This window comes from Pseudorca crassidens, chromosome 3 (assembly GCF_039906515.1).
Source record: "Pseudorca crassidens isolate mPseCra1 chromosome 3, mPseCra1.hap1, whole genome shotgun sequence".
Taxonomy (NCBI): domain Eukaryota; kingdom Metazoa; phylum Chordata; class Mammalia; order Artiodactyla; family Delphinidae; genus Pseudorca; species Pseudorca crassidens.
In genome coordinates, this window is record NC_090298.1 from 135,835,713 (window position 1) to 136,124,070 (window position 288,358).

At 48.7% G+C, this 288,358-nt stretch overlaps 2 protein-coding genes and 2 pseudogenes across 33 annotated transcripts; 2 read left to right on the forward strand and 2 right to left on the reverse strand.

The window, feature by feature from the left end:
- Positions 1-41,145: 41,145 nt before the first annotated feature.
- OBSCN (obscurin, cytoskeletal calmodulin and titin-interacting RhoGEF) lies at positions 41,146-207,381 on the reverse strand. Of its 30 annotated transcripts, none has more exons than XM_067732459.1 (115): positions 207,223-207,380; positions 202,956-203,968; positions 201,531-201,800; positions 201,022-201,282; positions 199,980-200,288; positions 199,244-199,510; positions 198,513-198,794; positions 178,903-179,178; positions 173,999-174,274; positions 169,911-170,186; positions 167,382-167,657; positions 163,291-163,566; positions 160,762-161,037; positions 156,671-156,946; positions 154,139-154,414; positions 146,277-146,552; positions 141,250-141,525; positions 139,648-139,932; positions 139,223-139,489; positions 138,792-139,064; positions 137,580-137,846; positions 137,009-137,275; positions 136,470-136,582; positions 136,202-136,355; positions 135,856-136,017; positions 135,654-135,758; positions 134,608-134,874; positions 134,099-134,368; positions 133,711-133,977; positions 133,353-133,619; positions 132,979-133,245; positions 131,672-131,944; positions 130,686-130,952; positions 130,211-130,477; positions 128,389-128,661; positions 127,692-127,958; positions 126,453-126,719; positions 126,077-126,340; positions 125,490-125,753; positions 122,801-123,064; positions 121,428-121,691; positions 117,934-118,197; positions 117,357-117,620; positions 116,774-117,037; positions 116,184-116,447; positions 115,601-115,864; positions 115,014-115,277; positions 114,195-114,458; positions 113,332-113,595; positions 112,749-113,012; positions 112,159-112,422; positions 111,184-111,450; positions 110,704-110,970; positions 110,329-110,601; positions 109,436-109,708; positions 108,918-109,114; positions 108,672-108,747; positions 106,089-106,361; positions 104,764-105,030; positions 102,062-102,334; positions 100,976-101,251; positions 100,362-100,649; positions 99,957-100,232; positions 98,309-98,682; positions 96,930-97,788; positions 95,854-96,132; positions 81,453-81,531; positions 81,105-81,229; positions 80,752-80,949; positions 80,065-80,097; positions 79,827-79,925; positions 79,446-79,664; positions 78,967-79,039; positions 78,536-78,603; positions 77,107-77,226; positions 76,813-76,952; positions 76,233-76,433; positions 76,025-76,107; positions 75,574-75,747; positions 74,650-74,806; positions 74,195-74,311; positions 73,947-74,111; positions 73,682-73,840; positions 73,351-73,528; positions 72,665-72,778; positions 66,513-66,680; positions 65,925-66,027; positions 65,443-65,572; positions 64,527-64,635; positions 54,935-55,132; positions 53,871-53,967; positions 53,422-53,543; positions 52,769-52,881; positions 52,444-52,612; positions 52,206-52,293; positions 51,562-51,762; positions 50,762-50,822; positions 50,178-50,255; positions 49,643-49,815; positions 49,527-49,553; positions 48,621-48,773; positions 48,486-48,531; positions 48,274-48,351; positions 45,917-47,924; positions 45,263-45,343; positions 44,844-44,954; positions 44,502-44,669; positions 43,612-43,734; positions 43,222-43,437; positions 42,951-43,035; positions 42,477-42,716; positions 42,011-42,234; positions 41,795-41,870; positions 41,509-41,658; positions 41,146-41,408 (listed from the first exon to the last, which is right to left on the reverse strand). In XM_067732459.1, the coding sequence occupies exons 2-115, from the start codon at positions 203,938-203,940 to the stop codon at positions 41,231-41,233; spliced, it is 26,469 nt and encodes an 8,822-aa protein (XP_067588560.1). In that variant the 5' UTR covers positions 203,941-203,968; positions 207,223-207,380; the 3' UTR covers positions 41,146-41,230. The 30 variants fall into 30 exon arrangements, with proteins under 30 accessions (XP_067588560.1, XP_067588558.1, XP_067588564.1 ...); XM_067732457.1 differs by having other exon boundaries at positions 138,792-139,061; positions 198,513-198,797; XM_067732463.1 differs by having other exon boundaries at positions 106,089-106,166; positions 198,513-198,797.
- Positions 207,382-214,069: 6,688 nt separating this feature from the next.
- On the reverse strand, positions 214,070-283,984 carry IBA57 (iron-sulfur cluster assembly factor IBA57). Of its 3 annotated transcripts, XM_067732500.1 has the most exons (6): positions 283,831-283,984; positions 283,608-283,704; positions 273,356-273,699; positions 272,676-272,918; positions 222,556-222,638; positions 214,070-215,582 (listed from the first exon to the last, which is right to left on the reverse strand). In XM_067732500.1, the coding sequence occupies exons 1-6, from the start codon at positions 283,946-283,948 to the stop codon at positions 215,502-215,504; spliced, it is 966 nt and encodes a 321-aa protein (XP_067588601.1). In that variant the 5' UTR covers positions 283,949-283,984; the 3' UTR covers positions 214,070-215,501. The 3 variants fall into 3 exon arrangements, with proteins under 3 accessions (XP_067588601.1, XP_067588598.1, XP_067588600.1); XM_067732497.1 differs by having other exon boundaries at positions 283,608-283,984; XM_067732499.1 differs by lacking the exons at positions 214,070-215,582; positions 222,556-222,638 and having other exon boundaries at positions 271,531-272,918; positions 283,608-283,983.
- Positions 220,205-221,873, forward strand: LOC137221975 (ATP synthase subunit beta, mitochondrial pseudogene; annotated as a pseudogene).
- On the forward strand, positions 223,711-268,563 carry LOC137220584 (E3 ubiquitin-protein ligase rififylin pseudogene; annotated as a pseudogene).
- Positions 283,985-288,358: the final 4,374 nt, after the last annotated feature.

Consider the following 288,358-nt stretch of genomic DNA (forward strand, 5'->3'; position numbering starts at 1 on the left):
GTGTGGTAACTGCCCCTTCACTCTCTCTTGGCTCAGCATCCCTCTGGGTGGATACTCAGGCAATGGGAGGACTTGTGGCTGGATCTGTATCCGAGTGCCATCTCCCAAAGCTCCCCATCTCATCTGGGGAGCTTTTGATCCTGCTGCGTTAATGTAATATCCTTTTGAATTTCCTGTCCTTGATTTAGCCCTCATCCAATTAATCCACATAGCCGAGAAGGGATTTTCAAAAATGCAAGTCTTATGGAATGAAGTTTGTTCCTTTGGCATAGTGTCCCCTGTCCTTTCTTTACAGCCTGTCTCTGAGGCTGTCCAACTGGTTTGATCTCTGGCCACATCTGGGATGTGCGTGCCTCCCTTTCATGCCCCCACACCTGATTCACATGCTGCCTTTTTTACATGGATGGCCCAACTTTGCTTGTCAGAATGATATATTACTAACCATCCTTGCTGTGGTCTGACTGTTTGTGTCTCCCCAAAACACATATGTTGAAACCTTAACCCACAAGGTGATGATGTTAGGAGTGGGGTCTTTGAGAGATGACTAGATCATGAGGGCAGTGTCCTTATGAATGGGATTAGTGCCATTATAAAAAAGGCTCCAGAGAGATCCCTTGTAGCTTCCACCATGTGAAGACACAGTGAAAAGTCAACTATCTGCATCTCAGATGAAAGTCCTCACCAGAACCCAACCATGCTGAACTTCCAGCCTCCAGAACTGTGAGAAATGAAAAATGAATGTCTGTTGTTTATAAGCTATATGCAGGCCGTAGTTTTTTTATTACAGCAGCCTGAATGGACTAAGACAATTCCCCCAGTTTTAGCTCAAAATCTCTGACTCAGTCAGGCCTTCCTTCACTGCCCCAATCAGACTTGGGTGTCCTTCTGTTACTGTTAGTACTTCATACACTTCCAGGAAGCTGTGGTGTTCTTTGCTCTGTATCTCTGTTGGAACAGAGCACCCTTTTGTCCTCAAACACCCAGCACCTACAATATGACAGGCTTGGTCTGGGTGTTGAATGTTCAAAGATGAAGAAGAAAGAACAGGTTGTCCCAGCCCCCAAGGCTGTCCCGAAATAAAGGACAAGGTTGACAAAGTGATTATTAGAACACATTGTTTTATGTGCAGCAGCACGGGGTATGTGACAGGATATCATGGGGACAGAGAAGTAGTGCTCTGTTCCAGGTGGGGAAGAGGGTCCAGGAACCCTCTATGCAATAGAAAGTCCCCGTTCTAGAGAGAACCAGGTGAGCAAAGGTGGGAGATTATGGCTACCAGGTGGAGTCATGCGGGCTCCCATCCATCTGCCTGATGGACCCTTTGGCATTGAGATGAAGCCCATAGACCCCTTTCCAAAAAAGTGCCTAAAGTGCTTAAAGGCATTTAAGTGCCTAAAATAAAATACATGATATTTTAAGAGAAACCAGTTGCACTGAGATACATTCTCACCAGCAATACATTCTCAAAGCTTTTGTAATATGATAATATATGGGCTTTTGGTTAACTCATTAAACAGCAAGGTGATACATTTAATATGTAGGCAATTTAAAATTCATATTTTAAAAGATTGTGAAAACAGTTGCTGCTTAGTTTGAAGAAGAACATTAAACTGTGTGTGGGAAGGTCATTTTGACAGTCCATGCTCATGTCATGTTGGTTATCCATCATGTTCATATTTTGATTTGATGGTTACAAATGTTGAACCAGTAGCAGTAAGAATTCAGTCCTGAGATCGAAGAGTTCATCTCTGACTCCATCAACATCATCAGTACCGTGTGATAAAGAAAAGCATGGCAGGTTCATGGCACAATGTTGATGCCATCAAGACAGAAATAACTTTTCAGAGTCCTGAGGTGTTTCCAAGTATTTACAAAACTCTGTTTTCAAATATGTGGACAAAGAACTTTGTAGAAAGGGGACATCAGAAAGCATAGACTTGCCATGCAATTGAGAACATGGAACTTCACATCTGGTGGGCACAGCTCTGCCCATGGCTGGCCTGCTGTGTTGCATGTGCCCCCAAAGACAGAAAAACTGTCATGTGCAGTGAATTTCAGGCCTATCACCATGATTTGCAGCAGAAATATGTGTGAATGATATTTTTAGATACCAGTAGGAACTATATTTTAAATCATGTATGAAAATGTCTATGGTTTCTGTGGGTGACAAAGTCACAGGTATTGCTAACCTTATTGCAGTTTGTTGCTGACAACCGTAACCAAAGAAATGCTAGATGTTATTACAGGTTAGTGAACTTGAAAAGTTTACTTTTTTTCTCCTCAAGTTCATTGATCCATGGAATTGAGAGCCCTGCAGCCCTGAATTGTGATGAAGGAAGTGGCTAGGGATGTGCCCAGGGCTGCAAGGAAGGTTCTTAGGGCCAGGGCCAGGGACCTTAACTCCTTTGTGGTCAATGAGATGTGATTGAATTATGTCAGTGAGGGAGTTATGTCTCAGATTTGTGTTTTAGATTCTGTGGAAGGTGGATTTGAAGGGGATAAAGCCAGGGTCAGGGAGGTGATCAGGGAGACTTTAAGAAGTTCAGTTGAGAAAAGATAGGACTTGAACTGGGGTAGTGACAGAGGAAGGAGAATTTGAATATGTAATTTATACATTTAAACAGTATGTTTACATGTGTCTGTATTGCTTTATAGTTGTGCATTTAATATTTATATATACCCATATACTTTGGAGATAAAGTGAGTGTGGTTGGTTGTTTACTTGATGTTGTAAATGAATGAAGGACAGAAATGTGGCAAGAGTGACTTCAACCTTTTTAGCTTGAGTGACTGGGTTGATGGTGATGACCCCAAATAGAAGATACAAAATGATGCAATTGATTTGAGGCATGTTGGGCTTGGTGAAGGAACCTATCATATACTCCAAAAGTAAAAACATATCAGATGATGAAGAAATGATTGAACAAAGTAAACAATGGATAGAATGAAATTGCATAGAAGAATCCATAGGTTAAGAAAAGTGTAAACCAGGTGGCAAAATAGATAATGCATGAAAAGGATGTGGAGAAGGCCAGCAGTTGAGAGTAATAAGGAGCTGAAAATGGAAAGCAGAAAAACAGAATGTCATGGGCCTCAAAGAAATAGAGTTCCCTGCCCAGGCATATATGTTGGGTTATTTCATGGGGATGGGAGCCATACTGGAATTTGGAATGAGGGGGACACCGTTGCCTTATGATGGTCATGGATAGACACACAGGGCATGAGAAAAGAGAAGCCACATCCTTATGATTTGCACAATTTTAACTCACATTTCCCCTGAGTATCAGATTTATATACCCAATAGTTGGGGATGTCCCCCCCTTGGGTGATCATAAAGTCATAATAATTTATAGTGATTGAATTCTTATTATGTTTCATGCACAGTTTTACTCAGCTTATCTTATTGGATTCTACAACTTCCCAATAAGTAATTTCTAATTTTTCTTCCCTTTTTATGGATGAGGCTGCTAAGGCTCAGAGAGGTTCCGTCACTTGTCCAGCATCACACAGTTCGTTAGTAAGGCAGTTGACCTTAGAGGCTGTTCCATTGACCTTCATAATCAAAATGTCCCCAGTAGACCTCCTCATCCTTCCTTTTTTTCTGGTCATGGACATCACCACCAAATCTGACTCTCCATTTTCAGCTGACTGCACTAGATTTTAGTAATTCTGCCAAGATGTATGTACTTCAAGCACTGTCCTTCATTTCACTGTTCAAGAAAGTAAAATGCCTCTTTGTTGGATGAGGCCATGTTTCCCATGGGAAGATTCTCAGAAAACCAGGTTCTGGAGATATTTATTAGGTATTACATGAAGAAAGGATCCTGTGGTCAAATACATTCCACCCCTTAGCTTTACTGAGGTAAAATTGATATACAAAAACTGCACATAATTAATGTATACCATTTGGTGAGTTTGGACATATGCCTACATCCCTGAAGCCATCACCACAGTCAAGGTAATAGACATATCCATCACAACCAAAAGTTTCCTTCTGTCCCTTTGTTGTGTGTGTGTGTTTAAAATTGTGGTAAGAACAAATAACATGAGATCTACACTCTTAATAGATTTTAAGGTGCACAGTTAAGTATATTGTTTGTATTGTTAATGGCAGGCACTATGTTGGACAGCAGATTTCTGGAATTACTCATCTTGTGTAACTGAAACTTTATAGCTATTGAAGAGCAACTCCCCATTTCCCTGTCCCCCATCACCTCATAGCCATCATTATATTGTTTACTGATATATGTTTGACTCTTTTATATGCCTCATATAAGAAGGATCATGGAATATTTGTCCTTCCGTGTTTGGCTTATTTCACTTAGCATAATGTCCTCCAGACCATCCATATTGTCACAAATGGCAGGATTTCCTTCTTTTTAAAGGCTGATGAAACAGCTCAATAGCGGGCTTCCCTGGTAGCGCAGTGGTTGAGAGTCCGCCTGCCGATGCAGGGGACACCAGTTCGTGCCCCGGTCCGGGAGGATCCCACATGCCATGGAGCGGCTGGGCCCGTGAGCAATGGCCACTGAACCTGCGCGTCTAGAACCTGTGCTCCGCAACGGGAGAGGCCACAACAGTGAGAGGCCCACGTACTGAAAAAAAAAAAAAAAAAAAGTGGGTGAAGGAACTGAGTAGACGTTTTTCCAAAGACATAAAAATGGCCTACAGGTATATGAAAAGATATACAGCATTGCTAATCATCAGAGAAATACAAATCAAAACCACAATGAGGAATCCTCTCACACCTGTTAGAATAACTATCGTAGAAAGACAAGAGATAACAAGTGCTAGTGAGGGTGTGAAGAAAAGGGAACCCATGTGTACTGTTGGTGGGGTTATAAATTAGTGCAGCTAGTATGGAAACCAGTATAGAGGTTCCTCAAAATATTAAAAATAGAACTGCCATGTCATCCAGAAATTCCACTTCTAAGAATATATTCTAAGGAAATGAAAACACTATGTTGGAGAGAGATTTGTATCCCCATGTTCATAACAGCCTTATTTACAATAGCCAAGACATGGAGACCACATAAGTGTCTGTCAGTGGGTGGATGGATAAAGAAGTGGTGTATATATTTACAAAGGCCTGTCCCTGTCTTCATCCACATTCTGCCTGAGTGGCGATGGATGCTGTAGATCTCAGCTGTTGCTGAATTCAAGGAAGTGTACCACAACCCCTGCCTCTCCACTGGCTGCAATTGTTTCTTTTTATCAGCAGGACCCACTTGGGGGGGTCCCATGCCAGATGCAGGTAACTGGGTTCCCAGGGGTGAAAAGGAGGAGGTGCAAACCTGGAGAAATGTCTGGGTGCTTAAGTGGGACCCTTCACCCTGGCACCTGATTTGCTGGGGAGTGCCCAGCTGGGCTTACTTCTTTTGGCCTCTGCTTACCCACCCAAACCCCCTCCCTGACTCCTTCCATTGGGGGAGGTCGGCCATTCTCCCCTTTTTGACTCAAATCCCTACACTACCAGGAGGGGGAGAATGCCAAGCTATCCACCTGGGGCCAGAAATGGCCCCTGCCATGGTCATCTCAAGCACCTGATCAGCATCTGCCCAAAAGTCAAATTCTAGCCTGTTGGTCACTTTCTGCAAAGCCTCCTGCCAGTTACCACAGGTCTGGACATGAGTTTGCTTGTCTACAACATGGCTGTTGTTATTGACTAAATTGTGACCCCTCAAATTCATATGTCGGAGTTCCAACCCCCAGCACCTCAGAGTGTGACTCTATTTGGAGACAGGGTCTTTAAGAGGTGATTAAGTTGAAATAAGGTCATTGGGGTGGGCCTTAATCTTATATGACTGATGTCCTCATAAGAAGAGGAGATTAGGACACAGACACACAAAAGTTTGATCATATGAAGACATAGAGAGGAGATGATCATCTACAGGCCAAGGAGAGAGGCCTCAGGAGATGCCAGCCCTGCCTACACCTTGACTTTAGACTTCTAGTCTCCAGGACTGTGAGAGAATAAATGTCTGTTGTTTAAACTGCCCAGTCTGTGGTATTTGTTATGCAGCCTGAACTGACTGACACAGCAGTCATAATAGTTCTTACCTGAGAGCAGAGTAGGTGGGTTGAACATGTGAGTATAATATACAAAACTGTCAAAGGCAGGTTTTGTGTTTGCCATCACCATCCCTCCACTATTAATTGTTTCAAACATTTGTCAGAGGCCTGATGACCAGCATCTTTCCTGCTCTGTCTGCCTCATGCTCACAGCTGACCCAGAAGATGTGAGTCTTCATTTTCATGCATGCTTCATGCATGGAGAAATGGAGGCATAAGGAGACTGCCTGAGTTGCCCAAGCTCAAGAGCAAGAAGCTGGAGAATCCCTGGTCTGATCTGAAGCTTTCTCTATTCCCCCCTTCCAGTGAGCTGGCTCCTCCACCGAGCCTCAGTACACATACTCACCTCCTTTCATATGTTATGTGGGCTTTCACTACTGTTGTCACCATTTTATTGAGGTGTGACTGACTACAGTAAACTGCACATTTGAAATACACTTTCTGACAACATACATATATACCTGTGAAACTGTCACCACAATTAAGATACTGAAGGTATTTACCATTCTCAAGTTTCTTCTTGCCCCTTCATTATCCCTCCCTTTAGACCCCCTACGATGTGTGTGTTTTCCAAAACCACCAAGCAATTAACTCAATTCCTACACTATCTACTTGGAGGTAGCATCAGGCCTCACAGGTTAAGGGCTCAGTCCTAAAAGACTGCCCCCTAACTTCAGGTGCCAATTGCAAGTCTAGATTGTCACCTGTGCTTCTCACCAGTGGGCTGTAGATCAGAGGTTCCCATGACTCCCTCCTTGGGTTTGATTAATTTGCTAGAGTGGCTCACAGAACTCAGAGAAACATTTTACTTAGTAGATTACTAGTTTATTGTTAAAGGATGTAACTCAGGAACAGCCAGATGGAAGAGATGCATAGGGCGTGGTTTGTGGGAAGAGGCATGGAGCTCCCATGCCCTCTCTACGCCTGCCACTCTCCTCAAATCTCCACACTTCCACTGACCTGAAAGCTCTTCAAACCCAGTACTTTTGGGTTTTTATGGAGGCTTTATTACATAAGTATGGTTGATTAAGTCACAGGCCTTTGGTGATTGATTCACCCTCCAGTCTCTCTCTGGAAATCAGGCAGTGGGACTGAGAGTTCCAACTGTCTAATCATGGGTTGGTTCCTCTGGCAACCAGCCCCCATCCTTAAGGGGTTTTCCAAAAGTCACCTCATTAACATAAACTCAAGTGTGGGGTTGGCAGGGACTTGTTGTGAGCAACAGAATACACCTTTATGGCCCTCATTACGACACTTGCAAGGATTTCAGGAGCTCTGTGTAAGGAATGAGGATGAAGACTGAATATATATTTATTAGAAACCACAACGTCACCCCCACCCCCAATCTCCAGGCCTCCCTAAGGAAAAACTGATCTGCCTTTTCCCCCCATATTGATTAGTTTGCATTTTCTAAATTTCTTTATAAATAAAATCCTTCTGTGCATACAAGTTTTAGTTGGCTTTCTTTTACTCAGATGATTGTTCCAAGATTCATCCATGTTGCAGCGTTTATCAGAAGTTTACTGACTTTTACTGCTATTGTGGATACCAAGATTTGTTTATCCATTCACCTGTGGACAGACATTTGGGTGGATTCCAAGTGTTAGGCTATTACAAATATAGCGGCTATAAATGTTTGTGAGTCTTTGTGTATACCTATGCTTTCCTTTCTCTAGGATGAATTCCAAGGAGTGGAATGCCTGGGATTTCTGTTAGACATATGTTTAACTTTTAAAGAAACTATCAGTGTTTTCAAAAGTTGTTGACCCATTTCACATTCTGAACTGCAGTGTATGAGAGTTCTGGTAGTTTCACATCTTGCCAACACCTGGTAGGGTCTGTCTTCTACATTTTAGGCATTCTAATATTTGTGGCATGGTACTGCATTGTGGTTTTAATTTCCACTTCCAGAATGACTAACCATGAGCCTCTTGTCATGTGCCTCTGTGTCTCATCCTTGGAGTGTGTCTGTTTAAATCTTTTGCTAATTTAAAAAATTGGGTGTTTGTTTTCTTATAGAGTTTTGAGAGTTCTATGCTTTATAGTTCTAGGCTTGACATTAGTTTTATGACATGTTTTGAGTTAAATTTTGCATATGATGTGGATTATAGATTCAAAGTTTGGGAGGATATATTTTATCCAGTTATTCCAGCACATTTTCCTGGAAGGACTATCCTTTCTCCCATGTCAAAGATCAGTTGACTATATATATGTGGGTCTATTTCTAGACTCTCTATTCTATTCCATTGATTTTTAAGGTTATCTATATACCAATATCATACTGTCTTGATTATTACAGCTTTATAATAAATTTTGGAGTCAGATAAATTTAGACCTCCTTTTATAAGTTGTTTTGGGTGTTATAAGTCCTTTTCATTTCTGTATGAATTAAGAATCAGCTTGTCAGCTTCCAGACAAAAAGCTTGAAAAGGTTTTGATGGAATTGCATTGAAATTATAGGTCAATTTAGGGAGAAGATTTCTGGTCCATGAATAAGATGTATCTCTTTATCTGTTTAGGTTCTCTTCAATTTTTCTCAGCAATGTTTGTGTTAGTTTTTAATGTCCAAGTCTTACACATCTTTTTATTCTTATGTATTTAACATTTTTTGATGTTGTTGTAAGTGGTATGGTTTTTTAAATGTCAATTTACGGTTGTTTCCTAGCTTACAAAAACACAATTGGGAATTCCCTGGCGGTCCAGTGATTGGGACTCTGTGCTTTCATTGCCGAGGACAAGGGTTCAGTCCCTAGTTGGGGAACTAAGAGCCCACAAGCCATGTGGCATGGCCAAAAAAAATACAATTGATTTTTAAAATTTTGATCTTGTTTCCTATAATCTTTCCAACTCATTTATTAGTTCAAGTAGGTTTTTGGATATTCTGTTGGATTTTCTGCATAGACCATCATATCATTTGCAAATAAAGACAGTTTTACTTCTTTTCCTACCTGGATGACTTCTGTTTCTTTTTCTTTTCTTGTTGCACTGGCTAGTACCTCCAATACAACACTGAATGTAAGTGGTGAGAACAGGCATCTTTGTCTTGTATCTGATATTTGAGAAAAAGTGTTCAGTCTTTCAGCACTAGATGTGATAAGAGCTGTAGGTTTTTCATAGATATCCTTTACCTGGTGAAGTAAATTTTCTTGTAGCCTGCTGAGAGTTTTATTGGGAATAATGATGGATTATGTAAAAAAAAATTGTGTTTGAGATGACTGTATGGTTTTTCTTTTTCTTTTCGTTTCTTTTCCTTCCATCTGTTAATGTGATGAATTATTGATTTTGAAGTTAAGCCAGCCTTTTATTCCCGGAAGAAATCTCATGGGGTCATGATGTATTTTAATTTTTATGCATTATTGGATGTAATTTGCTGATACATTATTAAGAATGTTTGCAACTATATGTGTTGGGGGTATTGGTCTGTAGTTTTCTTTTCTGATTATATCTTTGTTTTCTTTTTGTGTCAGAGTAATGCTGGCCTCATAGAATAAATTGGCAGGCATTGTCTCTTCATCAACTATCACAAAGAATTTGTGCAGAATTGGTATTATTTTCTCTTTAAATATTTGGTAGAATTTACAGGGAAGCCACTTGGGGCTGAGTTTTCTTTGTAGGAAAGTTTTAAATTACAAATTCAGTTTATTTAATGAATGAATACATTTATCTATTCACTTTATCTATACATTTTTGGACTGAGTTTGGGTAGTTGATTTTTTTAATATATAAATGTCTATTATAATATTCTATTATTACCTTTTTAATATCTATATCTGTAGACCCTTTCTTGATATAGTGGCTCTTACTCTTTTCCCTCTTTTTAACATTTTTATTGGAGTATAATTGCTTTACAATGGTGTGTTAGTTTCTGCTTTATAACAAAGTGAATCAGTTATACATATACATATGTTCCCATATCTCTTCCCTCTTGCGTCTCCCTCCCTCCCACCCTCCCTATCCCACCCCTCTAGGTGGTCACAAAGCACCGAGCTGATCTCCCTGTGCTATGCGGCTGCTTCCCACTGGCTATTTTACGTTTGGTAGTGTATATATGTCCATGCCACTCTCTCACTTTGTCACAGCTTACCCTTCCCCCTCCCCATATCCTCAAGTCCATTCTCTAGTAGGTCTGTGTCTTTATTCCCATCTTACCCCTAGGTTCTTCATGACATTTTTTTTCTTAGATTCCATATATATGTGTTAGCATACGGTATTTGTCTTACTCTTTCTGACTTACTTCACTCTGTATGACAGACTCTAGGTCCATCCATCTCACTACAAATAACTCAATTTCGTTTCTTTTTATGGCTGAGTAATATTCCATTGTATATATGTGCCACATCTTCTTTATCCATTCATCCGATGATGGACACCTAGGTTGCTTCCATGTCCTGGCTATTCTAAATAGAGCTGCAATGAACATTTTGGTACATGACTCTTTTTGCATTATGGTTTTCTCAGGGTATATGTCCAGTAGTGGGATTGCTGGGTCATATGGTAGTTCTATTTGTAGTTTTTTAAGGAACCTCCACACTGTTCTCCATAGTGGCTGTACCAATTCACATTCCCACCAGCAGTGCAAGAGTGTTCCCTTTTCTCCACACCCTCTCCAGCATTTATTGTTTCTAGATTTTTTGATGATGACCATTCTGACAGGTGTGAGATGATATCTCATTGTAGTTTTGATTTGCATTTCTCTAACGATTAATAACGTTGAGCATTCTTTCATGTGTTTCTTGGCAATCTGTATATCTTCTTTGGAGAAATGTCTGTTTAGGTCTTCTGCCCATTTTTGGATTGAGCTCTTTGTTTTTTTGTTATTGAGCTGCGTGAGCTGCTTGTATATTTTGGAGATTAATCCTTTGTCAGTTGCTTCATTTGCAAATATCTTCTCCCATTCTGAGGGTTGTCTTTTGGTCTTGTTTATGGTTTCCTTTGCTGTGCAAAAGCTTTGAAGTTTCATTAGGTCTCATTTGTTTATTTTTGTTTTTATTTCCATTTCTCTAGAAGGTGGGTCAAAAAAGATCTTGCTGTGATTTATGTCATAGAGTGTTCTGCCTATGTTTTCCTCTAAAAGTTTGATAGTGTCTGGCCTTACATTTAGGTCTTTAATCCATTTTGAGCTTAGTTTTGTGTATGTTGTTAGGGAGTGTTCTAATCTCATACTTCTACATGTACCTGTCCAGTTTTCCAAGCACCACTTATTGAAGAGGCTCCCCTTTCTCCACTGTACATTCCTGTCTCCTTTATCAAAGATAAGGTGACCATATATGCACGGGTTTATCTCTGGGCTTTCTATCCTGTTCCATTGATCTATCTTTCTGTTTTTGTGCCAGTACCATACTGTCTTGATTACTGTAACTTTGTAGTATAGTCTGAAGTCAGGGAGCCTGATTCCTCCAGCTCCATTTTTTGTTCTCATGATTGTTTTGGCTATTCGGGGTCTTTCATGTTTCCATACAAATTGTGAAATTTTTTGTTCTAGTTCTGTGAAAAATGTCATTGGTAGTTTGATAGGGATTGCATTGAATCTGTAGATTGCTTTGGGTAGTAGAGTCATTTTCACAATGTTGATTCTTCCAATCCAAGAACATGGTATATCTCTCCATCTATTTGTATCATCTTTAATTTCTTCCATCAGTGTCTTATAATTTTCTGCATACAGGTCTTTTGTCTCCTTAGGTAGGTTTATTCCTAGATACTTTATTCTTTTTGTTGCAATGGTAAATGGGAGTGTTTTCTTAATTTCACTTTCAGATTCTTCATCATTAGTGTATAGGAATGCCAGAGATTTAGCTAGGTCTTTGGGCTTATTTGGAGACAAACCAATACCTAAGATTTTTGGCTCCCAAGATTCTCTTTTAGCAATAAGTTTCACCTCATATACACATTAACAGAAACCAACAGTAACCAAGGAAATGGAATTGTGGACTCCAGCAATAATTAATGAACTAGAGATTGGGTACAGGATTAAATCAGCAGACCTCAAAGAATGGGAACTGCAGACTGATTCCAAACAAATAGAGAGCTACAGCTACTACCACTTGTCTCTTCTTATCTTTACTCCCAGGTAAATGTCATCTTCTGGGTGTTAACCCATTGTGACTGATGCCCCCTTGCCTTCCTGTGAAGGTCTGCAAAGGACAAATTATCATAGCTTATTTTATCTATTTATTTTTTTATTCTGACTTTACCCCTCTCTACAATAAGTTCTGGGGGTCCACAGGCCACTTTAGGTTGGTTTTTCCATTGCTGCCTCTCAAGTGCCTAGAACGACACCAAACACATCTTGGAAGCTAAACAAATATTTATTAAATAAATGGATTTGAATGAAGTCAATAAATGCACACACACTTTAGATGGAATAAGTCAAGTGTCCTGCTTATTCTCCATGGGTTCTGGGCCTTTGTCTGGTCTGGCCTGTGCTGTCCCAGGAGACTCTCTCTTCCTGGCAGCCCCACCCCAGGCCCTCTCGGTGACTGGCTGCCTATGATCAGGCAGTAAATGGGAGGAAAATAGAGAGATGGTGGGGCAGCTTTCCTGCGCTCCTGGACATCTCCTCACTGGAATCAGATGATGCTTCTTTTACCCCCACCTTCCAGGCCCATGGGTGGGGACTGCTCTCCCATTGCTAGTGTCTGGGGACCTCAGTGTCCCTCGTCCAGTCCCTTATCCATCTGAAGATTAGGAACATGCACTTCCATTACAGCCTCTTCACCTACACCACTGGCATGAAGTGCTTCTTGTTGGAATTCTGTCTGATTCATCAGGAAACTCTCTTTGAATGTGTATAATTTAGGAAACTTTTAGGTATATTAAAATAGTGTGGGTGTAATTTTTTCTTTCTCCTTTTATTTATAATTTATTTTTCAAGATGTATGGCTCACTTTAGTTTTACCTGTTAGTAAAAGAGTTTTGTAGCTGTATTGTGCTTTTGTGTGTGCATGTGTCTGTCATCAGGGGAAATTTTTTATTCTGACTGCATAAAATTTAGAAAATTTTAAAGAACACTATGTTAAACAAAACAATAAAGTATAAAAAATACTTAAGGCTGCTTTAATTTACAATTTTTTCATATAGTTACATAACTATGGTGCCTTGTATCTGCATTGTCCTTGTGTATGTGTGTGTGTCATTAAGGGAAATCTTTATTTTGACTGGAAAAAAAATTTATAAATAGTTAAACAGCAAATATTATTTAAACAAAATAACAAAATATAAAAAATACAAGAAAAAACATATGATAGCAAAATGTCAACTGCCCTAAATTAATCTATGAATGTAAGGGTTAAACTAATAAAAACATTATGAAGTTTGAATGCTGTTGTTGTTTGCATTTCTTTTTTTGCCTCGTTTTTTAAAAACCTATCAAATTTTATTTGGGAATTTCCTGGCAGTCAAGTGGTTAGGACTCTGTGCTTCCACTGCTGGGGGCCCGATTTCCATCCCTGGTTGGGGAACTAAGATCCCACAAGCTGTGTGGCGTGGGTAAAAAAAATTTTTATTCAGGTAAATTTATATATACATTTATAGTAACAGCTATTATCATACAAATTGGTTTCTATTGTTCAAACATCTCTACCATGTCAAATTTCACTGATGATTGTAGTAAATAGCAATTCTTTATTAAAATTTAATAAAGACTTATGTATTTCTAGAGGATCTCATGACCTGGAACTATGTACTCATATGAATTATATTAAACAATTTTTTATTTTAAAAACACTATCTTACAATTATAATACTATATCAAACTTCAATAAGAACTTTTGCAGCATCAATTAAATAATAGAAAGTAAACTAAGGAGAGGAATCAAAATGACTTTAGGGAAGAAAGCACAGGCAGGTGTTCTGCTGTGGTTGAGGATGTCCAGGGCCTGGCTGCTGTGAAGTTGAGCCAAACCTGCAGGTGGCTCTGGGTTCCAGAGTGCTCTCAGCATGACCCTTCTCTCTCCTGGGGACCCAGGGGACCTCCTTTTCCTTCTGGGCCTCTGTGGGCTGTAGGTGGAGCAGCGGGAGCATAAGGCCCACTTGAGAACTTGGACTTGAATTTAGCCAGTGTTTCCCTGGATGATCATTCTCTTTCCTCAGCTTGTGGAGCTTTCTCTCCATCAACAGAACTACCATCCTGCTTTCCTGAACTCTTTTCTCATACAAGAGTTTCTTCTTTTGATAGGAGGAAGTGGTTCTCTCAAATTCTGTGCTCATGTCTTTAGTCAACTTCTTGTAGAGTTGTTGATCTGACATGTGGAGTTCAGGCTCCTGCACACTTTGGGAAATTTCTTCTCAGTTTCTACAGAGTGTGTTGCCTCCTCATTTGACTTTCTCTCAATTTGTGTGACATCTTCTTCTTGTAATTCAGGCTGATTTTGAAGCTTCAGCTGGAGCTTCTGAACCTCAGTTTCAAGCTGTGAATTTTCAAGCTGCAAAGGTGCTCTCTCAGTTTGGAGACTTGTTACTTGTCTTATAAGCTCTTCAATCCCTTGGTTTTCTTCCAACAATTCTCTGGATAGTTCTTTTTCTCTTTTGGGACTACCTAAAGGGCCATGTGTGTTACCGTCATCAGTGATACCTTTCTGATTGACTTCCGATGGAGGAACAGGGCAAACACCATTTTTTGCTCTCTTTCCCTCTACTTCTGAGTTTCCATCATCTGGGTGACCTCTAACAAGGTTAAGAAAACGGATCATCTTCAGCATGTTCTGGCCAATGTCTTTAATTGGCTCACTTTATCTCTAACAGCTTGTTGCATCCATACATTTGAGAGCTCCAGTCTTCCTTTCTCCTCTGTCGTTTCCTGCATTCTCTGCTTCCATCTTGTAATTTCTTTGTTGAGCCATTCTGGACTTTCCTGAATATCAGTGTTATTGTTAGAATTGTATGTTATTTTCTTCCCAGGTTGTTCTCCATTACCATGTGATGCTTGGCACCATTACAGTAAAGAATTTGCTTACAATGGGAATGGATGTTAGTAGTGTATGAGGGTTAGAAACTACAGGGTTTCAAGAGATAATAGTGTTGCTTGTTGCTTGAAGGTCCTGGACGAACCTCCCCTTCTGCCCTTAGGTATCTGCTCACAGGTAAAATAGGACTATTACAGGTACTCGTACAACGGATAACAAGGCCTTGAGCCTTGTAATATTCTATTATGGGCTTTATACCTTGAAGGGCTTCTTTACTATAGGCTATTGATTATTTGAGAGATCTATTTGAACCTTGATGAGAGGTGTGCAGTGAATTTTGCCAATATCAGTTGAAGATTTTGGAACAAATGATCAGCGTTTCCAGAACCAACCTTAGTACACTCAGAGATGGACCAAATGAAAGATGTCAAAGGGAAATTTAATTCACCTGGTTGGCTGCTTTTATGATCTACTGTCAAATTCTAGAATTATTTCCCCTTTTTGTAAGAAAGAAGTTTTGGCATATTTCTCTAAAGTCTCAGGCTAATAAATGTGTAGAAGCAAAGGAACTAATGAAAAAAGGGTGTATTATCTCTTAAAGGGCCTAAACAAGTGGGTAGATTCATAGACAGGAACATTTTGAGGTTCATTAGAAATTTCCACTATTTGAACTGTTTAGTACTCTGAGGCAGGGGCTGCGTCATTTTTTTAAAATGTCGTTTTACTGTATTTATTGAGACGCAGTTGTGAGCAAAGTAAAATAATGAAGATTATTTTTTTAAACCAGCCATAAAATCTGTAGAGACACAAAGTAGCTTGGTGTTTGCCTGGAGCTGGAGTAGAAACAGGGATTGGCTGCACGTGGGCAGGTGTTTCTTTCTGGGGTGGTGGAAATATTCTAAAATTGCATTGTGGTGTCAATTAGGACTGGGAAGAGATTGATCCCCAATCTGGACAAATGTTTCTCTGATTAAGAGGAAAGATTGGGAAGAGCCTCTGTAGTTCCTCAGAGCCTCAGGATTGAGAATTAGGAGGACGTTGGAAAGGCTAGTTAGAGGCCTGAAGGTACCTGAAGCACTTAAATTTGTAACAGTCTCTTTTCCAGTGTCCTGGATCTTTGGAATAATAGCAGAAACTAGGAGGATTTTGGTTTCATTTAGTGGCCTTCATTTGCCAGAGTTGAAGATTAAGAATTTTAGTGTCTTTATTATAGGTAAACCATCTAGAATGTGAGAGGGCTTGTTTGCCAGATTAACTAAATCTGGAGTGGACATTGTTTCCCATTCCATTCTAATCCTTTTTACTGGAAGGGAAAGATTCCTGTTCAGCTCACTAATAAACAGTTAAAACCTACTGAGGTGGAATCAACATCTGAAGGAAAACCAGAATTTTCTTTAAAAATAATCTGAAGTTGATTATAATAGTCATGAATAGGTTTGTCAGATTTGTGTGTGAATTTTGTTTCAATAAACAGGTTTTGGAAAAGCCTTAGGAATTGCTTCATGAAATTGCCTATCAATTGCCCCAGCCTGATTATATAGTAAGTTAGGGTGCTGATCTCCCAGTTGCAATCCTGGAGACCTTTCAGGATTTTTCCCAATTAGTGGTTTTCAACCGATACTTGGCCTGGCCTTCACCAACAAGCATGGTAATTAGCTGGTAAAAGTCAGAGAAACCAGGCTGGTAAGTTTGAATGACTATATTAAATTCCACAGCCAGTCTACAAGATTATTTGCTACTTTGGGAAAATCTTTGACTATGGCTCACAGTTCAGCTTTAGTGCAGGGAATATAAGAGATTAAGAATTTAGACTCTGGATGCTCAGAAGGCTTAATTTTAACAAGATAGGTTCTGATAGCTTAAAGGAAAGGAGGTGGGGAAAGTTTCAGGCAAAAAGGGAAGTTCAGTGAAATAATTAGTATGAGGGAACTGAGAGTATAGAGGAGGTGCAAGTGGTATAGAAGGGAAGGAGGAAGGAGGGGCCAGAGGCAGGGCCTGACCATGAGAAGCCAAGGGAAGAAAAAGATAGCACAAGAGGTAGAGCCTAAGACAAAGAAGCTGGGGGAAAAGGAACATGAGGCTTTGGAAGCCATTTTATTTTTCTTTAATCATTTGTTTACCTCAGTTAATTTTAAAATCTTATTTTGCAGAGAGGCAATTTTAGGCTCCTGATAATATTTGGAAGCCTCAAAACACCAGTCGAAATAAGCATTCAATTCAGTTTGGGAAGTTTTAGAGCTATCGTTGTCCAATTCAGTTTTTAACAAAGGAAATTTGGGGATTTCAAAAGTTCCCCATATTGGCCATTGATGCTCTAAATTGCCTTTGGTTAGGTCGGTCCATTTAGTTAGAGTTGTGCATGAGGAAGGACTGCAGTTTTTAAGCATAAAATCAGCCCTCCCTTGTAGGAAGAGCATCCATAAAATATTTTGATAACTGGATGTCATTTCTCAGAGATTTTTCTCTAGAGTAAAATAATAAATTTTAAACACCCTACACAGCTCAAGAAGCTTCAGCAATTCAAATAGCTTAAACCCCCTTAGGCCTAATTCCAGCCAATTCTAAGGGAACTACCTAGTCCTGAGTATTCAGGCCCAAAAGCTGCTCAGCACAGCTCTAGTGGAACGGCCTAATTTCAAAGAAGTCAGGTCAAATGCTTAATAGCACAGTTCCACTAGGGAACAGAGCCTGTTCCAAAAAGAATCCAGCCAAAGGCTAGTGCAGTTCCAGTTAGAGCAGAGTGATTTCAAAAAAGTCAGGTTGAAGTGACAAAAGTACTCACAGACAGAACAAGACCTTAACCAGAAAGCACAAAGCCTCAAAATAGATCCTGAATAAAATCTGGAGAACTTCAAAATGAGACAGAAGGGAAGAGAGCAGGGCACAACCCTTAAAGAATGACACAGCCATTGAGAAAAAGAGGATAGAACTGATTAGGCCCAGAATGGCAGAAGATTTGACTTCCTGTAGAGCTTGAGCCCCATTATACACTCATTGTAATACATTAGCATGCAAATGACACACCCACAGGCACCATGACATTTCCAAGCCTGACCATAAAAGCCAAAAAATGGGCAGTAGCCGAATTCCTGGAAATCCCCACCCCTTCTCCAAAATAGTTGAAATAATCTTCCCACTCCTTAGTCTATGAAATTACCCAGTCCATCAAAACTAACCACCCATATTTCAGAGCTGCTCTCACCTTCTGAGACAGACTATATTCTGCCTATGGAATGTGTATCTCTCTCAATGAACCTGCCTTCACTTTACTATGGTTCACTCTTGAATTCTTTCCTGCATAAAGCCAAGGACCCTCACTTGGCAGTCTGTTCCAGGAACTTGAATGAGACCTGGGACATAACCATCCTCTTGTGCCCCATTTCCTGCAACATCTTTACAAAGGAAGAGGAGGAAAGTGGTCTTCTCTCCCTCCCCACTTTTTCTTTGATTATAAAAATGTAGCCCACTTAGTTCTCAGGGTAGAGATCTCTTGTCTGCCTGCTTGTATCCTTCACAGGCATCCTATATTAACAAATCTACAGAAATATGATATCAAACCTGGCAATTGTGAGAAGAGGAGAGCACAGTGCGGGATATTGAAAATGCATTTGAAATTAAAAGAACAGCAACTTAAAATAATCTTGTTTATATATAGACTGCTATATCAAAACCTCATGGTAAACACAAACTGAAAATCTACAATAGATACACACACACAAAAGAAAAAGGAAGCAAACACAATACTAAAATTAGTCAACAATTCACAAGAGAAGAGAACAAAAGAGGAAAGGAAGAAAAAAGACCTACAAAAACAAATCCAAAACAATTAACAAAATGGTGATAAGAACATACACATTGACAATTACCTTAAATGTAAATGGGTTAAATGCTCCAACCAAAGGACACAGACTGGCTGAATGGATACCAAAACAAGACCCATACATATGCCATCTACAAGAGACCCACTTCAGACCTAGAGACACATACAGACTGAAAGTGAGGAGATAGAAAAAGATATTCCACGCAAATGGAAATCAAAAGAAAGCTGGAGTAGCAATACTCATATCAGACAAAATAGACTTTAGAGACTGATACAAGAGACAAGGAATGGCACTACATAATTATCAAGGGATCAATCCAAGAAGAGGATATAGCAATTGTAAATATACATGCACCTAACATAGGAGCTCCTCAATATGTAAGGAAAATGCTAACAGCCATAAAAGGGGAAATTGACAGTAACACGGTAATAGAGAGGGACTTTAACACTCCACTTACACCAATGGACAGATCATCCAGACAGAAAATCAATAAGGAAACACAAGCCTTAAATGATACATTAGACCAGATGGACTTAATTGATATCTCTAGGACTTTGCACCCAAAAGGAGCAGAATACACATTCTTCTCAAGTCTACATGGAACATTGTCCATGATAGATCGCATCTTTGACAAAAAATCAAGCCTCAGTATATTTAAGAAAATTGAAATCATATCAAGCATCTTTTCCAACCACAATGCTATGAGATTACAAATCATGTATAGGGGAAAAAAACCCATAATAAACACAAACATGTGGAGGCCAAACAATATGCTACTAAACAACCCATGGATCACTGAAGAAATCAAAGAAGGAATCAAAAAATACCTACAGACAAATGACAATGAAAACACAGCAATTCAAAACCTAGGAGATGCAGCAAAAGCAGTTCTAATAGGGAAGTTTATAGCAATACAATCTTACCTCAGGAGACAAGAAAAATCACAAATAAACAACTGAACCTTACACCAAAAGCAACTAGAGAAAGAAGAACAAATAAAACCTGAAGTTAGATAAAGGAAAGAAATCATAAAATTCAGAGCAGAAATAATGAAACAGAAATGAAGAAAACAATAGCAATGATCAATGAAACTAAAAGCTGGTTCTTTGAAAAGATAAACAAAATTGACAAAACTTAGCCAGACTCATCAAGAAAAAGAAAAGGAGAGGGCTCAAATCAATAAAATTATTCATAAAAGAGAAGTTACAACAGACACCAGAGAAATACAAAGGATCTAAGAGACTACTACAAGCAACTATATGCCAATAAAATAGACAACCTGGAAGAAATAGACAAAATCTTCTCAGGAAGAAATAGAAAATATGAACAGACCAATCACAAGTACTGAAATTGAAACTGATTTAAAAACTCCCAACAAACAAAAGTTGTTTCTTCACAGGTGAATTCTCTCAAACATTTAGAGAAGAGTTAACACATATCCTTCTAAAACTCTTCCAAAAAATTGCAGTGGAAGAAACACTCCCAAGCTTATTCTACAAGGCCACCATCAGCCTGATACTAAAACCAGACAAAGATGCCACAAACAAAGAAAATTACAGGCCAATTATCACTGATGAACATAGATGCAAAAATGCTCAACAAAATACTAGTACACCAAATACAACAACACATTAAAAGGATCATACACCATGATCAAGTGGGATTTATCTCAGGGATGCAAGGATTTTTCCATACATGCAGAGCAATCAATGTGATACACCACATTAACAAACTGAAGAATAAAAACCATATGATTATCTCAATAGATGCAGAAAAAGTTTTGACAAAATTCAACACCCATTTATAATAAAAACTCTCCAGAAAGTGGGCATAGAGGGAACTTACCTCAACATAATAAAAGCCATATATGGCAAACCCACAGCTAACATCATTCTCAATGGTGAAAAACTGAAAGCATTTCCTCCAAGATCAAGAACAAGACAAGAATGTCCACTCTCACCACTTTTATTCAACATAGTTTTGGAAGTCCTAACCATGGCAATCAGAGAAGAAAAAAGAAATAAAAGGAATTCAAATTGGAAAAAATGAAGTAAAACCAGATGAAGTAAAAGTAAAAAAAAAGATGAAGTAAAAGTAAAAATTTCCTCTGTTTGCAGAAGAAATTATACTACACATAGAACATCCTAAAGACACGACCAGAAAACTACTAGAGCTCATCAATGAATTTGGTAAAGTTGCAGGATACAGAATTAATACACAGAAATCATTAGCATTCCTATACACTAAAAATGAAAGATCAGAAAGGAAATTAAGGAAACAATTCCATTTACCATCACAACAAAAGCAATAGGAGTAAACCTACTTAAGGAGGTAAAAGACCTATACTCAAAAAACTATAAGATGCTGATGAAAGAAATCAAAAAGGACACAAACAGATGGAGAGATATACCATGTTCTTGGACTGGAGGAATCAATATTGTCAATATGACTTTACTACACAAAGCAATCTAGAGAGTCAATGCAATCCCTATCAAATTACCAATGACATTTTTCACAGAAGTAGAAGAACATTTCACAATTTGTATGAAGACAAAAAAGGACCCAGATAGCCAAAGCAATCTTGAGAAAGAAAAATGGAACTGGAGGAACAGGCTCCCTGACTTCAGACTATACTACAATGCTACAGTCATCAAAACAGTATGATACTGACACAAAAACAGAAATATGGATCAATGGAAAAGGATAGAAAGCCCAGAAATAAATCTATGGTCAATTAATCTATGCCAAAGGAAGCAAGAATATACAATGGAGAAAAGACAGTCTGTACAATAATGGTGCTGGGAAAACTTGACAGCTACATGTAAAAGAATGAAATTAGAACACTCACTAGCACCATACATAAAAATAAACTCAAAATGGATTAAAGAGTTAAATGTAAGGCTGGATACTATAAAACTCTTATAGGAAAACATAGGCAGAACACTCTTTGACATAAATCGCAGTAAGATCTTTTCTGATCCATCTCCCAGAGTGATGGAAATAAAAACAAAAATAAACAAATGGGACCCAATTAAACTTAAAAGCTTTTGCACAGCAAAGGATACCATAAACAAAATGAAAAGACAACCCACAGAATGAGAGAAAATATTTGCAAATGATGCGACCAGCAAGGGATTAATCTCTAAAATATACAAATAGCTCATGCAGCTCAATATCAAAAACCAAACAACCCAATCAAAAAACGGGCGGAAGACCTAAATAGACATTTCTACAAAGAAGACATACAGATGGCCAAAAGACACATGAAAAGATGCTCAACATCACTAATTATTAGAGAAATGCAAATCAAAACTACAGTGAGGTATCACCTCACACCTGTCAGAATGGCCTTTTGATATTTTTAACAAACACCCCCAAATCAAATTCTTAATGAAGTCTTTTTGACGTTGGACTAACTTTGAGATTTTCCCAGAGGGACCCTGAAATAACTCAAAAGACTTTTTCTCTCTCCTTATAAAAAAGAGAGATTAAACTAGTTCAGTCTATTTGATATATTAAATTATATAGGAAGCATTGTCAAATAAGCGATGCTAAAACTTCTTTAGGTTATATTTGTATGGATGTATGTTATTAATATGTATTCCAGAAATTGTATGAATTCCTAGAAATCTGATGTGTCCTGGTATAGTGTTATATGTCATAATTGTGGTTATTATCCTAAAATGTATGTCAGAGAAATAACCAAATTTCCTTATCAATTGCATTGTAATGAACTTTCATCAGATTTTTAACCATGGCCTTTTTAAAGTTCCTTTGTCATTTATTGACATTTATTGTTTTATTCATATGCTTGCAAAAGTGCTTTTCTTCAAAGAGATTCTTGGAAAGAATTTTGACAAGTTCTGATAACTTTCAGATATCACTGAACTGGGTAAGAATTTACAGAACTCTAATGGAGGCACTGATGGATTTATAAAACTGGTAACAGAAGATCAAGATCAATGAGAATTAATTAAATGTGACTGAATGAACTAATGAGAATGATTATAATTTTCCTGTCTTTTTCTTGAAAACATCACTAGTTCTTTAATTTTTTTGTTTTTCCAAATTTACGGACACTTTTTCTCTTAAGCAATTTTTTAACTTACGGTAATTTTGTAAATTATACCATTGTAAATGGAATTGAAACATTCATTCTTTTCCCTACCTGACCCCCCTAGAATTCAGAAACTCTTATTGAGTATTCTTATTTTCGTGGCAATGAAGTTGTTTGCATAAGTTCAATAAGAATCTGTCCTCCTGTATCAGGACACAATGGAAAACACTGGTTATATTACCAAGGCATTGATTGGAATGTCATATTTGAGAATGCACATAAACTCAGATATGATCCAACAGCTTTAAGAAACTAAGGTTGACTTTATAGAGCCAATAAAGCCCCTTGGAAACTCCCTGGGGCCTTGCTTACAGGGTTCCTGGAAGCCTTACCAGGTGAATAAAGAAGGCCACTTCCTGGCAGCCCTAGGAACCTCAGGATATTTGGGGGGTCTCAAGAAGAGAAGAATTCACCCAAATTTGTAGGTATTGCAAGAGAAGTCTGATGGTGAGTCTTGGCTTGGCTTCTTAGCCTCAAGAGACTTTTAAGAGTCCAATCTGAGATTGTTTATGAAAAGGTCCAGCAAAGCAGACTTTAAAAGAGCCTGTATAGTCATCACTATTCTTGCTGCACTTACGTAAATAATCCGGCCATGTTGGAAACTTTGCAAACAAATTTACAAACAAATTTGTCTTACTTTTGTTATCTATGGTAGAAATGGGGTGATTGTAGAGAAGAAAATCATGTTTCAGTAGAAAACTATAACACACTGCCATTGTTATCTGATTCTAGTCTTATTCATTGCCTTTGAGGTTTTGTTATCTACCTATCTACCTATAAACTGGACCAGATCCTGATTTCTAGTTCTCTCCAATATTTGACTACAACTCTCCAAACTTACATTTCCAATTTTCTTCCACCATTTTGACTTGGAATCACTTTAAAAACTGCCCTTTTCCTGAAGCCCTGCAAACTGAAGCTGGATGACTTGATACAAACTTCAGAGAAATCTCTATGGCAGAACACAGGTAGACAACCTTGCCTGTTGCTGTGTGGCATACTCAGGATGTTCACTGGAACATCCAATGACATCATTGGATACATTCAAACTGCAAAACACGCTTTGAGTCCAACATCTAGAAATCTTCTCAATTGGCTGTCCTCAGGACTCAGCAACTGGATTTATAATTTGCTCCAACCATTAATTTTGTGAGGGGGGGGGTTGTTTTGTTTCAATAGAAATACCTCTTATTAAATACTTGATTGCTTGCACTAGAGGCATAGCTTTGGGAGCTCACCAGCAATACCCGCTCCTGAAATGAGACACACTGTTTAACTGAACTGATCTATTCCCAGGACTAAGAAACCAGTTCATTGAGGTGAAACAACCTAACAACTCAGCTCTGGACAGCGAAACTTCATTGGGGAAGTTTCAAATGTGGTGTCAACTACAAGTTGGCACTTGCAATTGGCACTTGCCATTTACCTCTACAAGGATTAAATCATGAGCTGCTGTAGCTGCTGACCTTCAACACCCCCTGAAAGGAATTCTGGGTGGAGGCCAGGAATGAGGCACTCTGTGCCCTAGGAAAAACTGGCAGAACAGGTCTTCAGATAGATATTTTCAGGAGAAGATTTTATGAGCCCAATTCTTGCATCTCCTCATATCTAGAAAACACTAAAATCCTTCATGGTGACGTCTGCTCCTTATGACTAATAGCAACCTTCTGCAAAAATTGTGTGCTTGATTGCATGTATTCTCCCTTCACCAAAATCACATATATACTGACCTTCCCCCACTACCTCTTCAGAGCAGTTTCTCAGAGCTATCAGAAATGCTGTCTCCAAGGCTATAATCTTCATTATGCCCCAAATAAAACTTGACTCACGACTCTCACGTTGTGCATTGTTTTCAGTCGACAGTGGAAATAAAGGGGAGCAGAATGGGCCACCCAAAATATGCCTCTTTGGCATAAGGATTATGCTGAACTGATAACTTTGTGAAACAGCTTACATAGATGTTCTGAAAACAAAATAGAAGTTACCCTTTTGTGAGGGACATTTACTTTAGAAAGGGTGCCTGTACCAGAAAGAGAGCTACTACCAGAGACAACTTTACACCTGAGAGTCTTATCTGCATGGCAAGGCAACTTTGTTTGCTCTTCTCACCTTCTCATCAATTGCCTTCCCACCTAGAAGCCCCAGACCCTGTCCCTTTCTTTAGGTCAGGATGGTATATAGCCTCAAATCCTGGCTGCCTTTTGAATCTCATATTTTTGTGGGGCTCCCATACATACATACATATGTAATTAGTTTTTTTTTCTTCTGTTAATCTGTCTTTTATTACAGGGCGGTCTCAGCCAAGAACTAAGAAGGGTATAGGAAAAATTATTTCCCTCTTCTATAATAAAATATATTTAAATTTATAATGTAGTAATGAAAGTTAACAGATAATCATGATTGCCTTTTTATTTAATATGATTACAGCTCTTGCTACATCAGAACTCTTTTTTTCTGGATATCTTTGATAACTGAGGTATCACAGTTTCTTCCAGCAGTCACATCTTTGTAGAGTTAATTACTAACTCATATTCATGGGAGATGGGAATAAATTTGAGATTCTATTTTAAAATTCAGTTCTATATTTTAAATGTTCTAAGTAAATAAGAACTTATACCAATATTCCTTCTATTATTTTGGGTAAATTTTTCTTGAATGATTAGAAAACAACCATTTGCAATACTTTGGAGCAAAACATCCTCCTTCGTTATCAATAATCCTCTAAAGACTGTTTAACTGCTCTTTCCACAAAATCTCAAAATTTAATTTGTTTGTTCAAACCATCACAAATCTTATGGCTAATAAGGAGGTAAACAAGGGCAGAAAGTGTTCACCATGAGGGTCTGATCCTGGCTCTAAGAACACTGTTATCTGAGGAGCTTGAGCAGTCTGACACCTTCTAATGGCTTCCTAAAGAGGAGAGTTCATGTTTTTCTTTAAAACTTATCCCGGGCCAGCCCCGGGCCCCAAGGCTGTTAGCAAGGAGAATGCAGGAGACAAAGCATAATCATAAGTTACACATACTCTATTTGCCTGTAAATTGAGTACTTAAACAGCTGGTATGCAAAGAAAGTCATCTATGCTCTATCTCCTTTATTAGTGGTCAGGGAGAAATTACCCTAAAGCAAGCATTTTTAGGGTTCCCAATGATTGTGGCCATGGATGGTCACCAAGAGCTGTGTTGTCTGCATAACAGTTTTGTCTGTTTCCCTTCAAGAGACCTAGATAAATCAATATCTTGAGATTATAAATATCCTGGTGAGAAAGCATCTTGCTTCCTGCTGTACCTTCTGCTCAACTCAGTCTCTGCATTTGTCCCAAATATCTCTCCTATTTCTCATTTTTACTCCCCACGGAACTTGAATATTTCACAGAGGCTCTTTTGCAGGACCTGAATTCTAGTTGGCCAAGAATGTCACTTGGCCAGGGGAGACCTTCAAGATGGCGGAGGAGTAAGACATGAAGATGACCTTCCTCCCCACAAATACATCAGAAATACATCTATATGTGGAACAACTCCTACAGAACACCTACAAAACGCTGGCAGAAGACCTGAGACTTCCCAAAAGGCAAGAAACTCCCCACGTACCTGGGTAGGGCAAAAGAAAAAAGAATAAACAGAAACAAAAGAATAGGGACGGGACCTGCACCAGTGGGAGGGAACTGTGAAGGAGGAAAGGTTTCTACACACTAGGAAGCCCCTCCACTGGCAGAGATGGGGGGGATAGAGGGGAGCGGTGGTGGAGGGGAAGTTTTGGAGCCATGGAGGAGAGCGCAGCAACATGGGTGCAGAGGACAAAGCAGAGAGATTCCTGCACAGAGGATCAGTGCCAACCAGCACTCACCAGTCTGAGAGGCTTGTCTGCTCACTCGCCGGGATGGGTGGGGGCTGGGAGATGAGGCTCGGGCTTCAGAGGTCAGATCCCAAGGGAGAGGACTAGGGTTGGCTGCGTGAACACAGCCTGAAGGGAGCTAGTGCACCACAGCTAGCCAGGAGGGAGTCCAGGAAAATGCTTGGAACTGCCTAAGAGGCAAGACACCATTGTTTCAGGGTGTGCGAGAAGAGGGGATTCAGAGCACCGCCTAAACGAGCTCCAGAGACAGACACGAGTCGCGGCTATCAGCGCGGACACGGAGATGGTCATGAAACACTAAGGCTGCTGCTGCAGCCACCAAGAAGCCTGTGTACAAGCACAGGTCACCATCCACACCTCCCCTCCCGGGAGCCTGTGCAGCCCGCCACTGCCAGGGTCCTGTGATCCAGGGACAACTTCCCCAGGAGAACACACGGTGCACCTCAGGCTGTTGAAACGTCACGCTGGCCTCTGCCGCCCCAGGCTCGCCCGGAATTCCGTACCCCACCCCCACCCCCCACCCCCCCCCCACCCCCCCCCCCCCGCGCCTGAGTGAGCCAGAGCCTCCTAATCAGCTGCTACTTTAACCCCATACTGTCTGGGCGGGAACAGACGCCCTCAGGTGACCTACACGCAGAGGTGGGGCCAATCCAAAGCTGAACCCCAGGAGTTGTGTGAATAAAGAAGAGAAAGGGAAATTTCTCCCAGCAGCCTCAGGAGCAGCAGATTAAATCTCCACAATCAACTTGATGAACGCTGCATCTGCAGAATACCTGAATAGACAATGAATCATCCCAAAATTGAGGCAGTGGACTTTGGGAACAACTGTAGACTTGGGGTTTGCTGTATGCAACTGACTGGTTTCTAGTTTTAGGTTTTTCTTAGTTTAGTATTTAGAGTTTATTATCATTGGTAGATTTGTTTATTGATTTGGTTTCTCTCTTCCTTTTTATATATATATATAAATATATATATTTGTTCCTTTTTCTCTTTTTGTAAGAATGTATGTGTATGCTTCTTTGTGTGATTTTGTCTGTATATCTTTGCTTTTACCATTTGTCCAAGGGTTCTGTCTGTCTGTTTTTGGTTTTGTTTTTTAATATAATTTTTAGCACTTCTGATCATTGGTGGATTTGATTTTTGGTTTGGTTGCTCTCTTCTTTCTTTCTTTCTTTTTTTAAATTACTTTTTAATTTTCTTATTTTCAATAATTTTTTTAACTTTCTATTTTAATAACTTTATTTCTTTTTATTTTCTTTCTTTTTTTCTCCCTTTTCTTCTGAGCTGTGTGGCTGACAGGGTCTTGGTGCTCTGGCCGGGTGTCAGGCCTATGCCTCTGAGGTGGGAGAGATGAGTTCAGGACATTGGCTCACCAGAGACCTCTCAGCTCCATGTAATATCAAATGGCGAAAGCTCTCGCAGAGATATCCATCTCTATGCTAAGACCCAACTCCACTCAACAACCAGCAAGCTACAGTGCTGGACACCCTATGCCAAACAACTAGCAAGACAGGAACACAACCCCACCCATTAGCAGAGAGGCTGTCTAAAATAATAATACAGTTGCAGACACCCCAAAACATACCACCAGACGCAGTCCTGCCCAACAGAAAGACAAGATACAGCCCACCAACCAGAACACAGGCACCAGTTCCCTCCACCAGGAAGCCAACACAAGCCACTGAACCAATCTCACCCACTGGGGACAGACACCGAAAACAATGAGAACTACGATCCTGCAGTCTGTGAAAAGGAGACGCCAAACACAGTAAGTTAAACAAAATGAGAAGACAGAGAAATATGCAGCAGTTGAAGGAGCAAAGTAAAAACCCACCAGACCAAACAAATGAAGAGGAACTAGGCAGTCTACCTGAAAAAGAATTCAGAGTAATGATAGTAAAGATGATCCAAAATCATGGAAATAGAATGAAGAAAATAAAAGAAATGTTTAACAAGGACCTGGAAGAGCTAAAGAGTAAACAAAAAATGATGAACAAAACAATAAAAGAAATTTAAAATTCTCTAGAAGGAATCAATAGCAGAATAACTGAGGTAGAAGAACAAATAAATGACCTGGAGGATAAAATAGTGGAAATAATGACCACAGGGCAGAATAAAGAAAAAAGAATGAAAAGAATTGAGTACAGTCTGAGAGACCTCTGGGACAATGTTAAATGCAACAACATTTGGTTTATAGGGGCCCCAGAAGAAGAAGAGAAAAAGAAAGGGTCTGAGAAAATATTTGAAGAGATTATAGTTGAAAACTTCCCTAACATGGGAAAGGAAATAGTTATTCAAGTCCAGGAAGCACAGAGTCCCATACAGGATAAATCCAAGGAGAAACACGCCAACACACATATTCATCAAACTATCAAAGATTAAATACAAAGAAAAAATATTAAAAGCAGCAAGGGAAAAGCAACACATAACATACAATAGAATCTCAATAAGGTTAACAGCTGACCTTTTTTTTCTTTTTTTTTCTCTTTTTTTTTTTTTGCGGTACACGGGCCTCTCACTGTTGTGGCCTCTCCCGTTGCAGAGCACAGGCGCCGGACGTGCAGGCTCAGCGGCCATGGCTTACGGGCCTAGCCGCTCCGTGGCATGTGGGATCTTCCCTGACCGGGGCATGAACCCATGTCCCCTGCATCAGCAGGCAGACTCTCAACCACTGCGCCACCAGGGAAGCCCAACAACTGATCTTTCAGCAGAAACTCTGCAAGCCAGAAGGGAGTGGCAGGACATATTTAAAGTGATGAAAGGGAAAAAACTACAACCAAGATTACTCTACCCAGCAAGGATCTCATTCAGATTCGATGGAGAAATTAAAACCTTTACAGACAAGCAAAAGCTGAGAGAATTCAGCACCACCAAACCAGCTTTACAACAAATGCTAATGGAAATTCTCTAGGCAGAGAACACAAGAGAAGGAAAAGACCTACAATAACAAACCTAAAACAATTAAGAAAATGGTAATGGGAACATACACATCAATAATTACCTTAAATGTAAATGGATTCAATGCTCCAACCAAAAGAAATAGACTGGCTGAATGGATACAAAAACAAGACCTGTACATGTGCTGTCTACAAAAGACCCAATTCAGACCTAGGGAGACATACAGACTGAAAGTGGGGGGATGGAAAAAGATATTCCATGCAAATGGAAATCAAAAGAAAGCTGGAGTAGCAATTCTCATATCACACAAAATAGATTTTAAAATAAAGACTACTGCAAGATACAAAGAAGGACACTACATAATGATCAAGGGATCAATCCAAGAAGAAGATATAATTGTAAATATTTATGCACCCAACAGAGGAGCACCTCAATACATAAGGCAAATGCTAAGAGCCATAAAAGAGGAAATCAACAGTAACACAATAATAGTAGGGACTTTTAACACCCCACTTTCACCAATAGACAGATCATCCCAAATGAAAATAAATAAGGAAACACAAGCTTTAAATGACACATTAAACAAGATGGACTTCATTGATATTTATAGGACATTCCATCCAAAAAAACAGAATACACTTTCTTCTCAAGTGCTCATGGAACATTCTCCAGGATAGATCATATCTAGGGTCATAAATCAAGCCTTAGTAAATGTAAGAAAATTGAAATTGTATCAAGTATCTATTCTGACTACAATGCTATAAGACTAGATATCAATTACAGAAAAAAAAAACGTAAAAAATACAAACACATGGAGCTTAAACAATACGCTACTAAATAACCAAGAGCTCACTGAAGAAATCAAAGAGGAAATCAAAAAATACCTAGAAACAAATGACAATCAAAACATGATGACCCAAAACCTATGGGATGCAGCAAAAGCAGTTCTGAGAGAGGGAAGTTTATAGCAATACAATCCTACCTCAAGAAACAAGAAGCATCTCAAATAAACAACCTCACCTTACACCTAAAGCAATTAGAGAAAGAAGGACAAAAATAACCCAGAGTTAGCAGAAAGAAGGAAATCATAAAGATCAGGTCAGAAATAAATGAAAAAGAAATGAAGGCAACAGTTGCAAAGATCAATAAAACTAAAAGCTGGTTCTTTAAGAAGATAAACAAAATTGATAAACCATTAGCCAGACTCATCAAGAAAAAAAGGGAGAAGACTCAAATCAACAGAATTAGAAATGGAAAAGGAGAAGTAACAACTGACACTGCAGAAATACAAAGTATCATGAGAGATTACTACAAGCAACTATAAGCCAATAAAATGGACAACCCAGAAGAAATGGACAAATTCTTAGAAAAGCACAACCTTCCGAGACTGAACCAGGAAGAAATAGAAAATATAAACAGACCAATCACAAGCACTGAAAATGAAACTGTGATTAAAAATTCTTCCAACAAACAAAGGCCCAGGGCCAGATGGCTTCACAGGCAAATACTATCAAACATTTAGAGAAGAACTAACACCTATCCTTCTCAAACCCTTCCAAAATATAACAGATGGAGGAACACTCTCAAACTCATTCTACAAGGCCACCATCACCCTAATACCAAAACCAGACAAGGATGTCACAAAGAAAGAAAACTACAGGCCAATATCACTGATGAACATAAATGCCAAAATCCTCAACAAAATACTAGCAAACAGAATCCAACAGCACATTAAAAGGATCATACACCATGATCAAGCGGGGTTTATCCCAGGAATTCAAGGATTCTTCAATATATGCAAATCAATCAATGTGATAAACCATATTAACAACTTGAAGGGGAAAAACCATATGATCATCTCAATGATGAAAAAAGCTTTTGACAATATTCAACACCCATTTATGATAAAAACCCTGCAGAAAGTAGGCATAGAGGGAACTTACCTCAACATAATAAAGACTATATATGAAAAACCCACAGCCAACTTTGTTCTCAATGGTGAAAAACTGAAAGCATTTCCTCTAAGATCAGGGACAAGACAAGGTTGCCCATTCTCACCACTATTATTCAACAAAGTTTTGGAAGTTTTAGCCACAGCAATCAGAGAAGAAAAAGAAATAAAATGCATCCAAATCGGAAAAGAAGTAAAACTGTCACTGTTTGCAGATGACATGATACTATACATAGAGAATCTTAAAGATGCTACCATAAAACTACTAAAGCTAATCAATGAATTTCGTAAAGTAGCAGGATAGAAAATTAATGCACAGAAATCTCTTGCATTCCTATACACTAATGATGAAAAATCTGAAAGAGAAATTAACGAAACCCTCCCATTTACCATTGCAAAAAAAAGAATAAAATACCTAGGAATAAACCTACCTAAGGAGACAAAAGACCTGTATGCAGAAAACTATAAGACACTGATGAAAGAAATTAAAGACTATACAAACAGATGGGGAGAGATATACCATATTCTTGGATTGGAAGAATCAACATTGTGAAAATGACTATACTACCCAAAGCAATCTACAGATTCAATGCAATCCCTATCAAACTACCAATGGCATTTTTCACAGAACTAGAACAAAATTTTCACAAAAAGTTTTGTATGGAAACACAAAAGACCCTGAATAGCCAAAGCAACCTTGAGAAAGAAAAACGGAGCTGGAGGAATCAGGCTCCTGGACTTCAGACTGTACAACAAAGCTACAGTAATCAAGACAGTATGGTACTGGCACAAAAATAGAAATATAGATCAATGGAACAGGATAGAAAGCCCAGAGATAAAACCATACACATATCGTCACCTTATCTTTGATAAAGGAGGCAAGAATATACAATGGAGAAAAGACAGCCTCTTCAATAATGGTGCTCAGAAAACTGGACAGCCTCATGTAAAAGAATGAAAATAAAACACTCTCTCACACCATACACAAAAATAAACTCAAAATGTATTAAAGACCTAAATGTCAAGGCAGAGACTATAAAACTCTTAGAGGAAAACATAGGCAGAACACTCTAGGACATAAATCACAGCAAGATCCTTTTTGACCCACCTCAAAGAAAAATGGAAATAAAAACAAAAATATACAAATGGGACCTAATGAAACTTAAAAGCTTTTGCACAGCAAAGGAAACCATAAACAAGAGGAAAACACAACCCTCAGAATGGGAGAAAATATTTGCAAATGAAGCAACTGACAAAGGATTAATCTCTGAAATATACAAGCAGCTCATGCAGCTCAATGTCCAAAAAACAAACAACCCAATCCAAAAATGGGCATAAGACCTAAATAGACATTTCTCCAAAGAAGATATACAGATTGCTAACAAACACATGAGAGGATGCTCAACATAGCTAATTGTTACAGAAATGCAAATCAAAACTACAATGAATTATCACCTCACACCGTTCAGAATGGCCATCATCAAAAAATCTACAAACAATAAGTGCTGGAGAGCGTGTGGAGAAAAGGGAACCCTCTTGCACTGTTGGTGGGAATGTAAATTGGTACAGCCACTATGGAGAACAGTATGAGGTTCTTAATAAACTAAAAATAGAGCTAACATATGACCCAACAATCCCACTACTGGGCATGTACCCTGAGAAAACCATAATTCAAAAAGAGAAATGTACCAAAATGATCATTGCAGTACTATTTACAATAGCCAGGACATGGAAGCAACCTAAGTGTCCATCGACAGATGAATGGATAAAGAAGCTGTGGCACATATATACAAGGGAATATTACTCAGCCATAAAAAGAAACAAAATTGAGTTATTTGTAGTGAGGTGGATGGACCTAAAATATGTCATACAGAGAGAAGTAAGTCAGAAAGAGAAAAACAAATACCATATGCTAACACATATATATGGAATCTAAAAATAAAAAAGAAATGGTCTGACAAACCCAGGGGAAGGACAGGAATAAAGATGCAGACCTACTAGAGAATGGACTTGAGGACACGGGGAGGGGGAAGGGTAAGCTGGGACGAAGTGAGAGAGTGGCATTGACATATATACACTACCAAGTGTAAAATAGATAGCTAGTGGGAAGCAGCAGCATCGCACAGGGAGATCAGCTCAGTGCTTTGTGACCACCTAGAGGGGTGGGATAGGGAGGGTGGGAGGGAGATGCAAGAGGGAGGATATATAGGGATATATGTGTACATATAGCTGATTTATTTTGTTATACAGCAGAAACTAACACAATATAAAGCAATTATACTCCAATAAATATGTTTTTAAAAAGTGTACAGATAAGAAAAACTAAAACTGGCTCTCATCGCAAATGACTTGATTGTCTATGTAGACATTGTGAAGAAATCTGTAAAAAGGACATTTTGTGGCATTTTCTTACCCTTGCCTCTTCCCCTTTCTGGCACAGGACAGCTCAATCAAATGGAACCTGCTCTATTCCCAGCTCCTCCCTTTGGATTAAAAAGAAAACACTGGAAATGGCTTGCAACATTCTCACTTGTCTGGGGGCTGCCTGAGCGAGTGGTTTCTGTCTATATTGACTTGACGTACTGAAGGAAACGGTGACATAGTTGGATACCTGATTGGAGGCTACTGAAAGAAGTAGTTGGCACTGTGGTGCCTTAGAGCTGCAAGAAGTCTATAGTTACATTTGTGCCTTAGGGCAAGAGAGTGTAGGCAGAGGAACACAAGAGAAATGCTAGGATTCTGAGAAGACACAGGGGAGAAAATATTAGGTAATCAAAGGCATTTAAAAGCAACTGTATTTACCAGGAACTGGAACAAAAGAAAACAGCAACCCCAGAAAAGGTTTAAAAGCACCTGGCCTCTATGACAAGCTGATAAGTAAAGGTCTACCCTTTTATGAAGTCTGTCCATAAAGACTTGGAGAGGTGACAATTTTTACATGCCCAAATCTCAACAAAAGATCACAAAGCACACAAAGAAAAGGGAAACATAGCCCATTCAAGGAAACAAAATTAATCTCCAGAAACTGACTCTAAAGAAACATAGGTCTCTGAGTTACTAGATAAAGAATTTAAATCAACTGTCTTAAAGATGTTCAATGAGTTAAAAGAGAACACAGATAGTTGACTAAACAAAGTCAGGAAAATGATGCATGAACAAAATGAGAATACCAACAAAGAGACAGAAATTATAAAAAAGAATGTAACAGAAATTCTGGAGGTAAAGAACACAATAAATGATTTGAAAAAATTTACTAGAGGGGTTCAACTGCATACTTGAACAGGCAGAAGAGAGAATCAGTAAAGTTAAAGACAGATCATTTAAAATTATCTAATCAGGAGCAAAAAGGGAGGAAACAAGAACAAAGAACATGAACAGAGCCTAAGGAACTTGTAGGACACCATCAGGTGGACTAACATTCACACTACTGGAGTTCCAATAAAGAAGAGAGAGAGAAACGAACAGACATTATTTGAAGAAATAGAAACTGAAAACAGCCAATATTTGAGGAAAGAAATAGACATACAAATTCAAAAAGTTCAACAAATTCAATCTAAGATAAATCCACAGAAACTCACACCAAGACATGTGTGAGTCAAATGTCAAAGACAAAAAGAGAGTCTTGATAGCAGTAAAAGAAAAGCTACCCATCATGTAAAGGGAGTCTTTATAAGATTATAGGCAGATTTCTCAGCAGAAATTTTGCAGTTCAGAAAACAGTAGTATGATATATTCAAAGTGTTAAAACACAAAATACAGTATCCAGAAAAACTGTCAGTCAAAAATGGAGAACTTTTGACATTTCCAGATAAACAAAGGCTGATGGCATTTATTACCACTAGACCTGCCCTACAAGAATGCTAAAGGAAGTCCTTCAAGTTAAAATGAAAGGACACTAGACAGTAACTTGAAGCCATACAAAAGTAATGAGTTATGTGGTAAAGATAATATGGACAAATATTAAAATCTGTATTATCATAATTCTAGTTCATAACTCCACTTCAAATTCTTTTATAGAATCTAAAAGATAAATATAAAAATAATTGTACATTTATCTTAATGGGTACAATATAGAGAGATATAATTTGTGAAATCAATATCATAAAATGGGGGTGGGACTGTAAAGGTGTAGATTTCTTGTATGTTATTTAAATTAAGTTGTTATCAGCTTAAAGTAGATGTTATAACTTTAAACTGTTTTATGTAATCCCAATCACACGTATAAATAAAATATTCTTAGAATATACAAAAAATAAATGAGAAGGGAATCACTTCTCATTTTTTCACAGTTGTTATAGTGAATTTTTTTCACTATAAAAATTAACGAAACACAAAGAAAGGAAGAAAGAGAGGAAATGAGGGACAAAAAACTACAATACAAATAACAGAAATATTACAATACAATACCAGAAAACAAATAGCAAAATGTCAATAATAAGTCCTCTCTATCATTAATTACTTTAAATGAACATGGATTACACTTCTCTATAAAAAGACATAGATCAACTGAATGGATACAACAACTGGATTTGACTCTTGCTGTCAACAGGAGACTCACTTTAGATCTACAAATGTACAGAAGTGAAACGTGAAAGGATGGAAAAGGATGGTCCATCAAGTACTAACCAAAAAGGAGCAGGGGTGGCTATACTAATAACAGACAAAATAGAATTTAATTCGAAAACCTTCACAAGAGACAAAAAAGAACATCATATAATGAAGAAAAACTTAATTCACCAAGATGTAAGAATTGTAAATGTATACATACATCAAACAGCAGAAATTCTAAGTCTATGAAGCAAACACTGACATAATTGAAGGGAGAAATAGGCAAATCTACAAGAGTAGTAGAAAACTTTAATACCGCAGTTTCAATAATGGATAGCCGGACAAAAGCTCAATAAGGAAATAGTAAGCATGAATGATACTGTAGACCAACTGCACATAACAGATATATATAGAGAGAGAATACTCCACACAACAGGAGTAGAATACACTTATTTCTCATGTGCACATGGAAAATTCTCCAGGATAGATCACATGTTAGGCTATAAAACCAGTCTTAAATTTTTTTAAAGACTGAAATCATGCAAAGTGTCTTTTCCAATCACAAAGGAATAAAATTAGAAATCAATAGTAGAAGAAAGAGAAAAACTGGAAAATCCACAAATATATGGAAATTGAACAAAACATTCTTAAACAACCAATGGGTCAAAAAAGGAATCAAAAGTGAAATGAGAAAATATCTTGAGACAAATGAAAATGTAAATGCAACATACCAAAACATATGGAATGCAGCAAAAGCAGTGCCAAGGGGGAGGTTTATAGGTGTGAACACTTACACTAAAAAAGAATGACGCTCTCAAATCAACAACCTATATTTTCTCCTTAAAGTGCTAGAAAATGAAGATCAAACTAAACCTCAAGCTAGAAGAAGGGAGGAAATAAGAGCAAAAATCAATGAGATAGAGAATATAAAAACAATAGAAAAAAATGAAATAAAGACTTAAAAAAAAGATAAAATTGAGAAACCCTAAGATAGACTAAGAAAATAAAGAGTGAAGACAAAAAATCAGAAATGAAGAGGAGACATTACAAATGATACCAAAGAAATGAAAAGGATTATAAGATACTATGAATAATTGTACAAAACAAGCTGGATGATCTAGAAAAATAGATAAATTCCTAGAAACACACAACCTACTGAATCATGAAGAACTAGAAAATCTGATCAGACCTGTAACTAGTAAGGAGGTTGAATCAGTAATCAAAAACCTCTGAAGGAAGAAAAAAAACAAAAACAGAACCACAAGGCTTCACTGGTGAATGCTAGCATACATTTAAAGAAGGATTAAGACAAATTCTCCATGAACTTCCAAAAAATCAAGAGGAGAGAACACTCTCAAACTTATTCTATGAGGCCAGCATTAACTTGATATAAAAGGCAGACAAAAGCACCACAAGAGCGCTACAGACCAATATCCCTGAGGAATACCGATGCAATAATCCTCAGCAAGATACTAGCAAACTGAATTCAACAGTACATTAAAAGGATGATACACTAGACCAAGTGGGACTCATTCCTGGAATGAAAGGATGGTTTAACATTCATAAATTGATTCCTCTCTAAATTAAAATAATGTAGGGAGGAAAAACATGTGATCATCTTAATGCAGAAAAACCATTTGACAAAATTCAACACCTTTTCATGATAAAAAAAAAGGCCAACAACAACAAAGTAGGAATAGAAGGAAACTACCTCAACATAATAACAGTGATGTATGAAAAACCCACAGTGAACATCATACTCAATGATGAAAGACTGAAAGTTTTTCCCTCTAAGATCAGGAACAAGACAAGGATTCCCACTTTCACCACTTCTATTCAACATGGTACTAGAAGCTCTAGCCAGAGCAATTAGGTAAGCAAAATAAATAAAATTAATCCAAATTGGAAAGAAAGAAATAAAATTATCTCTGTTTGAAAATGATAAGATCTTATATGTAAGGAACCCTAAAGATTCCACAAAAAGATCTGTTAGAGCTAATACATGAATTCAGCAAAGTAGCAGGATACAAAGTCAACACACAACAATCTGTTGCATTTCTATACAGTAACAATGAAAAATCTGAAAAGAAAATTATGGAAACATTCAGTTTTCAGTGGCATCAAAAAGAATAAAATACTTAGGAATAAACTTTATCAAGCAGGTGAAAGACTGTACAATGAAAACTAAAAAAACCTTGTTGAAATAGAGAAGACATAAATAACTGGAAACATATCCAATGTTCATCGATTGAATGATCTAATATTTTTTAAATGTCAATAATGCCCAAAGCAATTGACAGATTCAATTCAATCCCTATCAGTATCCCAATGACATTTTTTTTTTGCAGAAAATAAGAAAACCTATCCTAAAATCCAATGGCAGTTAAGGGACCCCAATAGGTAATGCAATCTTGAAAAAGAACAGAGCTAGAGGATTCACACTTCCTGGTTTCAAAACTTACTGAAAATCTACAGTAATCAGAACAGTGTAGTACTGGCATAAAGACAGACACATACACCAATGGATTAAAATAGAGAGCCCAGAAATAGACTCTTGCATATATAGTCAAATGATTTTTGACAAGGGTACCAAGACCATTTAATGGGGAAAGGACAGTCTTTCCAACAAATGATGCTGGGAAAACTGGATATCCTCATGCAAAAGAATGAAGTTGGACCCTTACTGAACACCATATACAAAAGTTAACTCAAAATGGACCTAAGACCTAAGTGAAAGACCTAAAACTATAAAACTCTTAGGAGAAAACATTTAGGGTGAAATCTTCTTGTCATTGAACTTGGTAATTATTTATTCACTAGGGTACAAAAGTTGTAAGCAACAAAAGACAAACTGGACTTTAGGTAAATCTTTTAAAATTTGTGTATCAAATGATAATATCAACAAGGTAAATTGGCAATCCACAGAATGGAAGAGAATATTTGCAAATCATACATCTAAAGAATTAATATCCAAAAGATATAAAAAATTCCTAAAACTCAACAACAACACAAACCACGTGATTCAAATATGGGCAAAGGAGTTGAATAGATTATTTCTCCAAAGAAGATATACAAATGGCCAATAAATTCATGAAAAGGTGCTCAGTATCACTGATCACTAGGGAAATGCAAATCACAACTATGATGAGATACTACCTCACACCTATTAGAATGGCCTACTATCAAAAAAAAAAAAAAACAACAGAAAACAGCAGATGTTGATGAGGATGTAGAGAAGCTGAAAACCTTCTGTACTGTTGGAGGGAAAGTAAAATGATACAACCAATGTGGAAAACCCTAGGGAGTTCCCTCAAAAAATTAAAAATGTAATTACCATATTCCACTTCTGGGTATATAATCAAAAAGATTGAAAGCAGGGTCTAGAAGAGATAAATGTACACCATGTTCATAGCAGCAACATTCACACTAGCTAAAACATGGAAGCAACCCAAGTGTACATCAATGGATAAGTGAAATGTGGTATATACGTACAATGGAGTATTATTATTCAGCCTTCAAAAGGAAGGAAATTCCGCCGTATGCTATAACATGGATGGATCTTGAGGACATTATGCTAAGTGAATAAGCCAGTCACAAAAGGACAAACACTGTATGATTCCACTTATATGAGATACCTAGAGTAGTCAAATTCATAGAGACAGAAAGTAGAATGGTGGGTGCCAGGGGCTGAGGAGAGGGGAGAATGGTGAGTTAGTGTTCAATGGATATAAAATTTCAGTTTTATGAGATGAAAAGAGTTCTGGGGATGAATGGTGGTGATGGTTGCAATCATCATGAATATATAACTACTGAACTGTACTCTTAAAACACTTAAGATGATAAATTTATTACTACAAAAATAAAATTGAAGAAAAAAATTATCAAGCCATGAAACAACTGGAGGAGCCTTAAATTATTACTAAGTGAAAAAAGCCAATCTGAAAAGTCTATATACCGTATGATTCCAACCATATGACATTCTGGAATAGGCAAAACTATGGAGATAGTTAAAAAGAAAAAGAAAAACAAAAATCCTTTCAGTGGTTGCCAGGGGTTAAGAGAGAGGGAGGGATGAATAGGTAGAGCACAGAGGATAGGAGAGTGGGGTGGGGCTGTTAATGGAGCCACGTTGGTGGGGTGGGGGTGTTGGGAGGAATGCAGATGGGAAGAGCTAAGGGAGAAGCCTCTCTGCTAACAGCAGAACCCTACCAGCCCAAGAGAGCACAGAGCCTGCGCCCACCTTGGCTCCCTTCCTACCTCCATTCCTGCCTTGCCAGGTGAGCCAATGAGGGGATGGAGTGGGGTCAGCTGCTGACGTGGCAATGTAAGGTCACAGTGCCCAGGACCTAGGCAGCTGGGCTTAAGGATTGGTTGAGTGGCCATGTGTACTGAGTCTGCAGAAGGTTAATGTGTGTGTGTGGTGGGGGCGGGGAGCTGGGCGGGGAGGCAGTTCACTTTTGGAGATGTTTGGTTTTTAGATGAAGTGTTTTGTGTTCAAGTAAGATCTAAGGGGTGGATGTCCAGTGTGCGGACACCGTTGTCTGGAGATGAGGAAAGCAAGGAGGGCTGGATTCACCAGCATGTCTCTGTCACCACGTCCGTGAGACTCGCTGAGAACTAAGAGGGTAGTGTCTGCTGTCCATACGCTCCAGCTTCAGCTCCTCCCCCACCCCAGGAATGGTGCTGTGGTGGAGCAAGTCGGAATCCTTGATACGTGCCCACAATCAGGTTTTCCCGGCAAACTACCTGGGCTTGTGTCCATGTCTGATGCAGCACTGACACGGTTAGTAGAAACGCACACACCCGCAAGAGCATGGAGCTGCCTCCACATTGAACTGGTTCAGAGGGCTCTAGTCTTGATGAAGTCTTTGCGGGCACACAGCCGGGACAGAGAAGGGCAGTTCTGCCCTCCGCCAAACACCAGGAACGTGGCAGGGCCCTCACCCCCTCCCCCAAACAAAATAATGAAACAGAGAGCGCCTCATCCAGTTCTGCTTTTTATTGATGTGTGTATGCATATGAAGGGAGTCCTGAAAGACTGAGAGGTGCGGTCCCGCAGGGCCAGGCGTTCAGCGCACCTGGGCCAGGTTGTGTTTTTTGTACAGCACCGCCCGCCTCTTCTCGCGTTCTCTCACGAACGCGCGCAGACTTGCGGTGGGGAAGGTCACGGCCGCAGGCTGGGAGCTGGCGGGGCCCTCCTCGGTCAGCCACGGGCACTGCAGGCAGCTGGACGCACATGGGCGGCCCCTGGAGCGCGCGGGAGGGTGGCGTTAGCCGTGCCCCCGCCCACGACGGGCAGGTCAGGTCATAGGGGGATGGGCCAGGCAGGGTAGGTGGGGGTGCCTACCAGGGGTGCGCGCACAGCGTGCTTCGGAGGAAGGCCACAGCGCCCCCGGACAGCCCCGCGTAGCAGCGGCTCAGCTGGATGAGCCCCTTGCGCAGCCCTTTCTGCAGGTCTCGCATTCCCTCGCTGCTCACCGGGTACTCAGCGCTCAACCTGAATGGGTGGGGGTCAAGTGACTGAGGTCATGCTCAATGGATGGGAGTCACAGGGGCCTGGGGTCACCCTCAGTGTACCCCAGGCCTGCCCTTCCAGCCAGCCCTCCCAGTCCACAGGGCATGTGGAGACTTACATAATGAAGGCCGTGACACCTATGGCCCAGATGTCGGTCTGTGCAAGGGCACCCTGGCCCTCTAGGAGCTCCGGAGCTGGGGACAGCATGGGTGGGGGTCACAGGTGAGGGGCTGGGTGTTTGCAGTGGGGCAGGCAGGGAGACAGGGCTGGGGGAAGGGCTTGCTCCTGGCACCCCCCTCCCCCAGATCAGGCTTGGTGTCTGCGCCCTGCGCACCCATGGTCTCCATGTAATCCTTGAACCTCTCCGAGGGCAGGACCCTCTCCTGGGCGGAGATCTGGGCATTTCCAAAGTCGATAACCTTGAGCAGGTTGTACTCTGTGACAATCATGTTCTCGGACCTGAGGTCTAGATGCAGGATACCCTGGGCGTGCAGGTACTGGGCAGCACTTAGCATCTGCCACAGATAGTCCTTCACCTCTGATTCCGAGTAGGAGGACCTGGGGGCAGAGGGCCAGTTAGGGGGCATGTGGGGAGGGGCACCCAGGCTTTGTCCACAGCCGAGGGGCCACGGGGAAGCACCAGACTTCCCTGCTGGGCTTAGGAGGGAAGGCCCAGCTCTGCTGAGCCACGCTGGTCAGCTGGCCGGTGCAGGCGGGCCCCGGAGGTGGGCCAGAGGTGGACCACAGTGCTGGCGGCCAGGTCCTGAGCCCCGAATCCAGGCCAGGCCCCGCCCTCTCACCTCTCGGCCAGACAAGGGAGCAGCTCAGGCCCAGAGCACAGCTCCAAGATGAGGACCAGGTGTCGGGGGCTGAGGTAGGCAGCCTGCAGCTGTGCCAGGTGGGGGTGGCGCAAGCCCTTGAGGGCCTCGTATTCCCGCAGCACGGCAGTCCTGTCCTCGGGGTGGCAGGGCACGATCTTGGCAGCCAGCATGCGTCCACTGGCCTTCTCCCGGCACTGCCGCACCACGCTGAAGCGGCCCCTAAGGAGGAAGCACGGGCCAGGCTGGTGAGGGGCCAGCCCGCCGGGTGGCCCAGGCCGGACCCCAATCTCAGAGAAGCAAGCCCAGGGGGAAGGTCCAGGAGGGGGTGGCAGATGCACTGAGGCAAATGCAGGTGGAAGTGATCAGAGGGGAGAGAAGATGGGGCTGGGGTGGGAGCATGAAGAGCTAGTGGGGCCGTGACGCTGCCACGCGCTCTCCCTGGAGGGCTCGTACCTTCGGATCTGTGTCTGGAAGGCGAAGGTCTGCTTGCTGGGGAGCGGCTGGGCTGGCCCTGAGGCACCGCTCTCCTCTTCAGAGGCTGTGGGAAGGGGAAGCCGATGACTGGTGGAGGGCACCCCTGCAGCCCCATCTCCCCCAGCCTTTTCTCCCATCACCCCTTCCCTCTTTGAACCCCCGAACACTCTGACCTCTCATTCCTCAGGCCATTTGTGGGTGGGGGGCCTAGCAGGCAGAACCAACGATCCCAAGTGAGCGTGTGACTCACTGAAGTGGCAGGGCGCATTCCGTAGAGTCCTGCAGAGTGGCTCACCCAGGTGGCTGGGCCCTCCCAGGAGGACCTGCTCCGAGGGGCTGCTGTAGGGGCCCATGCCCGCCTTGCTGACACAGGCCGTCCGGAAGGTGTACACCCCGCCCCGAGAAAGCTTGCCAGTGAGGTAGCAGCAGTCAAAGATGTCTGAGGCCAGCGTGCTCCAGCTGCCGCCTGGGCCACACAGGAGTGGGTGAGAGGCAGCCCAAGGCCTCCCCACTCCATGTCAGGGTGGAGAGGCCCACGCAGGCCACCCAGGGGTGCAGAGCAGCCAGGTGCTTCCCCACGGTGCCCCCACAGCGACCCCGGGGCCCCCCAGGATGTGAGGATTCAGGAGTGGCCCCATACCTTCCAGGCTGCACTGCACAATATAGGTCACAGGGCCATATGACTCCACAGGCTTCCAGACCAGCAGCACCCCGTCCGCATACACCTCCCCGATGTCCGGGCGTGGGGAGGAAGAGGGGCGCTCTGCAGGGCCCACAGACAGCAATCTGAGGCGGGCTCCCAGGGGTTCTCTAATGAAGCTCTGAGCCCCAGCCAGCCCTGCCTCATCCTCCTGCACCCTGCTGCCAGGCCCCTGAGCCCACCCTCACTTGGTCCAGTTCATTCAGAGGTCCCTTCCAATGCTGACTAGTAGGAGGGGCTCAGCGCCTCTCCTCCGAGGGGCCTCAGGAAGTGTCTGCCCTACCCAACCCCGCCAGGCTCCCCTTCCACAGGTGCCTGCCCAGGAACCCCATGGAATGGCCCTTGCTCACAGCCCACCACCAATCCCAGCCTCTAGTCAGAGGGGCCTCTATTTTGCTGGGCTGTGGTGCAGGGCTTGTGGGGGTTAGCCCCCTCTGGGGACCAGGTCAGAGGTCTGAGAGCTAGGCCTGCAGCCTCTGTCTTGGCTCCCCCAGAAACACACCCCAGCGCTGTGTTTTGAGAACCTGGTTTGACTATAATAGAGATACAAAATGGGAAGCCGCCTCTTCCTGCATTTGCTGGAGACACAGGGAGGGAGGTACCGTGGGAAATGCAAGGAGAGGAGCACCCAAAGAGGTGTCAGGGAGAGGGCCCGGCCAGCTGTGTCACCCTGCATCCCCTCCCGGCTGCCTCCTGCGTCCCCTCCCGGGAGTCCCGGTCTGCAGAGCCGGCTACTGCCTTCTGTGACCCCTCCAGGCCCTGGTAGTGCCAGGATGTGGATGCCTGGGTGGGGAGCGTCACATTCCTTGGGCCCTGCTCGGCCCACGCACCTGCCTTCCGGAGAATGGCTGTGGTGGCCGCCGTCCCCAGAGCATTGCGCACGCTGCACGTGTACACGCCCAGGTCCTCGGCAGTCACCACCAGGATGGTCAGCAGCTGGAAGTTCTTGAGCGTGGAGGAGATGAGGAGGCGGCTGCTGCTCTCGAGAAGAGCCCCGTCTGCAGCAGGATAGAGTGGACCTCGAGAGAAGCTCCCCACAGGTGCCCTGCCTCATGGTCACACCCGGGGCCCACACCCTCTCTGAGCCTCAGTTTCCCTCTGTACAATGAGAGTAATGCCCTAAAGGAGCACCCCCTGCCTCCCCGCCCCTCAGCCTCAGGAGAGCTCTTTACCTTTACTCCAGGTGGCCTGTACAACTGGCTGGGCCGACACCTGGCAGGCCAGAGTCACAGATTGGCCCAGGACCACCATCTCATCCGAGAGCTCCCTTAGGAACGATGGTGCTGGGGAAGGGAGGGGAGGTGAGCTTTCAGAGGTGACCCTAAGCCTGAGAGCAAGGCCTGGACTCCGCCGTGGGGATATACAGATGAGCCCCACCCCCAAGCGGCTCATCTCCAACACTAGCGCCTACTCCAGGAAGGCTTCCAGGACTGCAGGGCCGTGATTGCTGGGGCGCCAGAGTCCCTCTGTGTACTCAAGATCCCATGCGTGTGAGCTTCCCCCCGCCATGCAGTCTTGGCAGGATTCCCTTTCCCCACAGTAAGGTCACTTGGGCTGCAGTGGGGGCCCAGCCCCTGGGCAGTGTACCCACCTCGGTCCCTGCTCTTCAGGCCTGATAGGCGGAAGGAAGCTAGGCCTGCCTTCTTCCTGGGGGGGCCCTCCTTCTCCAGACCTGCAGTACGGAAGTGGCCATGAGAGGTCACACGTTAGGGGCCTGGCTCCTCTGGGAGCATGGGAGGAAGGCTCTGGGGCCCCTTGTGGCCAACTGTGGGATTCCCATGTGGCAGAAAAGCCCAGATCCCAGGGGGTCTTATTGAAAACGAGCTACATCTGCTGCAGAGGGCACCACCCTCCCTACCCCATCAGCATCAGCCCATCCTAGGCAGGGCCACCACGGGCAGGTAAGGGCAGCAGCTCAAGGGGCCACAGGTGCCTGGGGAGGCGTGGCTGAGGGCCCAGGGGTCAAGGATCAGGGAGGGCTGGTCTGGTTCCTACTTCCGCAGGGGTGTAACTGCAGTTGAATTACAGCTGGGCCTCACATGCACATGGGGAGGGATCGAAGCTGCAAAGGTGACCTCGAAAACAAGCCACTGTGTCCCGGGAGGTATGGGCAGCACCGGGACAGGGGAGGGCTTCCTGCATCACTCAGGTGAGCTCCTGAGCTGTCCTATTGGACAAGGAGACCCAAGGTGCAGAGCGGGGAACATGGATGTGCCCAGTCCTGGGGCAGGGTGGGGGTAGTAACCTTCAGGCCTGCCCCTCAGGAGGCGGGAGATGTGGGCCACCGAGGCCCTCACTCTCTGGCGTAGCCCCAGCTCTGTGGACTCCTCCAGCAGTGATTGCCTCCCGGGGAAGTGGAAGAGCCTGCTGGAAGGGGGTGACCACTTGCGCTTCCTGCCACCAGCAGCCTCCCCGAGCAGGGCCTCCATGTCCTCTGGCTCCTCTGTGATCTCCAGGCTTGCTGGCGGGCCCAGAATGCCCGGCCATGCGGCCTCTGGGAGCTCAGCCAGCTCCTCCCCAGCCTCAGACTCAGGGGAGGGTGGCAGCTCTGGCTCCACAGGCTTGGGGACCTTCTTGAAGATCATGAACTCAAATGGGAGGTATTTGATGTCGTACAGGTCAGACAAATTGAGGTAGGCAGGATCCACCTCCGAGATGTCCAGAGACACAGTGTCAGTCGCTTCCAGGTCCCTGGACAGGTCCCGGATCTGTACGAGCGACACCTGAGAGCCCCCACTTAAGTCTTCCCGTGAGCTCACCTCCTGGGAGGCCCTCGGGAGGGCCCTGCCACCCTCAGGTAGAGGCACTGTGCTGGCCTGGGGTGGTGGGCTCTCGGCCCCTGCCTCCTCCTCTTCCGAGGACTGACAGGCAGCCCAGGACATTCTGGCCCACAGGGGCCCCTGACCCAGCATGCCACCGGCATCCCCACCAAAGGCAAAGGTGCCGTAGCCCACCACCCCCGCGTAGCCCCCTTGGAATCCCAGGGAGAACTTCCGTGTGGTCGCCAGCTTCCGAGGCCGCTGTGGACTGGGCGAAGACTGGGACAGGCCCTCTGTCTCCTGGGACAGGCTTTCAATGTCCAGGGAGGGGCCGGGCTCCATGCCCATATGGGAGGCTGGCTCTGGGGGTTTGGGTGGATCAGGCCTCCCGGCAAGAGGGGTGTCCTTCAGCCCTCTCTCAGAGTCTGACTGGGGGCTTGCTTGGGCTGGGGAGGGGGAGGCCTGTGGCTTTCCTGAGAAGAAAGGGCTCGGGGATGTCAAGAGCGGCTCTGTGCAGTGCCCTGGAGGAAAGGAGCCAGGAGGTTGTGGTGCCAAAGCAGCAGGGCTGCCACAGTCCTGGGGGGCAGGACTCCTCTGGGGTTGAAAGAAAGGGGCAGCCTGCCCTCCACAGCTGTCCTGCAATGACCCCTCTTGCTGAGCGGAGCACCCATCACCACCGGTGGACGGAAGTAGCCTCAGCCCCTGCAGGGGCCCCTCTGGATGCTCCTTCTCCCTGGCACGTGCATCCCCTCCCGGCATGCTCTCTCCGTGGGCCCCCTGAAGGCTCGAGGGGCCCAGAGCGGAACACTGCCCCTTGCTGCAGGCCTTGGCAGAGGGGCTGGCTGTGTTCCGCCCGTCAAGGTCCAGGGAGCGGCTGAAGCCAGAGGCCTCCTGGGTGCTTGCACTGGGCATCCGCAGGGAGGTCTCAAAGGAGGGTGCTTCGGCCATCAGGGTGGCCTGCTCCTCCCTGGCAGCCTCCTCCTCCAGCGCACGGTGCTCCAACAGTGGCTCTCGAAGGCCGGGCAGGACGCCCGAGAAGTAGCCACCCTTGAGAAGGTGCCGCCGCCGGGCGGGGTGCCGTCTGCTGCCTGCGGACAGGCCCCCTAGCTCTGGGCCCTCCCCCACCTGCTGGTAGAACAGGCTTCGGATGACACTCTGCCGGGGCACACAGCCCAGGGCAGCTGGTGGATGTGCACCCTGGGGCGACGCTGTGGCGGGTGGGCAGGCCTCGGCCTCCTCAGGCAGGCTGGCGGAAGGCCGCAGGAAGCCCCGGGGGTGCAGCAGTGGGGAGTGGGTCACCGGGGAGGGGGGCAGCGACTTGGCCCGGGCGAACGGTGCCAGCTCGTTGTCGGAGGAGGAAGAGCTGCTGGAGGAGGCACTGACATCACCACGCAGGTGCCGGGCCACCCCGAGGGATGGGCTGTCGGGCGGGCCCTGGAGCAGCTCCGGGATGGAACGCATCACCAGGACGGACTTGTAGCTCATCAGGGAGCGCTGGGGTTGTGGAGGACAGGGGGTCGTCAGCTGGCTGCCCGCTGCCTTCCCAGCTCTCGGTGGGCCCAGAGGGGTGCTCAGGAAATGGTGGGCATTAAAAGACGTGGGCCCAGGGCTCTGCCAGTGTGTCCCCATCTTGGCAGGGGTGTTGCATGTTGCCTCACCTCACCCTGGTGTCTCAGGTAGCAAAGACCTGAAATGAAGGATGCCCAGCCCCACTTCCCTGCTCTCCCAGACCCAGAAGGGGCACACACAGCCAGCCAGCTCTCTGGGCCTCATTCCCCTCTCTGGCCTCCCACCCCCTCCACACCCCACCCCCTCACCCCCTCCACAGGGCAGCACAGCTCACCTGCCAGCGGCTGCGGGCCAGGAGGAACTTCAGCTGCTTGGTGTTGATGAAGTGGGCCTCCTCCGCAGGCACAGACTTCTGGGGGAGCCCAGGCGAGAGAGGCATGTTGCGGGGAGACCCTGGTGCACCCTGTGGCCCAGGCAGGCCCCCATTCCTCTTGGCCTCAGTTTCCCTCCCCGTGAGCCAGGCCAGCCCGCGTTTAGCCTACTCACCAGGAACCAAGGGTGGGCAAGGCACTTGGCGGCGCTGGGCCGGGCCCTGTGGAGAGAGGAAGGGTGGGATCGGTCCAAGTGGTCACTGGGGCAAGCATGAGGACCTCAGGCAGAGGGAAGGGCGTGTGTACTCACTCCACGGCCTTCTGCAGAGCAGCCTTGATGAAGTCCTGGGCATCCTCACTGAGGTGGGAGGCCATGGGGCTACTCCAGGACACCCGCCCTTCCAGGACATTCAGAAGGGTTGCTCGGTCACTCTCGCCAGCAAATGGGGACGAGCAGGTCAGACTGAAAGCAGAGACATGACTAGCCTTCAGTCGTGACCTCAATTTCTGGGTTCATGGGAGGCAGGGTGCCAGGACAGGGAGTGCTGGGTCTCATGGGGATGGTGGTGGCCGGGGGCTCCCAGCCCTGACTAGAGATGCCTCTGAACACCACTGTCATCCAGCCCTGAGAATTCCAGCATATGTCTCAGCTTTGCCCAGAGATCCAGGCTCAGCTTGGAGCTGGGATCCAGGCTAAGCCTGGAGTGGGTATCTGGTCCCAGGCTGGGGTGAGGATCCAGGCTTGGTCTGGGATAGGGATCAAGGGTCAGCCTGGGGTAGGGATCCAGGCTCAGCCTGGGGCAGAGATCAAGGGTCAGTCTGGAGGGGGCACCTGGCCTTAGCCGGGGGTGGAGGGATCAGGGCTCCACCTGTAGAGGAAATCCAGGCTCAGTCTACACCACCAGCGTCCTCGGGGCAGCAATAACTGTTATAAGGGGGCTCTGGACAAATTACCTATACCCTTTAGGGAAATAGCTCAGTGCTCTGCCCCGTGACCCAGCAGAGCTCCTCTGTGACAGGGTGTGTGTGAAAAGCACTTGGCAGAAACCCCTTATCGGAGTTGGCTGACTGCATGTTCCCAAGATAGTTGCCCCTTAGGTCTCGGGTCTCTGATCTGAGGAGCAGCCAGCAGTTCAACAGCTTCCCGTGGGCCTGCTGAGCAGGGGTCTGGGCCGGCTTTGGAGGAGACAGCCGACAGGAGCCGGGGTCTGCTCACCTGAGGTAGGAGATGACCCCCATGGCCCTGCAGGAAAAAAACCACCGCCGTGAGTCACCCCAGACCTGGCCTGGTGAGGGGGAGGAGGAGGCAGAGAGTGGGTGCCCCCCACTCACCAGATGTCGGAGGCCTCGCTCACAGGGGTCTGCTCGATGATCTCGGGGGCCACGAACTCAGGGGAGCCGTATTTGCTGTACTGCGGCTCTGCCGGGGTGATTTTTTGGGCAAAGCCAAAATCGCAGATTTTAATGTCTTCCCGAGCAGGGTGCACCATCAGGATGTTGGGGGGCTGTCGGGCAGAGCCGGGAGTGGGTGAGGCCGTACCCTAAGGAAGCGACTCCCAGGGCTGCCGGGCCTGGGGAGGACACTCAAGGGTCTTTGAGGGGCTGCCCCACAAGGATGGTGAGGCCAGCATGGGGTAGTGAGCAGCCCCGGGGACAGGTTTCAGTGCCATTTGGGGACAGCTTCTGCTGCATCGGACCTGCACCCCACCTGAAGGGGCCGTCATAGCATACTGAGCTCCCTGTCCCCAGAGGCGAGGAAATCCTGACAGGAAATTTGGATGTGTTGGGCCTGCACCCTCTCAGCTTATAGGCTCTAGGCTCCCACCTGCCCCTCACGGGGCTCTGGGGGCACCAGGGAGCCACATACCTTTATGTCCAGGTGGAGGATGCCTTGGCTGTGCAGGTAGTGCAGCCCCTCCACCAGCTGCTGGATGTAGACCTTGACCTGCAGCAAAGGCTGGTGCTCAGGTGAGCCAGCCTCGAGAACCCCCTCTACTTACCTCCCTGCCTGCTCCCACCCACACTGCCTCCAATTCCCTCCAGACCTGAGCCTGGGACGGTGGTCCCGCAGGGCAGGTCACATGCAAAGCCTCACGGACCCCTGGAGCTGGGGGATTCCTCTGAGCCCCAAGGCGGGGCAGGTTTGGGTGTGTGAAGCAGCCTGTGCAAAGCAAGAGGCGACTGGGAGAGCAGGCGAGGCCCGGCCAGCTAGTTCAGTGCAGTCTGGGGTGGGGAAGAAGCGAGCCCCGGGCACGGGAGGGCTCTGAAAGCCCGACAGGAGCTGCAACACCCTGTGAGGCCCTGGAATACCCTAGAAGGTCTCTGAGGTGGGCAGTACTATGCTGGGGAGCTAGTCTGAGGGACAGGTGGTCTGGGCAGGGGAAGCAGGAGGCCTGGCCAGGCATGCAGGCTGCCCTGAAGCTGGGTGGGCAGCCCAGGCAGCACAGTCACCTCGGCCTCTGTCACCACGCTCTTCTTGAACAGGCGGTCCAGCAGTTCCTCCGACGAGCACCTGGGACTGTCAAGGAAAGCTCTAGGGTCTGGAACGCTCATGGCCTCACACCACCTGGGGGGAGTCTTATCTCGGGGTGGGGGGCGGGGGGAGCTATTCTAGGGAGGCTAGTGCTTGCAGATGAGGAGGATGTGAGGGACAAGATGCCCCAAGTAGAGGGGCTGAGGCCAGTGGGCAGCAGCAGAGTGGGAGTGGAGGTATCCTCTCCCCTCTGCACAGAGCCCACGTGTGCCCCCTCCCCCCGCAGGGGATGCTGACTGGGGAGGTGGGGGTGTGGTGAGCACACACGGCATTCAGAGACCCTCAGCTGGGCCGCGAGTGTGGCAGGTGGATCCGGTGGGGTGTGTGCCCCTCCTCGGAGCATGGGTAGGCATCCGAAGCAGCGTCAGCGCTTGGGGCCTGCAGGAGCCAGGTAAGAAGTCCAAACTTCCTGCTGGAAAGGCAACGTGGACAGCGGGAGGAGCCCACAGGCGCACGTCTCGGACCTTCTGGACGCAGCCCTGCCCAAATTCCTGGCCCAAAGGCCTAGGAGCTATGAGGTCTGTACAATGTGTTCGGGGTCGGGGAGGGGGTTAGTCACAAAGCATCGAGACGCCAGCGTTACCGGCTGCCCCCATGAGGCAGGCAGGGCTGGGATCACCAAAACCACAGGCCCCACGCAGCCCTCCGGACCCCTGTGTGTCTGGGGGCACATCCCCCTCCCCCCACCACCTTGCACCCTTGGGGTGAGACAGGATACAGCTCCAGGATGAGGATCAGGGTCTTTCGGGTCTCAAACTGGTCCAGCAGTGCAGTGACCAGCGGGTGGCTCAGCCCTGCTAGGATGTCCCGCTCCCGATAAGCCTGGACACGTGTCCTGCTCCGCAGGGGAATGAACTTGGCGGCGCAGGACATCTGGTTGCCCTTGTGCTGCACCCTCTTCACGAAGCCGAACACACCCCTGGGAGGAGGGTACAGCGCGTTGGGGGTGGGGTTCCTGGGGGACGGGGTTTGGAAGGGGGCAAAGCTCCTGAGAAGGGAGGTTCCGGGAGAGCAGGGGCTGGGGCAGTGGGTACTGGAGGGGGCGGAATTCCCGGCAGGTGTGGGGCAGCAGGTACTCTGCGGGCAGGGGCTCCGGAAAGAGGTAGGGTTCGCAGGAGGCAGGGGCTCCAGAAGGTGAGGGCTGGAGGAGGCTGGTACTCGGTGGAGGCGGGGTTCCGGGGGGCAGGGTGGGCTTCTGCTAGTGCTGAAGTGGGGATTGTAGGGGTGCAGTGGGGGGGAGGGCTGGGAGCTCCTGGATGGAAACTCTGGGGTAGGAACTCCGGGAGGCTGCGGATGAGGGTCTTAGGGGGTGGGGGTCCAGCGGGTGAGGCTCTTGGGGCTGGGATGGGGGGCGGGCAATACCTTCCAATTTCCTCCTTGACCTCGTAGAAGGAGTGTAGTTTCCTCCTAGAGCTTTGCTCACTGTCGCCTGTAGCCAGGGAGGGGGAAGCTGTAGGTGTGAGCAAAGATGACCACCCCGTCTCTCTGTCCCCCGAATTTATAGTGCCCGAGCCTGTGGGAGCTCACAGGACCCCCGTACCCACAGCCCCACACGCCTGCGTGGAGCCAAGACAGGCCTGGGAAGGGGTCCCCCACTCACCCCCATGGACCAGCAGCTCTGCCTTGCATAGCACCTGGCCGCCAGCATTGTGGGCCAGGCATGTGTAGACACCAGCGTCATGCTGGGCCACATCCCTTAGTACCAGGGAGTACGTGGTCCCTTCCTGCTGCTGGCTGAGCCGGGGGCCATCCACCAGCTGGGCACCGTCCTGGAGACACAGGAGGGCAGGGAGGCCATCAGCCCACCATGGGTGACCCCAGCACCACGGCCCAGCATGACCTTCAGTGAGTGCTGTGTCCAGTCCAGTGGGGTTTCACACACTCCCCCTCCCACCGGCAGGCCCCCAACCCTGGCCTGTCCCTACCTTATACCAGGTCACCGTGGGCTGCGGGTTGCCCTCAATGACAGCCTGGAATTGCGCCACGCTGCCCCTCTGGGCATGCACATCCTCAATGGTGACCTGCATGGATGGGGGCCCTGGGGGTAGGGGAGGGAGCCGTTGGGAAGGAGCCTGGCTCTGTCCCACCACAGCCTGTCCTGTGTTGAAATCTTTGATCCCCGGCCTACTTTCACAGAGACCCAGACCCAGGTGGGCTGGCGGTAACCCCAGGTGTGTCCTGGTACCCTAGGTGGGCAGAGAGGCCCTGAGATATACCCCAGGGTGAAAGAGCCTACCTGCCTCCCAAGTGAAGGTGACCCCATCCTGACTCCCCCCAGGCCCCTGATGGTCCGGAAGTGCTTCCTTCAGTCTAACCCCTGTCTCTCCTGCTTCAACCTCGGCTCTCTGAGGGCAGGCTGCACAGAATATGCTAACTCTGAGTGGGGAAAAGGTCACTGCTGCCTGCATCTCCCCTCCCAGTGATGCCTTCTGAGGGGACACAGGGAGAGGGGGAGCAGGGCCCCTGGCCACAGTAAGGCTGGGCCATGCCAGGTGGCTTTGCAGGCCCCTCCATGCAAATGTCCCCCCTTGCCCAGGGCATGGTGGGCACACGTGTAAAGTGCCGGGCCCCCACCTACTTGTGGCATACATGTCGCTGGCCTGGTACACATATGTCCTGTGCTTGGTCTCTGTGAACACGTGGCTGTGGATGTCCCAGAGCTCCGTTGCACCTGCCCTGGGGCAGGCAGCGCCCTCCATCCTGGGGCCATGGAGTGGAGTTAGCTGTCTGCCCCACCCTTCCACTTTTGGGGTATGGGAGGCAGAGCTTCAAGATAAGATGGGGGCTGCAGCAGACTCTTTGGGAGGGGATGTACAGAAAGGGGCCCCAGCCCTGGGTGAGAAGGGAGCTCCCCCAACTTCCCTTGCTCCAGGGGTGGCCTCTCCTCCCTGCCCTAACCTTGGGCTTAGGGTGGGGCTGGAATGGAGAGTGCAGGGGTGCTGGGATTCCACCCCTTCCTCTCCTGTCCCCGTGCCCGACCCTGCCCCCAGGATGTCCCCTCATGCCCCAGCCAGCTGGGGAAGTTACCGGATGGGCACCACACGTTCCTGGACCTCAACGTGTGCCCGAGAGTTCTGCTCCAGGCCCTCGTGGGAGAGACGTTGCGGCACCTTCTGGGGCTCACCTGGTGGGAGGCAAGGGGCCCAGTGAGATGGAGCCTGGGATAGGGCTGGAGACAATCCCTCATGACTTGCCTCTGCATCGACTTCCAGGGCCCAGAGGAGGGGAGGACAGCCAGAGTAGGGGCTCCAAGAGCACAGGATCCGTGACCGCAAACCTAGAGCTCCAGCCATGCAAGTGCACTTCAGCCCCCTGGGCTGGGGGGAGGGGCCCCACAGCACATTCCAGGGGTCTGGTCTGCCTGGGGCACTGCTCACTTACTGTTCCTTCCTATTCCCCTTGTCCTCCTGGTCTCCCTCCTTCTCCTCTCCCCCCTCCCCTCCCCTCCCCCCTCCCCTTCTCTCCCCCTCCCCTCCTCTCCCCCTCCCGTCCTCTCCCCCCTCCTGTCCTCTCCCTCCTTCCCTCCTCTCCCCCCTCCCCTCCTCTCCCCCCTCCCCTCCTCTCCCCCTCCCCTCCTCTCCCCCTCCCCTCCTCTCCCCCCTCCCCTCCTTTCCCCCTCCCCTTCTCTCCCCCTTTCCCTCCTCTCCCCCTCCTCTCCTCTCCCCCCTCCTCTCCTCTCCCCCCTCCCCTTCTCTACCTCTTTCCCTAATCTCTCCCCTCCTCCTCCTCTCACTCTCTGTTCCCTCTTCCTCCTCACCTTCCCAGGAGCACAGGGTACCCAAGCTGTCCCCTGAGGGCTGACCACAGGAGGCCTTTGGCTCCTGGGACAGACATGCTCAGGGTGGGAAGGACCTCCCAGAACCCATCCACCCCTCTAGTTTCACAGGCTGAGTGAGGGGTGGGCCTTGTCCAGGGTCCTCAACATATGGAACCATCAGAATGTCGGGGGTCCCCAGGCTCTGCTAGTTCACCCCCATGGGATGGGCACCCAAATTAACCAAGGCTGGTGTCAGAATGGAGGGGAGGTTAGGGGTGGAGGGTGGTCCTGGAAGCAGGTGGTACTTTGCCTTCAGCCTGCTGCCAGGCCTCACCGGATGCATCCCCAGCCTCCACTCCTGGGGGATTCTGGCCGGCCTCCTGGAGTTCAGGTGGCCCCCCAGGTCTGGGGCCGGGGCTGGTGTGTTCCCCTGTGGTGGGTCCCGGAGCCTCAGGGCACATCAGTGTCCTCTGGAAGGATGTGCTCTCCTGGTCCACTTGCCCCAGAGCACCTGGGGGTGCGATGGCAGCATCTGTAGGAGAGGCAGGTCCACGCATAGGAGTAAGGGTTGGCCTGAGCCCGGGGAGTGGGACACTGCCCAGATGAGCCAACCCCAGCCAACCCTTCCCACCTTCCTGCTCCAGCCACACATTGGGTGCAGGAAGGGCCGAAGGTGGAGGCCCCTGAGAGAAGAAGAGATCCCGAGACTGTGCCAGGGGAGATGGCACTCCAGGCAGCAAGCTCAGGGCTGGTCCACCCGCAGGGTGTTACACACATGCCCTCACAGAATGTCAGTTCCTATAGGGGCAGCTGGGCCTGGACTCCCACCCATCACTCTGGGTGGCCCCTCAGTCTCAGCTAGTCTCATCCCTTCATCCTGGGGCTGGCCTTGCTCTGTAGCCCACTCTGGATCCTAGGGTACTGGGTCACCCAGGCTCAAGTGGACCCAGCCCCACAGTCTAGGGAAGCTAGGGACAGCCAGATGCCAGATTAGGAGCCATGAACTCCTCAGAGGGTAGGCTGCATTCCTGCCCTCCCAGGGCAGCCCCTGTCCTCCACCCAGCAGCTTTCTCCCTTCCACCTGCAGCCTGGCCTGACCCAGACCATTACAGTCTCACCTGGTGCCAGCCCCGGGGACCTTCAGACCCTCCTGTGTCTCTGCTTCCTGCCCTCAGCCTTCAGTGCAGCTCCCTCCTCCACCTGGCTGCCATCCCCGTGTGGCCATTCAGAGATGCCCACCACTCCATTTCTAGAAGGTCCCCCTTTATGGAGCTCTCCCCTGCCCCAGAGCCTCTCTCCTGTTGATCTTCTGTATCCTAGGGCCCACCAGGCTGAAGAGGCAACTGGGCAGGCTGCCATCCGTTTGCCCTCTATGGCGTTGGGGCAACCATCCTGTCCTTCCCCACTCCAAGGAGGTCATCAGGACCCCTGACACATCACACCCCCATGTCTGTCCTGACAAAGGACCCAGCTGCACAGGAGGCCCCCAGCAGGAGCAACCACTCTGCACTGCCCCAGCCACACTGTGCACCTGTCACCAGCCCCTTAGCCCACATGTGAGCAAGCCGGACAGGCCAACTATCACGTCTCCACCCAGGATCCCCAGGACTAGCCAGGACCCACAGGTCGATGCTGAGGGTCCACCCAGGGCTGTCAACGGAAAGGGCCTGGGCTGTCCACTGGTTGGTCTCCAGGGCCAGGCCAGGAGGGTCCCTCCCTCCCGAGTCATCGGAGTCACCAGGTGGAGAAGCAAAAAAGAGCAGAGCAAAGACAGTGCAAGGAACCAGTTTATTAGCATCATCAGGGCCGACTGACGGGGGCTGCTCCCACACAGAGACCCTGGTCCACCCTGTAGAAAAGGCCTAGGAGGGTCTGTAGAGCTGGGCCCCACACAGGCCTCCTGGAGGCCAAGAAAAAACGTTCACGGGTAAGATGTGGCTTGGGGGAAGCCCCCTATCGAGAGGGAGGCTGGAACCCCCAGCCTGGGTGAGAGGCAGGGCTGTGCCAGGCCTGGCCACTGGGCAGACAGGGCCCATGTGGCAGCCACTGCCTCATGAACGGAGCAGGAAAGATGCCCAAGTGCCTTCCCTGTGTCTGGAGCCCCCGAACCCAGAGCTGCAGTCTGCGAGTCACTCCGGCCAGTGCTCTCAGAGCAGCTTCGGTACACTCTGAGATCACAGATGTGTGCAATGTCCTCAGCTGAAGACCGAGTCCTGTGAGGTAGGAAGCACCCAGGGAGGAAGGGGCGGGAGGTGTCCTGAGTTGTTGGAGAGCCAGGGCAGGGTCAGAGCACACGTGTCCGAGGGGTGCCAGCTCTGGGACTCTCTCCTGAGTTGAAAACCCAGGGCAGCTGTGAGGTGAGTTGATGCTGGTGCCAGGCAGGGTCCTCAGCCCCAAAGCCATTTGCCTCTTTCTGCTGCCCCATGCAACCACGGCAGCTTAGTCAGGGGTGTCCCAGCCCCAAGAGTTTCTCGTCTCAGTCCTAGCCACCCAGCTCCTGATGGTCCTGGCCTCAGCCCTGGGAGGGGCTAGGGTCCACGTCCTCATCCGGGCAAATGTGCAGGGTGACAGTCTCCCCCACTGTCCCAAAGCTGACCGTCTGGGTGGAAACCTCCGTTTTGAAGCTGCTCTGGCCACTGTCCACAGAGCGCTGAACCTGAGTGCAGAAGGACGGCTTCCGGGACATGGTACCTCCAGCCCGGGCCTCCTGAAAGCAGAAGGAGATGCCCCTGGGGCCAAGGTCCTGCGGCCCTGATGGAAACGCCTCCCGGGAGCTGGGCGTACGTGTGAAGAAGCCAGGGGAGGTTCGGGAACCTGGCGGGAGCCCCACGTTGAGCAGGACGGGCTGCCCCACGGTGGGCTCGCTGATCTCTCTCTGAAGCACTGAGATTTCGCAGGGCGGGTCATCGGAAGCACTGGGCATGGGGCCGCTGCAGCCAAAGGTCTCCCCTTCCTGGGGCACGTAATCCTCCAGGTCAGCCAGCGTGAGTGCACGGCCGTTGTGTGTGAGGATCTTGGGGTCCCGGCCCTGAAGACCATCGGCACTCAGGGGCTCTTCTATCTGGTAGGTACCTCTTTCCTCCGTCTCCTCCAGGGGTGCCTCCTCTTCAGCAGCCCAGGGAGGGGAAAGCTCAGGGGTCCCTGGCCCCGTTTCCACATGGAAGACTAGGGGCTCGCCAACACTGGCCATGGCTGGGGGCTCCTGGGTCAACAGCTTGTTGTTGGAGTTGTTTGTATTGGGGTCTCCTCCAGGCATCCTGCCAGGCAGTGTGGAGAGAAGCCCCTCCAAGCTGCCAGGCGTCTCTCTGGCCAGAGACGTGCCCGTCGAGCCAGTCTTCTTCACCCGAACTTCAATGGTCTCCTCGACCTCCACCCATTTGGGCTGGGGCCCAGCGTCCCCAGGCAGGGCTGACACGTGGGCCTCGGGCTCCGTCACGTACAGAGTGGGCACAGTGGGCCTCCAGCCTGGCTCTGCCTCGGGCCTGCAGGATTGGCTGGCTCCTGGCGAGGGCAGCAGCTCAGGGGCCAACAGGCCTGGCTTGGGCAGGCTGGCAGGGTGATAGGAGTGGGAGGGAGACTTGCTGGGGGACTGGCGTCGGCCACGGGGGCTCTTCACCACAGTGGTAATCGTCTCCTCTCTGTGGGGAGAGGGCCGAGAGGAGATAGGCACAGAGACCCACAGCCTCACCCAGCGCCCTTGCCATCAGCACATTTGGGGGCCGGCGAGAGAGATCAGGTTAATGTACGAGCAAGCAAGTGGCGAAACTGCATAAACTAACTCCTACACATGGGCTTAAGCCGGACCTCCAGATCCCCATCCAGAGAACCAAAGAAACAAAGCACAGAGTCTCATCTGGCCAACCTCAGGCCCTAGTATACAGATCTCAAAATGAGGGTTGAGGCATCAGGGGAGGCCCATGCTGTATCACGCAGGTACCTCCAAACCCCAGACTGGTTTGTAATGTCATGTGTCAATCTCCCCTCCTTGTTTACGGCTGTCTTATTTTGGAGACACCAGCCCTCCTTACAGAGCTAATGAAGGGGTGCAAGCCACACAGCCCTCCTTGTTGAGCCCATCAGTGCTTTGTGCTTTGTAACACGGCAGGAGGGTGGTGGGGGTTAGAGGGGCTCTCAGACGGCAGGTGCCTCAGTGATCCTCGGTTAGGGACAGGCTGGGCAGCTGAGGCCGCAGGCGCAGGAGGAATGTCAGAGTCTTGACCCGTGGCCCGTGCTCATGGCCTCCAGGTCTGGGGATGGGAGGCCCGGCAAGGACACCTGGCTCTAGGCATGGCTTGGCCAGTCGTGGGCTGTGTGACCTCAGACAAGTCCGCCTCCCTCTTGGGCTCCATTTCCCAAAACAGGAGGGGGATGGAAGGGGAAGAGAAGATAGAACTCAAGTCCATTTGCACGTGAGTGTGCATGGGGCGCTGGCCAGGGACCTTGCAGCAATTCTGGTGGATGGGTCTGACCCCCTTTTACAGGTGCAGACAAGGCTGAAAAGGGCTCGAAACTTGCCCAGAGCCAAAAGTCAGAAGCCCACCAGTCAGCCCAGGCCTTCCTATGCCAACCAGTACGCCTGACCTTGCCAGGTGCTGAGGGTGCAGTGAGTAATAGGCAGGGAGCAGGGACACGTTTAGTAACACACAGCTCTCCTGGGCCCCAGGACCTGCATGTCCTCGCGGGCTCAGGCAGAGGGACCCGGCATGCATATGGCGACAACTCAGTGCTGTCACCAGCTGCCTGCAATGACTAGGACTTTGTCTGTCTCTTGTTCAGCTTTGCTTTTGTCTAACTCCCAGCTCCATACAGGAGCAGTTACTCCCAGGCATGGGCCCAGAGATGTGTGGCCACACCTTGGGGTACATAGCAAGTACGGATCCTGCCTCCTCCGGCCCTCACCCGGTAAAGGGGAAATGCCATGCCCCCTTAACTCACGGGGAAGCTGAGGCACGGAGATGTGGCCTACTCAGGGCCACAGGCCTGCCTTCCTGCTTCACGCAAGACTCAGTGGCACTAGGCTTGTCCCTGGCTCAGAGACTGCCCAAACCTGGGCAAGGCCCCATCTGCTGGCCTCACACTGCCTGATTTGCTGAGCCAAGACAGTGAGTCCAGCGGAACTGGACAGGTGGCTCACTCCTCCTAAATGCACCCCCATGCTCCGCTCACTGCTGCCCCCACGAGGGCAGGTAGGCACCCTGCTCTGAGGCCACCGGCACAGCACTTGAGGCTGCCTGGCGGCAGGGGTCTCCCTCCCATTTCCTTCTGGTACCCCTTGGCTCCCTAGAGCCCCTCATCGTGCCGCAGGCGCAGTGTGTGGCGTTCCCTTGCTGGGATGCTGCGCCAGGCAGTTGCCTCTCTCCATCCCTCAAGATGAAGGGGTACACGCTTCCTTGCAGCGTGAGGGTTGCTACCTCCCTAAGCCTGGAATAGACTGGACTTCAGGATGCCTCGGGAGTTACCTAGTCCAGCCTCCCATAAGCACGAGGACACCCTAATGCCTCCTCAGCGGGGCTGCCCGGCCCCATCTCTGCTCCTTCATTTTGTCTTCCGTAGAATGTGAATCACAATGCTCCCCTCATAGATGCAATGCAGAGGTGATCTGTGTAAAGCCCTGGCATGGTTGCATGCCTCCAGGGATGGGACTTACTTCTGCCCCAGGCAGACCCATCTATTGTGAGGTGGCAATCTGCTTTGGGGGAGAAGGGAGAAAGTCACGGAAGGGCTAACCCAGGAGCTTATCAAGACGGGATTCTCCAGCGATATCACCACCTGCAGGCACCTATAGGAGGTCTTATGCCTATGGGGAATTAAGAGGTTCCCCATCCTGGAGCCTCCCCGTCCCCTGGCTTTAGGAAATCATAGTCTTTCTTCCTCCTGGATTTTACAAGCTCTTCCACCCATCTGCGTCACACATCTCCTGCTGGAAGTCCTTCCAGATTATCCAGGTCAAAACCAATCCTGCCTTCTGTGGGTTCACCTAGCTCTGGACCTCTTGTATTATTTAATGATCAACAACGTGCGTGGCTCTTCCTCAGCCTTGAAGGCACTGAAGGATGGAGGATGGGACAGTGGGTGTGGCACTGAGGAAATGAGTTCTCGGCTGGCTTCCAATTGTGAGCCACCCTCAGCAAGCCTCCTCTCTTCCCTGAACCTCAGTGTCCCCATCTTCCTAGTGTGAGGGCTGAGTTTGGGGACCTCTGAGGGCCCTAGAGCTGTGCTGTTCACTATGGTTATGCTATTTTAATTAAATTCAAAGTGTTGAAAGTCGAATAAATTTTAAAATCTAGTTCTTCAGTCACACTAGACAAGTAGCCACACGCGGCTGGTAGCTGCTGTAGGGGGCTGTGTAAATACAGATTATTTCCATCATCACAGAAAGTTCCATTGGACAATGCCCTAGGGCATCCTAGGGTACCATTCTGCCTCTAGTACACTGGGGGAAGCAGCTTTCAGTCCCTGCTCCCTGCTAACTGGCATGATTCTGGGTCCAAGCCCTGGGTGAGCCACTGTGACGTACACAGAGTAAGTCTACCCTGCTGAGGCAACGAGGCCATGAAAAGGGTACTTAGACCCTGGAAGAGACAGCTTTGAAGTGTGAAGGTAGCCAAGGGCCCGGGGGGAGGTGAATGCCCTGGGAGTATCTGCGAGGTGCTGGCAGTCTGCGTGGTGAACAAAGGCCATGTGGGCAAAGCAGTCAGACAAGCAAGGGGCCAAGCTCCACAGGCACGATCCAGGGAGGTTAGTGGGCATGCAGGGAGCACTGCAGTCAGAAGGAAGGTTAGGAACACGCCTGCACTTACATGATGACGGTTTTCTTGGGGACTTTAGTCTCCTGCTCAGTGACTACAAAGAAAACAGTCGGAATAGCGAGGGTTACAGATCAGCCGGTGTTTGGGGGCTGAGCTATCTGAGTGGCATGGCAGGGTAGTAACCTGCTCAGCTTAGGAAACTGGATCCAAACCCTGCCTGACTGTGTGGCCCTGGTAGCGATGTCTCAGCTTAGAGTCCCAGGTCCCTCATCTTTGAAATGGAGGTGATAATGCCTGCCTTGAGTGGCTGGGGAATGAGGAGTTGTGATAACAGTGTGTCCCACGTGAGGGAAGAATCCCTCTTGAGGGGTTCTTGCAGGAGCTTCAAGGAGAGTAAGGGCTCTGTCTAGGCTGCCCACACAGAAATCCAAGCTTTTCCTTCAGCCCATGTGCCCAGGGAGCCCTGTGAACTTGTCAGGCCTGAAGTTCCACTTTTCATAGAAACCGAGGCCTAGAGAGGGAAAAGGAATGGCCTGTGGCTGATAGCCAAACTGGGACCGGGGTGGCTGGTGCCTATTTCACAAAAAAATCTAAAGACCAAAGGGCGTCTCTCCAGGGCAGAACGACTCCGGAGTCCTAGAGGTAGCACATCTGAGTCCTGTGGCTTGAGACCACAGAAGTCCCTCTGGGAGTGACCTGAGGATGCCTGAGCAGGGTCCTGAGCTCTGAGTGAGCAGGGAAACCTAGGTCTTCCCATAGGAGCACCCCACAAATTCAACTGTCTCTTGACTTTCCTAGCTTTCCTCCTCGCTGGAGCCAGCAGGATACGGCCTGTGGTTCCCATTTTGCTGATAGGGGACCCACGTCCCAGGGACAGGGCAGGACCCATTGGGGACCTGGCAGCAACTACTCCCCACCATCTCGAGGCCTCTTCCTCTGTAGCTTTTGGACAGGGTGGGGCTTGGCACAGAGATGCCTCTCCCAGCCTTGCCCAGCTGGATAGCAGGCAGCCCACCAGCTACCAGCACCCATACATCTCAACAGTCCCTCTCGCCATCCTGTGGGGAAAATTGAGGGGGAGCCTCAAAAAAGTCCAGTGGCATGGCCTAGGGCGCACAGCCTCCTAGTCCCTGGTCGATGGGATTTTCTGCTCTGTTGCAGTGCCACGTAGAAAAAGAACTTCCCTTAGATGACTGTGGGTATCTTAACCTCGTCTCCAGTTAGATGAACGTGAAGGAAATGTACCAGCTGTGTCTGTATGGCACTTGGGAGCCACATTTACTGTGCGTGTTTGTGTGTGTCCATGCTAATGTGTGTGTCTGCATGCACACGTGTGTGTGCCCGTATGTGCTTGTGCAAGCTGCCTCCTGGAGAGAGGCGAGTCCACTGGAAGAGAGAATGGGATCCAGACAAAATATCCTGTGTGTTTAGACTTAGTCGGGCCCAGAGAGCACCAACTTGTTGTGGTCTGTAGGCCAAGCAGTGAGAGATCCGGGGCTCCTTGCCTCACCCTCCCTGACAGGGGCCTCATTCTGTTGCTTTTGGGGGGGGTGGCTAGGGCACCTGTGGGCTGCTACATTCCTGGCACCTTTGTTCCTGACCTAACCTGCCACCAGGTGGGCTCTGGGCTCCAGTGAGTACTGGCTGTGGAAGGGGTGCAGCTGTGCAAAGTGCGGCTCCTGGCCCTGCGCAGTTTCACAAGCGAAAGGGCAGCGCCCCACCCCACAGGGCCAGCCAGGGCCCGTTCTGGCTGCAGAACCACCGGGTTAATGATGAAGCGGCAGGATAGGGTTAGGAAGCAGGAGGCAGCGGGCTCCAATTCCAGGGTCTGTGAAGACTGGCCTCTCCTCATGAGGCACGAAGGCCATTTCCGGCACAGGTAGGCCGCCCGTCCTCCACACCCTGTGTCCACGGGACCTTGACAGAGACCAATCATGACAATGAAGTAAATAGCTCTGTAGGACGTGCTTGTCACCAGTCGAGAGGGTGTGCTGAGGTGCATGCTGAGCCCTGCTCTGTCCGACGTAAGATGCCACAGGGCAGGATAGAGGTGCCGGCAGATGCCATGGGGCCCTCCGATGGGAACCGGCTGGACCAGTGCCCTTTGGGGCTTGAGGAACAGGATCCCTGCCCACGAGGGAAGGAAGAGTCCCTAGAGGGCGTCAAAGGCCCCAAGGCTGAGCTCCTGGCGCCAGGTGGCCGACTCTGTGAGGGTCCAGACAGACAGCAGCCCCTGCACGTTGGGCCCTGGGAGGGATTGATCCGGTGGCTCCAGGCGTCAGAGAAGCCAACTTTCAGGACTTGGGAGGACACATAGCTCCCAGCCCATCCTACTGTGAGAGCTGCAGCTCCACCAGCTTTTCTAGTGCAGCTTCTGCTTGCATGCCCCCGAGGATGGGAGGCTCAACATCTGTCCTGGCAGCCCCTTCCGGGTGAGGCGGTTCAGACTGGGAGAAACTCTCCCTGGGGCTGCTGCCTGCCCTGGGCCATCCCCGGGCTGGGCCCAGCTGGGACCCTGGAGCCAAGCGTGAGTGGAGGAGTGAGGCATCTTGCCACCCTTCACCTCCTGCCCGGGAGCACACGGCTCCCTGATGAGGCCCATTCTGCAGCCCAGACCCCTCGCAGCCTGGCCCAGGCCAGGCCAGGGAGGCCAAGCCACGGCATTCTCTCTTTTCCTCAGCCAGCCCCACCCGGTGTGGAAGGATCAGGCCCCTGACACCTGTTCCCTCTCCCAGGAGCCAAGTTGGGATCCAGCAGCCTGCTTCTGTGGAGCCGTCCCTCTTACCATCCCTGCCACCCATCCTATAATACCCCTCCGACCACTGCCTGGCCGGCTGCTCAGGACCCAGGTCTGGGCTTTGTATGCACTTGTTATTCCCCCAGGGATGGTGAGCAGGGCTTAGGGCCGCCCCCCCCAGCCCCTCGGACTGCCCCTCCAGCCTTCCCCAGGCTCTGGGTTCACAGCCCACCCTCCTCCGGCCCACATACATGCTGCTCCAGTCAGGAACTGGCAACCAGTGCTTGCCCCTCAACCTCTGAATCCCCTCCTCCGTGCTTGCTTCCCCTCATCCAGGAAGTGTGCTCTGATTAGAGGCGCTGACGGTTTCACCCCACCTGGCGCTGCCCAGGCATATGGCGGGTCCAGCCCAGGCCGAGACTGGCAGAGGAAGCACTCACCTTCCACGGCAGCGAGCTGCTCCACGTGGTGCTGTTCTCGGGCCTGCAGCGCCGGGCTCTGCATGAACAGCTCCGCGCCGCCCCGTTTGGAGCCCAGCCGGTTCACCAACTGCAGGACAGACAGCAGAGGCTCACTTAGAGCCCGTTGGCTCCCCACGGGGCCTGGGCAGTCTCTTGGAGGCCGTACAGGCCAGCTGTAGCATGGGGGGCCCACCACGGCTGTTCCTAGAGCTGCAGAGCCTGACCACAGGGAAAAGGGTACCGGGCGAGCCACTGTGTCCCCAGCACTGACCAGGAGCTTCCTGTGATGGTGGGGACACTATCTGCTCTGTCCAGTGTAGTGGCCACGTGGGCTCTGAGTACTTGAAATAGAAGTGAATCTTCACCTAGAGTTAACTTTAACTGATTTAAATTTAAATCACTGTGTGTGGACAACAGTGACCGAAATGGACAGCACAGGTCCAGAGCTGACATGGGTCCATTTTTTTCCCTGAGAGTTGCCATGCGGAGCAGGCCCCACACTTCCCCCATGAAGGCTGCCGGCAGCAGCAGTAGCTAGGAGCCAGGAAGAACCACAGCCAGCACACACCTTCCCCAGACCATTGCCAGTTCCCCCCGGGCCACGAGGACTGAGGGGGCTCCACCCAGGGCCCGCTTCCTCAGTCCCTGTCTTCTCAACATGGACAGTGGGTGACAGTAGCCTGCTGTCCCCTCATCATGGACAATGGGTGACAGTGGCCTGCTGTCCCCTCATCATGGGCAGTGGGTGACGGTGGCCTGGTGTCCCCTCGTCATGGATGGTGGGTGACAGTGGTCTGCTGTCCCCTCTCTCATTGTGGTCAGGAATGGTGGTAACCAGGCAGGATCCCCAAGACAGGTGCCCTCAGCCCCCTCACCCTGGGCCCACCCTCCTCACCTCACACTCATAGAGGCCCAGGTCCTCCTTGCCAGCTGCCCGGATCTCCAACACCAGCAGGCCGCTGCGGGGCTCACTCAGGGTCTGGTATTTGCCCCCAGGGGTCAGCAGGGCCCCATCCTTGTACCACCTAAAGCCAACCCCGGGGGTGGTCAGGTGGGGTCTCCCCAGGTGCCCCATGCTGAGGACCCTCCCCTCACCCACCCTGCAGATCCAGATGTCCTTACAGAGGACATCCCTTACATCCCTCTTGGATGCCACCCACCCAACATCCTCTGTCCTCCTCGCTGCAGCTAGAGCTGTGTTCAGAACGTGCTGCAGCCCCATCACGCCCACTTCTCATCGGAAAGGCTGAGGTTCTGTGTCCAGCCTACCCCAACCCAGCGAACGGGCTGCCCATCCTCATTTTTCAGGCAGGCAGGATGGCCCCAGGGCAGGCCCACCTGCCCACCTCCACCCTGGCCCCAAGCTGCCTGGCCCACCTGATCTGAGGGTGTGGGACACCTTCGATGGTGCAGGTGATCTGGGCATCTTCTCCTTCCACAAAGGGCACTGCCCGGACCTTGTTCACAAACCGAGGCGGGACTGCAGGGTCCAGGGAATGTGGGGAGAGGGGAGAGAGACAGAGATTGAGAGATGGAGAAAGAGACAGAGACACAGAGAGAAAGAGATAGACAGATAGAGAGAGACACAGAAACAAAGAGATGCAGACAGAGGAACAGAGATACAGGGAGACAAAAAGACAGAGAGAGACAGAGACAGATAGAATGAGAGAGACACAGAAATGGATACAGAAATACAGAGAAAGAAACAAAAAAGAGATGGAGGCAGAGAGATGGACAGATAGAGACATAGAGATACAGAGAGAGACAGAGACAGAGAGAGACACCATGACAGAGCAGGACCCCACGCCCACCAGCGAGTCCCCCGACCTCAGTAAGATGTTCACACCCACCCCCTGCCAGCTCCATCCACAGGCCCGTGCCCCCCCCCATGAGGGCTGATACCCTTCCAATGCCCAGAGGGTGGGGCCTGGGCACTCACACTCTGGTCTTCCCCCCAGGGCTCACCTTGCACCAAGATCTTGCCCAGGGAGCTGGCATTGCCAGCAGCACTGGCTGCAAAGCACATGTACTGGCCAGAGTCGACACCAGTCAGGTTGTCCAGGATGAGGGCACACGAGCCATCAGGGTCTTCAATGAGGATGTGATGAGGGTCCACGTCCACTGGCTTCCCATCTGGAAAGGAGAGGAGGGCTGTCACAGAGGGAACCCCATCAGGGACAAGAGACTGGGCCTGCCTGGGGGTCACAGTCGCAGGGTTTGATGGAGGAGGCTGCCCCTGAAACACAAGAGCCAGTGTGGGTTCCCTGCCAGGGGTCTAGCCAGCGAAGCTGACCTGGAGCCCTGGATGGAGACGTGGCGCACCGCCCCCCATCTACTTCCCCAGACCTCACTGGGCACAGTGTAGCCTCTTAAAGGCAGGCTCTTAGCTGGAGGCAGGGGCCGGGCTGGAGGACCCAAACCCAAGGAGAGGACATCTCCTTCTGATAACCAGACCCTCAATCACCTCACCAATGATTCTGCAACTATCCAGGGGCCTCCAAGGTACTGACCCCACCTAGTAGACATACTTGGACACTACCCATTTCTTTCTTTTTTTTTTTTGTGGTACGCGGGCCTCTCACTGTTGTGGCCTCTCCCGCTGTGGAGCACAGGCTCTGGACGCGCAGGCTCAGCGGCCATGGCTCACGGGCCCAGCCGCTCCGCGGCATGTGGGACCTTCCCGGACCAGGGCACGAACCCGTGTCCCCTGCATCGGCAGGCGGACTCTCAACCACTGCGCCACCAGGGAAGCCCCCACCCAGTTCTTTAATCACCCTCATCCAAATGCCCATCTAACATGTCCAGCTGTAACGTTTCTTATCTGGGAGAGGGATGGTGAGATGTGCATCTTTCACTACAAAGAATTCCTTCCTCCATAAATATGTAAAATTTCATAGATGAACACTTTCCAATAACGCTGTACTTTCTGAACAAGGTTGTTTAAGTTATAACAGTTCATAAGCAGCACCTTGACTTCTGATTCACAGGGAACCTTAAGAAACAATTTAAAAATATATCCCCCCAAAAGCCTCCAGCTACCACCTCATTTCTCTGTGCCCCTGTATGATAATTCCAGGAAAGAGTTGTTCTCACTCTCTGTCTCCAGGTGCTTCCCTTTCCATCCTTTCCCAAACCCACACCTCTTGGCTTTCACCTCGCACACAAAACAGCCCTTGACAAGGCTACCGGTGACACTGTCAATCTGTGGTCAAATCTCAGTCTTCATCTTGCTGTCAGAAGACAATTCTCCATGGACTTCTGGGATTCCTGCACAGTCAGATCCTCTGGGCAAAGACACCTACCACCAGCACTGACACCCCAGGAGCCATCCAGGGCAGCAGGAACAAGCCCTCACCTTTCTTCCCTATGAGACATTTGCTTGTCTTCCAGGGCCATTAGTCACTTCTTGCTCTGGAGGGAAGTATGGGAAGATGTGCCAGGAGCCCCAGAAAAGCTCAGCATCTCCTAAAACTTGGGGGTTCTCTCTTGTGATACAACCCACTACATGAAGCTGACAGCTGGTCCCTGGATGTGGAGATCAAGGCATGGGCAACCCATGCTGCTTTTGCTGTGAGAAACAGCCTTTGTCTCTGACCTGGGGTCTTGTGTCTTTTGTTTGTGTCTGGCTGGTAGGCTGGCTTGCTGGCTTGCAAGCCAAGAAACATCTCACAGTTTCTGATCTGCAATTTTGGCAGCAAGGAAGGGATACCTGTCAGAGACACAGCATCCCAAAAGAGAAAGAAAGTGGCCCGTGGGCCAGTTAACAGAACATGAGGGAGGTCCACAGGAATCAGTGGTGAACATACTGACCACACTTCATGGTCAGCTGGGCAGGAAACAGCTATTTGCTGTGAATGGAGAGAAACTGAGCAAGTGGCTGCAATCTGAGCACTGAGAAGTGGGCTCAGAGACAGACACTTGAATAGTGCCTTGGTGGATGTACTCTTGCCTTGCAGCGGGGACACTGCTGGTTCAGCCTCAGGCCAGCCCCACTTCCCAACAAATATTAGAACCCATGCTGAGTCCCAGGAAGGTTCCATTCCCTTCTTACCCCAGTCACAGAAACACACACCTACACCGGGTGCGAAGAGAGAGCCATCACCAATCCTGATGGGCAGTATGCAGGTAGGAGCAGGGCTAGAACTCAGGGATGAGAGGCGTGGGCACCAAACACGTGCAGCATTCTTTTAGAGTTAACAGTAAAGGACCTCAGTGTCTGCTGTGAACCCTGGCTCGGGACAACTCCCTGATATAGACAAACCTCTACAGGGAACCATCAATAGCTGGCACATGGGCTCGTGGCACCTGGATGGTGTCTAGAATGCTGGTGACACACTGGAGAAGGTGATCCAAAGAGATGTAAGTGCTTCCTGACAGGTGGCCCTGCCTCCTTGGAAAACCCACTCAGCCCTTATGGGAAGACCCAGAAAGAGGATGGGAGGTGTTACCATGGCTCTGGGCCAGTGGAAACCCCTGCTAAGTGGACCCCATCCAAAAGGTCACCACCATGCAAGTTAAACCCCAGTCAGGCAAGGGGCACAGAGCCCCTGAGAACAATGTGATGTGGTTTCTAAGTCAAGTGGTCCCTGAAGCTAAAACAGATGGGATCAGTAGTGACAATCTTGCTGCCCGTTTAGGGCTTTGAATGAGCCCAAAACACTGGATATTACTGAGCTATGGAAGTGTGTCTTGTTCCATCCCTGGCCCCTTCCTCGTCCTCCACCTTCACCCCTGTTTAAGAGAAAAATAATCAGAAGATGGGGCTTCCCTGGTGGCGCAGTGGTTGAGAGTCCGCCTGCCGATGCAGGGGACACGGGTTCGTGCCCTGGTCCGGGAAGATCCCACATGCCGCGGAGCGGCTGGGCCCGTGAGCCATGGCCGCTGAGCCTGCGCATCCGGAGCCTGTGCTCCGCAACGGGAGAGGCCGCAACAGTGAGAGGCCCGCGTACCGTAAAAAAAAAAAAAAAAAAAAAAATCAGAAGTGGGCCTTCGTCTCCCTGTGCCCAGAGGGACCAGAGGCCCTACATGCGCATCTGATATGCCAGGCACCTGAGGCAGGGGGAGAACTTAGATTTTGATGGCTCTGCTGGACACAGGCATCTGATTCCACTGATGGGATGTGAGCAAGGTTCCCAGAGAGCAGGAAAAGTAATGTCACCTTGGGGTCAAGTCAGGGTGCTGTGACTGTGGCTTCTACCTCTGTTTGGAATTCCCTGCTCCACACAAGGGTGGGGACACCCTACACTTGGATAGGTGGCTATAGAGCATGTAACCAGGTCCAGCCCAGCAACCCGTCACTTCCCAAGATTGCCAACAGAACCCCAGGAGGAGAAAGGAAGTTCCAGGCCTCCTGGGTGATGTGAAAGGAGCCAAGCTAACGAGAGAGGCCGAGTCCAAAATCAACAGCCAGATAGAGTGGTGGCTGGCAGGAGATCGTCACCAGCCCAATCCAGTCACCGGTCCTGTGACTCCAGCTGGTTTGGACAGGGTGGCTGTAATAGGGTCTGCTGTGCAGGCTGACAGCTCCTGGTGGGAGTCCTGGGCATTGCAGCCACCCGCTTTTCCTTCCTGCTGGCATGCAAGGACCAAGACCAGAGGTCCCTGCATTCGCATGGGCATGATCTCTAATACACATCGCTGGTGCTCTCTGCTCCCTGCTGGCTGCCCTCCCGGGGGGGGGGGGCGCGGATCAGGACTTGGCCCTCACCCCCGACACTCAAGCTTCTGCCAAATGAATGACATTTTGCTGGCTGGTGAGTCTGATTTCTCCTGCCAGATGCTACTTTTCCTGGCAAAGGTTATGTGCTCACTGACCTTGAGATGTTGTGAATGCCCTGGCTATGTGGTTTGACACTTAACAGGCTATAGACAGGTGGGTTGAAGACACCCTTCCTTGGGTCCATGAACCATGGAGGCAAAGTGAGGCCACTGATAGGGCTCCCACCAGGGTTCCTGTGTGGAGCCGTTGCATTGCACGTGGCACTGAGTTCCAGTGCATGCCAGACAGGGGACTGCCGAGAGAGGCTCTGAGATGAGGGAGGTGCACATCACTTGGGGTGGACCCCCCCATCTGGCAGATGGGTGCCTCTCAGGGCCATCTGTGGTGTTTCCAACTGAGATGCTGCTTTAGGTCGGTGAACGGCCAGCTCTGGCCACACCACACGGCTGTGTACGCTGCCTGGACCACCTGCGGTTTGAGAACCTGTGTTGTCTCTCACAGAAGCTGCCCAGCATGAATTGACCATCTGACTGTCCCTCGCCTCCTCTACTCACTGGACACAGCTGTCCTCAGAGGGGTCAAAGCCTGCAAGCTGCTCACTGGGTAATGGTCAGTGGATTGTCTGGATACAGCTGGGAACCTGGGATCGCACTCTGACTGTTCCTGGGCATGGTGCATCCCTCATTCCCCTCAGATGCAGCCCGGCGGGCACACTTTCCCGGGGGCAGCCCAGCTGAAAGGTGGCGGCTGAGGGGCTCATTCTTACTTCTAAATAACTTTTATGGAATGGCTTTGTCTCTCTGGACACATCGTCACAGGTGCAAGTTTGGGGTGTGAGAAGGGATGGCAGGGAAATGGAGCTGCACTACATATGGGTTCTGTGAGGCAGCTGGGAAGGGAGCTCCACAGACCCCAGGACCCCACAGACTCCAGAAGCATGATCCCCTGGCTGCTGCGGGGGACGAGCTGCTGCTCCACTGACTCTGGCCTGAAGCTCTGACAGTGGGACTGGGACGGTCTCTCTTTCATGTCCCAGCAAAGTGCTCCTGCATGTCTTCTCCAGCCCCATTCTTAGCCATTCGTGGGTGAACAAATGCCCCAGCTGGCTGTGAACAAGCAGGACAGGAGGACTGACTTCCCTGGGACAGCTCCTCCAAAACCAGGACTGGACTTGGCTACTGGGACTGAACTAAGGATTCAGGATTTACCTGCCAGCCCGGAGGAGACCTACCTGCCAGCCAGGTGAGGCCTAATAAGAGTATCTTGGTTTACCTGGGAACCTGGACCACACCAGGTGGTCTATGCCACACTGTGATTTAGGGTGGGGGCTTTAGGCCATACTGCATCAGCTTGACCTCAGAGGGGCCAGAGATTGAGGTCAGCCATGCAGGTGGTCAGCCTACGTGAATGCCCCAACAGAAACCCTGGACAACAAGGCTCAACAAGTGAGCGTCCCTGGTTGGCCACACTCCGTGTGATGGCACACATCTGTACTGACAGGAACAGGCATGTCCACACAACTCCACGGGGGGGACATCTGGACCATACCTGGATCCCCAACTGGACCCCACCCCATGTGCCTCTTCCCTTTTACTGCAGTAAACCAGAACCCTGAGCGGAACGGCTCTGCTGAGTTCTGTGAGTCCTAGTGAATCACTGAACCTGAAGGCGGTTATGGGACCCCCAACCTTGCAGTTCGTGTCCAGTGAGAATGGTCTTGGGCTCCTGACCTCACTGTTCCTGGGGACCCCCAAACTTTGCAGCTCCCATCACACACAGAGTCAAATCTGAGACCCACACAGCAGCCCTCAAGGCCCAGCATTCCCCAGCCTCATTCCCCACTACACCTGCCTCAGTGCCTCCCCCTCCCCTGTCCTCCTGGAGCCTCACTGCCTATTTGGAGTTCCTCCAACATGTCTGCATGATGACTACTCTCTGCCCTTCACTCTGCCTTATTTCTCTGGCTGGTCACAAATATTACACATTTGTCTATGTGCTTGTCATCTGTCTACTCCCCTAGAAGGTCAGCCTCCTTGGACAAGGTTGATCTGCCTGTTCACTGCACCTTCCCTGCACCTGGAATGGTACCTGGGCACTCAGCACAAACATGGCAAATGAGAGAGCTAATGAGTGAGATTCGGTGGTGGGCAGAGTCACTGCGTCAGAAACACGATGCATACCTAAGCAGCCTCCGCCTCTGTCCCACCTCACCCACCCGTGCACACTGGCCAGCCTGTCTTTGATTCAGGAGCAGGAGACTGGAACAGGAGGCCTGTCTCTTGTGTCCAGCCCCTCAGCCAACCCCACCCTGGATCCCTGGTCCCCTGCCCAGCCTGATTCCCTCTGGGCTGCTCTTGCTTGTTGCAAGATCAGTATCCACCAGCCCCCAAAGGCCTACCTTTGTACCAGCTCACGATGGGCTTGGGTGTGCCCGTCACACGGCAGGCTAGTTTGACTGTCTCGCCCAGCTCAGCCGTGCAGTCGGCCAGCTCCTCTTCAAATTCCGGGGGGCCTGGGGATACATACACAGGGCCTGGAGCACCCACCCGTCCCCTCAGGTGCACACCTGGCAGGGCCAGAGCCCCATGACCAAGGATGTGGTTGCAACAGATACCACCCCTTGTGAGCCTTTATCCATAGTCCCACACTAGGGCCTGGATGGGCATTAGGGTGAGCGACACAGGTTGGCTGTATACTGGGGAGTGGTAGGGACTGTGGAAAAAGAGGGCATGTTGAAATGGGATCCTCTCTCCTGTTCTAAGTGAGGAACTTCCGGGCCCTTCACATTCCTAACACAGTCTGGGCACCTGCCTTGTGCTGGAAAGCCCCCAGTGAACCTCGAGGCTCCCCTCAATTCTGGTCAGGGCCAGCCCTACACTCTGATTAAGGGCTCCCGAGAGGCTGGGCTAACCAAGGTAGAGAGAGCCACTTGCCCCAGAATCGAGCCCCTTCCCTTGTGCCTGCCCAGGTAGGGGCAGGGCGTCAGGGCTCAGGACCTGCCAACCTGGGTGCCCACAAGCCAGACCGCCAGGCTGAAAGGTTCAGCCTCCCATCCAGCCTCGCCTCATGAGCCCAGGCACTCACGCCACACGGGCAGGGCCAGGCGCTGCTGGATGCCACAGATCTCCTTCACCCAGGAGTTCTTGGTGATGACCGTCCGCGCCTGCAGCAGGTACTTGCGTACTGAGTCCTCCCGCTCATGCCAAACCTCGAAGGCACGGTCATCGCCCTCCACCTTGTCGTTCAGGTCGATGCTGCTCAGCTGTGGGGGGAGGATGCAGGCTGACTGCCCGGATGCAGGCTGAGCCATGGTCACCCAGGACTGGGCTGCAGGACCGGCCAGCAGCCTCCACCTGCCCACACATCCTGCATGGCCTCCCTCTGCCCACCCAGGCTCCGCTGGCACCCTGCAAACCTTCATCATGTTCCGGAAGACGTAGCTGAAGGTGTCAGTGCGCGAGTCCCGCTTGGGCTTGCAGACCACCAGGTGGTGGCGGAACAGGAAGACATGCCGGTGGTGGCCCTTCCACGGCATCCGCGCACCCGGTGTCCCCTCCCACACAATGAAGTGGCCCTGGGAGAGCGGTGAGCCTGTGGTCAGCCATGCCCAGCCTGGAGTCCAGCCCTCCACAAGCCCTGGCCACCTGCCCAGGCCCTCCACTGCACCCCTAGCCCCAGACCTGGCGGATGGGCTCGCCTAGAGCCTCCAGGGTGCCCGGGTAGTTCTCCATGAGCGACACGTGCAGCTGGTTCTCGGCACGCTGCGGCAGGGCCGACACCACTGCGTAGGCCTGCTCCAGCAGTGCACAGTTCTGTCCATTCCGCGCCTTGTTGCGGATCAGCTCCTGGGGGAGACTGCGGGTCAGGGCGAGACCTGGGGTGGCTGGGCATGGGGGTGGCCCCGCAGCCCCTGGCCGGCCGTGCCTACCTTGAGGAGGGCCTGGTACTGCTGGACTCGTTCCACCGGCTGCTCCAGGAAGTGCTGCAGGGACGGCGGGGGTGGCTGCGAAGGATCTGCGGCTGACAGCACCTCCTCAGTGTATTTCTGTGGAAATCGCAGGGCTGGGTTCAGGGCGGGGGGGCACAGCCTCCAGATGGCTTATGTCCCCAGAGCCCCAGAGCTGGTGGATCAGGGTCCCACACACAGACCCTCCTCCGCAGGTGGGCCCCACCACTGCCCCAGGTGATGGCCGGTGTCACTGTCTAACAGGTGAGCAGAGCTTGGGGTTGGGGGGGTGACCCTGCCCGCTTTTCTAAGCTAGGGCCCAGGGGGCCTGGGCAGGCTGAAGTGGGGCCTGAGCAGGGTCAGGGAAGATGATCTAAGATCTGGAAGCCAGCATCAAGCCTGGCGAGTGGAGGCAGGGCTGACGGGCAGAGGAGCACCTTGTAGAACTCCTGCACGGCCGTGCTGACCATCGCCGACTCAGCCTGCACTCGGCCCACCAGGAACTCCAGATACTTCTCAAAGGCTGCCTGGTTCTTGATGAAGCACATGGCCACGTCGTCATCCGTGTCACAGCTATGCAACTCCTGTGAGAAACTGCCATGGAGGGGAACAGTGGTCAGGTGAGGGCTGACATCAGGACCCTCACCCACGACCCACAACCCAGCCCCAAACCCTCAGGTTTGGGAAGAAACAGGCTCCTTCCCAGGGCTGGGCTCCTGTGGATGACAGTGAGTGTTCTGGGCTGTGAGGGCCACGCATATGTGGTATTGCAGGGCGTGCACTTATGTGCAGGTGTGCAAGCACGTAAGGGAGTACGTGTCTGTGGGTGTACATGTATTCGTGTGTGTGCCATGTACATGTATGCCCACATGTGAAAGGCTGTGTGTGAGTGTGCAGGTATGCACGTGTACTTGTGTGTGCCCATGTACATGTGTGCACACATTTCTGGGGTATGTCTGTGTACTTGGGTTGCAGTGGGTAGGTGTGTCACAGGCACTTCCGGGGATAAGCCAGGTGCACGTGCCTGTGTTCCTGGGGACATGTGTGTACAGGAGTGTGGTGCACCAGTGGGTGAATCGAGTCATCAAAGGTTCTGTCTCTTCTCGACTCCTGCCCACTCTCCTGAGGTACAGCCCTGTCGGTACACACATGTGCAAGTGTGAGCATCCACGTGTGTATGCACATGTGTGGTGTGTGTCCGTGTGTGTAGGCGTGTGTCTTGTGCATGTATGACTTGTGTGTGCACACATGTATCTACACATGTGAACAGTGTGTCCAAGTGTGTGTCTAAGCATGTGTGTGTATACATGCATGTACACACAGACTGGGGAATAGCCTTGAGGCCCACCCTGCATGCCCACCTGCTATGGAAGTGACTGATGTCCTGCACATTTCGGAAGATGACTGCCTTCTGGCTGGCCACGGCCGTGGGCACGTGGGGGCAGTGGTCCAGGTACTGCATGTGGTGGTTCTGCAGGAACTGCAGCTTGCCCACAAAGGCCTGCTCCGAGCTCAGCAGCTCCTGGATGATGGAGCTGGGTGGGGAGACAGCCATGAGGGGAAGACCCAGGAGCTTAGCTGCTGAACCGGGCACTTCCAAGTCACGTGCATCCTGCTGCCCACTTTCAGAATGGGCCTGGCAAGCTGGTGGAGGGAGGGCACCCTCACACACCAGGCAGCCCCACCACACGGAGTTTCCAGGCAAGGTCCCGCCAGGTAGAGGCAAGCCCCAGGGGACTTGGGTGTAATTAGCATCCTGGAGGCCCCCCACAGGAACCCAACTTCCCACAGTTCCTGCCGGTGGCCCCTCACCTCAGCCTCGTCTTGTACTCATCCTCCGACACAGCCTCCCCGGGGAACTCAGGGGCCTCAGTTGGCCCCCACTCAGGTGACAGCTGGTGAGAGACAGGAGAGGGTCATAGACAGCTTGAGCACTAGCCTGTCCTTCCAGGGCGAGGCTCCCGCCTTCATGGGGAACGGGGGTACAACCCCAGGACCACCCTTCCAGCCATCCAGGTACCTTGAGCCGCTTGTCCAGGTAGGCAGGAGACACCCAGCCTTGCCGAGAGAGGCTGGACTTGGTGGGTTTGGTACGCACAAGCCAGCGCAGCGGGTGCGCCGAGTCCAGTACCTCCACGTACTGGCCCTCCCGCAGCGAGATGGCGTCCTGCTCAGCCCCCAGGGGCAGGTAGTCAGCCGTGACCACATAAATGTCAAAGATCTGGGGGGGAAGTCACTGAGTCAGACCTGGAGAGGGGCCAGTGGGCCTCCTAAGGCCCCAGGCTACAAGGCCTCTGGAATTCAGTGGAGAAGAAGCAGCCATCCTGAGATTCCATGAAGTTCTAGAACAGGCTCAACCCATCTCTACTGATGGAAATCCTACCGGGGGTGCCAGGTGGCCCACCCCAAAGAGACAAGGAGGAACCTCTGGGGTGCTGGGGGTGTCCTGGGTCGCAGTGGTGATATTGGCCACTCAGGTGTGTGCCCACCTCCTCTGCCCCAGCTCCCCCGGCCCCCTACACCAACTCCACCTTCACCCTGTCCCTGACACTCTCATACCCCCTTGCCCACCCTGCCCCACCCCTCGCCTGCCCATGCACCTCTCCCCGGTAGTCTCCATCCTCGGACTCTGAGGATGACTCCTGGACGCTGGAAGAGGGGCGTGACCGGCCATGCCGGGGGGATGCGGACGGCGTCTTAGACTCCTCATCGCTGTCACCTCCAGGCACCTGCAGCGTGGCTGGGGGACACAGGGCACATGATGCCTTCGAAGGGCCTGCCCCCCATGCCGCCCTCCCATGGGTCTACAGGGCGTTCAGGTGAGGAGGGGCCCCAGTCCTGGGGGCTCAGTCACGGCCACCCCTGGACTTCACTCCATCGCCAGCTACCCTTACCCTGTGTGATCTTGGCCGACACCATCTCTGTGATCTGCGACGTGAGCTTCTTCAGGAACTCCTCCGTGCCCACCTCAGCCAAGGACAGGTGGCCGCAGGCCTCTGATGACGGAAGCTCTCCTGGGGGCCAGACACTAGCTCAGCCAGCCGTGTGCTCCACAGATGTGCCCGAACACCGCCTCCAGGCCCATCCTGGGCTTGGGGGTCAGAGTAGCCCAGGGACGCACAGACTTGGGCCAGAGCTGCCAGAAGCAGGGAAGGCTGACCACAACTAGGGGTCTCTTTGGCTCAAGGGCAACTGAGCCAAGGTGTGACTTAGGGGACCACAAACTCACGCATGACAGTGGGGGCAGCAGGTGGCTGTGGGGAGAGCAGGCAGTCAGGGGACAGCAGGTAGCCAGCATGGTTGCAAGGCGGTGGGCAGGTGCAGCTGAGGGCAAAGCTGGGTAAATGGTCAGGCTGGGGTTGGAGCTTGGAGCTGTGGGGTCCCCAGTGGGGTTTGTGCCAAACTTCCATTTCTGTTGGCCACTTGGCCGCTGGTCTGGGAAGGGGCTCAGAAGGGACGGAGATCACAAGGACCTCAGCCAGGCAGTATAATATGAGGGCAGGTCCTGGACACTGAAGGCAGGGGGCAGGACCCCAAATTGTGGCCCGAGGGCTGGGGGGCCAGACCCCTGGCAGCTGTGGTTTGATGGCTTCAGGTCGACCTTGATGGAAGTGGGATCCTTTGCAGGTGTAAGGGGCTGGGAGCAGTTGCTGGGGTTACGGGGGAATGAGGGCGGCTTGGGATGGGGGCAGCACAGGGAAGGGAGGGCTGGGTAAATTAACAAAGCAGGTCAGTGGAGAAGTGATCCCAAAGGTGGGCAATGGGTACGTGGGGTGCACGGCTCCCTCCTCTCGACTTCTGTGCAGACTCAGTATTCTCCATAAAACAATTTTTTAAATATGCCAAGGTGCTGGGGCCCTGTGCAGGTGGCCAGGAAGCAGCTGGACATGTCAGGGGGCAGGCACACTTAGAGGCTGGGAATAGGGGGACCCAGCTTGGGGGCAGGGGGAGAAGCCCTGACAAAGTGGGGGCCCTGTCGGCAGCATATCCAGCACCCGCCTCCCCGAACTGCCCCCATGCCAGCCCTGACTCGGCAGCTGCCTGCTCCTAGGCACCCATACAGCCCCCTGGACGTGAGCTCTAAGCCAAGGGCTGGCCCAGCCCAGGGGCCCCCGCGAGCTTCCACATCCTCGAGGGTCAGAAATGGCCCGGAGACCAACCAAAGCTCAGAATTAGGCCCATAAGAGGGCAGGGAGGCCCAGCCCAGAGTCAGGCAAGCAGGTGTTCCTAGGGCCACACGGTCCTGGGGCCTGCCAGCGGGGCAGCCTCCTCCACACCCCCTGTCCCCCACCCTGCACAGACGTGTGCCCACTCAGCCCGTACCTTTCCTCTGCCCAGCGAGGTCAGTGAAACCTGAAGGTTGCGACATCTGTTCAGAAACAAGTTGGGTCCTAAAGGGGGAGGAGGTACCCTGAAGGGCCTGACAGAAAAGAGGGTCTGGGGGCAGTGGGCCTTGATGCCACAGTCGGGGCCCTGGGGAAGTCCTCTCTTTACAATGGGGACCCAAGCCACATGGCCCAAGAGGGCCAGAGCTGGGCTGGGATCTGCGATGGGGCTCCCTCCTAGCAGCAGCACTGCCCCCCACCAGGACCAGGACCCCACTCACCCAGGACCTGCACTCCCAGGACCCACACTCCCAGGACCTGCACTCCCAGGACCCACTCTCCCAGGACCTGTACTCCTGCACTCCCAGGACCCACACTCCCGGGACCTCACTCCTGGCCCCTCTGCCTCTTGAGCAGCCCCTCACTCACCCCTGCAGGAAGGTGGAGATGAGGGCCTCCTTCACCCCGGCCTGCTCCTCTGCTGCCCCAGCCTCCTTAGGTACTGTCAGGAGAACAGGGTGAGCGACCAGGATGACACCTCATACCCTCGAGCTCTGATTCTGATCGGGACCCCTGCCAGGGATGCCTGGACCACCCCCCAGGGGGCCTTGGCCCTGTCATCTGGAGCCCCGAGGAAGACTGTGCCCAGTGTTCCAGCTTGGCCCACAGTCATCCCACCACTGGTAGGGATGGGAATGGGGTCTGCACTTGACTCACCCGCCCTGGGAAGAGCTGAGAGTGACCCAGGAAGAAACCACTCAGGGCGGCGGGGGGCTTCTAGGAGAGTCTCAGCTAGCTGAATGGAGCCCACAGTGTAGGGTGTGGGAGCTGGCCCATGAGCTCTGAGGCTGCACACTACCCACACTGCCCCTCTCCCACTCCTGGCTGGGTCACTCATGCCCACTCACAGCCAGAGACGTGCAAGCTTGCGGAACAGAGGGCTTGGCCAGCAGTGTTTGTGGCGATGCAGGTGTAGGTGCCCTGGTGCTGTCGGTCCACATCCAGAAGGACCAGGCTGTGCTGCTGGGCAGAGCTGGCCACTGTGTAGCCCGGCGTGTGGCAGCCGATCCACAGTACACCCTGCTCAGCCTCCTCCCGCAGCCAATGCACAGCTGGGAGCGGGTCTCCTGCAGGCGGGAGTAGATGGTGGACAGTCTCCCCACACCAAGAGGGTGGCTCTGAGAGGCAGGGGTCACCTCTGAGCCTCCCTAGGAGGGTCCTGAGTGGGTGCAGGGGGGGGACCTCCCTGGGGGCTCTCCTGAGTGGGACAGGGAGGCAGGACATCTCACCTTCAACCTTCACTGAGAAGGTGATGCTGGAGCCCTTCTTCACCTTCTTGGAGGTGAACTTCTCCAGGAATCGGGGTGGCACCAGCTGTTGGTGTACATCTGGAGAGACATGGGGCGGTTGGTGGTAAACAGTGCAGAGCCCCAATTCCACGGGGTCGTCCCCCTCACGCACCCTCATGGAACCTGTCCCCAGGGTCCACCCCACCCTCCCTCCCTCTGCCCTCTGGAGTCGGCTCACCGAATGCTGGCTTCTCTTCCGGTTCATTGGGGCCTGAAGAAAGCACAGAAGTCAGGTCTACAGCACCAAGGTGCCCCCTCCCCTGAGTGGGCCTGCCTAGCAGGGTGTGAGTCCCGAGGGTGGCCCCGCCCATTCCTACACACAGCACCTTTCCTAAACCTGGCCGTGCAGACATGGAATTCACTCAGTCCCCACGGACCAGATGGAATGTTACCCATGCCGGCCCAGGAGTCTGGGGCGTTGCTCTGAAACTAACTTGGGGATGCTTGTGCTCAGAACGCCACAACTGAAGCAATGCCACGGGCAGTGTTGGGTCCCTAGACCAGGGCAGATTTGGGCAAGACCTGGAATCACCTTGCAGTGCTCAGAACTTTGGAAAATAAGGAAGTTAAGACCTCTACTCCCCCAATTACTACCTGCCTCTTCCTCCACAGTCTACGGAGGGCTCCATGCTTGCCTGGGCCTACTCCACCAGCTAGCTACCCTGCTTGCTGGTCAGTTTTTCATGGGCCCCACGCCCTCTAAGGGCCCATGTTCTCTGGGAGCCAGCTTCTGGCCACCTGTGACTTTTGCACACAGGGCCAGTGACCACTGGGCCCCAGCTCCCAGGCTTGCCACAGCATGGTTTATAGGTGGACATCAACCTGGGTGTGGACACCAAGCTCTGCTGCATCCCTGAGCACCCACCTCGGACCAGCAGCCGAGCAGACGAATAAGCAGCACCCACGGTGTTGCTGATGTAGGCCGAGTACTGGCCAGCATCCTCGCTGGTGACCGAGACAATCTCCAGGGTGTGCAGTGTCTTCCTGTCCGTCATGCAGATGTGTGCAGATGCAGTCAGGGGCTGCCCATCTTTGAACCAGTACAGTCGAGGAGTGGGGTAGCCTGGGGCCGCAGGGGGAGTGGTTAGCACAGGGCCACAGCCCAGTGGACACCATGCCCTCCAAAGGCCCTCACAGACCCCTGGGTGATCTAACCCTAACCCTAACCCTCCCTCTGGTGGGAGGCAGCTCCTTTCCCTTCATCTCTCTCCCCCTTACCTTTCACCTTGAGCTGGAACTTGGCCAGACGCGTGCCGGGGGCCACCTGGAGGTCTTTCAGGTCCTCCACGACCTGCGGCAGCTGCCCCTCCTCTGGGGTAGACTCCGTGCCCTCCTGCTCCCAGCTGGCAGGGAGAACCAAGAAGGGGCAGATGTGAGATGGACCAGTGAGGGGTCCAGGACAGGAGGGGACCAGGGTCAAGCATGGATGGCTTTTGAGGTCTCCTCTTTCCTGGACAGAGACTGCCGTGGCCTGGTTGAAGGCTCCAGGATTTGGATTCTGTCAGTCCAAGCCAGCATTGCCACCCCCCGCAAAGGGCCCAGGACCACCCCTGCACGACCCTCTACCTGGACAGGTAGCCTTGGGCGCTGAAATAGGACGAGGTTTCCGTGGCATCCACAGCAGTTTCGTAGTCGGTGCTGGTCACTGAGGATGAAGGGTGGAGCTGAAGCGAGGCCTGCACCCCATCTGCCTGGGGAACGGGCCCCACCCCAGAGGCTACCTGATTCTCACTGCGCAGCCATTCCTGGGAGCCACTCACACTTCTGAGTCAGAAGGCATGGGGGACACAGCTACCCTATGGCCCCTCCTTGTCCCCAGGCTGTTACCAGCCCATGTTTCCAGGCCTATAACTAACTACAAGACCCAACAAATTATAAATACTGGGCTTCATAAATAGCAGACAGTGGCAACAACAGCATCTTCCAGTTCCAGCCAACTAAGGAACAAGGATAACACAGGCCTCAAAACCAACAGCTGGGACTTCAACTTCTAGCCACAATGGAGAAGAGGGGCTGGATTTACCCTCTGCTAAGGTCTGAATGTTGTGTCCCCCCAAAATTCATATGCTGAAGTCCTAACCCTCAACATGACAGTGTTTGAAGATGGGATCTTTTTGAGGTGATCAGGCTTAGATGAGGTCATGAGGGTGGAGCCTAATGAATGGGATTAGTGCCCTTATAAGAAGAGACCCCTTCCCCCTTCCCCCGTGTGAGAACACAGTGAGAGGATGGCCATCTGCAATTCGGAAGAGGGCTCTCACCAGCACCCAATCATGCTAGCACCCTGATTTCAGACTTCCAGTCTCCACAACTTTAAGCAATAAATTTCTGTTATTTAAGCTGCACAGTCTATGGTACTTTGTTATAACAGCCTGAACTAAGACACTGGCCCCCTGAAACAACCAAAGGAAAACAAACACAACACACAAAACAATGGTTGTGATGTTGTGATTTATAATAAGAAATATGTGTTTGGTCTTCCTCCTGTTCCTGACTCAGAGCTCCTAAACCCTTGGAATTTCCTAAGTGAGGAGAGGCACAGAGGTGGGGTTTTTTATGTTAATGAAGTGATTTTCCAAAAGCCCCTAGGGATGGGGGCTGATTGCCGGGGTAACCAACCATGTGACTAGAAGGTTGAGACCCCCTGACATCCAGGGAGGGGAGAGGGGCTGGAGATTGAGTTCAATCCTAGGAATAAACCTACCTAAGGAGGCAAAAGACCTGTACACCAAAAACTATAAGATGCTGATAAAGAAATCAAAGACGACACAAACAGATGGAGAGATGTACCATGTTCTCAGACCGGAAGAATCAATATTGTCAAAATAACTATACTACACAAAGCAATCTACAGGTTCAATGCAATCCTTATCAAATTATCAATGGCATTTTTCACAGTAGAACAAAAAATTTTACAACTTGTATGGAAACACAAAAGACCTTGAAGAGCAAAAGCAATCTTGAGAAAAGAAAAAAAACGGAGCTGGAGGAATCGGGCTCCCTGACTTCAGACTATACTACAGGGCTACGGTAGTCAAGACAGTATGGTACTAGTGCAAACACAGAAATATAGATCAATGGTACAGGAGAGAAAGCCCAGAGATAAACTCATGCACCTATGGTCAACTAATCTATGACAAAGGAGGCCAGAATATACAATGGAGCAAAGACAGCCTCTTCAATAAATGGTGCTGGGAAAACTGGGCAGCTACATGTAAAAGAGTGAAATTAGAACACTCCCTAACACCATACACAAAAATAAATTAAAAATGAATTAAAGATCTAAATGTAAGGCCAGACACTATAAGACTCTTAGAGGAAAACACAGGCAGAACACTCTTTGACATAAATCACAGCAAGATCTTTTTTGACCCACCTCCTAGAGTAATGAAAATAAAAACAAAAATAAACAAATGGGACCTAATGAAACTTCAAAGCTTTTGCACAGCAAAGGAAACCATAAACAAGACGAAAAGACAACACTCAGAAAGGGAGAAAATATTTGCAAACGAAGCAACTGACAAAGGATTAATCCCCCAAATATACAAACAGCTCATGCAGCTCAATATCAAAAAAACAAACAACCCAATCAAAAAATGGGCAGAAGACCTAAATAGACATTTCACCAAAGAAGACATACAGATGGCCAAGAGGCACATGAATAGATGCTCAACATCACTAATCATTGAGAAATGCAAATCAAAACTACAATGAGGTAGTTTTCACCTCATACCTGTCAGAATGGCCTGCATCACAAAATCCACAAACAATAAATGCTGGAGAGGGTGTGGAGAAAAGGGAACCCTCCTACACTTTTGGTGGGAATGTAAATTGATACAGCCACTATGGAGAACAGTATGGAGGTTCCTTAAAAAACTAAAAATAGAACTATCATGTGACCCAGCAATCCCACTACTGGGCATATACCCTGAGAAAACCATAATTCAAAAAGACACATGCACCCCAATGTTCATTGCAGTACTATTTACAATAGCCAGGACATGGAGACAACCTAAATGTCCATGAACAGAGGAGTGGATAAAGAAGATGTGGTACATATATACAATGGAATATTACTCGGCCATAAACAGGAACGAAATTGAGTCATTTGTAGAGACGTGGATGGACCTAGAGACTGTCATACAGAGTGAAGTAAGCCAGAAAGAGAAAAACAAATATCGTATATAACGCATATATGTGGAATCTGAAAAAACTGTATAGATGATCTTATTTACAAAGCCAAAATAGAGACACAGACGTAGAGAGCAAACCTATGGATACCAAGGGGGAAAGGGAGGGTGGGATGAATTGGGAGATTGGGATTGACATATACACACTACTGATACTATATGTAAAATAGATAACTAAGGAGAACCTACTGCACAGCACAGGGAACTCTACTCAATGCTCTGCGGTGACCTAAATGGGAAGGAAACCCAAAAAAGAGTGGATATGTGTATATGTATAGCTGATTCACTTTGCTGTACAGCAGAAACTAACACAACACTGTAAAGCAACTATACTCCAATAAAATATTTTTTTCTAATCACCAGTGGTCAATGATTTAATCAGTTGTGCCTGTGTAATGACGTCTCCATAAAAACCCAAAAGGATAGGGTTCGGAGAGCTTCCCGGCTGGTAAACACATGGACACTGGGGGAAAGTGGCATGCTTGGCCCTGCCCCTTCCCACGCGCCTTGCCTATACGTCTCTTCCACCTGGCTGCTCCTGAGTTTTACCCTTTTATAATAAAGCACTGATCTAGTAAGTGAAATGTTTCTCTGAGTTCTGTGAGCCACTTTAGCAAATTATTAAAACCCAAGGAAGGGGGTCATTGGAACCTCTAATTTATAGCATGTAGGCCAGAAGCACAGGTGACAACCTGGACTTGCAGTTGATATCTGAAGTGGTGGGGGAGGCAGCCTTGTGGGACTGAGCCCTTAACCTATGGGATCTGATGCTATTTCCAGGTGGATGGTGTCAGAATTGAGTTGAACTGTAGGACACTTGGCTGGTGTCTCAGAGAATTTCTTTTTGTGGGAAAGAAAAAAGCCCACACATTGGAATTGGGTACAGAATCATCAGAATGGTTAAGATGAATGAAGGACAGTGATGTATTAGAGACAGGAAACAATGGTGAGCCCTATAATTGCCCCAGCTTCCTGACTTAAGTTTACGGGAAAAGGAAACTGAGGCAGAGCCAGGCAGACCCTGAGTTGAGGAGACAGAGCTGATGTTCTGAGAGACAAAGGCAGCCTGTGCCCATGGAACAGAAAACCAGAGAAGAGAAAGCTGCACAGAGAGAGGGCCCCCTCCCTCGAGGATGCCACAGAGCACTGACTGGCACATGCACACAGGAAAGAGCCATCTGAAAGGACTAGAGGAAGTAGCACCAGAGGAGCACAAGGGCTGGAATAATGTCTGTTTGCAGTCAGATTAGAAACTTTCTTAATGCACAGGGCATCAGGTTGAGTACTCAGGAACACTCTCACTTCAGCAGACGAAGATGATCAGCTTTGGACTGAGCACTGCCTTGGCCCCACATAACAAATCACACAAGCCAGACCCAAAAGGATCGAGCTGCTTCCAAGTAACACGCTGTGTTGCTCAAGAAGACCTGCAGAAACCAAAATATCCAGCTCCCAACAGGGTTAAATTCACACTATCAGGCATTCAGCCCAGACTGTCCGACATGCAAGGAGGCAGGAAACACACAACCTATGATGTGTAGAATAATCAATTGTCAAAACCAAGTCAGATTTGACACAGATATTAGAACTGGGAGATAAGGACATGAGCACAGGTATTAGAACTGTATTCCATGTGTTTGAAAAGTTAAGATGAGATATAGAACACATAAAAAAGACTCAAGTAGAACTTCTAGAGATAAACAATACAATGGATGGGATTGATAGCAGATTAGATACTACAAAAGAACAGTGACCATAAAAACATAGCAATAGAAACTATGAAAAATGAAATGCATAGAGAAAGAAGAATTTTATTAATAAAAATGGAAAAGGATTATTAGTAAGCTATAGTACAACTTCAAGTGGCTCGATGATTTGTAACTTAAGCTCCCAAATGAAGGGGGAAAGAAAAAATATTTGAAGAAATAATGCCTCCCCCAAATTTCAAACTTAATGAAAACTATTAACCCAAAATCCAAGAAGCTCAATTAACTGCACAAGGAACATAAATAAAGACAATTGCACCAAAGACTATAATCAAATTACTCAAAACCAATGACAAAAAAAAATCTTAAAAAGTATCCAGAGATCATGGTTGCAGAAATTGACAAGCTGATCCTAAAATTCATAAGAAAATGCAAGAGACTCAGGATGGTCAAAAAATCTTGAAGAAGAACCAAGTTGGCAGACTCACAGTTAAAAATTTCAAAACAGTATTATACACGGCTACAATATTCAAAACAGTGTGGTAATGGCATAATGACAGACATCTGGATGAATGGAATAGAATTGCGAGTCAGAAATAAACCTACACATTTAATAGAAATTCGTTTCTGACAAGAGTTCCAAGACAATTTTATGAGGGAAAATAGTCTTTTCAACAAATAGTGGCGGGACAACTGGATTTCCACAGGAAAAAAATGAATTGGGGCCCTTACCTCATACCATATACAAATATGAACTCAAAATGTACCAAAGATCTAACTAAATATGAGAGAAGAAAGCATAAGTGTAAATCTTTATAACTTTGGATTAGACAGTGGTTTCTTAGACGTGACAAGTAAAGCACAAGAAACCAAAGAAAAAGTAGATAAACTATACTCCATCAAAATTTAAAACTTTTGTGCATCAAAGAACAATCAAGAAAGTGACAAGACAACCCACAGAATGGGAGAAAAGATTTGAAAATCATATATCTGAGAAAACTAGGGCACGTGCTGGATGCTGGTGGGGGACCCCGATGCCCAAGGAGACAGGAAGAACCCCCAAGCAAACTGGCAGGACATGAGGGGACTGAGGGGGAGGAGAAGTGGAGGCTGGACAGGGCCAGTGCCCGTGAGGGGTGGCTGAGAGGGGAGGGAGGGGTTCCCATGCCTGAAGGGACCCGTGGGGGCTTGGATCAGAGGGGAGCGGGCCCAGCGTTTCCCCTGCCCAATCGGCTGGGGAAGTCTGCCCAGCTCTCGGGCCAGGTCCTACGCCCTCAGAGGTCCCCTCCAGGCCAGGTTGGTCCTGGGGATGTAGGAGGGAGGCCTGGGAGATCAGGAGAGGAAGGTGGGAGGGGCCCTCTGGGACTAGAGGAGCAGGAAAGGAGCAGAGGGCATTTGCCCCACCCACTCAAACCAAGGAAGCCTGCTGGGCTCCAAGGTGGGATCCCCCACCCTCTGAGACCAGAGGTGGGAGATATGCCTGGGCCCCTTCTGTTCTGTTGAGCCTAAGCCCCACACCCCACAACCCTCAGGGCCTTTTCCAGCCTTCTGGGTCCTAGGCATAGGCCCCACCCACTGCCTAAACCTCGACCCTGCTTAGGCCCTGCCCTCCATAGCCAAGGCCTTTTCCACCTTTTATTTTTTCTCCTCCTCTTTTTTACTACTGTGATTCTGTTTTACCTTCCAGTTATTGTTTTATCTATATTTTTATTTTTATATTTTTTCTAACATATCTGTTAGTTTCCTAATCTAATTTTATTTTTTACTTTATTATTGTTCTTTTTTTTTTTTTTTTTTTTTTTGCTGTCCTGTGTGGCTTGCGGGATCTTGGATTCACAAGATGGGGGTTGGGCTGAAGCTCCTGTGGTGGGAGGTCTGAGTCCGAACCACTGGACTAACAGAGGAACTCAGACCCCAGGAAATATGCATCAGAGTGAGGTCTCCCGGAGGTCCTCCTCTCAGCAACAAGACCCAGCTCTACCCAACAGCCTACAGACTTCAGTGTTGGAAGCCTGAGGCCAAAAAACCAGTAAGACAGGAACACAATCCCACTCATAAAAAAAAAAAAAAAAAAGAGATAGCAAGAAAAATATGTCATGGATGAAGGGGCAAGGTAAAAACCTCCAAGACCAAATAAATGAAGAGGAAATAGGGAATCTACCTGAAAAAGAATTCAGAGTAATGATAGTAAAGATGATCCAGGATCTTGGAAATAGAATGGAGCCACGGATTGAGAAAATACAAGAAATGTTTAACAAAGATCTACAAGAACTAAAGAACAAACAAACAGATGAACAACAAAATAACTGAAATGAGAAATACACTAGAAGCAATCAATAACAGAATAACTGAGGCAGAAGAACGAATAAGTGAGCTGGATGACAGAATGGTGGAAATAACTGTCGAGGAGCAGAATAAAGAAAAAAGAATGAAAAGAATTGAAGACAATCTCAGAGATCTCTGGGACAACACTAAACACACCAACATTCGCATTATAGGGGTCCCAGAAGAAGAAGAGAAAAAGAAGGAGTCTGAGAAAATATTTGAAGAGATTATAGTGGAAAACTACCCTAACATGGGAAAGGAAATAGTCACCCAAGTCCAGGAAGCACAGAGAGTCCCATACAGGATAAACTCTAGGAGAAACACACCAAGACATATATTAATCAAACTAAAAATTAAATTCAAAGAAAAAATATTAAAAGGGAAAAACAAAAAATAACATACAAAGGAATCCCCATAAGGTTAACAGCAGATTTTTCAGCAGAAACCCTACAGGCCAGAAGGCAGTGGCAGGATATACTTAAAGTGATGAAAGAGAAAAACCTACAACCAAGATTACTCTACCCATCAAGGATCTCATTCAGATTCAACAGAGAAATCAAAAGCTTTTCAGACAAGCAAAAGCTAAAAGAATTCAGCACCACCAAATCAGCTTTACAACAAAAGCTAAAGAAACTTCTCTAGGCAGGAAACACAAGAGAAGAAAAAGACCCACAAAAACAAACCCAAAACAACTAAGAAAATGGTAATAGGAACATACATATGGATAATAACCTTGAATGTAAATGGATTATATGCCCCAACCAAAAGACACAGACTGGCTGAACAGATACAAAAACAAGACCCATATATATGCTGTCTATAAGAGACCCACTTCAGACCTAGGGACACATACAGACTGAAAGTGAAGGGATCAAAATAGATATTCCATGCAAATGTAAATCAAAAGAAAACTGGAGTAGCAATACTCATATCAGATAAAATAGACTTTAAAATAAAGACCGTTATAAGAGATAAGGAAGGACACTACATAATGATCAAGGGATCAATCCAAGAAGATGATATAACAATTGTAAATGTTTATGCACCCAACATAGGAGCACCTCCATATGTAAGGCAAATACTAACAACCATGAAAGGGGAAATCGACAGTAACACAGTTTTAGTAGGGGACTTTAACACCTCACTTACACCAATAGACAGATCATCCAAACAGAAAATAAATAAGGAAACACAAGCTTTAACTGACACAGCAGACCAGATAGATTTAATTGATATTTATAGAACATTCTACCCAAAAGTTGCAGAATACACTTTCTTCTCAAGGGCACATGGAACATTCTCCAGGATAGATCACATCTTGGGTCACAAATCAAGCCTTGGAAAATTTAAGAAAATTGAAATCATATCAAGCATCTTTTCTGACCACAACGCTATGAGATTGAAAATCAATTACAGGAAAAAATTGTAAAAACCACAAATACATGGAGGCTAAACAGTGCACTACTAAATAACCAAGAGATCACTGAAGAAATCAAAGAAGAAATTAAAAAATACATAGAAACAAATGGCAACACAAATACAACCACCCAAAACCTATGGGACACAGCAAAAGCAGTTCTAAGAGGGAAGTTTATGGCAATTCAATCTCACCTCAAGAAACAAGAAAAATCTCGAATAAACAATCTAACCCTAACCTAAAGCAACTAGAGAAGGAAGAACAAAGAAAACCCAAAGTCAGTAGAAGGAAAGAAATCACAAAGATCAGAGCAGAAATAAATGAAATAGAAATGAAGAAAACAATAGCAAAGATCAATAAAACTAAAAGCTGGTTCTTTGAGAAGATAAACAAAATTGATAAACCCTTAGCCAGACTCATCAAGAAAAAAAGGGAGAGGACACAAATCAATAAAATTAGAAATGAAAAAAGAGAAATCACAACTGACACCGCAGAAATACAAAGGATTATAGGAGACTATTACAAACAACTATATGCCAATAAAATGGACAACCAAGAAGAAATGGACAAATTCTTGGAAAGGTACAATTTTCCACGACTGAACCAGGAAGAATTAGAAAATATAAACAGACCTATCACAAGTAATGAAATTGAAACTGTGATTAAAAATCTTCCGACAAACAAAAGCCCAGGACCAGATGGCTTCACAGGCGAATTCTATCATACATTTAGAGAGGAGCTAACACTGATCCTTCTCAAACTCTTCCAAAAAATTGCAGAAGGAGGAACACTCCCAAATTCATTGTACAAAGCCACCATCACCCTGATACCAAAACCAGAAAAAGATATCACAAAAAAAGAAAATTATAGACCAGTATCACTGATGAACATAGATGCAAAAATCCTGAAAAAATACTAGCAAACAGCATCCAACAACATATTAAAAGGATCATACACCATTATCAAGTGGGATATATCCCAGGAATTCAAGGATTCTTCAATATACGCAAATCAATGTGATACACCATATTAACAAATTAAGGAATAAATACCATATGATCATCTCAATAGATGCAGAAAAAGCTTTTGACAAAATCCCACACCTATTTATAATAAAAACTCTCCAGAAAATGGGCATAGAGGGAACCTACTTCAACATAATAAAGGCCATATAAGACAAACCCACAGCAAACATTATACTCAATGGTGAAAAACTGAAAGCATTTCCACTAAGATCAGGAACAAGACAAGGATGTCCACTCTCGCCACTCATATTCAACATAGTTTTGGAAGTCCTAGCCACAGCAATCAGAGAAGAAAAAGAAATAAAAGGAATACAGATTGGAAAAGAAAAAGTAAAATTGTCACTGCAGATGGCATGATATTATACATAGAGAATCCTAAAGCTGCCACCAGAAAACTACTAGAACTAATCAATAAATTTGGTAAAGTAGCAGGATACAAAATTAATGCACAGAAATCTCTGGCACTCCTATACAATAACAACAAAAAATCAGAAAGAGAAATTAAGGAAACAATCCCACTTACCATCACAACAAAAAGAATAAAATACCTAGGAATAAACCTACCTAAGGAGGAAAAAGACTTGTTCTCAGAAAACTATAAAACACTGATGAAAGAAATCAAAGATGACATAAACAGGTGGAGAAATATACCATGTTCTTGGATTGGAAGAATCAATATTGTCAAAATTTGTCACTATTGTCAAAATACTACCCAAAGCAATCTACAGATTCAATGCAATCCCTATCAAACTACCTACCAATAGCATTCTTCATAGAATAAGAATAAAAAATTTTACAATTCGTATGGAAACACAAAAGATCCCGAATAGCCAAAGCAATATTGAGAAAGAAAAACAGAGCTGGAGGAATCAGGGTCCCTGACTTCAAACTATACCACAAAGCTACAGTAATCAAGGCAGTATCATACTGGCACAAAAACCGAAATATAGATCAATGGTACAGGAGAGAAAGCCCAGAGATAAACCCACACACATATGATCACCTAATTTACGATAAAGGAGGCAAGAACATACAATGAGAAAAGACAGCCTCTTCAATAAGTGGTGCTGGGAAAACTGGACAGCTACATGTAAAAGAATGAAATTAGAACACTCCCTAACACCATACACAAAAATAAACTCAAAATGGATTAAAGACCTAAATGTAAGACCAGACACTATAAAACTCTTAGAGGAAAACATAGGGAAAACACTCTCTGACATAAACCACAGCAAGATCTTTTTTGACCCACCTAGAGTAATGGAAATAAAAACAAAAATAAACAAATGGGACCTAATTAAACTTAAAAGCTTTTGCACAGCAAAGGAAACCATAAACAAGATGAGAAGACAACCCTCAGAATGGGAGAAAGTATTTGCAAATGAAACAATGGACAAAGGATTAATCTCCAAAATATACAAACAGCTCATGGAGCTCAATATCAAAAAACCAAATAATTCAATTAAAAAATGGGTGGAAGACTTAAATAGACATTTCACCAAAGAAGACATACAGATGGCCAAGAGGCACATGAAAAGATGCTCAACATCACTAATTATTAGAGAAATGCAAATCAAAAATACAATGAGGTATCACCTCACACCAGTCAGAATGGCCATTACCAAAAAGTCTAGAAACAATAAATGCTGGAAAGGGTGTGGTGAAAAAGGAACCCTCCTGCACTGTTGGTGGGAATGTAGATTGGTACAGCCACTATGGAGAACAGTAGGGAGGTTCCTTAAAAAACTAAAAATAGAGCTACTGTATGACCCAGCAATCCCACTACTGGGCATATACCCTGACAAAACCATAATTCAAAAAGACACATGCACCCCAATGTTCATTGCAGCACTATTTACAATAGCCAGGACATGGAAACAACCTAAATGCCCATCGACAGATGAATGGATAAAGAAGATGTGGCACATATATACAATGGAATATTACTCAGCCATAAAAAGAAACGAAATTGAATTATTTGCAGTGAGGTGGATGGACCTAGAGTCTGTCTTACAGAGTGAAGTAAGTCAGAGAGAGAAAAACAAATACCGTATGCTAACACATATATGGAATCTAAAAAAGAAAATAATGGTACTGATGAACCTAGTGGCAGGACAGGAATAAAGATGTAGACATAGAGAATGGACTTGAGGACACGGAGTGGGGCACGGGAAGCTGGGGCAAAGTGAGAGTAGCATCGACATATGTACACTACCGAATGTAAAATAGATAGCTAGTGGGAAGCAGCAGCATAGCTGCTGGGAGATCAGCTCGGTGCTTTGCAATGACCTAGAGAGGTGGGATAGGGAGGGTGGGAGGGAGACTCAAGAGGGAGGGGTTATGGGGATATATGTATGCATGTGGCTGATTCACTTTGTAGTAAATCATAAACTAACACAGTATTGTGAAGCAACTGTACTCCAATAAAGATCTATTACAAAAAAAAAAAAGAAAAAGAAAATCATATACCTGCTAAGGATCTATCGATAGTACCCAGAATATACAAAAAACTCTTACAACTCAAAATTTAAAAAACAAAGAATCTAATTTTAAAATGGACAAAGGATTTCTCCAATAAAAGATACACAAATGGCCAATAAGCACATGAAAAGATGCTCAATATCATTAGTCAGTAGGGAAACGCAAATCAAAACCACAATGAGATACCACTTCACATCCATTAGGACGGCTATAATTGAAAAGATGAACAAAAACAAGTGCTGGCAAAGATGTAGGGAAATTGGAACCTTTGTACACTGCTGGCAGAAATGTAAAATGGTGCAGCCTCTGTGTAAAAGAGTTTGTCAGTTCTTCTAAAAGTTAAACATAGAGTTTACCACCTGACCCAGCAATTCCACTCCTAGGTATAGATCCAAGAGAAATGAAAACGTATGTCCACACAAAAACTTGCACATGAATGTTCATAGCAGCATTATTCACAGTAGCCATAAACCAATGGATAAACATCATCCAATGAATGGATAAATCATCCATATACAGTGAAATATTTTTCAGCCATAAAAAGGAATGGAGCACTGATATTTATTACATGGATAGACGTTGGAAACAAGCTCAGTAGGGCTTCCCTGGTGGCGCAGTGGTTGAGAGTCCGCCTGCTGATGCAGGGGACACAGGTTCGTGCCCAGGTCCGGGAAGATCCCACATGCCGCGGAGCAGCTAGGCCCATGAGCCATGGCCGCTGAGCCTGCGTGTCCGGAGCCTGTGCTCCGCAACGGGAGAGGCCGCAACAGTGAGAGGCCCGCGTACCGCAAAAAAACAAACAAACAAACAAAAAAACCAGACATAAAAAAGTCACATATTGTATAATTCCATTTACATGGAAAATTCAGAATAGGCAAACCCACACAGACAGAAAACAGATTAGTGGTTGCCAGGGGCTGGGGGAGGGGGAATGGGGAGTGACCGTCAATAGGTGTGGGGTTTCTTTCTGGGATGATGAAAATGTTCCGGAGTTAGATGGTAGCATAACCTTGTGAATATATTAAAAACCACGGAACTATACATTTTTAAATGGTGAATGTTATGGTGTGCAAATATCTAAAAACTTTTAAATCCCAATAGAAAAGATAAGTTATGTACAGAGAAACAAAGATAAGAACGACATCATATTTCTCATTGGAAAGAATGCAAGCTAATAGATGGTGGAGAAACATCTTTAAAGTATGGAAAGAAAAAATTGTCCTAGCAAAAATATCCTCAAGAAAAGCAAAATAAAGACATTTTTCAGATATACCCACACTACAGAAATTGCTAAAAGATGTCCTTCAGGCAGAAAGAAAGTGTTACGAGATAGAAATCTAGACCTACATAGCAAAATAAAGAGCTTGGAAATGGAACTACTTAGGTAATTATAGAAAATCTCGTCTTATTTAAGATACTAGACTTGTTATATTTAATAGTTTTATTTTCCTTTTTGTTGACAGAATTATAGATTCTCATGCTGTTCTAAGAGATAATACAGAGATCCCATTTACTCTTCACCCAGTTTCCAGCGATGTTAACTTGTCTCATAGCTATAAAAGGTGACATTGCTATGACCCCTCGATCTTGTTCAGATTTCACAAGTTTCACATGAAGTCCACTGAGTATATGTGTGTTTGTTTAACTTTATGCAATAAAATGAAATTTTATCATAATTGTTGCACATGTTAATAATTTGTTCCTTTTCCTTGCCAAGTAGTATTCCATAGAATAGCCATACCACAGTTTGACAGTTGGGTCATTACCAGTTTTTGGCTATTGGGAATAAAGTTGCTATGAGTATTTGGGCACAGGTTTTATTATGAATTTGAGTTTTTATTTCTCTGGGACAAATACCAAAAAAGGCAATTGTTAGATCATACAGTAGCTACATAGTTTTGTGAGCAACTGCAAACTGTTTTTCAGAGTGGCTGCACCACTTTACACTCTCACCAGCAATGCACGGGAGATCCCATCAGGGAAGTGGAAATAAAAACAGGCACATCTTCCGTGTGCTTATTTGCCTTCTGTATGTCCTCTCCCTTGAAATGTATGGAAAGGTCTTTTGCTCCTATTCTAAGTGGATTTTTAAAAAAATTTTATTGTTTAATTTTGAGCTTTCCTTTACATATTTTTTAGTCCTTTATAAGATATGTGATTTGCAGGTATTTTCTCCCAACCCATAGCTTTTCATCCTCAACACCTGGTCTTTCTCAAAGCAAAAGGTTTGAACTCTGAGGAGGTCCAGTTTACCAATTTTTCCTTTTATGGGTCAAGTCTAAGCAGTCTTTTCCTAGCCCTAGGTCCTGAGGATCTCCTCCTACTTTTTTCTAAAAGTTTTATAGCTTCATATTTTACATTTAAGTATTTAATCCATTTTGAGCTAATTTTCACATAAGGTCAAAGTTCATATTTTTGACTACAAGTGTTCAAATTACTCCAGCATCATTTGAAATTCCATCCTTGAATCTGAAATTCTATCCTTACTCCATTTAATTGCTTTTGCATTTTTGTCAAAAATCAGATGGATATATTTGTGCTGAAGCTGTCTAGGGCCCGCCAGGAATCAGGGACAAAGACCAAATATATATTTCTTATTGTGCCACAGTGCCATTAACCACCCACTGCGCCCATGGGGTACCTCCAAACCTTTCCAGGTTCCTCCCCAGCCCAGCCACCTCTCAAGGGGGCTCCAAGAGAACACTCCATCGTCCACAGACATTCCAGCCCCAAATCCTGCCTGGCCTGAGGCCAATGGTCTCCAGCACTGCCTCTCCCAGCCAGGATCCCACCCTGACCCATCAGACCCGAGCATGCACTCACGGTCCACGCGGAGCTCCGCTTTGGTAGAGGACACACCCACGCTGTTCTCAGCCAGGCAGCGGTAGACACCCATGTCTGCTGGCACCACAGCTGTGATGATGAGCTGGTGGCCGCCCTGCTGGTCCTCACTGATCATGTAGTGGTCATTCTCCTCCAGCACCCTCCCGTCCTTGAACCAGCGCACACTGGGCACGGGCTGGCCTGTCACCACACAGTAAAAGCTCACGGGGTACCCATCCAGCACCTCCTGATTCTGTAGCTCGGTCAGGAACACCGGGGCTGGGAGGGACGGGCAGGGCATACGACACGTTAGCCTCAGGCTCCCCCAAGTTGCCCCAGCTGCCAGCAGTTCAATGTACGTCATCTGCACAGCACCCATTCACATGAGCGCTCACAGAATGGGCGGCTAAACAGAATTCTGTCTCTGCCAACTGAGCTCTTCCCTCCTCCCCATGCTCTAGAAGAACCCTCTCTTCATTAGCCTGGTTCCCAAGCTACCATGAGGCCAGAGAGATAGCAGACAGGAAATGGGGAAGAAGGGGAAGTAAAGGGAAGACCAAGGTTGGTTGTCTGGGATTGGAAGCACGCTAGTAGCTCAGGATTAAAGAGGAGGAATGATGCTGTGGGTTTTTAACGATACTCCCTTTGCTGTTCCTAGGGAGATGCGAGTAAACAGTGAAATGACTTTTTAATTAACTTTAGTTGCTGGAGTGGGAAATGGGGTTCACACTGGACTATGTGGAACCCCGCCTTTTGTACAGATTATATCTGAAACCCTCACGGGGGAAAAATAACCCTAAACTCTAGGGTGTCAGTATTCCCGAATCCATTTCACAGAACAGAACTCTGAGGCTCCGAGAGGCTAATCAGTAGCAGGCAGAGCGGGGACTTCAGTTGAGCTCTGTCTAACCCCAAAGTCAGGGCTCCTCCCAGCTCAGTGGGCTGCATGTGCGAACAGCCAGAAGCTAAAGCCCCTTCAGCTAAACCTCCTTGAGTTTTCAGCTGACCCTGGTCACCGCTGCCGCTTTCGCTCTTCCTCTCCCCCCACCCCTGACCCAGGCAGCTTGCAGACTCACCTGCCTCTGCGGCCAGTACTGGCTCCGGAGGCGCTGCAGGGGTGGGGGCCACCTTGCCAATGCGCATCTCCACCCCATGCAGCCCCTGCTCTGACAGGCTGATGTCCACTCTGTTGTCCAGCGTGCCAAACATGTCCCGGAAGCAGGTGGCTGCCCGGCGGGCGTCGGCAAGCGTCTCGAAGCGGATGCAGATGGACTGTTCATCTTCGCGGTATGTCTGCCAGTCCCCAGGCTCCTCGGGCTCTGCCTTGCCCTTGTCAGCGCTGAAGATCTCCTCGTCTGAAACCTCTGCTGGGCCCTTGGTGCGGAACAGGCGGTGCAGCCGCCGGGCGGCCCGGCGGAAGTTGTCATCCAGCTCACTCCCGGAGGAACTCTCAGTCTCACTCTCCATCCCACTGACCACCACACAGGCACTGTGGGCCACACGGCCAAACTTGTTGCTCACCTGACAGGTGTAGTGGCCAGCGTCGGCCCGGCCCAGGCTAGTGACCAGCAGAGAGCAGGTGCCATCCCCAAGCTGGTCAATGTGGTGGTGCCGGCCATCAGTCAGCTGCACACCGTCCTTCAGCCAGTGGGCATGCACATCTGTCTTGCTGGACACTACACACTCCAGACGCAGGACATCTCCCACCTGTGCCACGGTGTCCCCAAACGTGTGGCAGAACACAGGCCCCTCCTGCTGCTGTATCTCCTTCCGGACCTTATAACCCTTGAAAGCAGCCTGGATCTTCACTGCTGCCTTGTCCACGGATAGGTCACCCAAGTCCCCAACGCTCAGGTCTCCTGGTGGTGGGGGTACTGAAGCTGGCTTCTCCTGCTGCTTTTGTGGCTTCCCAGAAGGGGCGGCTGGGGCCTCAACCTGTGTGCACAGATGAGGTGGGGCACCTGAGGCCCGGGACAGGGAAAGGATCGTGTAGGGACACACACAGGGCAGGGGGAAGCAGAGCCCAGGTCTCCTGCCCCAGCTCCACGCCTTGCTCCTGCATGCCTGCTGCCTGCTCCCTGCTGTCAACTGCACTACCTTCACTGAGGCCAAAGGCCTGATGGCTTCTGTTGCTTCCAAAAAGCAAGCCCACCCTCCCTAAAACTGCTTTCCCCAGAGCAGGACAGAGTTGTGAGAAATACCAAGGAGAGATAGGTTCCAGCTCTTCAGAAAAGAAGTTTTAACAGCCAGGTGGATGGATGGGTAGGTGGATGGTCGCTGGATGGGTAGATGAATGACCAACAGATGGGCAGATGGTGGGTGGATGGAAGAAAGGATAAACGGATGGTGGATGGACCGACGGACAAGAGCGGAGAGATGATGTGTGGATGAATGACAGAGTGGCAAAGATCTAAGAGACCCAGGCCTCTCCTTGTAGGTCAAGCTGGAGACTCACCTTGCTGGCCAGTGGTGAGGCACTGGCCCTCCCAGCCTTCTTGAGGTAGGTCACCAGGGAAGGAGTGCCCGCACGGGACTCGTCGTCAGAGCTGGTGTGTGAGAGGTCAGCCTCGCCGGTGCGTGCCAGCTCGTCAGCCGTGGAAGAGTCCTCAGAGAGGTCGGGAGCCTCCTGCTCTACCTCCTGCCGCAGGCGCTGAGGGCGTCCGTCCTCCTCGGGCAGCTCGCTGATGGAGTCCAGCGTAGGCTCTCGGCTCATGCGGCGCTTCCGGGCCAGGGCCTCCCACAGGAGATGCAGGTCGCCTTCCTGGGCCGCCTCAGGGGGCAGGCTGGGCTGTGTGGGGACCTCATCTCCAGATTCTGGGGTCAGCACCACTGAGGAGGGCAGGAAACGGGTCAGTCAGGCAGGGACAGAGCCATAACCCCAGGCCGGCCTTAGCTACTGACCACGGTTCCCCTTATAGGCCTCTGCTGCCTGCCTGGGCCCCCAAGAGTTCTGATGCACCCTGCGTACAAGGTTTTCGAGGCTCTGAATGGCCCTCTCTAGGCCTCAGCATCCCCTGATCAACCCAGACCTCAGTCTTCCTCCTGCACAGGAGGGGATGACCACAGGGAACACCAGGCCAGGGTCAGTGCAGGTGTAGGGGGCTCAGAGTGGAGGGGAGCTGACAGTGGAGGGGAGCTGAGAGTGTAGGGGGCTCAGAGTGCAGGGGGCTCAGAGTGGAGGGGGCTCAGAGTGCAGGGGGCTCAGAGTGCAGGGGGCTCAGAGTGCAGGGGAGCTCAGAGTGGAGGGGGCTCAGAGTGCAGGGAGCTCAGAGTGCAGGGGAGCTGACAGTGGAGGGGAGCTGAGAGTGCAGGGGGAGCTCAGAGTGGAGGGGGCTCAGAGTGGAGGGGGCTCAGAGTGCAGGGGGCTCAGAGTGCAGGGGGCTCAGAGTGGAGGGGGCTCAGAGTGCAGGGGGCTCAGAGTGGAGGGGGCTCAGAGTGCAGGGAGCTCAGAGTGCAGGGGGCTCAGAGTGCAGGGGGCTCAGAGTGTAGGGGGCTCAGAATGCAGGGGGCTCAGAGTGGAGGGGGCTCAGAGTGTAGGGGGCTCAGAGTACAGGGGGCTCAGAGTACAGGGGGCTCAGAGTGCAGGGAGCTCAGAGTGCAGGGGGCTCAGAGTGCAGGGGGCTCAGAGTGGAGGGGGCTCAGAGTGCAGGGGGCTCAGAGTGCAGGGGGCTCAGAGTGCAGGGGGCTCAGTGCAGGGGGCTCAGAGTGCAGGGGAGCTGACAGTGGAGGGGAGCTGAGAGTGCAGGGGGAGCTCAGAGTGCAGGGGGCTCAGAGTGCAGGGACCTCAGAGTGCAGGGGGCTCAGAGTGTAGGGATCCAACGCTTTAAGGAACCAGCAGTGGGCACCAAGGGCTGCATTGGCCAGGATCCCACTCAGAGAGCGATGTGACCTCAGATGCCAATGATGTGGGTTCTGACAGGAGGCTGAGCCACAGGGATCTGTGCATCTCCCCACCCCGGGCCTCAGTCTCTCTTGGTGTGAGGCAGTGTCCTCAGGAGGACCTCCTGCAGTTCCCCGAGAGAACCAGTGAGCAAAAGGGCTGGCCCACTCCACATCCCAGGGCTCCTCCCTCCACTGGGCACGCTGGGCCCTGGAAGACATACCCTGGAAGGCAGCAGCCGCCACAGAGACAGGGTCCCGTGCAGGGGCACAGCGATACTCGCCCTGGTCCTCCGCTGAGAAGTCCCGAATCAACAGCGTCTGCTGCCGACCCCGGCTGAGAAGCTGGAAGCGCCCACTGGGCTGGATGCGCTCTGTTCCCTTCAGCCAGATGACCTCACCAGCCTCGGCCACCTCACACTCCAGACACAAGTCCTCCCCAGCTGCCACCTGCCGGCTCTCAGGGGCAGGGGGTGCAGGCGTGGGCTCCTGGGGCTCTGCTGGGAGAAGTAGGAACAGGAGGGGTGCATCAGTAAGGACGTGGGCAGGGACCCCCCAGCTTAGAGAGGCCTTGAGGTCTCCAGGCTGGACCCCCACCCTTATAAACCAGGACCAAGGCAGCAACTCACCAAGCCTCACTGTCTGGGGCAGGTACACAGGCTCCCCAGCGCCTGCCGCGCCCACTGCGGCCACACGGAAGCGGTAGGTCTCCCCGGGGACCAGGCCATCCACCAGGCACTCGGGCCCGGGCACCAGCTCGTGGCACAGCTGCCACTCTCCTGTGGCCGCTGCCTTCACCTCTACCCGATAGCCACAGAGACCGCCTCCGCCGTCATTCGTGGGAGCCACCCAAGACAGTGTCACGGAGCTGCCACTGCGCCCCACCACCTCGGCGTCCTCTGGGGGATCGGGGAGGCCTGCGGGGGCGGGCAGGAGGCACAAGGTCAGTGCAGCGGCTGGCAGTCAGCACCCGCAGCCCCGCCCACCCTGGGGTCTGCTGGTGGGGCACAGTATGGTCCACCCCTCACAGTCCTGTGAGCAGCTGTGCCCTACAGCCCGGCCTTTCTGAAGGGGCGAGGATGGAGCGTTTAAGTCACAGGAAGACTGTGTGCCCAAAGGCCACCGAGCGTGGGGGGCCACGGAGAGCCCCCAGCAGCCTCTGAAGCTGAAACCTCCTGCCCCCCGACCTGTCTCCCCGAGAGCCCTGGACCCGAGCTGCAGCAGGCAGACCCAAGCCACCCACCCAGCACAGTGAGCCTCGCAGAGGCCACGGCATCACGGGCGGCGAAGGTGACCTCGCCGGCGTGGTGCAGCCGGGCCCGGTGCAGCAGCAGGGTGTGGTGGCTGCCTTCGGCGGTGACTGTCCAGTCTGCGTCGTCAGGCTGCACCGAGGCTCCGTTTATGTACCAGGTCGCCTCACCCACCGGCACTGTCTCGCTGAGCGTGCAGCTGAAGCTGGCCCGCCCCCCGGCCAGCACGGCTGCGTCCCGGGGTGCCTCCAAGACCTCCAAGCGCCAGCCTGCGGGGCGGGGTGGCAGTGTGAGCTCAGGGGCCAAGGGGTGGCCTGTGGCGGGGCGGGGCTCGGAGACACCCATGCCACCCCCTCCCGTCGCCCCCGAGAAGAGAAGGGCACCAGCCTCAGGTGGGAGTGGCCTCAGAGATCAACGTCCCCAAGGTTACCACCCCGTGCTCCTGTAGGCAAGTCTCAGAAATCGATGCCCTTCCCAGAGGCCCCAGCTTCCCCCTCCAACCCCGCACTCCACCCCTGACCAAGCAGCTGGGTACCCAGTGGGAGGAGTCTCTGAGACCCACGCCCCCCTGCTGCCCCAGCCCTGGCCTACTACCCACAGCCAAATATCCAGTGAGAGGGGTCTCAGTAACCTATGCCCCCTCCTAGGATCCCACTCCCCTCGCACCCCACAGTGTGATATCTCGTGCTCGTGGGAGGGTTCCAAGAGGCTCATGCCTCCTGCATCCCTGGCCTCAGCCCCTCCCCCTGCACCCAAGCAGTGAGGTATCCGGTATCTGGTGGGAGAGGTGGAAGAGTCCCAAGTTCCCACACAGTGGCCCTAGCCCACCCACCCCCGCCCCCTGCAGCGTGTGGTATTTGGTAGGATGGGTCTGAGAGACTCACACACAGCCTGTGGTCCCAGCTCCACCCCCAGCATCCCTGCAGTGGGTGATCCCATGGGAGGGGTCTCAGCGACTGACCGCCCCCCTACATCCCCACCCTCCCACACTCTTGCAGTGGGGTATCAGTGGGAGGGATCGCAGAGAACCACCCTCCGCCCTTGGACCCAGCCCACCCTCCCGACCCCACAACTCTAACCCCGGACTGTGAGGAACGCAGATGTCACCACGTCCCCCGCCAGGAAGGTCACCCGGCAGCTGTCTCGAGGCCGCAGGTTTTTGAGCAGCAGCAGGTGCCGCAGGCCGTTCTCAAAGTAAACCACCTCGGCGTTCTCAGAGGTGCGCACCGGCTCATCATCCAGCAGCCAGGTGTGGGCGGCCACCTCCGGCTGGGACAGGAGGCACTCGAACAGCGCCTCACCGCCCTCAGGTGCCTCCACGTTTTCCAGGCCTCTCACCACAGTGTTCTTGGCTGCAGAAAGAAGGTGGATCAGGGTGTTCTCAGGGCTTCTCCAGCCCAGCACCCCCAAGAGTCACGTGGAAGAGCCCCCGTCAGGACAAAGGGCCTAAGAGAATGCAGTCAGGTGGGGGGCGTCTTCCCGAGGCCCTGCCCATCCCCATGCCCTCACCAGACCTGCGGCTGGGAAGGAGGGTCCTCCCCACCTCACATGTGAGAAGCCTCACGAATGTTCACAGCCTGAAAGTTCACTGGCAGCCACAGCCGGGCTCAAACCCAGACGGAGGTTTAGGCCTCTCAGCTTTGCTGCAGCATGGGGCTCTGGAAAAGTGCTCCATTCCTTTCCTCCCCCAGCCAGGCTGGCAGACCTGTCGGGCTCTCCGCTCACTCACTCAGATCAGACAGACCTCTGCCCTAATTTTCAGCCTGACCTAATTCTCTTGTACATACAGCCCAGGGGTCCGTCATAAGCAGCTATGCATTTTTCCTGGAAGCCATGATGTCAGGCCTGGGCACGCCAAGCCCCAGATCCAGCTCAATGCCTGGTCCCCAAGGGCTTGCCACCTCCAAGAGTCAATTCCCATGACAGGCCACCTGGACCCAAGGTGATCCAGTGGGCTTCAAAGTCCACGGGGGCTTCCTGAATGAGGTGGATCTCTGAGGATGGGTAGGGGAGGTGTCCAGGCAAGGGAAGAAATAGGAGGGGACACCAAGATGGGACTGAAAAGGGATTCGTGGCAGGGGGGTAGCAGGGAGCCAAGCCAGTGGGGTGAAGGATGTAAAACAAGGTGGGGGGCGATAGGCAGGGGTAAGGGCAGGCAGGAAAGGAGCACCACATCACCCAAGGCTGTACAGGATGCTGGGGAGGTCTGGCCTTGACCCACACGACAGCAAGGAGCCACTGCGGTCACCGAGGGGGTGGCAGCCTGGCCGAAGCTCCAGGTCCACAGCCCCAGCTGCTGTCTGGGGTATGCACCCCGAATGGAACCAGCACAAAGCCCTGATGCTCCCTCCTAGCTCGTCCACAGAGTCCACACACCCCTCAGGCAGGGGTGCCCACTCTGGACAGGGGTCCCCGAGGAGTTAAGAGGGGAGGGCATCTCAGAGCAGAGGACCCACGGGGCCCATCCACATCCCTCTCCTTGCCACCCTCCTGGCCCTGGTCTGCTCACATCACAGACCAGACTCCCCCCCATAACCCTGGCTCCTTTCCTCCCTAGGTCAGAACTGACAGAACCAACGGGGACCTAGGAGTGCATCCCACATCTCCACTGTGCTTGGACGGCTGCGACCAGTCCCATCAGGGCTGCAGCTGCTCTTGGCCGCGATGAGATGGGTCGGGGACAGGGAGAAGGCTGGGCCTGCAATCAGCGCTGGAGTTCACCCACCTTAGCTGCTATCCAAGGATCAAGGCTGCTTTATTTCTATAAAAGCCCAGATATTAAAGCAGCAGTGGTGAGCCCCTGAGGCCTCCCTCCTGCCACATCTCCTGCTTCTCTGCATTTTGTCCTCTACTCCCTGCCTGAGGCCTGAAGGCTCTGCCCCAGATGTCCACAAGCCCCCACCCCCGCTGCCTCCTTCAGGCCCAGGTCCACACTGCAGCCCCTCCCCACAGCTCTTCTCACATTTTCCTTCAGCTCCCACAGGAATGTCACCCCCTGAAGGGAGAGAGTTTTGTCTGTTCACTGCTGTGCCCCCAGGGGCCAAAAAAATAGTGTTTAAAAACTTAAGTTATTGAACTAGTGTGTGAATGGGGTGTGAGCGACCTCAGGCGGCCAGTGGCCCAGACCAGGTCCCACCTGCTCTTCCCAGCTTGGATGGCCCCTTGACCACTGCCTGCCAGCCGCCAGCTCACTCACCACCGGGAACGTTTCAGGTTTTCCCCACTAGACAGTGGCTTCAGCCAAATGGCACCTCCGCCCCTGCAGAGCTGCAGGCCATTGTCTCCCCTCCCTGGCCCCCCATAGGGTATCCTGGCTGTGTTGCAGGTAGGGAAGTGGGGCTCAGGGCGTCCTCTGAGTGACCAGCCCGGGAAGGGGCAGAGCTGGGGTCTGAGCTCAGTATTCGTGGAGCTCAGCCAGTGGCCCTCCTCTGCTCTAGGACACAGCCCCGTCTATGGCCACACAGGTCCCAGGCCTGCCCACCCGCCTGCGTGCCTGGAAGCTGCCTCCCTGCCTGCCTCTACCTCCACCCCTCCCCGACAGGCTGTGCTGGATACAGATTCTTCAAGCAGCCTCTGCCCTTGTGTTTTCTAGCTGTGCTGTCCTGTCAGGCTGCCTGGGGAGGAGGAGGGGTCTGGGTGGGTAGGCTCAGAGCCTAGGATATGCTTACTGGGGTCCCACCTTTCTAGCACGCTGTCCCTGCCTGCCATTTCACCACTATGGCTCCATGCGAGCAGCACCATGGCTGTGCTGGGCCTGGGGCTGCCCACCAGACGGCCTCACCTTGCACTTGCAGCAGGGCCACCACGCGGGTGCCCGCGGCCTCACAAGTATAGATGCCGCTGTCGCAGGGCAAGGCCGGCCTGAAGGACAGCCTGGCCACGGTCCAGTCCTGCTCTATGATGACACGGCGCCCATCAGCGCACACCTCCTGCTCGTCCTTCGTCCACGTGGCCTGCACGGGCCGTGAGTACTGGCAGAGGAGTTCAGCCGGGCCACCCTCCTCCACTGCCAGGTCCTGCATGGCACTGACCACTTCCACTGTGGGATCTGTCGGCCGACAGGCCAGGCACGCGTCAGCTGGAGCAGTGTGACTGCGGCCCACCCACCCTCTGCAGTCAGCATCAGCGACTCGGAGGCAAGCAAAAGCAGGGCTGTGGTAGAAGGGGGACTCACCCCGGTGACCCAGGGCCCTCCATGTAGGGCAAACCTTGCCCCCATACACCCCCGCCCACAGAAGACTGTTGGCTCAGTCTCCATCCACTGGGCCTCTCCTAGCCACTGTTTCCCCTGAGCCCTCGCTTCCTCTAGCCCAGGGCGCATGTTGCCCCAGTAGGACACAACAACCACTCCTGAAAGCCCTTGGGCCTGTTCGGGCTCCACAGCTCCGAGGGGCACTTGGCACCCCCAGCCTGACTTATCCCTTCTCCAGGGGCCTTGTCGCTCACCCCCTCAGGGCTCCCATCCCATCCCCATCTGCTGAAATCCTATCAACAAACGGTTTGTCCCTCTGACCTGGGCAAGTGTCCACATTTATTCTGCAAGAGCACGGAGGAAGCCAGTTGACAAATATGCCAGTCGAAGCCACACTGGGCTGCTGTGCCAGAAGTGCCCAGTGCCCTCACTGGGAGGGGGGCTGAGGGGGTTCCCTGGAAGCCCACTACCCTCCCCAAGGACTAGCTCTTTCCCAGTAAAGGTGCAAGACCCTGACCAAGCCAACAGCACAGGAAGCAGCTACAAGCAAGGACAGTGCAGGCCATGCCCGGGGCTGGGAAAGCTGCCTGCACCTCTAGGCTGCTCTCTGGGCATGTGACTGAGGGAGGGGCAACCGCAGAGTGGTGGCCAGGTGGGCAGCCGTGCCCAGGGCCCTATAAGCAGGTGGGAATGGGGTCGGCCTCCAGTTTCACTGCTGAGTCCAGCCTTCTTTCTCATCCCCCAGGTGGGACTGCAGCCTGCCCACAGTGCGCACTCATGGTACACACGGAGAGATGCCCAGTCTGCGTGCTAGAGGCCAGTCCCTGAATTCCCACCCTGGGAGCCCGCAGGAAGCGTGCAGGGGCAGCAGGGGCAGAAGCTCCAGCATAGGGCAGGGTTCCATCGGCTGGTACCTTTGACCAACAACTTGGCCCTGGAGACCAAGGGCCCTGCCCGGAAGGTGATGGTGCCTGAGTCAGCGACCCCCAGGCCTGAGAGCGTGAGAGAATGGAAGGTCCCATCACGCACGGAGATGGCACTCTGGGGGCCGTCCTGCAGCAGGGTCCCATCCAGCCACCAGTGGGCCTCCGGCCCACCCGCACGGGACACCTCACAGGAGAACGTGGCCACCTCCCCCGCAAAGACGTCCACGTTCTGTAAGCCACGTACCAGGCACGGTGCTGCCTCTGTGCAAGAGGGTGAAAGGAGGGGAGCTGGGGCCACCCTGAGGTCCACCATGCTGGAGGCAGCCTGGGGCTGGGGTCTAGAAATCTACCCAGGCCAGCTGGCACACCTTGTTCACAGAATGAGACACGAAGACCACCCATAGCCTGTGGAAAGCCAGCTCAGCCCCCCTGCACCTCACAGCCCCCTTCAGAACATGTTCGGTTTCATCAAAGGAGACCAATGACCTGCATCTCACCCTTTTCAGAAGGTAGAATTGACAAGCCCCAAGTCTCATGGCTGCCATCTTTATGGGGTTCGGTGTGGGATAGAGAAGAGAGGTCATGGGGTTCACCTCTCTGAGATGGAGGGGGTCTGCTCAGGAAGTGAGCCTTCCTTCCTGGGAGTGTGGAAGCAGATGCTTCTCCCATCCCCAGAGGGCCATTTGTCCAGATGTCCCCTAAGGTCCCTTTGGCCCTAAGATTCTGGGGCCCTAATGCAAAATGGCAATTTCCCCCTGACCTGTCACACAGCAGGGCGTGAGCCCAGGGGGTTTCCCAGATGCCTGCACACCCGCCCCAGCCAGGCTCTCCCTCAGAAGCCCTCCACGTCCCTCCTAGGCATGCACAATCAACTCTCTAGTCCAAGGCCCACACCAGCCCCTCCATGTTCTCCCAAGAGCACACATCTAACTGTATCCCCAACCTGCTCCACCAGCTCCCCATTCCCATCTTCAGCACAGTTCCCAAGCTTCCCTGTATCCCACCAACCACCCATCTGCACAAGCTCATGCTCATGGCTCTCTGTCTGAAGCCATAGCTGCTGTCTGTACATGAGCCAGTTTGCCCCAGCTGGGGACACCGGGTTGAGAGGGGCCAAGGCACTTCCCTCAGTGGGATCTGCAAGACCCAACCCAGCTCCATGCTGCCTCTCACAGACACCCACTCTGATGAATACATGAGGCCCCTCTTGGCCTGACTCTGCTCAGGACACACAGGATACTGCCCCTTCCCATCACTCAACTTGAGGGCACTGCACTCTGGAGACTTTCCCAGCCCCACAGGCCACATGAAGACTCGAGGTGGGGACACCTGGGACTCAGGACACACTGTCTCCATGTACAACTCCCCCAGCAGACTGGGGACTCACTGAGGCGAGAGCTGCAAATGGCCCCTCTCGAGGTAGATAGTAAATATATGATGGACAGACAGTGGATGGATGAGTGGATGGATGGGTGAGTGGATGGATGGGTGAATGGATGGTGGATGGATGGACAGATAATGGATAAATGATGGCTGGCTGGGATGGCTGAATGGTAGATGGATAAACGGATGGATAGGTGGATGAATGGGTAGATGGTGGACAGATGGATGAATGGATGGACATAGGGATGGATGGTAGTAGAATGATGGTTAGATGGATGGATGGTGGATGGATGGATGATTGATGGTGGACAGATGGTGGACAGATGGGTAGATGCTAGATGCATGGGGAGATGGTGGCTCGATGGACAGATAGACGGATGAATTAATGATGGATAGATGGTGGATGGATAAATGTATTGATGGTAGATAATGGTGGGTGGATGGATGGATGGACGATGGATGGTGGATGAATGGATGGATGCTGAATAAATGGATGGACGGATGGATCGAAGGATGGATGGAATAGAGGGGTGGATGGATGCATGCATGCATAGATGGATGGGTAAATGGTGGATGGGTTGAATGGCCAGTGGATGGTAGATGGACAGGACCAGTATGAGAACCAGGAGTAGGACAGCAAGGGAGAGTCTCTCATGGCCAGGTATCCAGAGGTGACTAACTCTGGGGACAAGGTATAACAAGTTGAAGGTCCTTAAATCCTACTTGCATGTCTGGGCTCAGGTACACTATGCCCCAAACCACTCACGTGTCACAGGTGTGCTATTGTATCAACATCTGGGAGCCTGTCAGGTATGCAGGTGTGTGTAAATGTGGACAAGAGCACACAAACCTGCATCACAAGGAGTAGCTATATGGAGGGTACAAGTCCAGAAGGCCCTGCCTCCATCTCAGGGCCCAGGTCCCCAGCAGCCAGACTCCCCATCTCCCCTCCTACACACAGCACTGATCCCACACAAGGACCCAACATACACCAGAATTTCTCAGGCTGATCTTCACTAGCCCACCTCCAGTGGCTTTAGTGGTCAAGAGTGGAAAACTGTCACCCCACAGCAAGATCACTGCTGGAAGGCTCAGGTTTCTGGCCTTACCACCTGCCAACAGTTCCTTGAGTAGGGAAACATGGACACCTACAAGCAGGAAGGCTGGGTGTAGGAGGGGGCTGCCCACCTGTGACCTTCAGCTGGGCCTCTGAGCGACATGAGCCCACTTGGAAACTGATGGTTCCGGCATCTTCAGGGGTCACCTGTGGAAGCAGAGATGGGGGCATCAGCCCAGCAGTGCCATTTAACCACCCCTACTTTGCAAGTCCCCAGCCCATTTCCACTGGAGTTGAAACCTTCCCTCTCCCACCCCTGGGGGGTGGGAAGGCCCCTGGATGCATTGCGGGGCACAGGCAGGTCTGGGGAACACCACCTTGTGCAGGGTGAGCAAGTGGAGTGTGCCATGCTCCACCGTGATGTCGTTCATCTCGTTGGCCTGCAGGGGCACCCCTCCCAGGGCCCAGTGGGCCTCCTGGCCCAAGGCCCTTGACAGTCGGCACTGGAAGTGGGCGTCCTGGCCCTCGCTGAGCTGCACATCCTGCAGGGACTCCAGGATGGTCACCTCAGGGGCTGCATGGGTTGGGGGTGGGGTAGAGGCATGGCATCAGCCTCTGTGTCTGGGATGCCCCTCCCCCACCATCAGGAGCACCTCCCAGTCCCCAGGGTCTGCCCCCAGCACCCCTGCCCCAATCCCCGAAGACAAGCACACTGGGCACCACTCTACCCCAACACCTTGGGTCACCCCAGAATCACTCATTCACCACCAGTTCCCCACCCTCAAAGGCAGGAAACCTTGTCATCTATCACTGTCCCTTGACAGGGCCTGGCCCAAGGAGGACCTGGATGTTCTGGCCCCAAGCGCAGTGAGCAGTGAGGCCCAGCTCCTGCTACCTGTGACGGTGAGCTGGGCAGAGGACGTGTGGAGGCCCACACGGAAGGAGACAGTGCCCGCATCCTCGGGAGTCACGCTCTTCAGCCGCAGTGTGTGGGTGCGGCCCCCCCGCACGGCCACTTCTGTCACCTCACTGCTCTGCAGTGGCAGGCCCTGGAGGCGCCACTCCACATCCACGAACCCAGCCCGCGACACTTCACAGCTGAACTCTGCTTCCCCGTCGGCCTGCACCTCGGTGTCAACCAGGCCCCGCACAATGGTCACCTCGGGCTCTGGAGTGTGGGCAAAGGGGGCCTTTACCAGCCAGGTCAGAGCACCTGGGCCAAGCTCCCGTGCCCCCCGCCCCAACTCACCTCCAGGAAGCCCTCCCAGGCACTCTCATGCTCTTCTCCTGCCACACAGCCTCTATCTGCCCCACGTGAGATTCATCACCCAGCTGGCTCACAACACAGCTCCCTACCACGACACTGAGCTACTGGGGACAGAGCTTGGGCTGGGGGCACCTCTGTCTGGAGGAAGCGGGCAAGGGACTGTGGGGTGGTGGGCTGCTTTTGTTCCTTCCCCCACCTGTGGCCAGCCCTGCCCTGGCTGGGACACCAGGGAGGCAAGACCTTCAGGACAGACAGGCAGGAGCTCACAGAGGGTGGCCCAGGCCAGGCTGCCCCACCTGCTGGCAGGGGCGGGAGGCAGGGCAGTGTTTAGGGCTACGGTTTCCTCACCGTCGACGCTCTTTTCTAGGGGCGCCAGCTCCAGAGTGGTGCAGAGAAAGCTTGTAACCCCAGGGGTCTTACAGCCACCCCAGAACAGCACCCGGCAAGAGGGGGTACCGTGGTGGGCCAGGTGTGCCCCCAAGGCAGCTATGTGGGGAGTGGGTGTGGCAGGGAGGGCTCACCTTTGACTGTGAGGGAGGCCAAGGTTTTCTGGCTGCCCACCATGCAGGTGTACTCGCCCGTGTCCTTGGCCTCAAGTCCGTGGATCAGCAGCTCACACGTGGCCCCCTTGCATCGCATCTCATACTTGGGACTCCCTTGCAGTTCCACACCCTCCTTGAGCCACAGCACGGGGGCCCCAGGCTCTGAGTCATTCAGCTGGCAGCACAGCCGGGCCACACCACCCGCCTCCTGCTCTGCACTCTGCAGCTCCGTCTTAAACGTGGGCCTAGGGGCTGGGGGGTCAGGGAGGGGCTCTTAGGGCTGCTACTCAAGGCGCCTGCCAGCTCCATGGGGGCTGAGGGGCCCGGGGAGGCCAGGGGCCCTGGGAAGCTCACCGCGGACAGAGAGGCTGGCAGTGCTCTGTGCGTGGCCTGTGTCGCAGGTGTAGGGGCCGGCATCCTCCTGCTCAGCACCGTGCACCAGCAGCTCAGCGGCTGTGCCCTCCAGCACCATCTGGTACTTGGCACAGGGGAAGAGCTGCAGGTAGCCCTTGCGCCACTCCACGCTGGCACCTGCCCGGCTCAGTTCACAGCGCAGGTGTGCCGTTGCACCCTCGTCTACCTCCTGGGCCTGCAGCTCCCGAAGGAACCTCACGGGTGCAACTACAGGGGTGAGGGAGAATATGAGGGCAGGTGCAGGAGCAGCTATGAGGGCAGCGGGGCCCAAAGGCGTGCAGCTAAGGCGGAGGGGTAGCGGGGGGAAGAGCTTCAGGCCAGGTCTGCCCCGCGTTGCACGCGTGAGCCCATGTCACCTCCAGGGCGGAGGTGCGGCCCTGACAATCTCCCACAGTACGTGGGGCCAGCCTCGGGGCCCACCTGTGACGGTGAGGGTGGCACTGGTGGCCTGGGAGCCACAGGTGCAGGTGTATTCTCCAGTGTCCTCCCGGCGCAAGTCCCGAAACACCAGCTCCGCCACGTGGCCCCGCTGCTGTGGCTCCCAGCGCTCGTCAGCCTGCAGCTCCAGGCCACCCTTACTCCAGACCACAGCGGCGCTAGGCTCAGACAGCTCACACCGCAGGCTGGCTGAGGTGCCCTCCTCAGCCTGCAGGCTCTGCAGTGGCTTCCTGAACACCACCTGTGGGGCTGTGGGGTGGGGGTCAGGGGGTGGAGGGGAGAGAGAAGGTCAGCCCCGAGGCTGGTGCCCAGACAACCAGCCAGGAGACTGGCACCCCAAAACCCAGTCAGACCCACCCAGGGCCTAGGCCAGTTGTGGCCTGTGGCTTCACCCCAGCTGCCCGACCTGCCCAAAGCACCCAATGCCACGGGCTCCTGAAGGCTGTGGGTAGAAGTGGAGTCATGGGCCTGGGTCCACTCTAAGGGGAAGGAGGGACTGAACTGGGGGCTATGAGAGCAGCTCTGGATCTGACCCAGGCTATTCTCATGCTGATCTCCACCCAGGAAGCCCACAGACAGGCCTGTATCTCTCCAGGTCATCAAGGTGGGGGCAGGGGGATCTCCTTGGACCCCTAGGGCGGGGCCATGACTGTGAGATCCTGACTAGAGGCTTTGGGGTATAAGGAGAAAGTTGACTGCATTATGACGGGTGGAGGGAGGGGAATAAGGTGGGAGTTCTTTCCCTACGGCAAGTGTAAGCCACGTGAGGTCATTTGGCTGGAGATCAGTACGCAGACCCAAGGACACTGAACAGAGCTCTAACGGGGGAGCACAAGGGTGACATAAAGAAACTGCACATGGCACAGAGGAGGCAAGCACTCATGGGGGGCCAGTGTGGGCACAAGAGACAAGGGCACAAGTACAGGCTCCCAAGTAAGTCCACAAGGCCATCTTTACCCCTAATGGTCAGCGTGGCAGAGGTCCTCTCCTGCCCGCACACACAAGAGTACTCCCCGGCATCCGCCATAACCAGGCCATGAATCTCCAGCTCACACACGGGCCCGTCCTGCCTCAGGCTCACTCTGTCCCCAGGTTTGAGGGTCTCGGGCCCCTTCCTCCACTCCACAGGGGCTGCCTTGCTCAGCTCACAGCACAGCATGGCCATGGCCCCTTCCATGGCCTCTTCCTTCCTCAGACCCTTTGTGAACTTGGCAGGCAGGCCTGGAGATGGTCAGAAACACACAAACACTATCACGCTCTCTGAACACGCAGAAGAAACAGGACATGGATAGTTCATAGAAGATACAAAACCTAACTGGACACGGACCACCTGCTGGGTGTGCCCGGTAAATACTGGACTGTGACATTTAAAGGTCCAACCTGTACATGTGCCACATAACAGACAGGGAACATGATGAGGACAACAAAAGAATTATGGAAGGACAGGAACAGGCTAGTGAGAGAGCAGGGTAGAAAAGGAAACTGAGAGCAGAGAGGTGATGGGCAGCCACCAAATGCCAGTCCATGCGGTCACATGTGGTCTTTACCCCTGACGGTGAGCGTGGCTGATGTCTTCTCCTGCCCGCACACACACGAGTACTCCCCAGCATCCTCCACAGTCAGGCCATGGATCTCCAGCTCACACACGGCTCCATCCTGCCTCAGGCTCACTCTGTCTCCAGCTCTGAGGGTCTCAGGCCCCTTCCTCCATTCCACAGGGGCTGCCTTACTCAGTTCACAGTGCAGCATGACCTTGGCCCCTTCCGTGGCCTCTTCCTTCCTCAGACCCTTTGTGAACTTGGCAGGAAGGCCTGGAGATGGTCAGAAACAAACACTATCACGCTCTCTGAACACAAAGAAGAATCAGGATGTGCACAGTACAGAGAGGACACAAAACCCAACTGGACACCGACCACCTGATGGGTGTGCCCAGTACACACTGTGGACTGTGACTTTTACAGGTCCAACCTGTACATGTGCCACACAACAGACAGGGACCATGACAGGGACAATAAAAGAATTATGGAAGGAAAAGGATAGTGAGACACAATAGTACAAAAGGAAACTGAGAGCACAGAGGTGATGGGCAGCCACCAAACGCCAGTCCACGTGGTCACATGTGGTCTTTACCCCTGACGGTGAGTGTGGCTGATGTCTTCTCCTGCCCACACACACACGAGTACTCCCCAGCATCCTCCACGGTGAGGCCACGGATCTCCAGCTCACACACGGCTCCATCCTGCCTCAGGCTCACTCTGTCTCCAGCTCTGAGGGTCTCGGGCCCCTTCATCCACTTCACAGGGGCTGCCTTGCTCAGCTCACAGCGCATAATGGCCGTGGCCCCTTCCATGGCCTCTTCCTTCCTCAGACCCTTTGTGAACTTGGCAGGCAGGCCTGGAGATGGTCAGAAACACACAAACACTATCACCCTCTCTGAACACACAGAAGAAACAGGACATGCACAGTACATACAGGACACAAAACCCAACTGGACACAGATCCCCTGATGGGTGTGCCCAGTACACACTGTGGACTGTGACATTTAAAGGTCCAACCTGTACTTGTGTCACACAACAGACAGGGAACATGACAGGCACAATAAAAGAATTATGGAAAAATAGATAGCTAGTGGGAAGCAGCCGCATAGCACAGGGAGATCAGCTCGGTGCTTTGTGACCACCTAGAGGGGTGGGATAGGGAGGGTGGGAAGGAGGGAGACGCAAGAGGGAAGAGATATTGGAACATATGTATATGTATAACTAATTCACTTTGTTATAAAGCAGAAACTAACACACATTGTAAAGCAGTTATACTCCAATAAAGGTGTTAAAAAAAAAAACAAACCAAGGGGGACTTTGAAAAAAAAAAAAAGAAGAATTATGGAAGGAAAAGGAACAGGATAGTGAGAGAGCAGGGTAGAAAAGGAAACTGAGAGCAGAGAGGTGATGGGCAGCCACCAAATGCCAGTCCACGGGGTCACATGTGGTCTATACCCCTGACGGTGAGCGTGGCTGATGTCCTCTCCTGCCCGCACACACACGAGTACTCCCCAGCATCCTCCACGGTCAGGCCACGGATCTCCAGCTCACACACGGCTCCATCCTGCCTCAGGCTCACTCTGTCTCCAGCTCTGAGGGTCTCAGGCCCCTTCCTCCACTCCACAGGGGCTGCCTTGCTCAGCTCGCAGTGCAGTGTGGCCATGGCCCCTTCTGTGGCCTCCTCCTTCCTCAGACCCTTTGTGAACTTGGTGGGAAGGGCTGGGAAAGTCAGAAAGACACAAACACTATAGCACTCTCTAAAGGCACAGATTAGACGGGATGTGGACATCACAGAGAAGACACAAAACACAACTGGACACGGGCAATGTGCTGGGTGTGCCAAGCACACGCTGTGGACTGGGGCTTCCCTCGGCCCAGTCCGTTCAACGTGTGACTGTGACACCTTCCGCAGACTCCTCAGCCCACATGTTTGTACGAATCTGCTGGGCAGGGCTAGAGAGGGTTGGACGGTGTGGGGAACATCAGATTCTCCGGAGATTACTGGGGAACAGCACATGCCTGGATGGAGTAAAAGACACAGACACTAACAGGAAACAGGACAGAACGTGCAGTGACATGAGGGGTGGAAAGTAGCTCAGATGCTGGTTGCTCGTGGTTCACACAACAGCCCAGAAAGAGGAAGGAATTCTGTGGAGTTATGGGAAGAGGGTGGCACTGAAACGAGGACGGTAGGGAGGATAAGTGCAGGGTGATGCCATGAAGTCAATAATTGGACAACAAAACACAGCTCTGCTTGGCCACATGGGTCTTTACCCCTGACAGTGAGTGTGGATGAGGTTTTCTCCTGACCACACACACACGAGTACTCCCCGGCATCTGCCACAACCAGGTCACGGATCTCCAGCTCACACACGGCCCCGTCCTGCCTCAGGCTCACTCTGTCTGCAGCTCTGAGGGTCTCAGGCCCCTTCCTCCACTCCACAGGGGCTGCCTTGCTCAGCTCACAGCGCAGCATGGCTGTGGCCCCTTCCATGGCCTCTTCCTTCTTCATACCCTTTGTGAACTTGGCAGGCAGGCCTGGTGATGGTCAGAAACACACAAACACTATCACGCTCTCTGAACACACAGAAGAAACAGGACATGCACAGTACATACAGGACACAAAACCCAACTGGACATTGACCACCTGATGGGTGTACCCAGTACACACAGTGGACTATGACTCTTAAAGGTCCAACCTGTACATGTGCCACACAACAGACAAGGACCATGACAGGGACAACAAAAGAATTATGGAAGGAAAAGGATAGTGAGACACAACAGTAGAAAAGGAAACTGAGAGCAGAGAGGTGATGGGCAGCCACCAAATGCCAGTCCACGTGGTCACATGTGGTCTTTACCCCTGACGGTGAGCGTGGCTGATGTCTTCTCCTGCCCGCACACACACGAGTACTCCCCAGCATCCTCCACGGTCAGGCCACGGATCTCCAGCTCACACACGGCTCCATCCTGCCTCAGGCTCACTCTGTCTCCAGCTCTGAGGGTCTCAGGTCCCTTCTTCCACTCCACAGTGGCTTCCTTGCTCAGCTCACAGTGCAGCGTGGCCGTGGTGCCTTCCGTGGCCTCCTTGCTACTCAATCTTCTTATGAACTCAGTAGGTAGAGCTGAGGATGATCAGACAGACACAGACATCAGAGTCATGGGAGAACTTCAAAGGCAGCACATGACAGACCAGAGGAAAAGACACATACTCCTACAGGATAATAGGACAGAACCTGCAGCGACACAAGGGGTGGAAAGTAGTTTAGATGCTGGTTTCTCGTGGTTCACACAACAGCCCGGGAGGGGGAAGGAATTCCGTGGAGTTATGGGAAGAGTGTGGCACTGAGGTGAGGAGGGTAGGTGGGATGAGTACAGGGGGATGCCATGAAGTCAATAATTGGACAACAAAACACAGCTCTGTTGGGCCACATGGGTCTTTACCCCTGATAGTGAGCGTGGCTGAGGTTTTTTCCTGACCACACACGCATGAGTACTCCCCGGCATCTGCCACAACCAGGTCACGGATCTCCAGCTCACACACGGCCCCGTCCTGCCTCAGGCTCACTCTGTCTCCAGCTCTGAGGGTCTCGGGCCCCTTCCTCCACTCCACAGGGGCTGCCTTGCTCAGCTCACAGCGCAGCATGGCCGTGGCCCCTTCCATTGCCTCTTCCTTCCTCAGACCCTTTGTGAACTTGGCAGGCAGGCCTGGAGATGGTCAGAAACACACAAACACTATCACGCTCTCTGAACACGCAGAAGAAACAGGACATGGATAGTTCATAGAAGATACAAAACCTAACTGGACACGGACCACCTGCTGGGTGTGCCCGGTAAATACTGGACTGTGACATTTAAAGGTCCAACCTGTACATGTGCCACATAACAGACAGGGAACATGATGGGGACAACAAAAGAATTATGGAAGGACAGGAACAGGCTAGTGAGAGAGCAGGGTAGAAAAGGAAACTGAGAGCAGAGAGGTGATGGGCAGCCACCAAATGCCAGTCCACGTGGTCACATGTGGTCTTTACCCCTGACGGTGAGCGTGGCTGATGTCTTCTCCTGCCCGCACACACACGAGTACTCCCCAGCATCCTCCACAGTCAGGCCATGGATCTCCAGCTCATACACGGCCCCGTCCTGCCTCAGGCTCACTCTGTCCCCGGCTCTGAGGGTCTCGAGCCCCTTCCTCCATTCCACAGGGGCTGCCTTACTCAGTTCACAGTGCAGCATGACCATGGCCCCTTCCATGGCCTCTTCCTTCCTCAGACCCTTTGTGAACTTGGCAGGAAGGCCTGGAGATGGTCAGAAACAAACACTATCACGCTCTCTGAACACACAGAAGAATCAGGATGTGCACAGTACAGAGAGGACACAAAACCCAACTGGACACCGACCACCTGATGGGTGTGCCCAGTACACACTGTGGACTGTGACTTTTACAGGTCCAATCTGTACATGTGCCACACAACAGACAAGGACCATGACAGGGACAATAAAAGAATTATGGAAGGAAAAGGATAGTGAGATAGCTGGGTAGAAAAGGAAACTGAGAGCAGAGAGGTGATGGGCAGCCACCAAATGCCAGTCCACGTAGTCACATGTGGTCTTTACCCCTGACGGTGAGTGTGGCTGATGTCCTCTCCTGCCCGCACATGCACGAGTACTCCCCAGCATCCTCCACGGTCAGACCACGGATCTCCAGCTCACACACAGCTCCGTCCTGCCTCAGGCTCACTCTGTCTCCAGTTCTGAGGGTCTCAGGTCCCTTCTTCCACTCCACAGCAGCTTCCTTGCTCAGCTCACAGTGCAGCGTGGCCGTGGTCCCTTCTGTGGCCTCCTTGCTTCTCAGTCTTCCTATGAACTCAGCAGGTAGGGCTGGGCAGGGTCAGATGAACACAGAACATCAGAGTCTCAGGAGAACTTTGGAGACATGACAGGACAGAGGATAAAACAGACTCCAACAGGACAGCAGGACAGAACCTGCAGTGACACGAGGGGTAGGAAGTAGCTCAGAGCTGGTTTCTCATGGTTCACACAACAGCCCAGGAAGGAGGAAGGAATTCCATGGAGTTATAGGAACAGGGTGACACTGAGACAAGAAGGGTGGATGGGATGAGTGCAGGGGGAAACCAGGAAGTCAATAATTGGACACCAAAAGACAGCTCTGCTTGGCCACACGGGTCTTTACCCCTGACGGTGAGCATGGCTGAGGTTTTCTCCTGCCCACACACGCATGAGTACTCCCCAGCATCTGCCACAACCAGGCCACAGATCTCCATCTCACACATGGCTCCGTCCTGCCTCAGCCTCACTCTGTCCCCAGCTCTGAGGGCCTTGGGCCCCTTCCTCCACTCCACCGGGGCTTCCTTGCTCAGCTCACAGTGAAGTATGGCAGTGGCCCCTTCTGTGGCCTCCTTGGTCTTCAGATCTTGGATGAACCGAGCAGGTAGGGCTGCAGAGGGTTAGATGGACAGAAACCATCAACCCCTCAAAAGGACTGGGCGTATGACCGGAACATTCAGGATGAGAACAGAAGCAGCAATGTGGAGGACATGTGAAGAGACAGACCAATGCATATATGACAGTGTGATCATCTTGCATCTTTCCCAGTGAGGTGCAGGGTGGCAGGGGACTGGTTCCATCCAGGCCTCTTGTCTTCTCAGAGTGCATCTGTCCTACCTATACCCATTCACACTGTCTAAGCGCTGACCTCGTCTGCACCCAGAGTACGAACCAGGCTCCGCCAGCTCATACATGCAACAATGCAATGTACATCTCTCCTGGGAGAACCCCCAGAAGGCACCTTCCAGTCATGACATCAAGTGCCCCACTGACATCCCTCAGTTGTGCTCCCCACCCCAGGTAGAGTGTCAATCCAAGCACTGCCCACATCTGGGCTCACTGCATGCCTTCCCTGCCCACACCAGGCCCCACCTCATCCACCTCGCACATTCCTTTCCTTACCCCACTGGACTTGCACTCTCCTAGCTCAGGTCTCCTAGACCCTAATGGATTCTAGCTAGCTATTCTAACCATGCCCCAAGCCCTCCAACCTGCAGTCTTCTCCTCCATCCCAACTCCAGGAAGAGTGTGAGCTTCACAAGTTATAGCTGACCAGAGCCCACCCTGGTTACAACCTGTTGTGGGGTGAATCGTGTCCCTCAGAAATCATATGTTGGAGCCCTAACCCCCAGGACCACAGAATGTAGATGTATTGGGGGATGTGGTCTTTAAAGAGGTGACTGAGGAAAAAGGAAGTCACTGAGGTGGAACCTAACCCAACATGACTGGTGTTCTTGTAAGGAGAGGATATTAGGACACAGACACACACACAGAGGGATGACCATGTGAGGACATGGAGAGAAGATGGCCGTCTACAAGCCAAGGAGAGAGGTCTCGAGGGAAACCAGCCTTGCCCACACCTTGATCTCAGACTTCCAACTCCTAGGACTGGGAGGAAAAATTTTTCTGATGTTTAAAGCCACTGTTATGTTGTTAAGCCATTCAGATTTTGGTATCAGGAGTGGGTCGCTACTGTAACAAATACCTAAAATTATGGAAGTAGCCTTGGAACTGGGTGATGGGTCGCAACTGGAAGAGTTCTGAGGTGCATGTTAGATAAATCTAGATTGCCTTGAAGAGATTATGGGTAGAAATATTAATGCTAAAGGTGCTTCTGGTGAGGCCTCAGATGGAAATGAGAAATGTGTTATTGGAAACTGGAAGAAAGGCAATCCTTTAATAAGCAGCAAAGAATTTGGCTGAAACGTGTCCCAGAGTTTTGTGGAAGGTAGAACTTACAAGTGAACTTGGATATTTAGCTGAGGCGACTCGTAAGCCAAGCATTGAAGATGCAGACTGATTGCTCCTTGTTGCTTATGGTAAAATGTGAGAGAAAACTGAGTTATGTCAAAGAAGGAAGTATTTAAGCAAACGGAAACCAAAAGTTGAGGATTTAGAAATTTTCCAGCCCCCTGAAATTGCAAAAAAATGAGAATGCCTGTTCTAGAGAGAATACCAAGGGTGTGGCTGGAAAACCATTCAGTAAAGAGATTATGAGTGTGAGTCCTGGATCCAATCAGCCACCTCAGCAAAGTCAGGACTAGAGATGGAATTATCCAGGAAGGCTGTGTGGAAGGCTCTTGTCTGAAAGCTTGGACTCCTGTGAATTGTAAAGAAGACCAACAAGGCTTTTGAGAATTTTATATCAGCAGAAACCCTGCCAGCCATGACTTAATCAGACACGGAAGGGACAAAATGATGGAAGCTGGGATTTCTATAGGATGGGTCAATACAGCTATCCGGCTGGGAACATGTGCTATCCTTCAAAGTTGGGAAGAATAACCCCAATGGCAATTCAGAGGTCAGCAGGGATGCCACTGCATCCATGGTCCCAGAGGGCCAGGCCACCTCTGTCCAGGGCCAAGGGGGTGAGGTCACCACTCTGGTGGGCCCAGAGACAGAGCATTGAGCCAGAGGATCATTCTCCAGCCTTAAAATCTAACAGAATCTGTCCTACTAGATGCTGGGTTTCTGTGAAACCAGTGGCCTCTTTCTTCTTTCCTATTTCTCTCTTTTGCAATGGGAATATCTATCCCATGCCTGTTCCACTGAAGTGTTTTGGAAACGTATAACTTGTCTGATTTCACAGGTTCATAGCTGGAGAGGAATTTTGCCTCAGGATGAATCATAACTCTAGTCTCACACATACTTGATTTAGATGAGATTTAGATTAGATTTTTGACTTAGCTTGACACTGGAATGGGTTAAAACTTTTGGGTTTGGGGGATGAGGTAAATGTACTCTGCATGTGAAAAGAACATGCATTTTGGGGGACAAGATGACAGAGTATTATGGACTGAATCATGTCTCCCCTCAAATTCATATGTTGAAGCCTTAACCCCCAAGAACTCAGAATGTGAATTTATTTGGAAATAAGGTCTTTATAGAGGTAATTAAGAATAGAATGGGGTCACGGGCGGGGGGGGGGGGGGTACTAATTCAATCTGACTTATAAGTGTCCTTATAAGAAGAGGAGATTAGAACACAGGAACACACAGAGGATGCCCAGGTGAGGACAAAGGGAGAACACAGCTGTCTACAAGCCAAGCAGAGAAGCCTCAAAAGAAACCAACCCTGCAGACACCTTGGTCTTGGACTTCCAGCCTCCAGGACTGTGAAACAATAAATGTGTGCTGTTAAGTCACCTATATGTGGTATTTGTTATACATCCCAAGCTTTCTGAGACAGAGCTCTTCAGAGCCTCCATACAATCTCCAAGGTCAATCAAATGCTGTTACCACACACAGGAGGGCCTGGCCTGTCTGGCCACCTGCTCCCTGAGCCCCTCAATGCTGCACCTCAGTCTTTCTGTGCACATCCGTCACTAACATGAATGACTCCACTCCACATCTGAGGTCGAGACCCCATGCATACCCACAGCCCCAGCCACGTGCCAGTGGCCCAGAGCAGCTCTCCTGGACCATGATGCCTCCCTGGGGGTGTCCTCACACCACCTGCCCCTTGGGTCTGTACCCGCAAGGTCTAGACAGGGCTGGCCAGTGCGTTTTGTGAGATGGATCAGACAGACGGTGACTGTAACCCTAAGACGACAGTGACGTTGGGAGAGCACAGAACAGATGGCAGAGAGAAGTCATTCAGGTGGCCACATGCAGTCTTTACCCCTGATGGCCAGTGTGGCAGAAGTCCTCTCCTGCCCGCACACACACGAGTACTCCCCGGAGTCCGCCACAACCAGGCCATGTATCTGCAGCTCACACTTGGCCCCATCCTGCTTCAGGCTCACTCTGTCCCCAGGTTTGAGGGTCTCGGGCCCCTTCCTCCACTCCACAGGGGCCGCCTTGCTCAGCTCACAGCGCAGGGTGGCTGTAGCCCCTTCCATGGCTTCTTCATTCTTCAGACCCTTTGTGAACTTGGCAGGCAGGGCTGGTCAGAAAGACACACACACAATCACACTCTGTGAGCACACACAAAAGGCAGGATGCGAACAACACAGAGGAAGCACAAAACCCAAGCACACATGGGCCATGTGCTGGGTGTGCCGAGGACACACTGTGGTTGGTGGCTTCCCTCAGCCCAGCCCCTTCTGTGGACTCCTCAGGCCTAATACTTTGTATTAACCTAGCAGGCAGGGCTGAGAAGGGTCAGAATGACATGGAGACCATCGGATTCTCTGGAGAAGTTTGGGGGCAGAATGTGACAGGATGGAGGAAAAGACACAGACTCCAACAGGACAACAGGACAGTACCAGTGGTGACACGAGGGGTGGGAAGTGGCTTAATTGCTGGTTTCTTCTGGTTCACACAACAGCCCAGGAAGGTGGAAGGGATTCCACTGCCTTATGGAAAAAAGGTGGCACCGAGACAGGGAGAGAACGTGGAATGAATGCAGATGGAGGCAATGAAGTCAATAACTGAACACCAAAATATGGCTCTGCTTGATCACACGTGGTCTTTACCCCTGACAGTGGGCATGGCCAAGGTCCTCTCCTGCCCGCATACACACAAGTACTCCCCAGCATCCATCATAGCCAGGCCATGATCTCCAGCTCCCACATGGCCCCACCCTGCCTCAGGCTCCCTCTATTTCCATCTCAGAGGGTCTCGGGGCCCTTCCTCCAATCCACAGGGGCCATCCTGCTCAGCTCACGGCACAGTATGTCCATGGTCCCTTCTGTGGCCTCTTCATTCCTCAGACCCTTTGTGAACTTGGCAGGCGGGGCTGAGGAAAGCTAAGAAGTCACTGAGAACATCAGACTCTTTCAGGGGACTCTGTGTCCAGGACACCACAAAAACCACACAAACTGCAAAAGAGCACAGTATGAACAAGTGGACAAATGCACAGATGGTGATGGAGGCAAATGCCCCAGAGGGAACAGAGAACACAAAGCACTGGACATGACATCTACTGGACAGGGAAACAGGAGCCATGAGACAGCTGGGGGAATCCAGTTGAAAAGATACAGAAAGCCACAGGATCCAACAGGGGAGGTGGTGACATGGAAACAAGTCCATTTGGCCTCACGTGGTCTTTACCCCTGACAGTGAGCGTGGCTGAGGTCCTCTCCTGCCCGCACACACACGAGTACTCCCCAGTGTCCGCCACAGCCAGGCCACGGATCTCCAGCTCACACACGGCCCCGTCCTGCTTCAGGCTCACTCTGTCCCCGGCTCTGAGGATCTCGGGTCCCTTCCTCCACTCCACGGGGGCCGTCTTGCTCAGCTCGCAGCGCAGTGTGGCCGTGGTCCCTTCTGTGGCCTCCTCCTTCCTCAGACCCTTTGTGAATTTGGTGGGCAGGGCTGGGCAGGGTCAGAGTGACACAGAAAACATCAGACTCTCTGGAGAATTTCGGGAGATCAGGATGTGGACACTTGACAATAAAACACTCACACTTTGGAGCAAATAAGGAATAAAAGCTTGGACCCACAGACACATGGGTAGGTGGCAGTGCATGGGGGCAGAGGACAGACTAGGCTGAGCCCATCTAGATACAAACCAGCAAGGAAATGGAATCCTCAGTGAGGACCTCATGACATGGACAGACACATAGAAATGGCCACAGTGCCCACAGGATGGATGGAAAGGGACAGTAATCAGAAGGGATGTCCTCTCAGCATCTTCCATGGCCCATCCTGCCTCAGAGTGTATCTGATGCCAGATTCAAGGGCCCAGACCCCTTCCCCCACTCTACATGCCAGGCTGCCCAGCTTACACCACACCATGGCTGTGGCCCCCTCCAGGCCTCATTTCTTAGCAATTTTATGATCTTGAGGGATATATCTGGGGACGGAGACACAAAGAGAGCTACCTAAACTTTCCCACAAGTTTGCACCAGCGCTCCCGCCTTGTCAACTCCTGCTGCTGCTGGGGCCAGAGCCCCGGCGTGACTGGGCCTGAACAGGACTGACAGAGCTAGGAACACCACAGCTATAAGGGAAGCCGAAGCCACCCTCCTCCTGGCCTGTCGTCCTGGAGTAGGTGTCCTTGGGACCTGCATACTCTTAAAAGCAGCTCTGTTGGGCTGCTTGCAGCTGGTCAACTTGGGTCCTCCGCTCCTTGGCCACTGGTGGTGCCTCGTGCAGTGCAAGCTGCTCTTGACTGTGAGATAGGCCTCCAGGCCCACATCCCCTGTGGTCTCCTGGTGGGTCTGAACAGCATGAGTGCCCAGTGTCTCTGCGCTGGAGACGTTGCACTCCATTCATGAAGTTCAAGGTGGCATGGTGGCCTGGCCTCTCCCCAAAGATCTGCGTATCTGTGCACATGACGGCCCTGCCCAGCCTCCAGAACCCTCTTCAGGGTCCACCTTGTCTTGTGAGCATGGCCCAACAGGGCCCAGGATGTGAGGCCCCTGTGCACCTACAGAGCTGTCCTTCCTTCTGCGCTGAGATGCCCCCAGGCCCCTTCATCAATGTTGCTCACAGGACCCTCTTAGGACATGGTGGGTGGCCTCATCCTCTGTCCCATCTGCTACCCCCACAGGAAGTGCCTAGGCCCTCACTAGGGCAGGCCCCTGAGGACCTGGACCCCCAACACAGGGAGCTGACCTATTGCCAGGCCACGAGCCACACCACAGCAAAGCCCCGTCCTGAGTCCTCATCTCTGAGGGTCTCAGGCCCCTTCCACCACTGCATGGGGCTGCCTTGCTCAGCTCACAGCACAGCACGAATGTGGACATGGCTCCTCCCATGGCCTGCTCACGCTTCATAACTTTTTTGAATTGGCTGGTCAGGCCTGGGGAAGGTCAGACGGACACATAGACTGATGGACTCTGGAGCTTGCAGACAAGGAATGGGCCACAGACACCATGCTGGCCACACAAGCACCCGTTGGAAGGGGGGCCCCGAGGAGACACCAGGCAAAATGCCCACAGTGGGCTGCTCTGATGCAAGGGGACTCCCACTACCCCACTTCAAGGACATCCACCCAGCTGGCCGTCTTCCACCCCACAAAGGAAGTGGCCCTACTGGCCCCTAAACACATGGGCCAGCCCTCCTGCTCTAGCTGACTGTGCCCCACCCTCAAACTGTGACCTCTCATCCCGTGTCCCAGCCACAGGTCACCACGCCACGCCTGATGGAGCCCCTTCTGTGGCAGTTGCCTAGAGCCAGCTTACCTGCCACAGATGCCAGACAGGGACCCCAACGCCAGCATGGGTGTCCACCTGCCCTTCCTGACTCTGGCTCTGCGCCTCTGTGCAGCTCTTCCTGCCCCTCCTTCCTCTCCTTCCACAGTCAAGCACTGTCCATACCCTCTTCACCTCCACCCTATCCCTACACCCAGCCTCACCTCTCCTAACGACCAGGAGCTGGACAACAGAACCTAGGACCTCCCATCATGGCTCTCCCATGGCCCAGCATGCATGTCCCAGCTTCCACCTCTTGACACCCCGTTTGACATCCCACCCTCGAGGGCCACGCTTTGATCGACTTCCTAGCTTCTCTCTTGGCATGCCCCCTCAAGAGGACCATACTTCCACTCTTGTACTGTGTGGGTGCCCTCCTTCTCTCCCTCAGGCATGAGCCCCTGAGAGCAGGGAGGACCACATTCTCTGCTCTTTATCTGAGACGAGCCTCACAGAAGCAGGTGCTGGGAGACTCGTGCTGCAGGAATGCAGGAGATGCACACAGAAGAGAAAGACTGTACACAGACAGGGCAGAGCTCAAGGACATGATCAAGCCCTCAGACACGAAGCCACTGCTCCACGTGGCCACACACAGTCTTTACCCCTGACAGTCAGCCTGGCCGCTGTTCTCTCTTGCCCGCACACGCACAAGTACTCCCCAGCATCTGCCACAACCAGGTCACGGATCTCCAGCTCACACATGGCTCCGTCCTGTCTCAGGCTCACTCTGTCTCCAGCTCTGAGGGTCTCGGGCCCCTTCCTCCACTCCACAGGGGCTGCCTTGCTCAGCTCACAGCGCAGCATGGCCGTGGCCCCTTCCATGGCCTCTTCCTTCCTCAGACCCTTTGTGAACTTGGCAGGCAGGCCTGGAGATGGTCAGAAACACACAAACACTATCACGCTCTCTGAACACGCAGAAGAAACAGGACGTGGATAGTTCACAGAAGATACAAAACCTAACTGGACATGGACCACCTGCTGGGTGTGCCCAGTACACACTGTGGACTGTGACATTTAAAGGTCCAACCTGTACATGTGCCACACAGCAGACAGGGAACATGACAGGGACAATGAAAGAATTATGGAAGGAGAAGGATAGTGAGACAGCAGAGTAGAAAAGGAAACTGAGAGCAGAGAGGTGATGGGCAGCCACCAAATGCCAGTCCACGTAGTCACATGTGGTCTTTACCCCTGACGGTGAGCGTGGCTGATGTCTTCTCCTGCCCGCACACACACGAGTACTCCCCAGCATCCTCCACGGTCAGGCCACGGATCTCCAGCTCACACACGGCTCCATCCTGCCTCAGGCTCACTCTGTCTCCAGCTCTGAGGGTCTCAGGCCCCTTCCTCCACTCCACAGGGGCTGCCTTGCTCAGCTCACAGCGCAGCGTGGCCGTGGTCCCTTCCGTGGCCTCCTTGCTTCTCAGTCTTCCTATGAACTCAGCAGGTAGGGCTGCAACAAGGTCCGATGGACACAGACATCATCTTCATCCCCCCACAAAGGATGAAAGGGGCTGTATGGAACCACATAGGGTCACATGGGCAGAGTGAGTAAGTATACTTACCCTGTACGGTTAGCCTGGCCGATGTTATCTGGTCCCTGAAGCAGCAGGAGTACTGCCCGCTGTCCTGAGGCCGCAGGTCCCGGATGAGCAGTTCCAGCATGGTACCCTCCTGCCGCAGGCTGTACTTGCCTCCAGGCTGCACAACCTCATCTCCATGACGCCACTCCACGGGCATGGCCACCGATGACAGCATGCAGTGTAGTGTGGCAGCACCACCCTCCAGTACCTCCACGTCTTTCAGCCCCTCTTCAAACCGCACTGGCTGAGCTGTGGACAGGCATGAGCTCAGCTCAGCCCTCACCCCGCTGCCTCCTACAGGGGTCTCCCCTGTGGTCAAGCATGGCTGAGAGCAGCAGCTGCAGGGTGCAGGCAGGCCCACCTCACTGTCTACATTGGGGGCTAGTGACGGTGACCTCAAGATCTCTGCCTCTCCAGGAGGGTGAGCCAAACAGCAGGAAACAGAGAAGGGTGGAGTGTTATGGGCTACATTGTGTCCCCCAAATTCATCTGTTGGAGCCCTAACCCTCAGGACCCAGAATGGGGCCGTATTTGGAGATGGGGGTCTTTAAAGAGAAGACTGAGGTAAAATTACGTCACTAGGGTGGGTCTTAATCCCACAGTATTGGTGTCCTTACAAGAAAAGGAGATTAGGACACAGACACACACAGAGGGATGACTGTGAAGACACAGGGAGAAGACAGCTATCTACACGCCAAGGAGAAAGGCCTCAGGAGAAGCCAGGCCTGCCAACACCTTGATCTCAGACTTCTAGTCTCCAGAACTGGGAGACAATAAACCGGGAGACATGTTTTTTTTATGCTACTCAGTCTGTGGTATTTGTTACCCGGAACCCGAGCTGACTGAGACAGATGGAGATGAGCCAAGCCGGGAGAAGGGAGACACGGTGACGTCAGAACACAAAACAAAGTTGGGAATGAAGTAAAAAAGAGATTGCTGGTCAGAAGACCAAGAGAGGGTGAGGGATGCTATCAGGACCAGCAGAGACCCAGAGATGGGCAGTAGGGAGCAGAGCAAGATGGATGAACTGCTGGAAAGATACAGGTGGACAGAAGGAGTCTCAGAACAGCACCACCACCCCCCCACACACACACACATAGAGGGCAGAGATAGACAGGGTCAGATAGAGTCCCGGAGTCCCCCTTGCCCTTAGCAAGACAAGAAACAGGGGTGCCCAGAGTGCGGCTGGAGGCTGCCCAGCACCCCCCTCCAGGGGCTCACCATGGACCCTGACAACGGAGCTGCTCCAGGCACCGCCAGCCTCACACTTGTAGCGCCCACCGTCCTGAAGGGTGGTGTCAGTGATGACCAGTTGGGCTCGGCGGCCCTCATAGCTCAGACGGCACCGGGCCGACGGCCGCAGGGCCTTCCCGTCCTTGGTCCAGCACACAGGGTTGTCTAAAGCAGCAGTCTCACAGACCAGGGTCAGATCTTCCCCCTCCATGACTGTGGCATCTGTGAGCTCCCGGGAGAAAACACCTGGCTTCTCTGAAGACAGAGAGGGATGCATATGACACTTGTGGGCTCCTGCAGGAAAAGCCCCAGGTCTCACTGCAGACCAGGTAACACTCCTGGTCAGTGCCCACCTGTCCCCCTCAGTCTGGGCTGCAGACAGGGCTGCTGGGGGAACAGGACAGGCTCTGTGTGGCTCCACATACCAGAGGGGTGGGCCCAGCCTCTACACTGACCTTGAGCTCACCTCTGCATACCATGTGCAACAACGCATCTTGAAATAGCGCCACTCAGCCTCCCAAGCCCCGCTCCCTGGGATCAAAGGCCCCAGCCCATGGGAAGTCCATGGTGCCTTCTCTGTAAGCCCCAGGGCCTCATCCAGCGTGTGGCCAAGCCACTGTCTTGAGGTTGCATGCTTAGTCACACAGACTGGCCCCCACGACAGCACTGGGCACATGCAGCCTACCTATGACCTGCAAGGCAGCTGAGGTCCGCTGGTCGCCTGCCTCAAAATGGATGGTGCCTGAGTCCTTGAGGGCCAGCTGCTGCAGGGTAAGTACATGGTAGCCACCTGGCTGGACCTTGATCTCACTGAGTTTGCTGGCAGACAGTGGGGTTTTGTCCAAGAACCAGTGGACGGGCTTGTAGTCGGCAGGGGAGATACGGCAGCAGAAGGTGGCCGAGGAGCCCTCCTGCACCTCCAAGTCCTTCAGGTCCTCCGTGATGAGCACTTTCTGGCCTGCAGGGACACAAACGGGCATGTCAGTGACCCTCTGGCTAGCTGCCAAGGGAAACAGGGTGCTCCCAAGACCTGGGGTGGGCTCCCGACAGAGATCGAGCAAATGACTCTAACGGGCTCCGAATGACAAAACATAAAACGGTAAGTGGGTCCGAGTTGAACTGTCCAAAAGTATTTGTTTTAGATCCATCAGTGAGCCCCAATCCACCTCTGGGGTCCTTCTGCAGAGCACACAAGGTGACCCACTGTAAGGCCCCTCCATGAAGCTGTGCTCCCTAACCTGTCTAGGCCAGTTATGCCTGTCACAGAAATCACTTAACGCAATTAAATTTTGTATTAACAGAAGAAACGAGTGTGAAAAAAGATGCATGGCTATGATAACATTTAAATCGAATGCATTGGAGGACTGACAACGTGAATCGCTAGAAAAAAATGTTTTGCTGTTGTCTTAGGTATGGTAAAACCTTAGGAAGAAGTTATAAATATAGAGGTAGATTGGCCGCCAGATTCCTTCTGCATTCACAGGTGTCTTGAAGCTATTGCACACCAGAAAGCATAGATAGCACATCAGGAGGGCGATGTACGCAAAAAGAGATACGGAATTCTGATTCGTGAACTGATACACAAAGAAAAGGCTCTGGCTGACACTATTAGACTGGTACAAGTCTGTGTGTTTTAAATGTTTTTAAAGACCATATGTTGTTATCATGGGACACTCTGACTTTTTTAAAGTATGAACATCTACTGGGTTGGCCAAAAAGTTCGTTCGGGTTTTTGGTAGCATCTTACGGAAAAACCTGAACGAACTTTTTGGCCAACTCAATACTTCATTAGATAGCGGTGCTTCTACTGCGCTACCAAAATGTTTTCACTGAGCTCAGTGGATTCACTGTATTTCACTGAAAAAGAGAAAGAAATCAAGAGTGAGGCTTCTTTGTTATTCTTTTGGGTTTTTTTTCTGTGGAGAGACCCCCCAGGAAGGACCTCCCCCTGACTTCACCCTGGACACCGGCCCTGGGATCTGGAGGGCTGGGCTCAACCCTGCCCTGGTGTCTACTTGTCCTACAACCCTGAACCAGCCAACAACCCCGAGTAAAGGCCCAGTCTCCCTATCTGTGAAGTGGGAGAGTGATAACCCTCACCCTGCCTGCCAGGTGAAAACTGCTGCTCCAACCTGAAAATCTCCCCGAGCAAGTCTCCTTCCACAGGAGCAGAGGCGGTACATCTGCATGTACGTACATGCAGAGCTCGTGCAGGGGCACACGCTGGAAGGGTTCCAGAAACATTCATCCAGCAAATGGAGGCACAAATAAATGAGGGCTGCTGACTCATTTACACAAGGCCCAGCTGGGAGGGCCAGAGACAGGACCACCCAGGACAACTCCCCTTGGAGATGGGGAAACCAAGGCTGGGTTTGTCTAGGGCCAGGCAGAGTTCTGATCTCTTCCCATCTCCAAGTCTACTTGAAACAAAGCTTACACCTGAGCACACCATGGGCCTTGAAATACAGTGTGCAAATGAGAGCAGCAGCACGGTGACCGGGCCTAACCTTTCACCAGGAGCCGAGCCTGGGACTGGGCCTGGCCAATGTCACAGGTGTAAGTGTCACTGTCCGCCTTCTCCAGGGCGCTGATGGTGAGCCTCAAGGTCACGCCCTCCTGGCTGGGAGCATGCTTCTCCGAGGTTTGCAGCTCTGTGAGGCCCTTGCGCCAGGTCACTGAGGCCGCGGGGCGCTCCGTCTTGCAGGCAAACACAGCTGTGCCCTTCTCCTCTACCTGCAGGTCAGCCAGCTCCTCCGTGAACCGGTTTGGCTTTTCTGTGGGAGAATGGATGGGAGGGAGAGGCCTGTGCAGACCCCATGTAGGCCCTCAGGACAGGAAATCACTCCCATCACAGGTGGTTCTCCTGGCCCACCCACAGAACCTCAGGGACCTGAGCAAGCCCCTTCCCTGCTGGGCGCCCCTCCATTCCTGCCTGGAAAGAGAAGCCACAGGGGCTGTCCCAGGGTCTCTCATGGGGGTTACCTTCCACTCGGAGGCTGGCTGTGCTTTTGGAAGACTCCGTCTCACACGTGTACTCGCCAGAATCTTTGAGTGAGGCTGCATGGATGACCAGCATGGCTCGAGTGCCTTCGATGAGAAGCTCATACTTCCGACTCTTACGAATGGCTTTCCCATCCTTCAGCCAGCGCACTGGGGTCCCCTCCCGTGACAGCTCACACCTCAGCACCACATCCTCACCCAGCATGGCCCGCTGGTCTTCCAGTGGCTTCGTAATGTCAACTGGCCTCTCTGAAAAGAACAGAGATGGTGGCCCAAGAAGCATGGCCGCAGCTCTACCCACGGCCACAGCCCTAGCCATGCCTGGGGTGAGGGCAAGGCAGGCATTCAGGAACCTTCAGGCTCTGAAGGTTGGGACCACAGAATCTACAGCTCTAAAACTTCCAACTCTGGAACCTCAGACCCAGGGGCCTCAGAGCCCTGGAATACCAGGGAAGGACCCCGGGAGGGAGAAAGATTAGACCACAGAATCTTATGTTCTCAGCACTGTTCAGAGTCCTGTGACTCAAAGCACGGCCATGGGCCAGCGCTGCCTGTGGGCTGAGCTTTACCCACTGGCGCCAAGTACTCATGCTGGAAGTAGGAGCTCAGAAATGCCAATGGCAACTTCCCTGGCTTCACGAGTCATGCACCCTGGGAGCTCCCACAGCAGTCGAATCACGGACTGAAGATCAGAAACCCTGCTTCTGCCCCAAGCCTCCAGAACCTCATCCTAGAAAGGAAGCCCCCTGGATGACCAGAAGCCCCCGGTACTCTGACAGATGCCTTCAGGTGCCAACCAGGGGCTGGGGAGACAGTCCCCAGAGGCACCCCCTTCCGGCTTCCAAGCCCAAGGCCCCTGCTCCAGGCTGCCTGGGGAGGGCCCAGGCTCAGCAGCTCCCAAACCAGCCCCTAGAGACAGACCCCCAACCTGCCCCGGCCAGTCGGTTCCCACTGCCGCCATCACCCACCTCTGATGATGAGCGAGGCCTTGGAGGTGAGGCCCCGCACAGAGAAGACCACCTCCCCGGCGTCACTCAGCAGAGCATCGTGGACGGCCAGCGTATACTTGCGGCCCTGGCGTGTGGCCCGGAAGCGGCCAGAGCTGCCCACCGTTTTCCCACCAACCATCCACACAGCAACATCGCTAGTGTTCTCATGGGACAGGACGCACTCAAAGCTGCAGCTCTCGCCCTCCGTCACCTCCACTGTCTTCAGCCTCTTGGTGATGCCCACGTGCAGGTCTGTGGGCCAGAGGAGACAGCCGTCACGCCAGCCAGGCCCACGGAAGTCTGCCCCTCGAGACAGGCACCGTCAAGCCTGTAGCAGCCCCAGTCCACACCCCAGGAGGGACAAGACCAGCCCACCGTCCCCAACCCCACTCCCAGAGGGCCTGCTGCCCCTCTCAGTGAATGTCCTCTTGGCCTCCAGCTGTCCACACCTTGGTGTTTGGATGGCTGATAGCTATGCGTTATGACCAGGGTGGCCGCCTTCACATTTGCTATGGAACAATGTGGAGAGAATAAGCGCCGCACACAGGTGTCACCAGCTTCTATGCTCCAGAAGAAGAACAGGCACCCCAAATGAACAGGCAATCCAGCTCTAGGACAAACTCACCACACCGCCCTCCCTTTCCTGTCCCTTTCCTGTCTCATCAAACACTGGCCAGACCATCAGGGACCAGCCACGGGATCACAGGGCAGCAGGCCTGCCATGCACACAAGAGAGAGCAGGACTACGGGAGTGGAGCCAGGACAGTGATGTACCCAGGACGTCAGGCATCCACCCTATAGTTGGGGAACCAGGCCCCGATTGGCAGGAGCATGTGAAAAGCCTGTGGCCTGCCCACAGCCACCTTCACCAGGCTGTGCCACGGCCTGGGAGCCCTACTGGGGCACCCCCTGCCTGACATCTCGGGCTCTCCCACTCGCCCACTCCAGGAGGCTCTCCTGACCGCCCCTCTGTGGCCCCTGTGCCTGCCTGTACACATCCCCTGGTGCAGAGCGAATGTTTCCAGCCTCTGTGGAATGCTTTACACCTTGGGACTCTATCAAGCAGAGCCAGTCTGGTCTCCCAAGCTTTGCTCTGTTGCCCATCATCCCTGGCCCACCTGCCTGCACCTGGGCCTCCTAGGAGCCTGCCCTGACCTCTCCAGGCTCAGCAGAGCAGCCCCTGGTCTCGGAGGGTTGGGTGGGCCCCCCAGGCGGAGGCACCCCCAGGCCCAGAGCCCCGCCCCCAGTGCCCTGGCCCCGCCATCTGGAGCCGCCGCAGCACGCACCGTGCACGCTGACATGGGCACGGGTCTCATCAGTGCCCACATCGCAGGTGTACAGGCCAGCATCGTCCCTGCTCAGGTTGTGCACCGTGAGTCCCCGAGTGCCCGCTGTGTACAGGAATTCATACTTGTCACTGGGGCCCAACTCCATGCCATCCTTTCGCCACACCACACGAGCCTGGTGGTCAGAGACCTCGCACCGCAAGGCCAGCGTGCCCCACTCTTCCACGGACACGTCGTCCAACGCCTTCAGGAACACCACCGGCTTCCCTGCAGGGAAGGTGTGGGCGACTGAGGGGACGAGCTGCCACCTCTGGCCCTCGGGGTGCCAGGTGCACATCCCAGGGGTCCCCAGAGACCCCACAAGGACACCTCACCTTTGACCTCCAGGTGGGCCGAGGCCATAACCTTGGGCGAGCAGGCGCATACGGTGCCCGTGTCAGCCCGTTGGACCTGCTTCAGCACCAGCGTGTGGCGGCGGCCCTCATGGGTAATCTCGTGTAAGCTGTCGTTATACAGTGGCGTCCCATTGAGCGACCACTCCACCTCCTCGTCCTCGTGGGACAGCTCGCAGGAGAAGCAGGCACAGCCCTCCTCCGTGACCTCCAAGTCCTGCAGTGGCTGCGTCACCGTCACCTCCCGCACTGCCAGGAGCACACCAGGCAGCTCAGCACGACCGCCATCACCGCCTCCCCTAGAGACCCTCTGGTGGCCCTGTGCCCCCTCGCTCTGTACCTTCCACAGTAACCTCAGCGCTGCTCTGGGCACTGCCGGCCTGGCAGCGGTAGACACCAGCATCTGCGGGGCTGAGCCGCAGGACGCACAGCTCTGCCATGTGGCCCTCCAGCCTCATCTTGAACTTGTCAGATGGCACCAGGGGTGTCTCCTCCTTGTACCACTGCACGGTCTTGGGGGATGGCTTGAAGTCACAGGACAGGACTACCGACTGCAGCTCGCGCCCCACCTTGGGCTCTAGTGGCCGCGTGAGCACCATGGGAATGTCTGTGGCGGAAGGAAAGAGGGAAGCACTGCGTAAAGTGGGCCAGACCACAAGGCCATAACACCTGCCCCTGCCCTGCCCACTCTCCATCTGCAGCCAACCTGCCAGGCAGCACACTTTTACCTGAGACGACCAGGCAGGCGGTGGAGCGTGATTTGCCAATGGTGAAGTGCACCGGCCCGGTCATGGTGGAGCAGGTACGCCGCAGCGTCAGCCGGTGCACCGTGCCCTCCTGTTCCATTCCCACGTCAGCCCCTGCCTGCAGCACTGTCTTCCCCAGGAGCCACTTAGGCGGCCGCACCGAGGGGATGGAGGTCTCACATTCGAACCAGGCAGGGGCGGGCTCCATCACCGTCACATCCTGCAGGCCCCGCACGATAGTGATGGATTTCTCTGTGGGCGAGCGGCCAGTCACTGGGGCAGTCCCGGGGGAGCACCACCAGCCACCCCTCCTGCAGGGCTGGTGTTACTTCCTGGGAACAAACCCTCTCAGGCATGCTCACTTCCTCCCTGGGGTGACCCAACGCGCCCAGTCAGGTCCTTCTCAGACCTGGCCACCTCTGAGTGCCACAGGCTGTAACACCTCCCCTGGTGGAAAAAAGGAACAGCTGCCCACCCAGCCCTGCCCGAACCTTCCACAAAGAACTGGGCACTGGTCTTAACGTCGCCAGCATCACAGGTGTAAGTGTCCTCATCCTCAGGCTGGACGGCGTTGATGACTAGCTGGCGGTAGAGGCCGTCACTGACCATCTCATACTTGGCCCCAGGCTGCAGTTCCACGCTGCCCTTGAACCACCGCACCCGGGCACTGGCCCTCGACATCTGGCACTCGAGCACACCGCGGTGCTTCTCTATTGCGATCTTGTCCCGCAGTGGGCGTAGGATGGATACTGGCAGCTCTGTGGGTACACCCAGCAGGGTCAGGGCAGGTGCACAGTGACCCCGAACACCCAGGGCTGGGTGCTGTGGCTGTGCATCTTCCAACCGGCCGGACTGGGACATCATGCTCAGGCTAAACAGCCTATGCCGGCCCGCCCACCAGAGCCAGCAGATAGCTAGGCCGAGCGTTGCCCTCGGGCTAGTCTGGGACTCGCTACTCACATCTGACCACAAGGACACTGGGCACACACCCACACCCGCTATCGTCCAGTGGGCCTCATCACGCGCATGCCTGCCCCACTCCCCCACCCCGCCCGTCCCCTCGCCACACAGCCCCACCCTCATCCTGCACGCCCCCGAATCCCTTGCACCCTGCCCTCACCTTATGCATCCAAATGTCCCACACCCCTGCCCCCTACCTGTTTCTAGACCCTTTCTCCCTCATGCCCCGCAGCCACTTTGACTGTCATCAAGGCCACCAGGTAAAGCCTTGTGTGCTTACTTCCTGCCAGGGCCTCACACCTTTTCTCTCCAGCACTTGCTGCAGTCCCAGGAAGGAGAATTCATTGGTACCTCCGTTTTACACAAAGAAGGAGACCCCAAGGCTGCCTCCCCTAGACCACTTTCTTTCTGCCAAGGAGGGAATACCCTCTTTCCCTCCTCCTGGATCACTGCTGTCCTCATTCCAGGAGGGACCCCAGGACAGGGACAGCTGGCCTTTCAGCCCTGTGAGACTCAGTACACACGCTTGTTCACACACACGCTGTCCAGCCCATGCCCTGCCCTGAGCCGCCATTACCTTTTACTCGGAGCTGGGCTCGTGATTCTGCCCGTTGTGCTACAAATTTGATTTCCCCTGCATCTTCCACCAGGACCCTCCGATAGATGAGAGTATATGTCCTTCCTGGGAACAAAGGCCACTCAGCACTAAAGGGAGGGGTGGCCTGGGGGCGGGAAGGAGGAGAAGCCCTGCTGAAGCCCACCCACTGTCCTCATCTCACCTTCCTGGCGGATCCGCACATTGTCACTGGGCCGAAGCTTGCTGCCCTCCCGGAACCACTGGGCAGGCACCTCATCGTGGGAGACCTCGCAGGAGAAGGTGGCACCCTCCCTCTCCATCACTTCCACATCCTCCAGAGGCCTCACGATCTGGACATTTCGGCCTGGGGCAAGAAGCAGGCCCTGCTACATCCTGACACGCAGAGCTATCTGACTGCTACCCCACACCCCAGCTTGCTGAGGGAGTACAGGATGGGTGGGGCAAGAGCAGAGCCAGAGGGCCAAGCACTTGCTGGGTGACGCAGTGGGGGGCCAGGAGGTGCTTGCACCCACCCACCCAGCCCTCACCTTGCACCTTCAGGGAGGCCGAGCTCTGAGCATCGTGGGCATCACACACGTACACGCCCTGGTCCCCAAGCTCACATCGGTAAATGACGAGACTCCTGCAGGCCCCCTGGGCCCCCATGCCCACCGTCTTGCTCCCCCGCAGCTCCACACCGTCCTGTGGAGGAACGAGGCCAGGTTAAGTGCTGGAACTGCCCAGCAGAGTGGTCGCATTCCCGCCCACCCATGGTGAGAGGTAAGAGGGGGCAGAGGAGTCCAAGTTCCCAGGCACCTTCAACCAGCGCACATCCACATTGGGGCGTGAGAGCTCACAGTCCAGGACCACCTTGTCCTTTTCCGTGGCCACCACGTCCTGCAGAGGGCGGCTGAACTTCACAGGCAGCTCTGGAAAGACAGGACGGGAGTGGTGAGAAGCAGGGCCTCTGGGCGGGGACAGGGCCTGAGCTGGTTGGAATCATTCAGCTGGTTAACGGAATGAGCCCCAGGCTTCCCTGGTGGCGCAGTGATTGACAGTCCGCCTGCCGATGGACGGGACACGGGTTCGTGTCCCGGTCCGGGAAGACCCCACACGCCGCGGAGTGGCTGGGCCCGTGAGCCACGGCCGCTGAGCCTGCGCGTCCGGAGCCTATGCTCCGCAACGGGAGAGGCCACAACAGTGAGAGGCCCGCGTACCGCAAAAAAAAAAAAGAAGGAATGAGCCCCCCGCTCCTCCAGGATTCCATATCCCTGCCCATAGCTGCCTCCCTGGGCCACCTTGGGGACAGGGGCAGGTGCTCTGGAGTGAGTTCCGCCCCACCTATGTCCACCTACCAGTGACCACCAGCCGTGCAGATGTGTGCACGCCCTCCGCCCTGAAGGAAACCAGGCCACTGTCCTGCCTCTGCAGCCCAGACAGCGTAAGGATATGGGTGGGGCCGTGCACCACCAGCTGGCACGTGGGTCCCGGCTGCAGCCGAAGGCCATCTCGAGTCCAGCTGCCCTCCACATCAGCATGAGACAGCTCTACTTCCATTGTGGCTGTGCCCTGCTCCTGCACCTCCACTGTCTGCAGGCCCCGCACAAGCCGGACCTGGCGCACTATGGGACGAACAAGGGGAAGGATGAGCCACTGTAGCAAGACCCTGGCCCTCGGTCCAGCCCCCATCACTTCCCCAGGGAGCCTCAAGGTGCTCTGGAAGGGGAGGCCTGCCCCTCCAGGTGGATGCCTGCCCCCTCCTTCACTCCCTTCCCCACCTCCCTGGCCCCTGCAAGTGAAGGTCCACCCCTTCCTCCATCTTTCCCTTTTCCCCCTTTTCCAGGGCCCTGCCCCCAGGGGGAGATTCCCTACCCTCCCCAACTCCTCGATGCCCAACCCCTAGGCCAAGCCCCCTTAGCTGCTCACTTTCCACAGTCAGCTTGGCCTGCGTCTTATCGTCCGCTGTCTCGCAGCCGTAGAAACCACGGTCAGCGAAACCCACACTGCGGAGAACCAAGCGGTGACTTGAGCCCTCGGCGTGTATCTCCACATTCTCGCCTGCCACCAGGGCCGCGGCGTTGCGTGTCCACTTGACCTCCGGCCATGGCCGCGTCAGCTCCACCTCCATGGTCACCGAGCTCCACTCTTCCACAGTCTGTGGCTCCAGCTTTTTTTTGAACAACACTGGGGCCTCTGGAGTCACAGGAGAGGGAGGTCATTACAGCCACTGCCACTCTCAGGAAAGCAGGGCAGAGGGACCCTGCCCCAACCCCCAGCCAGCAGAGCTGCCCTCCACCACATTCTGACTCCAAGCTAGGCAAGGCCTTGGCCATACTCAGGGCCCAGCTGCACACATGCACAGGCACAAATTTGTGGAAGGAAACCACACTTCAGGGGGGCTTCTCCTTTCCCAGTCCCCCTCCCACCTCCTGCTCCCCTGCTCTGAACAACTCCTGCCATCCCCCACCAGGGCCTGGAACTCCTAAGTGTGGCCGGTGGCCAGGAGCATTGGGACACAGGGAGCCACTGAGACAGGCCGACTCTGAGCTCCCAGGCCGGCTGCACCACAGTCTCTGCTTTAACTAGGCCCTGGATGCGTCACATTAAGGAAGAGAAACGCTAGAGTGACTCTCCCAGTCTCGGGCTGTGCCACGATCTCCGCAGAAGCGCATCTGGCCACGTTACTCCCTTAATCAAGAACCTGAGATGGCTCGGCTCCCACTTACTCTCAGGTAACGTGCTGGCCCTCCCCCATGCAATCTGGCTTCAGCGAGCAAAGCGCCCCCCCATCGTCTGCATCTGCTTGCACTGGCTGCCCACTCCAGTCTCTCCCACCTTGCCATCCTTTGGGCTCAGCAAGGATCGTCTCCTCTAGGATGACTCCCTGGAGTGTCTGAGCCTCCACCCACTCCCCAACCAGGTGTGCCCTACAGGAGTTTACCATCTCCCCTTTAGAGCAGGTGCCTGGCCCCTCGGTCTGACCCTACTCTTCTCTCTGCAGCTGACAAACCCTGTGTCCTCTGAAGTCAGCCAGATGAGCTGGATACAGGCCAGCAGCAGGATGCCACCTTGGGACCAGCCCATTAGGAGACGCCTGCTGCGAGGAGCCGGTGCGTCCTTCCTGCCCCACACACGCACCTCGGACCCGGAGGGCAGCCACGGTCTTGATGCCCTCAGCCTCCGCGGTGATCTGGCCGGCATCCTCCAGGGCCAGGCCCAGGATAGTCAGGCTGTGGCTGGCACCCTTCTGCGATATGAGAAACTTCTCGCTGGACTGTAGCTTGACGTCATCCCGGAACCACGTCACCGCCACGTCGCTGGGAGTCACCACGCACTGGAAGGTGGCCTCGCAGCCCTCCTCCGCAACCACTGCGCTCAGCCCAGACGTGAACTTGACCACGCGGGGGACTGCTGACAAGAGCTCCACTTGAGAGGCGGTTAGGAGGGGCAGGGGCCCCCACCTAGCAGACGCCGCGGAAGGACACCTCTTCGGGAAGCAGCCCTGGAATGCTCCGCCAAGCCACCCACCCACCTGGGCGGCCCAGCCCCTGTGCCCGGCATCCGCGTACCGCTCACGGTGAGCATGGCGCTGGTGTGGTCGTCGCGGCTCTCGCACACGTACTCCCCCGCATCTTCCGCCCGCAGGTCCGACACAGTGAGCGAGCGCTGAAGTCCCGCAGCCGCCATCTGGAAGCGTTTGCCGGCCCGGAGTTGCGTGTTCCCACGGCGCCACACCACCTGGGCCTGTGCCGGGCTCAGCTCGCAGACCAGCTTCACTGTGCCGCCCAGCTCCCCGCTCACGGGCTCCAGGGGACGGCAGAACTTGGCAGCCACCTCTGGGGGAGGGGAAGGGAGGGGACGTCAGCCTGGTGGGGCTCGGGCCATAGGACCAGCTCTGAGCTGCCCGGTTGTGTGCCCTGAGCCTCACCCAGTCTCCACTCCAGGACGCTGCAAACAAGGGGTTCCCAGACGGCCTCCCCGTGGCCCCACTCACCTTCCACTTGCACCGGGAAGTCCTGCTCCTCTGCGCCCAGGCGGCAGCAGTAGACGGCACTGTCCAGGATCTGCGCGCGACGCACGGTCAGGGTGTGGGTGTCCCCCAGGCTGGCCGTCTCGTGCCGCTTGCTGCTGCGAATCTCCACACCATCCTTGAGCCAAGTCACCGCGGCCACAGAGGGTGCGGCCAGCGTGGCTGTCAGGACGATGTCCTCGTGTTCCCTGACCACCAGAGGTTCCCTGCGTCTGGGTCTCTCCAGGGTCGGGGGCTCAAGTTCCGGCTCTGGGGGGCGGGGGCGGGGGGTGACCAACAAGCATTAGAGGGGAGACCCTCGCATCCCTGGCCTGGGTCCCGTCCCCCCTCCAGGCCACGTGGTGGGAGAAGACTTGAAATGAAAGTGCCCGGGCGGTCCAGCTCTCCACTGCTGCCTCTCTGCTGAGCAAGCCAGACAGTGAATGCAACAGGACCACACTCTGTGCCAGGCACCATCCCGGCTCACAGGGGCAGTGCAGGGCAGCCAGGAGGGACCACCTGGGGCCACAAGCTCTGTCCCACCAAAAGCTGAGAGTCGAGGATCCCTGCCCCCACCCCCAAGGGAAGATGGGCCCCATGAGCAGCTAATGCAGGGAAAGTAAGGCACACAGTGACCCTGACACAGCCTGGGGGCTGGGCCAAAATTCCAGAAGAGCAGTGGGGAGCAGGGCCAGGAAGGGAGGCAGAGGAGGACGGTCTCGGTAGAAGAACCCCCATGCGGAGTGGAGAGACCAGGCAAAGACGGAGAGGGATGAAACAGCCTGAGAGCCTCCAGCAGCCCAGCATGGGGGCAAAGCCAAGGCAGAGAAGGGGGAAGGGGAAGGCCCTGGGTGGGGACCCAAGAGCATCCCTGTGAGGGCTGACCCAGGGGAGCACTTGGAAGGACCACACTGGCTGCTGGATTGGGGGCAAGGGCCACAGCTGGGGACGGGGACAGTGTCAGCCACCTCAGGACACTGAAACCCAGTGATGTCATCGGCAGCCAGGAGGGACGGGAGCAGGCAACAAACCAGCTTGGCTCAGACCCAGGATAGGATGGGCATCTGAGCAGAGGCCGACACAATGGGCTGACCTCAATGCATCTGGACGGTCAGGGCCCCAAGGCCAGAGACGGGGACTCCAGACCCAATGGGGGCAGGGGCATCCAAGGCCAGAAGCTCCTCAGAGCAGGACTGGGCTCCACAGCTGCCCACGAAGACTTAATATGGGAACAGTGCCCCTTGCCAACGACAGACAAAGAATGGCCATTTCAGCAGACTACAGGCCTTAGCAGCCTGCAGATGACTGAGAAAGCCTGTGGCAGGTTTCATGCTGGGAGAGGTGGGGATGTGATGGAGAGATGCAGGAACCTGGGGAAGCAGATGCCAAGAGTGTCCCGGACCAGGGGCTGTGGCAAGCATCCCACAACTCAAGGACCTTCCCAGTGGACAGCGCCCCGGGGCTGACTGCATCAGAGGAGAACCCAGCACAGGCCCAACACACACATGTCCCCCACCCTGCTGGAGATGTGCTAATTTCCCCCAATTTGTCAGGTGCTCAGCCTCTACACCCAACCCTGGCACCCACCTGTGACATCCAGGTGGAAGGAGACCCTCTGGCCCCCGGCCTCGCAGCTGTACTCCCCGGCGTCTGCCTTGCCCGCCTGCTGCACCACCAGCCACCGCCCTCGGCCCGTGGCCTCCACACGCACTTTCGAGCTCGAACTCAGCTTCTTTCCATCCTTGTACCACGTCACCTCCGTCTGGGCCTGGGCCACCTCGCAACTCAGCGTGGCACTGGCCCCCGCCACGGCCTGCACTTCACTGCGTGCCGGCTGCTCCTTGGCAAACACCACCATAGGCTCTGGGGACAGGGAGGGATGCAGAGAGGCAAAAACACCATCTCAGTCAAGAAGGCAGCACTAGGGAAAAAAGGCCTGGACAGATGGGAAGGGGGGCTGGAAACTTCTCCAGGCTCTGGGCTAGTTGTGCAACAAGTACCCACAATTTATCTATACATTCTACCACTGATCTGTGCATGTTGTTCCAAGTGGGGACTTTGTGAAAGATTTCTTCCATGCACATATTCCTCTAGGAAAGGAACTGTGGGATCAGGAGGCATGCACACCTCAACCTTCCTAGAGGATGCAGAGTCTTTCCCACACAACTGAGCAGAGCACGTTCCCACCCACAGCGCAGGAGAGTTCCTGAGGCTCCATGCTGTTGTCAGCTGTTGGCAGTCTGGTAGTTGTACTTCCTGAGCTCTCTTTTGCATGGTCCTGATGATTTAGAGTGGAGCACCATTTCTGATCTTTTTGGCTTTTGGTGTTTGCCCTTCTGTAGTGTCATTGCAAGGCTTTTGCCCAGTTAGCAGTAGCATTGTCTGTCTTTTCCTTATTCATTTTCAGGAACTCTTTATATATTTATGTTAGAACTTTGAGAATTATGGGTGTGTAAATAACTTCTCCATCTTTGTCACTTGTTTTGTCATCTTTTATGTGTCTTCTGTTGATATAGTTCTTAGTTTTAATACAGGCAAGTATGTCAATTTGTCCCTTGTGATTAATGCATTTCTATCCTATTTAAGAAATCTTTTATTACCCTCAGGTCATTAAATAATCTATATTAGCTGCTAAGAGCTTGCTTTATCTTTCACATTGGAGTCTCTAACCCACCTGGAGTTGGTGTTTGTGTGTGCTGCGAGGGAGATGTCCATTTTTATTATAGAGGAATAGATATAAAAATAGAGATATATGTATACAGTTACATGGTATTAGCACAGTTTATGAAAAGACCATCCTTTCTCTATACCACACACTAGCACTACAGAGTTAAAAAACAGAAAAGGGATGGGGGAGTCTGGTTATGTGTGGGGCTGTTTCAGAGCTCACTATTCTGTTCCTTTGTTCTGTGTATTTATCCCTGCATTGAAACCCAGTTGTCTTCACTGCTGTAGCTTTATAATAAGTTTGGTATCTTGCAGATGAAATGCTCTCACTTTATGAGTGCTTCGGTTCCACTCGACTCTTGGAATCAACTAGTCAATTTTGACACACCCACAAAAGGACTTTTCTTTGGGTTTTGATTAGGAGTGGACATCTTTGTGTCTTCCATGCATATCCCACCATTTATTTAGCTCTGTCTCCCTAAAGTATTTAATAATATCCTTCTCAGGAGCCTTAAACATATTTTATTAGACATGGAATTAGAAGCATGATACTTTTGATGCTATTATAATTGTCTTAAAATATCCTTTTCTGACTCTTTGTTGCTAGTACATCAACATAGAAGCGTTTTCTGTGTATTTCGTATGTGGCAGTCTTCCTTAACTTCCTTACTAACTCTAAAAATTCTTCCTTTTCTACCTTCTGCGTTAATAATCTTATCATCGGTGAAGTCCACTTTTACTTTATCTAAATTTTATTGCTTTATATTCCTCCTTATAGGCTGTACAATGTTGGACACGAGTTCTGATAGTGGAGCCACTTGAAATGCTCCAGTTAAAAAGAAAAGCTTTCAAGGTTTCCCTATAAGTGTGATGTTTGCTGTGGTTTTCTTTAGCACCCTGTATCAAATTAAGAAACTATCCTTTTATTACTAGTTTATTAAGAAGTTTATTAACATGAATACATGCTACTACATTTCATAAAACTCTTATTCTGAATAGGATGTAAAAAATTTATCAAGCATTTTTATTCTGCATTCTTCTAGGTAAAAACATGCTTTTTCTCTTTTAGTTTCTTAACATTATAGATTGTATTGATTTTTCTTATGTTCTGATGTTGAACCACCTTGCATTCCTGGATTAAGATCTGAGTGTATTGTGCTTTTCATGCATGGCTCCACTCACTTTGCCAATACTTTGTATAGGATTTTGATATTGACATCCATAAAAGATTGGCCTGTAATTTCAATTCTTTATACTTTCTTTGTCAGATTTTGGTATCAATGCTATATGCTAGCTACATAAAATGAGTTAAAGAGCATATATATATATATATATATATATATACACACACACACACACATATCCATATATATCCATATATATGTATATCTCCATATATACATATATATATGTATATCCCCTTCAAAGCTTTTGCACAGCAAAGGAAACCATAAACAAGACCAAAAGACAACCCTCAGAATGGGAGAAAATATTTGCAAATGAAGCAACCGACAAAGGATTAATCTCCAAAATTTACAAGCAGCTCATGCAGCTCAATAACAAAAAAACAAAAACCCAATCCAAAAATGGGCAGAAAACCTAAATAGACATTTCTCCAAAGAAGATATACAGACTGCCAACAAACACATGAAAGAATGCTCAACATCATTAATCATTAGAGAAATGCAAATCAAAACTACAATGAGACATCATCTCACACCAGTCAGAATGGCCATCATCAAAAAATCTAGAAACAATAAATGCTGGAGAGGGTGTGGAGAAAAGGGAACACTCTTGCACTGCTGGTGGGAATGTGAATTGGTACAGCCACTATGGAGAACAGTATGGAGGTTCCTTAAAAAACTACAAATAGAACTACCATATGACCCAGCAATTCCACTACTGGGCATATACCCTGAGAAAACCATAATTCAAAAAGAGTCATGTACCTAAATGTTCATTGCAGCTCTATTTACAATAGCCAGGACATGGAAACAACCTAAGTGTCCATCATCAGATGAATGGATAAGGAAGATGTGGCACATATATACAATGGAATATTACTCAGCCATAAAAAGAAATGAAATTGAGCTATTTGTAATGAGGTGGATGGACCTAGAGTCTGTCATACAGAGTGAAGTAAGTCAGAAAGAGAAAGACAAATACCATATGCTAACACATATATATGGAATTTAAGAAAAAAAAAATGTCACGAAGAACCTAGGGGTAAGACAGGAATAAAGACACAGACCTACTAGAGAATGGACTTGAGAACACTGGAAGCAGGAAGGGTAAGCTGGGACGAAGTGAGAGAGTGGCATGGACATATATACACTACCAAATGTGAAATAGATAGCTAGTGGGAAGCAGCCGCATAGCACAGGGAGATCAGCTCGGTGCTTTGTGACCACCTAGAGGGGTGGGATAGGGAGGGTGGGAGGGAGGGAGATGCAAGAGGGAAGAGATATGGGAACATATGTGTATGTATAACTGATTCACTTTGTTATAAAGCAGAAACTAACACACCATTGTAAAGCAATTATACTCCAATAAAGATGTAAAAAAATACAAAAATATATGTATATCCCTTTTCCATTCTCTTAAAGAATCTCGATGAATATGGAATAATTTCTTTCCAGAATATTCTATATAAATTGCCAGTAGAGCCACTGAGCTTAATCTTGTTCTATGAGAAGATTCTTTTATTATGTTTCCATTTAGTTAAAAGGTTATTAGACTGTTCAAGTTGTTAATTTCTTCTTGCGTAAGTTTTGGTATAATTTTCTAAGAATTGGCCACTATTTCAAAACTTTTCAAATTTACTTGTGTGAAATAATATCGTGTTTTATTATAATAATGTCAAATGATTCATAGTGGGTTTCTTGGTATCTATATACACCTATGAATCATTATATACTAATACGATATCAAACTGTTACGTGGTGGCACTTAGGAGTCAATGCAGGACCACAGCCCATCTCTATTTGAGGTTAACCTCTCTTAACAAAAGGGAACTAAAGTTAGTTCGCAGACATCTCTGTGAACCAGCCCAGAAGGTACAGACACACACAAGAGTCATTAGGAAATGATATGAAATAAATACCACTTTACCAGTCAGTGGCTGCTACTACCATACCTCATCTTTAACAAAGCATGCTAGTGTAAGAAAAGCTCCTTACTACTCTCCATTTCTAAATTTATACATCAAACTCCAAGGGAAATACTGACACAGAATATACTAATTGAAAGACAAAAGGAAACCAAAATTTGCTTTCAGATGAATGTGCCATATCTCAGAGGTGCATATCAAAGACATATATCTACCAACCCTCTTCTCTTGGTTTACTTTGCACAGACATTGTAACAGAACAGGAACCTATATTTTGCAACATTTGGGTACATACATAACTTCTACAACCATGTGCAAGGAAGGAAGAGTGTCCCAAGACAACTAAAACTTTGCTGATCCAAAATTCAGACTTGAGGTAATGCCAAGTATGATTATGTGCCTGAAACTTCCCCTCATCAGGTTCAAAGAAATACAAACGTCTCTGATTAGGGCGAATCCTCGTATGGTGCTGGGTGAGGGAATCTGGATGCTGCTAGAACATCCAAAAGTACATTCACATATCCTGAGGTGAGAGATATCTGGTCTACTCGAGACCCCAAGGGCAAGATGGAGCCAGGGTCCTGGACACCAAAGATCACCTGGAACGTTACAACATGGAAACACCACTCATGGTGCACAAGAGGGGACACTCTTCCTTCCATACACACCTTTCCCATCCAGTGTCCCTGGGATCAAGCACAAGCATGAAAGTGGGAGGTGGGGAGATGGGAGATGTAAAGAGATTAAATGTGATGGAAAGACCACTGGGTCTGTCACGGCTGTAAGCCAGTCACATCTCCATAAAGGGCTAATTTAGCATCCCTCCCAAATAACTGACCTGTGACATCCAGGTGAAAGGAGACCCTCTGGCCCCTAGCTTCACAGCTGTACTCTCCAGCATCCACCTTCCCTGCCTGCTGCACCACCAGCTGCCGGGTGCAGCCCTTGGCTTCCACACGCACTTTCGAGCTCGAACTCAGCTTCTTTCCATCTTTGTACCACGTCACCTCCGTCTGGGCCTGGGCCACCTCGCAGCTCAGCGTGGCACTGGACCCCGCCACGGCCTGCACTTCACCGCGTGCTGGCTGCTCCTTGGCAAACACCACCTTGGGCTCTGGGGACAGGGAGGGATGCATAGGGTCAAAGATACCATCTAAGTCAAGATGCAGCACTGTGGAAAGAACGACTAAACAGGAAGGCAGGAAGACAGGAAACTTCTCCAGGCTTTGCACCAGCTGTGTGACCTAGAGAAGCTCCACCACCTTCTCAGCAACAAGTGACACACTTTATTTCTACGTTCTCCTGATCTATGTAGGCTGTTCCGGTGAGAAGCTGGGAAAGACTTCTCCCCTGCACAAATCCTCTAGGAGAGGAGCCGTAGAGTCATGCATTCCTCAGCCTTCCTAGACGAGGCCAGAGTCTTTCCCATACAGTTGTGCAGGTCATGTTCTCATCTGCAGTGAATGAGAGTTCCTGAGACTCCACCCTCTTGCCTATTCTCAGTATTGTCGACTGTTGGCAACCTGGTGGGAGTGAATTTACACCATCTGGCTGTCTATTGCATGGTCCTGATGATTCACAAAGTGAAGAATCTTTATGAATTTTTTGGTCATTCTGTGGTTTACTCTTCTGTGGTGTCACTGTTCAAGTTTTCCACAAGTTTCAAAATTAGCATTGTCTGTTTTTTCCATATTCATTTAGGAGCTCTTTATATAAATAAATGCTATAGAGTGTTGATGCTTATGTGTGTTTACCTGTCCTCCCCATTTTCATGCTCTACCTTTTCATTCCTTTATGATGTTTCTGGTGAAATTAAGTTATTTAATTAAGTCTGTTACAGGCAGATATATCAATTTGATATCAATTTGTCCTTTGTGGTTTCTGCATTTATGTTCTGTTTAAAAATCCTTCATTATCCTGAGGTCATTAAATAACCTCTATTATCTGATAAAAGCTTGTTCTACCTTTCATACAGAGGTCTCTAACCTGCCTGGAGTTGGTTCTTTGTGTTCTAGGAGGTAGATTCCAGTGTTATTTTATTTTTCCATATAGTTAATGGTCTTAGTACCATTTATGAAAAGACCCTCCTTTCTCTCCACCTCAGCGTGAACTCACCATTCCAGTCCCTTGGGCTATTTATCTATCTCTGCACTGAGACCCACTTGTCCAAACTGCTGTAACTTAAAATAAAAGTCTTGATTTAGGTTAGAGCAAATGTCCTCATTCTGTTCTTTGACTGGCTTTTGCAATCAACTTGTCAATATTCTCACACCCAAAAGACCTATTATTTGGGGTTTAATGGGAATTGAACACTTCTAGGTCTTCCATAGATTCGTATCCATTTATTTGTATCTTTTTGCCTGCCTCTCTACAATGTCTAATCATTTCTCCCACAAAGTGTCTCAAGATCCTTTCTTAGACTTGGAACCGGTAAAATGACCCATCTAATGTTATTGTAACTCTGAAAATTTCATTTTCCAGTTTCTTGTTTCTGGTATATAGCTATAGAACTGTTTTCTGTATTTTTTTTTTGGTACATGGGCCTCTCACTGTTGTGGCCTCTCCCATTGCAGAGCACAGGCTCCGCACACGCAGGCTCAGTGGCCATGGCTCACGGGCCCAGCCGCTCCGCGGCATGTGGGATCTTCCCGGACCAGAGCATGAACCCATGTCCCCTGCATCGGCAGGTGGACTCTCAACCACTGCGCCACCAGGGAAGCCCTCTATATTATTTTTGTAGCGGTAATGTTTCGCAACTCTCTTACTAAGTGTAGTAATTAATGTTTCTAGATTTTCTAAACTGATAATCATATCATCTGTGAGTTCCAATTTCCCTCCTTACTGTGCTATAAATGTAGCATTACAGTGGTGAAAATTGGTTTCCTTGTCTTGTTCCCTACTTCAAAGGCAATGCTTTCAAGTTTCACTTTATGTGCGATGTTAGCTAGTTTTCTCTACACTACCAATTATTAAATGAAAGAAGAACATTTTATTTATACTTTGGTAAGAATTTTATGGCAGGAATTGATGCTAAATTTTATCAAGTATTTCTCCTGGATATATGATGTTATATTTCATTGAGTATTTTTAATCTCCATTTATTGGGGAAATAGTATCATTTTTCTTTTATTTTCTTGACGTCAATCTTTCTATACATTTTCTACTGTTCCTTGTGTTAGATAAACCTTGCACTCCTGCAATAGGACTGTTCTCAGAGTGTATTTTCCTATTGATAACCTGTTGAATTCAGTTTGCTACTATTTTGTTGAAGATATTAGCCTTGATATCATCAATAAATTAAACTGTGTTATTTCTTCATATTTACCTTATCAGATTTTGGTATCAATGATATGTTCTACACATAAAATGAATTAGAGAGTGTATTCCATTTATCAATACTACAGAAGAATCTGTATGAACATGGAATAATTGCATTCCAGAATACTCAGCACAATTTAACAGTGGAGTGAGTGGGTTTAGATTTCTGCTGTGAGATTATTTATTATGGTTCCATTTATTTAAAAGACTATCAGCTGGCAGAAAAAGCTTTCGACAAAATTCAACACCCATTTATAATAAAAACCCTCCAGAAAGTAGGCATAGAGGGAACTTTCCTCAACATAATAAAGGCCATATATGACAAACACACAGCCAACATCATTCTCAATGGTGAAAAACTGAAAGCATTTCCTCTAAGATCAGGGACAAGACAAGGTTGTCCACTCTCACCACTCTTATTCAACATAGTATTGGAAGTTTTAGCCACAGCAATCAGAGAAGAAAAAGAAATAAAAGGAACCCAAATCGGAAAAGAAGAAGTAAAGCTGTCACTGTCTGCAGGTGATATTATACTATACATAGAGAATCCTAAAGATGCTACCAGAAAACTACTAGATCTAATCAATGACTTTGGTAAAGTAGCAGGATACAAAATTAATGCACAGAAATCTCTTGCATTCCTATACACTAATGATGAAAAATCTGAAAGAGAAATTAAGGAAACACTCCCATTTACCATTGCAACAAAAAGAATAAAATACCTAGCAATAAACCTACCTAAGGAGACAAAAGACCTGTATGCAGAAAACTATAAGACACTGATGAAAGAAATTAAAGATAATACAAACAGATGGAGAGATAGACCATGTTCCTGGACTGGAAGAATCAACATTGAGAAAATGACTATACTACCCAAAGCAATCTACAGATTCAATGCAATCCCTATCAAACTACCAATGGCATTTTTTACAGAAGTAGAACAAAAAATTTCACAATTTGTATAGAAACATAAAAGACCCCGAATACCCAAAGCAATCTTGAGAAAAACAGAGTTGGAGGAATCAGGCTCCTGGACTTCAGACTATACTACAAAGCTACAGTAATCAAGACAGTATGGTACTGACATGAAAACAGAAATATAGATCAATGGAACAGGATAGAAAGCACAGAGATAAACCCGTGCACATATGGTCACCTTATCTTTGATAAAAGAGGCAAGAATATGCAGTGGAGGAAAGACAGCCTCTTCAATAAGCGGTGCTGGGAAAGCTGGACAGGTACATGTAAAAGTATGAAATTAGAACACTCCCTAACACCATACACAAAAATAAACTCCAAATGGATTAAAGACCTAAATGTAAGGCCAGACACTATAAAACTCTTAGAGGAAAACAAAGGCAGAACACTCTATAACATAAATCACAACAAGATCCTTTTCGACCCACCTCCTAGAGAAATGGAAATAAAAACAAAAGTAAACAAATGGGACCTAACGAAACTTAGAAGCTTTTGCAGAGCAAAGGAAACCATAAACAAGATGAAAACACAACCCTCAGCATGGGAGAACATATTTGCAAATGAAGCAACTGACAAAGGATTAATCTCCAAAATTTACAAGCAGCTCATGCAGCTCAATATCAAAAAAACAAACAACCCAATCCAAACATGGGCAGAAGACCTAAATAGACATTTCTCCAAACAAGATATACAGATTGCCAACAAACAAACGAAAGGATGTTCAACATCACTAATCATTAGAGAAATGCAAATCACAACTACAATGAGGTATCACCTCACACCAGTCAGAATGACCATCATCAAAAAATCTACAAACAATGAATGCTGGAGAGGGTGTGGAGAAAAGAGAACCCTCTTGCACTGTTGGTGGGAATGTAAATTGATACAGCCACTATGGAGAACAGTATGGAGGTCCCTTAAAAACTAAAAATAGAACTACCATATGACCCAGCAATCCCACTACCTGGTATATACCCTGAGCAAACCATAATTCAAAAACAGTCATGCAGGGCTTCCCTGGTGGCGCAGTGGTTGGGAGTCCGCCTGCCGATGCAGGGGACACGGGCTCGTGCCCCAGTCCAGGAAGATCCCACATGCCGCAGAGCGGCTGGGCCTGTGAGCCATGGCCACGGAGCCTGCACGTCCGAAGCCTGTGCTCTGCAACGGAAGAGGCCACAACAGTGAGAGGCCTGTGTACCCACCCCCCCCAAAAAAGAGTCATGTACTACAATGTTCATTGCAGCTCTATTTACAATAGCCAGGACATGGAAACAACCTAAGTGTCCATCAACATGAATAGATAAAGAAGATGTGGCACATATATACAATGGAATATTACTCAGCCACAAAAAGAAACGAAATTGAGTTTTTTGTAGTGAGGTGGATGGACCTGGAGTCTGTCATACAGAGTGAAGTAGTCAGAAAGAGAAAAACAAATACCATATGCTAACACATATATATGGAATCTAAAAAAAAAAAAAGGTTCTGAAGAACCTTGGGGCAGGACAGGAATAAAGACGCAGACATAGAGAATGGTCTTGAGGACATGGGGAGGGGGAAGGGTAAGCTGGGACGAAGTGAGAGAGTGGCATGGTCATATATACATTACCAGATGTAAAATAGATAGCTAGTGGGAAGCAGCCACATAGCACAGGGAGATCAGCTCGGTGCTTTGTGACCACCTAGAGGGGTGGGATAGGGAGGATGGCAGGGAGACGCAAGAGGGAGGAGATATGGGGATATATGTATATGTATAGCTGATTCACTTTGTTATAAAGCAGAAACTAACACACCATTGTAAAGCAATTATACTCCAATAGAGATGTTTAAAAAAATGATTATCGGCTGTACAACTTGTCTATTTTCCATTGTGTGAGTTTTGCCATAGTTTCTAGGAATTGATCAATTTGTAATCCTCTGTTCTTTGTGAATTTTGTATTCACATTGCAGCAAAATATGGATCTATATTTTGCTCCATCTGTGTTCAGAGAGCTGACTTATCAATGTGAAAATTGCTGTCCCAGGACACCTGAAACTTTATAATACAAAATTCAGCCATGAAATAATTCCAAGTATTATTGTGTGACCAACATTTTCCCTTATTCTGCTTCAATGAATTGAAACATCTCTTACTAACAGGAACCTCAAGTGTTCTTGGTAAGGATCTAGATGATCTGCCACAAAAACCCCAGTGGACAGATATCTCGTCTACCTCAGTCCTATGCAACAGGTAGACCCAGAGTGATAGACACCAAAGACCACCAATGGAGTCTGAACAAGCTAGGAAAATGTGACTAAGGATTATTACATGGAAAACAACCCATGATATAAAAGAACTGCCTCTCTCCCTCCAGGATACACCCAACAATCCATGTTTCCATGAACTTAGATTTAGAAATGTTTTCTGCATATTGACTTCTTTAAACACGAATCCTACTCAAGAATCGTACACAGTCAAAAAATAATTTTGGGGGTTCTCTGAATTGATAATCACATCATCAGCATATTCCAACTTTAGATTCATGAAAACTTTTGCCAGTGATTTTATGATCCTTCATACTTGACTCAGTGGTTAGTCAGTGTACTGTCACTCACAGCAGGGTCTCCAGATACCCATTAACTGGGATGTTGCTGTTGCTACTATTGTATATGTATTTTATAATATAAAAAAAAGAACACTTTTATACAATTTGCTAAGAATATTATGGAAGGAACTGATGCTCCATTTTATCAAATTTTTGCCTCGATATAGGACATTTAAATTTAATCAAATATTTGATTCTGTGCTCATTGAGATGATCACATTTTTTGCATTCAATCTCTTGATGTCAAGCCTTACATCTATTAACGTTGCCAACATTCAACCCAAGGTGCAATCCTAGACTATGACTTTCATAACTGATCTCTACCCCCTGCATACATGACTGAATTCCTTTTACTAACACTTAATTTATGATTTGGGCTTTGATAACCACAATAGATACATCTGGAATTTCACTCATTCTTCCTGCCTTTCTTGTGTGGTTCTGGTATCTATGTCATATTCTTTGCATAAAGAAAGTTATGGAGTGCATCTCCTTCTTCTGTCTCTAAGACCATCTCCGCAAGCATGAAATAAGAGTTTTCCAGGATATTTTGGAGAGTGTACCAGAGAACTACGAGGTAGTTCTTGAGAATATTTTTCACTATTCTTCCTATTGATTGAAAAGTCATACAGCTCTTTGAGATTTCTATATCTTCTTGTGTCAGTTTTCATACAGCTGGCCAGGATTTAGTCAAATTTCACAACGTTTCAAAGATTTTATTTAAAAACACTCTCTAATATTCTCCAAATGCCACATTTTACAGAAATGCCTGGTCGGATCTGGGATATCTATAGACATCCATAAATCATCCTATGGTGTCACGGTCTCAAACAGTTATGGGTTGGCACCTAGGAGTCAATGTGGATTGGCAGCCCACCCCAACTCAGCATGAAGACTCTCTTCACACAAGATGAGTAACCTAATTTCTTAGACTGCCCATTCTTCCAGCCACGAGGCAGAGACACTCACTAACCTTTAGGAAAATGCAACGAAATAAAGACTACTTTGCCCGTCAGAGACAGCAGCTGGTACACTAACTCCTCATTAGCAAAGCAGACTGATGGGGCAGAAGCGAATTTTTCCTTTCTGTTCCTAAATTCATCAAAATAAGGCCACGGGGAATACTGACCCACATCATTCAAACAGTTTGAAGACAAAGACAAAATCCTATTGCATTTGAGAAGATCACCCTAAATAGCACAGGGGACTCTACACCATTCCTCCTTTCTTCCTCCCTTTCCAAGATCGTGACAACAAAACTTGGGCCTATCTTCTGCTACCCACAGGCAACCGGAGCTTCCCTATCCAGGAAAAGGAAGGAAGGACGTCCCAGAAACATGAATCTGATCATCAAAAGTTCACTCCTAAGATAATTCCAAGCTGGATTGTGGAACAGTACCTCCACTAATCCGGGATCAAGGAAGTTGAAACCCCATCTGACAAACTAAGACACGGCATCTGCCGGATGAGGACATGTTGCAGGTGTTATGAAAGATATATGATGAGAGGAAAGCCACATATCCCCAGGCCGACCTCAGACGCCATGCATCAGGGAGAGCCAGGAACAAGAGGAAGGCTATAGGCAGGTGCTAAGACACTGTGACTGGGCCTTAATGCATGGAAACAGGTGGACACAAAGGGCCCCTCTTCCTTCCACGCCCAGCCTCTCCATCCATCCTCCCCCTGGCAAAAATGGCTATAAACGTGGGAAGTGGAACTGGGAGGCTACAGGCGAGTGAACACCCGTCTGGGGAGGCCGCAAGACCGTCCCCTCATCACCTCCAAATAGGCTAGCTCAGTATCCTCCTCCAGGACTGACCTGTGACATCCAGGTGGAAGGAGACCCTCTGGCCCCCGGCCTCACAGCTGTACTCCCCAGCGTCTGCCTTGCCCGCCTGCTGCACCACCAGCCGCCGCCCTCGGCCCGTGGCCTCCACATGCACTTTCGAGCTCGAACTCAGCTTCTTTCCATCCTTGTACCACGTCACCTCCGTCTGGGCCTGGGCCACCTCGCAGCTCAGCGTGGCACTGGACCCCGCCACGGCCTGCACTTCACTGTGTGCTGGCTGCTCCTTGGCAAACACCTCCTTGGGCTCTGGGGACAGAGAGGGATACATGGGTCAAGGACACCATCTCACTCAGGAAAGCAGCCCTGGGCAAAAGAGACCTGAGTGGGGAGCCGTGGGCCAGGCGGGTGCGAGGGGTGCGGAGGTGGGGCGGGGGCCAAGCTGGAGACTTCTCCAGGCTCTGCACCAGCCGTGTGCCCTGCAGAAGTGCCCCTGCCTTTCTCAGCGACAAGTAACACAAGTGATGCATTCTCCCCCGGGTCCGCATGAGCTGGTCCGGGGAGTGGGGTGGTGGGAGGAGGGTGCGCTTTTTGAAGAGACTTCTCCCGTTCTCATAGCACCTGCGGGTCACACGCAAGTGTTCCCAAACCTTCCCATATGGGGTCACAGTCTTCTCCAAACGCCTAAGCAAGGAACGTTGCACCTGCAGTCCATGGAAATCACTGAGGCTCGGTGCCCTGGCCTACACTTAGTACGGTCAACTTGTGGCAATCTGGGGGGAGTGCTGGCACCTCTCCATGGCTTTCTTTTCCAATGTCTGAGGAATAAAGAAGCTGTGAACCTTTCCCCGTATGACTGGGGTCCCCGTTACTCTTTATTTCTTCGTGGTGCCACTATTCAAATTTTTGCCCACTCACCAACAGTAGGCTCTGTCTTCTCTCCATTTCTAAGCACTCTTTATGCATTGAAATACTAGAGAAGGACAGATTGCTAGCTTTCAAGGTTACTCCCAACCGTGGGACTCCCATTTTCACTGTGTGATCGAGTCCTCCGATGAATCAAAGTTATTCCCTTCAGTAGTGTCACCAATGTCCATTTCAGCCCTTTGAGTTTGGAGCATTTGTGTTCCATTTAGGAAATCTTCCCTTACCTTCCGTCTTTAAAGAAACCACGGTATCACCGGACTGTCTTTTGGTTTGTACCTTTTAACACTGAGGTTTCTAACCCACCACGAGTGTACTTTTCTGTGTGCTGTGAATTGTCAGTACAGTTTAATTTTTCCCTGTGGGTAAGTGGTCCAAGTACTATTTATGAAGACAACATCCCTCCTCGACTTCTCAACACAGACAGCACAGCAACAGACGAAATTGTGGTGGCGGAGAGGGGGCTGGGATGGGGGCGGAGGGGGGATTTGTCCCTGGTGGTGCAGGAAACCACTGCTGCAAGGAGCTCTTGCTGACCTCACTACTAAATTCCTCTGATGCGGTAAATATCGCTGCACTGGGATCCCCTTATCTTGAAAACTATATAGCCTCACGATCATTCTTGACAACGGCTCCCAGGAAGGGCTCCCACAGTGCTTCTGCAAGCAAATAGCACATTGGCTGTACCTTGCCTTTGGAATCTGCCTGCTATTCTACCATCCGACCACCCAAAACACAAATTTGCTTCAATTTTCATTGTTAATCAACATCTCTGATTATTCTCCTCAGATTACTGCCCGTCCAAGGAAACCTCTGACTCTCTCTCAAGAATGTGTACTAATTTCCCCACATAGTCTCGTAGCAACTTTTATCAGACCTGGAATTAGAAAAATGATACAATTGTGCCCATTTAACTCTTTCACAAATGCCATGGGGAATACTGACCCGCAGCATCCAAACTGTTTGAAGACAAAGGCAAAATCCTATTGCATTTAAGAAGATCACCCTAAACAGCACAGGGGACTCTATTCCAATCCTCCTTTCTTTCTCCCTTTGCAAGATCATGACAACAAACTTGGCCTATCTTCTGCTACCTACAGGCAACTGGAGCTTCCCTATCCAGGAAACTGAAGGAAGGGCGTCACATTAGCCTCAAATCTGACCATCCAAAGTTCACTCCTAAGATAATTCCAAGCGGGACTCGGTGGCCAACATCTCCACTAATCTGCAACCAATGAAATTGAAACCCCATCTAGCAACCCAAGACCTGGCATGAGCCATGCGGTAGGTGTCAGGAAAGACGTACCATGGGAGGAAAGTCACATATCCCCAGGCCTACCTCAGACCCCAAGCATTAGGGAGAGCCAGGGTCCCAATACCAGGAGCAACAGGAAGGTTCTGGGCAGGTGCTAAGACACCATGACTGGGCCTTACCACATGGAGACAGGTGGACACAAATGGCCCCTCTTCCTTCCACGCCCACACTCTCCATCCATCCTCCCTCAGGCAAAAATAGATAAAAATGTGGGACGTGGAAGACTGGGAGGCTACAGGCGAGTGAACACCCATCTCTGGAGGCTGTAAGACCGTCCCCTCATCACCTCCATATAGGCTAGCTCAGTATCCTCCTCCAAGACTGACCTGTGACATCCAGGTGGAAGGAGACCCTCTGGCCCCCGACCTCGCAGCTATACTCCCCGGCGTCTGCCTTGTCTGCCTGCTGCACCACGAGCCGTCGCCCTCGGCCCGTGGCCTCCACACGCACTTTCGAGCTCGAACTCAGCTTCTTTCCATCCTTGTACCACGTCACCTCCGTCTGGGCCTGGGCCACCTCGCAGCTCAGCGTGGCACTGGACCCCGCCACGGCCTGCACTTCACTGCGTGCCGGCTGCTCCTTGGCAAACACCTCCTTGGGCTCTGGGAACAGGGAGGGATACACGGGTCAAGGACACCATCTCAGTCAGGAAGGCAGCCCTGGGCAAAAGAGAGCTGAGTGGGGAGCTGTGGGCCAGGCGGGTGCGAGGGTTGCGGAGGCGGGTGGGGGCCAAGCTGGAGACTTCTCCAGGCTCTGCACCAGCCGTGTGCCCCGCAGAAGTCCCCCTGCCTTTCTCAGTGACAACTAACACAAGAGATGAATTTCCCCCGCGTCCGCATGAGTTGGTCCGTGGGTTGGAGGGGTCAGGGGAGGGTCGCTTTAGAAGAGACTTCTCCCCTGCTCATGGCTTCTGCGGGGTCACACGCAAGTGTTCCCAAACCTTCCCAGATGGGGCCACAGTCTTCTCCATAGGTCTAAGCAAGGAACGTTGCACCTGCAGTCCATGGAAATCACTGAGGCTCGGTGCCCTGGCCTACACTTAGTACAGTCAACTTGTGGCAATCTCTGGGGAGTGCTGGCACCTCCCCGTGGCTTTCTTTTCCACTGTCTGAGGAATAAAGAAGCTGAGCACCTTTCCCTGTATGACTGGGGTCCCCATTACTCTTTTGTTCTTCCTGGTGCAGCTATTCAAATTTTTGCCCACTCACCAACAGTAGGCTCTCTCTTCTTTCCATCTCTATGCATTGAAATACTAGAGAAGGACAGATTGCTGGCCTTCAAGGTTATTCCCAGCTGTGGGACTCGCATTTTTACTGTGTGATCGAGTCCTCCGATGAATCAAAGTTTTTCCCTTCAATAGTGTCACCTATGTCCATTTCAACCCTTTGAGTTTGGAGCATTTGTGTTCCATTTAAGAAATCTTCCCTTACCTTCCGTCTTTAAAGAAACCACGGTATCACCGGACTGTCTTTTGGTTTGTACCTTTTCACACTGAGGTTTCTAACCCACCACGAGTGTACTTTTGTGTGTGCTGTGAATTGACAGTACAGTTTAATTTTTCCCTATGGGTAAGTGGTCCAACCACTATTTATGAAGACAACATCCCTCCTCGACTTCTCGAACGCACAGTACAGCAACAGATAAAATTGTCACGGCGGGGAGGGGGCTGGGAGACAGACGGAGGGGGGATTTGTCCGTGGTAGTGCAGGAAACCACTGCTGCAAAGAGCTACTTCTGACCTCACTACTACGTTCCTCTGATGCGGTAAATATCGCCGCACTGGGATCCCCTTATCTTGAAAACTATATAGCCTCATGATCATTCTTGACAACGGCTCCCAGGAAGGGCTCCTACCGCGCTTCTGCAAGCAAATAGCACATTGGCTGTACCTTGTCTTTGGAATCTGCCTGCTATTCTACCATCCGACCACCCAAAACACAAATTTGCTTCGATTTTCATTGTTAATCAACATCTCTGAGTTTTCTCCTCAGATTACGTTGCATCGATGGAAACCTCTGACTCTCTCTCAAGAATGTGTACTAATTTCTCCACATAGTCTCCTAGCACCTTTTATCAGACCTGGAATTAGGAACATGATACAATTGTGCCATTTTAACTCTTTCACAAAAGTTTCACTTGCCCAGCGTTTCTCACCAGGACTTACCTGTGGAAATGTCTTCTGCATGTTCATTCTCTTACACCCTAATCTTACTCAACAATCGTACACAGCCTAATAATTGATCCATCGGATTGTCTGAGTTGATAATCACATCATCAGCAAATTCTACCTTGGGTTTTTCTAAACCCGTTGCCAGTGATTTTATGCTCCTCCTGAATCCGCTCAGTGACTACAGAGGCCCACGTGTGTTCTCCCTCACATCAAAGATTGGCAGGGACACGTTAAGTGGGATGCTGGTCTTGTTGTTGCTGTTGTTGTTGTTGGAGGAATTTTATTATAATGTTAAAAAAAGAGCCCTTTTTTTTTGCGGTACACGGGCCTCTCACTGTTGTGGCCTATCCCGTTGCGGATCACAGGATCCGGATGCGCAGGCTCAGCAGCCATGGCTCACGGGCCCAGCCGCTCCACGGCATGTGGGATCTTCCCGGACCGGGGCACGAACCCGTGTCCTCTGCATCGACAGGCGGACTCTCAAACACTGGGCTACCAGGGTGGCCCAAAAACACTTTTGTACAGTATTTTAAGAATTATATGACAGGAACTGGTGCTCAGTTTTCTCACATTTTTTGCCTGGATTTGGGATGATCAAATTTCATCAACCATTTGATTCTCTACTCGTTCAGAGGACCACATCCTTTTGCATTCAATCTCTTAATTCCATGCTTTATATATATTAACTTTGTCAACCTTCAACACAACGTGCAATCCTGGACTAGGACTCTCATCACTGACTCCACCCTGTGGATGCATGGCTGAATTCCTTTTGCTAACAATTCATTTATGATTTTGGCTGTGATATTCGCAATACATACGTCTGGAATTTCATTCATCCTTCCTGCCTTTCTTCAGCGATTCTGGTATGCGTCGATGTTATGTTCTGAATTTAAAGAGACTTATGGAGTGCATCTCCTTTTTCTATCTCTAAGACCATCTCCACAAGCATGGAATAACAGTTTTCCAGGATAGTTTGTAGACTGTACCAGAGAAGTACCAGGTAGTTCTTGGGTAGATTTTTCATTATTGGTCCTACTGATTGACAAGTCATACAACTCTTTGAGTTTTCTACATCTTCTTGTGTCAGTTTTCAAACAGTTGTCCAGGATTTAGTCAAACTTCACAACTTTTCAAAGCTTTTATCTTAGAACACTCTCTAATACTCTCCGAATGCCACATTTTACAGAAATGCCTTCTCGGATCTGGGATATCTATACACACCCATAAATAATCGTATGGTCGCACGGTCTCAAACAGTTACGGGTTGGCACCTAGGAGTCAATGTGGAATGGCAGCCCACCCCTACTCAGCATGAAGGCTCTCTTCACAGGAGACGAGTAACCTGATTTCATAGACTGCCCTATGTTCCATCCACGAGGCAGCGACACTCACTGACCTTTAGGAAAATGCAACGAAATAAAGACTGCTTTGCCAGTCAGAGTCTGCTGCTAGTACACTAACTCCTCATTAGCAAAGCAGACCGATGGGGCAGTAGCGACGTTTTCCTTTCCATTCCTAAATTCATCAATATAACACCATTGGGAATACTGACCCGCAGCATCCAAACTGTTTGAAGACAAAGGCAAAATCCTACTGCATTTAAGACGATCACCCTAAATAGCACAGGGGACTCTATTCCAATCCTCCTTTCTTCCTCCCTTTGCAAGATCGTGACAATAAAATTTGCCTATCTTCTGCTACCTACAGGAAACCAGAGCTTCCCTATTCAGGAAATTGAAGGAAGGGCGTTGCAGAAACCTCAAATCTGACCATCCAAAGTTCACTTCTAAAATAATTCCAAGCGGGACTGGGTGGCCAACATCTCTGCTAATCTGTGATCAATGAAATTGAAACCCCATCTGGCAACCCAAGATCCGGCATGAGCCATGTTGTTGGTGTCAGGAAAGAAGTACCATGGGAGGAAAGTCACATATCCCCAGGCCTACCTCAGACCCCACGCATCAGGAAGAGCCAAGGTCCTGATACCAGAAACAACAGGAAGGCTCTGGGCAGGTGCTAAGACACTGTGGGCCTTACCGCATGGAGACAGGTGGACACAAATGGCCCCTCTTCCTTCCACGCCCACACTCTCCATCCATCCTCCCCTGGGCAAAAATAGCTATAAATGTGGGACGTGGAAGACTGGGAGGCTACAGGCGAGTGAACACCCGTCTGGGGAGGCCGCAAGACTGTCCCCTCATCACCTCCAAATAGGCTAGCTTAGTATCCTCCTCCAGGACTGACCTGTGACATCCAGGTGGAAGGAGACCTTCTGGCCCCTGGCCTCGCAGCTGTACTCCCCGGCGTCTGCCTTGCCCGCCTGCTGCACCACCAGCCGCCGCCCTCGGCCCGTGGCCTCCACACGCACTTTCGAGCTCGAACTCAGCTTCTTTCCATCCTTGTACCACGTCACCTCCGTCTGGGCCTGGGCCACCTCGCAGCTCAGCGTGGCACTGGCCCCCGCCACGGCCTGCACTTCACCGCGTGCTGGCTGCTCCTTGGCAAACACATCCTTGGGCTCTGGGGACAGGGAGGGATACATGGGTCAAGGACACCATCTCAGTCAGGAAAGCAGCCCTGGGCAAAAGAGATCTGAGTGGGGAGCCGTGGGCCAGGCGGGTGCGAGGGGTGCGGAGGTGGGGCGGGGGCCAAGCTGGAGACTTCTCCAGGCTCTGCACCAGCCGTGTGCCCTGCAGAAGTGCCCCTGCCTTTCTCAGTGACAAGTAACACAAGTGATGCATCCTCCCCCGGGTCCACGTGTGCTGGTCCGAGCGGTGGGAAGGTGGGGGGAGGGTGCGCTTTGGAAGAGACTTCTCCCCTGCTCATGGCTTCTGCGGGGTCACACGCAAGTGTTCCCAAACCTTCCCAGATGGGGCCACAGTCTTCTCCATACGCCTAAGCAAGGAACTTTGCACCTGCAGTCCATGGAAATCAGTGAGGCTCGGTGCCCTGGCCTACACTTAGTACGGTCAACTTGTGGCAATCTGGTGGGTGTGCTACCACCTCCCCATGGCTTTCTTTTCCATTGTCTGAGGTATAAAGAAGCTGAGCACCTTTCCGCGTACACTGGGGTCCCCATTACTCTTTGTTCTTCCTGGTGCAACTATTCAAATTTTTGCCCACTCACCAATAGTAGGCCCTCTCTTCTCTCCATTCATCTCTAGGCACCCTTTATGCATTGAAATACTAGAGAAGGACAGATTGCTAGCTTTCAAGGGTATTCCCAACTGTGGGACTCGCATTTTCACTGTGTGATCGAGTCCCCCGATGAATCAAAGTTTTTCCCCTCAATAGTGTTACCAATGTCCATATCAGCCCTTTGAGTTTGGAGCATTTGTGTTCCATTTAAGAAATCTTCCCTTACCTTCCGGCTTTAAAGAAACCATGGTATCACCGGACTGTTTTTTCGTTTGTTAATTTTAACACTGAGGTTTCTAACCCACCACGAGTGTACTTTTGTGTGTGCTGTGAATTGTCCGTACAGTTTAATTTTTCCCTATGGGTAAGTGGTCCAAGCACTATTTATGAAGACAACATCCCTCTTCAACTTCTCGAACACAGAGCACAGTAACAGATGAAATTGTGGCGGCGGGGAAGGGGGCTGGGATGGGGGCGGAGGGGGGATTTGTCCCTGGTGGTGCCGGAAAACACTGTTGCAAGGAGCTCTTGCTGACCTCACTACTAAATTCCTCTGATGTGGTAAATATCGCCACACTGGGATCCCCTTATCTTGAAAACTATATAGCCTCACGATCATTCTTGACTACGGCTCCCAGGAAGCGCTCTCACCGCGCTTCTGCAAGCAAATAGCACATTGGCTGTCCCTTGCCTTTGGAATCTGCCTGCTATTCTACCATCCGACCACCCAAAACACAAATTTGCTTCAATTTTCATTGTTAATCAACATCTCTGATTTTTCTCCTCAGATTACTGCCTGTCCAAGGAAACCTCTGACTCTCTCTCAAGAATGTGTACTAATTTCCCCACATAGTCTCGTAGCAACTTTTATCAGACCTGGAATTAGAAAAATGATACAATTGTGCCCCTTTAACTCTTTCACAAATGCCACGGGGAATACTGACCCGCAGCATCCAAACTGTTTGAAGACAAAGGCAAAATCCTATTGCATTTAAGATCACCCTAGACAGCACAGGGGACTCTATTCCAATCCTCCTTTCTTTCTCCCTTTGCAAGATCATGACAACAAACTTGGCCTATCTTCTGCTACCTACGGGCAACTGGAGCTTCCCTATCCAGGAAATTGAAGGACGGGCGTCGCATTAGCCTCAAATCTGACCATCAAAGTTCACTCCTAAGATAATTCCAAGGGGGACTTGGTGGCCAACATCTCCACTAATCTGCGATCAATGAAATTGCAACCCCATCTGGCAACCCAAGACCTGGTATGAGCCATGCGGTAGGTGTCAGGAAAGACGTACCATGGGAGGAAAGTCACATATCCCCAGGCCTACCTCAGACCCCAAGCATTAGGGAGAGCCAGGGTCCCGATCCAGGAACAACAGGAAGGCTCTGGGCAGGTGCTAAGACACCATGACTGGGCCTTACCGCATGGAGACAGGTGGACACAAATGGCCCCTCTTCCTTCCACGCCCACACTCTCCATCCATCCTCCCCTGGGCAAAAATAGCTATAAATGTGGGACGTGGAAGACTGGGAGGCTGCAGGCGGGTGAACACCCGTCTGGGGAGGCCGCAAGACCGTCCCCTCATCACCTCCAAATAGGCTAGCTTAGTATCCTCCTCCAGGACTGACCTGTGACATCCAGGTGGAAGGAGACCCTCTGGCCCCCGACCTCGCAGCTGTACTCCCCGGCGTCTGCCTTGCCCGCCTGCTGCACCACCAGCCGCCGCCCTCGGCCCGTGGCCTCCACACGCACTTTCGAGCTCGAACTCAGCTTCTTTCCATTCTTGTACCACGCCACCTCCGTCTGGGCCTGGGCCACCTCGCAGCTCAGCGTGGCACTGGACCCCGCCACGGCCTGCACTTCACTGCGTGCCGGCTGCTCCTTGGCAAACACCTCCTTGGGCTCTGGGAACAGGGAGGGATACACGGGTCAAGGACACCATCTCAGTCAGGAAGGCAGCCCTGGGCAAAAGAGACCTGAGTGGGGAGCTGTGGGCCAGGCGGGTGCGAGGGTTGCGGAGGCGGGTGGGGGCCAAGCTGGAGACTTCTCCAGGCTCTGCACCAGCCGTGTGCCCCGCAGAAGTCCCCCTGCCTTTCTCAGTGACAACTAACACAAGAGATGAATTTCCCCCGCGTCCGCATGAGTTGGTCCGTGGGTTGGAGGGGTCGGGGGAGGGTCGCTTTAGAAGAGACTTCTCCCCTGCTCATGGCTTCTGCGGGGTCACACGCAAGTGTTCCCAAACCTTCCCAGATGGGGCCACAGTCTTCTCCATAGGTCTAAGCAAGGAACGTTGCACCTGCAGTCCATGGAAATCACTGAGGCTCGGTGCCCTGGCCTACACTTAGTACAGTCAACTTGTGGCAATCTCTGGGGAGTGCTGGCACCTCCCCGTGGCTTTCTTTTCCACTGTCTGAGGAATAAAGAAGCTGAGCACCTTTCCCTGTATGACTGGGGTCCCCATTACTCTTTTGTTCTTCCTGGTGCAGCTATTCAAATTTTTGCCCACTCACCAACAGTAGGCTCTCTCTTCTTTCCATCTCTATGCATTGAAATACTAGAGAAGGACAGATTGCTGGCCTTCAAGGTTATTCCCAGCTGTGGGACTCGCATTTTTACTGTGTGATCGAGTCCTCCGATGAATCAAAGTTTTTCCCTTCAATAGTGTCACCTATGTCCATTTCAACCCTTTGAGTTTGGAGCATTTGTGTTCCATTTAAGAAATCTTCCCTTACCTTCCGTCTTTAAAGAAACCACGGTATCACCGGACTGTCTTTTGGTTTGTACCTTTTCACACTGAGGTTTCTAACCCACCACGAGTGTACTTTTGTGTGTGCTGTGAATTGACAGTACAGTTTAATTTTTCCCTATGGGTAAGTGGTCCAACCACTATTTATGAAGACAACATCCCTCCTCGACTTCTCGAACGCACAGTACAGCAACAGATAAAATTGTCACGGCGGGGAGGGGGCTGGGAGACAGACGGAGGGGGGATTTGTCCGTGGTAGTGCAGGAAACCACTGCTGCAAAGAGCTACTTCTGACCTCACTACTACGTTCCTCTGATGCGGTAAATATCGCCGCACTGGGATCCCCTTATCTTGAAAACTATATAGCCTCATGATCATTCTTGACAACGGCTCCCAGGAAGGGCTCCTACCGCGCTTCTGCAAGCAAATAGCACATTGGCTGTACCTTGTCTTTGGAATCTGCCTGCTATTCTACCATCCGACCACCCAAAACACAAATTTGCTTCGATTTTCATTGTTAATCAACATCTCTGAGTTTTCTCCTCAGATTACGTTGCATCGATGGAAACCTCTGACTCTCTCTCAAGAATGTGTACTAATTTCTCCACATAGTCTCCTAGCACCTTTTATCAGACCTGGAATTAGGAACATGATACAATTGTGCCATTTTAACTCTTTCACAAAAGTTTCACTTGCCCAGCGTTTCTCACCAGGACTTACCTGTGGAAATGTCTTCTGCATGTTCATTCTCTTACACCCTAATCTTACTCAACAATCGTACACAGCCTAATAATTGATCCATCGGATTGTCTGAGTTGATAATCACATCATCAGCAAATTCTACCTTGGGTTTTTCTAAACCCGTTGCCAGTGATTTTATGCTCCTCCTGAATCCGCTCAGTGACTACAGAGGCCCACGTGTGTTCTCCCTCACATCAAAGATTGGCAGGGACACGTTAAGTGGGATGCTGGTCTTGTTGTTGCTGTTGTTGTTGTTGGAGGAATTTTATTATAACGTTAAAAAAAGAGCCCTTTTTTTTTGCGGTACACGGGCCTCTCACTGTTGTGGCCTATCCCGTTGCGGATCACAGGATCCGGATGCGCAGGCTCAGCAGCCATGGCTCACGGGCCCAGCCGCTCCACGGCATGTGGGATCTTCCCGGACCGGGGCACGAACCCGTGTCCTCTGCATCGACAGGCGGACTCTCAAACACTGGGCTACCAGGGTGGCCCAAAAACACTTTTGTACAGTATTTTAAGAATTATATGACAGGAACTGGTGCTCAGTTTTCTCACATTTTTTGCCTGGATTTGGGATGATCAAATTTCATCAACCATTTGATTCTCTACTCGTTCAGAGGACCACATCCTTTTGCATTCAATCTCTTAATTCCATGCTTTATATATATTAACTTTGTCAACCTTCAACACAACGTGCAATCCTGGACTAGGACTCTCATCACTGACTCCACCCTGTGGATGCATGGCTGAATTCCTTTTGCTAACAATTCATTTATGATTTTGGCTGTGATATTCGCAATACATACGTCTGGAATTTCATTCATCCTTCCTGCCTTTCTTCAGCGATTCTGGTATGCGTCGATGTTATGTTCTGAATTTAAAGAGACTTATGGAGTGCATCTCCTTTTTCTATCTCTAAGACCATCTCCACAAGCATGGAATAACAGTTTTCCAGGATAGTTTGTAGACTGTACCAGAGAAGTACCAGGTAGTTCTTGGGTAGATTTTTCATTATTGGTCCTACTGATTGACAAGTCATACAACTCTTTGAGTTTTCTACATCTTCTTGTGTCAGTTTTCAAACAGTTGTCCAGGATTTAGTCAAACTTCACAACTTTTCAAAGCTTTTATCTTAGAACACTCTCTAATACTCTCCGAATGCCACATTTTACAGAAATGCCTTCTCGGATCTGGGATATCTATACACACCCATAAATAATCGTATGGTCGCACGGTCTCAAACAGTTACGGGTTGGCACCTAGGAGTCAATGTGGAATGGCAGCCCACCCCTACTCAGCATGAAGGCTCTCTTCACAGGAGACGAGTAACCTGATTTCATAGACTGCCCTATGTTCCATCCACGAGGCAGCGACACTCACTGACCTTTAGGAAAATGCAACGAAATAAAGACTGCTTTGCCAGTCAGAGTCTGCTGCTAGTACACTAACTCCTCATTAGCAAAGCAGACCGATGGGGCAGTAGCGACGTTTTCCTTTCCATTCCTAAATTCATCAATATAACACCATTGGGAATACTGACCCGCAGCATCCAAACTGTTTGAAGACAAAGGCAAAATCCTACTGCATTTAAGACGATCACCCTAAATAGCACAGGGGACTCTATTCCAATCCTCCTTTCTTCCTCCCTTTGCAAGATCGTGACAATAAAATTTGCCTATCTTCTGCTACCTACAGGAAACCAGAGCTTCCCTATTCAGGAAATTGAAGGAAGGGCGTTGCAGAAACCTCAAATCTGACCATCCAAAGTTCACTTCTAAAATAATTCCAAGCGGGACTGGGTGGCCAACATCTCTGCTAATCTGTGATCAATGAAATTGAAACCCCATCTGGCAACCCAAGATCCGGCATGAGCCATGTTGTTGGTGTCAGGAAAGAAGTACCATGGGAGGAAAGTCACATATCCCCAGGCCTACCTCAGACCCCACGCATCAGGAAGAGCCAAGGTCCTGATACCAGAAACAACAGGAAGGCTCTGGGCAGGTGCTAAGACACTGTGGGCCTTACCGCATGGAGACAGGTGGACACAAATGGCCCCTCTTCCTTCCACGCCCACACTCTCCATCCATCCTCCCCTGGGCAAAAATAGCTATAAATGTGGGACGTGGAAGACTGGGAGGCTACAGGCGAGTGAACACCCGTCTGGGGAGGCCGCAAGACTGTCCCCTCATCACCTCCAAATAGGCTAGCTTAGTATCCTCCTCCAGGACTGACCTGTGACATCCAGGTGGAAGGAGACCTTCTGGCCCCTGGCCTCGCAGCTGTACTCCCCGGCGTCTGCCTTGCCCGCCTGCTGCACCACCAGCCGCCGCCCTCGGCCCGTGGCCTCCACACGCACTTTCGAGCTCGAACTCAGCTTCTTTCCATCCTTGTACCACGTCACCTCCGTCTGGGCCTGGGCCACCTCGCAGCTCAGCGTGGCACTGGCCCCCGCCACGGCCTGCACTTCACCGCGTGCTGGCTGCTCCTTGGCAAACACATCCTTGGGCTCTGGGGACAGGGAGGGATACATGGGTCAAGGACACCATCTCAGTCAGGAAAGCAGCCCTGGGCAAAAGAGATCTGAGTGGGGAGCCGTGGGCCAGGCGGGTGCGAGGGGTGCGGAGGTGGGGCGGGGGCCAAGCTGGAGACTTCTCCAGGCTCTGCACCAGCCGTGTGCCCTGCAGAAGTGCCCCTGCCTTTCTCAGTGACAAGTAACACAAGTGATGCATCCTCCCCCGGGTCCACGTGTGCTGGTCCGAGCGGTGGGAAGGTGGGGGGAGGGTGCGCTTTGGAAGAGACTTCTCCCCTGCTCATGGCTTCTGCGGGGTCACACGCAAGTGTTCCCAAACCTTCCCAGATGGGGCCACAGTCTTCTCCATACGCCTAAGCAAGGAACTTTGCACCTGCAGTCCATGGAAATCAGTGAGGCTCGGTGCCCTGGCCTACACTTAGTACGGTCAACTTGTGGCAATCTGGTGGGTGTGCTACCACCTCCCCATGGCTTTCTTTTCCATTGTCTGAGGTATAAAGAAGCTGAGCACCTTTCCGCGTACACTGGGGTCCCCATTACTCTTTGTTCTTCCTGGTGCAACTATTCAAATTTTTGCCCACTCACCAATAGTAGGCCCTCTCTTCTCTCCATTCATCTCTAGGCACCCTTTATGCATTGAAATACTAGAGAAGGACAGATTGCTAGCTTTCAAGGGTATTCCCAACTGTGGGACTCGCATTTTCACTGTGTGATCGAGTCCCCCGATGAATCAAAGTTTTTCCCCTCAATAGTGTTACCAATGTCCATATCAGCCCTTTGAGTTTGGAGCATTTGTGTTCCATTTAAGAAATCTTCCCTTACCTTCCGGCTTTAAAGAAACCATGGTATCACCGGACTGTTTTTTCGTTTGTTAATTTTAACACTGAGGTTTCTAACCCACCACGAGTGTACTTTTGTGTGTGCTGTGAATTGTCCGTACAGTTTAATTTTTCCCTATGGGTAAGTGGTCCAAGCACTATTTATGAAGACAACATCCCTCTTCAACTTCTCGAACACAGAGCACAGTAACAGATGAAATTGTGGCGGCGGGGAAGGGGGCTGGGATGGGGGCGGAGGGGGGATTTGTCCCTGGTGGTGCCGGAAAACACTGTTGCAAGGAGCTCTTGCTGACCTCACTACTAAATTCCTCTGATGTGGTAAATATCGCCACACTGGGATCCCCTTATCTTGAAAACTATATAGCCTCACGATCATTCTTGACTACGGCTCCCAGGAAGCGCTCTCACCGCGCTTCTGCAAGCAAATAGCACATTGGCTGTCCCTTGCCTTTGGAATCTGCCTGCTATTCTACCATCCGACCACCCAAAACACAAATTTGCTTCAATTTTCATTGTTAATCAACATCTCTGATTTTTCTCCTCAGATTACTGCCTGTCCAAGGAAACCTCTGACTCTCTCTCAAGAATGTGTACTAATTTCCCCACATAGTCTCGTAGCAACTTTTATCAGACCTGGAATTAGAAAAATGATACAATTGTGCCCCTTTAACTCTTTCACAAATGCCACGGGGAATACTGACCCGCAGCATCCAAACTGTTTGAAGACAAAGGCAAAATCCTATTGCATTTAAGATCACCCTAGACAGCACAGGGGACTCTATTCCAATCCTCCTTTCTTTCTCCCTTTGCAAGATCATGACAACAAACTTGGCCTATCTTCTGCTACCTACGGGCAACTGGAGCTTCCCTATCCAGGAAATTGAAGGACGGGCGTCGCATTAGCCTCAAATCTGACCATCAAAGTTCACTCCTAAGATAATTCCAAGGGGGACTTGGTGGCCAACATCTCCACTAATCTGCGATCAATGAAATTGCAACCCCATCTGGCAACCCAAGACCTGGTATGAGCCATGCGGTAGGTGTCAGGAAAGACGTACCATGGGAGGAAAGTCACATATCCCCAGGCCTACCTCAGACCCCAAGCATTAGGGAGAGCCAGGGTCCCGATCCAGGAACAACAGGAAGGCTCTGGGCAGGTGCTAAGACACCATGACTGGGCCTTACCGCATGGAGACAGGTGGACACAAATGGCCCCTCTTCCTTCCACGCCCACACTCTCCATCCATCCTCCCCTGGGCAAAAATAGCTATAAATGTGGGACGTGGAAGACTGGGAGGCTGCAGGCGGGTGAACACCCGTCTGGGGAGGCCGCAAGACCGTCCCCTCATCACCTCCAAATAGGCTAGCTTAGTATCCTCCTCCAGGACTGACCTGTGACATCCAGGTGGAAGGAGACCCTCTGGCCCCCGACCTCGCAGCTGTACTCCCCGGCGTCTGCCTTGCCCGCCTGCTGCACCACCAGCCGCCGCCCTCGGCCCGTGGCCTCCACACGCACTTTCGAGCTCGAACTCAGCTTCTTTCCATTCTTGTACCACGCCACCTCCGTCTGGGCCTGGGCCACCTCGCAGCTCAGCGTGGCACTGGACCCCGCCACGGCCTGCACTTCACTGCGTGCCGGCTGCTCCTTGGCAAACACCTCCTTGGGCTCTGGGAACAGGGAGGGATACACGGGTCAAGGACACCATCTCAGTCAGGAAGGCAGCCCTGGGCAAAAGAGACCTGAGTGGGGAGCTGTGGGCCAGGCGGGTGCGAGGGTTGCGGAGGCGGGTGGGGGCCAAGCTGGAGACTTCTCCAGGCTCTGCACCAGCCGTGTGCCCCGCAGAAGTCCCCCTGCCTTTCTCAGTGACAACTAACACAAGAGATGAATTTCCCCCGCGTCCGCATGAGTTGGTCCGTGGGTTGGAGGGGTCGGGGGAGGGTCGCTTTAGAAGAGACTTCTCCCCTGCTCATGGCTTCTGCGGGGTCACACGCAAGTGTTCCCAAACCTTCCCAGATGGGGCCACAGTCTTCTCCATAGGTCTAAGCAAGGAACGTTGCACCTGCAGTCCATGGAAATCACTGAGGCTCGGTGCCCTGGCCTACACTTAGTACAGTCAACTTGTGGCAATCTCTGGGGAGTGCTGGCACCTCCCCGTGGCTTTCTTTTCCACTGTCTGAGGAATAAAGAAGCTGAGCACCTTTCCCTGTATGACTGGGGTCCCCATTACTCTTTGTTCTTCCTGGTGCAGCTATTCAAATTTTTGCCCACTCACCAACAGTAGGCTCTCTCTTCTTTCCATCTCTATGCATTGAAATACTAGAGAAGGACAGATTGCTGGCCTTCAAGGTTATTCCCAGCTGTGGGACTCGCATTTTTACTGTGTGATCGAGTCCTCCGATGAATCAAAGTTTTTCCCTTCAATAGTGTCACCTATGTCCATTTCAACCCTTTGAGTTTGGAGCATTTGTGTTCCATTTAAGAAATCTTCCCTTACCTTCCGTCTTTAAAGAAACCACGGTATCACCGGACTGTCTTTTGGTTTGTACCTTTTCACACTGAGGTTTCTAACCCACCACGAGTGTACTTTTGTGTGTGCTGTGAATTGACAGTACAGTTTAATTTTTCCCTATGGGTAAGTGGTCCAACCACTATTTATGAAGACAACATCCCTCCTCGACTTCTCGAACGCACAGTACAGCAACAGATAAAATTGTCACGGCGGGGAGGGGGCTGGGAGACAGACGGAGGGGGGATTTGTCCGTGGTAGTGCAGGAAACCACTGCTGCAAAGAGCTACTTCTGACCTCACTACTACGTTCCTCTGATGCGGTAAATATCGCCGCACTGGGATCCCCTTATCTTGAAAACTATATAGCCTCATGATCATTCTTGACAACGGCTCCCAGGAAGGGCTCCTACCGCGCTTCTGCAAGCAAATAGCACATTGGCTGTACCTTGTCTTTGGAATCTGCCTGCTATTCTACCATCCGACCACCCAAAACACAAATTTGCTTCGATTTTCATTGTTAATCAACATCTCTGAGTTTTCTCCTCAGATTACGTTGCATCGATGGAAACCTCTGACTCTCTCTCAAGAATGTGTACTAATTTCTCCACATAGTCTCCTAGCACCTTTTATCAGACCTGGAATTAGGAACATGATACAATTGTGCCATTTTAACTCTTTCACAAAAGTTTCACTTGCCCAGCGTTTCTCACCAGGACTTACCTGTGGAAATGTCTTCTGCATGTTCATTCTCTTACACCCTAATCTTACTCAACAATCGTACACAGCCTAATAATTGATCCATCGGATTGTCTGAATTGATAATCACATCATCAGCAAATTCTACCTTGGGTTTTTCTAAACCCGTTGCCAGTGATTTTATGCTCCTCCTGAATCCGCTCAGTGACTACAGAGGCCCACGTGTGTTCTCCCTCACATCAAAGATTGGCAGGGACACGTTAAGTGGGATGCTGGTCTTGTTGTTGCTGTTGTTGTTGGAGGAATTTTATTATAACGTTAAAAAAAGAGCCCTTTTTTTTTGCGGTACACGGGCCTCTCACTGTTGTGGCCTCTCCCGTTGTGGATCACAGGATCCGGATGCGCAGGCTCAGCAGCCATGGCTCACGGGCCCAGCCGCTCCACGGCATGTGGGATCTTCCCGGACCGGGGCACGAACCCGTGTCCTCTGCATCGACAGGCGGACTCTCAAACACTGGGCTACCAGGGCGGCCCAAAAACACTTTTGTACAGTATTTTAAGAATTATATGACAGGAACTGGTGCTCAGTTTTCTCACATTTTTTGCCTGGATTTGGGATGATCAAATTTCATCAACCATTTGATTCTCTACTCGTTCAGAGGACCACATCCTTTTGCATTCAATCTCTTAATTCCATGCTTTATATATATTAACTTTGTCAACCTTCAACACAACGTGCAATCCTGGACTAGGACTCTCATCACTGACTCCACCCTGTGGATGCATGGCTGAATTCCTTTTGCTAACAATTCATTTATGATTTTGGCTGTGATATTCGCAATACATACGTCTGGAATTTCATTCATCCTTCCTGCCTTTCTTCAGCGATTCTGGTATGCGTCGATGTTATGTTCTGAATTTAAAGAGACTCATGGAGTGCATCTCCTTTTTCTATCTCTAAGACCATCTCCACAAGCATGGAATAACAGTTTTCCAGGATAGTTTGTAGACTGTACCAGAGAAGTACCAGGTAGTTCTTGGGAAGATTTTTCATTATTGGTCCTACTGATTGACAAGTCATACAACTCTTTGAGTTTTCTACATCTTCTTGTGTCAGTTTTCAAACAGTTGTCCAGGATTTAGTCAAACTTCACAACTTTTCAAAGCTTTTATCTTAGAACACTCTCTAATACTCTCCGAATGCCACATTTTACAGAAATGCCTTCTCGGATCTGGGATATCTATACACACCCATAAATAATCGTATGGTCGCATGGTCTCAAACAGTTACGGGTTGGCACCTAGGAGTCAATGTGGAATGGCAGCCCACCCCTACTCAGCATGAAGGCTCTCTTCACAGAAGACGAGTAACCTGATTTCATAGACTGCCCTATGTTCCAGCCACGAGGCAGCGACACTCACTAACCTTTAGGAAAATGCAACGAAATAAAGACTGCTTTGCCAGTCAGAGTCTGCTAGTACACTAACTCCTCATTAGCAAAGCAGACCGATGGGGCAGTAGCAACGTTTTCCTTTCCGTTCCTAAATTCATCAATATAACACCATTGGGAATACTGACCCGCAGCATCCAAACTGTTTGAAGACAAAGGCAAAATCCTACTGCATTTAAGAAGATCACCCTAAATAGCACAGGGGACTCTATTCCAATCCTCCTTTCTTCCTCCCTTTGCAAGATCATGACAACAAACTTGGCCTATCTTCTGCTACCTACAGGCAACCGGAGCTTCCCTATCCAGGAAATTGAAGGAAGGGCATCGCAGTATCCTCAAATCTGACCATCCACAGTTCACTCCTAAGATAATTCCAAGCGGGACTGGGTGGCCAACATCTCCACTAATCTGCGATCAATGAAATTGAAACCCCATCTGGCAACCCAAGACCTGGCATGAGCCATGCGGTAGGTGTCAGGAAAGACGTACCATGGGAGGAAAGTCACATATCCCCAGGCCTACCTCAGACCCCAAGCATTAGGGAGAGCCAGGGTCCTGATACCAGGAACAACAGGAAGGCTCTGGGCACGTGCTGCGACACCATGACTGGGCCTTACTGCATGGAGACAGGTGGACACAAATGGCTCCTGTTCCTTCCACGCCCACACTCTCCATCCATCCTCCCCTGGGCAAAAATAGCTATAAATGTGGGACGTGGAAGACTGGGAGGCTACAGGCGAGTGAACACCCGTCTGGGGAGGCCGCAAGACCGTCCCCTCATCACCTCCAAATAGGCTAGCTTAGTATCCTCCTCCAGGACTGACCTGTGACATCCAGGTGGAAGGAGACCCTCTGGCCCCCGGCCTCGCAGCTGTACTCCCCAGCGTCTGCCTTGCCCGCCTGCTGCACCACCAGCCGCCGCCCTCGGCCCGTGGCCTCCACACGCACTTTCGAGCTCGAACTCAGCTTCTTTCCATCCTTGTACCACGTCACCTCCGTCTGGGCCTGGGCCACCTCGCAGCTCAGCGTGGCACTGGACCCCGCCACGGCCTGCACTTCACCGCGTGCTGGCTGCTCCTTGGCAAACACATCCTTGGGCTCTGGGGACAGGGAGGGATACATGGGTCAAGGACACCATCTCAGTCAGGAAAGCAGCCCTGGGCAAAAGAGACCTGAGTGGGGAGCCGTGGGACAGGCGGGCGCGAGGGGTGAGGAGGTGGGGCGGGGGCCAAGCTGGAGACTTCTCCAGGCTCTTCACCAGCTGCGTGCCCCTCAGAAGTGCCCCTGCCTTTCTTAGCGACAAGTAACACAAGTGACGCATTCTCCCCCGGGTCCACGTGAGCTGGTCCGGGGGGTGGGGGGGTTGGGGGAGGGTGCGCTTTTTGAGGAGACTTCTCCCCTGCTCATGGCTTCTGCGGGGTCACACGCAAGTGTTCCCAAACCTTCCCAGATGGGGCCACAGTCTTCTCCATACGCCTAAGCAGGGAACTTTGCACCTGCAGTCCATGGAAATCAGTGAGGCTCGGTGCCCTGGCCTACACTTAGTACGGTCAACTTGTGGCAATCTCTGGGGAGTGCTGTCACCTCCCCGTGGCTTTCTTTTCCATTGTCGGAGGAATAAAGAAGCTGAGCGCCTTTCCCCGAACGACCGGGGTCCCCATTACTCTTTTGTTCTTCCTGGGGACCTAATTCATATTTTTGCCTACTCACCAATAGTAGACTCTCTCTTCTCTCCATCTCTAGGCACTCTTTATGCATTGAAATACTAGAGAAGGGCAGATTGCTAGCTTTCAAGGTTATTCCCAACTGTGGGACTCCCATTTTCACTATGTGATCGGGTCCTCCAATGAATCAAAGTTATTCCCTTCAAGAGTGTCACCGATGTCCATTTCAGCGCTTTGAGTTTGGAGCATTTGTGTTCTATTTAGAAATGTTTCCTTACCTAAGTCTTTAAAGAAACCACGGTATCATCGGTGGGGTTTTTTGTTTTTACCTTTACACTGGATTTCTACCCCACCACAAATCACTTTTCTGTGTTGTGGGAATTGCTAGTACAATTTAAGTGTTTCATATTGTTACTTGGTACAAGCATCTGATGGGGATACTCTGATAAACTTCCTCTTTGCACATTTCTTCTAGGACAGAAACTGTGGGGTCATTATGGGTGCATTCCTCATCCCTCCCAGATGAGGCCAGAGTCTTTTCCCACAGGAAAGTGCAGGGCATGTTCTCATCTGCAGTGAATGAGGTTTGCTGAAGTGCTACCCTCACCTACTCTCATTGTCAGCAGTCTGGTGGGAGTGAAATGTACCTCCTGTGGCACTCTTTTGCATTTTTTGTGATGATTCAAAATAAAGACCCATTTCTGATGTTTTTGGTCATCAGTGTTTGCTCTTCTGTGGTGTCACTGCTCAACGTTTTTGCCCTATTTTCAATAGCACTGTCTGCCATTTGTATGTTCACTTTAAGGACATTTTTATACATACGAATGCTAGGCACTGACAAGTGTGTGTGTTCTAAATGTCTTCCACATCTGTGTGGTTTGCCTTTTCAGTACTTCATGCTATCTTCTGATGAATCTATCAACACATATTTAGTTTTAAGGTAGTCAAATATGTCAAATTTTTTTCATTATGGTTAGTGCACTTGTATTTTACGAAGTCATTCTTTGGGACTTCCTTGGTGGTATAGTGGTTAAGAATCCACCGGCTAATGCAGGGGACACAGGTTCGAGCCCTGGTCCGGGAAGACCCCACATGCCGCAGAGCAACTAAGCCCGTGCACCACAACTGCTGAGCCTGCTCTCTAGAGCCCGTGAGCCACAACTACAGAGCCTGCGAGTCACAACTACTGAAGCCTTCACACCTAGAGCCCATGCTAAACAACAAGAGAAGCCACCGCAGTGAGAAGCCCGCACACCACGGTGAAGAGTAGCCCCATCTCGCCGCAACTAGAGAAAGCCTGCATGGAGCAACGAAGACAAAAATAATAAATAAAATTTTTCTTAATTATTTATTTTAAAAAAGAAAGAAATCATTCTTTAGTCTGAGGTAATTAAAACCATCTGTTATCATCTAAGAGTTTTATGATTTTCCCTTCTATTCTGTGGTGTTTAACCCAACATGAGTTGACCATGGGGGATATGAATTACTGGCCTAATCGTTTTTCTATATGGTTAAATGGTTTAAGTGTCATTTATTAAAACCATGTTGTCTCTACTCCTTGCATGATTCCACATTTTTTTAAAAAGAAAGGAGCAGGGGAATGTGGGCATCCATTCACGTGCAGATTTGTGTCGGAGATCACTACTCTGGTCCCTTGGTCTGTGTATCTATCCTTGCAATGAGACACTATTGTATTCATTACTATAGCTTTATAACAATCTTGATATTGGTATAGTAAATAACTCACTTTTTGCTCTTCTTCAATAGTGTATTGACTGTACATGGTCTTAGCAATTTACTTCTGAATTTACAAAATCCCCACTAAACAAACATTTGTTTGGATTTTAATTGGTATTGAACATTTTTTATTCTTCCCTGGATTTCTACCCAACTATTTAGAACTTCTTAACTGTCTCTCAAAACATTTTTAATAATTCCCCCACACACACAGAGCCTCTCACCACCCTTTGTTAGATTTGGAATTAGAAAATGATTCTTTTGATGCTATTGTAACTCTTTTAAAAATTTCATTTTCCAGATGTTTGTTGCTACTATGTAGCCGTAGAAGTGTTTTCTTCATATTGATTTTTTTACATGGTAATCATTCTCAACTATCTTATTAAGTCTCATAATTTATCCTTTGGATTAATCATATTATCCATGAATTCAACTTTTGTTTCTTCACACGTTTAGGTCTTTTACTTTCTTTTCCTCCTATCTCTGTTGTACAATGTTGGTTAAAAGTAGTAACAGTTGGCTTCCTTGTCTGGTTCGCTATCTCACAGACAAACTTTCAAACTTTCACTTTTTTGTGTGCAATTAGCTGGTTTGTCTGCAGCGTCATTTATCAGATTACAAACTGTTTTATTTATAATTCGTTAAGAATTTTATATCATGAATTGATGCCAACTTTATTAAACTTTTTTTCTGTATTTATAATGCCAAATCTTTCCAAATACTTTATTCTGCATGTCATGAACAGATTGCTTTGCTAATGTTTCTAGTGTTTAAACAGCCTTGCATTTCTGGACTATGACTTTTATCACAGTGTATTACCAATTTTCCTCTTAATATATTGTTAAATTTATTTTGATAATATTTTGTTTCAGATATTGGCCTTGATATCCATAATAGGTTGGTCTGTAATTTTAATTCTTAAAATTTTTTTGTCAGATATTTGTATCAATGTTATGCTATCTACATGAAACAAATCAGAGACTGTTTATCTCCATTTTCTATTCTCTAGAAGAATATCCATGAACATGGATTTTCTTTCCAAAGTATTTCATATAACTTACCAGTGGAACTACTGGGCTTAGATCTTTCTCTATGAGAAGATTTATCGTTATGGTTCCAATTATTTAAAAGATTATAGGACTGGGCTTCCCTGGTAGCGCAGTGGTTAAGAGTCCACCTGACAATGCAGGGGACATGGGTTCGTGCCCCGGTCTGGGAAGATCCCACATGCCGCGGAGCAGCTAGGCCCGTGAGCCATGGTCGCTGAGCCTGCGCATCCGGAGCCTGTGCTCCACAACGGGAGAGGCCACAACAGTGAGAGGCCCAGGTACCGCAAAAAAAAAAAAAGATTATAGGACTACTTGAGTTGTTGAATGTTTCTTGTGTCACTTTTTACATAGTTTTCTAAGAATCTGATCAATTTGTCAAAACTTTCACACTTATCGCCATGAAAAAATATTGTCATATTCTTCTAAAATACCATTCTTAAAAGATATATACATGTTGGTATAGGAGAAGCTACTATTCCTCTCCAAGTCTAAATCTATAAATCAGACTCCATAGGGAATTCTGACATAGAATGTTCTAACAGAAAACAAAAGGAAATCACTATTTGCTTTGAAAAGAGAATTCCAGACCTCACATGTGCATATCTCAGGCACATATCGACAAACCCTCTGGTCTCTGTTTACTTTGCACACATATTGCAAGAAAAATGGATCTAGATTTTGTTACATGTAGATGCACAGATAACTTCTATATCCACGTGCAAGGAAGAAAGAGTGTTCAGAACACCTAAAACTTTGATAATCCATAGTTCAGTCTTGAGATAAATCCAAGTATGACTGTGTGGCAGAAATTTCCCCTTGTCCTGGTTTCATGAAATTCAAACATCTCTCCCTAGTGTGAACCCACATGCGTTGCTAGGTGACGGCATCTAGGAGCTGTCAGGACATCCAGGAGGAGCAAATTCACATACCCACAGTTAAAAGACATCTGGTCTACCTCAGACCCCAAGTGCAAGACAGAACCAGAGTTCCAGACACCAAGGAATACCCAGAAGGTTCTGGGCAGATGCTGGGAACTGAAGACTGTGCATTACTGTGTGGAAACACCACTCAGGGTTTATAGGAACACCATTATCCCTTCTGTTCACAGCCTACCCATCCAGCCTCCCTTGGTCCAGCCATGGGTATGAAAATGGGAGGTGGGAGGACGGAAGGCTAAAAGAGATGAAGTCTAGTGGGAAGATCATCAGGTCTGTTAGGGGATGCAAGCCAGTCCCATCACCTCCACACAAGGCTAAGTTACTACCTCCAAGGACTGACCTGTGACATCCAGGTGGAAGGAGACCTTCTGGCCCCCGGCCTCACAGCTGTACTCCCCAGCATCTGCCTTGACCACCTGCTGCACCACCAGCCTCCGGGTGCAGCCCTTGGCCTCCACATGCACTTTTGAGCTTGAATTCAGCTTCTTCCTGTTCTTGTACCACATCACCTCCGTCTGGGCCTGGGCCACCTCGCAGCTCAGTGTGGTGCTGGCCCCCACCACGGCCTGCACCTCTTTATGTGCTGGCTGTCCCTTGATAAACACCGCAGAGGACTCTGGGCACAGAAAGGGAGACACAGTGTCAGAGACACAAAGCTGGTACCAGCCTGGGAGACCAAAACTTAAAAGAGTTCAGTAAATTTTCTCCTTGGAGCCAGTGATGCCATGTGCCCAGGAAGGTGTAGAGTTGTGTTTACAAACATATATCTCAAGTGTACATTCTGGTGATGTTCTGACACAAGGTCAATTCCTAAGGCTGGAGGAAAGTGGCCAAAGTTATTCTAGCATCTGTCACAGCTAGTTCATTGTCTTTCCCATGTGACAGTCACCTCTGGCAGGCAGGTTGGGTTGTGTGCACTTGTATCCCCTATATGTATAAATACATATAGGATCTCAGAGAGTCCATGCTGTATATGTAGTCATTCATTCACTCATTCATTCAATCACTGATGCAACTAATGTCAGTGGAGGGCCCATTATCTGCAGGCACTATGGTGGTGCTGGGAATGCTATACCATAGCTGGAAACATGAGTAACACAGTCTCTGTTCTTACAGATCTTACCTTCTACTGAGGAAAAACAAACAAACATACAAACATGACAATGATTTAATGCTACGGTCAATGCTGTGATGAAATAAGACAGAGTGATGCGCTAGAGAGAAGGGACTGACAGTGACTTAGATTTGGTGGTCAGAGAAAATCTTGGTAAGGAGTAATGTTTAGGTGAAGTGCTAAATGATAAAAGGGAGGCAGCTTTGATGAAAGCTGAGGGGAGTCATTCTAACGGAGATGAGAGCTAGGGCCAGGGCTCTCCTAGAAGGATAGATGTGAAGTGAGTGAGGAAGGTAAAAGGGAACCACACTGGGCATCTGATTTTCTCCTCTGGACACTGCTGCTCCTTAGTACAGCATGACACTAAAAGGCATAGGGCTGCTACTACGAAACAGGAAACCTGGTCAGGCTATGTACACCTTGTATAAGCAGAAAGATAAAGTTAGAGATTGAGGAGCCAAGCCTCCAGGAAGAAGAGATCTGGTAGAATTGAGCCCCACACTCAGCCACATTCCCCTCAAGATGTTTGATGAGCTCCACAACTGCATGGCCCAGGAGACTACGAAGCCAAGCAGAAAACCTCTGAAAACTAGAGCAGACTTTTTAGCACCTTGCATTACCAGAGACAGAGATTAGAGTTGAGTGTCTGCCTGAAAAGAGACCCCCCTCCATACCCCAAGTCTCTGTAGAAATCCTTGGAGGACTATGCCCAGGAATGGGGGCAAACCAGAGACAGATGACCCTGATCAAAACGGTAATGCAGCCTTGAGTCAGTGCAGTCCTTGAAGAGACTAAAGTTCTTAGTTGTTCTCTCCCTCCCTAGCAAAGGAAATACTGATCCTCTGTCTGAAGTAAGATAACATCATCCATATTCAAAAAGTTTTCTCAAACGATGTCTGACAGTCAACTGAAAATTCACTGGCATGCCAAGGACAAGAGTGAATAGAAATCCAAAGAAAAGCAATATCAGATGATCAGACCAGGATATAACCATGATAATATTTCTTTAATGTGAAAGAAAAGAAAATATATCAAATACAAAAATTTTACTACAGAGTCTAGAATCTATAAGAAATTAAACAAATGGAAATTATGAAACTGGAAAATACAATAACTGAAAGTAAACACACTATAAATGGGTTTGACAACAGATTAGATATAGAAGAATAGAAAATTAGTGGATTGGAAGACAGATCTAAAGAAAATATCCAGACTAAAGCAGAGAGAGAAAAAAAATTAAGAGGTGGAGAGAAAGAGAGATACATATGAGACATGTGAGAAACCACACTCTATGGTTGAGGAAAGACAAAACTCCACAGACTCAAAATGCTCTGCAACCCTAACCAGGATGAATACAAAGAAAATCACACCCAGGTTCATCAATGTAAACTGCTGAAAATCAAAATCAAAAACAATACCTTAAAAACAACAGGAAAAGAAAAAAATGACCCTTGAGGGAACATAATATATATGACAGTAGATAGTCCAAAAAAAATACATGGAATCTGGAAGACAGTGGAATAGTCTCTTAAAAAATTTTTTTTAAATATGGGCAGGGGATTGTTAAACTGTAATTTGATAACCAGAGAAAATAGCCCTCAGAATATTGGGCCTAAATCCTGGCTCTGTAATTCTCTGGCTATGTGAACTTCGGCAAGTTATGGAATTTCCTTGTGCCTTATCTTAAAATGGGAATAATCAGAATTCCTCTTCATGAGGTGGTTGTGAAGTTTAGACAAGTAAAAAGACAAGAAGCACTTCATAAAATCTGGCCCTTGGCATGTAATTAATACCCGCTAGCTGCTATGTGGTAAGTTTTGTGAGAAAACACACTTTTAGGTGGCATGACCACACACCCCTACTCCCTAATAATTAAGCTGAGGAACATAAGAAGGACCTCAAGGAACCCACCTGTGATGTTGAGGTGGAAGGAGATCTTTCAGCCCCTGGCCTCTCAGCTGTATTCACCCAGCATCTACCTTGCCCACCTGATGCGCCACCAGCCTCGGGGTGCAGCGCTTCCTTGGCCTCCACACACACTTTTGAGCTTGAACTCAGTTTCTTTCCCTCCTTGAACCATATCACCTCTGTCTGGGCCAGGGCTACCTCACAGCTTAGCATGGTGTTCACCCCCACCTCAGCCTGCACTTCCCTGCATGCTGGATGCTCCTTGGCAAATATCAGTGTGGCCTCTGGGGACAGGGAGGAAGACGAGACAATCAAATTTCTAGAATTGGATGAGGGCCCACCTTTCGGATCTCAAAACCATGATGCCTTGGCCACAAGCCAGTCCTATTCCTAGCTTTCTCAACACAGAGAACTTCACACTCAGAAGATGTACAAAGCAGGGAACAGGTTAGTTCTCAGAATCTGAAGGCTCCCAGTTCAATAATTTTCACACTGGTATATGTTACAGTTCAGGCTCTGGCATCTACTTAGCACCTGTGATCTCATAATTACCCTAACAAAGAGAGGCATAATTTGTGGCTGGCATATCATAGCATTGGTATTTTCAGGGAGAATTTCTTATACCATGTCACCAAGAACAGGCAATACCCCTGAGTCACAGGAACATTAATATGTTAATGCAGTCTACAACTTCTAGCAGGCCAGTCACCATTAGTGTAATCAAATCCTTGGCCTTGGGAATCAGATGCTGCTTTTTATTAACTTACTCTATTTGCTTGACATCACATTACTCTAGAACAGAGGTCCCCAACCCCCAGGTCACAAACCAGTACCAGTCCACAGCCTGTTAGGAGCTGGGCCTCACAGCAGGAGGTGAGCAGTGGGTGAGCAAGCAAAGCATCATCTGCTGCTCCCCATTGCTTCCCATTGCTCCCCATCACTCACATTACCACCTGAACCATCCCCCCATTGCTTGCATTACCGCCTGAACCATCACTTGCATTACCACCTGAACCATCCCCCCCCCCATAGCTCACATTACCGCTTGAACCATCCCCCCTCCCTGGTCTGTGGAAAAATTATCTTCCACAGAACTGGTCCCTGGTGCAAAAAAAGGTAGGGAACCACGCTCTAGAACCCATTCTACTACTCTAGACTTGATTTTCTTCTTTATAAAGTATATTCATTGGTAATTCTTTCAGTGAGATTTTATGAATGATAATTTACTCTCTGAAAATGTCTGTATTTCACTTAACTTTTGAATGATAGTTTAGCTGGATACAGAATTCTAGATCAACAGTTATTTTCCCTCAGTGCTTTGGAGACTATAACATCTTTTCTGTGCTCTTCATTGCTGTTGAAAAATCTACAGGAAGAATAACTATCATCCCATTAATCTTTTTTCCCTTTGGAGGTTAAGATCTCCTCTTGGTTTTTGGACTTCTGGAATTCACTAGCTGTGACTTTTTTTTTTTTTTTTTTACAATTCTCATTATTTCTTATGAATCTTGAAGTTTAGGATTCATATCTTTTACCATTTCTTAAATTTCTCCACATTATTTCTTTCATTATTTCATCTTCCTCATTATCTCTAGTCTCTCCTAGAAGTCCTTTTAGACATACATGTGGCCTTCTACTTCTCTTCTCTATGTCTGTCATTATCTCTTATTTTTTACCTCTTTGTGATTCATCCTGAGTAATTTTCTCAGATCTATCTTCCAATTCAATAATTCTATCTTCAGCTATGTCTAATTTGCTGTTTATCCCTCCACTGAATTGTTATTACAAAAGTTGTGTTTCTTATTCAAGAAATTTCATTTGGTTCTTTAAATCTGCCTGTTCTTTTTCCTAGTATTTCACTTTTTCTTACATTTTCTAGTCTTCCATACATATCTTTAATCATTTTAAGTAGACTTATTTGACATACTCTTTCAGATGGTTTTTCTATCATCTGAAGTTCCTGAGTGGAACTTCTGATCTTCTAATACTGCTCTTGTTTGTAAGTTCCAACTCTCATTTATATTGGATCATTCTTCTGGTGCTTAGATAATTCCTTTTATTTCTTATATGACTTAAAATACAAATGCATAAACAATAATTATAAAACTATAAAGTTAACGGACACACTATGTATGAAGACATAACTTGTGACATTAACAACATTCAGCTTGGGGCAAAACCTGTAAAGAAGCAGAGGTTTTCTATTGAAACTAAGATGATATAATTTCAAACTTGATTATTACAAAGTTAGATGTTAATGACAATCCCCAGGGTAATCACTAAGAAAAAATGAATGTGCATATACATAAAGAAATGAGAAAGTAACAAAAATGGCACACTAGAAAAAATAAATTAATCATAAATGACAATAATGGAGAAAATAATGGCAAAAAGATATGACATATAAGAAACAAAGAGTAAAATAGCAGAAGGAAACACTTCCTTATAAGAATTAACTTAATACAAAATGAATTTTTAAAACGCTGTCTACAGGAGATTCACTTTAGATCCAAAGATACAAATAGGTTGAAAGTGAAAAGATACTCCATACAAATAGCAATCAATAGAGACCTGAGGTGGCTATACTGTCAAACAAAAGGAAAAAAACATTACAAGACATTATATTTAATATATACAGATATAGATTAAGGATGTTATATATTGATTAAAAGGGTCAATTCATCAAGAAGATATCACAACTATAAACATAAGCACAACTAACAGGAGAGCTCCAAAATATATGAAACAAAAACTAAAAAATTAAAGGGAGAAATAGACAGTTCTCCAAGAATAGTCAGAGACTTCAGTACCCTACTTTCAATAATGGATAGAACAACCAGACAGATCAATAAGGAAATAGGACATGAATAACACTATACAAGAAACTAGACCTAACTGACTTACAGAGGACACTTCACCCAACAGCAACAGAAGACACATTTTTACTCAAGCACATATGGAACATCCTCTAACACAGACCACATGTTAGACCATAAAACAAGTCTCAATAAATCTAAAAAGACTGAAAGCATACAAAGAATCTTTTTGATTATGATGGAATGAAACTAGACAGCAATACTAGAAAGAAAACTGTAAAATTCAAAAGTATGTCAAAGCGGACCTTGAAGATGGCGGAAGACTAAGACGCGGAGATCACCTTCCTCCCCACAGATACACCAGAAATACATCTACACGTGGAACAACTCCTACAGAACACCTACTGAAGGCTGGCAGAAGACCTCAGACCTCCCAAAAGGCAAGAAACTCCCCACGTACCTGGGTAGGGCAAAAGAAAAAACAGAGACAAAAGAATAGGGACGGCACCTGCACCTGCTGTGAAGGAGGAAAAGTTTCCACACAGTAGGAAGCCCCTTCGCGGGCAGAGACTGCGGGAGGCGGAGGGGGGAGCTTAAGCGCCGCGGAGGAGTGCATAGCAACGGGTGCGGAGGGCAAAGCGGGGAGATTCCCGCACAGAGGATCGGTGCCCACTGGCACTCACCAGCCCGAGAGGTTTGTCTGCTCACCCGCCGGGGCGGGCGGGGCTGCGAGCTGAGGCTCCGGTTTCGGTTTCGTTCGGAGCACAGGGAGAGGACTGGGGTTGGCGGCTTGAACATAGCCTGAAGTGGTTAGTGCACCACGGCTAGCCGGGAGGGAGTCCGGGGAAAAGTCTGCACCCACCGAAGAGGCAAGAGACTTTTTCTTCCCTCTTTGTTTCCTGGTGCGCGAGGAGAGGGGTTTAAGAACGCTGCTTAAAGGAGCTCCAGAGACAGGCGCGAGCCGCAGCTAAAAGCGCGGACCCCAGAGACGGGCGGGAGACGCTAAGGCTGCTGCTGCCGCCACCAAGGGGCCTGTGTGCGAGCACAGGTCACTCTCCACACCCCTCTTCCGCGGAGCCTGTGCAGCCCGCCGCTGCCACGTTCCCGGGATCCAGGGACAACTTCCCGGGAGAACGCACGGCGGGCCTCAGGCTGGTGCAACGTCATGCCGGCCTCTGCCGCCGCAGGCCCGCCCCGCACGCAGTGCCCCTCCCTCCCCCACCCCCCCACCCCCCCACCCCCCCCAGCCCGGCCTGAGTGCGCCAGAGCCCCCGAATCAGCGGCTCCTTTAACCCCGTCCTGTCTGAGCAAAAAACAGACACCCTCCAGCGACCTACACGCAGAAGCAGGGCCAAATCCAAAGCTGAGCCCCTGTGAGCTGTGAGAACAAAGAAGAGAAAGGGAAATCTCTCCCAGCAGCCTCAGAAGCAGCGGATTAAAGCTCCACAATCACCTTGATGTACCCTGCATCTGTGGAATACCTGAATAGACAACCAATCATCCCAAATTGAGGAGGTGGACTTTAGGAGCAAGATCTATGATTTTTTTCCCTTTTCCTCTTTTTGTGAATGTGTATGTGTATGCTTCTGTGTGAGATCTTGTCTGTATAGTCTTGCTTCCATTTGTCCTAGGGTTCTATCCGTCCATGGTTTTTTTTAAATTTTTCTTTTCTTAATAATTAATTTTACTAACTTTATTATACTTTACCTTCGTTCTTTCTTTCTTTCTTTCCTTCCTTCCTTCCCTCCTTTAGACAACGAATCATCCCAAATTGAGGAGGTGGTCTCCAAGACCAAGATTTATGATTTTTCCCCCTTTACCTCTTTTTGTGAGGGTGTATGTGTATGCTTCTGTGTAAGATTTTGTCTGTATAGCTTTGCTTCCAACATTTGTCCTAAGGTTCTATCCGTCCCTTTTTTCTTTTCTAAATAAGTATTTTTTAATTCAATAACTTTATTATACTTTATTTTATTTTTACTGTATCTTCTTTCTTTCTGTCTTTTTTCCTTCTTTCCCTCCTTCCTTCCTTCCTCCCTCCCTCCCTCCTTTCTTTCCTTCTTTCCTTCTTTGCTTCTTTCTTTCTTTCTTTCTTTCTTCCTTCCTTCCTTCCTTCCTTTCCTTCTTTCTTTCCTCATACTTCTACTAATTCTCTCTACTATTTCTCCCTTTTATCCTGAGCCGTGTGGATGAAAGGCTCTTGGTGCTCCAGCCAGGAGTCAGGGCTCTGGCTCTGAGGTAGGAGAGCCAACTTCAGGACACTGGTCCACAAGAGACCTCCCAGCTCCACATAATATCAAACGGCGAAAATCTTCCAGAGACCTCCATCTTAACACCAGCACCCAGCTTCACTCAACGACCAGCAAGCCACAGTGCTGGACAACCTATGCCAAACAACTAGCGAAACAGGAACACAACCCCACCCATTAGCAGAGAGGCTGCCTAAAATCATAATAAGGCCACAGACACCCCAAAACACACCACCAGACGTGAACCTGCCCACTAGAGAGACAAGATCCAGCCTCATCCACCACAACACAAGCACTAGTCCCCTCCACCAGGAAGCCTACACAACCCACTGAACCAACTTTAGCCACTGGAGACAGACATCAAAAACAGCGGGAAATACGAACTTGCAGCCTGCAAAAAGGAGACCCCAAACACAGTAAGATAAGCAAAATGAGAAGACAGAAAAACACACAGCAGATAAAGGAGCAAGATAAAAATGCACCAAACCTAACAAATGAAGAGGAAATAGGCAGTCTACCTGAAAAGGAATTCAGAATAATGATAGTAAGGATGATCCGAAATCTTGGAAATAGAATGGACAAAATGCAAGAAACAGTTAACAAGGACCTAGAAGAAATAAAGATGAAACAAGCAACGATGAACAACACAATAAATGAAATTAAAAGTACTCTAGATGGGATCAATAGCAGAATAACTGAGGCAGAAGAATGGATAAGTGACCTGGAAGATAAAATAGTGGAAATAACTACTGCAGAGCAGAATAAAGAAAAAAGAATGAAAAGGACTGAGGACAGTCTCAGAGACCTCTGGGACATTAAATGCACCAACATTCGAATTATAGGGGTTCCAGAAGAAGAAGAGAAAAAGAAAGGGACTGAGAAAATATTTGAAGAGATTATAGTTGAAAACTTCCCTAATATGGGAAAGGAAATAGTTAATCAAGTCCAGGAAGCACAGAGAGTCCCATACAGGATAAATACAAGGAGAAATATGCCAAGACACATATTAATCAAACTGTCAAAAATTAAATACAAAGAAAGCATATTAAAGGCAGCAAGGGAAAAACAACAAATAACACATAAGGGAATCCCCATAAGGTTAACAGCTGATCTCTCAGCAGAAACCCTCCAAGCCAGAAGGGAGTGGCAGGACACACTGAAAGTGATGAAGGAGAAAAACCTGCAGCCAAGACTACTCTACCCAGCAAGGATCTCATTCAGATTTGATGGAGAAATTAAAACCTTCACAGACAAGCAAAAGCTGAGAGAGTTCAGCACCACAAAACCAGCTTTACAACAAATGCTAAAGGAACTTCTCTAGACAAGAAACACAAGAGAAGGAAAAGACCTATAATAACGAGCCCAAAACAATTTAGAAAATGGGAATAGGAACATACATATCGATAATTACCTTAAATGTAAATGGACTAAATGCTCCCACCAAAAGACACAGATTGGCTGAATGGATACAAAAACAAGACCCTTATATATGCTGTCTACAAGAGACCCACTTCAGACCTAGAGACACATACAGACAGAAAGTAAGAGGATGGAGAAAGATATTTCATGCAAATGGAAACCAAAAGAAAACTGCAGTAGCAATTCTCATATCAGACAAAATAGACTTTAAAATAAGGACTATTAAAAGAGACAAAGAAGGACACTACATAATGATCAAGGGATCGATCAAAGAAGAAGATATAACAATTGTAAATATTTATGCACCCAACATAGGAGCACCTCAATACATAAGGCAAATACTAACAGCCATAAAAGGGGAAATCAACAGTAACATATTCATAGTAGGGAACTTAAACACCCCACTTTCACCCATGGACAGATCATCCAAAATGAAAATAAATAAGGAAACACAAGCTTTAAATGATACATTAAACAAGATGGACTTAATTGATATTTATAGGACACTCCATCCAAAAACAACAGAATACACATTTTTCTCAAGTGCTCATGGAACATTCTCCAGGATAGATCATATCTTGGGTCACAAATCAAGCCTTGGTAAATTGAAGAAAATTGAAATTGTATCAAGTATCTTTTCTGACCACAACACCATGAGACTAGATATCAATTACAGGAAAAGATCTGTAAAAAATACAAACACATGGAGGTTAAACAATACACTACTTAATAATGAAGTGATCACTGAAGAAATCAAAGAGGAAATAAAAAAATACCTAGAAACAAATGACAATGGAGACACAACGACCCAAAACCTATGGGATGCAGCAAGAGCAGTTCTAAGGGGGAAGCTTATAGCAATACAAGCCCACCTTAAGAAGCAGGAAACATCTCGAATAAACAACCTAACCTTGCACCTCAAGCAATTAGAGAAAGAAAAACAAAAAAAAAACCCCCAAAGCTAGCAGAAGGAAAGAAATCATAAAAATCAGATCAGAAATAAATGAAAAAGAAATGAAGGAAACAATAGCAAAGATCAATAAAACTAAAAGCTGGTTCTTTGAGAAGATAAACAAAATAGATAAACCACTAGCCAGACTCATCAAGAAAAAAAGGGAGAAGACTCAAATCAATAGAATTAGAAATGAAAAAGGAGAGGTAACAACTGACACTGCAGAAATAAAAAAGATCATGAGAGATTACTACAAGCAACTCTATACCAATAAAATGGACAATCTGGAAGAAATGGACAAATTCTTAGAAATGCACAACCTGCCAAGACTGAATCAGGAAGAAATAGAAAATATGAACAGACCAATCACAAGCACTGAAATTGAAACTGTGATTAAAAATCTTCCAACAAACAAAAGCCCAGGACCAGATGGCTTCACAGGCGAATTCTATCAAACATTTAGAGAAGAGCTAACACCTATCCTTCTCAAACTCTTCCAAAATGTAACAGAGGGAGGAACACTCCCAAATTCCTTCTACGAGGCCACGATCACCTTGATACCAAAACCAGACAAGGATGTCACAAAGAAAGAAAACTACAGGCCAATATCACTGATGAACATAGATGCAAAAATCCTCAACAAAATACTAGCAAACAGAATCCAACAGCACATTAAAAGGATCATACACCATGATCAAGTGGGGTTTATTCCAGGAATGCAAGGATTCTTCAATATACGCAAATCTATCAATGTGATAGACCATATTAACAAATTGAAGGAGAAAAACCATATGATCATCTCAATAGATGCAGAGAAAGCTTTTGACAAAATTCAACACCCATTTATGATAAAAACCCTGCAGAAAGTAGGCATAGAGGGAACTTTCCTCAACATAATAAAGGCCATATATGACAAGCCCACAGCAAACATCATCCTCAATGGTGAAAAACTGAAAGCATTTCCACTAAGATCAGGAACAAGACAAGGTTGCCCACTCTCACCACTCTTAAACATAGTTTTGGAAGTTTTAGCCACAGCAATCAGAGAAGAAAAGGAAATAAAAGGAATCCAAATCGGAAAAGAAGAAGTAAAGCTGTCACTGTTTGCAGATGACATGATACTATACATAGAGAATCCTAAAGATGCTACCAGAAAACTACTAGAGCTAATCAATGAATTTGGTAAAGTGGCAGGATACAAAATTAATGCACAGAAATCTCTGGCATTCCTATATACTAATGATGAAAAATCTGAAAGTGAAATCAAGAAAACACTCCCATTTACCATTGCAACAAAAAGAATAAAATATCTAGGAATAAACCTACCTAAGGAGGAAAAAGACTTGTTCTCAGAAAACTATAAGACACTGATGAAATAAATTAAAGATGATACAAATAGATGGAGAGATATACCATGCTCTTGGATTGGAAGAATCAACATTGTGAAAATGACTCTACTACCCAAAGCAATCTATAGATTCAATGCAATCCCTATCAAACTACCACTGGCATTTTTCACAGAACTAGAACAAAAAATTCACAATTTGTATGGAAACACAAAAGACCCCGAATAGCCAAAGCAATCTTGAGAATGAAAAAAGGAGCTGGAGGAATCAGGCTCCCTGACTTCAGACTATACTACAAAGCTACAGTAATCAAGACAGTATGGTACTGGCACAAAAACAGAAAGATAGATCAATGGAACAGAATAGAAAGCCCAGAGATAAACCCACGCACATATGGACACTTATCTTTGATAAAGGTGGCAGGAATGTACAGTGGAGAAAGGACAGCCTCTTCAATAAGTGGTGCTTGGAAAACTGGACAGGTACACATAGAAGTATGAGATTAGATCACTCCCTAACACCATACAGAAAAATAAGCTCAAAATGGATTAAAGACCTAAATGTAAGGCCAGAAACTATCAAACTCTTAGAGGAAAACATAGGCAGAACACTCTATGACATAAATCACAGCAAGATCCTTTCTGACCCACCTCCTAGAGTAATGGAAATAAAAACAAAAATAAACAAATGGGACCTAATGAAACTTCAAAGCTTTTGCACAGCAAAGGAAACCATAAACAAGACCAAAAGACAACCCTCAGAATGGGAGAAAATATTTGCAAATGAAGCAACCAACGAAGGATTAATCTCCAAAATTTACAAGCAGCTCATGCAGCTCAATAACAAAAAAACAAACAACCCAATCCAAAAATGGGTAGAAGACCTAAATAGATATTTCTCCAAAGAAGATATACAGACTGCCAACAAACACATGAAAGAATGCTCAACATCATTAATCATTAGAGAAATGCAAATTAAAACTACAATGAGATATCATCTCACACCAGTCAAAATGGCCATCATCAAAAAATCTAGAAACAATAACTGCTGGAGAGGGTGTGGAGAAAAGGGAACACTCTTGCACTGCTGGTGGGAATGTGAATTGGTTCAGCCACTATGGAGAACAGTATGGAGGTTCCTTAAAAAACTACAAATAGAACTACCATATGACCCAGCAATCCCACTACTGGGCATATGCCCTGAGAAAACCAAAATTCAAAAAGAGTCATGTACCAAAATGTTCATTGCAGCTCTATTTACAATAGCCCAGAGATGGAAACAACCTAAGCGCCCATCATCGGATGAATGGATAAAGAAGATGTGGCACATATACACAATGGAATATTACTCATCCATAAAAAGAAACGAAATTGAGCTATTTGTAATGAGGTGGATAGACCTAGAGTCTGTCATACAGAGTGAAGTAAGTCAGAAAGAAAAAGACAAATACCGTATGCTAACACATATATATGGAATTTAAGAAAAAAAAATGTCATGAAGAACCTAGGGGTAAGGCAGGAATAAAGACGCCGACCTACTGGAGAACGGACTTGATGTTATGGGGAGGGGGAAGGGTGAGCTGTGACAGGGCGAGAGAGAGTCATGGACATATACACACTAACAAACGTAGTAAGGTAGATAGCTAGTGGGAAGCAGCCGCATGGCACAGGGATATTGGCTTGGTGCTTTGTGACAGCCTGGAGGGGTGGGATAGGGAGGGTGGGAGGGAGGGAGACGCAAGAGGGAAGACATATGGGAACATATGTTTATGTATAACTGATTCACTTTGTTATAAAGCAGAAACTAACACCATTGTAAAGCAATTATACCCCAATAAAGATGTTTAAAAAAAAAGTATGTCAAAATTAAACAACACACTCAAAGGATAATTACAAGGAAAATTAGAAAATATTTTGAGACAAATGAAAATGAAAATACAGCATACCAAAACTTATGAGGTGCAGTGAAAGCAGTGCTCAGTTTCCTGCCATCCATAGCTATAAGTTATAGGCCTATCTTAAAAAAAAAGATCACGAATCAATAACCTAACTTCATACCTTAAGAAACGAGAAAAAGATTAAGTTAAACCCAAACTTAGAACAATGAAAAAAATAAAGATTAGAGCATAGATAAATGAAATGGAGAACACAAAAGCAATAGAAAGAACCAAGGAAACCAAAAGGTGGTTCTTTGAAAAGATCAACAAACTTGACAAAATATTAGCTAGACTGACCAAGAAAAAAGATAGAAGACTCAAATTATTAAAATCAGGAAAAAAAAAACTGGGGACATCAATAAAGACCTTACCAAAAAAAAAAAAGGATTAAAAGAGAATACTATGAACAACTGCACACCAACTAGATAACCTAGATGAAATGGAGAAATTCCTAGAAACACATAAACTATCAAAACTAACACAAGAATAAATGGAAAAACATCTGAATAGACCTATAACAAGTAAAGAGATTTAATCAGTAATCAAAAACAAAATGAGAGGCATCCAGACTGGAAATGAAGTAAAACTACCTGCAGGTGACATGATTTGTATATAGCAAATCCTAAGGCATCCACAAAAGAACTAATAGAGTGATTAAATGAATTCGGAGAAGCTGCAGGATACTAGACCAATATACAAAAATCAATTCTATTTCCATACATTAGTAATGAACAATTTTAAAATGAAATTAACAAAATTCCATTTACAGTAGCATCAAAAAGAATAAAATACTTAGCAACAAACTTAACAAAATAAGCACAATTCCTGCACACTAAAAACTATAAAACATAATTGAAAGAAATTTAAAAGACCAAAATAAATAGAAAGTCATCTCATATTGTGGATTAGGAGACTAACACTGTTAAGATGGCAAAGAGGACTTCCCTGGTGGTCCAGTGGTTAAGACTCTGCGCTTCCACCACAGGGGGCACGGGTGTGATCCCTGGTCAGGGAACTAAGATCCCACATGCCACATGGTGCAGCCAAAAAAATAAAATTAAAAAAGAAATCTGGGGCTTCCCTGGTGGTGCAGTGGTTGAGAGTCCGCCTGCTGATGCAGGGGACGTGGGTTCGTGCCCCGGTCTGGGAGGATCCCACATGCTTCGGAGTGGCTGGGCCCGTGAGCCATGGCCGCTGAGCCTGCGTGTCTGGAGCCTGTGCTCCGCAACGGGAGGGAGGGGCCACAACAGTGAGAGGCCCGCGTACTGAAAAAAAAAAAAGAAATCTGATACCAGTCATTTGGGTACATCCCTGGTGGCGCAGTGGTTAAGAATCTGCCTGCCAGTGCAGGGGACATGGGTTCAATCCCTGGTCCAAGAAGATCCCACTTCAGCACCACAACTACTGAAGCCTGCATGCCTACAGCCTGTGCTCCGCAACAAGAGAAGCCACTGCAATGAGAAGCCTGTGCACCCCAACGAAGGGTAGCCCCTGTTCGCCACAACTAGAGAAAGCCCACGTGCAGCAACAAAAACCCAATGCAGCCAAAAATAAATAAATAAAATTTTAAAATAAAATAAAAAGATGGCAATATACCCCAAATTGACCTACACATTTTGATGCAATCCCAATCAAAATACCAGCTGCCTTTTTTGCAAAACTTAAAAAGATGATCCTAAAATTCGTGTGGAAATGCAAGGGACCTCAAATAGCCAAATCAATGTTGCAAAAAAAGTTAAAGAATTCACATTCCCAATTTCAAAACATACCACAAAGCTACAATAATCAAGACTGTGGTAGACATATATATCAATGGAATAAAATTGAGAGTCCAGAAGTAAATATTTAATTAATGGTTAATTGACTTTCAACAAGGATGCCAAAAAAATTCAATGGGGAAAAATTCTTTTCAACAAATGGTGCTGGGACAACTGGATATCCAATGGAAAGGATGAAGTTGGACCCCTAACTCACACCATACACAAAAATTGTCACAAAATGGATCAAAGACCTAAATACAAGGGCTAAAATTGGAAAACTCTTAGAAGAAAACATAGGTGTCAATCTATTTGACCTTGGATTGGGCAACGATTTCTTAGATGTGACATCTAACACACAAGCAACCAAAGAAGATAAACTAGATTTCATCACAATTTTAAAACTTTTGTGCACCAAAGGGCACAATTAAGAAAGTGAATGGAAGAAACTATTTGCAAATCATATATCTGATAAGGCTATACTATCCAGAATATACGAAGAACTCTTTCAACTGAGTAATAAAAAGATAAATAATTAAAAAACAAGCAAAGGATCTGAATAGACATTTCTCCAAAGAAGATACACAAATGGCCAAATACATATGAGAATATGCTCAACATCATTAGTCATCAGGGAAATACAAATCAAAACCACAATAAGATACTACCTCACATCCACCAGGATGGCTATAATCTGGTGGTTCCAGGCATCCTGGGGTTTGTGACTGCATCACCCCAATCTCTGCCTCCATTGTCATTGGCCATGTCCCTGTGTATCTGTATCACGAATATCCCTCTTCTTTCTCTCAAAGGACACCTGTCATTGGAGTCAGGGCCCACCCTAATCCAGGGTCATCTCATCTTGTGATCCTTTCCTTGATGTTGTCTGCAGAGACCCCATTTCCAGTTAAGGCCACATTCTGAGTTTCCAGACAGACTTCAGGGGGACACAACACTGACGACTTGCCTAAGGTCACCTGTCTCTTAAGAGGCAGGAGTGAGGTCTGACCATGTTCACTCTGATCCCTCCACAGCCTGCCTCGAAGTCAGTGTCCCAAACAAGGGCACAGCCACCCTGATGTGGGCATGGGCCAGTGCCGCAGGACAGATCCCTCAGCAGAACCAGGCCAGCCACACCACCGGATGCCCACCTCTACCACCCTCAATGTTCCACTGCTGAAGCTGGAAGATTAGGACTCACTTTCCCAGGTGTCTGAGCAAGGCATGGCCATCGGACCCACACAGTACTAGGAGGCATAGGGAAAATCTGCTGTGGGCTCCTCAGAGAGCATCTGTTCTCTGAATAGAAGAAAGAGCAGGTGACACCCTGTGCTAGGTAGGACTGCCTCAAGATCCGTGCACCACCGTATGCATGCACCTTCTCCAAGCTATTCCACCAAACACTAATCCAGGCACTGCTGTGAAGGGATTCTGCAGAAGGAATGTAGGTCCCAGATCAGTTGACTATGAGTTCATTAACAAGGAGATTATCCTGGTTGGGCCTGACCTAATCAGGTGAGACCTTAGAAGGGAGGGGGTTCTTCCTGGCCAAAGAGATTTGGAGCATAAGAGCGAATGGACATGAGGGGCCATGTGGCAAAGGACCTAAGAGCAGCCCCTGGCTGCCAGCCAGCCAGGAAATAGCCTTAGACCCAGAACCACAAGGAAATGAATTCTGCCAGCAACTTGGATGAGCTTGGAAAAGGACCCTGAGAGAACTCAGCCAGATGGCATATGGATTTCAGCCCTTGAGACCCTGAAAAGAGAATCCAGAATCCACATCTTGAATTCTGATCTATAGAACTGTGAACTAACAGATGGGCATTATTTTAAGCCACTGAGTTTGTGATAATTTACTGCACAGCAGTGAAAAGGAAAAAAACAAACACACACACAATCCTTACATGTTCTTCCCACCTTGAACATGATGGCTGGAGCTAGGGAAGCCATCTTGTGACCATGAGGCAATAAGCTTTAGAAAGATCTTTATCTTATGCTCAAGAAAGCAAAGATCTAGACAGATAGAGCCTGTGTCCTTGTGGTAGATTGTTAGAAATTGTCCCCAATTAACCAGGGGACTTCTCATCAACAGTGAGGTCTACTTCTCCAACTCCTTGGAACTAGGCTGGCCTTATGTCTGGCTTTGTGCAATAAAACACACAGAATGTAATATTCTGGGACTGGTGAAAACAAATCTTAACAAACCCTGTAGCATCTCCTAATCCCTAAAGGGAACCCAGCCAGAAGATGAAGGAGCTCAGGCTACCCACATGGAGAAAGAGGCCTTGAGAACGAGATGTCACAAGGAGAGCATAGCCCCAGAGGAGAGAACAGCATGGTCCCAGACAGGAATGAGCCCAGACAACATCACTAGAAGAGAGAGGCCTGTCATCACAGCCAGCCCCCTGACTGGGACATCAGACACACAAATGAGGCCAGACTGGATCCTCCTGTCCCAGTCAACACCAGGTGGAGCAGAGATGAGCCACCCACGCTGAGCACTGCTTGAATTCCTGCCCACAGACTGTTCCATTGGGCCACTAAGTTCTGGGGTTATTTGTATAACTGATATGGGCCTGATGAGTCAGCTGAGCACCTTCCGCCCCTGGCCTCACAGCTGTACTCCTCAGCGTCCCTATTCCCCACCTGCTGCACCACCAGCTGCCGGGTGCAGCCCTTGGCCTCCATGCACACTTTTGAGCTCACACTCAGCTTCTTCCCATCCTTGTACCATGTCACCTCCGTCTGGGCCTGGGCCACCTCACAGCTCAGTGTGGCACTGGCCCCCACCTCGGCCTGTACCTCCCTGAGTGCTGGCTGCTCCTTGGCAAACATCGCCGAGGGCTCTGGCAACAGGGAGGGATACATAGCAGGGGCTCTGCCAAGGTGAGGTTTCCCGAGTCCTGGAGCCATGACAGAGCTTTGCTCTAGACCCCAGGCAGCCTCGGATCCCACCCCCATGAGGATCCTTTGTGATGAGGTGCTGCACATGGAACCCTCCATGGGCACAGTTGGTCCAGGTACCCCAACCCCTCCTGGGTGTGATGGGAAGCAGCCTCAGAGCTCCATGATGGGCAGCCCAGCCCCAGTGCCTGTGCTCAGATGGAAGGAGGCATGGGCGGCATGGCAGAGACCCTTCTGAGGGCCAAGATGGGGCAGAACTGGACTTGGAGAATCTGCCAAGAGACCTCAATGGCTTCTAGAAAGAGCCAGGGCCTCAGATTCACCAAGATCCAAATCTAACCTTCCAAGGACACTTCCAGCACTTTCTAGGTCTGCTCTGCCTCATTTCCTCATCTTTAAAAAGAGGACAAGGGCTTTAAATTTCCTTCTTATCTTTTATTTTCCAGGCCTGCATTCTTCACCTATATATATTAGTTTCATGGGTCGTTTCTTCACCCAGATTCAGAAGTAACTGCCCCTACCCCCAAGTATTCTCAGAAGAAATGAAGGGAGAGACAGCTTGGCCTTGCAAGTGCCGCACAGCTGGATGCAGCCAGACCTGCTCCCCACACACCAAGCCTGGGAGGCAGTGCACTAACCACAGACACGCGACCGGAAGTCCACAGAGTCCTCGCCCACTTGGCACAAGTAGATGCCCTCATCCTGCACGGTGACTGAGGTAGCCACCAGCCAGTGCCCATGTCCTCCTGTGAGAAGTACCGGCAGGAGTGACCAAGCTCCACCCCATCCTTGTACCAGTGTACACACATGTGGGCCTCTGAAGTTTGGTATTCAAAGTGGGCTGAGCCCCCGGCCATGGCGTCTACACAGCCACCAGCCGTGTCCTTGTGCAGAACAGGATGTGAGGCCTACAAGGGCCCATGGGCAGGTCAGGGGGCCGACAGAGCCCTAACCACACACGTGCCCAGGCACTAGCAGGGGAAGGGGCTCAGGCCTTCAGGATCATGGGAGACACTGGCCCTCGCCCCAACCTAGGCCCCTTCAGAGACAGGGCCAGCCTCAGCTGCTGACTTTCAACCACCCAAGTGCCACCCACTCATAGGAAGCTCCTCCCCTACTGAGCAGAGTCCCTGACCCCTACCCTCCCAACCGGGTTGGCAGGGTCCCTGGTTCCCCACCCTACCCTCAGGGGTCACCTGAGCCTGCCCAACCCCCTACCCTCCTCACAAGGTCAGCAGAGCTGCCCAGACTCCTGCCCTCCCCACATGGTCACCTGACTCCATCCCACCCCCCTACTGTCTCCATAGCATGGGCTGAGCACCCCACACACACCCCTGCCCTCCCCACAGGGTCACCTGAGCCTATCTGACTCCCCACCCTCCTCAGGGGGTTGGCAGAGCCCCTGATCCCCCACCGTCCCCACGGGGACAGAGAACAGCGGCTCCTGCTACCCAGGTCCCCCAGAGCCCATCCAGAGCTGGGGGACAGAATGTGCGGCCCTGGCCACGGCGGCGGCCCAGGGAGGACATGAACACACACACACTGGTGTCACCTTGCACCAATAGTTGGTAGGTGATGCGGTCCCCGTGGCTGACACACTCATACAGGCCTGCGTCTTCTCGCTTCACGTCCCGCACTAGCAGTGCCCGCTGCCCGGCTGACGCCTGCACCTCATACTTGGGGCCTGGAGACAGTGCGTGTCCGTCCTTGAGCCACGTCACAGCTGCAGCCTGGTCCGATAACTCGGCCAGGAGCTGGGCCTCCTCGTGCAGCCGGGCCAGCACCTCCCGTGCTGCCACTGCTGCTGCCGGACCCTTGGTCGTCAGCCCCAGGGCTGCTGGAAGTCACAGACAGGTGGAAAAAGGGGGTGTGGGTGAAGGGGGAAGTGGACAGGGGGGAGTGGAACGAGGCAGAGTGAACAGAGGGGGAAGAGCCAGATATGGTGGAGGGGAGTCAGAGAGGCAAGAAAGGCGGAGACAGGACAAGAAGTGGCGTAGAAGGAATCAACAAAGAGGGAGGAGGGGAGAAGGGGAAGGGAAGGGGGGCATACAGACAGAGAATTGAAGCTTGGCGCCATCGGGGACACTTTAGCCCCTCTTCCACTCACACCCGGGGACCTTGCACACCCCACTACCTGGCCCCACTTCATCCGGCAGCCCGCCTGCCCCAGGAGCAACGACAGATCTTCCGAGCCCTGAGACCCCAGGGACCCCATCCCGCCCCCACTCCTGGAGGAAACGGGGCTCAGAGGGGCCCCAGGGTCAGGGGATGGGGTCTCCCTACCTCGGACCTCCATGCGGATGCTGCTCTCGATACCATTGGCCACGAACTTGAGCTCGGCCCCGTGCAGGCTGACGGGCACCAAGCGAATGGTGAGGCTGTGCCGGGTGCCGTCACGGTGTATCACGTACGCGCTGCTGGCCTTCAGGGCCTGCCCGTCCAGGAACCACTCCCCCGCTGAGGCCGTCGTGAGGTCCACAGAGAAGGTCACCTCGCTGCCTTCCACTGCCTCTACCGCCTTCAGAGGTGTTTTCACAGCCAGCTGCGGGGCTGTGGGATGGGGGCTTCAGGAAGGAGCTGGGCCCCTGCCCTCCTCTCCTCCAATGCCTGGGCCCAAATAACCCCTGCGCTAGGAAGTCCACTGGACAAGCGCATGGAGACCGTGAGCAAAAGTCAGATGCAGGGTGGAGTGAGGACAAGTTACAGCCACCCGAGATCCCCTTCAGATCCCACAAACCCAGTGTGGCAGGGCAGCTGTGTAGCCCAGTGCCCGGGGGCTGGTGGATACAGGTAGGTTCCTGGGGGGCTTGAGTCCTGTCTTTGGGTCCCCTGGCCTTCCCACAAAAAAGTCTTCAAGAGCATCAGGACCCTGGGCCCACCCCACTACCGTAAGGAGGACCCATGAGTCACTCTGGCCTCTCCAAGCCTGGGCCACACTCCGGGTCTGGGTGATTCAGGGGCAGATGGCCCCACAGGTTGCTACCAGGGTGCCGGGGAGAACAGAGCCTTCCACACTTACCCAGGTGTACAGTTCCCGGGAACTCGAGGTAGGGGCTGTGGCCAAAGCTGTTCACAGCTGACACCCTGAACTGGAATTCCCCCTCCTCGGCCACGCCAGCCACAGTCAGCTCAGGCACTGCCACCCACTCGTCTTCATGGCACCGGCTCCAGGGGTAGGTGCCCACTCGCTTCTTCTCCACCAGGTAGCCATCGATAGCAACAGGGCGGTCCCCATGGGGTGGTGGCGACCAGCCAAGGGTCACGGAGCTCTCTGTCCTGGCCTTCACCACAGGGGCCTCAGGAGCACGCAGGAGCGGCCTTCTGGGGGCTGAGCAGAGCACGGGCCCATGTCAACAGCTGGGAGCCCCCTCCCCAGGCCCTGGCTCCAGGGTCACAGGAGGATAAAGGGGTTGTCACAGAATTCCCAACCCTCCCCAGGGGCACTGCCCTGGTGGTCTGAAATGGCCTCAGCCCAAGGGGACTGCCAGCCCAAGAGGACGCTGTGAGCCCATAACCCCAGTCTCAGGTGTGGCCATTTGCAGTGGAAAGAGTGCCCGGGCTTCAGGGGCCTCCCTGAGCTGTCCACGTGGCCTGGAAAGGAACTCTTTCCAGTCCTCAGCCTTGACTCCATGGGGATCTTGGGCTGGATGATGGTTGAGGCAAGGCACAATGACCCTTCCAAGGGTGCTGAGACCCACGTGCAGGGTCCCTATCCCCAGCAAAGGGCTGATCCTGGGGGAGCCAATCTCAACACCAAAGGCCACAGAAAGAGGACACACCCACGATGTCACCCCCTACACGCCGTGCTTCTAGAACAACCTGCACTTTCTAATCTGGTTCACAGGGTGGGGGGCCACCAGGACTCCTACTTTGCAGATGCCTAGTGTGACCACAGTGGAGGAGGGTGTCAAACAAACCATGAGCCCCAGAGAACCAGAGCTACAACCTAGGCATTCCCTGCCCCGCACGGCGCTCCCTGCAACAGGCGACAACTCAGAGCAGGGCCCAGTGGACTGTGGGCAGTGTACCCTCTGTGTGACAGGTACTCCCTAGGCCCTTACCTGACACGCAGAACTGGGTGGATGTCCGGCAGCCCCCAGCCACAAAGGCCACCTCACCGGCATCGTCCAGGCTACACTGGGAGACGGTCAGCGTGTGGCACGTGCCTTCGGCAGTAATGGCCACTCGGCCCCCGGCCACCACCTCCTTCTGGTTCCACAGCCAGTGGATGGGGCCCTCTGGCTTGGCCAGCTCCACACAGAACACGGCCGTGTCTCCCACTCGCCCAGCTGTCTTCCTCGGGAGCTTTCGAAGGAGGTTGCCTGGGGTGGGCAGAGGAACAGTGGGGAAGGGGAGGGGGAAGGGCTGCAACTGGTCAGAGAGACCCCTGTAGGCCTGTCCCACCCCTACCTCCTTCCCGCCCCTGTCCCCCGAGTGCCCACCCCGCCCCTCCCTGACGCACCCCTCGTGCCAGGGTCCTGCCCACCCCACCCGCCCACTACCTACGCCGCTTGCCCAGCTCCTGTGAGACCCGGACCCTGCCCAGTCCCTGGGCCCCCTGCCTGCCCACCTTGCACCGCCAGCTCGGCCACCGTGCGACTGCCCTCTGCCGTCTCGCAGATGTACACAGCATCGTCATCGGAGGTGACGTTGAGCACGGTCAGCCGGCGCTCAGCGCCTGCCTCCTCGATGAGGTACTTGGCACCGGCCCACAGCCGCGTCTCCTCCTTATACCACGCAGTCTCCATGGGCGGCTGCGGCACCTCACACTGGAACGTGGCCGACGCTTTCTCTGGCACCTCCAGGTCCTGCAGCCGCTTTCTGAAGGGCACCTTGGGCTCTGCGGAAAAAGAGCTCAGGTGAGTGGGGCGCGGAGAGGGAAGAGGGGCAGGCAGGAGGGGTGACGGAGGGGGCGGTCAGGGGGTGAGGAGGAGGGTGAGCGGAAGGAGGGGGGCAGGGTAAAGGGACGTGTAAGGCTGGGGTGGAGGCAGGGAGCCAGGACAGGGGTTGGAGGGGCTTTGGGGGCAGAGGGTGGTGGGTGGGAGGGCAGAGGAGCTGTAAGGAGGGGACAGAGGGAGGTAGGGGTATAGAAAAGGAGGGAGGACAGAGGAGAGGGAAGAGAACTTAAAGGAAAGAGCCCCCCGCCCAAAATATAAGGAGAAGTCTGGAAGAGAAAAGGAGAAATGAGGCAGGTGAAGCCACAGCAAGCAGCCCCACTGAGCAGGCCCCTAGGCTGGTCCTGGACAGGCAGGATGGGTTGGGTTCACACAGCAGTGAGGCCACTGGACAAGTACTGGCCTGCGGAATCGCTCAACTCCAGGAGCGCACTTCCGTGTGAAAAACGAGGAAACTGAGGCACACACACAAAGGTTGAAGCGCCCTGCTGGAGATCCTACAGCTGGTAAAAAGTGGAGGTGGGACTCCAACCACTTCAAGAGGCTGGTCTTAGGAAACAAGAGTAAACAGCCCTCCAGCGAATTCTGATGGTGTTGATAACAGCTGCCCCGGTGCCCTGGGGGAGCCCCCAGACCTGGACATGAGCCTGCACACTGACCCAGAACCACCTTCAAGCTGCACCCTGGTGCAGCCCCAGCCTGAGGCCTCTGACAGCGCAAGGTTTGTCCTTGCTCCTGCCCTCCTTCCAGCTCTGCCAGGGAGACCCCCTTAGCATCCTGTAGGAGGGGTGGAGAGCCAGGTCACCCTCAGCCTGGAGAGAGCAGGCTCAGCCACTGGGCACCCTGACCATCTCCCAGAGGGAGGGGGTGTTAGTGACAAAGCACTTTGTTGTATACTCGTGTTACTCTCACACAGACAATGGAACAGAACAGCGAGAGCTGCCAAGACCTCCAACCACGGATTCCTCTACCAGACAGGCACGGGGTGGGGAGATGGCAGCAGCAGCCAATGCTGGAAGGAAAAGACAGGAGGCCTGGGGAGGAGCCTCTGCCTGTGCTCACTGCGCACAGTGACCTCGTGCCCGGCGCCAGGAGCTCACCTCGCACGACGACTAGCACGGAGCTGTAGGTCTGGCCCACGAGGTTGGACGCCGTGCAAGTATAGAGGCCACAGTCTGACTGCTTGCAGAAGAGGATCTTGAGCACGAAGTTCTCCTGCGCGTCCTCATACACCACATGTCGCCGGCCCTCGGCCACCAGCTGCCCATCCTTCTTCCACACTATCTCAGGCTTGGGCTCACCCGTCACGAAGCAGCTGAGGCGCGCGTGCTTGCCCTCAGTCACCGTGCAGGTGCGCGTGCAGGCGCTGCGTGGCGAGGCCGGGGCGCCCTCGGTGCGCATGGCCTCGCGCCGCAGCTGCAGGTGCGCCAGGAGCATGGCTGTGGAGGCCCCAGGTGGGCAGTCTGCGTCTGTTTCCTTGTCCACTGAAAGTCCGGCGGCGGCACTAGCGGCGCCCAGCGGGTTCTCCGCGTGCACGGTGTAAGTGCCGCTGTCGCGCGGCCGCGCAGCCAGGATGCGCAGCGCGCTCGCCTCGCCGCTCGCCTCCACGCGCACTCGGGGAGCGTCCAGCGCGCCCAGGCGCCGCCCATCCTTGGCCCAGCTCACAGACATCGGCGGCGAACCGCGCACGTGGCAGCGGAAGGTGGCCTCGGCTCCCTCGCGCACGCGGATGGATGTGGGCCGCAGCAGAAAGTGGGGTGCCTGCTCGGCGCACGCTGCCTCGGCGTCCACCTGCAGGCCGACCGCCGCGAAGGCTTCGCCGATGGCGTTGCGCGCACGGCATACATACTGCCCGCTATCACCCAGCGCCAGGTCCAAGATGGTGAGGCGGTACAGGTCGCCGTCCTGGGCCAGGCGGAAGCGAGTGCCCGCCTCCACCTGCTGCAGGTCCTTCTCCCAGCTGACCTGCGGCGTGGGGTTGCCCACGATCTGGCAGCTCAGCGTGGCGTCTTTGCCCACCGACACCACGAAGGCCTTGGGCCGGGTTAGGAAGCGAGGTGCACCACTGAACGAGGAGTGATCCATGGTGGTGGCGGGGGGGAGGTGAGGGAACCTGCGAGTGGTGTGAGGGGGAAGGACAGAGTGGGGATGAGACTCTGCTGTGCTTAGAGCCCCTCGCCTTTTCCCCACGTGGCCACTTCACCTGTCCTGGAAAATCCAGCTTAATCCAGGGTAAAGCCCTCCACATGGCCCCTCTTCCCCATCCGGGTGCCGTCTCCCCTGACACACCCCACCCCTGCAGGTAGCATCACCAGATGGTATGGTGGTCCAGAAGTGTCGATTTGCCTCTTTCTGGACCCACCCCCCCCCACCACCAAATGGGCTCTTTTTCATTGGCAGGAGCGTCTCCTCCCTCTCGTCCCAGCGCCAGGCCTGCTGCCCCAACTCAAGGTCCAGCTGAGCACCTGTCCCAAAACACCACACCAGCACCAAGCTTGCCCTCCTCCCTGTGCGGCATGTGCCACGCTGTACCTCATCACAAAGACCTTCCTTCCCTGTCCCACCTGGGCCACTCCACCTGCCAGTAGGTGTCCTGTCCCCTCCCCACACACTGTTGCTTCCTAGAGTCTGAAACTCCAACCTACCTAGTCTCCCCCAGTCACAGAGAGGCCACTCTCTGCACTCTGACAGGGCCTGGCTGTGGAAGCTCACAGTAAGTGCCCACTACTGGCTTGTCCCCTCTCTCTAAGGCACACCAGAGGTCACAGGTTCTTCACCCCAGCAGACTCTCGTACGAGCCATCTGTTTGGCATGTCTGCTTTGTTCCCCATCCTCCCACCTCGGTGACTTCCCCCACCCAAGCGTTTGGGCTCCACTGCAGGCTGTGTGCACAGCTGCCTAGCCCTCCTCACTGGGCATTCCACAACAGAGAGCCCTCTACACAGGGCCTGTCCCTCCTGAAGCTGTCCTGGGCCGGGTCACATCTCACCTCTCCTGGGATCCCCCTCCTCCTCTGGACCCCTGAGGGGGTGTGCTCATCAATGAGCAAAAAATGGAAATCCTGCAGCTTGTGGGGTGGGGGCTCCTCCAGCACACAGGGCTGCCCACCCCTCCTCACCCTGAGTGCCTGCTTCCTTCCCCCAGGAATTGGAATGGGGAGGGGCAGGGGCAGTCAGTCAATGGTGTGTCTGTGGAGGACAATCAGAGAATCCCCCAGAAAGAGGCAAGGAGTTCCAGGCTGAGAATGGGCAGGCCGGCTAGCCAGGCCCAACTGGGGTTCCTGCAGGTAACGTAGTCACTCTGCAGATCTTAGCTGAGGCTCCATTGGCTGTGGCTCTGCCGACTGGACACCGTGCAGGGATGGGGCTGGCGCCATCAATGCCAAAGGCCCCAGGCTGACTCTGGCCTCTGCCCACTCCAGGTTGGGCACCGCTGGCCTCCAGCACAGGTGGGTGAGGTGAAACTGGGCCTTGCCTACACAGGGGCTTCTGTAAAGAGAGCCAACACAAATGGACCCCACGGGGCCCTGGGCTGTCCCCAAGTGCCTTAACTCTCTTCACGCCAAGAGCCGGGCCATCAGCATGGGATGCCCACCATGGGACAAATGGGGAAACGTCCCCAGGCCCTCCAGCTCCCCATCCTGTGATTTAGGACCTAATCCCCTTAATCCCCTTCAAGGAGGTGAGCTGGGACCATGCTGCTGACTCACTGTGCAGTCAGCACCTCTGCCCCGCCCCCAGCTCCCCCATGGCCTGGCTGGGCTCTTGGCCTGGGAAGGACCTGGGCAGGTGGCCACCCGCCTCCATGGACACCCTCCTGGGCCTCAGCGTCCCTCTGTGGAAAGACTACTTTGACACCAGTTCCCCAGGGCCCTGAGTTCTGGGCTCTTCCCAGCACACCACCGCCTCCTGAATTACACAGTTGCTCTGTGGGTTCCCCAAGGCAGGACGTGTCATCCTCCCCCTGCCACACCCAGAGCAGCTGTGGGAGACAACTGTTCTGAGCTCATAAGTGAGTATATGCAGGGGACAGGGGGCCAGTTCCACAGCTGGCAGCCTCTGGGGGCCAGGAGGACAGGGATGGGGAGGGAGGTCTCATCTCTGCACAGGCTCAGGGGGAGCCAGCTCTCAGCAGGTGCAGAAGGGTGGGCAGAGACCCCAAGAACCTCTAAAGCCACCGGGGATGCGCTCCCTGTCTAGGGCCTATATGCCCCACCCTCACTGCGGCAGACCCGTGGAGGTCTAAGGGGGCTCACCCAGACAAGACACCCCTTGACACCCCATACCAGGCAGGCATCCCCACTGGGCAGCAGGGACAAGGCACCCCAAGGTATGCCCCAGGACTCTGGAGCTGCCTTCATCCAAGCTGAGTGTGGGGCAGTGACCACCCAAGGCCCCTCTGGGCATAGGGTCACCTGCAGTGTCCCCCTCCTCCCCCTGCCATGTTGGGGGCTGGGGCTACTGGAGCTGCAGCCACAAGGGAAGGACAGGAGTTTCAGGAGGAGACACTGGGCCAGGACCTCAACCCCAGCTTCTCAAGGAAGCCTCTTCCTCTCACAGATGCCCACCTGGGAAGGCAGTTCCCTGTGGACCCCACTCGGGCTCCTTAGCCCCTTGGAGGCCCCAGCTTGGCACTGGCAGGATCTTCACTCTGAGGCCAAGACCCTCCCCACTTGCAAGCCTGCCAGGGAGCCTTGTGGCTGACCCATGCCACACCCACAGCCCCTCCACCCTTGCTTTTCCAGAACTCGGGGTCCTTGTGGGTCTTGGGCCATTTTCCAGATGAGTCCAGAGTGGGAAGTGGCTCACAGCCTCAGAGCAGAACCTTGGGCGGCCCCCTCCCAGAAGCCCTGTCCCCCCAGTTTGCCCCCAACCCTGTGGCCCCCACACCCTTCCAGAAAAGACTTCAAAGGGAAGCTCCCGCAGTCTGTGCCTTTCCCTGAGACCCCTGGGCCTTCCAGCTTCCTGAACTCCAGGGGAAATTCTTTCCTGGAGTCAGATGTCACTGGCCCTCTGGCTGTCCCCTCCGCTGAGCCAACAGGCCCAAAATAGCCCCAGCTGTCAGCGGGCATCCATCTCAACAGAGCTGGGGGCAGGGCCAGCCAGACCCTCAGGGCACTGGGCAAAGGAGGAGGTAGGTGCTTCTGACGCCCCCCTCCTCCCCCAGCTGCTCCCTCCCCACATGAGGGTCTGGCTCAGCTCACCAATGGGGCAGGGGCTAGAATCCATGGCCCCAACCCCAGGAGCAGCACCGCCTGGCTGAAACCTTACCCCAGGTCCCTCCATCCCCCAGAGCCATGACCTTCAGCAGAGCCGTCCTCAGGGACACTGGATGGCCCCCCACCCCGCTTGCTCTCTGCCTCCTCACCTGTCTCTACCAGGGGCACTGGGCAGCACCCAGGCGAGGCGCTCAGATGCTGGGGCAGGGGCTGCTGGGTCTCACCTCCCTCCGAGGGCCCAGGACCGACAACGTTCCCACCCAGCAGCCCGCACTCCTGCCGGTTCTCAAACTGGACAGGGACAAAAGGACAGGCGGGTGCTATCAGCTGAAGGAGACTGGGCCCGCCCCCACCCCGCCCCCACCGCCACCAGCCCGCCCAGCCGAGCTCCAAAATAGCCTGGGTGTCACTGCCCCAGATTTGGTTTCACCCCTGGCCCCAGGGAGGCAAAGGGCAGAGGCTCGGGGCGGCTGGGGGAGGAGGAGGCCTGTGTGTTCCAGTAATGTTGCAGGTGGGGCAGGGGCCCCAACTCGTGAGGACCCCTGCTCAGACCAGCGTCCTGGAGTGCAGGGAGGGAAGGAGAATGGGGGATCCATTACCACCCCCAGGAGCACCCAGGACCATCCCCCAGAGGGGAACAGAACCACCCCCAGATGACCAGTCACCTGAGAGTCCTGCAGCCTCTTGGTAGAGGCAAGCAGCTAGGAGCCCAGCACAGATGCCCAAGGGTCGGCGCCCCTCCACCCTAACCACACATGCGACTGGGGTGGGTTCTTTATCCCTGGTCACTCCAGGCAGCACCTGGCCTGGCTGGGTGTCCATGGCATCTTTACATGGGAGTGAGGGTCCCTGACACCCCATCCTGAGACCTTCACTTCCCAGGGACTAGGGACCCAGCCCCAAGGGGTGGGCAGGCAGGACGGGGGCAGGTGGTGTGGGTGGTACATGATGCTTCACGCCCCAGGATGGCTGCCCCCCATCCCCATGACTCCAGTGCGGCGACAGGGTGAATGGGGTGCTGGGCCCACCAAGGAGAGAAGGTGGGCTTCGCTTAGCAGGGGCCTAATGGGGAGCCAGAGAAGGCCATCTGGTAAGAGTCCTGGGGCCTCTCTTGGGAAGAAGCTGACCCACCAGTGTTAGGCGGTGGGGGAGCTGCTCTCTGCCTACCATCACCCCCTGCTCCTGAGCCAGCACCAGGGCATTATGTTCCTGCCCGGTACCCGCAGCCTGGGGGCTGAACCACGTCCTCAACCCATCTATGCCCTCTACACCCAGGCCTGTATCCAGTGGGAAAACCCAGGCTCTGAGCACAGACCAGTACCTGAGCTACCCAAAGTCTCAGTCAGCTCAGGCCACCAAAACAAAGACCACAGACTGGGGGACTTAAACATAGACATTTATTTTAGAGTTCTAGGGGCTGCAAGTTCGACATGAAGGTATTGGCAGGTTCCATGTTGGCTAACAGACTTTCTTTCTGGTAAACAGATGGCACATTCTCTCTGTGTCCCAACTTGGTGGAGAGAGTGAGCTCTGATGTCTCTTCCTCTTCTCATAAGGGCAATAATCCCACCATGGGGGCCAACCCCATAACTTCATGTAACCCCATTCATCACCCCCCTCCATCCCCCTCCCTGCCTGTGGTCCTCCACAGCTCACCCTCCTCCTCTTCTGTCCTCCCTCCCTGTCCTGTGATCTACCTCCATGCCTCAGCTGCTCTTAGGACCAGCCCGACCCCACTCTGCTTGCAGACAGATCCCTGGTCACCAGCTACAGCCAATGGACCTACACATCACTGTGCACTTGAAAGATGTCAGCTCTCCTGGGTGTTCTCCATCTCTGCAGAGAAGGTGCCTAGTGCCCAACCGATGTATTTTTCAACAATCCACATACTTGCTGCACCCCATGGAAACTGCATCGTCCACCCTCATCATCCTTGGCAGGGAGAGTGGATAACATCACCCACCAGGTCACCTTGGACTATGAGTCACCCACCTGTCAATCTGGGGGGACCACAGGCTTCAAGGGTCCTGGGCCCTATCTATCTTCTCTACCTGGCCTGAGACTCTTGTGCTAACATTCCCATGAGTAGAGTAAATGCAAAACCAAGTGGGTCTCCCAGGGTGTCTCAAATGTTATCATGTACAAGTCCTGTGTGATCATGTCAAAAGTCTGTGGTTCCAGTGCAATTGTGAAGATGAAGTTGTATATTCTGGGGAGAAAGAGGGTTTCATTTCCCTTCTGAATGTTTTAAATGCTCGACCAGCTTGTGAATAACACAGATGAAGGAGATGCAAACTCCCATATGGAAAACAAACACACAATAACACTTTGCAGTGTTTCATATCAAGAGTTTATTGGATCTTCCCCAAAATGGTGTTTTTGAAAATTTTACTGCAGAGAGACCTGAGGTTCAGAGAAGTTAGAATGATTTGCTTATCTTTATACAAATGACAGTGCTTAACCAAGTTTCTCCTGAGAATAAATGACAAACAGCCTGCAAGACCAGGGAGATGTAACAACTCAATGTATCACCACAGCCTGCATAACATCCTGGAACAAAAAGGGGACATTAGGGCTTCCCTGGTGGCGCAGTGGTTGAGAACCCGCCTGCTGATGCAGGGGACATGGGTTCGTGCCCCAGTCTGGGAAGATCTCACATGCCGCGGAGTGGCTGGGCCCGTGAGCCATGGCCGCTGAGCCTGCGCGTCCAGAGCCTGTGCTCCGCAACGGGAGAGGCTGCATCAGTGAGAGGCCCGCGTACCACAAAAAAAAGAAAAAAAAGGGGACATTAATGGGAAAGCTGGTGAAATCCAAATAAAATCTGGAGTTTGGTTTTGAAAAATTGTGTAAATGGTTAAAAATTCCTTGGTGGGGTAATGGGGGCAGGGTGAAAAAGCAAAAAGTTTGAAGAGAGATGACCAGGTGAAAATTCTGCACGTATGTAGGTAGATAAGGGTTTTTAAATCATACTATGGCTTTTAGTGGAGAAACGTTGGAAAGAATTTAATGCCCACCTATATTATAATGGATAAAGAAATGATTGTGTCATCGGGCAATGTGTGCTACACATCAGTTTAAAAAATGAACTGGAATTGTATCCACAGGGCTAACTCTAAAACACATAATGTCAGTAAATAAATTAAGTAATCAAATGAAAAAAAAAAACAATCCAAAGTCAGGAGCTCGCATTTCCCCGAGCCTCTGTTGGTTTCTGGTGTGCCCACCACCTCCCCTTGGCCACAAGAGGCTAAACCTGCAGCTGGAAGCTGAGGGAGGGGGAGGAGGGGCAGGTGGAGGGTCAGAGAGGAGCTGAGGCCAGAGCTAAGCAGGGGAGAAGAATGTGCCAGAAACACGAGGGAGGGAGGCCCTGCCAGGCAGGACAGCCTAGGTGAGGATCGCAGGACCTGCAGAGACCTCCCGGGGCCTTCGTCTGTCCACAGGACCTTTGGGACCCTGAGCTCAGAAGTGCAGACCCCGGAAACAGCCCCAGGATGTCCTCCCCATGGCAGGACTAGAAAGGGGCCTGGGGTTGAGGGGCCAGGAGGAAGAGAGGAACCCAAGGGATATCCTGGGCTGACTGCTGACCACCAGCTATGCAGACCGGCAGCGGGAGAGGCTAGCGACCAGGCCTGGCTCTGCACAGGTGATGGCCTCGCTCATCAGGTGGAAGTGGGGGGGCCACCAAGAAGAGGGAGCTGGCTCTGGGCATACTGGGTTGGACGGGCCTCTGGGAGAAGGCATCCGTGGGCCCCCGGGGACAAGGAGAGCTGGCACTGTGAGAGGCAAGGCCAGAGCTCCAGGGACACTCACATCCAGAGGAGAGAGACCAAAGGGGTGAGGGGCTTATCAGCACCCCATTTGTCTTCCCATCCACATGGTGGACTGTCTCCTTTTGGATCTGAGTGCACACCCCATGCCAAGGCTGGAATTGTCCTGGTCCCCACCTGGGGACCTCGTTCCAGGATGTGTGCCAGTCACCTCCAGGCCTGAGCTTAGCATCCCCGCCAGGACCACAGTGAGCCCCAAGATAGGGGACTGCTTTCTCCAGTCCAAGGACCCCAACTGCCCAGGGGCCAGGCCCACGGCAAGGCGGCTACAAAACCCAAGAGACAAGACAAGTGCTACTGAGAGGAGGTTATCGCAAAATTGCACCGTGTGCAGTGCAAGAAATGGTGAGGCCCAAACTTGGTTTCAAGAAAATGCTACACAAGACACCACAGTTATCTGGAAGATGAAGCACCTGATTTCCTCAGCAACGGCCACAAAAGGTTGTCTCAGTGATTGACAGCTTTCCAATATGTTAGGAGAACTGACAGCAGAGAAAACAATAAAATGGATCGTGCTTGACATCAGGGTCGGTGTAGGTAAGACTGGCTTTTAGTGGAGAAGCCTCGAGACATCACCAGGGAGTAAATACGTGCCCAGGGCAGGAACGGAGCCCACCATCACCCACGTTCCAACGTCAGAAACCACAAAAGGACTGAGAAAAACATCCAGAAAACTCTTGGTAAATTGATAACTGTGGTTATCATTAGAAGTGGGGGAGTTTTAACTTGACGTACTTGTATATTATTTAAAATTTGAACACCAAGCATGTATTCCTTTGCAAGAAAAAGAAGTGAAAGACAGGACTTCCCTGGCAGTCTAGTGGTTAAGACTCTGCACTTCCACAGCAGGGGGCAGGGCTTGATCCCTGGTCGGGGAACTAAGACCCCCACATGCTGCACAGTGTAGCCAAAAAAAAAAGAAGTGAAAGACAAAAATGAGTTCCAAGAAACTAAGTGGCTGTGGGAGTTCCCTGGGGTGCAGGTCTCCTCACCCGCCCCTTACTGACAGCCCCCCCACAAAGGTGACCCAAGAGTGGAGCAGAGTAGACACTCCACCAAGACCACGCAAGAGATAAAGTCCAGCTGTCCCAGGGGGTGGGAAATGCAGATTCTAAATAAAGCGTTCTGTAAAGTGATGCTGCAATGTTTTCATGGAAACACCAGTTTTCTTTTCAACTAGCTTTAATACAGATATCCCACTTCAAAGTAAACTTTCTCCAGTAATATTTCAGGATCAAAATAAAATCTATTTGGAGCAAATAAAGTTGATTCTGCCCCGAGTAAAGTACTGACAATAGACACCAGACACAATAGATTGATAGTAAAGTCTTGATAGACATATAGTAAAGTATTGACAATAGATACCTCAAAAACTAAAATCATTTCCCTTATGTAAACAACCTAATTCAGTTTTTGAAAATAGAACCTTATTCACAATGTTATTAATGTGTGTTAAATTGCACCATAAAGATAAGAAGATCTCTGTCTTTTTCCGTATGTTGTCCTGGTCTGCTCCTCTCTGTAGTAATACACATCAGACTACTTCGTAACGTTCATACAACGACAATAAAATGTTATTACGGTGGAAAAGATCTCTGATTCCAATCCTCTCATTCTCCTAAACATAGTTCAAAACTGGGTTATCCTTTTTGTTTCCATTTCAAGACCAAAGTTTGGAGCCTCCTCATTTTTATTTTTGGATGCCACTTTTTTAAAAAAAAATCATCCATTACAAACTTAGGCTGATTAATGCCATAATTGAGAAATCTAAAGGAAATGTTACTTTCTCAAACAAAGTAAATTGTTTGGAAAATTACCAAATGAAATACAAGCTCACTTCTGTCACTGTAAGATTGAATTGTAGGTGTTTGTAACAATGAAGGCTCCATGCCCATCAGGCAAAACAGAGGCCACATCATTCAAATGCTTACATCCGGTCTACATCTGGGTACTTCTGGCCGAGGTTTAGAAGAAAAATGACATAATGCAGGGGTTATTCTGTGTTCAGAATTCTGCAAAGCTTTTATACGAAAGGAAAGACAGGGACAGATGGGGAACAGACACTCGAAGGCAGAGGCGCTGGGGACCCTAATGCCCCAGGACAGACCCTCCTTAAGGAAGTGCACCTTGATTTTGTATCTGTTTCTCAGGTGCAGGCTATAAGCTCTTCTGCCCCACCAAGGCAATGCACACACATCTCTCAACACCGGTTATATACTGTCTTAGCTGAAGGCATTGGCAAAGGCCTTTTAAAATCACGCATATTTTCTGAATGCAGTCTTATATGTTTATCTCTAGCATATCACAAGTGTGCAGGAAACGTGTTGGCTTAATTTTAAAATCCTACCTGAGCCAAACCCAAAGAAAGCAAAGTCACAGCCTCAGCCTCCCTCCTAAGATAGTCTGGTGGCCTCATGAGTGGAGAAAGGGGCCTTCACCTGCAGGGGGGCCTGACCTTCAGTCTCACCCCGAAGGCTGTCCCTCCCATGGGGAGTCAGCTGTGCCTACTCCCATTCAAACAGGTGTGTGTTTGGGACGAGCAATTTGGTGCCTTTCTTCATTGGCAACCCAGGCAGGAACAAATTTAGAGATCCTTTTATTCCAGAAGGAATCTGAGAGAGCTCTGAGTCCACAGTGCAGACCTAATGGACTCTCAGAGGGGGCTGTTTTTAGACTACATGTTGTTCCATCAATTAGGGGCAGCACAGCATGACACTGGGAGCTAAACCAGCTGCCACAGACTAAACGTTTGTGTCCCCCCAAAATTCATATGCTGAAATCTAACCCCCAGTGTGTTGATATTAGGAGGTGAGGCTTTTGGGAGGTGATTAGGTTATGAGGGTGGAGCCCTCAGGAATGCGATTAGTGTCCTTATGAAAGAGACCCCAGAGAGCTCCCTTGCCCCTTCCACCACAGGAGGACATAGTAAGAGGTTGGCCGCCTATAAACCAGGAAGCAAGCTCTCACGAGACACCAAAACTGCCAGGACTTAGATCTCAGACTTCCAGCCTCCAGAACTGTGAGAAATATGTCTGCTGTTTATAAGCCACCCAGTCTATGGTATTTGGCCACAGCAACCCGAAATAAGACACCAACTACAGAAGCAGTTATTGGAAAGGCGACACCTGCATGCTCAAAATTGTAGTTTTCACATCCTCATGACAAAGAATTTCATAAAAAGATTTTTAATGGATTAAACAACTTTAATTTGGTAGACTCAGAAGCAACTGCTGAATCTTACTGAGAACCAAGTCTGCACACCACCAAGCCTCATCAGAGAGTTCATGGTCAGGTACTGGGCAGCTGGGTAGCTAAAACAGTTCAGGGTCTGTGGCATAATGAGAAATATATATCTGGTCTTTGTCCCTGGGTCCTGACACTGAGCTCCTATATCCCTCGGAATTTCCCAGGTGATAGGACTGTCTTTTGTTCTCATGAGGTGACTCTTGGCGGGCTCCTGGATGCTTCCTGGATGGAGGCTGTTCACCAGAAAAATCAAGCTGTGATTAGAAGCTTGAAATCTTCAACCCCACTCCACCCCCATTCTCCAGAGAAGAAAGAGAGTCTGGAAATGGAGTTAATAATTGATCACACCTCCTTTGATCTCCTTTATTATATAATAAACCAGTAAAAATACATAAGTGTTTCCTGAGTTCTGTGAACCATTCTAGCAAATGACTGAACCTGAGAAGGGGGTCATGGGAACCCTGATGTATAGCCAGTAGGTCAGAAGTGTGGGTGGCTCTGGACTTGCGATTGGCATCTGAAATGGGGGTGGCCTTGTGGGACTAAGCCCTTAACCTGTGGGGTCTGACGCTATCTCCAGATAGTTAGTGTCAGAATTGAGTCAAATTGTTGGACACCCAGCTCATACCCACTGAGAATGGGGGAATGGGTTGTAGTTGCTGGAAAACACCCCTGGATCCATCTACTTCTAAAATCTTAAGGGGCATTGTAATAGTAACAAGAAAACTTTACTGAGGATACACTTATTTAACACATGTGAAAAAATAATACCATAAAGTTACAAGGATTGATCATGTTACGTGCATACCCACAGCCATCCTTTATATCCATTTAAAAATTCAAGTTAGTATTTCAAGCTTTGATTCTGTTAACATCTGATAACATGCTATCATACAATGGAATACTGTAAATGTTGAGCACTTGAAATAAATAGCTATTTTGCTTGCAAAATATTAGTCACCTGCAGAAATTACCTAGTGCGAAAAGGCTCTACCTCTCCCTGGGACCTCATGCCTCTGGAAGAATTCTTCTTGTGCCCTTTAAAAGATTTCGTAACCAAGACTAAAGAACCATCACATAATTTTGCAAATAATGCTGGGAGGTGCATCGGCATCCACAGCTATGTTGAACGTCCATCCAACGTTGGAATGAGGCTGGTATTTCTCCAAAACAAGTCTACAAAGCCTTGTGGGGCTTCATAGAGAGAAGGCTCCTTTGTCATCTCCCATTTCTTACCCCATGATATTCACATCACTGCAAAACAGTCCAATCGTCAGGTGGCAGGGGTTTTAAGCCTCTTCCAACACCTTGAGGTTTGAGAACCACAGGCATCAGCCTTAGTTCAGAAACAAGGTTCAGAGGGTCCACTTCTGGGATAGCAGCATGACGAGCTCTGCAGACCCACTCCACAGCAAAACACGTATAACTGGTGAACACTAATAATAATAATAAAAAGAAATTATAATCTCAGAAAATTGTCCTCAGCGCACACAGCAAAAGGAGAGATGTTGATTCAAGAAAATCTACTAAAACTTGGTAAGAATGATGAGTCTGAGGGGATTGACCCAAACGACCCCCAGCTCTGTTTGACAGAACTCCACCTGGGGTGGGTATGGCCAAGAAGATGGGGGTCCCTCTCCCTTCAGCTCCTCATCAGGGGGTATGGCATCTTACCAAGGGGGCAGGCCACCAGCATTTCTCATTCCCTCCAGCTCCAAGGCTGAAGCAGCGAAATTCCTGGTGAGTGTGGCTGAGATTTTGGGGGCACCCTTCCCCTATGCAGTGCCTACTCACTGAATGGAGGCATGGTAGACTGAACATATGGGGGTCCTGATTATCCCGACCCCAAATCACTCATAGAGCAGAGGTTCCACACCAGGAGAAGCAAATCAAGAAGACCAGAGGCTGCCGCTGACAAGAGCATTAGCTCACAGATTCTTCCCAGGGGAAAGGCAGTTCACAGAGGGCTCCAAAGCTCTCCACAAAGGAACTGACCTCATTTGAAACAGAGTGCAGGAATGTTCAAGCCTCTGGGTGCTCTTGAAAACAGTAGCTCCTCTTAATTAAGAGAAAAAAGCTAAACCAAGCCAGTTCACCAGAGAGAACCATGGAAAGAGACAGCTAAGGGGCTTCCCTGGTGGCGCAGTGGTTGGGAGTCCGCCTGCCGATGCAGGGAGCACAGGTTCGTGCCCCGGTCTGGGAAGATCCCACGTGCCGCGGAGCGGCTGGGCCCGTGAGCCACCGCCGCTGAGCCTGCACGTCCGGAGCCTGTGCTCCGCAGCAGGAGAGGCCACAGCAGTGAGAGGCCCGTGTACCGCAAAAAAAAAAAAAAAAAAAAGAGACAGCTAAGAAGAACCTCCTGTGGTAAGAACAAACCTCAGAGACTGGCCTTAAAACTGAACACTAGCCAGAAGACTGTGCAGCAGTTTATGGGCATTGCTGAAAACAGCAGACCAGTCAGCCAACAGTTAGTGGAGCCCAACAGCTGGGTGTGATATCAACTGAAACAGCTTAATGGAGGGATCAGGAAAGAGATAGTCAGAGAGCCCTCTGAAAATCCCTGCATCCCAGGGTGACTTTGCTTATGCTTTAATTGCACCCTCTGAGGAGTGACACCAAAGGCTTTGCACTGGCGGGGAAACAGACTCACTAAAAGAGTCTAGCTGTATCACTAAGCAAATAACTGGTCCAACAACTGCAAAAACAAGCCCAGAGAAAAAGTAGGGGAATCAGTATCCAGAGTTACCAAAATATATTACCTAAAATATCTGGCTTTCAACGAAAAAATTATGAGACATGCAAAGAACAGCAAAGTGACCAATATGCAGGAAAAAAAAAAACAAACAGACAACAGAAACTGTGAGAGGGACCAGATGTTGTACTTAACAAAGTTTCACAGCAGCTATCATAACTGTTCAAAGAACTTAAGGAAGCCATGCTGGAAGAAGTAAAGGAAGGTTTCATGATGATGTCTCATTAAATAGAGAACAGCAGTAAAAAAAAATTATAAAATGAAACACACACTGGAGGGGTCCAATGGTAGATGTCAATGGCAAAAGAAAGAATCCATGAACTTGAACATAGAGACTGATTGAGATTATGCAATCCAAAGAACAGGGAGAATGAAGAATGAAGAAAATAGACAATCTTAGGGAAATGTGGGACACCATTAAGTGCACTAATATATGCACAAGAAAAACAACTCACCACACACAAGAGAAGCCCAATATGATTTACAGCTTATTTCTTATCAGAAACCATGACTGCTACAAGGCAGTGGAGATAGGTAGCAAAGAGCGGACTTCCTGGGTACATCATTCTCTGCCACCAAAACAGCGTATCAAACAAAACAGGATCTTAAAAAATGCCAAATCAGAACACTAAAGTAAACACAACATGCTTGAAATTATGTTACTATTATTCAAATTAGTAACTATCCTTAAAATTGATTTCAAATCCTGGGCAACGCTTTAGGCCACCTACTGGGGGAATTGTAATGCTATTGGTTAAATTCTAGAAATTCTCTCATCAGTCCTGGAAGTTTTTTCACAGTGTTCAAGAGGAATTCAGTTGTGATGACTAACTTGGGTGAAAGTCCAAAAATGATCCTGTAATTTGAGAGTTTCAGGAAGCAACACTGATATAAGAATTTAAACAATTTAGGGACTTCCCTGGTGGCGCAGTGGTTAAATCCGCCTGCCAATGCAGGGGACAGGGGTTCAAGACCTGGTCCAGGAAGATCCCACATGCTGAGGAGCAACTAAGCCCACGCACCACAACTACTAAGCCTGTGCTCTAGAGCCCGCGAGGCACAACTACGGAAGCCCACATGCCTAAAGCCCATGCTCCGCAACAAGAGAAGCCAGCGCAATGAGAAGCCCGCGCACTGCAACGAAGAATAGCCCCCGCTCGCTGCAACTACAGAAAGCCCACGCGCAGCAACAGAGACCCAACGCAGACAATAAATAAATATAAATAAATAAATAAATTTATGTTTTAAAAAAAGAATTTAAACAATTTAAAGTAACACAAGGATTTTAATAATATATCCTGTATCCACTAAAATAAATGCCAGGGAATGTATATGAAAAACATTTTTTTGGCCCAAAAGTATTTGCCAAATCTTTGAAAAGGCTTGTGGAAGATCTTTTTGACGTGTCCAAGGAAAATGAACTTCTGGGTGCCCTTGTACTGGTGTCAGCAGTACAGTTGTGAGCCCTCCCTCCCCCTCTCATGGTTTAAAATTAGAGACCATGGGGCCTGGGAGCCACTATGGAACTGCCTCCTGCCCCCAACAGCTGCCTTCCCTCCCTGCAAATGCTAATATTAGGGCTGCACAAATTCCTAGAGTAGAAATTAAGGGCCACAATTAACTGGGTGACTTAACTTGGCAATCTTGCCCTTTTATCATGGTTAGAAACTGGACCTTTTCACAGCCATGGCTTTGCTACAAAGTCACTCAGTTTCTTCAGCTCAACCCCCGTATCTTTGGCCTTTCCAAAGAGCTTCAAGACTCCAACTTATTTTCTCCTGGGCATCAGTTCATACAACATCCTTGTCACCTCGGCCCAGGGCTGTGCTGGACATGCTCTGGACAAAGTTATTTCTAGGGCATACCACAAAGCTGTTCCAGGGCCTCCATGTGGTCACTGTTGGACCTTCAATGGCCAGAGCCAAGGTTAGCACATATAAAAGGGTCACAAGAACAGAGAAAGCTGTCCAAGCAAGAAACAGACCCTATTTTTCTAACCACTGACTCTTGGATGTGAGAGCTCAATTAGGAAGCTGTAGTAATCAAGACAAGACAGTGGCTCAAGAATAGAATAGGAGAGAAGAGAAGAATAGAGAGCCTGGAAACTGGCCTGCACACATTCAGACACTGAGATGTCCCTCCAGAGGACTGGGAAGAATTTTCTAGACAACCAGCTCTCTGAAAAAAATGAAAGCGAGATCACTACTTTGCACCTATCATGGGATGAATGGTATCCCCAGAAAAAGATATGTCGAAGTCCTTACCCCCAGAATCTGTGCTTGGGAGCTATTTAGAGGTAGAGTCTTTGCAGATGCAATCAAATCAAGAGGTCATTAGGATGGGCCCCAACCCAATAACTAGTATCCTTATAAGGGGAAATGTAGACACAGAGGCAAACATGCACTGAGGGAAGATGATGTATGTAAGAACGCAAAGGAAGAAGCCCTTGTGAAGACAAAGGCAGAGATTGTAGTGATACAGTCACAAGTCTAGACCTCCTGGGGCACCAGGAGCTGAAAGAGGCAGAAAGGATCCTTCCTAGAGCCTCTGGAGGGAGCTTGACCCACTGACACTTTGATTTTGTACTTCCATAGGAGAATAAATTTCTGGTGTTTTAAAGCCACCCAATTTGTGGTAATTTATTACAGCAGCCCTAGGAAACGAATATAGTGTCATACACAAAATTCAAGCGGATTAAACATGGAATTACCATGTGACCCTTTAATTCCATTCCTAGGTATGCACTCAAGAAAACTGAAGCATGTCCACACAAAAACTTTCACAGCAACTATTCACAATAGCCAAAAAGTGGAAAAAACTCAAATGTCCATCAACTGATTAACTGATGAATGGATAAACAAAATGTGCTCTATCCTTACAATTGAATATTATTCAGTCATAAAAAGGAATAAAATACTGAAACATGTACAATGTGGATTAATTTTGAAAACATGCTCAGTTAGAGAAGGCAGACACAAAAGGCCATAAACTATATGATTCCTTCATATGAAATGTTCAGAACAGGCGAATCCAGAGACAGAAAGTGGATTAGTGGTTACCAGGGTCTAGGGGAGGAGAATGGGGAGTGACTGCTTAATGGGTATAGAGTTTCCTTTCGAGGTGATGAAAATGTTTTGAATCTACATAAATGTGATGGTTGTACAACATTGTGAACGTATTAAATGCCTCTAAATTGTACACTTTAAAATGGCTAACTTTATGTTATACGAAACTTACTTCAATTTAAAAAAATCAAGCTGCAATGAATTTAAAAACCTGACTAAAAGTCTCCACCCCAGCTCCACCATGTTGGGACTTGTGGGTCGTGTGCCGCTGCCTCAGCCTCTGAGGGCTTGCGGGGACTCAGCCCTTCAGCACCGCTACCCCAAGCCCAGCTCTTACTGCGGGCCGCTTCGGCAGCGCTCCAGCCTGCCAGAGACTATGCTGCTCAAACATATCTATCGCCAAAGGCGGGCACCGCCACTGGGCGTGTCGTGGCGGTCATTGGTGCAGTGGTGGACGCCCAATTTGACAAGGGGCTGCCACCCATCCTAAATGTCCTGGAAGTGCAAGGCAGGGAAACCAGGCTGGTTTGGGAGGTGGCCCAGCATTTGGGTGAGAGCACGGTAAGGACCATTGCCATGGATGGTACAGAAGGTTTGGTTAGAGGCCAGAAAGTCCTGGATTCTGGTGCACCAGTCAAACTTCTTGTTGGCCCTAAGACCTTGCATAGAATCATGAACATCATTGGAGAACCTATTGATGAGAGAGGTCCCATCGAAACTAAACAATTTGCTGCTGTTCATGCTGAGGCTCCTGAATTCATGGAGATGAGTGCTGAGCAGGAAATTCTTGCTACTGGTATCAACGTTGGGGATCTGCTGCCTCCCTATGCCGTGGCAAAATTGGGCTCTTTGGTGGCTCTGGAGTTGGCAAGACAGTACTGATCATGCAGTTAATCAACAATGTTGCAAAAGCCCATGGTGGTTACTCTGTGTTTGCTGGTGTTGGTAAGAGGACCCATGAGGGCAATGACTTATACCATGAAATGACTGAGTCTGGTGTTATCAACTTAAAAGATGCTACCTGCAAGGTCGCGCTGGCGTACGGTCAAATGAATGAACCGCCTGGTGCTCGGGCCCGGGTAGCTCTGACTGGACTGACTGTAGCTGAATACTTCAGAGACCAAGAAGGTCAAGATGTATTGCTGTTTATTGATAACACCTTTTGCTTCACCCAGGCTGGCTCAGAGATGTCTGCTTTATTTGGCAGAATCCCTTCTGCAGTGGGTTACCAGCCTACCCTGGCCACTGATATGGGTACCATGCAGGAAAGAATCACCACCACCAAAAAGGGATCTATCCCCTCTGTACAGGCTATCTACGTGCCTGCTGATGACTTGACTGACCCTGCCCCTGACACTACCTTTGCCCATTTGGATGCTACCACAGTGCTGTCCCATGCTATTGCTGAACTGGGCAGATATCTAGCTGTGGATCCTCTGGACTCCACCTCTCACATCATGCATCCCAACATTGTTGGCAATGAGCATTATGATGTTGCCTGTGGGGTGCAAAAGATCCTACAGGACTACAAATCCCTCCAGGACATCATTGCCATCCTGGGTATGGATGAACTTTCTGAGGAAGACAAGTTAACTGTGTTCCGTGCATGGAAAATACAGCGTTTCTTGTCTCAGCCATTCCAGGTGGCTGAGGTCTTTACCAGTCATATGGGGAAGGTGGTACCCCTGAAGAAGGCCATCAAAGGATTCCAGCAGATTTTGGGAGGTGAATATGACCATCTCCCAGAACAGGCCTTCTATATGGTGGGACCCATTGAAGGAGCTGTGGCAAAAGCTGATAAGCTGGCTGAGGAGCACTCGTGAGGAGGTCCTTTTGGCAAACTAAGCACTCATCCTCTGTGCTGTCCCTCTCCTTGCCCCTAATCCAAAAATCACAGTTTCCTCTGTAAGCCCCATGAGAGCCTAGACTGAAGACATTGTGTTCTGTCTGAAGAGTATTTCAGATTTACAATAAAATGTACATCCCTCAAAAAAAAAAAAAAAAAAGAACCAACACATGAGAATTCCTTGGCAGTCCAGTGGTTAAGACCTGGCGCTTTCACTGCTGGGGCCTGGGTTTTATCCCTGGTCAGGGTGTTAAGATCCCGCAAGCCATGTGGCACAGCCAAAAAAAAAAAAAAAAAAACACACAGTTTTTAGAAGAAAATTGAGAACATATATATGCAAAAATTTCTTGAACAAAACATAAGACAACAGACATCCTAAAAGGAAAATAATTATTTTGACTACATTCAAATTAATGATGGGGAATTCCCTGGCAGTCTAGTGGTTAGGACTCCACACTTGCAGTGCAGTGGCCTGGGCTCAATCCCTGATCAGGGAACTAAGATCCTGCAAGCCGTGCAGCGTGGCCAAAATAATAACAATAAAATAAAATTCATGACGGCTGCCCAAAAGAAGATACCAAAAACAAACTTCAGAAAGGATGCCTATCACATGTGTGAGTTGCAGGAATTCTTACACATGTGCGCTACAGTACAGATACAAGGATGTTCAAGGTGGTACATGGCAGCAAAATATTGTCAGCAAACCCACTTGCCGGGGGGAGAATCAAATAAATTGCAGGACATACCTGGTGAACGCAGGATGCAGTCATAGAAAGAATGCAAGAGGTCCTCGCCCACTGACATGGGAAGACACCAGTATCAGGGTTTTCTAGAGAGACAAAACCAACATGCACATATATATGCATCTGAGTTGGCAAACTGGAGACCCAGGGGAGCCAATATTCCAGTCCAAGTCCAAGGACAGAAGACTGATGTCCAGCTCAAATAGCCAAACAAGAAGAGTTGCCTCTTCCTCCACCTGTATGTTCTATTCAGGCCTTCAAATGATTGGATGAGGCCCACCCACACTGGGGAGGGCCACTTGCTTTATACAGTCCACCAATTCAAGGTTAACCTCATCCAGAAACACCCTCACAGACACTCCCAGAATCATGTTGGGCCAAATGTTTGGGCTCCCTGTGGCCTACTCAAGTTGACACATGAAATTAGCCTTCACAACACATGTACCCAGTACAGAAATGTGAGTTGCAGAACATAGAGGACACAATTCCATTTAAGCTTGGAAAAGTACAACACAAAACACTGTGTGTGGGCACAAACATACAAATAAATCTATGTCTGTAAGTGCACAGAATTGTCTGAAAGTGAGCACAGATGGCTAATTATAGTGACTTTCGGGAGGGTGGAAGGGAGGACACAGGCTTTTCACTCTATGTGCTTCTGTGCCATTAGGTTGTATTCAACAGGCACACATCCCATTTGCAGTTAAAAAATAACAACAAGGTAAGTTTTAAAAGAGGAAAACAAAGCCAATGGGCTTTGCTCATGGAACTCCACAAGGGAGATCTTCCAGGAGATGCAGCCCTGGGCAGAGGGAGCCAAGCGTGACAAGGAGAGGGGGCCTGAACAGCAGAATCCTGGAGAACTCAGTCAGGAAGAGATGCTAGGAGGACCAAAGCCGGGAGAAGACCCAGAGCTGCCTAAATTGGTGTTTTGTGTCCCAACTCTGAGCAGTGTGGACAGCATGCAGCCTGGCTCATTAGAACAAAGAAAACCTGTAACAACAGGAGAAGCAGCAGCCCCCCAAGTGTGCTGTGCAGGAGGCCGAGCCTGAGCAGGGCTGGGGTGAGGGTTAGGGTTAGAGCCATGGCCAGGCCAAGGTGAGGGCCACAGTGAGGGTCATGGTAAGGGTCAAAGTAAGGGCCATAGTGAGGGCCACAATGAGGGCCAAGGTGAGGGCCACAGTGATGGCCAAGGCGAGGGCTATGATGAAGATCAAGGTGAAAGCCACCTGATGGTTATGGTGAGGGTCACCAGGAAGGCCAAGGTGAAGGCCACAAGGTTGGTCCATCTGGGCTGATGGCAGAAGTAGCCTCATTGCAGTAGTGAGTGCCAGGCCTGGGGTTCAGGCATTCCCCTTCACCCTGCACTTTTCAACCTGCCTTCAGAGTTGTTTCTTTCAATGAAGTCTTAATCAGAGCTCAAATATAAAAAGCTGATCAGAGTAGAAATATTATAGTGCAGTGGTTCTTAAAGTGTGGTCCCACCAACTTGTGGGTCCCTGAAGCCCTTTCAAGACACCTAGCAGTACGGACAGTTTCCATGTTGCCTCTTTCACTCTTACTCTCTCACCAGTGTGGCATTGTCCCAAGGTTGCAGGACTCCAGAGCAGAGAATTCAGCTGTCCTGTATGAAGCTGGGTATTAAAGAGATTTGCACACTAATAAATGCCACTCTTGCCTCTACATTTTGTTCTTTGTTGGTTTTAGAAAATACAGGGGTTTTTCCATTAAAAATACGTTATTTATATTAACATATAATGGACTTATTATTATTTTAAATGAATTAATAAACATTTAAAATTTTCTCAGTTTTGATATCAATAGATTTATCACACAGGAACTAAAGCTCTTTGAGGTCTGCAGGAAAGTTTTTAGGAGTTAAAATAATTCTGAGGCTGAAAAGCTCCCATGGAATCCCTGATTGGTACAGGACATAAGTCTAAAGCAACAGCACTAAACAAGAAAGAACACAATGGTTTTGAGCAACAGAGTTCAAGACTCACAGTTCATAAACTAATGGCTGTGGGTGTGAGTGGTAGAAACAGACCCAGAATTAACGTACGTATGTGTGTGTATACATGCACACGTGCATATATGTATTCTGGCCAAACAGAAAAGATTTGGGGATGAATAACAACAAGAAAAATCTAAATAATGCTTTTCATTAGAAACACACCTAAAACATAAGGATATTAAAAAGTTCAAAGAAAAAGAACAGAAAAATACAGAAAAGGCAAATATAACCGAAAAGAAAACTGATGCAGCTATATTACCAGCAAACAAAATTGGCTTTGTGGGAAAATAGTAACCAAAGTTCAGAGGTCATTTGAAAAGGTTCAATTCAGCAGGCAGCCATAAACTTCAAAGGAAAGGCATAACATAGTTGATGGCCTCTGACCAGAATGTTAAAATTCAGCAAAAACAAAACAAAGACAAGCTCCATTCATTTAGATATAACCTCTAAATAACTTAAGGGCTAAAAAAATTGCAATGGAAATTTTTAAATATTTAGAACTAAAACGTATCAAAAACATGGCCTGTCAAACCAATGGGATACTGTTGAGAAAGAAACAGCCTTAACAGCTTAGAGTAGAAGAAAAGAAAGGCCAAAATCTAAAAGTTAATCATCTAATTTCAGAAGCTAGGAAAAGAATCATCAAACCAAACACAGAGAACATATAAGGAATGAAAGAATAATGATAAGAACAGAAATTAATGAATAAAGAGTAAAGAGAAACCAGAGAGGATAAATAAAACTACATGTTGCTTCCTTGACAAACCTTTGTCAAGACTGACCAAGAAAAGGAGATGGCAAAAATAGCCCACATTAGGAATGAAGTGATGGCAGAATTACAAACACTGCACGGATTGAAAAGATAAGAAGATTCAAACTATGTTACAAAGCTATAGTAATTGAAACAGCAATGGTACTGGCATTTAAAAAAAAGACATATAGACCAGTGGAACAGAATCAAGAGCCCAGAAGTAAACTCTCACATCTGCAGTCAACTAATCTTTGACAAGAGCACCAAAAACACAAAATAGAGAAAGGACAGTTTCTTCAACAAGTGTGGTTGGGAAAACTGGACATCCACATGCAAAAGAATGAAAATGAACCACTACCTTATATCATACACAATAATTACCTCAAAATGGATTAAAGGCATAAATGTTAAGACCTGAAACCATAAAACTCCTAGAAGAAAGCATAGGAAAATTTCTCCTTGGTCTTAGAAATGATTTTTTGAGTGACACCTAAAGCACAAACAACAAAAGCAAAAACAAACAAGTGGGACTATATCAAACTAGAAACTGCTGTATAGCAAATGAAACAATCAATAAATTGAAAAGATAACCTACAGAATGGGAGAAAATATTTATAAACCATATATCTGATAAGGGGTTAATATCCAAAATATATAATGAATTCACAACTCAAGAGCAAAAAACCACAAACAATCTGATTAAAAACTGGCAAAGGACTTGAAGACATGTTTCCAAAGAAGACATACAGATGGCCAACAGACACATGAAAAGATGCTCAGCATCACTAATCATCACAAAAATACGAATCAAAACCACGAGATATCACCTCACATCTGTTAGGATGGCTACCATCCAACTACAAGAGACAACAAATGTTGGTGAGGATGTGCACTGTTGATCAGAATGTAAATTGGTGCAGCACTGTAGAAAACAGTAGGGTGGACCCTCAAAAATTAAAAATAGAACTACCATATGATCCAGCACTTGACTATTGGGTATTTATCCAAAGGAAACAAAATCGATATCTCAAAGAGATATCTGCACCTCCATGTTCATTGCACCATTATTCACAATAGCCAGGACATGGAAATGACCCAAGAGTCTACCAACTGATGAATGGATAAATAAATTTGGTATGCATATACAATGAAATACTATTTAGCCAAAAAGAAAGAAGGAAATCCCGCCATTTGTGACAAAATGAAAGGAGCTGGAGGGCATCATGATACGTGAAATAAGTCAGAAAGAGAAAGACAAATACTGTATGGTATCACTTATATGTGGAATCTTAAAAAAATTTTTTTTTAAGTTGAGCTCATAGTAACAGAGAATAGAATGACGGTTTGTAGGCATTGTGGAGATGGAGGAAAAGGCGAGATATTGGTTAAAGTGTACAAATGTTCAGTTATAAGATTTTTTTTAATGTACAGCATGATTTTTTTTAAATAGGATATTTTCCAAAACTCATTGGATTGTATACTTTAAATGGATGCAGTTTATTACATATCAACTATACCTTATTATAGATTATTTTTAAAGCAGTATAATATTATGAACAATGTTATTACAACAATTTGAAAACTTAGATGTTATAGACAAATTCCTAGAAAACACAATCATCATTTCAATTCATATCCCCCCCAAAATCAATAAACTTTAACAACCAGTCATGATTTTTTTAAAAAACTTAGCAAACTAGAACTTCCAGTTATAAGAACTATCTTAGGGCTTCCCTGGTGGCGCAGTGGTTGAGAGTCTGCCTGCCGATGCAGGGGACACGGGCTCGTGCCCCGGTCCGGGAAGATCCCACATGCCGTGGAGCAGCTGGGCCCATGAGCCACGGCCGCTGGACCTGCGTGTCCGGAGCCTGTGCTCTGCAGCGGGAGAGGCCACAACAGTGAGAGGCCCACGGACCGCAAAAAACAAAAGGAACTATCTTAACCTGAAAAGGGATATCTACCAAAAAACCTCAGCAACAATCAGACCAAGTGGTAAAATTACAATGGCATCTCTCTTAAGATCAAAAATGGGGTGTGGTACCACATCTCTACCCAACTCAATCCATCACAGAAAGACATGGAAAAAGGTAGAGGTGTAGGGATTGCAAGAAAGAAACAAAATTCTCGTTCACCTCAGGTTATATGATTGTCTACAGAAAAAGCCCCAAATCACTTACAGAAAAGACTCATTTGCAAATTTATTTCTATACATCTGTGAACAAAAATTTACATAAATGCAGTTTCACAAGGATACCATTTGCAACAGTATCAAAATTATTTTTAACAACACATGAATAAATTTAACAAAAGATATATAAGAACTTTAGGAAAATTATACAACTGTTGTGAAAGACATCAAAGTAGGCCTAAACAAATGGAGAGACACATGATGTTCATAGATTTGAAGATTCAATAACACTAAGATGGCAGTTTCCCCAACTTGACCTACAAATTTAATGCAGTGTTGAGCAAAATGCTATTGTGTGTGTGTGTGCACAAGTGTGTGCGAACAGATTGTAAACAATCTGACTCTAAAATTCACATAAATAATCAAAGCACCAAGAATAGCCAAGATGCTAGTAAAGTTGCAGGATGCAAAATCAACATACAGAAATTTGTTGCATTTCTATATACTAATAACAAACTATCTGAAAGAGAAATTAAGAACACAATTCCATGTACAATTGAACCAAAAAGAAAAAAATACCTGGAAATAAATTTAACCAACAAAGTGAAAGATCTGTACACTGAAAACAATAACACACTGATGAAAAAAAATTTGAAGAAGACACAAATAAATGGAAAGATAGTCCATGCTCATGGGTTGAAAAAATAATATTATTAAAATATCCATACCCAAAGCAAACTATAGATTCAATGTAATCCCTATTTTTTAAAAAATCCAATGGAGTTTTTCACAGAAACAGAACAAACAGTCCTAAAATTCGTATGGAACCCAAAAGACACCAAATAGCCAAAGCAATCTTTGAGAAAGAAGATCAAAGCTGGAGGCATCACACTCCCTGATTTCAAGCTATAGTAAAAGCTATAGTAATCAAAACAGTAGGATAAAGGCATAAAAACAGGCACATAGATCAATGGAACTGTGTAGAGAGCCCAGGAATAATTAATTTATGACAAAGGAGCTGAGAATATACATGGGGAAAGGACAGTCTCTTTAGTAAATGGTGTTGGGAAAACTGGACTGCCACATGCAAAAGAATAAAACTGGACCACTGTCTTACACCATACACAGAAATTAACTCAAAATGGATTAAAGACATAAATATAAGACCTGAAACTCTTAGAATAAGACATAGACAGTGAGCTCCTTGACACTGGATTTAGCAATGATTTTTTGGATTTGACACCAAAAGCAAAGGCAACAAAAGCAAGAATAGACAAGTGGGACGACATTGAACTAAAAAGCTTCTGCACAGCAAAGGAAACCATCAACAAAATGAAAAGGCAATCTACTGATTGGGAGAAAATATTTGCAAATCATATGTCTGATAAGGGGTTAATGTCCAAAATATATAAAGAACTCACACAACTCAATAGCAAAAACAAACAATCCAATTTAAAAGTGGGCAGAGGATCTAAACAGACATTTTTCCAAAGAAGACAGACAGATGACCAAAAAAAAACACATGAAAAGATGCTCAACATCACTAATCATTAGGGAAATACAAATCAAAACTACAGTGAGATATCACCTCTCACCTGTTAGAATGGCAATTATCAAAAAGACGAGAAATAACAAGTATTGGCAAAGATGTGGTGAAAAGAGAATCATTTTGCGCTGTTGGTGAGAATGTAAATTTGTGCAATTGCTGTGGAAAACAGCATAGAGATTCCTCAAAAAAATTAAAAATAGAACTACCATATGATCCAGCAATTCCGCTTCTGGGTATTTATCTAAAGAAAATGAAAACTCTAACTCAAATATATATATGCACCCTCATGTTCACTGCAGCATTATTCACAATAGCCAAGGTATGGAAACAACCTAAGTGTCCATCAACTGATGAATGGATAAAGAAAATGTGGTATTTATATACAATGGAATATTATTCAGCCGTAAAAAAGAAAGAAATTTTACTGTTTGCAACAACATGGATAGACCCTGAGAGCATTATGCTAAGTGAGATAAGTCAGGCAGAGAAAGACAAATACTGCATGATCTCACTTGGGAGTTGCCAGAGGTGGGGGGGGGGGCGGTGAAATAGGTGAAGGGAGTCAAAGGGTACAAACATACAGTTATAAAATAAATAAGTCATGGGGCTATAATGTACACCATGTGATTATAGTTAATAATACTGTATTGCATATTTAAAAGTTGCTAAGGAGGGACTTCCCTGGTGGCACAGTGGTTAAGAATCTGCCTGCCAATGCAGGGGACATGGGTTTGAGCCCTGGTCCGGGAAGATTCCACATGCCACAGAACAACTAAGCCCGTGAGCCACAACTACTGAGCCCACATGCCTGGAGCCCATGCTCCACAACAAGAGAAGCCACAGCAATGAGAAGCCCAAGCACTGCAACAAAGAGTAGCCCCCGCTCACTGCAACTAGAGAAAGCCCGCATGCAGCAAAGAAGACCCAATGCAGCCAAACATTAATTCATTAATTAATTAATTTAAAATTTTTTAATAAATAAATAGAATTATCTGCTTAAAAAAAGTTGTTAAGGAGGTAGATCTTGAAAGTTCTCATGAAAAGAAAAAATCTGTTAACTATATATGGTGATGGATGTTAACTAGATTGTTGTAGTAATAATCTCACAATATATAAAAATATTGAATCAGTATATTGTACACCCAAAACTAATATAATGTTGTATGTCAATTATACATTAATTTTAAAAAATAGCCAAGATTCTATCTCAAGGTCTTGGCTTGCTATAGAGACATATAAGTTCTAAGAATTAACCTCAAGATGCAGTAATTAAGACAACATGGTACTAGCACAGGGATGGACAGATAGAACACTAGAACATGTGGAGCAGAATGAAAAACCCAGAGACAGACCCACATAGGTAGACCTGTGGGGGTGACCAAGAACACTGTGGGTCAGTGGGAAAAGATGGATTGTTTGGTGAGCAGGGTTGGAACCACTGGTTACATAAACAGGAAAATATTAAAGTTAACCTCCACCTCACACCACACATCAACATCAGTGCCAGGTAGATTAAAACCTAAGTGTGAAAAGTACAATAGCAGAAGTTTTAGAATCTGGTATAGGACAGCAACTTCCTGACCTCAGAGTGGTGGGAATTTTTAAAGCAATGTACCTAAAGCATGCACCCTAAAAAAATATTGAGAAACGTTAACTGTGTTAAAATTTAAAGCTTCTATCCTAAAAAGACATTTAAAAAGTGAGAATGTTCTGTATATGTCTATTAGGTACATCTGCCTGGATGACCTATCCATTGTTGAAAGTGTTGTTATTATTATTATTATACAATTATTGTAATGTTGTCCATTTCTCCCTTCAGATCTGTCAGAATTTGCTTAATATATTTAGGTGCTCTGATGTTGGGTGTGTATATATTTATGATTGTATATATTCTTGATGAATTGACCACATTATCATTATAAAATGACCATCTTTGTCTCATTACCATTTTAGTTTAAAGTCTATTTTATCTGATATAAGTATAGCTACCTGCTCTCATTTGGTTTCCACGGAGTATCTTTTCTGACCCCTTCACTTTCAGTCTGTGTGTGTGTGTGTGTCCTTACATCTAAAGTGAGTGTCTTATAGGCAGCATATATTTAGGTCTCTTTTATATTCATTCAGCCACTCTATGCCTTTTGATTAGAGAATTTAATCTATTTACATTTAAAGTTTGTATTGATAGGTAAGGACTTACGGATGTCATCTTAATTGTTTTCTGGCTGTTTGTAGTTTCCTTGTTCCTTTCTTCCTATCTTACAATCTTCTTTTGTGAATTGATTTTCTATAGTAGTATGCTTAGATTCCTTTTTATTTATCTTTTGTGAATCAACTGTAGGTTTTGCTTTGTGTTTACAACGAAGCTTATATAAAACATCTTTTAGATATAAAGGTCTATTTTAAGCTGATAACAACATAACTTCATCCACATACAAAAGCTCTACCCTTTACTCCCCACACCACATTTTTTTTCTTGGTGTCACAATTTACTTTTTTTAATATTGTGTATCCATTAACAAATTGTTATAGCTATATCTATTTTTTAACATTTCTGTCCTTTAACCTTTATTCTAGAGTTAAGTTGTTAACACAACACATTACAGAATTACTGTATCCTAAATATGACTATATACTTACTTTCACCAATGTGTTTTACATTTTCATGTGTTCATTTTACAAATTAGAGGGAAAAAAGAAAAGGTTAGAGACGAGTCCCAAACTGAGAGAAAATATCTGCAAGGCATACAACAACTGATGATGAACTAGTATTTGAAATTCACACATAACTCTTATAAAATCTAGGAGAAGATAAAGGCCACCAGAGACAATGAACAAAGGATTGAGACACTGTACAGAAAGGAAACGATGGTGGTTGACTAGCAGAGGATGATGCACAATACCATTTCCAATTGGAGTATTAAATCAAACTGAAGAAACACTGATTCTGATCCATCAGCCCCCAACCCAGAACTCCCTGTGGTAGGATGAACCTACCCTATGGACCCAAAATTTCCTGCATGCACTCCAGCACAGCACTTGTGATGGGCTGCAGGAACAAAAACATATATTGTCGGGACCTTCCTGGTGGTCCAGTGGTAAACAATCTGCCTTCCAATGCAGGGGACGTGGGTTCGATCCCTGGTCAGGGAACTAAGAGCCCACATGCCGTGGGGCAACTAAGCCCATGCGCCACAACTACTGAGCTTGCACACCTCAACTAGAGAGCCCACATGCCACAACTACAGAGCCCACGCACTCTGGAGCCCACACACCACAACTAGAGAGAGAAAAGAAACCTGCACGTCACAACTAGAGAGAAGCCTGCGCAATGCAACAAAGAGCCCATGCGCCCCAACAAAAGATACCGAGATCCTGCATACTGCAACTACAGCCCAATGCAGCCAAAATAAAAAATAAAAAAATAAAAAACAAACATATATTGTCTTTCTCTAAGTACAGTTTCTAAACACTCCCCCTAAACTCCCCACAGTGGTTAAGATCATAGACACAGTGCCTGGCTATGTGTCCCCCATTCTAGGCTGATCATTTCCACCTCTCCTATGGAGGTGATGAAGGTCACATGGAATGCTGTCTAGGATTGTGTTGAAACCTGAATTCCCATATTTACACACCTGTGTTCATAGTAGCATTATTCACAATAGCCAAAAGTTGGAAGCAACCTACATGTCCATCCATGGATGAATGGATAAACAAATTGTGGTCCATCCATACAATGGAATGTTATTGAGCCTTAAAAAGGAAGGAAATTCTGACACGTGCTACAACATGGATGAACCATGAAGACATTATGCTAGGTCAAATAAGCCAGTTACAAAAGGACAAACACTGAATGATTCCACTTACATGAGTGACTTAGAGAAGTCAAATTCATAGAGACAGAAAGTAGAAGGGTAGGTACTACAGGTTGCGGGGAATAGAGAGTTATTGTTTAACATGGACAGGTTTCAGTTTGGGAAGATGAAAAAGTTCTGCAGATGGATGGTGGTGAAGTTTACACAACAATGTAAATGTGCTTGACACTGGAATCTACACTTAAAAATGGTTTAAATGTTAATTGTTACGTTATATATATTTTACCACAATTTTTAAGTAAAAGTTATTTAAAAAAAAACTGAATTGCCATTTTTCATTGATTCCTAGAACAACTTCTTCCTGCTTTTCCAGCCTCCCTCTCCCACTGTCGTCCCCCTACCACCACTTCCCCATCCCCACCCTTGCCCACTCAGCCAGGTCAGCGGAGGATGTCTCCTGAAGGGATCCTACCTACTTGAGAGCTGACTCACAACTGGGTTCACTCTCCGACTGTTCCAGGGACTGGAAAACACCACTGAACCCTGCCCCTGCCCCTCCTCTCCTGTCCGCATCCCCCCCAACACCACCCCCCCAATCCCCTCCTATCCTAAGTGCCCTCTCCTGCCTCCAAAATCCCACCTCTGCCACCCCATGGCCCACCCCTTGCTCCCCAGGCAAGCTCCCATTCCCAAGTACCCGCCTGCACTGCCCCCACTCTCACCCCCATGGAGTAATGCAGTTCACTCTCTCCTGGTCCCTTACCCCACACCCAGGTTGCATCAGGGCAAAATAAACACCAGAAGCAGCTGATGAAGAAACATGACTTCCGATTTGGAGGGGGATAGGGAACAGTGGAGTCCAAGCTGCTTGGACCCCTTGGTGATGTCCACCAGTTACTTTTTGGTAACCTCCAGTCTGTTGGTGCCTATGGGGCCTCCCCCTCCCAGGCAGTGCATTCCTAGCAGAGCCCCTACCCTCCTCCCAGGTAGTCTGTTCTATGACAACTGGTGCACACCTGCTTGGGTTGCTCCCCAAGGGCCCCAAGGGCAGGGGGGACCCTCAGAGGGGCAGCTGACAGCCTAAGCACCAAGAACAGACCAAAGCTCCACCCACTGCCTGAGCAAGCACCCTCAGGGCCCATGAGGGTGGGCACAGTGGAGCTGTGTGTTCCACACCAACTTGGCAAGCAGGGCCATGGGGGCAAGACCTGGCCAAGGGCATGTGATCAGGATGCAGGGACATCCCAGGAACTGTGGACCACACCTGACCACAGCTCCTGCCAGGCTGGCCCATGTGGTGTCATCTTCTTATTGAAAGTCAGTAAAACTGTGACCAGAGGGCATTGCTGGCAGAGATTCCCTGATGAGACCTTTAAAGCACTTTCTTAGCACTTTAAGGACAGGAGCTTCTGAGAACAGAAGATCCACTGTGCAGTGGGTGGACAGGCCCACCATGGCCACACAGGACTTTTGGGGTCAAGACTATCACCCTGCTTCACAGAACAGGTTAGTTCTCCCCAAAATGCTCTGTAAGTCTAATGCAATTCCTATCGGAACCCCAGCAAAATAGAGATCAGCCAAAATCTTAAATTAACTGAAGCTAACTTTAGAAACTATAAAGGTTTGCAGAACAGCTGCAGATCTGCAGATTTGTTCCCTGAAGCCAAATGCAGCCTGATGCTGATCTGTTGGCTGTCTGAATTCTCTGGTATCTTAGCCCTGCTTTGCTTTTGTGCCCCTTCCTACAACACACACACACACACACACACACACTCACTTTCCGGAATGCTGTGACCTGCAGTCTGCTTAGCTCAACTATGCTTGCGCGTTTTTTCTCTCCCTCCCTCCCTCCCTCCCTCCCTCCCTCCCTCCCTCTCTCTCTCTCTCTCTCTCTCTCTCTTTCTCAGAACTCGGCATTTGCATCTGACTTGATTCTCCCCATAATGATTATATTTCAATGATGGCACTAGATCTGAATTTGCATCACTTGATCTCTGCCATTGGACAGAGCCTGGATGAATTACAAGGTTTGATGCTTGCTGTATTTGTACCCTTACCTACATTTTAAAAATGTACAAGTATTGGGAATTCCCTGGTGGTCCAGTGGTTAGGGCTCCATGCTTCCACTGCAGGGGGCACGGTTTCGATCCTTCGTCAGGGAACTAAGATCCCACAAGCCACGTGGTGTGGCCAAAAATATAAAAAATAAATTTAAAAAAATAGGGACTTTCCTGGTGGTGCAGTGGTTAAGAATCTGCCTGCCAGTGCAGGGGACATGGGTTCAATCCCTGGTCCAGGAAGCTCTCACATGCCCCAGAGCAACTAAGCCTGGGCACCACACTACTGAGCCTGCACTCTAGAGCCTGTGTGCTGGAACTGCTGAGCCCATGCGCTATAACTACTGTAGCCTGCGTGCTCTAGAGCCCACAAGTCACAACTACTGAGCCCGTGTGCTGCAACTACTGAGGCCCACATGCCTAGAGCCCATGCTCTGCAACAAGAGAAGCCACCGCAATGAGAAGCCTGTGCACTGCAACAAAGAGTAGACTCCACTCACCACAACTAGAGGAAGCCCAAGCGCAGCAAGGAAGACCCAATGGAGCCAAAAAAAAAAAGCAAAACCAGCTGGGCTTACTTTCAGGAGACCCAGAGGGCTGTGGGAAATAGAGACTCCACTCTTAAAGGACGAACATAAAATCTCATATGTGGACTTACCTGGTGGCACAGTGGTTTAGAATCCGCCTGTCAACGCAGGGGACGTGGGTTCGAGCCCTGGTCTGGGAAGATCCCACATGCCGCGGAGCAACTAAGCCTGTGTGCCACAACTACTGAGCCTGCGCTCTAGAGCCCACAAGCCACAACTACTGAGCCTGCATGCTACAACTACTGAGGCCCACACACCTCCACAACAAGAGAAGCCACTGCAATGAGAAGCCCACGCACGGCAATGAAGAGTAGCCCCCACTCTCTGCAACTAGAGAAAGCCTGCATGCAGCAATGAAGACCCAACACAGCCAAAAAAAAAAAAAAACACAAACAAAATAAACAAAATAAACAGGGAATTCCCTGGAGGCCCAGGGGTTAGGACTCCACACTTCCACTGCCAAGGGCACAGGTTCGATCCCTGGTCTGGGAACTAAGATCCTGCAAGCCGTGTGGTGCAGCAAAAAAAACAAAAACAAACAACAAAAAAAATCTCAAATGCTCCAGGACCCAAGGCAGAAGCAGTAATTTGAAAGGAGCCTGGGTCACCTCACCTGCTGATCTTGGAAAGTCTCCTGGAGAGGCAGAAGGCAACTGGAGCTCACCTGGGGACACAGATAATGGAGGCACCCATTCTGGTGTTTGTCCTTCTACCACAAGGACACTGGTGCTGGCAAGTGCCATCTTGGAGTCCTCACTCTAACTCATTAGCACCAGGAACCAGCCCCATCCACCAGGGGGTCAGCAACAATACTGGGATGCCTCAGGCTAAGCAACTAGCTGGGCTGGAATATAGCACCATCCACTAGCAGGCAGGTGGTCTTACGACCCCCTGAACCCACAGCTACCCTGGGACACAACCCTGCCCACCATAGGGTCCACTACCCAATCCCACACACCACTGTAAAGGCAATAGCCCCGGGACTCCCAGGGCCCCCCAGTCAGAGACCACAGGACCCAGCTCCACTGATGAGTGGGCAGATGCCAGCCCCAGGACCCCTTGGGCCCAAGTCCTGCCCACTAACTCCAGGACCCCTAAGGCCCTGCAGCCAGAAACCCTGGGACCTAGCTCCACCCACCAGTGAGCTGGCACTAGTTCCAGAACACCTGGGCTCCAGCTTCACCCACCAGAGGGATGGCACTAGCCCAAGGACCAGCCTCACACACCAGTGCGCAGACACCAGCCCCACAGCCTGCCATGGCAGGGCCCAGCCTACCCACCAACAGGCTGTAACTAGCCCCAGGAGCCCGTGGGCTCTGCTCTCACCCACCGGCAGGCCAATACCAGCTCTAGTACACACTGGATCCATCAGCAAGCTGCCCAAGGATTCGGTTCCACCCACAAGCAGGCCAACTTAAGCTTCAGGACACCCTGGACCCCATAGCCAGCTGTGTCAGGAACCAGCCCAGCCCACTAGCAGGACAACACAAGCTCCAGAACCACCAGGTCCCCACAGCCAGAGACCCCAGGACCCAGCTCTGCCCTCCAGTGGGTTGGCACTAGCATCAGGATCCAGCTTTCCCCACCAGTGGGCAGGCGCCAACCCCAGGAACCCCCAAGCCCCAGCTGCACCCACCAGCAGGCAAAGACCAGCTCTAAGATACCCTGGACTCCTAGGCCAGCCACCCAGGATCCAATCGCATGCACCAACAGGTCAGCACCAGCTTTAGGACATTCCAGAGCCTGCAGCCAGCCAAGTCAAGAAACAGCCCCACACACGGGCAGGCCAACACTAGATCCAAGAAACCTGACCCCAAAACCACCCACCCCAGAACCCGGCTGTACCCACCAGTGAGCCAGCACTAGTCTCAGAACCCTTGGGGTTCCTCATCCAGCTGCCTGGAGACCAGGCTCTGCCAACCAGCAGCCAGCAGCCTCCTCACAGGCAGAGCCTGGCAACCAACCAGACTGGGGGCCAGCCACGCCTACCAGACCACCCACACACAAGGGCCTGCCACAACAGAAGGACCCATGAAGGGGCACCCCTAGAGAATATAGCTCTGGTGACCAGAGGGGAGTGCACTGCTGGGTTGCATAGGATGTCTCCTACAAAGGGCCATTTATCCAAGGACAGGAAACATAACCAACCTACCAGATACATCAAAATAAAAACAGCAAATTAGGCAAAATGAGGCAACAAAGGAACACGTTCCAGATGAAGGACCAAGACAAAATCCCAGAATAAGAACTAAGTGAAGTGGAGATAGGCAATCTACCCAAAAAAGAGTTCAAGGTAATGATCACAAAAATGATCAAAGAACTCGGGAGAAGAATGGATAAAAAGAGTGAGAAGTTAGAAGTTTTTAACAAAGAGTTACAAAATATAAAGGAGCAAAGAGAGATGAAGAAAACAGTAACTGAAATGAAAAATATACTAGAAGGAATCAACAGTAGATTAAATGATACAGAGGAACAGATAAGAGAGCTGGAAGATGAGTGGTGGAAATCACTAAAGCTGAAGAGAAGAAAGAATAAAAAGAAATGAGGACAGTTTGAGAGACCTCTGAGACAACATCAAGCATACTAAACATTTGCCTTATTGGGGTCACAGAAGAAGAGAGAGAAAAGAGCAGAGAACATATTTGAAGACAATAGCTGAAAACTTCCCTAACCTGGAAAAGGAAACAGACATCCAGGTCCAGGAAGCACAAACAGTCCCAAACAGTATCAACTCAAAGAGAAGTACACCAAGACATACTATAATTAAAATGGCAAAAGTTAAAGATAAAGAGAGACTATTAAAAGCAGCATGGGGAAAGCAACAAGTTATGTATAAGGAAACTCCCTTAAGGCTATTAGTTGACTTTTCAGCAGAAACTCTGCAGGCCAGAAGGGAGTAGCCCAATATATTTAAAGTGATGAAAGGGGAAAACCTACAACCAAGAATACTCTACCAGGCAAGGTTTTCACTCACATTTGATACAGAGATCAGAAGTTTTACAGATGAGCAAAAGCTAAAAGAGTTCAGCACCAACAAACCAGCTTTACAAAAAATGTTAAAGGGACTTCTCTAAACAAAAAAGAAAAGGCCACAACTAGAAACATGAGAAGTGTGAAAGGAAAAACTCATTGGTAAAAGCAACTATAAAGTAACAAAATCAATCACGTATATTGGAATTCCCTGGTGGTCCAGTGGTTAGGACTCTGTGCTCTCACTGCCAAGGGCCCAGGTTCAATCCCTGGTCAGGGAACTAAGATCCTACAAGCCGTGCAGCATGGAAAAAAATGTATAAAACTAGTATGAAGGTTAAAAGACAAAAGTAGTAAAATCATCTATACCCACAATACCCACAGTTATGGGACACACAAAACAGAGAGGTGTAAAATATGATGTCAAAAACAGTAATTGTGGGAGAGGGCAGTAAAAATGCAGCGTCTTTAGATTGCTGTATATAAACCTCATGGTAACCACAAACCAAAAATCGATAATAGATACACACACAAAAGAGAAAGGAATCCAAATATAACACTAAAGATAGTTATCAAATCACAAGGGAAGAGAACAAAAGAAGGAAGGAACAAAAAGAACTACAAAAACAACCTTCCCAAAAAATTAACAAAATGGTAATAAGTACATACCTAATTACTTTAAATGTAAATGGACTAAATCTTCAATCAAAAGTCACAGGGTGGCTGATTGGATAGAAAAATAAGACTCGTATATATGCTGCTTATAAGAGACTCACTTCACAGCTAAAGACACACACAGAATGAAAGTGAGGGAATGGAAAAAGGTATTCCATGCAAATCAAAATCAAAAGAAAGCCAGGATAGTAATACTTATATCAGACAAAATAGGCTTTAAAACAAAGACTGTAACAGGAGACAAAGAAGGACATTACAGAATGATCAAGGGATCAATCAAAGAAAATATAATAATTATAAATATATATGCACCCAACATAGGAGCAACTAGACATAAAGCAAATATTAACAAACATGAAGGGAGCAACTGACAGTAACACAAAAATATTAAGGGACTATAACACCCAACTTACATAAATGGACAGATTATCCAGACAGAAAATCAATAAGAAAACACTAGCTTTAAGTGACACTTTAGACCAGATGAACTCAATAGATATATCTAGAACATTCCATGCAAAGGCAGCAGAATATACCTTCTCTTCAAGTGCAAAAGGAACATTCTCCAGGATAGATCACAAGCTAGGCCACAAAAAAAGTCTCAGTAAACTTAAGATCACTGAAATCATATAAAGCATCTTTTCTGACCACAGTGCTATGAGACTAAAAATCAGCTATTAGAAAAACTGCAAAACAAACAAACAAAAGAATGTGGAGGCTAAACAATATGCTACTGAACAACCAATGGATCACTGAATAAATCAAAGATGAAATTTAAAAAATACCTGGAGACAAATGAAAACGAAAACACAGGGAGGGACCTTCAAGATGGCAGAAGAGTAAGATGTGGAGATCACCTCCCTGTCCACAAATATATCAAAAATACATCTACATGTGGGACAACTCCTACAGAACACCTACTGAACACTGTCAGAAAACCTCAGACTTCCCAAAAGGCATGAAAATCCCCAGGTACCTGGGGAGGGCAAAAGAAAAATGAAAAAACAGAGACAAAAGAATAGGGATGGGACCTGCACCTCTGGGAGGGAGCTATGAAGGAGGAAATGTTTCCACACACTAGGACACCCCTTCACTGGCGGAGATGGGGGATGGGCGCAGGGGAAGCTTCAGAGCCACGGAGGAGAGTGAAGCAACAGGGGTGCAGAAGGCAAGGCAGAGAGAGAGTCCCACACAGAGGATCGGTGCCAACCAGCACTCACCAGCCTGAGAGGCTTGTCTGCTCACCTGCTGGGGTGGGTGGGGGCTGGGAGCTGAGGCTCGGGCTTCAGAGGTCAGATCCCAGGGAGAGGACTGGGGTTGGCTGCGTGAACACAGCCTGAAGGAGGCTAGTGCACCACAGCTAGCCAGAAAGGAGTCCAGGATAAAGGCTGGACCTGCCTAAGAGGCAAGAGACCATTGTTTCAGAGTGTGCAAGGAGAAGGGATTCCTTCCCCGTCTGCCCACAGAAGGCAGAGCACCGCCTAAACGAGCTCCAGAGATGGGTGTGAGCTGTGGAACGCAGAGACATGTGTGAGTCGTAGACCCCAGAGACAGGCATGAAACACTAATGCTGCTTGGACCCCAGAGACAGGCATGAAACGTTAATGCTGCTACTGCAGCCACCAATAATCCTGTGTGCAAGCACAGGTCACTATCCACACACACACACACACACACACACACACACACACACACCAGGAGCCTGTGAAGCCCGCCAATGCCAAGGTCAACTTCCCCGGGAGAACACACAGCACGCCTCAGGCTGCTGCAATGCCACACCGGCCTCTGCCACCACAGGCTCACCCCACATTCCAATTATAACTACTATACCCCTCCCTCCTCCAGGCCTGAATGTGCAAGAGCACCCTAATCAGCCGCTGCTTTAACCGCCTCCTGTCTGGGTGGGGAACAGATGCCTGAGGGAGAACTACACGCAGAGGTGGGGCCAAAACCAAAGTTGAACCCCACGAGCTGGGCGAACAAAGAAGAGAAAGGGAAATTTCTCCATGCAGCCTGGGGAGCAGCAGATTAAATCCCCAGAATCAACTTGCTGTACCATGCCTCTGTGGAATACCTGAATAAACAATGAATCATCCCAAAATTGAGGCAGTGGATTTTGGGAGCAACTGTAGACTTGGGGTTTGCTGTCTGCGACTGATTTGTTTCTGATTTTTATGTTTATCTTAGTTCAGTTTTTAGCACTTGTTATCATTAGTGGATTTGTTTATTGGTTTGGTTGCTCTCTTTTTTAAATTATTTTTTTATTTTAATAATTTTATTTATTTATTTTTTCTTTCTTTTTTTTCCCTTTTCTTCTGAGCCGTGTGGCTGATAGGGTCTTGGTAGCTCCAGCTTGGGAGTCAGGCCAGAGCCTCTGAGGTGGGAGAGCTGAGTTCAGGACATTGGACCATCAGAGACCTCCTGGCCCCATGTAATATCAATCAGCGAGAGCTCTCCCAGAGATCTCCATCTCAACAATAAGTCCCAGCTCCCCACAACGGCCAGCAAACTCCAGGGCTGAACGTCCCATGTCAAACAACTGGCAAGAGAGGGACACAACTCCACCCATTAGCAGAGAAGCTGCCTAAAATCATACTAAGTTCACAGACACCCCAAAACACACCACTGGATGCGGCCCTGCCCTGCAGAAAGACAAGATCCAGCCCCACCTACCAGAACACAGGCACCAGTCCCCTCCACCAGGAAGCCTACACAAGCCACTGAAACAATCTTACCCACTGGGAGCAGACACCAAAAACAACGGGAACTATGAACCTGCAGCCTGCGAAACAGAGACCCCTAACACAGCAAGTTAAGCAAAATGAGAAGACAGAGAAACACACAGCAGATGAAGGAGCAAGATAAAACCCCACCACACCAAACAAATGAAGAGAAAATAGGCAGTCTACCTGAAAAAGAATTCAGAATAATGATAGTAACGATGATTCAAAATCTTGGAAATACAATGGAGAAAATACAAGAAATGCCTAACAAGGACCTACAAGAACTAAAAAGCAAACAAACAATGATGAACAACAAAAAAATGAAATTAAAAATTCTCTAGAAGGAATCAATAGCAGAATAACTGAAGCAGAATAACGGATAAGTGACCTGAAGATAAAATACTGGAAATAACTACTGCAGAGCAGCATAAAGAAAAAAGAATTAAAAGAATTGAGGACAGTCTCAGAGACCTCTGAGACAATATTAAACGTACCAACATTCGAATTGTAGGGGTCCCAGAAAAAGAAGAGAAAAAGAAAAGGTTAGAGAAAATATTTGAAGAGATTATAGTTGAAAACTTCCCTAATAAGGGAAAGGAAATAGTCAATCAGGTCCAGGAAGTGCAGAGAGTCCCATACAGGATAAACTGAAGGAGAAACACGCAAAGACACATATTAATCAAAAATTAAATACAAAGAAAAAATATTAAAAGCAGCAAGGGAAAAGCAACAAATAACATACAAGGGAATCCCCATAAGCTTAACAGCTGATCTTTCAGCAGAAACTCTGCAAGCCAGAAGGGAGTGGCAGGACATATTTAAAGTGATAAAAGGGAAAAACCTACAACCAAGATTACTCTACCCAGCGAGGATCTCATTCAGATTTGATAGAGAAGTTAAAACCTTTACAGACAAGCAAAAGTTAAAAGAATTCAGCACCACCAATCCAGCTTTACAACAATTGCTAAAGGAACTTCTCTAGGCAGGAAACACAAGAGAAGAAAAAGACCTACAAAAACAAACCCAAAACAATTAAGAAAATGGTAACAGGAACATACATAAAATCAATAATTACCTTAAATGTAAATGGATTCAATGCTCTAATCAAAAGACACAGACTGGCTGAATGGATACAAAAACAAGACCTGTATATATGCTGTCTACAAGAGACCCACTTCAGACCTAAAGACACATACAGACTGAAAGTGAGGGGATGGGAAAAGATATTCTATGCAAATGGAAATCAAAAGAAAGCTGCAGTAGCAATTCTCATATCAGACAAAATAGACTCTAAAATAAAGAGTACTGCAAGAGACAAAGAAGGACACTACATAATGATCAAGGGATCAATCCGAGAAGAAGATATAACAATTGTAAATATTTATGCACTCAACATAGGAGCACCTCAATACATAAAGCAAAGGCTAACAGCCATAAAAGGGGAAATCGACGGTAACACAATCATAGCATGGGACTTTAACACCCCACTTTCACCAATGGAAAGATCATCCAAACTGAAAATAAATAAGGAACCACAAGCTTTACATGACACATTAAACAAGATGGACTTAATTGATATTTATAGGACATTCCATCCCAAAACAACAGAATACACTTTCTTCTCAAGTGCTCATGGAACATTCTCCAGGATAGATCATATCTTGGGTCACAAATCAAGCCTTGGTAAGTTTAAGAAAATGGACCTCGTATCAAGTATCTTTTCCAACCACAACACTATGAGACTAGATATCAATTACAGGGGAAAAAAACTGTAAAAAATGCAAACACATGGAGGCTAAACAATAAGCTACTAAATAACCAAGAGATCACTGAAGAAATCAAAGAGGAAATCAAAAAATACATAGAAACAAATGACAAAAACACAACGGGGCTTCCCTGGGGGCACAGCGGTTAAGAATCCGCCTGCCAAAGCAGGGGACATGGGTTCGAGCCCTGGTTTGGGAAGATCCCGCATGCTGCAGAGCAGCTAGGCCTGGGCGCTACAACTACTGAGCCTGCGCTCTAGGGCCCACAAGCCACAGCTACTGAGCTCATGCACCACAACTACTGAAGCCTGCATGCCTGGAGCACCTGCTCCACAACAAGAGAAGCCACCGCAATGAGAAGCCCATCGACACAACTAAAGAAAGTCCACATGCAGCAATGAAGACCAAACGCAGCCAAAAAATAAATAAATAAAATTAACAAAATAAAACATGACGACCCAAAACCTATGGGATGCAGCAAAAGCAGTTCTAAGAGGGAAGTTTATAGCAATACAATCCTACCTCAAGAAACAAGAAACATCTCAAATAAACAACCTAACCTTACACCTAAAGCAATTACAGAAAGGAGAGCAAAAAAACCCCAATATTAGCAGGAGGAAAGAAATCACAAAGATCAGATCAGAAATAAATGAAAAAGAAATGAAGGAAACGATAGCAAAGATCAATAAAACTAAAAGCTCGTTCCTTGAGAAGATAAACAAAATTGATAAACCGTTAGCCAGACTCATCAAGAAAAAAAGGGAGAAGACTCAAACCAATAGAATTAGAAATGAAAAAGGAGAAGTAACAACTGACACTGCAAAAATACAAAGGATCATGAGAGATTACTACAAGCAACTATATGCCAATAAAATGGACAACCTGGAAGAAATGGACAAATTCTTAGAAAAGCACAGCCTTCTGAGACTGAACCAGGAAGGAATAGAAAATATGAACAGACCAATCACAAGCATTGAAATTGAGACTGTGATTAAAAATCTTCCAACAAATAAAAGCTCAGGACCAGATGGCTTCACAGGCGAATTCTATCAAACATTTAGAGAAGAGCTAACACCAATCCTTCTCAAACTCTTCCAAAATATAGCAGAGAGAGGAACACTTCCAAACTCATTCTATGAGGCCACCATCACCCTGATACCAAAACCAGACAAAGATGTCACAAAGGGAAAAAACTACAAGCCAATATCACTGATGAACATAGATGCAAAAATCCTCAACAAAATACTAGCGAACAGAATCCAACAGCACATTAAAAGGATCATACACCATGATCAACTGGGGTTTATCCCAGGAATGCAAGGATTCTTCAATAAATGCAAATCAATTAGTGTGATACACCATATTAACAACCTGAAGAATAAAAACCATATGATCATGTTAATAGATGCAGAAAAAGCTTTTGACAAAATTCAACACCGATTTATGATAAAAACCTTCCATAAAGTAGGCATAGAGGGAACTTTCCTCAACATAATAAAGGCCATATATGACAAACCCTCAGTCAACATCGTTCTCAATGGTGAAAAACTGAAACCACTTCCACTAATATCAGGAACAAGACAAGGTTGCCCACTCTCACCACTATTATTCAACATAGTTTTGGAAGTTTTAGCCATAGCAATCAGAGAAGAAAAATAAATAAAAGGAATCCAAATCGGAAAAGAAGAAGTAAAGCTGTTACTGTTTGCAGATGGCATGATACTATACATAGAGAATCCTAAAGATGCTACCAGAAAAATACTAAAGCTAATCAATGACTTTGGTAAAGTAACAGGATACAAAATTAATGCACAGAAATCCCTTGCATTCATATACACTAATGATGAAAGAGAGGGCTTCCCTGGTGGTGCAGTGGTTGAGAGTCCACCTGCCAATGCAGGGGACATGGGTTCATGCCCCAGTCCGGGAAGATCCAACATGCCGTGGAGCGGCTGGGCCCGTGAGCCACGGCTGCTGAGCCTGCACGTCCAGAGCCTGTGCTCCGCAGCTGGAGAGGCCACAACAGTGAGAGCCCCGCGTACCGCAAAAAAAAAAAAAAAAAAAAAAAGATCTGAAAGAGAAATTAAGGAAACAGTCCCATTTACCATTGCAACAAAAAGAATAAAATACCTAGGAATAAACCTACCTAAGGAGACAAAAGACCTGTATGCAGAAAACTATAAGACACTGATGAAAGAAATTAAAGTTGATATAAACAGATAAGAGAGATATACCATGTTCTTGGATTGGAAGAATCAACATTGTGAAAATGACTCTACTACCCAAAGCAATCTACAGATTCAATGCAATCCCTATCAAACTACCAATGGCATTTTTCACAGAACTAGAACAAAAAATTTCACGACTTGTATGGAAACACAAAAGACACCGAATAGCCAAAGCAATCTTGAGAAAGAAAAACGGAGCTGGAGGAATCCGGCTCCCTGATTTCAGACTATACTATAAAACTACAAAGTAATCAAGACAGTATGGTACTGGCACAAAAAGAGAAATATAGATCAATGGAACAGGATAGAAAGCCCAGAGATAAACCCAAGCATATATGGTCACCTTATTGTTGATAAAGGAGGCAAGAATAAACAATGGAGAAAAGGCAGCCTCTTCAATAAGTGGTGCTGGGAAAACTGGACAGGTACATGTAAAAGGATGAAATTAGAACACTCCCTAACACCATACACAAAAATAAACTCAAAATGGATTAAAGACCTAAATGTAAGGCCAGACACCATAAAACTCTTAGAGGAAAACATAGGCAGAACACTTCATGAGATAAATCACAGCAAGATCCTTTTTGATTCACCTCCTAGAGAAAGGGAAATAAAAACATAAATAAACAAATGGGAGCTAATGAAACTTAAACGCTTTTGCACAGCAAAGGAAACCATAAACAAGACAAAAAGGCAACCTCAGAATGGAAGAAAGTATTTGCAAATGAAGCAACTGACAAAGGATTAATCTCCAAAATATACAAGCAGCTCATGCAGCTCAATATCAGAAAAACAAACAACCCAATCCAAAAATGGGGCAGAAGACCTAAATAGACATTTCTCCAAAGAAGATATACAGATGGCCAACAAACACATGAAAGGATGTTCAACATCACTAACCATTAGAGAAATGCAAATCAAAACTACAATGAGGTATCACCTCACACTGGTCAGAATGGCCATCATCGAATATCTACAAACAATAAGTGCTGGAGAGGGTGTGGAGAAAAGGGAACCCTCTTGCCCTGTTAGTGGGAATGTAAATTGATATAGCCACTATGGAGAACAGTATGGAGGTTCCTTAAAAAACTACAAATAGAACTACCATATGACCCAGCAAGCCCACTACTGGGCATGTACCCTGAGAAAACCATAATTCAAAAAGAGTCATGTACCACAATGTTCATTGCAGCACTATTTACTATAGCCAGGACATGGAAGCAACCTAAGTGTCCATCGACAGATAAATGAATAAAGAAGATGTGGCACATATATACAATGGAATATTACTCAGCCATAAAAGGAAACAAAATTGAGTTATTTGTAGTGAGGTGGATAGACTTAGAGTCTGTCATACAGAGTGAACTAAGTCAGAAAGAGGAAAACAAATATCATATCTTAACACATATATATGGAATCTAAAAAAAATGCTTTTGATGATCCTAGGGGCAGGACAGGAATAAAGATGCAGACATAGAGAATGCACTTGAGGACACGGGGAGGGGGAAGGGTAAGCTGGGACGAAGTGAGAGAGTGGCATGGTCATATATACATTACCAGATGTAAAATAGATAGCTAGTGGGAAGCAGCCGCTTAGCACAGGGAGATCAGCTCAGTGCTTAGTGACCACCTAGAGGGGTCGGATAGGGAGGGTGGGAGGGAGACACAAGAGGGAGGGGATATGGGGATAAATGTATACATATAGCTGATTCACTTTGCTATACAACAGAAACTAACACAACATTGTAAAGCAATTATACTCCAATAAAGACGTTAAAAATATAAAAGTAAAAAATAACCCCCCCCAAAAAACACAATGATCCAAAATCTATGGGATGTAGCAAAAACAGTTATAAGTTGGAAGTTTATAGCAATATAAGCCTACCTCAGGATACAAGAAAAATCTCAAATAAACAACCTAACTTTACATGTAAAGGAACTAGAAAGACAGAAAAAACCCAGAGTTAGTAGAATGAAAGAAATCATAAATATCAGAGCAGAAATAAATGAAATAGAGACTAAAAAGCAATAGAAAAGTTCAACGAAACTAAGAACTAGTTCTTTGAAAAGATAAACAAAATTGATAAACCTTTAGCAAGACTTAGCAAAGAAAAAGAGAGAGGACCCAAATTGATAAAATCAGGTATGAAAAAGGAGAAGTTACCAACTGATACAACAGAAATACAAAAGGCTCATAAGAGATTACTATAAACAACAATACACCAATAAAATGGACAACCTAGAAGAAAGGGAAAAATCTTTGAAATGTATACTCTCCCAAGATTGCACTAGGAAAAAATACAAAATATGAACAGACCAATCTCCAGTAATGAAATTGAATCAATAATTTAAAAAAAAACTCCCAAAAAACAAAAGTCTAGGACCAGATGGCATCACAGGTGAATTCTATCAAACATTTAGAGATGAGTTAACACCTATCCTTCTGAAACTATTACAAAAAATTGAAGAGGAAGGAATGTTTCCGAACTCCTTCTATGAGACCAGTATCACTCTGATTCCAGAATCAGACAAAGATATCACACACACAAAAAAAATTACAGGTCAATATCACTGATGAATACAGATTCAAAAATCCTCAACAAAATAATAGCAAACCAAATTCAACAATACATTAAAAGGATCATACACCATGATCAAGTGGGATTTACCCCAGGGATGCAAGGAAGTTTCAATATCTGCAAATCAATCAATGTCATACACCACATTAAAAAATTGAAGAATAAAAATCATACAATCATCTCAGTATATGCTGAAAAAGCTTCTGACAAAATTCAACATCCATTTATGATAAACACCCCACAAAATAGGTATAGAGGGAACATACTTCATCATAATAAAGGCCATACATGATAAGCCAACAGGTAACATCATACTCAATGGTGAAAAGCTAAAAGCATCTCCTGTCAGATCAGGAACAATACAAGGATGCCCTCTCTCACTGCTTTTATTCAACATAGTATTGGAAGTCCTAGCCAAGGCTAGAAAAAAGAAAGACAAGAAAAAAGAAATAAAAGGAATCCAAATTGGAAAGGAAGAAGTAAAACTGTCCCTGTTTGCAAATGACATGATATTATACATAGAATATCCTAAAGATGCCACCAAAATAATACTAGAACTCATCAATGAATTTGGTAAAGTTGCAGGATACAAAATTAATATATAGAAATCATTTGGGGACTTCCCTGGTGGTCCAGTGGTTAGGATTCTGTGCTTCCACTGCAGGGGACATAGGTTTGATCCCTGGTCGGGGTACTAAGATCCCACATGCCACATGGCATGTCCAAAAAATAGAAAAATAAGAAAGAAATTGGGTTGCATTTCTATACATAACAATGAACTATCTGAAAGAGAAATTAAGGAAACAATCCCATTTTCCATTGAATCAAAAAGAATGAAATATCTAGGAATCAACTTAAGGAGGTAAAAGACCCATACTGAGACAACTTTAAGACACTGACGAAAGAAACTGAAGATGACACAAACCCATGTTCTTCGATTGGAAGAATTAATATTGTTAAAATGACCATACTACCCAAGATAGATTCAATGAAATCCCTATCAAAACACCAATGGCATTTTTCACAGAACTAGAACAACTAATTTTAAAATTTGTATGGAAACACAAAAGACCTTGAATAGCCAAAACAAGAAAGAAGAACAGAGCTAGAGGTGCCACACTCCCTGACTTCAGACTAATCATAAAGTTATAATAATCAAAGCAGCATGGTACTTGCACAAAAACAGTCACTCAGACGAATGGGACACAACAGAGAGCCTGGAAATAAACCCATGCACTTACGGTCAATTAATCTATGACAGAGAAGGCAAGAATATACACTGGGGAAAAGACAGTCTCTTCAATAAGTGGTGCTGGGAAAAATGAACAGCTACATGTAAAAGAATAAAATTACAACATTTTCTCACATCTTATGCAAAAATAAACCCAAAAAAGAACAGACACATGTTGGACTTCCCTGGTCGCACAGTGGATAAGAATCCTCCTGCCAATGCAGGGCACATGGGTCCGGGAAGATCCCACATGCCATGGAGCAACGAAGTCCATAAGCCACAACTACTGAGCCTGGGTGCCACAACTACTGAAGCCCGTGAGCCTAGAGCTCCGCAACAAGAGAAGCCACTGCAATGAGAAGCCCACACACCACAACAAAGAGTAGTCCCACTCGCAACAACTAGAGAAAGCCCACGCACAGCAACGAAGACCCAAGACTGTCAAAAATTAATTAATTAATTAATTCAAAAAGAATAGACACATGAATATGTATAACTGAATCACTTTGCTGTACACCTGAAACTAACTCAACATTGTTAATCAACTATACTCCAATATATAATATTGGGTTGGCCCAAAAGTTCGTTCGGGTTTTTTCCATAATATCTTTCAAAAAAACCCAATGAACTTTTTGGCCAACCCAATAAAATGTTAGGTAATAAAGTAATAAAGAAGGTTTGATGAAAATAAAATAAAGACTCAATATTAAGATTTAAAAAAAACCAAAATGGACTAAAAACCTAAATGTAAGACCAGAAACCATAAATTCCTAGAAGAAAGCATAGGCAGAACACTCTTTGTCACAAATCATAGAAACATTTTTGTGTGATTTGTCTCCTAAGGCAAAGGAAATGAAAGCAAAAATAAACAAATGGGACCTAATTAAACTTGAAAGCTTTTGCACAGCAAAGGAAACCACTGACAAAACAAAAAGACAACCTACTGAATGGGAGAAAATATTTGCAAATGATATGATCCGTATGGGCTTAATACCCAAAATATATAAAGAGCTCATACAACTCAATATCAAAAGAAAAACAGGGCTTCCCTGGTGGCGCAGTGGTTGAGAGTCCACCTGCCGATGCAAGGGACGTGGGTTCGTGCCCCGGTCTGGGAAGATCCCACAAGCCACGGAGTGGCTGGGCCCGTGAGCCATGGCTGCTGAGCCTGCGCGTCCGGGGCCTGTGCTCTGCAACGGGAGAGGCCACAACAGCGAGAGGCCCGCATACCGCAAAAAAAAAAAAAAAAAAAAAAAGATTGTAAAATGGGCAGAAGACCTGAATACACATTTTTCCAAAGAAGGTAATACAGGGCTTCCCTGGTGGCGCAGTGCTTGAGAGTCCGCCTGCCGATGCAGGGGACACGGGTTCGTGCCCCGGTCCGGGAAGATCCCACATGCCGCAGAGCGGCTGGGCCCGTGAGCCATGGCCGCTGAGCCTGTACATCCGGAGCCTGTGCTCCGCAACGGAAGAGGCCACAACAGTGAGAGGTCCGCGTACCGCAAAAAAAAAAAAAAAAAAAAAGAAGGTAATACAGATGGCCAACAGGTATATGAAGAGATACTCAACATCACTAATCATCAGAGAAATGTTAATCAAAACCACATCACCTCACACCTGTCAGAATGGCTATCATCAAAAAGATCACAAATAAATAACAGATGTTGGTGAGGATGTGGAGAAAAGGGAACCATTGTACACTGTTGGTGGGAATGTAAATTGGTGGAATCACTGTGGAAAACAGTATGGAGGTTCCTCAAAAATCTAAAGAGAGAACTACCATATGATCCAGCAATTCCACTCCTTGGTATATCCAAAGAAAATCAAAACCCTAATCTGAAAAGATACATGCACCCCAATGTTCATAGCAGCGTTATTTACAATAGCCAAGATAAGGCAGCAACCTAAATGTCCATCAACAGATGAATGGATAAAGAAGATTTCATACATATATACGATGGAATATTACTCAGCCAACAAAAGAATAAATTTTTGCCATTTGCAGCAACATGGATAGACCTGGAGGGTATTATGCTTAGTGAAATAAGTCAGAGAGAGAAAGACAAATACTGTATACTATCATTTATATGTGAAATCAAAAAAATAAAGTGAATGAATATAACAAAAGAGAAACAGGTGCACAGATATGGAGAACAAACTAGTGGACACCAGTTGGGAGAAGAAAGAGGAAGGGCAGAATAGCAGTAGGGGGACTTCCCTGGTGGCACAGTGTTTACAAATCTGCCTGCCAATGCAGGGGACACGGGTTTGAGCCCTGGTCCGGGAAGATCTCACATACCACGGAGCAACTAAGCCCGTGCACCATAACTACGGAGACTGCACTCTACAGCCCGTGAGCCACAACTACTGAGCCTGCACGCCACAACTACTGAAGCCTGTGCACCCTACAGCCCGTGCACTGGTAGAGCCTGGTACTGCTCCATGGCCTGTTAGAAATCAGGACACACAGCAGGAGGTGAGTGTCAGGTGAGCGAGCAAATCTTCATCTGTATTTACAGCCACTCCCCATCGCTAGTCCTGGATAGCAGCCGCAAATACAGATTATCGTTAGCAGAGAGGTTTGACTGCACAGAGACCATAATAAATCAATTGCTTGCAGACTCATATCAAAAGCCTATCAGTGGGACTTCCCTGGTGGCACAGTAGTTTAGAATCCGCCTGCCAATGCAGGGGACACAGATTTAATCCCTGGTCCAGGAAGATCCCACATGGAGCAACTAGGCCCGTGCACCACAACTACTGAGCCTGCACTCCACAACTACTGAAGCTCGCGCGCCATAGAGCCCGCGTGTTGAAACTACCAAGCCAACGTGCCACAACTACTGAAGCCTGCGCGCTCTAGGGCCTGTGTGCCACAACTACTGAGACCGCGTGCTGCAACTACTGAAGCCCACGCGCCTACAGCCCATGCTCTGCAACAAGAGAAGCCACTGCAATGAGAAGCCTGGGCACTGCAATGAAGAGTAGCCCCCACTCACCGCAACTAGAGAAAGCCTGCGCGCAGCAACAAAGACAAAACACAGCCAAAAATAAATTAAATATTTTTAAAATTTCATCAAAAAAAAACAAACCTATCAGTGAGTGGCAAGTGAAAACAAGCTCAGGGCTCCCACTGATTCTGCATTATGGTGAGGTGTATAATTATTTCATTATATATTACAATGTAATAATAATAGAAATAAAGTGCACAATAAATGTAATGCACTTGAATCTTCCCAAACCCATCCCCCCACCCCAGTCCGTGGAAAAATTGTCTTCCACGAAACCAGTCTCTGGTGCCAAAAATGTTGGGGACCGCTGTTGTACAGCACAGGGAATACAGCCAATATTTTATAATAACTTTAAATGGAGTATAATCTACAGAAATTTTGAATCACTATGTTGTACACCTGAAACTAATATAATATTGTAAATTAACTATACCTCAGTGAAAAAAAATTTAATAAAGTATACAGGAGGACATGCATAGGTTATACACAAATACCACACCATTTCATATAAGAAACTTGAGCATCCTTGGATTTTGGTATTCAAGGAGGTCCTGGAATCAAGCCCCCCAGGACCAAGGGACAACTGTATTTCAAACCACATTCAATCCTCATTATCCTTGGTGTTTCTATTTTCAAATTCGCCTACTCCCTAAGTTTATATGTGACCCCAAAATCAATACTCGAGGTGCTTTCGCAGTCCTTGCAGACATGCCCAGAGCAGTGAAAACTCGACTCTCCCAATGCTCACGTTCCCAGCTGAGGTGGAACAAGCCATACTCTGTCTTTGTGTCCCAGCTCTCAGACTGTAAACAAATGTCCTTTTCATAGTTGATTTATTACACATTTTTTGAATGTTTGTACTTTTTGTGGATTTCACTGTTTAAAATGGCCCCCAAGCATAGAGCTGAAGTGTTATCTAGTGTTCCTGAGCACAAGAAGGCTGTGACATGCCTTATGGAGGCAATACATTAGGTGGGCTTCATTCAGGTGTAAGTTATAGTGCTGTTGGCCGTGAGTTTAATGTTAATGAACCAGCCATATATAGGTGTCTTTAAACAGAAACACATATCAAATAAAGGTATCTGTTGATCAGTTGATAAAAATGTAACCAGAGGTTGGAGGGAACCTAACTCCCTTCTTTCCACAGGAGCAGTGGTTCAATATTCACTAATTCAGTGTTTGCAGGGAAGTTATGGAATATAACTCCAGCAAATAATGAGAGTCCACCACATCGACAAAGGACTGGTATCGAAATATATACTCAACAGTAAAAATCAAACAACCCAATTAGAAAAGGGGCAAAATTCATGAAAAGACATGTCACCAAAGAGGATTACATAGATGGCAAATAAGCACATGAAAGGAGGTTCAACACCATTAGCCATCAAGGAGACTCAAAGTAAAACTACCGTGAGATATCTCTGCATGCCCATCAGAAAATTATAAACAGTGAAAACCCCAAATGCCAACAAGGATGCAGAGAAACTGCATCTCTGGTACACTACTGGTAGGAGTGTAAAGTGATATAGCCACTCTGGAAAAGTTGGCAGTTCCTTATAAAACTAAACATGAAACTAACATATGACCCAGCCATTGCTCTCCTGGGCATTTATCCCAGAGAAATAAAACTTGAGTTTACATGAAACCGGTATATGAATGTTTATAGCAGCTTTATTTGTAATCACTCCAAACTGGAGACAACGCAAATGTCTTTGAACAGGTGGATGGTTGAACAGACTGTGGTAGTTCATACCATGGAGTTGGACTGAGCCACAAAAAGGAATCAACTATTGACACAGCAGCAACCTGGACAGAACTCCAGGGAGTTATGCTGACTGGAAAAAGTCAAAACATAGAGGTTACTATAGGATTTCATTTACATAACATTTTTGAAATGACAGAATTTTAGAAATGAAGGACAGATTGGTGGTGGCCAGGGGTTAGGGACAGGTTAATATGGGATAGAGGTGTTCTGTACCTTGACTCTAGTTGAGACAGAAGTCAACACGTGGACACAAATGAGCACAAAGAAAACGGTGAGATCTGAATAAGGCCAGTGAATGGTATCAGAGTCAATATCCTGGTGTGATATTGTAGCACATTTTTGCTAAAAGTTACCATGGGGAGGAACTGGGTAAAGGGTACTGGCACCTCTCTGTATTATGTCTTACAATGGCAATGATCTCTGTAAAAATACCCATTAAACAAAACAGCCCAACACAAGGTGATGGGGTATCTGGAGCAGGTCAGGAGAGGCCGCACAAACTCAATCAAGGCCCTGGGCCAGGTGTGTCTGCGAGCAGCCCTGTCCCCTGATGCTCTTCTGCGTCGGTCTGCACCCTCTCGGTGGTACCCCCTCTGTGCCCACAACCTCCAGGCCACCCCACACCCACCCCTACTGAACCCTACCCCCATGAGGACAGCCACCACAGCACCCCACAATTCCTACAAGCCCCGTGTGCTTTAAGACAAACTCAGTTCTGCCCACTCTGCTGGCACCCCCTCACCCATCACCCGGGGCAGGGGCTCTCCTTCAACCCCCACTCTGCCCCAGGATAGTGCCAGGCCCTGTGCAAACCCCTCGCGGGCTCTGCCCGATGTGGCCTCCTGTAATCCTGCCCCAAGATGCATTGGCCTCAACTATTTGAAGGATATTCCAGACATGCAGTAGTCTCAAGGCCTTTCCTTGCTGTGTCCTCTGTCTGAACACACTCAGTACCTATGCCCCCCAACCTCTATCCCTCATGTGCCCAGTCCCCCCATGTACTCCATCCCCCCATGCACCCCAACCCTGTCCCATCCCCCCAGTGCACCCAGTCTCCGCATGCACCCCGACTTCACACATGCCCCATTCCTCCAATGCACCCTGACCTTGCCCTATCCCCCAAATTCACCTAGTCTCCGCATGCACGCCAACCCCACCCTCTCCTTGTCCCCCAATGCTCCCTGACACCACATACACTCCATCCCCCAATGTGCACCATCCCCACACTTGCTCTGTCCCCCAACATATCCCGAGTCTGCACCCACCCTGTCCCTTAATTGCCCCAATCCTGCTCCATCTCCACCTGCACCCCAACCCCAAACAAGCCCAGTCCCCCCAATGCACTCCATACCTGCTCATGCCCCATCCCTCCAACGGCCTGGTCCCCACCACATAACCCATCCCCACCACCAACAGACAGCCCATCCCCCCAATTCACCCCATCTCCGCACACACCCCATCCCATTCTCTGCTTTATTCTTGACCACAGAGCTACGGCAATCCAGTATATTTTGTATTTTACTTCTACGGTTTGTAGGCACACAATAATTTGTTGAATGAATAGAGGAATGAATGAGTGAAATGTAGATCAGAACTCAGCAATCTCCAGATTTTTCATCAACAGGGGTCCCTGCTGTCATTCCTTTCCCTGACGAACTTCTTGAGAGATTTCTGAATAAAATTTATTCAGAAGTAATTCCTTTTTCCCACAAACACTAATGTGACCAAACTGAATCAACATCGTTTGAAAAGAAACTGAAGACAAGGACACTGAGTTGGCCAAGTGCCCAGATCACAGAGAGTGCAAGGGGGCTCCCCCCAGGGTTGAAGAGCGGAATGCTCCCCCAGCTTCCCCTCAGCACAGCCAGGCATCTGCCCAAGATGTTTGAAATGTAAACACCAAATCTCCAGATGGAATTAGAAAGACTGACAGCACCAAATGTTGGCATGGACTAGCTGCTGGTGGGAGTGCAAAACGGACTGGCCACTGTGGGAGAATGCAGGCAGCTTCCTCCTATGTGTGGCCCACAGGCCCACCCCAAGGCGCTGACTTGGCGAGTTGAAAGCCCGTGTCCACAAAGGGCTTGTTCGAGTGTGGGAATGAATGGAGATGGCTGGAGCAGAGAATGGGCAGAGGCTATCTGCTCAGAGCTCGCTGCAGCAGGGGAGTGAGGGGCAGTCAGGGGTGGCAGAGCTTCCCTGTGGGAAAAGGGAAGGCCCTGGTGTGCCAACAGAGGCTGTGGGCCTGCGGAGCTGGAACAGCTGACGAGCAGTGGGGTGTCCCGTGGGACAGGTTAGGGAGCATATTTGGCTTGCTCTGGTTGGTCCCAAGTTGGAAGCAGGACAAAAGATAGGGAAGCATCAGTTATGGATCAAGTCCTGTGGTTTGGGGCTGATGGCTAATTGCAGGGGTTGTTGTTTGGCTGCCTGGACTGTTGCTAGAGATAGCAGGCTGACATCCTGCAAGTCTGACTATAACAGGCTGGCTACTGGAGATGGTGGGTTGGTTTCTTGGGCTGGTGGCCAAAGGTTGTAGGTCAGATTTCTATTTTTACAGATGGTCTGGTCATGGTTTGTATGCTCACTGCTGCTTTCCCCATAACAGCCCAAACTGCAAATATCCCAGGGGTCCCTCGATAGGAGATGGATAAGCTAACTGTGGTCCGTCCACTCAACCAGCACTACTCAGCAATAAAAGGACTGCACCAGGGACACATGCATCATGGGGGAGGCTCAAAAATGTGCCGAGAACAAAAGCTCCCTTGGATGTGCAGCATCATGTGATTCCACTGACATGAAGCTTTAGAGCAGGTTCAGCACATCTGTGATGGTTGGGGCATACAGCCTGACTAGGAAGGGGCAGGAGAGAGCTACCACAATTGTATGTATTTTTCAGAATTCATCAAACAGCAGGATTTGTGCATTTCACCATCTGCTAATTTTACCTCCAAGAGGAAAAAAAAAGCCATAAATGATGTTGATGAAGGCGCTAGGGATGGGTGTGGCTGAGGTCTGCCACTTGCTTGGAAATGCATCAAAAATTAAGAAAGGCCAAGGGGTGGGGGGTGGCTAGAGGATTACGGTCGGGGATTGATACCCAAAGGAAAAAGCACAGCAGAAGCTCATTGCAAATTGGGCATGTCCAAGGAGTGTTTACTGCAAAACTCTCAGTTTCTTGGTGCTGGGAAAACTGTACAGGTACATGTAAAAGAATGAAATTAGAACACTCCCTAATACCATACACAAAAATAAACTCAAAATGGATTAAAGACCTAAATGTAAGGCCAGACACTGTAAAACTCTTAGAGGAAAACACAGGCAGAACACTCTATGACAGACGTTGCAGCAAGATCCTTTTTGACCCACCTCCTAGAGAAAGGGAAATAAAAACAAAAATAAACAAATGGGACCTAATGAAACTTAAAAGCTTTTGCACAGCAAAGGAAACCATAAACAAGATGAAAAGACAACCCTCAGAATGGGAGAAAATATTTGCAAATGAAGCAACTGACAAAGGATTAATCTCCAAAATATACAAGTAGCTCATGCAGCTCAATATCAAAAAAACAACCCAATCCAAAAATGGGCAGAAGACCTAAATAGACATTTCTCCAAAGAAGATATACAGATGGCCAACAAACACATGAAAGGATGCTCAACATCACTAATAATTAGAGAAATGCAAATCAAAACTACAGTGAGGTATCACCTCACACTGGTCAGAATGGCCATCATCGAATATCTACAAACAATAAATGTTGGAGAGGGTGTGGAGAAAAGGGAACCCTCTTGCACTGCTGGTGGGAATGTAAATTGATACAGCCACTATGGAGAACAGTATGCAGGTTCCTTAAAAAACTAAAAATAGAACTACCATATGACCCAGCAAGCCCACTACTGGGCATGTACCCTGAGAAAACCATAATTCAAAAAGAGTCATGTACCACAATGTTCACTGCAGCACTATTTACAATAGCCAGGACATGGAAGCAACCTAAGTGTCCATTGACAGATAAATGGATAAAGAAGATGTGGCACATATATACAATGGAATATTACTCAGCCATAAAAAGAAACAAAACTGAGTTATCTGTAGTGAGGTGGATGTACCTAGAGCCTGTCATACAGAGTGAAGCAAGTCAGAAAGAGAAAAACAAATATCATATCCTAACACATATATATGGAATATAAAAAAAAAGGTTCTGAAGAACCTAGGGGCAGGACAGGAATAAAGATGCAGATGTAGAGAATGGACTTAAGGACATGGGGAGGAGGAAGGGTAAGCTGGGACGAAGTGAGAGAGTGGCATGGACATATATACACTACCAAACGTAAAATAGATAGCTAGTGGGAAGCAGCCACATAGCACAGGGAGATCAGCTCGGTGCTTAGTGACCACCTAGAGGGGTCGGATAGGGAGGATGAGAGGGAGACCCAAGAGGGAGGGGATATGGTGTTATGTGTATACGTATAGCTGGTTCACTTTGTGATACAGCAGAAACTAACACACCATTGTAAAGCAATTATACTCCAATAAATATGTTTTTAAAAACCCTCACTTTCTGTGTTAGATATTTTCAAAATAAAATGTTGGAGAAAGCATGTCTAAACATAAACGGGGAGGAGGGATCAGCATCCGCCAGCCTCCACTCAGATATGCTGGGGGCATCAGGTACAAGCTCTTGGTACCGGCCTCTTACAATGGGGTCTCCATCCAACTCAGTCTCAGCTTTCCAACTTGGTAATTTTTCTCAAATCTATTTACAAATACTCCTGGAACCAGTGCCAAGAAAAGAACGCAGCACAACTGGCTGAGTGCCACCCACTAGGGGGTTAGCATCCTGCCCATGCCCATAGTGAACCATGAAATCTGAAATACAAAGTCAAGAGGAAATCATCCCACAAGACTTATCTGCAAGATGTGTATCAAAATATTATCATCTAAAAAAGAGAGAGAAAGCACAAAGAAAACATATTGAATGTCCATCTGTGGCCTAGTTGAGTGAACCAAGTGATATCCAAATACTGGAAGCCACAAAAAACATCCATGGTGATGACAGAGGGATAAGTGCTCATGAAATGTGGCGAAAAAAATACAGACGCAAAACTGACATATTAAACATAGAAAGACATCAACTACACAGAAGCAACACAGAGATAAACCCGGAAGAAAATGGGACAAAGTAAATATATATTTTCAAAGAGAGCTTCTGGAAGATCAAGTTACCTGCAACACCAGGTGGAAAGAAATGAAAATGGGAAGAAGAAGAAATGGGACAAAGTAAATATATATTTTTAAAAAATATATTTTTAAAGAGAGCTTCTGGAAGATCAAGTTACCTGCAACACCAGGTGGAAAGGGGAACATGGCAAGGAAACACAGCAGTCCGGTGGGAAGAAAGGGGTTTTTTCCAGAAAAGGCTGGGCAAAAGGAGAGTGCAGACCTGGCCCCCCTGCCTCCCATGCAGCCCCCAGGATTCTCTTTCCACTCCTATTGCCCTGTTAACTAAAAATACTTGGTTTTGTTGCTCCTCTGCTTTTCAGTTTTTTACTTCTTTAATTTCTGTTTATTATTTACTTTCTTTGAGTCTATTATGTCGTTACTTTGCTAACTTCTTAAGTCAGAGGCCCAACTGTTTAAACTTTTGGTCTTTTTAAATAAAATGACTAAAGCTATAAAGTTACCCCTAATATAAACCCACAACCAAATTTTGTTGTATTTTCATTGTCATTTCATTTCTAAGTAGCTGATAATTTGTGATGACTTTTTTCTTTGACCCATGAGGTATTTAGATGTGACTTTCTTAACTTTCAAGTGATGAAGGATTTTTAGTTCTTTTTATTGGTATCTTTTTAGGTAAAATTTGGTCAAAGGATATGGTCTCTATGAAACCAATTCTTTGAAAGTTGTGGAAACTTTAGGGTTGAGAACAAGGACATGTTCCATGTGTTTTTGATAGGAATGTGTACTCTTCAATCACTGAGTGCAATGGTTGATAGATGCTTTAGATCAAGCTCATTGATTCTGTTATTATCATCTTGTCTTTACTGACTTTTGTTGATTTGCCAATTAATGAGAGAGATTTCTGTGTTTTTTTTTCTCTGACATCAAATATGTGGTGCCTTTTCCAACAACCAACTCTCCAATTCTCTGACTCCAACCAGGTGTCCAACAGTTCAACCCAATTCTGAGACTAAGTTCCTGAGTTAGTGGTCAGACCCCACAGGTTCAAGGACTCAGCCCACAAGATGGCCCCCACTTCAAATGCCAATTGCCATGAGGCGCCCAGGCCATCAACACTTCTGTCCAAGCTGGCTACAAATTCAGGGGTTCCCATGACCCCCTCCTCAGATTCGATTAATTTGCTAGAGTGACTCAGAACTCAGGAAACACTTTACTTAGGTTTACTGGTTTATTACCTGCATTCCAGATATAACTCAGAAACAGCCGAATGGAAGAGATATGTAGGGCAGGGTATGGGGCTTCAATGCATGGAGCGCACATGATCTCTCCAGGCACCACCCTTCCAGCACCTCCGAGTGTTCACTGGCCTGGAAGTTCATCAAATCTTGTTCCAGAGTTTTTATGGAGCTCAATCTCCAGACCCCCTCCCTCCCTGGAGGTTGGGGTGTGACTGAAAGTTCCCACCCTCTCATCACTTGGTCTTCATGGTGACTGGTCCCATTCTAAGGCCATCTATGGGCCCACCCTGTGCCACCTCATTAGCATAAACTCACTCCCAAATTAGGCATTATAAATATCAACTTTCAGATTCAGCATTTTAGATTTATCCACATATTTACCTTCCCCCCCACGCACATTCATTCTAATCTTGCCTTTCATATTTTCCCTTATGGGATTTCTTCTATGGGACTTTCCTTCTGCCTTAAAGTCATCCTTGAGAATATTTAAATTCTAAACTTTTTGTTTGTACAATTCTGCACCCAATTCCGATGTGTATGTTCTCTCCCCACACCAGGCAAATCTCCAATACCATTTGGGTATCCCACAATTCAACCCAATTCTGATACTATGTACCTGGAGATAGCATCAGAGCCCACAGGTTAAGGGCTCAGTCCCCCAAGACTTCCCCCTCACCACTTCAGACGGCAATCACAAGTCTAAGTTATCACCTGTGCTTCTGACCAACTGGCTATAGATAGGTTTTTACAACCCTCCTTGGGTTCAATTAATTTGCTAGAGCGGCTCACAGAATACAGAGAAACATTTTACTTAGTAGATTACTGGTTTGCTATTAAAGGATATAACTCAGGAACAGCCAAATGGAAGAGATGCAAAGGGCAAGGTATGTGGGAAGGGGCATGGAGCTTCCATGCCCTCTCTGGGCATGCCACTCTCCCCAAATCTCCATGTATTCACTGACCTGGACACTCTCCAAACCCCATCTTTTTGGGGTTTTACGGAGGCTTCATTATAAAGGTATGATTGATTAAATCATTGGCCTTTGGTGACTGATTCAAGCTCCAGCCCCTCTCCCCTTCCCAGAGGTCAGCGAGTGGGATTGAAAGTTCTAACCCTCGAATCACATGGTTGATTCCTCTAGCAACCAGGCCCCATCCTTCAAGGCTTTCTAAAAGTCACCTCATTAACATAAAGTCTGGTGTGGTTGACAGGACCTTGTTATAGATATTAACACACCTCTATCACTCTAATTACTTAGTAAATTCCAAGAATTTTAGGAGCTCTGTGCCAGGATTAAGGACAAGACCAAATATATATTTCTTACTGAGAATCACAGTTATCTCAGATGAAAATGTCTTATTTCACCTCATTCGTGAATGACAGTTTTGGGTATACAATTCTAGGCTGATAGTTATTTTTCTCTCAGTACATTGAAGGCATTACTCACTTCCCTTCTGGCTTCCACTGTTGCTTTTGATAAACCTTTTTTTTTTTTTTTAAGATTTTTCTCTCTACCTACTTTCAAGATCTTCCCTGTGTCTTTGGGATTATGGACTTTCATTAAGATGTGATGAGGTACAGCTACAGACCCACTGGGCTTCCTGAGCCTAAGAAGTAACAACTTCCATCAATTCTGGAAAATTCTCAGGCATTATTTCTTTCCTCTGCCCCATGTTCTTTTCTCTCCTTCTGTAATTCCACTTAGATAACTATGTTATTATACTAAATCTTCTCTCCCTTCTCCCATCTCTTACTTTTTATCATATTTCCCAATTCTTCAGAAAATACACCCATGGATTTTTTTAAAAGAATATATTTTTATTTCTACAAGTTCTCTTTGATCTGTTTATGACCTGCTTAATCGTCTTTATAGTCTCTTGCTTCTTACTATTATTTAAATGCCTTACTTTATTTCTTTAAATATACTAAATACACTTATTTTATATGCCTGGTTACTCCCAATATCTGAAAATTTGTAGGTTTGATTCTATGATTTTTCTGCTGACTCATGTTTCTTTTGGGGTTAAATTAGTGTTTCTGGGTTTTGGGGGTTTTTAACAACAAAGGTATATTCCTTAGAACTTATTCTCTGTAAAACTTGAGTTGGATAAGGGTTTGTAAAGAAAGGTTTACACTTGCATTTGCCAGGCTTCTAGAAATACTACCACCCGGTGCTACCATTTTTTTTTTTAACTATGACATACTTTCTACAAAACAAACTAAAGCAAATAGGAAAATCAGCAAAAACCTTCCCTAGTATCTGCACCAGTTCTCCCAGTGATCAGTGTTTATGAAATTGGAAGCAAATGTAAAGATTAAACACTGACTGATCCCCCTCTGGGTAATGTGCACAAGAAGGCTGGCTTTAGAGCTCCTGAAAGTCAGAGCTTCCTGCAAGCTCCAGCGTTTCTGTGAAAACTGACTTGGTTGTCCAAGAAAAGTAGTACTTCTGTCATATGGCAGTCTCCTTTTAAAAGCACTGAGGTAAAACATGGAATGTGCATTTCTTTGGATCTGAACCAAATATTTTAAGGTCACAGTTACCTGGAGAAGCCTGAAGACATTTACAGGACACATGATCTCCAAGCAGCATTTCAGTCGGAAGCTGCCCACACATAAAACACCTCCTTTCTCATTTACTTTATGGCTCCCACATAAGGTCACATGTCGGCACAGCGGCTCACGCTCAGGCCAAGGGACTGATGTTCCATAAATACCACTACCCAGAGAAGACACTTGGCTCCCAACTCTGGGCATCGACAGTGAGAAGCCCTGAGCAGTTTTTTAATATACTATATTCTTTTAAAGATTTTTTTTTTTTTTTGGCTTCACCGGGTCTCAGTTGCGGCACGTGGGATCTTCATTGAGGCATGCAAACTCTTAGTTGTGGCACTCACGCAGGATCTAGTTCCCCGAACAGGGATTGAACCCGGGCCTCCTGCATTGGGAGTGTGGAGTCCTACCCACTGGACCACCAGGGAAGTCCCACCCTGAGCGTTTTTTAATTCACAGCACAGATACTGGCAGCACCATCAGTACATGGGCCCCTGTGTCCTTTATTTATATGTCATGAGCACCTACTCCGTTCTGGTCCAGTGGATGTCCTGCCTTTTTAATGTTGTTCACTCCAGGAGACTGAACCTCAGAATGGTGCTGCCCATCCAGCCGGACCACCTGCTCTCAGTTTGGGGGAATGGGAAGGGGTCAGAACTGCCTGGTTGTTTCCTTCCCTGAGGGGAACCTCGCCTCACTGGGCTGGCCAAGCCCTCAGAGTCCCCCATGTCTCAGTCACCTTCAATTTCCCAGTCCATCTCTGTGCCCCATCTTCCCCTCAGGCTCCCAGCAGCTCCCCACCCCCCAGCTCCACTGTCCCCACCTCCTCCTGGAGTGACTCCTGGCTGCATCTGGCTGCAGGTTCTTGGAGGGGATACTGCTGCTGCCCCAACACCAGGATGGCTCCTTTGTCACTCAGTCATCCCATCCCAGTTCTGTGGGAACTGCTCACATGCCTCACAGGGACAGGCCTGTCTGCCTTTTGCCCTGGGTCTGCAGACCACAGCTCAGAGTCACCAGGGGCCAATCTCCTCTGGACTCGGAGCTCCATCACTGGTCCAGGCCTCTGAGGCCTCTTCCCTTCTTGTCAGTCCAGCAAACTGAGAAACTCTGCTAAAGTCTTTTATCTGGTGTGCACAGGGAAAGCATCTCAATGTATCTAGTTTACCCAAAACCAAGACCCAGCACCTTCCACTCAAAATAAAAACACAGTGATCCAAAACCTATGGGATGCAGCAAAAGCAGTCCTAAGAGGGAAGTTTATAGGAATACAATCTTACCTCAGGAAACAAGAAAATAAAAAACCTAACCTTACACCTAAAGCAACTAGAGAAAGAAGAACAAACAAAACCCAGAGTTAGTAGAAGGAAAAAAATCATAAAGATCAGAGCAGAAATAAATGAAACAGAGACAAAGAAAACAATAGCAAAGATCAATGAAACTAAAAGCTGGTTCTTTGAGAAGATAAACAAAATAGATAAACCTTTAGCCAGAGTCAACAAGAAAAAAAGGGAGAGGACTCAAATCCATAGCGTTACAAATGAAAATGGAGAAGTTACAATGGACACCGCAGAAATATAAAGGATCAAAAGAGACTTGCAACTGTACGCCAATAGAATAGAAAACCTGGAAGAAATGGACAAATTCTCAGAAAGGTACAATCTCCCAAAAGTGAACCAGGAAAAAATATGAACAGACCAATCACAAGTACTAAATTGAAAATGTGATAAAAAACTCCAAACAACCAAAAGTCCAGGACCTGATGGCTTCACAGGTGACTTCTATCAAACATTTAGAGGAGAGTTAACACCTATCCTTCTGAAACTCTTCCAAAAAACTGCAGAGAAAGGAACACTCCCAAGCTCATTCTACAAGGCCACCATCACCCTGATACCAAAACCAGACAGATACCACAATAAAAGAAAATTACAGGCCGATATCACTGATGAACATAGATGCAAAAATCCTCAATAAAATACTAGCAAACCAAATCCAACAACACATTAAAAGGATCATACACCATGATCAAGTGGGATTTATCACAGGGTTGCAAGGATTCTTCATTCATATGCAAACCAATCAATGTGATACACCACATCAACAAACTGAAGAATAAAAACCACATGATAATCTCAATAGATGCAGAAAAAAAGCTTTTGACAAAATTCAACACCCATTTATAATAAAAACTCTCCAGATGGGACTTCCCTGGTGGTCCAGTGGGTAAGAATCTGCATTCCCAATGCAGGGGGCCCAGGTTTGATCCCTGATCAGGGAACTAGGTCCCGCATGCATGACAAAACTAAGAGTCTGAATGTCGCAACTAAAAAGCCTTCATGCTGCAACTAAGACGTAGCACAACTAAAATAAATAAATAAATATTTTAAAAAAAACTCTCGAGAAAGTGGGCATGGAGGGAACCTACCTCAACGTAATAAAGGCCGTATATGACAAACTCACAGCAAACATCATTCTCAATGGTGAAAAGCTGAAAGCATTCCCTCTAAGATCAGGAACAAGACAAGGATGTCCACTGTTGCCACTTTTATTCAACATAATTTTGGAAGTCCTAGCCATGGAAATCAGAGAAGAAGAAGAAATAAAAGGAATCCTAATTGGAAAGAAAGAAGTAAAACTGTCACTCTTTGCAGATCACATGGTACTATACATAGAAAATCCTAAAGACGCTACCAGAAAACTACTAGAGCTCATCAATGAATTTGGTAAAGTTGCAGGATACAAAATTAATACACAGAAATCACTTGCATTCCTATACACTAACAATGAAAGATCAGAAAAAGAAATTAAGGAAACAATCCCATTTACCATCACATCAAAAAGAATAAAATACCTAGGAATAAACCTATCTAAGGAGGCAAAAGATCTGTACTCAGAAAACTACAAGACACTGATGAAAGAAGTCAAAGATGACATAAACAGATAGAGAGATATACCATGTTCTTGGATTGGAAGAATCAATATTGTCAAAATGAATACACTACCCAAAGCAATCTACAGATTCAATGCAATCCCTATCAAACTACCAATGGCATTTTTCACAGAATTATAACCAAAACGTTTAAAATTTGTATGGAAACACAAAAGACCCCAAATAGCCAAAGCAATCTTGAGAAAGAAAAACAGAGCTGGAGGAATCATGCTCCCTGACATCAGACTATACACAAAGCTACAGTAATCAAAACAGTATGGTACTGGGAATTCCCTGGCAGTCCAGCGGTTAGGACTCTGCACTTCCACTGCAAGGGGGCACCAGTTCAATCCCTGGTTGGGAAACTAAGATCCCACATGCCACGTGGCACAGCCAAAAACAAACACAAAACAAAAAACAAACAAAAAGTAGAGTACTGGCACAAAAACAGAAGTACAGGAACAGGATAGAAAGTACAGAGATAAACCCACGCACCTATGGTCACCTAATCTATGGCAAAGGAGGCAAGAATATACAATGGAGAAAAGGAAGTCTCTTTTGTTCATGGTGCTGGGAAAACTGGACAGCTACATGTAAGAGAATGAAATTAGAACACTCCCTAACACCACACACAAAAATAAACTCAAAATGGATTAAAGACCTAAATGTAAGGCTAGATACTATAAAACTCTTAGAGGAAAACATAGGCAGAACACTCTCTGACATAAATAGCAGCAAGATTTTCTTTGATCCACCTCTTACAGTAATGAAAATGAAAACAAAAATAAACAATTAAACTTAAATACTAATTAAACTTAAAAGCTTTTGCACAGCAAAAGAAACCAAAAACAAAACGAAAAGACAACCCTCAGAATGGGAGAAAATATTTGCAAATGATGCAACAGACAAGGGACCAATTTCCAAAATATACAAACAACCCATGCGGCTCAATATAAAAACACAAACAACCCAGTTAAAAAATGGGTGGAAGATCTAAATAGACATTTCTCCAAGAATGACATACAGATGGCCAAAAAGCACATGAAAAGATGCTCAACATTGCTAGTTATTAAAGAAATGCAAATCAAAACTACAATGAGATATCACCTCACACCGGTCAGAATGGCCATCATCAAAAAATCTACAAACAATAAGTGCTGGAGAGGGTGTGGAGAGAAGGGAAACCTCCTACACTGTTGGTGGGAATGTAATGTAAATTGGTACAGGCACTATGGAGAACACTATGGAGGTTCCTTAAAAAACTAAAAATAGAACTACCATATGACCCAGTAATCCCACTCCTGGGATTTTTTCCAGAGAAAAACATAATTTGAAATGATACATGCACCGCAATGTTCACTGCAGCACTATTTACCATAGCCAGAACATGGAAGCAACCTAAATGTCCATTGACAGAGGAATGGATAAAGATGTTGTACAGCAAACTCCTGGGGCTGCCATGAGGATGTCGTGACCGCCCCTCAGCCCCGAGATGCCACCAGGGCACAGCCCACAGCTCCCCTGCCTGCGGTGTACACGGGCAGGATCCGGCCTCTCCCCTCCCCTCCCCTCCTCCCCTCCCCGATTTTATCTGGGCAACCTGCTGCAACTCGTTCTGCCTGGATGGACAGCCTGAGGCGGCCTCACTGCCCCATGAAGCCAGGTCGCAGGCTTATTCTAACCCTGGGTACAGCTCCTTCCCTTCCCCCACGGTCTCAGAACCAAGCTGCAAGGCCTGTGGGGCGCACACAAGCGTGGCCAGGAAGGCCAATGGCCATGTGTCTCAGGACCAAGAGGAACCCGTCTACCTGGAGAGCACAGCCAGAGCACCTACTGAGGGTGGACGCAGACCGTCGACTCAGAGGATAGCTGAGGCTGGAAGGCCTCTCTGTCTGACCTGACCAACCGGAGGACGTTGAAGGTCTAACTGTGTGGCATCTCAAAGAGATCCTGGCTCACAACTTCATCAACTACAAGGGCTGCTGTGAGAAGTGGGAGCTGATGGAGGGTGAGGTGGCTGTACAAGGGTCAAAAGGGACTCCAGCAGCTGGTGTGTGGTGCTGAAGACCAAAACAGGGGAGCAGGGGAGCAGTGCCATCCAGCCTGGAGGAGAACCTGTGTCGGATCTGCATGGACTCGCCCATCGACTGTGTTCTGCTGGAGTGCAGCCACATGGTCACCTGTACCAAGTGTGGCAAGTGCATGAACCAGTGTCCCATCTGCCGGCAGTACGTGATCTGAGCCGTGCATGTCTTCTGATCCTGAGGGCTTCTACTGGCTTCTTCAGTGCTTTACAGTGACATAGCTCGAGATGTCTGGGCCCACAGTTAGCCAGCTTATAGAGGGGCAGGCTAACAAGAAAATCTGCAGTGTTCCTAAGACCAGGGCAAGCAAAGATGCTGTGTCACCTCCGGGCATGCCTGTCTTGCTTCAGAAGTGCACCTTGTGTCTGGCAGAGGCCGAGGCCAGTGGGAACTAATACAGATCACACAGGCAAGTCCCTGTTTCAATGATCTTGGGTTGATGATGGTAACTGATGAAGAGAGGACTTTCTGGAATTTGGACCATATCTTCCTCCCTTCCTTTGAGAACCTAAACAGTTTCACCCTTCTTCCTGTAGCCTGCCCATCCCCCTGAGCTGCATGCCTCTGTTTCACCCACCAGAAGTCCTGGTAGAAATGGCTCTCTTCTTCCCCAGCACATCTGGATTCATCTCTGGTCCCTCCAGCTTTCTGTGCTTTAACCAACCTTTGCTAAAGTCTGTTGCTGCATTACCTAAAATCCATGTGCTTCTTCAGACCAAAAAGGCGTTAGCTTATGAGACCAGTAGTGATCCTCCTTAGGACAGAATTTGGACCAGTAAACTCATTTCTGGTGAGAAATGAAACACAAATGCTGCTGAAAAAAACTTGAAGTCGTTAAGAGTTGCTTCCTTAAGTGCTGGGATTGGAAGCTATCAGTCTCCTAACCTGCCCTTGGCAGTCAACAAAGCATCTGGCTTTCAAACTGCTGGGAAATTCCAGCCTCTGTGCAAGAGATGGTGCATGGATCATCTCTGCTTCTTTTCTTGGGGCCTGACTTTGTGCCATCCTTAATTTTAGCTTATGAGAAAAAGCAAAGCGTTGGGTGGAAGTAATGGCTTTCTGCTTGGCTTGACTTCTCCAACAAACAGCCTTAAACCACTTTCCCCTGAGCATGAGGTCCCTCCTTCCCATAGAGGTTTTAAACATGGTCTCACTGAAGGCACAGACTCTTAGGCAGAGAGCCTCACTCTTCTCTAGCCAGACTTCTTATGAAGTTCCTGGCGACTGAGTATGCAAGACACAGCACCTAAGAGGTATCAGAAGGTACTGAATGATGCTGGATTCAGTCTTTGAGCAGACAGCTAGAAGTCTTAGTTCCCCAGGTTGGTGGGGACTCCCTACTCCCATTTCCTTTCTCAGCCTACTGATAGAGGGTCAGGAAGAAGCATTCTCTAAGCCCTTTAGGAAGGGCCATGCAATGAGTAGGTGATGTTTTTGAGCCCTCCTAGGGTCTTTTCGCCACTAGAAGAGCTTAAGTTTGCTGAAGAAGCTTAGCCAAGCACAAACATACATACTATGTACTATCAGAAAAGCTGTATGTGCCCCCATTACCACTGGATGAGCTATGCAAACCCTTAAACACCTAAAGGCCTTGGCAGTCATCCCCACCCCTTGCAGCCAAGATTTCTCAGACTAGAAGAACCAATCATGACCTTGGAAAGCAGTGGGAAACTTCGAAGGGAACCTCTTTATTGGTACAGACATGCTTAATGCTTTCTCTCCATCAACCACTAATCCCTTTTTGGGGGAGTGAAATAATTTTATAAAGTGGTCGTCAGCTGAACACTGGATCATCTACCTTGACATTATACCAAGGCCTGGATGATTTGATTCTTGGCTACAGCCTTTGTAGAAACTGGGGGAATCAAGAGATTTCCCTGGAAAGACATCATCTTTCACCTTTCTGCTGGACAGTAAATACTACAGTTTACAGTGCCTACCAGATTAACAAAGGATTCAGCTACTCAATTCGTCTGTGAAACAGGTCTACATATATGCAACTCAGTTACAACCTAGCAATAACTTCAGGGCAGAAGCTGGCTGTCTCCCTACTTAAAACTTGCTTTCTCTGCTGAGGCCTTACCTTTCCCTACCTCCCAATTTCCCTCTTAGACATGAGTTAATAATATTCTGATGGTTGGTTTTGTAACCTCAGTAAGAATTAGAACTGATGTCATTTACTCATTTTGGAGAAAGAACTTGCCTTGAAGTCTTCTAACCTCTTTTGGTGAAGGTTTCCATTTAGGACAAAAAGGTGCCCCTGCCTTTTTTGTATCTTATTACTACACCAAATAAAAGTTGGGAATTCTAAGATCCCAATTCAGTTACTGTCTAACCTAGGTAGAAAACTTGATTTTTATCCTTGAATGCTCTCTCCTGCCCATCATGGAGCCTTGGTCTTAATTATGATGGAAACATCTAATTCTTCCATTATTCCATGGCTTTTGCTGTGATTGTTCTGAGATTTCAGTTGAGACTTGTTTTAAAAGACATGGACAGCTCACTGGTTCATAATACATTGGAATAGCTGGATCCCAACTAGTAAGAATAAGCTGTACAGGAATTCGTGCTCAATATATATTGTAAAAATTTGTTGAAATCTTTAAAAAAAATGTACATATATACAATGGAATATTACTCAGCCATAAAAAAGAACAAAATAATATCATTTGCAGCAACATGGATGGACCTACAGATTGTCATGCTGAGTGAAGTAAGTCAGACAAAGACAAATATCATATGATATCGCTTACATGCGGAATCTTAAAAAAAATGGTACAAATGAACTTATTTACAAAACAGAAATAGAGTCACAGATGTAGAAAACAAACTTATGGTTACCAGGGTGGGAAGTGGGGAGGCGTGGGGGAGAGATAAATTGGGAGATTGGGATTGACATATACACACTACTATATATAAAACAGATAATAAGGACCTACTGTATAGCACAGGGAGCTCTCCTCAATACTATGTAATGACCTAGATGGAAAAAGAATCTCAAAAAGGGTGGATGTATGTATAACTGATTGCTGTATAGCAGAAACTAACACAACATTGCAAATCAACTATACTACAATAAAAATTTTAAATAAATAAATAAATGAAGTTAAGGGGGGAAAAAAAAAAACCAGAGTTCCACATGGGGCAGTTGTGCGTCACACTTTAATAGCCACTCTGAGGCATCAGGTAGGACACCCAGTAACCACGAGATTCACACTGCAGTGGGAAAATGGAGGTCAGTGGTTTAAAGTGGGGAAGTAAGTCATCCCCTTACTGTGAAGACATGACTACATCAGAAAACAGCAGCAAGTAAGCCAAGCAGAAACTCCTCTCTGCACCCTGGGCACTGTCGTCCCAGGGCAGCCACTCCTCCCCTGAGCTCATGAGGGCTATGGTGGGGAGAGGGGGCTGCCAATGCCATTGTGGGGCCGAAGCTGTGGAGATGTGCTACCCTGGCATAAAACGGTATTGGGGCTCCCCTAGCTGGCACCCCTGAGCACAGAGATACACCTTGGAGGGCTCAGGTGGGTGTGAGCAGTGCATGTGCCTCCACTCACAGACACCGCCACTCCACCTGGCCCCAAGAGATTCCCACCCTGAGACATGCCCCCAAGCCAACATGGTAAGACCATTCCCAGAGCCCACTTGCCCCTTCAGCCACCCCAGACACTAAGAAGCCTCCTTTCCAGGCCTGACCAAGCAGGATCAGAGGGGTGCGGACAGCCCCGAGGCATCCTGCCCTTGGCTGATGGATGAACTACCTCTAGATCTATATGGTTCGGAATCTCATCCAGGGCCTGGGGGAAGCTGGGCCTCTGCTCAGCACAGAGGCAGGCGCAGGACTCACTTCTACCCACCCTCAGTCCTCAGGAGGGCTCCTGATGCTCCAGCCACAAAGCCACCACGAGAGGACAGCCAGCCTCAGCACAGGACCCTCCACAGGAAGCATGATGGGCTGGGAACACCTGGGCTGCAGCAGCATGCCCCACCATGCCTGCAGCTCTGGGAGGCCCACGTATACTTGGGGACCCTCCAAGGGGGTATTCTTTCAGCTGGGCCACCCTAGGAAGTGGGGGCTGGCCTACAGGGTGCAGCAGATAAACAGAGGCCTTGTACAGGACTGCAGGGACATCCAGGACTACTTAGTGGATGTGGGCCACCAGTCTGGCACAGATGCAGTTAGGGCCACAAGGCCACTCTCAGAGCTTCTGATGTGGAGAGGACCCTTGATTTTCTCGGACCGCAACAGAGCCAGACCCACGTCCCCCAGGCCTGCCCTGTACTTGCCGGCTGCCTGCCCCGACTTGGTGAGCACAGAGGTGCCAGGGGCAATGCTGCCCACAGGGAGGGGGCCTGAGAGCTGTACTGGGAAGAGGCGCTTTCGGATGACACCCATGTGGTGGGTGCGAGCCGTCAGCTCCTGGCCAATGTAGCAGCCTTTGGTGAAGCTGACGCCATTCATGAAGGCCAGGTTAGACTCCAGCGGTAGGGCTACTCCTGGGGGCAGGTCATGGACACCCTCGGGAACGCCTGTAGAGGTAGGGAGAGGCTTGGTGAGACTAAGGTGTCCTCCAGAGCTGGGGGCTCAATCAAGAGTGGCCGGGGGTACTGACCTGTAGGAGTCCCACCACCTGACCCGCCACAATCCTCTGGGTCCCTCCTAGAACCCCTTCTTGTCCCTCTCCATCCTCCAGGGCCCTACTCCAGCCCCCCGCTCTGGTCCCTGGGTGAGCACCTTGGTCTGGCCCTCAATACCACCCACTAATGAAGTCAACCCTATCCCTGACCCCGGATCTCTGCTCTCTCCCCTGGCTCCTCCCAGTGCCTGGGCTCACCACACAGTTTCCCCAGGGCTCTGTGTCACACCCCTCCGGTCCCTTCCCATCCCACCCTGTCCTTCCCCCGCCCCCATCCAGCACCACTCCTCTACCCCCGACCCTTCCCCAGGTCCAACCCCATGTCCATACCTTGCTGGTACCGGTGTCGGTGATAATCCTGGAGGTCACCAAGACGGCCCCCGAGCACCAGCGCTGAGCCCTCATCCTGGGAGAGGAGCCGCCAGCCCATGCGAGCAGTCCGGGGATCACGGGTGAGGATGGTGGTGCACTTGGCCTTCTCCTGAAGCAGCACAGCCCTGCCGGCCTCCTCAGGGGCACAGGGCAGCACGGCCCACACCCGCAGCTCGGGGCATGGCTCCACGGTGACCTTCCGCCGGATCTTGTGCAGCACCAGGTGCCTCTGCAGCGCATCCAGCACTGAGCTGTCACACTCCAGGAGGAAAGTGGGCTGCTCGTGGGAGCCCTCAGGGAGCCTGCGGGGAGAGGAAAGGGTGCATGGGGGCGGGCACGGCACACCGTGGAAAGTGCATGGAGTCAGGCCGCGGCCGTACGTGGCTGTGCCTCCCAAGTGCACCTTGGACCACCTATTAAAGCTGCACAGCACAGCCATGTGCTGGAGACCTCATGGCACCACCCCTCCCTGCCCAGGGAGGAAACCCCAGGAAACAGTCTGGCAGGTGGAGGAGAGGGCTTGGCCCAACAGGTGGGAAGCAGGGCCCTGGGACCACAGTGGTGTCTGGTGCGCAAGGTGAGGCGGAAAGGCACAGACGGCCACACTGAAGTCCAGGATTTGTCTCCTCCAGCCCTGAGAAGCCACTGAGAAGCCAAGGGTCCTAAGGCAGGGCACACAATGGATTTCAGGAGGGATGTGGGCAGGCAGGAAGAGCTGGGAGGACAGCAGACAGCTGACACAGGTGAGATGCGTGGTGAAGCCACACCCTACCCATGCCCACCGCCCACCTCCCCTAGGGGAGCTCCGCAACCTGATCAGGGCTCCAGAACCATCCTAACCCTCACTTCAGGCAGCCCACATCCACCGGAATGACCCCAGATCCTGTTGTCATTGACGGATGGATGATGGGGCCCTTACAGACAGATGAGCACAGAGGAGAGACCAGTGCACCATCAGACATGGTGGAGGGGCCCTAAGTGGAGACATCCAGGACCCAGAGTACATGGCTGGAGTCCTGGTTATAGATGTGGCTTGAGCAAGGACCCACAGCTGGGTGGGAGCTGAGACACAGAAGCAGGTAAGACCTTCCAGGAGCACGTATAAGACAGAAAGGTCATCAGCTGGTACCCCAGACCCCTCCTCCAGAACCCATCAGCTGTGCCCCCAACCCCCTCCCCAGGCAGGAAAGGGTTAACTGCTGCCCTGGAGCAGCCAGTCACCCCCCCCCCCCCGAGGAAAGAGCTACAGAGGCTTGCTTGGTGGGTTCACCTTACAGCACAAACCCTGCCATGTCCATGCATATAACTATCAGCCACGGGTCCAATAAGGACAGGGACAACCATGTGGAACACAGCAGGCTGTAGCAGCAAGTCAGGTTAGCACCTCACCTTCCAAACAGTCCTCAAAGGTCAAAAATGAGATCAGCTGAGGGGCAGAAAAAGGATCATTTACGGATGGAATTAAAATGACAGAGAAAAACAGAAGAGTTCAAAGGCGCTGCCTCAGATAACCACAAGGAAAGAAGTTCAAAGTCACTTATCATGAAACAAAGGCAAATTAAAACCACGATGAGATACCACGGCACAACTATCAGAAATAAGAACATCCAAGGCAGTGAGGATGCAGAGAAGCTGGATCATTCAGCCTTGCTGGTGGCAACGTAAATGGAACAGACATTCTGGAAAATGGTTTGCAGTCCTTTATAAAACTAAACATGCAGCTACCACACAACCCAGCCATTGTACTCCTGGGTATTTATCCCAGAAAACACCCCAGGTGTTCACATAAAACCTGTGCATGAACGTTAGAGGCAGTTTTATTCTTAACAGCCAAGAAACGAAACCAAAATATTCTTCAGTTGGTGAATGGTTAAACAAACTGTGGTCCATTCCCTCAATGGAATACTACTCAGCAGGGAAAAGGAACAGACTACTGATGAAGCCAAAGGGCATGAAGGTGAGTGAAATCCAATCTCAGAAGACTCTGTTTGTACGATATTCCTGAAATGACATGATCATAAACATGGAGAGCGAGCATCTTTATGCTCGGGGATAAGGGGATGAGAAGGGCAGTATGCCCACAGAGGGCGGAAGGGAGCTTGATGGTAATGGAGCAGCTCTGTCTTGATCGAGGTTACACAGGTCTACATGTGTGATCAAATCAGAGCTGCATGCATGAGAGCATGTGGAAATCTGGGAGAACCTGAGGGTGCCCTGTGGCTGGCCCATGTCCGTCCCAATTGTGACCCTGGACTATAGGAGGCAAGATGATGCTACTGCAGGAACTGGGTGAAGGGTATATGGGACATCCCTGTTCATTTTTTTTGTGGCTTACTGTAAATCTATAATTATTTCGAAATAAAAAGTTAAAAAGAAAGAAGAAAAAGGAGCTGCCTCTGGAGAAGATTGGTCCATGCCGGTGAGAAGGAAGACAGCAGTCGGTCAATTTTCATCAAAAGCCTTTTAATGTTATTAGGTTTTTTAACCATGTGCAGGTACATTTTTATTTTTTATTTATTTATTTATTTTTTTACATCTTTATTGGAGTATAATTGCTTTACAACGGTGTGTGAGTTTCTGCTTTATAACAAAGTGAATCAGTTATACATATACATATGTTCCCATATCTCTTCCCTCTTGCGTCTCCCTCCCTCCCACCCTCCCTATCCCACCCCTCCAGGCGGTCACAAAGCACCGAGCTGATCTCCCTGTGCTATGCAGCTGCTTCCCCCTAGCTATCTACCTTACGTTTGGTAGTGTATATATGTCCATGCCACTCTCTCGCTCTGTCACAGCTTACCCTTCCGCCTCCCCATATCCTCAAGTCCATTCTCTAGTAGGTCTGTGTCTTTATTTGTGTCTTACCCCTAGGTTCTTCATGACATTTTTTTCTTAAATTCCATATATATGTGTTAGCATACAGTATGTGTCTTTCGGACTTACTTCACTCTGTATGACAGACTCTAGGTCTATCCACCTCATTACAAATAGCTCAATTTCGTTTCTTTTTATGGCTGAGTAATATTCCATTGTATATATGTGCCACATCTTCTTTATCCATTCATCCGATGATGGGCACTTAGGTTGTTTCCATCTCCGGGCTATTGTAAATAGAGCTGCAATGAACATTTTGGTACGTGACTCTTTTTGAATTATGGTTTTCTCAGGGTATATGCCAAGTAGTGGGATTGCTGGGTCATATGGTAGTTCTATTTGTAGTTTTTTAAGGAACCTCCATACTGTTCTCCACAGTGGCTGTATCAATTTACATACATTTTTATTTTTTTAATCTCCGATAAAGGAAGCAGACAGAAACAGTATGAAATACTGGCAAGGGGAGGAATTGGGCATGGGTGGACAGAATGTGAGGTTGTAGGGGAGAGTAAACCTTGGAGGGAAGAGGGAGAAATGAGGGTAAAGCCATACCCAAGGAGGGAGGAGGCCCAGCATGGGGAGGGCCCTGAGAAGGGCTGGTGAAGGGACCACCAGGATGCCGGGGTAGACAGGCCCCAGGCTGATGCCCCCATCTCACTCATGGGGCCGATGTTCCACGGGGTTCAAGACAAATTGGGTGGGGCAGGGCCAGGTTCTGGGCTCAGACACTTTCTGAGCTACCTGTGCAAATGGCCATGTGCCATTCAGCCCCTGAGGATCAACAAAGCTGCAATGCACCCCTGCTCCCCACCACTCCAAATCAGACTGTCTGCTGCCCCTGCTGCAGTTGAGTAACAGGGGACAGGTCAGAAGAAGGGGTGAAGTAGGGTGAGCCTATGCTCAGGGCAGCTTTCTTGGCTGGCATGGCCAATGTGTGGGCTGGAGCACTCTCTGTGGGGCCATCCTGGGCACTGCTGAGCGCTGAGAGCACCCCTGGGCCCAGGCCACTAGATGCAAGGAGCATCCATGCCTGAATGACAACCACAAATATCCCCAGACATCACCAAGTGCCCCTGAGTAGAGCCGCCAGATAAAACACAGGATGTCCAGTCAAATTTCAACTTCAGAAAACAGTGTAATGTCTTTAGTATATGTATTTCCCAAACACTGCACAGGTCACCTCCTAAAAAGTCACCCGTGTCTGTTTGAAATTTAGCTGGGCAACCCACAATTTTATTTGCTAAGCCTGGAAGCCCCTCCTAGCGGCACAACCGCAGCAGCAGGAAAAGGAAGGTCGAGGGGCACCTGCAGCCTCCCCAGACGGCCTGGCGGGCAGGACCTGGATATGGCATGTGGTGGCAGTGCAATCCCAGGTGTCCATCCTCACCCACCCTCCTGCCCAGGACGCAGGCTGTGTGAAAACCCAAAAAGGGAGGGTCAAGCCCACCTAACTCCTCATCCAGAACACCCAGAGTGCCCTCCTCCAGCAGCCCAATGCCCTGCACAGTACCTGACACCCCGGTACCCACCACCCCCATAAACACAGAGACCTCACGCCTCGAGTGCAGCCCTGGACCCAGCTCTGCCCAGGGCCAGGGTCTTCACACATAAACAGATCCCCTCAGGGGCACTGCAGGTACCAGGTCATGAGGCATGGGCAGGCATGGGGCCCAAGGGGGCTAGCAGGTAAGGGACACACAGGTGCACAGAGACCAGACCCAAATGCCTGTCAAGGAGTGGCGGTACTCACCAGGGGCCTTGGACTGCTGCAGGACTGTACACGGAGGACCCTGTCAGGCTGGCATACTCCAAGTCGCCTAAGGGAACAGCCTACAGCGTGCCCATGGGGGACTGAGTATATGGAGCCCTACACGCTCCCCACAAGGCAGGAAGCGGACAATCCAGGGGCCCACAGAGCATGGCCACAGCAGGAGGGCAGAAGAGATGTGGGTTAAATGGAGGCTCAGTGGGGTTGCCATAGGAACCATGAGGTCCTGGGCAGAGATGCACTAGCCCCACTGCCCACCTTCCCTCTGCTGGGTACACACATACCAGGAACCTGCCGAGACCAGACTCAGCATGGAGCCAGCTGAGATGAGCACAAGGGGAACCAGGCATGGAGAGAAACAAGGGAGCAGTGGACCATCCGAATCCTCACCAGGCAACCCCGGTGGGATGGCCCCCAGAGACACCCCCCAGAAACCCGTAGACAGAGACTTCAGTGTGTCCCACAAAAGCCAGAGCAGCCCAGGACCAGAACCTGGAGCATCTCCTCTGCAGCCAGCACTTAAGGCCTCCATCATGAAGACAGAGGCCCAGGAAACAAACACATGGTCAGAATGAGGAAAGACTTTCAAAACACAAAGCCTCGGGCTTCCCTGGTGGCGCAGTGGTTGAGAGTCCGCCTGCCGTTGCAGGGGACACGGGTTCGTGCCCCGGTCCGGGAAGACCCCACATGCCGCGGAGCGGCTGGGCCCGTGAGCCATGGCCGCCAAGCCTGCGCGTCCGGAACCTGTGCTCTGCAACGGGAGAGGCCACAACAGTGAGAGGCCTGCGTATCGCAAAAAAAAAAAAAAAAAAAAAAAAACCACAAAGCCTCAGCTGAGAGGGTGAGGAGTCAAGCCACAGACTGGGAGAAAAGGTTTGAAAAGTCACATCTGACAAAGGACTGTCACTCAAAATATACAAAAGCACTTACAACTCAAATAAGGAAACAACCTGATTAAAAATGGGCCAAAGACCTCAACAAACACCTCCCCAAAGATAGGTGGCAAACAGCGTATGAAACGATGCTCCACGTCATATGTCATCGGGGAAAAGCAAATTAAAAAAACAACAAGCTACCATTACACACCTATTAGAATGATCAAAATCCAGAACACTGACACCACCAAATGCTGGTGAGGTTATGGAGCAACGGAAAGTCTTCATTCATTGCTGGTGGGAATGCAAAATCGTACAGCTACTTTGGAAGATATTTTGGTGGTTTCCTACAAAACTACACATATTCTTACCTTACAATCCAGCAATCACACTCCCTGGTATTTACCTAAAAGGAGATGAAAACTAACCGCCACACAGAAACCTGTACACAGATGTTTATAGCACCTTTATTCATAATTGCAACAATATGGAAGCAACTGCTGAAGTCTTTCAGTAGATGGATACATAAACTGGTACATCCAAACAATGGACTATTATTCAACACTAAAATGAGCTATCAAGCCCTGAAAAGACATGGAGGACACAAATGTATATTATTAAGTGAAAGAAGTCAATCTGAAAAGGCTGCATACTCTATGATTCCAACTACGTGACGTTCTGGAAAAAGTGAAACTATGGAGACAGTTCCAGATCCAAAAAGATCCTTTGTGAGGAGTTAGGAGGAAGGGAGGGTTGAATAGGTAGAGCACAGAGGATATTTAGGGGTAGTGAAACTACCATATATATTATAATAGTACATACACATTATTATACATTTGTCCAATTTGTCCAGCACCAGCAGTGAACCCTAATGTGAATTAAGGACTCTGAGTAATTTTGGTGTTAATGCAGGCTCGTCGATTGTAAATAACATACTACTTTGGAGGAAGAGGTTGATAACGGGGGAGACTATGCATGCGTGGGGGCAGAGAGTATATAAGAAGTCTCTGTACATTCCCCTAAATTTTGCTATGAACCTAAAATTCGTCTAAAAAGTCTACCTTTTCTTTTTTCTTTATTTTTTTGGCCACACCACATGGCTTGCAGGATCTCAGTTCCCTGACTAGAGATTGAACCCAGGCCACGTCAGTGAAAGTTTAGAATCCTAACCACTAGGCCAACAGGGAACTCCCTATAAAGTCTACTCTAAAAACAAAAAGCTTGTTGGTAGGAATGTAAATTGATACAACTGCTATGGAGAATGGTTGGAGGTTCTGTAAAAAACTAAAAATAGAACTACCGTTTGACCCAGCAATCCCACTACTGGGCATATACCCTGAGAAAACCATAATTCAAAAAGAGACATATACCACAATGTTCATTGCAGCACTACTTACAATAGCCAGGACATGGAAACAACCTAAATGTTCACTGACAGATGAACGGATAAAGAAGATGTGGCACATACATACAATGGAATATTACTCAGCCATAAAAAGAAACGAAATTGAGTTATCTGTAGTGAGGTGGATGGACCTAGAGTCTGTCATACAGAGTGAAGTCAGAAACAGAAAAATACCGTATGCTAACACATATATATGGAATCAAAGAAAATGGAACTGATGAACCTAGTGGCAGGGCAGGAATAAAGACACAGACATAGAGAATGGACTTGAGAACACAGAGCGGGGAGGGGGAAGCTGGGGCGAAGTAGAGTAGCATCGACATATATACACTACCGAATGTAAAATAGTTAGCTAGAGGGAAGCAGCAGCACAGCACAGGGAGATCAGCTCGGTGCTTTGCAATGACCTAGAGGGGTGGGATAGGGAGGGTGGGAGGGAGACTCAAGAGGGAGGGGATATGGGGACATATGTATGCATATGGCTGATTCACTTTGTTGTACAACATAAACTAACACAGTATTGTGAAGCAACTGTACTCCAATAAAGATCTATTTTAAAAAGACAAAAACAAAAAGCTAAAGCTTTGTCTGAGAGATGCTTCTACATCCGGACCAGGGTGCACTGAGGAAGGAACAACTCAAGGATGGGAAACTAGAAGCATGACAGTTTAAATGAAAAATTCCAGGGAGTTCCCTGGTGGTCTAGTGGTTAGGATTCCAGGCTTTCACTGCCGTGGCCTGAGTTCGATCCCCGGTCTGGGAACTGAAGTCCCGCAAGCTGCGCAGTTGGCCAGAAAAAAAAAAGAAAAATTCCAGAGAGACGGTGCAGAGAAAACACCAGGCAGAGAGCAAGCACAAAGAAAACAGGAAGGTCCCAGGCTCCCAGGCGGGACAGCCAGTTGCCAGTGTGTCCCTCTCCCCAGAAAGCAGACCTCAGTGAGATCAGATGTAGGTAAAGGGCCAAGAGCAACCAGGAGGGGAAGGACCACATCCCATGAACTAACAGCAGGCATCAGACCAGAACAAAGGCATAGCGACGGGGTGGAAGGCCAGCAGGCTTGGCACCCCATGCCCCTGAGCAGAACTGGGAGAGCAAAATCTGGACATTGTTTACCAAGCCCCCAGGCCCAAGAGCAGCCATCTGAGGGAGTGTTCTCATATCTTCTCTCCTCTAACTGCTCAGGAGAAGTGGGGCCACTAACTCAGGCTGTCTCTTTCTGATGGAATGAAGACCCCACTCCATCCCTCGGGGCAGCACTCCCCACAAAGGACTTTGAGTTGGAATCTCAGAAGAGCACCTGGGGTCATGGGGCGTCATCACAGTGCACCGCAATGCCCTTAGCACACAGACAGCAAGTGGCACTGCGATACCCCATTCTCAGGAATTAACAAGAGAGAGAAAAACAAACTCCTCTATAGGACAAATCGCGGCATCCACAATGTGTGGAGAGAGCCACCACATACATGCTTGGTGACAAGAACTGCTGGCCCAGCAGCTAAGCAAAAACGCTTCAGACCTGAGGAAAAGTATGAAGAGAAAAAAAACCCTAGAAACAAAAAAATTTTACACTGTAGAGTGACTTACGAGGATATAAAATTCATTATAACAAGAATGCAAAGGCATAAAGATGTAAAGGCAGACTGGAGACTCAAGGAAGAAAATGTGGGGACCAAAACAACATCATTACAACACTGATAGATTAACTGAAAATTACTGACACAGAGGGTTTAAGATAATCAAAGAACGCAGTTTCTAAAAGAGATTAAAGCAACTACTGGGAAGGTAATAATTACATAAAACAGATAATGACAACAAACCTTTTCTGTAAAGAACCAGACTGTAAATAATTTAGGTTTGCGGCCACACGGTCTCTACCACATTATTATATTACTAATTATACTTTTGCCATTGGAAAATGAAAGTAGCCACACAGTATACAAACAAATGGGCATGCAGCATTCCAACCAAACTTTACTTATGAAAACAGAGAGTGAGCTGGATCTGCCCAAGGGTCATACTTTACTGAGTCCTGTTCCAGAGTCATACAGCCCACCAAGTGCCCAGAAACATGACGTGAAAGAAGACCCAAAATACAACACATCGTCGTAACACTTCAAGACATCAGGATGAAAAAGAGCCCCGAAGAGTGTCCAAAGAAAAAGCAGTCACACACAAAGGCTTAAAAATAAAAAGGCACCAGGCTTCTTGACAGCAATGCCAGTTGTGGCTTCAATGTTTTCAGGGACGATTTTCAGCCTAGAATTTTATGCCCGGCCAAGCTATCAGGTAAAACCATTTGAAGGAGTCAAAGGTCCACCTGAAGTATCCTACCTCTCAACAAGGCACTAAAGAACATACTCCTCCAGCAGGTAGGCACTGAGGAAGAGGCAGACAAGAACCCACAATAGAAGAGGGACACTGGAGTTTCCAGGGCAGTTTCAGGCAGAGCAACGACCTGCAACTGCATGAGAGGTTCTAGAAGAACCTCTGAGAAAGTCTGAGAAAGCTAAGCAAGTGAAAACCAAAAGCTCTATAGCTCTAAAGGCCACTGACTTGACTTGTCCTGGTGACCATCACAGAAAGTCATGATAAAATCAGCACTGACTGATGTAAAACACCAAACGCTAATAATCACTGAATACGGAGAGACTTTGGACAGAAATGTGTGTACACTGGAGAACTCAGGAAGTAGTAGCACAAGCCAGTCGCGCAGAGACTGCTCCCTGCGGTGTGGCTCCAGGTGCCAGGACCCCTTCTCCGTGCAGTGGGTCTGAGCAGGATCAGAGGCCAGGCGCAGGGACGCCCAGGCCCTCCCATTGGTGAGTGTCACTGGCCCATCCCTGGGTGCAGGCTCCAGCTCACCTATGGCTGCCCTGCCCCGGTGCCCTCCCCCAGGTGCCCATCCCCAGCCCACCCTGTGTGCGGGTCCCCAAGTTCCCTACCCTGGGCGCGCCTCCCATCCTCAGGTGTCCTCCCCTGGAGGCCCACCTCGGCCCCCCCATGCACAGGTTCCCAGGTGTCCCTTCCCCTGGATGCCCTGTCCTGCATGTCCTCTCCTGGATGTCCGTCCTGGGACATTGGTAGCCCTCCCCTAGGTGCCCTGCCTCTGGGTGTCCTTAGTTCCGCCCCCTGTCCGCCCCTCCCCGGTGCCTACCCCTCCCCTGAGAGCTCTCCATGGAAGCCCATCCTCCAAGCCTTCTCATGCCCGCTCCTGGGTGCCCTTCCCCTGGGTGATACCCCCTCCCCTACGCCGGTCCCCCGGAGCCTGTGCCCCAACCCGCTCTCACCCGTAGAGAATGACGTCATAGAGGGTGCGTCCCTGGACGTTAAGAAAGTGGGCGTAGCCCGAACGCGCCGAAGTTGAAGCCTCGCCGGCCGCAGGACCTGGAAGCGGCAGCTCATTGGTCAGCAGACCCAGGAGAAAGGGCGCAGAGTCCGGCCCACGCACGCGCACCAGGGCGCGCTCGTCCAGTAGGAAGCAGGCCCACGCCGCGCTGCCCGCGGACTCACCACGCTGACAGCAGGAGTTGTGGCCCAGGCGACGCCTCGGGGCAGCGCGCAGCCGCCAGCTCCAGGCCCGGCCGCCGCGCCCTGGAGCTGCACCCCGGAGCAGCGCTGCGGCCGCCATCTTGGGGCGGAGTGAGGCGGCGGGAAGGGGCGGCGCGGGCGGCGGCGCGAGCGGGCGGGCGCGCGCCACAACACCTTGGAGGCGGGGGAGCGGAGCGTGCGCGGGGCGGAGGTGGGGGGGTGGGTGGAGGCGGTGCAGGCGGGCCCCAAAACAGCCCCTGACGGCGGGCGGGCGAAGCGTGCGTGGAGGCGGAGTGTGCGCGAGCATGCGCGGGCTAGTACCACAGCAATCCCTGGAGGCGGGCGAGCGCTGCTCGCGTGAGTGGCCAGGGTGAGGGTGGGCGGACCTTGCGCGGGGGCGAGGCCTCGGGCTGTCAGTCCCCCGCCCACCTACCCTGAGCTGGCTTCTGCTCCTGCAGTTGACCTCCTCCTCGAGCCTCAGAGAAGTTTCTGCTTGCTTTACTGTGGTGAGCCGCTCATAACCTAAACTTTACCATCTTAACCATTTTTAGGTGCACATTTCAGGGACATTAAGCGCGTTCACACTCTTTTGCAGCCATCCCCATCATCCAGAACTTTCTCACCTTCCCATACGGAAACTCCATCCCCATCAAACGCAGATCCCTATCTACCTTCCCCGTCCCTGGGAACCCCATTCCACTCTGTCTCTATGAACCTGACTCCTCTGGGAAACTCATAGAAGTGGAGTCATGCAGTATTTGTCCTTTTGTGACTGGCTTGTGTCTACCAGGTTCCACCATGATGTAGCATATGTCAGCCTTTTTAAGGGCTGAATGATGTTCAATTGTATGTGTATACCATATTTGAATTATCCATTCACCCATTGGTGGACATTTGTGTTGTTTCCACCCATTGGCTGTTTTGAATAATGCTGCTATGAAGATGGGTGTACAACTTTGCTTTCAGTTCCTTTGTAAAACAGACACTCCTGTGTATCCTATACTCTCACACTACCCTTCACTTCTTATCACTAAATGTGGGGGGGAGGGTCCCCCACACCACACAATTCTCTGACACCAGCTAGGTGTCTTAAAATTTAACTCAATTTTTAATCCATCTACCTGATAGCATGAGATCCCATAAGACTGCCACACACACTGTCTCATACACTCACACTCTCCCCTTCCCCACTTCAGATGCAAGTCGAAGTCCAGGTTGTCACCTGTGCTTCTGACCAACCAGCTATAGATCAGAGGTTCCAACAGCCCTCTCCTTGGGTTCAATTAGTTTATTAGAGTGGCTCATAGAACTCAGAGAAACATTTTACCTACCAGATTACTGATTTGTTATAAAAGGATATAACTCAGGAACAGCCAGATGGAAGAGAGCAAAGAGCAAGGTATGTGGGAAGGGGTACAGAGCATCCATGCCCTCTGAGCACACTGCACTCTCCCCAAATCTCCATGTGTTCCCCAACCCAGAAGCTCTCCAAACCCAGTCCTTTTGGGATTTTACAGAGGCTTCATTACCAAATGTGATTGATTAAATTATTGGCCATTGGCTGTTGATTCAACCTGCAGCCCATCACTCCTCCCCAGAGGTCAAGGGGTCGGGCTGAAAGCTCTAACCCTCTAATCACACGGTTGGTTCTGGCAACCAGCCCCCATCCTTAGGGGCTTTTCAAAAGTCACCTCATTAACATAAACTGGTTGACCAGAACTCCGTAGGGTTTTCCAGGCCCTTGGTCCCCTCCCAGTCGGCTTCCTGGTTGTGAGCAGCCAGGCCTGGAATGCAGTTCCACTGGCCTTTCATGGAAAAGGTCTTCCTCTGTTGGGCCTGTGTTCCTAGGGTGACCCAGCACCTCCCTGTCAGCCCTGTGAGGTCAGGGAGGAAACCATTCGAGGACAACATGGGGGGGGGTTGCATTCCTCAAGCCTCACATCAGCCCATCCCTTGGCCAGCAGAAAACCTGCTTCCCACCAGCACAGCCTGTGGGAAGGGCCAGCAGGCTGACCCAGGGCCACCTGGAACCTTACCTGACGTTCCCAGTCCAGTGCCAAGCCCAGCCCACTTGGTCCAGCAGGGCCACTGCTGCCGCCTGGGGCTGTCTAAATGCAAATTAACTCAAATGAAGTCAAATGAAACTTTTAGCTCCTTACTGAATGGGCCACACTGAAATGTCCAGAGCCACAGTCAGCTGGTGGCTGCCTCTGTGAACAGAGCAGGCAGCACTTCCCAGCATTCTAGAGTCTGCCAACCAGCACTGCTTCAGGCTCCCTCCTCCAGGAAGGCTTCCCAGATCTCTGCACCAGCCTGGCCAGCCTGACAGCAGGGACCCCTGCATGTGGGCATGGCCTGGCTACTGCTCCTTCTCAGGTCCTCTCACTGCAGCTTCTCATGCCTACAGGTCTAGGTGGAGGGAACTGTGGACTGGTCTCAGGATGCTCCCAAGGAACCCCACTCATTGGCCTGGGTCCAGCTCAGGGCATAGGTTGGTGCTGGATCCCATGTGCATCTCCTCCCTCTGAGGCCATGGGCCCTGGAGCTGTCGGGAGGGGTGGGGATCTGAGAGCTGGAAAATCAGCAGACGTGGGGGTCCCAGACCCTGTTTCCCAGCTGCTGCCAGGCCAGGGGTTGTTTCCTGTTATTCTCTCCTCATGGCCTCCTCCCTTCCCAAAGTCAGAAGAAGGAAGCTGCCCCCATTCTGGGCACCCCCCTCCCTGAAGCCCTCCACGATATCCCTGAGCAGCCGGCGAGTTGGCTCCAGCCATGGAAACGGATGAGAATGAGACAAGGCCGTTCTGTCTGATCCTGCTCCAGCCGCTCCCCTGGCCTGGCCCTGCCCCTATACAGACCTGGGTGGGCCCCACACAGCCCGAGGACCCCACCAGACAGTGAAGCAGGGGTGGGGAGGCCTGGGCTCAACCCACCAGCCTGCTCCAGAGCACAGAAGATGGGGGGCGAGGGTCGATGGCTTTGCACCCCAGTTCAGCTCTCCAGCCTCGTGGCCATACAGGCACTGAGAGGATTTTTTTTTTAAGTAGTTAGGTGAGCATTAAGTGCCAAGTTTAGTGGTTGGGTTCCACCTCTGAGAGTTAACAGACTTGGGCATACTAGATACTATGTCATAGGTGGGAGATGGACACCCTGTTAGGGTATCGGGGCTCAGGCATGAGATCATGGTTATGGTGGTTCAAAACATCAAGAAATTGGTGTTAGAGGTAGGAACGTGTATGACACAGAGGTTGGCTCCCCTAGCCTGGGATGGCCAGTGACATCAGTTGGGAGGACATGACAGTAAATCCTAAGTCACCCCCATTGAAAGCTCACAAAACATATAGGACCCCAGTGGTTCACACAGGCCCCTAAGTTCCTGAAACAAGAGGCTTATGCATTAGGATCCCCTTCTGTGGTGACTGAGCTTCTAGTTAGGCATCTGCCTTCTAATATGGGTTGCATTGCATCCCCCCAAATTCACATTATGGAGCCCTAATGCCCAGGACCTCAGAACAGGGCTGTATTTGGAGATGGAGTCTTTAAAGAGGTGATTAAGGTCAAATGAGGTCACTGGGGTGGGCCCTAATCCAATAAGACTGGTTTCCTTATAAGAAGAGGAGATGAGGACACAGACTCACACAAAGGGAAGACCATGTGAGGACACAGGGAGAAGACAGCTGTCTACACACCAAGGAGAGTGGCCTCAGGTGCTGACACCTTGGTCTCGGACTTCCAGTTTCCAGTACTATGAGAAATAGATGTCTGTTGTTTGAGCCCCCAGTCTATGGTTTTGTTACACAGGCTGAGCTGACTGAGATACCTCCCAGAATAGAGCCTCCATTTGCAGTTTTCCTCACAGCTGGGATGCCCTTTTAACGACTTCTGGCTGATGGGATGTTGATTAGTTGGGGTTCTCCAGAGAAAGAGAACCAACTCGATAGAGATTTATTATAAGGAATTGGCTCACTCAACTATGGGGGCTGGGAGTCCCAAGGTCTGCCATCTACAAGCTAGAGACTCAGGAGAGTTCTAGCCTGAGTCTGAATCTGAAGACAGGAGACCAGTGTGCTTGCTCAAACTGTCAGGCAGGAGTTCTCTCTTACTCCACCTTTTTGTTCTACTCAAGCCTTCACCTGATTGGCCAAGGCCCACCCGCACTGGGGAGGGCCATCTGTTTTACTCAGTGTGCAGATTCAGTGTGAATCTCATCCGGAATCACCCTCATAGACACACTTAGAATCATGCTTGTTCTGGGCATCCCAGGGCCCAGTTAAGCTGACCCATAAATGTAATCATCACTGGCAGTCTGGAGGGAGAATCCCTTCTTTGGGAACCTCAGTCTTTGTCCTTAAGGCCAGCACCTGATTGGATGAGGGCAACCCACATTAGGGAGGGTGGTCTGCTTTATCAAAGTCCACAGATCGTCAATGCTAATCTCATCTAAAAGAACAGCTTCACCGCAACATCTAGATGGGTGTTGGACCAACCCACAGAGACTCACAGCTTGACCCAC

Excerpts from the sequence above, each read along its gene's own strand:
- IBA57 (XM_067732497.1), bottom strand. The coding sequence starts at position 283,948 with ATGGCGGCCGCAGCGCTGCTCCGGGGTGCAGCTCCAGGGCGCGGCGGC. Across the intron at positions 222,639-272,675 it reads CAAGTCGGGGCAGGCAGCCG|AAAACCCTGATACTGGTGTC; the intron begins GCAAGTACAGGG and ends TTGTCTCTCTAG. Across the intron at positions 215,583-222,555 it reads CTGCATCCTGCGTTCACCAG|TGTTCACCAGTTATACGTGT; the intron begins GTATGTCCTGCA and ends TATTATTATTAG.
- OBSCN (XM_067732456.1), bottom strand. The coding sequence starts at position 203,940 with ATGGATCACTCCTCGTTCAGTGGTGCACCTCGCTTCCTAACCCGGCCC. Across the intron at positions 170,187-173,998 it reads CTTCCACCTGGATGTCACAG|AGCCCAAGGAGGTGTTTGCC; the intron begins GTCAGTCCTGGA and ends CCCTGTTCCCAG. Across the intron at positions 79,665-79,826 it reads CTTCTCAGTGAAGGTTGAAG|GAGACCCGCTCCCAGCTGTG; the intron begins GTGAGATGTCCT and ends TCCCGCCTGCAG.